Source organism: Pagrus pagrus, assembly GCF_965226575.1.
Source record: "Pagrus pagrus genome assembly, chromosome: 7".
NCBI lineage: Eukaryota > Metazoa > Chordata > Actinopteri > Spariformes > Sparidae > Pagrus > Pagrus pagrus.
Window position 1 is genome coordinate 979,489 of NC_140191.1, and position 222,881 is coordinate 1,202,369.

At 43.1% G+C, this 222,881-nt stretch overlaps 8 protein-coding genes and 1 long non-coding RNA gene across 24 annotated transcripts; 4 read left to right on the forward strand and 5 right to left on the reverse strand.

The window, feature by feature from the left end:
- Positions 1-265: 265 nt before the first annotated feature.
- LOC311260239 (uncharacterized protein) lies at positions 266-3,964 on the reverse strand. Of its 2 annotated transcripts, none has more exons than XM_084357836.1 (2): positions 3,412-3,964; positions 266-3,288 (listed from the first exon to the last, which is right to left on the reverse strand). In XM_084357836.1, the coding sequence occupies exons 1-2, from the start codon at positions 3,778-3,780 to the stop codon at positions 271-273; spliced, it is 3,387 nt and encodes a 1,128-aa protein (XP_084213962.1). In that variant the 5' UTR covers positions 3,781-3,964; the 3' UTR covers positions 266-270. The 2 variants fall into 2 exon arrangements, with proteins under 2 accessions (XP_084213962.1, XP_084213961.1); XM_084357835.1 differs by having other exon boundaries at positions 266-1,908; positions 2,032-3,964.
- A 3,040-nt stretch (positions 3,965-7,004) lies between these two features.
- LOC311260061 (gamma-aminobutyric acid type B receptor subunit 2-like) lies at positions 7,005-19,494 on the reverse strand. The gene is made up of 15 exons (XM_084357574.1): positions 18,974-19,494; positions 17,020-17,157; positions 16,771-16,941; positions 16,559-16,660; positions 16,128-16,193; positions 14,649-14,837; positions 14,199-14,441; positions 13,501-13,756; positions 13,245-13,395; positions 11,876-12,008; positions 11,492-11,590; positions 11,289-11,402; positions 10,553-10,690; positions 9,981-10,247; positions 7,005-7,259 (listed from the first exon to the last, which is right to left on the reverse strand). The coding sequence occupies exons 1-15, from the start codon at positions 19,220-19,222 to the stop codon at positions 7,038-7,040; spliced, it is 2,538 nt and encodes an 845-aa protein (XP_084213700.1). The 5' UTR covers positions 19,223-19,494; the 3' UTR covers positions 7,005-7,037.
- A 111-nt stretch (positions 19,495-19,605) lies between these two features.
- On the forward strand, positions 19,606-24,931 carry LOC311260248. Its single transcript, XR_014622978.1, has 2 exons — positions 19,606-20,098; positions 24,491-24,931. It is a non-coding gene; the product is annotated as an uncharacterized lncRNA (long non-coding RNA).
- rpp25l (ribonuclease P/MRP 25 subunit-like) lies at positions 20,270-22,623 on the reverse strand. Of its 3 annotated transcripts, none has more exons than XM_084357846.1 (2): positions 22,370-22,623; positions 20,270-21,234 (listed from the first exon to the last, which is right to left on the reverse strand). In XM_084357846.1, the coding sequence occupies exon 2, from the start codon at positions 21,232-21,234 to the stop codon at positions 20,557-20,559; it is 678 nt and encodes a 225-aa protein (XP_084213972.1). In that variant the 5' UTR covers positions 22,370-22,623; the 3' UTR covers positions 20,270-20,556. The 3 variants fall into 3 exon arrangements, with proteins under 3 accessions (XP_084213972.1, XP_084213971.1, XP_084213973.1); XM_084357845.1 differs by having other exon boundaries at positions 22,397-22,622; XM_084357847.1 differs by lacking the exon at positions 22,370-22,623 and adding an exon at positions 21,503-22,346.
- Positions 24,850-28,784, reverse strand: LOC311260244 (methyltransferase-like protein 27). Of its 2 annotated transcripts, none has more exons than XM_084357848.1 (3): positions 28,539-28,784; positions 25,604-25,696; positions 24,850-25,130 (listed from the first exon to the last, which is right to left on the reverse strand). In XM_084357848.1, the coding sequence occupies exons 1-3, from the start codon at positions 28,672-28,674 to the stop codon at positions 24,880-24,882; spliced, it is 480 nt and encodes a 159-aa protein (XP_084213974.1). In that variant the 5' UTR covers positions 28,675-28,784; the 3' UTR covers positions 24,850-24,879. The 2 variants fall into 2 exon arrangements, with proteins under 2 accessions (XP_084213974.1, XP_084213975.1); XM_084357849.1 differs by lacking the exon at positions 28,539-28,784 and adding an exon at positions 25,787-26,038.
- Positions 28,785-41,707: 12,923 nt separating this feature from the next.
- Positions 41,708-80,083, forward strand: LOC311260237 (collagen alpha-6(VI) chain-like). 2 transcript variants are annotated; one of them, XM_084357832.1, is made up of 39 exons: positions 41,708-41,742; positions 44,499-44,603; positions 46,042-46,629; positions 47,850-48,407; positions 49,270-49,884; positions 50,600-51,163; positions 51,404-51,955; positions 52,205-52,780; positions 54,097-54,651; positions 54,740-55,092; positions 55,637-55,715; positions 56,312-56,457; positions 56,933-57,025; positions 57,379-57,432; positions 58,694-58,765; positions 60,162-60,188; positions 60,341-60,385; positions 61,048-61,101; positions 61,414-61,476; positions 62,359-62,424; positions 63,513-63,566; positions 64,949-64,984; positions 65,096-65,158; positions 67,799-67,861; positions 67,997-68,059; positions 68,894-68,956; positions 69,052-69,102; positions 69,923-69,958; positions 70,079-70,141; positions 70,232-70,294; positions 71,010-71,042; positions 71,127-71,163; positions 71,795-71,806; positions 72,111-72,604; positions 74,126-74,216; positions 74,838-75,491; positions 76,204-76,285; positions 77,123-77,259; positions 79,260-80,083. In XM_084357832.1, exons 2-39 carry the CDS (start codon positions 44,528-44,530, stop codon positions 79,472-79,474), a joined length of 7,446 nt encoding a protein of 2,481 aa, XP_084213958.1. In that variant the 5' UTR covers positions 41,708-41,742; positions 44,499-44,527; the 3' UTR covers positions 79,475-80,083. The 2 variants fall into 2 exon arrangements, with proteins under 2 accessions (XP_084213958.1, XP_084213959.1); XM_084357833.1 differs by lacking the exon at positions 41,708-41,742 and adding an exon at positions 44,369-44,395.
- Positions 80,084-82,372: 2,289 nt separating this feature from the next.
- LOC311260236 (collagen alpha-6(VI) chain-like) lies at positions 82,373-154,628 on the forward strand. 9 transcript variants are annotated; one of them, XM_084357825.1, is made up of 47 exons: positions 82,373-82,462; positions 82,604-82,679; positions 84,350-84,559; positions 88,218-88,335; positions 91,551-91,684; positions 99,697-99,742; positions 114,507-114,604; positions 116,304-116,912; positions 118,501-119,088; positions 121,974-122,543; positions 123,707-124,327; positions 124,473-125,024; positions 126,361-126,918; positions 128,150-128,728; positions 129,904-130,485; positions 130,576-130,928; positions 131,120-131,198; positions 131,386-131,531; positions 132,698-132,790; positions 134,201-134,254; positions 134,396-134,467; positions 134,584-134,610; positions 134,788-134,832; positions 136,023-136,076; positions 136,688-136,750; positions 137,327-137,392; positions 137,716-137,769; positions 138,055-138,090; positions 138,196-138,258; positions 138,405-138,467; positions 141,623-141,685; positions 142,272-142,334; positions 142,434-142,484; positions 142,615-142,650; positions 143,321-143,383; positions 143,471-143,533; positions 143,865-143,900; positions 143,988-144,024; positions 144,119-144,130; positions 145,755-146,248; positions 148,259-148,346; positions 149,390-150,043; positions 150,273-150,363; positions 150,919-151,085; positions 151,971-152,141; positions 152,480-152,524; positions 153,020-154,628. In XM_084357825.1, the coding sequence occupies exons 7-47, from the start codon at positions 114,529-114,531 to the stop codon at positions 153,193-153,195; spliced, it is 8,313 nt and encodes a 2,770-aa protein (XP_084213951.1). In that variant the 5' UTR covers positions 82,373-82,462; positions 82,604-82,679; positions 84,350-84,559; positions 88,218-88,335; positions 91,551-91,684; positions 99,697-99,742; positions 114,507-114,528; the 3' UTR covers positions 153,196-154,628. The 9 variants fall into 9 exon arrangements, with proteins under 9 accessions (XP_084213951.1, XP_084213949.1, XP_084213955.1 ...); XM_084357823.1 differs by lacking the exon at positions 88,218-88,335; XM_084357824.1 differs by lacking the exon at positions 88,218-88,335 and having other exon boundaries at positions 82,413-82,498.
- Positions 154,629-154,792: 164 nt separating this feature from the next.
- On the reverse strand, positions 154,793-176,532 carry pik3r4 (phosphoinositide-3-kinase, regulatory subunit 4). Its single transcript, XM_084357834.1, has 21 exons — positions 176,157-176,532; positions 174,041-174,778; positions 173,678-173,811; positions 173,238-173,448; positions 172,757-173,152; positions 172,418-172,549; positions 172,114-172,335; positions 171,780-171,953; positions 171,409-171,554; positions 171,118-171,321; positions 166,688-166,889; positions 163,210-163,301; positions 161,164-161,386; positions 160,662-160,827; positions 160,003-160,167; positions 159,712-159,923; positions 158,532-158,663; positions 158,245-158,345; positions 157,892-157,980; positions 156,702-156,822; positions 154,793-156,485 (listed from the first exon to the last, which is right to left on the reverse strand). Exons 2-21 carry the CDS (start codon positions 174,756-174,758, stop codon positions 156,315-156,317), a joined length of 4,011 nt encoding a protein of 1,336 aa, XP_084213960.1. The 5' UTR covers positions 174,759-174,778; positions 176,157-176,532; the 3' UTR covers positions 154,793-156,314.
- Positions 176,533-178,709: 2,177 nt separating this feature from the next.
- On the forward strand, positions 178,710-220,797 carry atp2c1 (ATPase secretory pathway Ca2+ transporting 1). 3 transcript variants are annotated; one of them, XM_084357839.1, is made up of 27 exons: positions 178,710-178,811; positions 193,484-193,588; positions 194,517-194,633; positions 200,358-200,447; positions 200,902-200,937; positions 201,139-201,200; positions 202,869-202,977; positions 203,524-203,679; positions 204,100-204,168; positions 204,478-204,553; positions 204,653-204,719; positions 205,732-205,856; positions 206,440-206,537; positions 208,372-208,467; positions 208,737-208,826; positions 211,306-211,410; positions 213,159-213,315; positions 213,422-213,592; positions 214,178-214,275; positions 214,862-214,912; positions 215,230-215,396; positions 215,476-215,544; positions 215,638-215,754; positions 216,200-216,347; positions 216,517-216,612; positions 216,763-216,904; positions 217,828-220,797. In XM_084357839.1, exons 1-27 carry the CDS (start codon positions 178,788-178,790, stop codon positions 217,947-217,949), a joined length of 2,763 nt encoding a protein of 920 aa, XP_084213965.1. In that variant the 5' UTR covers positions 178,710-178,787; the 3' UTR covers positions 217,950-220,797. The 3 variants fall into 3 exon arrangements, with proteins under 3 accessions (XP_084213965.1, XP_084213966.1, XP_084213964.1); XM_084357840.1 differs by lacking the exon at positions 178,710-178,811 and adding an exon at positions 183,500-183,651; XM_084357838.1 differs by lacking the exon at positions 178,710-178,811 and adding an exon at positions 184,780-184,916.
- The last annotated feature ends 2,084 nt before the right edge of the window (positions 220,798-222,881 follow it).

Below are 222,881 nucleotides of genomic sequence, written 5' to 3' on the forward strand. Positions count from 1 at the left end.
CTCCATTTTGTCATCTTGAAGAAACAGAACTTGTTTGTTCTGGCTGGAGGGCTGATCCTGAACCTGGTCCTCAACCTCATCTGAAAACTCCTGAACCTTGTCTGTAAACTCCTGAACCTCCTCTTTGATGTCGTCCTCTAGAGCTTCCTGAAGACCAGAAGATTCCTCTGATCTGACCGTTAGTGCCTTGATTGGGGCACACTGAGCCTCGTCAAGCGCTGCTGTTTCTTTGAGCTGACTAGAGGACGCTGGCAGATCAATTTGGAGCTTCTAAATCACCTTCTTGTGCTCTCCAAGTTCAGCTGTCATTTCACTGATTGGGACTTTCAGCTTTGTGTTTGTCTGCTGGAGCTCGCTCTGTGACTCCTTCAGATCGGCCACTTGTGTGGTCATTAACTCCATTTCAACATAAAGACTGTTGTTCTCAGCCTGCTCCTTCTCAATGGCCTCCTCAAGTCTGCTGTGAGCTTCTGCATCATCCTGAAGCAGGTTTTGATGGATCTGACTCTTGTTTAGGGCGGCCTCGAGTTCATCTCGCAGCCGATTGTTCTCAGAGGCCAGGTGTTGGTTTTCCTGAGTCTCAATCTGAAGCTCGTCTTCAAATTCTTCTGGATACTCAGACTGCAGGAACTCTAAGTTGTCCTCCACAGCTTCGTCCATCAATTTCTCATTCACTTCTTCTAAAGGCTCATGAGCTTCCTCGCTGACGTCCTCCTCCATCTCCTCCTCTATCTCCTCCTCTATCTCCTCCTCCATCTCCTCCTCTATCTCTTTCTCAATCTCCTCCTCAGTCTCCTCTTGAGAAGAAATGTTCTCAGAGAGATGACTCTTTGGGGTCCACGGAGAGTCCAGGGGAGGCAGGGAGAAAAGTCCTCCTAATCTGTGTTCCTCCATTTTGTCATCTTGAAGAAACAGAACTTGTTTGTTCTGACTGGAGGGCTGATCCTGAACCTGGTCCTCAACCTCATCTGTAAACTCCTGAACTTCCTCTTTGATGTCGTCCTCTAGAGCTTCCTGAAGACCAGAAGATTCCTCTGATCTGACCGTTAGTGCCTTGATTGGGGCACACTGAGCCTCGTCAAGCGCTGCTGCTTCTTCGAGCTGACAAGAGGACGTTGCTAGATCATTCTGGAGCTTCTCAATCACCTTCTTGTGCTCTCCAAGGTCAGCTGTCATTTCACTGATTGGGACTTTCAGCTTTGTGTTTGTCTGCTGGAGCTCGCTCTGTGACTCCTTCAGATCGGCCACTTGTGTGGTCATTAACTCCATTTCAACATAAAGACTGTTGTTCTCAGCCTGCTCCTTCTCAATGGCCTCCTCAAGTCTGCTGTGAGCTTCTGCATCATCCTGAAGCAGGTTTTGATGGATCTGACTCTTGTTTAGGGCGGCCTCGAGTTCATCTCGCAGCCGATTGTTCTCAGAGGCCAAGTGTTGGTTTTCCTGAGTCTCAATCTGAAGCTCGTCTTCAAAGTCTTCTGGATACTCAGACTGCAGGAACTCTAAGATGTCCTCCACAGCTTCGTCCATCAATTTCTCATTCACTTCTTCTAAAGGCTCATAAGCTTCCTCGCTGTTGTCCTCCTCCATCTCCTCCTCTATCTCCTCCTCAATCTCCTCCTCAGCCTCCTCTTGAGAAGAAATGTTCTCAGAGAGATGACTCTTTGGGGTCCACGGAGAGTCCAGGGGAGGCAGGGAGAAAAGCCCTCCTAATCTGTGTTTCTCCATTTTGTCATCTTGAAGAAGCAGAACTTGTTTGTTCTGACTGGAGGGCTGATCCTGAACCTGGTCCTCAACCTCATCTGTATACTCCTGAACCTCGTCTGTAAACTCCTGAACCTCCTCTTTGATGTTGTCCTCTAGAGCTTCCTGAAGACCAGAAGATTCCTCTGATGTCTCAGATATGTCGCTCTGTGAAACACAAAAATCATCATTTTCACAACCCTTTAACCCAGATGTATCAGCTGCAACATCTGGATCTCTTACAGTTTTGATGTGTGTGTAAAACATGAGTGTCACAAATTTCTGTCTTACCTCATCAAAGGGAGTGAAGCAGTAGTCTTCTCTGCTGGAGACAGAGGGCTGATCCTGAACATCGTCCAGAAGCTCGTCTTCAACTTCTTCTGAATGCTCACAAGCTTCCTGGCTGATGTCCTCCTCTATCTCCTCCTCTATCTCCTCTTCAAGCTCCTCTTCAAGCTCCTCCTCAGTCTCCTCCACAATGGGCGACAGGGAGAAAAATCGTTGTGATCTGCGTTTCATTTTCCGATCTCGAAGAAATGAAGTGTCTTTGTTCTGACTAGAGGACTGATCCTGAACCTCCTTTCTGATATTGTTCTCTAGAGCTTCCTGAAGACCAGAAGATTCCTCTGATCTGACCGTTAGTGCCTTGATTGGGGCACACTGAGCCTCGTCAAGCGCTGCTGTTTCTTCGAGCTGACTAGAGGACGCTGCCAGATCATTCTGGAGCTTCTCAATCACCTTCTTGTGCTCTCCAAGGTCAGCTGTCATTTCACTGATTGTGACTTTCAGCTTTGTGTTTGTCTGCTGGAGCTCGCTCTGTGACTCCTTCAGATCGGCCACTTGTGTGTTCATTAACTCCATTTCAACATAAAGACTGTTGTTCTCAGCCTGCTCCTTCTCAATGGCCTCCTCAAGTCTGCTGTGAGCTTCTACATGGTCCTGAAGCTGGTTTTGATGGAGCTGACACTTGTTTAGGGCGGCCTTGAGTTCATCTTGCAGCCGATTGTTCTCAGAGGCCAGGTGTTGGTTTTCCTGAGTCAGAAGGTCCATTTCTTCTGTTTCCTTCTGCTGCTGGCAGACAGCAGCTCTGTAGTCCATCTGGAGTTCACAGTTTTTCACTCTCTCTTCTTTGAGGTCCTCCTGCAGTGAGGAAACAACGTTGTCCTTCGCCTCAATTTTGCTTCGGACATCTTCAATGATGGACAACATGAGTTTGCTTTTCCGCCGACTTTCCTCCTGCTGCTCATGGATGAGTTCCTTCAGTGACTTGATTGAGGCACAATCAGCTTCGTCACGCTCTGCTGTGTCTTTGTGCTGACTAGAAGATGCCTCCAGATCCTCTCCCTTCTGCACTGAAGCTTCTTCCTGTTGAGCTTTGGTTCTTTCTTCCATCTCCAAGGTCTCTTCAACAGCAGAGGGCTGATCCTGAACCTCGTCCATGAGCTCTTCTTCAACCTCGTCTGTAAACTCCCAAACCTCCTCTCTGATGTCGTCCTCTAGAGCTTCCTGAAGACTAGAAGATTCCTCTGATGTCTCAGATATGTCGCTCTGTGAAACACAAAAATCATCATTTTCACAACCCTTTAACCCAGATATATCAGCTGCAACATCTGGATCTCTTACAGTTTTGATGTGTGTGTAAAACATGAGTGTCACTAATTTCTGTCTTACCTCATCAAAGGGAGTGTAGCAGTAGTCTTCTCTGCTGGAGACAGTGGGCTGATCCTGAACATCGTCCAGAAGCTCGTCTTCAACTTCTTCTGAAGGCTCAGACGGCAGGAACTCTAAGTTGTCCTCTGGATTTGCCTCCATTAATTTCTTCACTTCTCCTGAAAGCTCACAAACTTCCTCTCTGATGTACTTCAGCATCTCTCTTGTCGTTTCCTCCACAATGGGCGACAGGGAGAAAAATCGCTGTGATCTGTGTTTCTCCATTTTATGATCTTGGAAAAATGAAATTTCTCCTTTCTGGCCCTTCGGGGTCCACAGAGAGTCCAGGGGAGGCAGGGAGAAAAGTCCTCCTGATCTGGGTCTGTTCATTTTTCCTTCTCTTTCCTCCCTTTTCTTAAAGAAAAGACAGAATCTTCCTGTCCTTCTGGTTTTTATGTAGCTGGGATCAAACCTGGCTTTGGCTTTTCCTTGACTAGATGTACGAAGTGTAACACCTCAACTGATGTGATGTGTTTCTCACCAGTAGTAAGCAGCAGAGTGAGAGTGATCGCAGTGATAAGATATCTTTAAAGCAGTGTTCACATTCTGGAATCCAAATCAAAGCACCAGTTCATGATTCAAACAATTACATTCTGTCCTCTCCCATTAGTTTACAGCCATGCTCATAGTGTTGGTGTCATTCATCCAGTCACATATAAAGTCCAAACCACCTGCAGATCAAATGAGATGTGTGACAAAGTGAGTTTAAGTCCTCTGAGGCTTCCCCACAGTGCAGCTCCTGCGTGGAGGCCAATGCTTTAAATATGAAACAGTAAAAGTTGATTAATAGACGTTACAAATGAATAAGTCAACGCATCTGTGTACAGTGTTAATCACTGCCAGTGTTATTGTCAGTCAGCAGCACCTGTAGACCGTCAGTAGGTGTCAGTGTTGCTACACGAGTGAATCTAAATGGAGCGTCACAGGGAAATCTCGCGAGAGCACGTCACATAACGAGAGTCTGTATACAAGATGGAGGCAGACGACGCTGCGTAGTTGTGAATCTAAAGTGATGTTTCTGTGTGTCAGGTAAGCCGGTGGTGTTAAAATGTACCCTGGAGCTAGATAATGTCCACACATGGATCTATAATATAACCTAATAATACATCCATGTGTCCACACTGTACTTCTGTAGCTGTGTGCAGTTTAGGTTAGCATGTTAGCGGCTAACGCGGTAATATGAGCGCGGGGCGGCAGCCATGACAATGATCCCTGTGTGATGCAGCCCGCTGATATTTATATTACGTATATAGGCTACATATTATATATTTACATTTTATATGATTGTTAAGTAAGAAGCATGACGTTTTAAATGTTATTCACGTGTAAATGGAAGATAGGCTACATGTTAACCATAGAAGAGTCTGAGAAAAGGGAGAATTTGACATTTGTGTTCAAGATGGAGTTGGACGACGCTGTGTAGTGAATCTATTGTAGCTAAGTGTTATTTAGTGTCTGATATTAAATGTACTCGAGTATAAAAAGTGTGTATGCACTGTGTACTACGGGTCGACTGATTACCAGATAAAAACGTGATTCTGAAAATCAGTCGACCCGTAGTTTACAGCATAAAGTAACTTCAGTGAACTTGGTTTTAAGTTGGATATTCGACAGCCACTCACACATTTCAAGTGCACCCGTATTGCAGACTTTACAGTAAACACACGGAGAAGACGGCTACAGCGTGTACCGACTTCCTGTTTTCAAAATAAAAATGTGGGATATTTAAAACAGAGATACTGTGTTTAAAGCTATTGAGCTAAAATGCTAATATTTACATATAGCCTAAAAATTAATAAAAATTATGAACAGATGGAAAAACAAGAGGCGTATCTCATGCAGCCAGTGTAGTTACATGATCCCACACTGATTTTGAGTCAATTGATCACATGACCTGGAAGCTATTGAGCTAAAATGCTAATATTTAGGCTACATAGGCTATAAAAATTAATAAAAAAATATTTAGAGATGTAAAATGTAAAAACAAGAGGTGTATCTCATGCAGCCAGTGTAGTTACATGATCCCAACATGATTTTGAGTCGATTGATCACATGACCTGGAAGCTATTGAGCTAAAATGCTAATATTTGCATATAAAAATTAATAAAAAATATTTAGAGATGTAAAATGTAAATACAAGAGGTGTATCTCATGCAGCCAGTGCAGTTACATGATCCCAACATGATTTTGAGTCGATTGATCACATGACCTGGGAGCTATTGAGCTAAAATGCTAATATTTACACATAAAAATTAATAAAAAATATCTAGAGATGTAAAATGTAAAAACAAGAGGTGTATCTCATGCAGCCAGTGTAGTTACATGATCCCACACTGATTTTGAGTCAATTGATCACATGACCTGGAAGCTATTGAGCTAAAATGCTAATATTTACACATAAAAATTAATAAAAAATATCTAGAGATGTAAAATGTTAAAACAAGAGGTGTATCTCATGCAGCCAGTGTAGTTACATGATCCCATACATATATACAAAAAAACACCTCTTGTTTTCAAATTTTACATCTGTTCATAAATTTTATTAATTTTTAGGCTATATGTAAATATCAGCATTTTAGCTCAACAGATTCTCAATAGCTTTAAACACAGTAGCTGTGTTGAGTGAACAAGCGATGTACACTACATTGTGCTCCCGTATCCCACAATGCAATGCTGTCATGGTTTGTCAGAGGAGAAGAAGAACACAACTTTTTTTCGTAAGAAAGTAGCCGATAGCTTACGAGCTAAATAGCTACTGACCACTAACGTTAATTCGCACGCGGTATGTTACAGCTTGTGCACAACCCCGAGCATTTACAGCTCATGACGAGGACACAAAACAGGAGCTGACAAAACCAAACTCAACACCAGTGATATTTCAACAGTTTATTGACCAAGAAACACAACCGCCATGAAGAATCACATCTTTATACCGTCAGTTTTGTTTACCTGTGTAGTGTCCGAATTCTCGATGTAGGGTACACATCGTGTACATGATGTAGTGCACTATATCATATACAGGATGTAGGGGATAGGGAGTGAGTGAATGAGTGGATGATTTCAAACACAGCTAGTATCTCTGCCTTAAATATCCCACATTTTTATTTTGAAATCAGGAAGTCGGTACACGCTGTAGCCGTCTTCTCCGTGTGTTTACTGTAAAGTCTGCAATACGGGTGCACTTGAAATGTGTGAGTGGCTTGCGAATGTCTGTCGAATGTCCCACTTAAAACTAACTTCACTGAAGTCATAAACTTTAAGTATATTTAGTATTAAATACTCAATAACACTCTTTATTTAAAGAGGATTTTTCTAATCCTAAAAATTCCCACAGACTCGGCAGCTTCTCGTAACACATCACTCAAAATAATCCAACAGTTTTATCATAGAAAACATTTTAATCGCAAAACATGAACTGTAACATCTGTATTCTTTATATTTTAATTTTTCTTACAAAGTCATCAGATAATCTGATTCAAATCAGCATTTCAACGTGTTTCTGTTGTGTGTGTGTTTTTATATCCAATAATAAATATAAAGTCCTCCGGTTCAGTGCAGGTGAAGGTCCCAGCAGCTGTCTGATTGGTTCAGCAGTAACGTGGCCCCGGCTGCATGGCATCAGGCGTACAGGAAGGTGTCGTGGAGGTCGTCAGCAGGTCGTGGTGAACGAAGGCTTCCCGGCTGCCGAACAGACTGGAGCTGCTGGCGCTGACACCTCCGACGGCGGGCAGGTAGGAGTGATGGAGGATGGGCAGCTGCATGGACAGACGGCGCCACACGCTGAGAGAGACGACAGGAAGGAGATGAAGCTACAGAAACTACAAGCACAGTGAGCATCGTGTCTGCTTCAACTGCTGCCAGAGTTACTTTATTACTGTAAATACACTAATAATCCAAGTTAATATCAGATAAAGTTTAAGTGTCTCCAGTAAAAATACTCTTCCATCCAAACTTCAAACTCTTCAGTTAATGATTTATCTAAATTCTTAATAATCTGACCATCAGACTCTGAATGAACAATCGCCGTCTCTCTGAATTAGCCTTCGTCTTTCCTTTAAATGATTTATTTCAGCATAATTTGTTTTTATCGTCTTTATCTGACACTGGCAGTCATGAAAAAACAGGAATGAAGGGCACTGACAAATGTCTCAACTAGTCCATTGTTAGATTGATTTACATAAGAGCCAAGTTTCCATTTGAATTTGGAGCAAATTTCATCAAAATTTTCCGAAAATCATGAAAAGAAAATGCAACTAAAATGCAAATGCGACTAAAGGCAACAGCTGTAATTAAACTGAAACATCTAAATGTTTCTTTGACACGTCACCAAACTGTCTGTATCAAAGTTAGGAATCCCTTTTTTAAGATCTTTTAACACTTCTTTGAAGGTGCGGTATTTAAGAATTGGCCACCTGTCGAATTCATACTCACAACACAGGGGGCAGTATATCACCATCGCTAACTGCTGCTAACTGTCGCTGCCATTAGCTTGTTGGCTCAGTTAGCCATTCATCACAGGGAGCTCGGAGCACCAGGGGAGTGTTGGTGTTTCAGTGCAGGCACATTAGCTTTGCTTTGCTAACTGGTTAGCAGTTAGCAAAGTGCAAAATGCTAACTTCAGTGAATATCCCCACAACACAGTACACAGACATCATCACTTCAAAACAGTTATTTCTTCAGCCTGTTGATTTTTTTAATACATTTTTTAAATGTTTTCCTTTAACAAAGATGTCGTGTGTAACTGTAATTACTGACTTTTACCTTTTGGCTGAACTGTTTCTTTAAGCTTCAGTCTAGTTTCATATTACTGTCTCTCGTAGAGCTACCTGAGGCCGCGGCAATAGAAACACAGAAACAAAGGATGGTTCCTGTGTTGTGAATGTTTCTCTCCAGTTTGGGTGTTTGGACTCACTGGTCAGGAGAGTTGATGCCATCTGGACTTGTAGGTTTCCTCTCAGGACACACCTGAGCTACATGAGTCGATGTCACACATCTGACGTCACCTGCCAGAGAACAGATACAGTCGTCAGAGGGAAATGTTGATTCTGACTGAAGAGTTGGTTAGTTAATGATGTGCAAGTATCTCCTGAGCTGTTAACAACTGTTGAGTCAGGACGTCGTCTCATTTAGTAGATTTTTGCTAGCAGTTTCCCCCTGCATCCACTCTCCGTGCTAAGCTAGGCTAAACTCCTCTTTATGCTTGTTTGTTGTTCTTGTGTTTTGAGAGATGAGATCCGGTCTTTGAGGTGTTTTTGATAAAAAGAGAACGACGTTAGTTCACTCTTTGGTTTCAGTGTCTCTGTTTGACTTCATGCGTTTGTTACCGTCGTGTTTCTCTCTCTTCAGTTCAGGAGCAGCTGACTCAGATGTTTCAGAGAGCTGCGTGGTGATGGTTTCTATTTCCACATCGAGCTGCAGAGACGATAACACACAGCGCCGCGGTGTTAATTCATTTTACATCACACCAGCCTCGTCTTCATTAACGTTTCTGTGTCCTCACCTGTGCAGTTTGACTCTTCAGCTCCTGGTTCAACAGGCTCAGCTGCTCCTCATCTTCATCATCTTCATCTTCATCCCCCTCTTCAGCTTCACTCTGCAGCTCGCTGTTGTCCAGCCGCAGAAACTGCAAAGAAATAAAAAAATCCTCTGAGAGTCCCTGTTTAGACCCAGTTTCACAGGTGTGAACGCCCCCAAGGCGCATCGAGGACACATGTGAGATCCGATCACTCAGATCACATTCACCTGACCACCTGCTCAAGTGACCTCTGTGACGAAGAAGAAACAGAAAGAGGAGACAGACCATATCACCAGACTCCCTTAACAAATGTGGTGATTTTAAGAGTTGTCGAGTTAAAACAAACTTTGTAACGTAGTGAAACTCTGTCTCTGACAGACTCTGAATCATTGTCTCCTCCTTGTAAATTCAGCATTAAATGAAAACAGTCAGTTGTGTGTTTCCTTGTAAAAAGTGTCAGTTTGTGGCAGCATGGCTGTACCAGCCTGTCTGCTTCCGTGTCTAAAGTGCTAAAGTCTTACCTGCCAACATTTAGCAGCTGTTTGAACACACTGTTTACACTGATTTCACCATTTACACTCAATTTATGAAAGAAGAAACATGTTATTGATCTAAACATGTCACATTTTACAAACACACTAACCAGTAACCAGTATAGGCGACTTCTTTGTCCCCAGACTCCCTTAACAAATGTGTCAGTTTAGTGAGTTGTTGAGTTGGAGACACTTTATAAACTGTGTGAAACTCTGTCTCTGACTGATTCTGACTGATTTGTTCCTTCTTGTAAATTCAGCAAATGTTCTGCATGAACTTCTTTCTGTCTTTGAGTAGAAACATGGAGTCTGTTTGTCTCAGTGATGGACGGCTTTATTTCATATAGAGCAGGAAGTGACATCAGATCAGGACACATGTTAATGTCAGCTGAAGGACTGAGAGCTGAACTCTGTGATCAGATCGCTCAGGACGGATGTTAAAGGTGTGATCAGGACCTGAGGGGATCGACCTAACAGTCTGCTGTCTGAGTCTGGACACTGACCTTTGGTCCAAACATTGAGCTCAGGATGAACATGTTACAGCAGAGGATGAGGACGCTGGTCAGACAGAACTGAACAGGAGGATTGTGGGTCGTCAGCAGTGATCCCGACACTCCTGACACGCTGAACACCATCACAGCAAACACACTGAGCGTGAGGCGTTCGCTGCTGACGTGATCCGCCTGCACAGCCCTGATGCTCCAGGCCAGGAAACATCCCAGACCCTGAAGGAAACACAGCATTTTATTTTAATGCAAACTCACGAGGTGCAGCTCTACATCTCATTTCTGATTATGTCAATATTTGAACAATATTAGTTCATTTTTAAACACAAATGGACATAAACAGATTATTGACAGAACTCTTTAATGAGCTATTGAGCAGGACATTTTACAGCGTTAACTAAAGTCACTGCTGAGAGAAAAGACAAGCGCGATGTTTCCTCACTGATGCTAAAGATCCAAGAATGAAAACATTTCAATTTTCTGTTGTGAAATTAAAATTGAGTCCTGAATTCTTGACGACTTTGAGAACAACTGGCCGTGTAACTTTAGATGAGATGTGGTGTCGTGTCAGTCCTGACCATGAGAGGTCCTTTGTATCCGCAGACAGCCGTGAGCCACAGCTCCATGTTGACGCTGCTGCAGTGTTCAGAGTACGGACGCACGACGGCGTCCTGAGCAGCGTCGCTCTGAAACAAACGACAGGAAACACAGGTCACCTGAGAGACGAACAGGTTCAATAAACACATCAGAGCCTTCGCTTCCTGTGGTGCGTGTTTCCATTCTCTAACTGAATACTTCTACTCCACAAATGAAGTACTTTTTACTACTCAAGGTCTTAATCTTACTGTATAAAATACATGTGCAGAACTTGCCTGAGAAAAATCATGTTTTTAAGTTTTTCAGTATCACAGTAATCCAGTGAGAGTTGTCTGTACATCCGCAGGTTCACTGCTAACAGGAAGTGCAAACAGCTAATTCTGCAAAGTTTTAATGAAGTTTTGGATAATGACTGAACTTCAATTTGTGGGAGAACTGTTCCTTTAACAAAGCCTACAAAGCTTGTCTGTGTGTTTCTGGGAGCACTTTGTCAGCACCTTTGTACAATGATTATACTCGTTTTAATGTACTTTCTTCAGGTTGTCGTCTGAACTTGATTTGCTGTGATGTCTTGTCTTGAAGTTTGCTTAATCTCTTGTCTGCAGAACAAATTCACCCTTTACCATAAACTCTTCTTCATCTGCCTTTTTGTTTTTTTAACCTCCAACCTCATCCTGTTGTCGTTACCTCTGCGTAATGCTGCTGCACCACCCATCTGAGAGGGTCCAGGATTTGCCAGGTGGTTAAAACAAACACGTCGAGCAGGAACATCCAGAGCACCACACAGCCTGCTCGCTGCTGCTGCTGAAGTCAGAAACATTTTACTGTTAGAGGATTGATTTTAAAAACATGTAGAAGTCAGATGAAGGCTGTGCTGGTTGTGATTTAACCTTCTGTCCGATGCAGCACAGTGAATAAACCCTCCATGTTTTGGTGAAGAGCGCAGCGAAGCCGACCGTGTGTCCCACAGAGAGAGTCCACAGTCGAACCTGTCGGACAAACGGTTTCCTTCAGACTGAGGCCGCGTCTGTGTTCAACTAACAGCTCCTTAAAGTCACCATGTGCACAATTCTTCTGATTACAGCATCTTTGAATTATTTTTTTGAATTGTTCGTAGAAAATTTAGTCAATCCTGATGAATACGAAGGACAGAAATGTTTAATTTGACTTTGATCGATAAATATGTATATTTACACGTTTGTGCACTTTCATGTAGCTGGATATGAATAAACTGTACAACATGATTTATGTGTCCTGCTGCCGCCAGAACTCACAGAGCAGAGCAGCTGAAGTGTCCCGTTGGACAGCGAGGCTCCGTCCAAACCGGAGATCAGGACCGAGGAGGAGGACAGCAGGATGCCCAACAGCAGCAGCTCGTCCTGGGATCCACTGCGTGATCGCAGCAGCCTGCAGGCGCAAACAGAAGAACCAGAACCAGAAATCGGGTTTAGTGGCAGGAAGGTTGACACACACAGGGAGTTTGCTTTGGTGTTTTGGTGCATGACAGTCACAATAAACATAGTGAGAGAAAAGAAAGAGGAAAAAGTACTGCAGAAGTCCAGAATCATAAATATAAAATAGAAATGTACAGTGAGAAAAAATATATGTAAGTGGAAGACGAGCTGCAACTTCCAGGGTGAGTGCCAAAACCTGCAGTTCCTCTAACGGCCACTTGAGGCTCCAAAAGTGAGTCAATCCCCAGAAGAGTTCATGTTAAAATCACGTTTACAGCCCGAAACAAAAACTTGTGTTCTCTGTAGCTAACAAATACGATAACTCGCTCGTTTAAATTATATCAAGACTTAAAGATACATCATTAAAGGAACAGTTCGCCCAAAGTCTCAGCCATCATCTCCTCCTGATGATATAAAGTCAGGCTCAGCCATCATCTCCTCCTGATGATATAAAGTCAGGCTCAGCCATCGTCTCCTCCTGATGATATAAAGTCAGGTGAAGTCTCGTAGTCCACAGAACATTTCTGGAGCTTCACAGTAAAAACAGAGTTGCAGCGTTCTGCTGAACACCTGAAGCAGCTGGAGATGATTTAAAACGGAAAAAGCAGCCAAAAAATAAATTAAAAATTCCCATTAAAACTTTGCCGAATTAACTGTTAGCACTTCCTGTTTGCAGTGAACCTGTGGATGTACAGACAACCATCACTGGATTACTTTGATACTGAAGAAAACTTGAAATGTGATTTTTCTCAGGCAGGTTCTGCACATGTGAGGAGCATCTTTGAGGATTTCTAAGCAGATTTATGGAGTCATTTTCTCCATTGCAGCATTCTGCTAAACAACTGAAGTAGCTGGAGACTTGATTTAAAATGGAAAAACAACCAAAAAAACATCAGATGTCTCCATACAGCTCGTCTGCTGTAATCACAGTCTGCAGGAGAGAAGAGATCACAACCTGATCTGAGGAGATGATGTTTACACCCTGGGTCAAGCTCGAGCACCCAGTTCAGATGTGGTGCACGCTGATGCTTTTAGCTCAGCAGCTACAGTGAAGAGTTCCTCTTAAAAAACTGTGTAAATAACATCCATGTTTTATACAGTCTGTGGTGAAATACAGTGTTTAAAATGTGTCATAGGACGAGATTCTGTTTCAGCGTCTGACACCGAGGTGGATCTCTGGAGGTTGTACCGGTGTTTACGGTTGATGAAGGTGAAGAAGAGGACGGTCAGAGTGATGATGATGGTCACAGCTGCAGCTGAGGAGACGATGACGTACAGGAGGAAGCTGACATGCTGCCGCTGTGGAACCACCAGAGTCTGGTCTCTGGCTGGTCCTGGACCTGTAGGACCAAATACACGCTTTATCACGAGTGATCAATGACTGATCAGTAATCAATGTTCCTTAAGTGATAGTAATTAAAAATAAGGTGAGTTTAGTGTCTCACCTTTAAACTTCAGCTGCTGGTTCATCAGTCTGAGCTGCTGTGTGGAAGTACTGAACTCTCCGACCAACACACCGGTGCTGCCTGACACACACACACACACACACACACACACACACACACACACAGTACACATGCTGATTGATAACAACATGTGAATGTGAACACACACACACAGCATCATGTGACTTAAAGCACCTTGAAACTGGATCAGCTCGATCGACGTCATCCTCTCCCCGTTACGAAACAACACTGGACCCTGAAACAACACAAACATTTAAAACACAACGCACAAATCACACAGATGTGTGTCTCTTGTGTGTTAAAGGAGTGTTTCAGGTGTGTGTTTCAGGTGTGTTACAGGTGTGTTACAGATGTGTTTCAGGTGTGTTACAGATGTGTTTCAGGTGTGTTACAGGTGTGTTACAGATGTGTTTCAGGTGTGTTACAGGTGTGTTACAGATGTGTTTCAGGTGTGTTACAGGTGTGTTTCAGGTGTGTTACAGATGTGTTTCAGGTGTGTTACAGGCGTGTTACAGGTGAGTTTCAGATGTGTTTCATGTGTGTTAAGGGCTGTTACAGATGTGTGTTTCAGGTGTGTTACAGGTGTGTTACAGGTGTGTTTCAGGTGTGTTACAGGTGTGTTACAGGTGTGTTTCAGGCGTGTTTCAGGTGTGTTACAGGTGTGTTCATGTGCTCACTGTGAGTCCTTCAAACTGCGTCTGCTTCACGGCCTCCAGCAGCATCTTGTAAACTTCCTCCTCGCTGACGGTCACGTTTCTCTGGACGCTGTACTTCTCTCTGTGCTTCACAGCCTCCATCACCTGACTCAGAGCTTTGGCGGCGACCCAGACAGCGTCATAGGCGAAGGCGTGGAGGGCGTTGACCTTTGACCCCTCCTGGAACCGCTGTCTGAGGTAGGAGTCCTGGTAGTCCTGAGGGGTCTGCAGAAAACTGAGGTGAAGTCACTTTGTCGACATAAAGAACCTGACACAGGAAACACCACTGAAGGACTATTGAGTGGCAGCTCTCAGCCACATCCCACTGTCCTCATCAGGGGATTGGGTTTGTGCCACATTAGTCTTATAGTCTATATTATAATGTAGCAAGAGGAGACTTGTGTCAGTGAGAAGGTGTTAGTGGTTTCTGACCCGTCCAGAGACGCCGGCTGTGTTGTTGGTGCTGAGCTGTCTCATCTGCAGCCTGATGGATCCGTCTGCAGCCGTCAGCAGACTGTTGGCCGTGCAGCCAGAAACCTGCCACCCCAGCCTCCATCCAGCTGTTCCTCCATCAGCAATGATCCACTGGTACCGAGCTCCAAACAGGTTCAGTCTGTAGGCCTGAGGGTCACAGAGACTCAGTGTGGCTGCTCACTGGTACTGTTACTGTTTGAAATGAATCCTCTCTTAACAAAAAAATGAATGTCCCTTTTAACATCCTGAAATTAATCTTTGAGTATCATGATACGTCCTAATATCAGAAAGTTGTATTATCATATTTATCTTTTCCACCCTGACCGGCTGCTGTTGGAAATCAGCTGATCGTGTCTCTTTTTTTAACATGTTTTGTGTTGCAGCCATCTGATCATCAACAGAAACACATCGAGCATCGGTCAGACTTCAGTTTTATTTCTAGTTGTGGTTCGACTGTTTTTTAAAAACACTGGATATGTCTACGTTTGGCGGAAATCAAATCACATCAACATTTTTTGGTGACATCCCGCTCTTGTTTCTACTGAAACTTATTGTAAGATATGTAGGTATAATTTCTGTTGATTACATGATAACATGTTTGTCTATGTATTGTTGTATTTGTTGCCTTAATCCTTAAAAATACTTTTAAACGTTGCCGTCTGAGCCATCTTTGGTTGTGCACTTCATTTTTCTATGAGTTATTTTGTTGAGGAAAAAGGGACTGCACAGTTTGAATCCACCCACTGAGCAAAAACACATCTAAAAGACGTCTATAACGACACTAAAAAGATTTCCACTGTAGAGCCAGGATGAATGTTTTTAAACGTCTTTTCAATGTTACAGGGTTCAAAATGAAAGTTTGCAGTTTTACAGTGTAATTCTAGAAATCTGTTCAACTTCAGTCACAGACGTCTAAATAACTTTTTTGGTTCAAAATTAAAGTTTTTGTGACGTCCAAATTTTACTTCATGCAGCAAAAGTTCAAATTCATTCAATTCATTCATTCACATGTCTTGTGGATATGTTTTTGCTCAGTAGGTCCAGTTCACAGTCGGGTTTATTTGACTTTGCAGGAGCAAAACTGGGCCGCTAAACAAGAAATAACGATCTGATATTTATCGTGATAATTATCGATATCAACTGGTGTGAACATTTTAATCAGAATATTTTTGGCTTCACCGCTCAGCCCCCTGGACTGGACCAGACCAGATCAGCGGTCATCCTGAGTCCTGTGTTCACTATATTTTTAACAATCCAACAACAAACTGGAAAACTATTTCTTTTCGGAGCTGCTGTTGACATAAAGCTGGATGAAAACATAGAATAGAAGTGTATGTTGTGTCATTAAGATTTCCCTTCCTGACATCTCAGAGGCCCAAAGCAGAGAAAACAGACCTCAGGGGTGTCCACAAACCTTTGGCCAGATAGTGTACTTACACAGCAGAAAACCTGAGAGGTGGACTCCTCGTCGAACTGTCCGATGATGATCCGAACATCATTTTCCTGCAAAACACAGAATCACACAGTTATTTGATGATACTCGTGGATTTATCTTCACTCCTGTTCATCAGCCGGACTGCAGCAGTGATCCGGAGGTGACCTCAGTGTCGGGTGGTTCTGTTCTGTGATGTTGACTGCTGACTGGAGCTGGAGGGGAAATGGACTTTACTTCATGAACGTAACGTTACAGAGAGGAGACAGAGAACCAGAACCAGAACCAGAACCAGAGTCTCTGCTGAGTGCTGACTTCACTCAGAGGCTGACCTGACTGAGAGTCTCTCCTCACGTTATGTTTGGTCTCGTTCTCAGACTTCCTTCCCCTCTCTCTGACTCTCTCCTGAAACTTCATATTATATCTTTAAATGTACCTTGAGCTTCCTCAGGCTGCTGCAGACGTCTTCAGAGAGACTCTCTGTGGAAACGAGCTGAACGTCGGCCTTCAGCAGCTGTCGGATCAGATCCTTCTTCATCTGCACCGACACAGAAAATCACATAAAGAAAATGGGAAGCAGTTGTGGAGCTAAAATACAGAGAAGAGGTCATTAAAACGCAGCGTTGAGCTTGATGGAGGCGTCATCACCTCTGAGAGTCTGGGTCCTTCCTGTGTGACGAGGCCGACTCGGCTCCACCTGTGGCGCTGCAGCAGCTTCACCGTGGCCTGGTTCAGTGCTCGGTCTGACGGCACCGTGCTGAACAGGTTCCCGTACCACTTCCTGTTGAACAGACTGGGGGATGAGGCCGCAAAAGAGACCTGGGGACAGCAGAGGACATGAGTTACCTGTCACCATACCTGACACAGCACTAAGTCTGAAGGGGACCAGACGTGTACCTGCACCAGGTTGAGAGCCGGCAGAGAGCGCGCGATGAGCGCCGTCACAGATGGACACACCCCTCCGAACACCAGCAGGTACTTCGGCCCCGCCCACATGGCGTCAAACAGAGCTTTGAGTGATGCAGCAGGATCGCACTGTGAAACACGACATGCTGACGTCAGTGTGATGAGGAGGATCTCATCTTCACCACCTGTGACCCTTTAAATCTAACAGTGTTGACTCATGACGCCTCCTGACTGATCGCAAACATCTACCGCTGGTGACCAGTTCAACCAAAGAGTGATTTTATTTTATCTTTGGACGCCAGAAGAGGTAAAAATATCAAATCATTCATGTTTTATGTTACAGAAACATTATTTTCCTGGTCACTTTAAACAGTTCATCAAAAAATGTAATTCCAGTCATCTCCTCCCTCCATGCTGATGGAAAGTCAGGTGATGTTTGGTAGTCCTCAAAACATTTCTGGAGCTACAACGTAAATAAATAATTTTTAAAAAACAACCACAAACAAATGTAATAAATGAAAAGTCTCTGTACAGCACCGCTGCTGTGGTCAAAGTCTCCAGAAGTCACAAACTGATCTGAGAAGACGTCCAAAGAAAAGACTGTTTGGATTTCAGTCCACAGCTTCTTCAGTTACCTTAAAATTATTAATTATCTGATCATGAAAAATATTTTCTAAAGCCAAATGAACAAACTTCGTGTGTGTGTTAATGGTCGGTCGAGGAGAATTATTTCATCATTAGACCGCTGAACCCATGTTTCTGATCGACTTAAGAGCCGAGTTTACATCTGAATTCACTTTAAATTTCCAGGAAACCATGAAAAGAAAATACAACTAAAGTCTTCAGAAACACAACAATTAAACAAAAATGTGTAAATGTTTGCAAACTGTCTGTAGTGAGTTTACAGAATGACTGAAACGCAAACTGAATGTATTTAACTCTTAACAGTCACGTTTTCATCCACATGTAGCGCCTGAAAGTCTGCGAAATAAATCATGACTGCGTTTCCATCCACACATTCAGTGTTCGCTAACAGCAAAGAAATCCCAACTGAGTAGAAAAGATGTTTTTTACAGACTGGTCGAGCTCGTGCACGCTAACACTGTTAGCTTAGCAGCTACAGTGAAGACTTCATCTTAATAAATGATGTAAATATCATCTCCTCAGGTCAGGTTGTGATCTCTGTGATCACAGCAGACGAGCTGCATGGAGACATCTGATGTTTAATCATCTCCAGCTGCTTCAGCTGTTCAGCAGAACGCTGCAACTCTGTTTTACTGTGAAGCTCCAGAAATGTTCTGTGGACTACGAGACTTCACCTGACTTTATATCATCAGGAGGAGACGATGACTGAGCCTGACTTTATATCATCAGGAGGAGACGATGACTGAGCCTGACTTTATATCATCAGGAGGAGATGATGGCTGAGCCTGACTTTATATCATCAGGAGGAGATGATGGCTGAGCCTGACTTTACATCATCAGGAGGAGACAATGACTGAGCCTGACTTTATATCATCAGGAGGAGACGATGACTGAGCCTGACTTTATATCATCAGGAGGAGATGATGACTGAGCCTGACTTTATATCATCAGGAGGAGACGATGACTGAGCCTGACTTTATATCATCAGGAGGAGACGATGACTGAGCCTGACTTTATATCATCAGGAGACGATGACTGAGCCTGACTTTATATCATCAGGAGGAGATGATGACTGAGCCTGACTTTATATCATCAGGAGGAGACGATGACTGAGCCTGACTTTATATCATCAGGAGACGATGACTGAGCCTGACTTTATATCATCAGGAGGAGACGACGGCTGAGTTTTACTTTCTGGGTGAACTGCTCCTTTAAATAGACTGTGTCACATCACAGACCTCAGCAGACATTGTTTAACGATCTACTCTAACCCGGCTCTGTTCAGAAGTCTGACACCAACCTGTGAGTCCAGCAGCTGGAGCTGGAGCTCATAGTTTCCCAGTGGTGGTGGTTGTCTCTGCAGGTCCTGCAGAGCCAGTCTGACAGCGGGGGCCAGGGCGGCGGTCAGGTTCCCCCTCCCTGACCCAGAGCTGACGGGCATCATCCACAGCACAGGCAGAGGGTGGCGGACCTGAGCCGGGACCGGCCCGACCACCATCCAGCAGAGAAGCAGCAGCCTGAACGCCTCCACTCGTCCACGACGCTCCATTCTCTGCACAGACTTTTCCTCTCTGATCCTCCTGCAGGGAAAACTCTAATCCTCCGAGAGCCCGAGGAGGTCGACTGAGGAGATAAAAGGATCAGCATGGACACAAGATGTCACCAGGATCCTCAGCAGATGGTTCCTGCACTCTGAACACACAGAGGACGGCTTTCACCACAACACTGCCTCTTTACTTTAAAGGAGACGACAACTTCAAACCATCTGCATGTTTAACTCACTTTAAACTCTGACTGTCATCTCCACCAGTTTTACTCTTTAAAGGAGCAGTTCGTAGTCTATAGAGAGATCTTCACTGACTGAATAAACAAACTGACTCTAAAGGACAACACAATTTATGCTGTTTTACTTTGTTTATATGAGGCGGACCCTGCCACCTCCCTAGCTTCTAGCTAGTAAATATTAACATTCTGACTTTTACACAGTGCTCCTTTAAACCACTGGCATCTTGACCTCACTGTGTCTTTAAGGGTAACTGCCTCCAGTGATGTCACTCAGTGGCTGAGTTGCATTGTGGGTAACGTAGGCAGCAAGTTTTGAAAAGCTGGTCTCATTGAACTGCTGTAACACCGTTGGACTCGTGGACAGTTTAAAAACAAATGAATCAGATATTGCCTTTTTTATTCCACATTCTTTACAAAACCTGCTGCCTACATTACCCACAATGCAACTCAGCTTACATGAGTACAACTAGAGCACAAGAGCAAATTCACATCTTCTCTTTACACCGAGTTCAACTTCATGAACGAATGCATATTTTGCTCCAGCAGGTGTTGAACATTCACCTCACTTCACTCGTGTGTCTTGAAACCAGAACCTGAGGGAAAGTCCAACGGTGTCCACTGTCCACTGGGTCCATAAAAGGTCTGTTCATTTCTGATAAACATGACATTTCTCTTTTGTTTTCTCTTCCCTGCTGTCACTCACTGTCAGGACGGACAGACCTGCTGCTAGTTTGGCTGAAAACACGAAATATGATGTCGGCCATCTTGCCTCATTTTCCATTTTGTTTGTAAAGACAGAACGTGGACAGAATTTCACTCTGAAACCAATAAAATCTCTTTAATTAACTTTCTTTGACTCAGTTAGAAAACACATTTTCAGAACTCAGGTTTGAGTTTAAACTGTAGATCCACAGAAAACAGATCAGGACTCAAAATAAAACACCTAAAAAACACGAGGAACACAAGGAAAGAAAGAGCTGTTGATGAAAAAATACATTAAATTAAAGAGCTGAACAATGGTTGCAGTCCTTTCAGTGTCCAGAGTGTCTTCTTCACAGCGTTTTAGTCTTTATGTCTGTTCAGTTTGTAAAAGTTGAATCAGCTCTGTCCTTTAGCTGCCTCTCTGGACCGTCCAGCCTGGCGGCCGGGTCCCCTCCCTCTGCCGCCGCCGCCGCCGCCGCCTCCTCCTCCTTTCTTCCTCTTGTGTCCTGGTCTCTGTCCGGTGAAGCCTCCTCCCTCCTCCCTGTTGGCAGACTGAGCCCACAGGGTGTCATAGCGGCCCGGTGCCTGGTATCCAGGCTGGCTGCAGTCCAGTGGTTCCTGTGAGAGGAGGATCCAGATGGCGGGCACGTTCCTGTTGACCGTCAGGCTGTCGAGGCCGGCGGCGGGCTCCAGCGGCTCCCACACCTCCACCACAGTGCTGTACAGCAGCCTGGTGAGCTGGTGGAGACTCTTCAGGCGCCGCTTGACGATCTCAGCGCAGGTGATGGCTTTAGACACGCCCTTACCGGTCGCCGTGAAGACGATGTGTTTGCAGAGCGGCCGGCCCCGAGCTTCCTGTTGTTCCTCCACAGCCACGCCCCCTTCCTCAGACAGAGGTCGCCCCTCATCGTCAGCTGCTCGGGGTTTGGCCTCCATGCGGCTCAGAGCGTAACGCAGCAGGTTGCGGATCTTGCTGCCATCTTTGACGCGGACCTCTGGCGTGTCAGGCGGGAGGCCGGAGAACGGACAGACGGACGGCTGCTCCTCCGTCCGAGCTTTGCTGTAGTTCTCCATCTGTAGACGGACGGACAGAACAGACGGGCACAAAATCAATAAGATCTCTGATATCAAAATCACAATATGACAGATGAACAATATAGACTGTCTGATCACTTTGAACTGGTTTGATGGATTGATTGATTGATTGATGTCTATCAGGGACACTGCTGGTTTGAGTTCATTCTTCAGTAGATGAAGATAATAGTCAGACAGCTGCACGTTGCAGCAAACTAAGTTCTTTCAATTAATTTAAAAAAGCAGATTATTAATGTACAACAGTAACCTGCGTCTTTCTGCCACACGGTGGCGCCAGATCTCTCACTTCTTCCAAACAGCAGACTCCTGCAGACTCCTGACAGCGGAGTCCACGTGCACGAGTTCTGATATCAATCAGGACAACAGGAACTTTTCATGTGATCATCAGCGTGGCCTCACTGGCAGATATCTGCAGTAACGTTATGGACGCTGTGCAACCATTTAGGTAAAGACCTCTACAGAGAGCAGCACAGTCCAACAAAGATTACAAAGCTGCAGACACTTTTCCTTTGAGTATCGGGAAGTAGTCTTTTGCTAGTTTCTCACAGACAATTCGGGGTATAAATAATTAAATTCAGCGGTGAAGTGAGAGTTACATTAGTGTAAAGATGGTCATGGTGACACGTTAAGAGAAGACTGCGGTTAGTCAGCAAGAAGGTAAACTGTACAATTAAATCAAAACCACCAGTGCTTGGTGTATTGGATATATGCCGAATTAAAGAGGACATTACGATGATTTATCAACTAGTTCCGTCTTGTTCTGTCATGAATGCAGCGTCACCGGTGACGAAGAAAACGTTAAATCTACAGTGTTTCTAACGGGGAACCGCGCTATAACTTTCCTGGATGTTCCCGGCGTCCTAAAGGCTCGACAAGCGTTAAACGGATAAAACCAGGTGGAAGTGAACTTTCACTCTGAAACGATCCAACCGAGACTCATTTCAGCTTCACGTATTTCAGCTAATGTTTGATAAACTGACAGAAAACTAAACCGAAAGGGTGTGTTAGCAAGCGGGGCTAAGCTACATGCTAACAGCCTTAGTTTACATTCACGGAAATGTGCCGAATGCAAAAACACAAGAGATCCAGATTCTGTGTTATAATGTCAACTCACATGTGAATTATAGGTTTAAAATCTCACCAGACGGGGTTTTTATTGGCTACTGAACTCTCCACATGTTTACTTCAGCTGCGACGCTTTACGCTGCCGCACGTCGATCCACACTGTCGCAAACTGTCGGCTTTCGCGGAATCACAGCAAAATGGAGGCGTTGAGCAGAAGAACCATGGATGATGTATTATTACTGGATACCGGACCGGAAAATGGCGGTCGTTGATTTCAACCATGGATCTATACATCCATGATTTCAACGGAGTCGCTCGTCTGGCGCATACAAGAACGAGAAGAACACCCAGTTTTGGCAATCCATGTATGACTGGTTAAAAAGTAAAACAGATAACATCACACCCTTTAATAAGGATCAAGTGTTGGTATACAATGAAAATGTCCCCCCAAAAATGTCTGATCTAATCAATATAATTATAGTTTTAGGCAAATATCACATACACACTTGTAAGTGGAAAGGTAGATCACCCTCATTGATGTAGTACTGAGAGTACTGTGAAGCCTTGGGTCTGCTGGCAGATGAATATGAAGGGATTTGTGGGCTGAGGCTGCCGTGCGGTGCAGAGTGTCGGGCGCAGAAGAGTCTCAATTAGAGAGGATGCCTTGATGTGTGATCTTGCATTCATTTATTTATTTATTTATTTTTCCTTGTTTTAATCTTATTATTATTTTTGACAAGCCTTGTAGATTTTATTTATGTAATAGACGATAAATGCAATTTATGTTCCCTTTGAGAGAATTTGTAAGTATTTTTGAGAAGTTAAATAAAGTTCATGGAGAAAAAAAAAGAAGAACGAGAAGAACAGCACAGCGCGCACTCTTCTTCTTCTACTCGTCACTGTAACTACGTTCAGGACCGCAGCGCCACCTATCGACGTGAATGATCGTAAACGTGCAAACAAGACTACATAAGAGTTTTACAGGTTTATTCAGAATCAGAATTCCTTTATTTGTTCCGCAAATGAAAGAAAGAAATAGAAATGACTCGTATATACATAATATTTACAATATGAACACTGTAATAATATTTACAATATGAACAGTGTGATTATAAACAGTGTGGTATTTTTATTTACAAATAATAATAACATTGGGTATTTAAAGATTGTCCAGTTAGTGCATTCCACCTGAATTCTACTTTCTGACTCATTAATTATCGTTTTAAAGGTTTATTTCACCCAAATACTACTTTGCCTTGCAGTTCACCTTGGTTGCAATGATGTGCAATTTGTATAAATAGCAGAATTAGCTAAAAAATCATGTACAGTTGATACCTCGATGTAAAAGGTGCCCTGAGAGACAGAGACTTCTGTTATGATCTGGTGTGATATAAATAATATTGACTTGACTAAATTTCAAACAGATGTTTTAAAGGTTAGAAAAAGTGAAGATAGAAAGAGAAACAGCGATGAGACATCAGACTTGTTTATAACATCAATCAAATCAAACTTTATTCACTTTCAGGACTCAAACTTATTTGTTATTCGTCTCACTCCCATTATCTCCAAACGTCCCACAACCGTGGTCCTGAAACTACAGCTAAACCCCACTCGTGTTTACAGCAGTGGAGCTAGCATTAGGTTTGTCCTGAGGGTGGCGCTAGAGGAAATAAAATAAAATCTCCATGACAACCATTTACCGATCAAGAAATCTATCATGTTATCTATCTAAGATAACACTGATGGACAACAGGACGGACTAGTGTCACAAACAAAAGGAAATGTTGTTCTTCAGCAGTCACACAGGACCAACTGCAGCTTATTGAGTCCATCAGTTCAATTGTCTGAGGGACAGAAAATGTTTGTGTGAGCTGTGTGAGTCCGTTCACTACGAATCATTGACTATTTCTTTAACTTGCGAGATTTAAAAGGTGAATAATCTTCACTCCTGTTGATCAGCCTGACTGCAGCAGTGATGCGGAGGTGACCTCCATTGTCGGGTGTTTCTGTTCTGTCATGTTGACTGCTGACTGGAGCTGGAGGGGAAATGGACTTTACTCCATGAACGTAATGTTACAGAGAGGAACCAGAACCAGAACCACTCAGAGCTTCACCTCAACTCTTTAATGTGTTAAAGTTTTCTTCTCGTTATGTTTGGTCTCGTTCTCAGACTTCCTCTCTGACTCTCCTGAAGTTACAGCGACAGACGACCAGATGAAACTCAGCGTCACCTCGAGGACACTGGAGGATTTCTCTGCTTGATCTTTGTTGGAAACATTTGTGATGATGCGAGAACACAACTCAACGACATGTGGAACAAAGGTCGAGTCATTTTTGACATTTAAAGAAATCATTCTTACAGAATATATCTTTAAGGTTAACAACAACAACAACAATGGAAAAGGATGCTAATATATTTGACATTTATTGAGAAATGTTTATTCCTGACACGTTGGACTGTGATACAGTATGTATGAATCATATTTGTTGTAACTGAATATTTTGAATTGATTTTACTTTCTGTTGAGCGTCGCCATCTCTTCTGTGCTGTATGATTAATCATTGATTTAAATCGATGGATTTCTTGTACAGGAAAACATTCCCACTAAGGTATCGCTCCTCCTGCTCGTCCTTCCTGTCTGCCTCGGTGGTCAGATATGGGTTTTCCATGTATCTGTCCGTCGGTTTGTTTCCCACCAGGCTCCACAGTCCCTCGTCCTCCATCAGCTGCAGCTCTCTGTCCAGATCCTTCTTGTATCTTTCTTGTACTGCTCCTGGGTGTGGACCTTTTGCTATACAGATGAAACCTCCTGCGACGACACAAAACATTCAGCTGTACTACGAAGAAACACAAAGCAACAAAAAATGCAAAGAGAACAAAATTACAGAGACACAAAGTGATACACAAAATGACACGTAAAGCAACTACAACAAGACATAAAACAAATACAGGAGACACAAAAATTAGACACAAAACAACCATAGAGATATACAACAACTACAAGATACAAAATGAGATGTAAATAAACCACAAAGAACTACAAAACAAACACAAAGAGACACAAGACTAATACAAAGAGAAACAAAGCAACCAAAAAGAGACACAAAACAACCATAGAGATACAAAACAATGACAAAGAGAAAAAAGACAACTACAGAGACACAAAAACTACAAAGAGACACACAACAACAATAGAGAGACAGACAGTCAGAGTGACAGTACCGGCTGAATGTGAAGACACTAAGCTGTGCAGACTCTTGCTAACAGGTGGTAGCTGGTTACCTGGCTTGGTGGCGTGGCAGAGCTCCCTGACAACGCTGACGGGTGCAAAACCGGCATTCAGAACACCGACGAGGATCACCACATCAAACATACCTGAAACCATCAACAGAAGAGGAAGAAGAACCAGGTTCATTTTCCAGAAGTCTTCCTGTTTCATATTTTACTGTTTCAAACCGGGCTCACCCTGTGGGTTCACCATCTGCAGGGACAGGCACCGGGCTCGTGTGCAGTGTACAGCGGGCTGTTGTTGCACTGTGCTAGTCATGGATTGAGCATAAGATGATTCATAAGAGTACTACACCACCTTTGGCCAAAGGTCAATAATGGACTTTGTCGTATCATCAGATCTGCGGCTGTATGTCCTGGACACTCAGGTGAAGAGAGGAGCAGAGCTGTCAGCTGATCACCAGCTGGAGCTGAGTTGGATCAGATGGACACACCTGGTAAACCCAAACAAGCAGGGGCGGGCTGGGGCTGAAATTCAGCCCGGGAGCTTGGTTTGGAGAGGCCTTTTATCCGATCGCATGACGGACGCAAGTGGAACCGTAATTTTAACACAAATACTTTATTTGCCGTATAAAAACAATCTAATGATATTAAACACAACACACACAGATTAGTCAGTCAGTAGAGTGTATTGAAGTACATATGCTCACACATACTATGCATACTCATACCACACACTGTGTGTGTGTGTGTGTGTGTGTGTGTGTGTGTGTGTGTGTGTGTGTTTATTGATAAGTGTAAAAGAGCTGTATGATTTAAAGGTTGCATGTGGTGGAGGATGAAGGTGACTGGACCATAACATTCCTAATAATAAGCCCATCCACTGACATAACTGCAGGAGTGGATGGGCTTATTGTTTCTGTGTGTCTGGAGTTGGAACGTCAACATATGACATCTTAATATAATATAATTCTATGCAAAGACCTATTGCCAACCCAGTCCTGCACACTGCACCTGTACCTGGCACTGGTTCCTGCTCCACTTTCCTCCTCCTTGTTCTCCTCCTCCTCCTGTCCCTCCTCGTCTGTCTCTTCCTCCTCCTCCTCCTGTCCCTCCTCATCTGTCTCTTCCTCCTCCTCCTCCTGTCCCTCCTCGTCTGTCTCTTCCTCCTCCTCCTCCTGTCCCTCCTCGTCTGTCTCTTCCTCCTCCTCCTCCTGTCCCTCCTCGTCTGTCTCTTCCTCCTCCTTCTCCTGTCCCTCCTCATCTGTCTCTTCCTCCTCCTCCTCCTGTCCCTCCTCGTCTGTCTCTTCCTCCTCCTCCTCCTTGTTCTCCTCCTCCTCCTGTCCCTCCTCGTCTGTCTCTTCCTCCTCCTCCTCCTGTCCCTCCTCGTCTGTCTCTTCCTCCTCCTCCTCCTTGTTCTCCTCCTCCTCCTGTCCCTCCTCGTCTGTCTCTTCCTCCTCCTCCTCCTGTCCCTCCTCATCTGTCTCTTCCTCCTCCTCCTCCTGTCCCTCCTCGTCTGTCTCTTCCTCCTCCTCCTCCTGTCCCTCCTCGTCTGTCTCTTCCTCCTCCTCCTCCTCCTTGTTCTCCTCCTCCTCCTGTCCCTCCTCATCTGTCTCTTCCTCCTCCTCACTCCTATGACTGGCAGTATCCTGTCCCTCTGCATCAACTCCAAGACTATCACTGGCCTTGTCAGCTCATAATAACAATAACAGTAACAATGATGAACTTTATAGCACTTTTGCAAAGAATTCAGAGTTGGAACACAAATACAATATAAAAATCAACATAAGAAAAGCGCCACACACTCACAGTAAATGAATTACTCACTTTAATGTATTTTTAAAACTCTCAATGGGCCTGAAAATTACAACCCCACCCGACCCAGCCCGGCATACCGGCATTAATTGTCTGGCCGAAGCTGCCGGTCCGTGTCGTCGCTGGCCCGGCTGACACGAGCCGCGCTGACCTTCGCCCCTCCACCAGGAAAAGCATCCTGTATTAACCTTTTTTTCTTGTTTGCCCTTAATTTCTCTGCTCCACCATCTCTTTCTCCGGCTTCTTTCTTTTTAGCATGTTTGCTAATTTGAATTTATCCCGCTCCTCTCTCTTATTTTTCAACAGGAAGATACCGGTTTAATGACTGACTGAGCCAATCACATTTCAATAGAGACAAGGATCAGCTCAAGTTGGGAGGGGGCGCTCGTATCCCCCCTTAATATGCAAAATATTAGATTGACCCAGTCTGATATCCAGTCACCTGCGGCCGTTTTCTGGGGTAAACAAACGTTCCGACCTCCGGCCGGTTCGGCCTGGAACAGACCGGTGTCGTTTGGGAATACTCCCAAACCTCCCTATGGCCAGCCCGCCCCTGCAAACAAGTAATGAGGGTGAACTGGGACGGGCTGAGTCCATCATGTCTCCAACTCCCTAACACACCTGTGCTCCTTTCTGTAAGGCTAAGTTTTGTCATGCTCCAGCCAGCACCTGCACCAGTTACCCACCAGCCTGCTAACCCCAAACCAGAGACAGGTCCTGGGCTGGTTAGTCTCCAGCCTGGTACACCTCCCAGGAGTCTCCTCTCGGCCATCATCCCACTAGCTCCTGGGTCGGCCGAAACCTTGTCTAGAGCATCATCCTGGGTTGGCCAATGATCCTCCTGCTTCTGAGCTAGCCGACATCTCATCTGTTTCTGGGTTGGTCAATGCTACTCTTGACCCTGAGCCTCTTCCTGGGTCGGCCGACACCCCTCCAAGTCCTGGGTAGGCGATGCCCCCTCTGCTGACCTACAGTCAGAGCTCCAGCTGCCCTGCTTATCCCCTGCCTCATGGCCCAGGCCTGCTCCTCATTCTGAGCCTCTTTGCATTCATTTTAGTTATTTATTGAATAAAACCCTCATCTTTAATGATCAGCTGGGAGGGAATCAGTGTGTTTGCATGTGTGTGTGTGTGTGTGTGTGTGTGTGTGTGTGTGTGTGTGTGTGTGTGTGTACCAGTCTCTGCAGGCAGCCGTTGTGTTCCCAGTAAGGCCAGTCTGAGGTCCTGGTAGAGGCCGGTCTTAACAGCTTGGTCCAGCATGCCTTGACTGCCGTCCACTCCCACAAAGTGCCTGAAGCCCAGTTCAAACATCTGAACACCAGAGGGAGACAAACAGCACCAACAGTGAGTCTGAACCTGTAGAGAGCAGCCCAGGTGACGGCACAGGGATCAGGGAGCAGCTGGAGGGTGTGGCTGGATCAGTTCATCCATGTACACAGGTACTTTTGTTTTAAAATGAAAACGGTCTTCAGCCAGACAAAGGTTTTGGCACCTTGTCAGCGTTGATCTCTGTCCATACTAACACACCTGAAAACACACATCACATGACCACTCACGTACACTGGGCATGTACATACTGCACTGCATGCAAATCTCATAATTAACCGGTTGTTCATGATTTTTCTGAGTCACATTGAAAAGTAAGGCAAGGCAAGTTCATTTGCATTGCACAATTCAGACACAAGGCAGCTCAAAGTGCTTTACAGGGCCATACAAATGACATTAAAAGAAATTAAAAATTGCATTTAAAAGACATTAAAGCAAGTTAAGAAATAGGAAAGTAGGCTAATATAGAATAGGTTTAAAAGAGACAAGAATAAGAATAAAAGTCACAGTGCAGTTCAAAGCCTTAAAATTGCTTCAGTGAAAAGCAGAAAGGTCTTCAGTCTTGATTTAAAAGAGGTGAGAGCTGGAGCAGACCTGCAGTTTTCTGGGAGTTTGTTCCATAATAACTGAACGCTGCTTCTCCATGTTTAGTTTTGACTCTAGGGACTGAAAGCGGACCTGAACCTGACCACCTCAGAGGTCTGGATGGATCAGAAACCATTCAGTGCTTTATAAACCAACAGCAGGATTTTGCCATCTATTCTTTGACTGACAGGAAGCCAGTGTAAAGATCTGAGAACTGGAGTGATGTGATCTACTTTTTTGGTTCTTGTTCCGACTCGAGCAGCAGCGTTCTGGATCAGCTGCAGCTGTCTGATGGACTTTTTAGAGAGTCCTGTAAAGACACCGTTACAGTAGTCGAGTCTGCTGAAGATAAATGCATGGACAAGTTTTTCCAAATCCTGCCGAGACATAAGTCCTTTTATCCTGGATTTATTTTAAGATGATAGTAGGCCGACTTTGTAATTGACTTAATGTGGCTGCTGAAGTTCAGGTCTGAGTCCATGATCACACTGAGGTTTCTGGCTCGGTTTGTAGATTTCAACATTACAGATCGAAGCTGAGCAGAGACTGTGAGTCGTTCTTCCTTGGCTCCTAAACAGTTATTTCAGTCACTTTTTTGTGTTTCATTTCAAAGGAATTGACAAATGTTTGAAATAAAATAATTGCATTTACTTTTCACATGTCGCATAAAGTCTTTATGTTTTTTAATTTGGAGTGAATCATGAAGGTTTGATACATGTGTGACTGCGTTAAACTTTCCAAATAATATTATTAAATGGTTCATTTTGCCCAAGTAATGCTTGTTCAGCACTGGATTGCATTCCTGAAGACGTACCTAAGGAAAACTTTTAGTGAATGCAGACGCGTTATATCTCAAAACTGAGCCGAACATGAAAACATGCTGTCACGCCTGCAGTGTCTGCTCTGAAATGGACTTTTGTTTCTCACCAGTTTAGCGACCAGTCCAGTGCCACAGCCGACGTCCAGAACCTGAACCTCCTCACGCCTCCCGCAGAAGTTGGCGTTCAGGAAATCTACAGCCAGATGTGCTGGTCTGTAGTTTATCAACATCATATCCTGTTAATGGTACATGTGTTAGTTCTCATCAACCAGTGACCGATGACACACACAACACTGTGACTCAGAGCAGCAACAGTTAAAGCCGATCAGCTGAAGATAAATGTGAAACTTCTGTGATGACTGACGAACTGTTCCTGATCATCAGAACACAAACGTTTCCACAGACGTGGAGGACGATGAGTTTCTGTCACGGACCTGTTCGTACGTCTGAGCCCAGCGGTCGTAGAACTTTGTGGTCTCCTTGGAGTCGACGTAGTCACAGGACTGAATGGACCTCTTTATATCGTCCACAGTTCTGCTGCAGTCGGCCATGATGACGAGACGACTTCAAACCTGCTGCAGGGAAGAAAGACAGATGCTGATCTTCTTCACTGTACCAACATGTGAATCCTGACTGTCAATCATCGTGTCATCATCGTGTGACAAGTCTAAATATTCTGAACCTGCATCTGAAGATCAGATCTGAGTTTCTCAGTCAAGTGAATCTCTTTGGGTTTTTGGACAAAACAACACTGGTAAAGACGTCTCCATGGACAAAAGACATTTGAACTCATCAAAGCAAATGTCGACACATGAATACATTACAGCCTGACTGTGATGAAAGTATGAAAGCAGTTTGAACTCACCTGTGTGGATGTTTCAGGCAGAGAAGCAGATGTGAGTGTGGGAGCAGTGGTGACAGAGGCAGCTTCTTCAGAGCTCATGAGGTGCTCAGACAGGTGAAGTCAGGGAAGACCTGTTTGTCCCGCCCAGTCTGAAGTCAATCACAACCCAACAGACACACACGGAAGCTGCACAAACTGCACCCGCGATCCACTGCCGGCATCAGATCTCAGTCTGATACTGACTTTTGTTTTTTAAGTTACTTTTGTGAATTATGATTCAACTTCAAACACCTGGAGTCTCATCAGGTTCTGATCCGGGACGTTTACAGACGGGAGGAGAGCTCAGAGATTACGATTTGAACTTGTGGACTAAAAAAGTGGATTCATCTTCACTCCTGCTGATCAACTTGACTTGTGTCTCTGTGGTTGTTTCATGTCTCTGTGTGGTTGTTTCGTGTCTTTGTGATGTATTGTGTCCAGAGGAGGATTAAGGTAGTCATGGGCCCCTAGGCTATTTTTAATGTCCCCCCCCCCCCATTATGCATCATGCTCTCCCAGAAAAGATGTAATTTTGCACCATGTGTAACAGTGCAGGAGAATATTTGGCAAACATGATCCACCCACACTCCAGTTAGCACACATTTATTGTAACAGCCTTCATCGTAACAAAAATACAACAGAAAGGCAAGCGTTACAAGCTTTCAGCTTTCAGACAACGTCTGCTGCAACAGCACAGACTGCCCTGTTCTATAGCAAAGGCACAAATCAAACAGTGGGGCTGAGAAACAAATTCAACAGAAGCATTACCACAGCAGCAGAGAACCTGCAGGTGTGTGTGTGTCTGTGTGTGTCTCTCACAGATCTGAAACAATAACAATCACAATAAGCATCTTATCCCAGTGGATGTGCCCGTGTCTCACCCTCCTCACTAGCTTGAGAAGATGATGAGCCACGCAGGTCGCGGTCAACGTCCTCCACCTCCGCATCTCCTTGACCCCGACAACCAGCAGCCTTAAAATATCCTGTTAATTTAGGAATCTTCGCTAATAGTTCTCTGTCCCTTTTTTTTTTCTCCCGCACTTTTCGCTTCTGTGCCCCGCTGGGTTTTATGTCAGACATTTTGCCACTGCAAAATTTTGGTTGACAGGTAACGGCGGGTGATGTGATCTCTGCTGAGTGCTTAGGGTTGTTCGCTAACCTTATCTTACAGCTAATGTACAGTAATCTGGCTGTTTGGGACAAATAAACACAAATGATCCTGCCATCAAACACTTCTCTGACTGTGAACACACCGTTAAACCTCCACTGCTGATTCAAATCTCTCTCTGTGACTCAGTCGAGCCGTGTTAAAGTTTTCTTCACGTTATGTTTGGTCTCGTTCTCAGACTTCCTCTCTCTCTGACTCTCCTGAAGTTACAGCGACAGACGACCAGATGAAACTCAGCGTCACCTCGAGGACACTGGAGGATTTCTCTGCTTGATCTTTGTTGGAAACATTTGTGATGATGTGAGAACACAACTCAACGACATGTGGAACAAAGGTCGAGTCAATCTTAGACAATTTTAATGCAGAATTGTCACAGATTAAATCTTTGAGGTGAATTAATGACTTTTCATTCAGCCTGAATTCAAAACACCAGCTGTCATGTGAACGCTGTGAGGAGAGTAACTAAACCCAGACGCTGTGTTTCACCCAGTCACATGGTTATTTGTGGCCTGAGAGTTTCCATCTCTGCTGACTGTGTTCCAGAACATGTTTTGTAACTGGGCCCACAACCGACTCTGTTCTCACTTATTATATTCATTTATAATTCTCAGGAACTTTATCACAGTGTTGCTGTTGGACAGCAGCAGGATGTGTGTTCACACAGAGCAGAGACTTTGATTCATTAATTCATGTGCAATTAAAAATGAATGCAGGCATTAATTAATTTATAAAATGCGACAGAGGGATTTTTGTGTTTATTTACCTTTATATTCCCATATTAATATATTATAGCCTATATTTATATGCTGTCCAATTTTTTCCATTTTTTGTATATTGATTTCCTCGTATGTTTCCTCCACTTTTATGTCCTCAAACTGATTTATTCCTATATTTTCTTTTTACAAATCTTTATATGTTTCGGCTCCATTATGCAAAATAAAAGGGACCATCATTCAAAGTGTGTCAGGGAGTGCAGAGATTGACTTTACCTGTCTTGCTCACACAAAATAATACATAAATGAATATCTAGCCAAAAACATTAATAAATGCATAAAAAGACTGAAAATGAATGAATGAATGAGAGAAAGTAAATAAATGAGGGACTCAATGCAAAGGAAGTCCTGATCGGTCGTGGGTCACACATTTTATTTTCTGTTTTCCTGCGATGACGAGTTACATTTTATTCGTTTCCTTGAGATCATGATTTATTTGTGTCGTTATCACAAGATAACAAATGTTTTTTTCCAAAGATAACAAGATCATTTTCTCATATCTGAAGAAAACGAGTGTTGTAATCCAGAGATGACAAGATAAATGAATCTGTTACCTCTTATGGCCCGATCCTCAGACCAGCAGCTCCGTGTCAGCTGCATATTTGGCATCTTGACAAGTGAAGCAACTGATTTCAGTGGAGAATTCAGGAGAAAGTCATTTTAAAAAACTGTGAGATGTGCAGGACCAAATTTCAAGTCATGGCTACAAGCAGGAATAGAAACGGTGTGTGATCTCTTTGATAATGGGAAGTTCTGAGTCCTCAGGAGCTCAGTACAACATCCCTACCAGGGATTTCTACAAATACTTACAAGTCAGGCATTAAGTGCACAAGAGGGTGAACACTCGACGTCTCAGATGACTCCCACTTACGGAAGAATTGTTTGCTGGATCGTCGAAAATTTGAACATTGAAATTTTACAGTGAGTTACAAAAACTGAACTTGGACAGATTGGCATCGCTGAAAACATCTTGGTGTAACATGGGAAGAAATTCTGAATATATCTACAGTAAGTATACAGCGGGAGCCTCTCCAACCTGTCCCACATGTAGAATTAGTACTGGAACCAGACTGCACTGTCTCTGGGGCTGTGGTGAAATGTACAGCTATAGGGCAGCAACTGCTCCCCGATCCACTTGTGGGCCTACTGGGGAGTCTACCAGACTCCCTGAGGATGCACAAAGACAGAGTCCAGTCTCTCCTGATAGTGGTCAAACTGTGTAACTACATGGTCACATGGTGCTCTTTTCCCCATCAGCTCACATTGTGAAAGAAGCATCTGTAAAATGGTGGATACATTTTTTTGAGCGTCACAACCCGCGAGACATCACTGTCAGAATTTGAGCCATTCAGTCCGATAACATTTGGAAAGTCCAGAAGAGCTGCACGATTACGTTATTTTATCTCTATTCAAGTTAGCTGGGTTAAACAGGCCGGCTCGGATGATGGAAGTCTCAAGTGCGCACACTCTGTGGGTCGCACAATACGGAAGATTATAGTCGGGAAGACGAACTTTTTGGCTTCATGACGCCGCTGAGCAGCTTTTATGGGAATGAACGGGGTGTCCAAGTGTAATGTAGCATCATTGGTCCAAAGCTCCTCACTAGCATGGTAAACAGCAAAACTCCCCCAGTTCCCTGAACTCCTGGTTTAGACTGCTAGCTGCATGGCTAATTGAGCAAACTAGCTAATGGCAGCTACAGTCAGCAGCAGTTAGCAGTTACTCCAGCAATATGCTTCCCCCGATTTGTTTTACATTTCTACATAATGCACCTTTAAAGAAAAGTGACCAAGATATTAGCGAAACATTTTAAAGATGCCCTCTGGTGGACAAATCATGTAATGAGACACTGTTTCATGAGAGATGAGAGGTTGATATCTGCTGATGTATTGATCGGGCTTCAGACCGGACATTAATGATCATCTTGTTGCTGCTGACTTTAATGTCACAGTCAGAGCGATGCTGCCTCCCGTCTTGTTTTAATCCTTCGTGCTGACATCAGTGTGAAATCAGTAAACTTTGCTGTGAAAGTCTAAATATGAGATTGAACATCATCAATGATTTAACTGGACAGATCTCCTGCCGCAGAGAGACTCGTGGATTTCTTCTTCAGACTTCTTTTCCCTCGTGATCTGAATGAATCGTTGCCTCTACGATGACATTAAATAGAAACTAGTCTTAAAATTAGAGCTTGTTTCAACATTGGCTCTCACTCATCCATCTGCTCTGCTGGCTCAGCACTTGGTCCAACTTGGCCGTAGAGTCATGTTTTCTTAATGATGTAAGATTAGAGTCTCAGCTCCTCCTGAAATTCACTGGAAAACTGGACCACATGGTTCTTCAGTTAGTCTCAGACTCCCAGGTCCATCCAGATTTATACTCTGTCCTGTCAGCTTGTTGGTGAATGCACGATGCACGAGAGAGACGATAATTTCAAATGAAGCAGAACCTGATTAAGAGTCTACGTCCAGGCTAACAGCTCGGTGAGGATCTTCTCAGACTGTGTCTTTGAGCTAAATGCTAACTACAGTTAGCTACAGACACACATCATCCACTGGGCACGAGTGAGATGTGTTGCTATGGATACGTGCACTTCAAACAGAGATTGAACAAAAAAAAATTATGTTCACCAGAGAAACTGTTTAAAATAATTCTGTTCAACTGTAAATAAATCAGTTGGCTTTGTCCATTTTCACATCTTTTGTTTGAAAGACTGAAACAGATGCTTCTTCTCTCTGCTCTGCACTAACTGTGTGTGTGTGTGTGTGTGTGTGTGTGTGTGTGTGTGTGTGTGTTGGCAGGAGGGCTTCTTGTTGGAAGACATATCGCGTACAAATGACATGTTGTGGAGGATTTCTGGAGAAAAGTTAGTTAGTTGTGTGTCTGGCAGCAGCAAACGGAGCGAAGCTGCAGGTTCTGCAGAAATTCTGAAGAAAAGTTGTTAAAGCTCTGGCTGCCTGTCAGGAGCGGGTCGCCCAGATGAACAGAGACAAGTCAAACACTGAACGTAGGATCATAAAAGAGAGACTTTGGATTTAAACTGAATCATTTGAAACCTTTTTCTTTTAAAACAACGTCAGTCTTATTTTCATGGTTCTGATCATTATTTTAATTATTTATGATTCTGTGCATGTGTCGTTTCATATCAGCTCGTCCGGGCCCTCCCAGGTCATGCTGTGGATTCCTGTTAAATTCCTGTTAAAACTTCTGTTGAATTTATTGGACTGTGAAATCCTGCAGATGTTTTCCAAATACTTTCTTACTTTTGAGCTAAAGTTCATCCAGTGAGTGATTCAGCCTCACAGAGACGCTGAGGATCATTTACAACACGTGTTCATTTAAGCAGTCGTTGCAGAACCTTTGAGGTCATAAATTAATATCAATAAATCATTAAATTCATGTTCAAACATTGGTTGTCACTGCATTGAACCAAATGTTGATTCTGTGTAGTTTTAATGTAACTTTTACAAATATTTTAGTTGTATATTTTCCCAAAAATGATTATTTTAATTTCCTTGAAACGTTTTCATTTGATTTGAAAGTGCTCATATTAATTGCAGTTGTATTAAAAAGTGTTTTTCTATTTCTCCTTCTTCATTTCATAATTTTTTTTAAAAAAACACCTAATTTGTCATCTGTTAAACATTTATGTTACATTTTAGGTATTTTACCTGTGATTTTACTTGTGTTTTGTTCCACATGTTTCATCAGTAATAGTCTTGGGCTGCTTTTATGTTATTCTATTCTATTCTAAGAGATACTGGGCTGGGATTGAGTACAGCTTCCTTTGTTGCTGAGGTCCAACATCTGGAGTTGAGTTCTCATGAAAGAAACAGATCAACCAAAACAATGAAATACTCCCATGCTGATGAACATTTCTGGAGCTTCACAGTAAAACAGAGTTGCAGCATTCTGCTAAACAACTGAAGCAGCTGGAGATGATTTAAAACAGAAAAACAATCGTTTTAAATCATCTCCAGCTGCTTCAGGTGTTCAGCTGAACGCTGCAACTCTGTTTTACTGTGAAGCTCCAGAAATGTTCTGTGGACTACGAGACTTCACCTGAGTTTATATCATCAGGAGGAGACGATGGCTGAGCCTGACTTTATATCATCAGGAGGTGACGATGACTGAGCCTGACTTTATATCATCAGGAGGAGATGATGACTGAGCCTGACTTTATATCAGGAGGAGATGATGACTGAGCCTGACTTTATATCAGGAGGAGACGATGACTGAGCCTGACTTTACATCATCAGGAGGAGACGATGACTGAGCCTGACTTTATATCATCAGGAGGAGGTGATGACTGAGCCTGACTTTATATCATCAGGAGGAGATGATGACTGAGCCTGACTTTATATCAACAGGAGGAGATGATGACTGAGCCTGACTTTATATCATCAGGAGGAGGTGATGACTGAGCCTGACTTTATATCATCAGGAGGAGATGATGACTGAGCCTGACTTTACATCATCAGGAGGAGACGATGACTGAGCCTGACTTTATATCATCAGGAGGAGATGATGACTGAGCCTGACTTTATATCATCAGGAGGAGATGATGGCTGAGCCTGACTTTATATCATCAGGAGGAGATGATGACTGAGCCTGACTTTATATCATCAGGAGGAGACGATGGCTGAGCCTGACTTTATATCACCAGGAGGAGATGATGACTGAGCCTGACTTTTTGAGTGAACTGTTCCTTTAATATTGTCTGACTTCCTCTGTGTGGCTCATTGGTATATAAGTCTTTAAAAACTCCTCACAAACATATAGTTTAATCTTTAAAACAGTTGAGTAATTTCCTCCAACAGCTGCTCGCTGCAGTTAGCATCTCTCTGGTTCCTCTGTGATTATTGAACTGGATTCTGGATTATTACAGAAAATAATCTGAAGGTTCTGATCCGTCCAGGTTCTGTTCAGCAGATAATCTCCACAGATGAACTCCACTCTGTGATGTTTGAAGGTAAATTAAATGTGTAGCAGTAAAAAGCTAATGCTAGGCTACAAACAGACGACATCACGGTCACATGACTCAAACGTCTCCACCACTGAGCGTCTTACTGCACAATTACTATCCAGGTTTCTATAAACTGATCAATGCACAAGTTGCAAAGTCAGAGTGAGAACAGTGTGTAACTAAAGTGGGCCTGTAAAGACGGACTAGTGAGGAGACGAGTCTCCGTGTTCGCTGTGAGGACGTTTAACCCTCCCGCTGTCTCTGTGGGTCAGTCTGACCCCGCCCTGTGCTCATGCGCAGGATGGAGGGGGATGTCCCGCCCCTTTCCTTTCCTCTCCTCCCTCCTCTCTCCACACACACGCGCCCTCTGGTCGACGCTTCAGGTCCATCAGGAGTTTGACACAGTTTACCGACAGCAAGCATCACATTAATGAAAAATAAAACTAAAGAGCACCTTCTTTTTGAATAGAATGAAGGGGTTTTGGACCCTTCAGAAATATTTTGATCCAGTTAAAGTTGATAATATCGTGGACGTTTTTTGTGATTGCTGAGGCCTGTAATGTCTGTAAAATTGCGATGGGAGTTGTGATGCTTTTAGGTGATTTTTGCAATGAAGTTGTGGGAAGTGAAAATTAAAAACATTTTTTTTGTATAGCTTTTATTAGGAGATAGTTCAGGTCTTTTGATACAGGGTAGTATGAGGTACTTAGCCCTGCAGTAGATGATGGTCAGCCACCTAAAATAAGTCTTGCTGCTGGTACCGAGCTGACCATCATCTACTGCAGGAAATACACTTACTGGGGATAAGTACCTTGTACTGTGCAACCCCACATCAACAGACCTGAACTATCCCTCGCTCCGGTGAGAGTAATGGCAAATAAACGAGTTTCAGCAGTTCTCTTGTGTTTTGTAGTAGCAAAGCGTTTGTCAAGCGACGACTTTCTCTTGTTTTACATCACGACGGTGCAAAACAGATTACCTCCGCTTTCATGCAGAACATCAGGGACTTGCTCGGTCTTCAGCGGTGAGTTTTGTAGGTAAATGTGAGATTTTTGCCGAGCACGTCTGCATCTTCAAAATCTGAAAACAAGGACGAGAGTCACACCATCACAAAATCCTGGAGGGACTGTAGAAATGTTTAGATCTCCCTCTACATCAGAGGCATCGATGTGATCTCCTTTCTCACCTCATGTGACTTATTTTTCTGAATAAAGTTAAGAAGAAGCTTTTCATAACAGCCGGTCTCATGTTTGCTGACATCAGTGGAGGAAAAGACAATAATGGCTCCTGATTGGCCGGCTGCCTGCAGTCAGTGTGCAGCTGCAAACATGTGGACTGTTGTGTGAAATGACCACAGCTGCCTCTGTTATTGTATCTACTGGATTCATTCTGCTCACACAACTGTTACAATCACTGCAAACAACCTGAAACAGGAGTGGAACGAGTCCCACAACACACTGCCCTCCTTAACCCTCCATACATTTTTGGATCATCCTGTTTGTATTAATGCATACTGCATACATTTTGGTGAAGATGTTTGTTATTTTTATTCTTCTTTTAAATTTCAACCTCAGCTCATATTAATACTGACACTAATACTGATTTTTTTTTTCTCACCCCTGGCGCTAATACTCTTCTGTGATATTACAGACATACAGCTAAATCTGTTGTACATATTATGAACCATTAAAACCAATTAAACTATTATGTCATCCCACTGTCATTACAGCATGCATCCAATGTTATCAGGCTTTTATTCTATATATTTTTATATATATATTTTATATCTATATATTCTAATTATGTTTCTAAATAGGGTGATTAACCTGTATCTTAGCCCACAGGCCAAACACACATTATTTCCCTCGTGTCCTGTGGGGGACGTGCCTCATAAGGAAACTTAACCCTCACGCAACTGATAAAAGACCAATTTCATTTTAAATCAACAGTGTCATCACATAAACAAAAGGTATTTAAAGGATATTTAAATGGATATTTGGTCCTTATCATCAGGACTGATGTCAGCTGAGAAATGTCACCCACTGAAAGTTGAAAATAAAATAAATATTTTGTATTTTTATGACAGTTTTTTGACATGGGACATTTTTTTTTTAAACTAAATCAGGTCTGAGTAATTTCTGTCAGTTGCACAAGGGTTAATTTAACCAGCATCACGTGTTGTACCATGGACACATAAACTGAGTCTGAGAAGAAGAACGACGTCATCAGTGGGAGAGTCCAGGAAGTCCGCCGGACTTTTAAGCTAATTTAAGTTGTTAAATCTTTGTTTTTATGGAAAGAAGATCATCAGACAGGTACAGAACATCACACACAAGCTCAGATAATAAATACACAGCACAAAGACAAAGACCACTTTAAAGAAATCAGAATTGCAACAACAGAAAATGTCAAATTTTAACATTTTTCTGGCGAAACCTGAATAAATAGCTAACAAACTGAAGCTCATACACATTCCCTGAACGAAGATAATGAAAATAAGAGGAAGTTAGGAACCAGTGGATGAAACTACCTGATCGTTTATAAAGTATTTACAGTGGCAACAGAATTGATGCAATATTAATAATCTAATGATTAATGATGCAATAAGATATCAGTCACAGGACCAGTGTCTACAGAGTGAGTTTGACCTTTTCGCTGATATTCCTGTACTTGTACTTCAGTAGGATTTTGAATGCAGGACTTTAACATTGTTGTTTTGCTACTTTGACTTGAGTAAAAGATGTTAGTACCTGGTATGTGTGAGGGAGTTCCTGCCTGGCACGACCCTCCTGACACTCACCAGAGTTTCATTTTTAGGTTTGTCAATCGTTTTGTTTACTGGTCAAATACTGGTTTCTAACGGTTTCTTTCTAATAAACCTTTCATTGGGTTGGTCACTCAGTTCATTCTCTCGTGCTTTGTTCCCAACCCGCCTATGTGAAATATGTTGTATTGATAAGGAGTTACCACAAACTAAGACTGTTTAGTTGTGCTGTCTTACAATCAGCATATAGTAAATGTAAGTGAAAGTGTGTCGCTGGTGTGACCAGTAAGAACTTAAAGTGGTGACGAGTTCTTAAAATGTATGGAAAGGGTCTTAAATAAGGTCTTAAAAGGTTTTAATGTAACTTCAGGATCCCTTCACATACCCTGGAACAAATAAAATGTGTGTCTCTTACAATTTCAGAGCCATTATTGTGACACTACTGCAGTTTGTGCTGTGGATCAATCAGCTATCACACATTTTGATGTGTGCAGAATGTTTGAGGTAGATTTGTCTTTTTTAAAACAGCGTTTACAAAATGAAAGGTTTTGTCTCTGCGTCCCGTTACGCCTGTTTGGAGTTCAGGAGTCTCACAGCCTGAGGACTGACGCTGCTGTAGTCTGGTGGTGTGACAGCAGCGTGAACAGACTGTGGCTGGGTGTCTTTCAGTATCCTCTTAGCTCTGTGCAGACATCTCACTTCACTGATGACACTGCTGCTGAGTGATTGACTGGTGTGCCATGGGCTGTAGAGAGATATATCTCTTCACACAATAAGTCAGGAAAGTTAAAAATGTCATTAAACCACAACTTCCTGCTGTAACTGCAGAGCCAGTGAGCTCTCAGCCCATTCTCACCAAACTCTCTCTGCTGTAAACACAGAAAAAAAAACAGTCAAGGATTTAAGTTGTCCATTTGTCTTTCTTCAGAATGTGGTGGGAGGTGGAGGAGGAGACCTGGACCCTACCCTTCATCCTCCTCTTCTTCCTCCTCCTCTTCCTCTTCATCCTCCTCCAGAAGCTAACCTGCAGCTCCCTATATCACTCTGGGACTCCTGTGTCTGGCTGCAGAGGGAGCAGATGCAGCAGCAGATCTGTAAGTGACTTTTAATGACTCTTTCTTTGTCAACAAAAATGTGGATTTTGCCCGTCTGCAAAATTAAAATGGTGTAATTTGATTTAGGGACCTGCAGAACAGATGTACTGATAAAACAACTCTTTCAGCTGTCATTAATGGAGGGAAGAATCATTTGGGGATTTTGAGTAGTTTTTTAATTATGTCTTCAAGCGATGAGCTTTGAGCTGAGAGCTGCAGACAGAGTGTGGACAGACTGACTCACATGTTGTGTGTTGGGATTTGTTTACAGTCAGAGAAATGTAGAAAAACAGCAGACTGATCCTTTAAGTGGGTAAAGTAACTCCTGACTGTGGTGGGAGCAGCATGCTGAAAGTGATTCAGATCTGCTGAGACACGTTTGTTACTCACTGATGTTAATGAAGAAAGTTTAGCTTTAATTGTGTCAAATCTGACCCGAACAACCGGACATGAAGGTGTTAAAACCTGTTAATACAAACACTGAACAATGTGCACAAAATGTCTCTTGTCCTCGCAAATAATCGTTTCCTGTGTGTCAGATTTTTATCACACCTTTATTCTTTTGCACTATTTGTGCTTAATAGTTTCGTCTTTAATCAGCTTAATGAAATTATACTTTTTACAAAAGCAGGGGTCATTGAACGCCAACTCACCCAGAAATCAGAACTTTTCCCAGTTCATGTCAGAGATTTAAGGATATCATGTACAGACTTATATTAAACCCACGGGACCTTGTAAAATCTTACAGCTGTACGCTAAATACTTTTTTAGCTCTGAATTTTTAGAGTTTGTGCCTCAGAGCTAAAGTTCATCATGTTCGTGTTTCTCTGGATGTTTAATCGAACGTCTCTGAAACCCTGAGGATCATTAACAACATGTATTAATTTAAATAGTTATCAAATTAATAACAATAAATATTTTTTATTTTCAAACATTAATATCTTTTATATATGTATATATATAGATATATACATTAATATCATTAATTCACTTTGTTGAGCCAAATGTTGATTCTGTTGAACTTCAGAGCTTAAAAAACACACTGACTGACTGACTGACTGATTGATTGACTGACTGACTGACTGACTGACTGACTGATTGACTGACTGATTGACTGACTGATTGACTGACTGACTGATGGAGACTGAAGATTTTCACAAAAGGGATTATTTTTATTTCCTGCTTAAGTTGTATTATTACTCTTTCAAGGTCCACTTTGTAAGAAAGTTGATTTTTAAGTCTCATTCCAAACTCATCAAGTACTCGATGTTTTGTGCGGCCGACCCGTCCTACAATCCCAAAACCAGTTGCGAATGAGACAATGAGACCCAAAACCAACTTTTCTTACAAACTGGACGTTTAATACATAAAACAACAACACATTTTTCATACTTTTGGCTGTAATGTCACATTCAGTGGTGTCTTTTATTTCTGTGATACCTATTGAGCTTGTTTTTCTTTGTGTTTTTTTCTAATGGTTTGCTTTGTTGCAGACTAGATCGACCAAATAACTTGTAGATGTGACAGAAGTACATTAATACTACACAGAATCAACATTTGGTTAAACACAGTGAAAACTAGTGGAGACATTAATGTTGTAATGATTTATTGTCATTAATCTGACGACTGTAAAGATTCTGCTACAACTATTTAAATGAACACATGTTGTTAATGATCCTCAGGGTCTCTGTGATGTTCAGGACAAATTTCAACCCAATCCAGTGAAAAATCTGACGTTAAAATAAACATACAGAGAAACATTAACACGATGAACATGTTGATGAAGGTTCATGGTAATTCTGAGTGCTGTATCTTAGTCAACTGGACCTGTTTCAGTGTGTTGAAGACGTTTCTCCTCTCATCCAAGAGGCTTCTTCACTTCTAACTAACTGGAGGAGCTGCAGGCTTTTAAACTATGTGTGGGAGTGTCCTCACAGAGTGTGGGAGTGTCCTTACAGAGTCGTTAAGGACACGTGTGGGTCGTCGACTTAACCGGCCTTCATGTGTGTTGCTAAGGTTAGGTGAGCCCAGGTGTGAATGGTTGTTAACTAGCATGATGAAGTTTAGCTCAAAGGTGACCCCTAGGGGAGCTGTAGGATATTGCTCCTGTATATTTTATTAGAAGTTGGGGTGACTGAGGGAAGCACGGCGGCACAGTGGTTAGCGCTGTTGCCCCACAGCCAGGCCGGGCAGGGGCTTTCTGTGTGGAGTCTCTCTGGGTTCTCCAGCTTCCTCCCACAACCCAAAGACATGCAAACGTTACGTTAATCAGTTAATCTGTAGGTGTGATTGTGAGCGTGATTGTTTGTGCCTATATGTCGGCCCTGTGATGAACTGGCGACTTATCCAGGTTGTACCCCGCCGTTGCTCCATGTCAGCTGGGATCGGCTCCAGCCCCAGTGACTAAGTGGTTTCAGATAATGGATGGTGTGAGACTGGAGCCAGACTGTTGGTATCTGTATCTGGTTCCCATCCAACATTTCACCGAACAGAGAGTGGAGTGCTCCAGTTATTATTTTTTTATAATCGTGTACAGTGTTTGCTGCTGACAGGACATGCAGTTGGATGTAAAGCTGTTTCCATAGCAACACAAAACCTGTAAAGCTGTGTAGAGAGAGCAGAAATGATGACGGACGAGCCTCTGTTGCATCGCGTCTGTAACTCAGTGCAGTCTCTTGTTCAGCAGTTTGTGAAGCCCAACTAATATTTTAGTTTATGTAGACAGAAAGTAACTCCTGTTGTGTCTTGTTTTGTAGGAAGAGAGAAACTTAGCAGCCGTCCCAGGATGAAGGGGAGAGTGAGTCTTCTTTTCAGCCTCATCGTAGTGGCGTGTTCCTCTGGCGTCGCTGCTCAGGGAGCAGGTGAGTGTTAAACAGAGCGTGTGCAGTTGTGTGTTTGACGTACAGTATATGTTCGGTATTCATGTGGTTTAATTCATAAAGATCCCTGGAACCACAAAGAACATTGATGGGATCCATTTTAAAGAAAAATGGTGAATGAAATTGTTTTTATCCTCTCAACTCAATAATTTAAACATAGCACAAAAAGTAAGGAAAATTGTGTTTGGTAGATTATTTCTTTGTTGTAACGATGCAATAAATCTTATACTGTTGGAAAGCCCGTTTATTTCTCTTTTAAATGGTGCCACATTTGTAACAAACATGCGTGTGTGGGACGAGCAGCAGAGCTGAGTATGTGGGTTGTGCCCATGAAAAGAGCAGCATTTTCTGCTATTGACTCTTGTTTAGCGGATTGGATGATTGAAGTCTGAAGAAACAAGACATATTGGCAATTTAACAATGTATTAATTTAACAAACCTCAGAGCCTCAGTAGCGGTGGAAGAACCATACACAGCCACAACAGCCTGGCACCTCCTCCTCATGCTGCTCACACACTGCTGTGGGATGGCATCCCATTCTTCAACCAGCATTTGTCGCAAGTCAGCCAACGTGGTTGTGTTGGTCACTCTGGCACGAACAGCAAGCTGATCCCACAAGTGTTGAATGGGGTCGAGGTCACGACTGCTGGCGGCCGTTCCATCCTCTCCACTCCCAACTTCTGGAAGTAGTCTCTGAGAAACCAGCTCTGTGTGTGAGCAGGCTGGTGACCAGCATGAGGAGGAGGAGCCAGGCTGTTGTGGCTGTGTGTGGTTCTTCCACCGCTACTGAGGCTCCTGGTTGTTACAAATGTGGCACCTTTTAAAAGGGAAATAAACAGGCTTTCCAACAGTAGAAGAGTTATTGCCATGCAGCATCGTTACAACAAAGAAATAATCTACCAAACACAAATGTCCTTACTTTTTGTGCTATGTTTTTTATAGAAGCTTTAAAAACAAACAGAATCAAGTTCAAACAAGAAGGCAACATGCAAAAAGTGCCCATATAAAAATAAAATGAGGAATATAAAGAATAAAAACAGGATGATAAGACGAACACATCACATGAGAGAAAATAGATGGAAAGATTAAGATTAGTGAAAATAACTAGAACTTGTGGTTGTGACTGTTGGAAAGCTGACGCTGAGTTGCACTGCTGGTTTCAGAAATCAGAATAATTTCATGTTTGAATGTTGCAGAAAATGTTGACGCTAAACTGAACTGCTGGCTTTAATTTATGTTATGTTATGTTAGTAAAACCTTCGTCCATTGTGTTTATCACAACACTTCAAATTGGAACTATGGCAGTCGGTTCAATAATGTTTCATTAGTCATCAAAAGTTGTGACATTGTGACGAGTAACGTTATTCTGAGTCTTTCTGTGAGTACCTACCCTCTGCTGACCTCATCTCTCCCTGTCCAGTGTGTGAAAATGCCACCGTGGCCGACATCGTCTTCCTTGTTGATGGCTCCTCCAGCATCGGCCATTCTAACTTTCAAGAGGTCCGGAATTTTCTCAGCAGAATCATCGAGGCCCTCGACATCGGCGCCAACAGAGTTCGGATCGGCTTGGCTCAGTACAGCGATACGCCTCACCAGGAGTTCCTGCTGAAGGATCACACGAACGAGAGTTCCCTTCTGACCGCAGTGAAAGAAGTTCCCTACCGAATGGGGAGCACAGCTACGGGCAAGGCCATGGACTTCCTCCTGAGGCGGTACTTCACCGAAGAGGCGGGGAGCAGAGTCAGCAAGCGTGTGCCTCAGATCGCCGTGGTCATCACAGATGGAGAATCTGACGATGATGTTAAGGAACCCGCGCTGCGCTTGAGGAAACACGGAGTCATAGTGTTTGGCATCGGGGTGGGACGAGCCAAAATGGAGGAGCTCCAGTCCATCGCCAACCAGCCGTCAGACCACTTCCTAACCACCATTGAAAGCTACCAGTCTCTGCAGAAGCTGACAGACAGTCTGCTGAAAACTGTGTGCACCTCCGTGGTGGACCAGGGGCATGGTAAGGCACAGGATTGGATGAAACATGAGACAGTTGCTTATTTCCTAATTTGCAATAAAATATAACCATCCAAGATAAACAACTAGCCCAAAGCCTGTCTTTTGAAATACACAAAATCCAAGAGCACCTGTGGCTGCGAAGATAATTCTAGGTTTCTTTGCTTCTTCACCGGACCTGTTCATCCCACACTGGTTCTCAATCTCACGGTCTACTTTACAATTTGTTTACAACCGCAGATCTGTATTCAAAAAGGTCAACTGATGGCGGACATGTCTTGGAAAGGTTTATGCCTCTTTTGTCAAATATAAGACTAGTGTATATTTAGAAGGTGATGAAGAAGGTGTCAAGTTCCTACAAAGTCTTGTTCAAACACGTCCAAAGGCAAAAGTGTTCCTGTGTTCCTCCACATGTCCCACTCAAATGCAGAATGAAACTCCTGCCGTCATAGAGAGCTGAGCTGGACATAATGGTGCACACCTTCTGAAGGTATTCATGGTGGGGGTCGACTGATGTGACGTCTTTTCAGGGCTGATACCGATTATTAGAAATCAAGGAGACTAAAAGTAGATGGAGGTATTTGAGATATTTGAGTTAATTTGCAGTAAAAATGAAAATCTCACATTCAGTGATGGAATAAACCAAAGTACAATTTACTCAAGTACTGTTCTGAAGTACAATGTGGAGGTACTTTCCTTTTTTTGCTACTTTTTACTTCCTCTCCACTACATTTTATTTGATAAACGTAGTTACTAGCTAATTTGTAGATTCAGATTATTCATGGTTTATAGGCTATTGATTGTGGCGTGTTACCAGTCAGATAGTATTGTCGGTGGGACACTGTGTGAGAGGAAGCTGCATCAGAGTGGAAGTAGCACATTTTTAAACTAGTTTATTTTACCATTAATCTGACAGAAAAATCACAGATACAGATAATCGGATAAATGCTGGACATTGGCCCTATAATCAGTCCACCTCATGATGTTGCTCCAGCTTGTGCATGAAAACTGTTGCAGGTCAAAACTGAAATCAAACATTTTCTTAGACGTCCTTCAAGCTAAAAGGTCAGTTAAACTTGGCTCTTTGGATCTTCTCATCAATGATGAAATAACCAAGACTGTGAGGGCTGGCTGGCTGATTTTGAGCACACCTTCAGCCTGACAATCAGACTAGTCTGTTTGGTTATAAAATGTAATATGTATTTTGTCTTTGTCTTCTTTCAGCTCTGGTGGAGAAGTTTACGGACATTTTCTTCCTGGTGGACAGCGGCATGGCTCAAGGACCCTTCTCTGTGTTTCGGGCTGATCTTATCAAATTAATCACCCAACTCTCCGTTGGATCGTCCACCAACCGTGTCGGTTTGGCCCAGTACGGTCAAGATACCAGAGTTGATTTCTCTCTCAATACTCATCAAACTAAACAGGAGACGTTGGGTGCTGTCAGGCGTTTCCGCCTGCGCCCACAGACCAACAGACCACGTAACCTGGGCGCTGCTCTAGACTTCGCCAGGACTAACTTTTTCACCAGTCAGGGGGGCGGCCGTGCAAGCCAAGGCTTTCATCAGTTGCTGGTCGTTGTGAGTGGAAAAGACTCAGACGATAGTGTGAACCAGCCGGCTCGTTTGATCAGATCAGAGGGGATATATGTAGCTGCGATGAGTGCAGGCGCATCGATGGTTGAAATGGACTTACTTGCCAGTCCTAGGCTCGCATTTGATTCTGCAGGAGTACTTCTTTTAAAAGATTTCATCCTGGCTGAGAAAGTGGAGACCGCTACTGAAGGTGAGATCATCAAGTGTCAGTTTGTTGTAATTAAAGTCAAACCTCATGTAGTTTTGTGTTAAAGCGCTCAGTGAACTACATCGTCTCATCAACACACGTCACCAACACCAACAAAAGCTCATAAAAATGATGAAAATCACAATAAATCGGCTCATATTGACAACTGCAGTTCTGGTTCTGGTTCAGTTCTGTGAGCTGCTGATATACAGGAGCAGCTCTACAATGTTTCGGTTAGGAGACGATGTCACTAACGACGCTGTCGGCTGCGACGTCACTAACGACGCTGTCGGCTGTGACGTCTTTATAATGACGTATTTTCACAGAGTGATGACAAACAGACAAACATCATATATGTGATTCATGACACAATAAGATTCATGAGGGAAACCGGAAGGGGCGGGGCTTCAGCTCTCTATCCTCACTCATCATGAAAAATCTGACCAACTCAACCAATGAAGGCAACCAATCAGAGGCAGAGGAGGGCGGGACATAGCTAGAAAAGCAGTGGGGTCCATAAATACACCTGCTTTACAGACAGTGAGGAACAAATAAGAATGGCATTCTCATTTAAATACGTTCTGACTCACCCTCCATATTGAGCGCTGTCGAAACAAGTGTTTGATGTAAAATACAATAAAGTATAAAGACTCTAAGAAATCAGTACATTTCAAGGAATTTAAGCCGCCTTTGCAGCTGCAAATCAGACACTCGAAACCAAAAGGTGTGCTGGTGTGTTAGCATGAAAGAGAACACAAAGCAGAATTTTAGAGAACTAGTTAGTGTTCCTGTAATATATTTCATGTTCAAAAATATTTGATTAAGTAGCAATGACTTAAGCTAACTAATTATACTTCATTCACAGATTGCAAAGGAGCCAACAGGGCCGACATTGTGTTCATCGTTGACGAGTCGGGCAGCATTGGATCACCCAACTTCCAGCTGGTGCGCGCTTTCCTTCACTCGATTGTGAGCGGCCTGCATGTCGGTCTGCACGATGTCCGAATAGGCATCGTTGTGTACCACGACAGACCCTCAGCACAGATCTACCTCAACACGTTCAATAACAAGGCAGATATCCTGCAGTTCATCAACATCCTGCCGTACCATGGAGGTGGTACAAAGACTGGAGCTGCTCTAGACTTCACCCTGGGGCAAGTCTTTATTAAGGAGAAGGGCCGCAGGCAGGATGTCCAGCAGGTGGCAGTGGTGATCACCGATGGTCAGTCCCAGGATGATGTGAGCATAGCAGCAGCTAATCTCCGTAGGGCCGGTGTCACCATGTACGCTGTAGGAGTCGAAGGTGCCAACAAGACACAACTGTTGCAGATGGCGTCTGACCCCCCCCATACGCATGTTTTCGATGTGGACAGTTTCACCAAGCTGAAAGGCCTGCAGCAGAGTCTGCAGAAAACCCTGTGCACGAACATCAAACGTGAACAGATCACAGACAAGACAACCAAAAAAGACGTCAAAGAAGGTTCGGATCAGTGTTTTTTGATTGACAACTTCTGTGAACATAGGAAGTCAAAGGTTAAAGGTGCAATACGTAAGAATATTAGCTCAAAACATTCAGAAATTAACCAAAATTATCAGCAGAATGTGGAATGTGATTTTTGACATTACTTCAATGTTAAAATGTCTATGTGAAGTTAGCATGCTAACTTAAAACCTCTTTCTCCCAGTGGTCCACAGCTCCTGTGCTAGTGGTGTAAACAGCAACTCTGCCCAGGTAGCTGCACTGCTAACTGAGCTACTAAGCTAACCATAGCTACAGTCATAGAACAGAAAACAGTTATTGGCAGTCAGCAGGTAGCCTGCTCTGGTGATATATTTGTTGGCAGAAAGAGTTCATCAAGTGGCAAATTCCTATATATTGCACCTTTAAATAATTTGTATTTAATTAGTAACACACAAATTAAATTGTAAAGAGTAAAGAGATGAGGATGCGATGTGTGAAAACAACTAAACCAACCTGAACTGACACATTTCTGTTCCCAGACTGCACATTGAAAGCCAAAAAAAAGTTACAGTTGGTCATAAACAACCAGCCCGTTCCCCCAAACCACGTGTTCGTTCGAGCGATGGGATGTAAAATTGTACTTGTTGCCTCTTGAGTAGCTGTTAATTTTTGACTTTTCCCTTTCTTTGATATGTGAAAACAACTAACTGCCGTTGTTATTTTTCTTCTCCAGCGTGTGTACAGAAGGATGAAGCTGACATCTACTTCCTGTTGGACAGCTCAGAAAGCATCCAGGGAGAAGACTTCGATGACATGAAGAAGTTCATCATCCAGTTCTTTTATAAATTCCATATTGGGCCACAACATGTCCGCTTGGGGCTTGTGAAATTTGCTTCTCAGGCAGATTTGGAATTTGACCTGACAACATACTCGGACGCCAATAAACTGGAGAAAGCCGTGCGACGTATTATACCAAAAGCAGGTGTGACCGAGACAGGAGATGCACTAAAGTTCATGGAACCCCACTTTATAAGAGCAATGGAAACTCGTCCCGGAGTCCCAAAGTACCTGATTGTCCTCACTGATGGGAAGTCCACCAGACCCAGCGAGGTCCCACCTCATGCAGCACGCCTGAGGGAGCTGGGTGTCAAAGTCTTTGCCGTTGGGGTGAGAGATGCAAATCAGGCCGAGCTGGAAGTCATTGCCGGCGACCGCACGAGGACTTTCTATGTTTATCATTATGATGCCCTGAAGACCATCAGTGATCGCCTGTTGACAGCAGTGTGTACTCCAGCTGGTAAGGAAAATCTGACATATGGAGAGAAGAAGCTAAACCACATTTGTTCCAGAAGTAAAAAGTAAAAAGTAAAAAAAAAAGAAAAATCTCCTTTGAAATTTTGCTGCAAAATACAAACAATGCAGCCATGAAATATAAACATAGTCTACCGTATGTTTGTGAAACCAATATTGCATGCAAACAGGGAAAGGGGGAGCCTTTTAACAACCCTGATAACGTTCCTATGTTCTGTGTCCACAGTTTGTAAGGGCATACAGAGCGACGTATTCTTCTTAGCTGACAGCTCTGGGAGCATCCTTCCACAAGACTTCCAGAAAATGAAAGACTTCATGAAAACTGTCATCGGCTCCATGATCGAGCAGAATGAGATGCACTTTGGTGTAATGCAGTTTAGCACTGACCTAAAACTTGAGTTCCAACTGGACCGCTACAACAGCAAAAATGACATGTTGAGAGCCATTGACGACATGAGGCAGGTTGGTGGAGGAACGCTCACGGGTGCAGCCATCACAGAGGTGTCGCAGTATTTTGATTCTTACAGAGGAGGGCGTGCTGGTGTGGAGAAGAGGCTGATAGTGATAACAGACGGTGAAGCCCAAGACGAGGTCAGACACCCTGCTGAGGTTCTCAGGGGTAAAGGTGTGATGGTCTACGCCATTGGAGTAGAGAATGCCAACACCACCCAGCTGCTGGAGATCTGCGGTTCATCAGAAAATGTCTTTAACCAGAGAAACTTTGATGAACTGACCGACTTGCAAAGCAAGGTGATCTTAAAGCTCTGCGATCCGAGAGGTAGGAACAGTACCAGACTCTTTTTGCTAACCTGGGCTAACTATATCTTAGACGTGTCTCTGTGCTGGACATACAGAGGTTAAGACTTAAAGTCTTGAAGTCTCATCTTGTCCTCTTACTTTTGATTTGACAGCAATCACGTGTCTCCTAAAATATTAATGATTTTTAAATTACTGATTTGTCATTAGAAGACGATAAGAACTAATCTTCACTTTCCGAGCTAACTCTTTGTCTTTTTTCTTCAACCAGATTGTAAGAAGACACAACAAGCTGACATTATTTTCCTGGTGGACAGCTCTGTAAGCATAAATCCAACACAGTTCGAAAGTATGCGGGAGTTTATGGGGTCAGTAGTGGACCTAACTGCAGTTGGCAGTCGCCTGACTCGCTTTGGGCTCATTCGCTACGCTGATGAAGCCCAATCTATTTTTGCTTTAAGAGACTATGGATCCAAACAAGAGGTTCGTAAAGCAATATCAGAACTGGTTAAAGCGGGGAGGAACACCTATACAGGCGCTGCCTTGGCATACTCATTAGAGTACTTTAATGCTGAACATGGCGGCCGGAAAGCCCTCGAAGTGCCTCAGATTCTCATGGTGATCACAGACGGGGCGGCCACCGACCCTGGCAGACTGAAGCGGTCATCTGATGCTCTGCGAAACAGCGGGGTCACTGTCATCAGTATCGGAGTTGCAGGAGCCAACAGAGCCGAGCTGGAAATTATGTCTGGTGACGCATCAAAATACTTTTTTGTGGACAGTTTTGATGGCCTGAAAACTCTGCTCAAGGGTATTACTGATGTCCTCTGCGAGTCTACCAAGAAAGGTAAGAGTGTGAGTGACACTCACAGTACTATCAAACAAAGCTTTTCCTGTGAAGTGTTGTCTGAAGTGAACAACCTTATATTTGATGAAACTTCATGTAAACGTGAAAAGGTAAAAAGTCAAAACCGTAAGTATGTTCACGTATCTCAGCCGCAGATCCGTGCAAAACCATTAATCCAGGTAGTCCGTAGACGTGAAGGGGATAAATGAAATGACAATGAGAACTGAGTGTTGTCAGTTCAATGAAATTCATGTTTCTTTCTGAGGATAGTGAATTATTAAACAGTCATTTTTGGATCGGAACACAAAATGAAAGGAACTTTTTGTATGATGGTACTTCAGTCAATCAATCCATCAAACAAACTTTATTTATATAGCACCTTTCAAAAAATCTAATCTAACTGACAAAAACAAAATGGCATATTAAGAAAACAAAAAGGGGTTCACAGACGAATGAACACCGATTGCAAGAAAACAAATAATAAAAGAAAAATAATAAAATATAAATAACAATAACGATAAAATCAAATATTGCACTTTAACGGTGAAAAAAATGTTAATACAACCGAAAATAATATAATAATAATATCAAGAACAGTCAAATGTTAATACAAATCTACATGAAATATAATTAGATAAGAATAAGTTATGATAAAAAAAATAAAGTACGTATAAAAATTTAAACCACACAATTATAAGACACTACATAAAAGCCAGACTGAATAGATGGTTTTTAGTTTATGTTTTGAAGTATCAATATTACTGTACTTCTGTTTTTTCCTGGTTGAGCTGTATAAAGTTCTGTGGCATCCAGGCCTTAATATCTGAAATACAGGTAAAAAGTGATTCAATCGGCCGGGTGTCATCAGGAGACATGGCCACATAGAGCTGAGTGTCATCGGCATAGCAGTGGAAAGAGAGGTGCCTCCTGACGACACTGCACAAACACACACCATGTGAATGTCTGCTGAAGTAGTATTTACAGTTGTCCACTCAATACATTCAATAGTTCAGAAAAAACACATTTTTTTTACAAAAATTACCTGCAGACCGTCGTGGTCACGATGCTCTGGAGAGACAGTTTAGGGCACGAAAGCAACGTGCAGGTCAGAAAATGGCTGATGGTGTCCTGGACCAGTCGAATCACTAGAGCAGCAAAAATGAGAACATCCTTCACCGCCAGTTAACAATTAGGTTTACTGGAGCACGTGACCAGGCTGCAGATGTATCAACCCTGAACAGTACAGTGATAATTTCACAACACACTTGTTCATTAGTAAAGTTGACAAATGCCTTTCTCTTGTTTTGCTTTGGCAGTTTGCAGGAATGATCTGGTACTTCTACTCGATCAGTCTCAAAGCATCAATGAGGGAAATTACGCGCTGATGAAAAACTTCTCTGCAGATGTCCTGAACAGCTTTAAAGTCAATGCTGAGTTTGTGCATGTTGGAGCTGCACAATTCAGTGATTCTCTAAAGCCTGAGTTTTACCTCAACAAGTACTCCAGGAAGCAAGAGATCATCAGACACCTCCTCACAATGAAGAAGAAAGGTGGATTCACCTACATTGGAAGGGCCTTGAAAGCCATTAAGGAGTTCTTCACACCAGAACACGGCAGCCGTGTTGAAATGACCAAGAATCTGCTGATGATCACAGACGGTGAGTCTCAGGATGACGTGGAGGAGAAGGCTGACCGCCTCCGGGAACTAGGGATTAATGTGTTTGCAGTCGGTGTTGGAGACGTCCACGACCTGGAACTCTTGCAGATCACTGGCACCCCAGAGAGGGTCTACAAGGTGTTAAACTATGAGGCCTTGCCATTCATCAAGAAGGACTTAATAAACAAAATGTGCCAAACGGAACCGGTCTCAGGTGAGTTGAAGAGTCTCCCCTTCTTTCCCAACATATTCCTCTGTGTCTGTGACTGCCAAAGGTAAAGACTTATCTCCCTTTGCTACAGAATGCACCATTGATATCGCCGTGGGATTTGATATTTCTCAAAGAACCGGAGCCCTCGGTGAGAGGCTGGTCAGCGGCCACCTTTTGCTCAAGGCCTTCCTGCCATCCATCGTTTCTGCCTTTTCCCAAATAGAAGGCCTGTGCTGCACCTCGGGACCCATCAAGACCCAAATCGCCTTCCGATTGGTCAGTCGTGATGGAGGTCTCCTGTACGACACAAACTTCGAAGGCTACAGCGAGGATGTCGTCAAGAAAGTCATGAACCTACCGCTGACCGAATCGACCTACTTCAACACCGACCTGTTGAGCTCCTTCATGGAGAAGTTCAGGGCCAGGTCCCAAACTAAAACGAAGGTGAGAGCGACACAGATTTTAACCCTGCAAGATCACTAGTTGGTGCTTCCACGTGCTTTAGCCACACTTTACATTCAGTATATACCTGTGCAGTCGTATCTGTTTTAATGTGAGACTAAACACCATAGACTTACGCCAGGTTCAGACAGGACGCCATGCGCCGCAATTATCTGCGAAGCGCCAAATACAAACTTTTCTCCATCAGTGAATAAACCAGCTGTTCTCAGAGGAAAATAAGGTCCCAGAACATTGTTTGAAGCCAGAGAGGTGGCAGGGTCCACCACATATAAACAAAGTAAACAGTACAAACTGTGTTGTCCTTTAAGGTCAGTTTGATTATTCAGTTTATTCAGTCATAAAAACAAAGAGAGTTTGATTATTTAGTTTGTTTAGAAATAAATAAATCAGCCAATGAGGATCTTTCTCTGCTCATTAACATTTCTTCAACAAAACTAATCAGTGTATGATAATGTAGTTAGTTTAACTAGATTGTGTACATAGTTCAGTAAGAGTGTTAAGAAATATCTTGTTCCTCTTCTGTCAGGTGCTGCTGATCTTCTCAGACGGACTTGATGAAGAGGTGATGAAGCTGAAGACTGAAGCAGTTCTTCTGAAACAGTCTGGTAAAAACTGGGAACTCGCCCCAAAACTTATTTTCTCTGCTCAGATTGTTTCATGGTCTTCAATCTTCTACTGTTAAGATCAGCAAACGCAGGAAAAGCAGCATCTTAATTGATTCAGCTGAATTTTGATATTATTGATTGATCTGTTGATACGTTTTTCAGTTAATCAGTTAATCAATTAATCGTAAACTTGAACAAAGTCAGAAAATAAAGAAAAATGGGGGCCTTTGTACAGCATGCGAGTTCTTTTCTTGGATTTGTTTCCCTTTTCTTTAGAAAAATGCTCCTTCATTCACACTTCACTCAGACTGAGTCACAGTCACCAGAACAGTGTTGGTTTGTCTCCACAGTCACCTGTGGTTCAGTCCAAATAAATCCTCAGTTTCACAGAGTAACATGTGGAAATATTCAGACTTTACACGCTGATGATGTCCACATATTCCAGTTATCATTATAAATTGTTATTATAAGTCCATTCCTTTAGTTTCTTTATGTAAAATCTGTGGAGAGAGGAGTCACTAACTATAGCACCATGTTGAACACATGAAGTCGTCTCAGACAGAAAACCTACACTGTGTTTTGTTAATCGTCTGCAGGGGTCAGCGCTCTGCTGACTGTCGCTCTGGAGAGAGCGCGTGATGCTTCCCAGCTGAGGGAGGTGGAGTTCGGCCGAGGCTTCGGCTACCACACTCCGCTCAGCATCGACATGCAGAGCGTTCGCAGCGCCATCTACAATCAGATTGTAAGTGTTTCATGGTACTTCTGCTAAGCACAGGTGAAACAGCCTGAAGGCCTCAATCAGCTTCACCAAGCTAGCTTGTATGAAAACAGCCAACACTTCCAGACAGTCTCCCCTTGAGACGCTTGGGTTCAACACCATTTCTAATTTTTCACCCCTCAGAGGGGTGGTGGTGGAAATCTCCCCCTTTGAAATTGGACAACACTTCAAAACCCTCATATGTCATCAGTTGTCGCCAGCAGCATTAATGTAAACAGACACAACCGAATATTTCCAATATGGCGTCTTCAGCTGTGGTGATTTCTCTTGTGTTACTGTGGCAGTCAGGACGCCCTACCCGAAGGCGTGTACGTACAAAATGGGTCAAAAATGGTCTCTCAACCCCGAAGCTGTCGGAGTGACCTGTTGTCTGTTACTCTTTGTTTTTTGAAATCAGGACATTCTCATTGTTTTCTGTTTATTGTTTTCTCCTCTGCAGAACATGGTGTCAGACAGGGTGTGCTGTGACGTCTGGTGCAAATGTGTGGGACCCGAAGGCAGTCCTGGCGATCGGGGCGACCCGGGGTCAAAGGTGACTGGAAATACACACCTTGATACATGAACGTTTGGGAAAACTTGACAAAATTAATAAGAAGGCTGGTCTGAGACACATATTTCAAGAGCATGTACTTCACTTTAAGTCCATTTTCCATTCATTACATGTTTAACCTCATGTCTGCATTTTTTTCACTGTTCTCTTCCGGGGGATAACAATGTGTTCAGATTGTGATAGTACAGGAGGTCAACAGTATTATCCTCAAGGACACTGTTCACATGCAGTTCCAGACGGTAGAAGGACATGAAATTAGCTGATTTAATTCATTTGTCACTTTTGTGAGTTTCTGTTAATGCTTCTGCCGCTTATCTTGTGTGTTTTATAAATAGGGTGATCCTGGAAAGAACGGTCTGCCGGGTTACCCGGGAGAGGAGGGAGCCTCTGTAAGTGCTTCTTCCACACGGTGTTTAAAGTCGCCCTGCAGTCCAAACTGTGTTTCTCTTCTTGTTCCTCCAGTTGAATGTTCAGCTCCACTGTGTAGAATGATGTCTGTGCACAGTTCGTTTCTAGAAAGGCTGTTTTCACGTTCGCTGCTCAAAGTGTGAATTTTTCTCAGAGCAGATTTTAAGAGGCGGATCCTACGAGCATGATTTGTGACATCACAAATAGTTCGAAGGCCAATAGAAAGCCGATTCACCCCCTGTCTCTTGGACCAACGTGGGACTATATTATGGACAAAAAATGTCTGGTCGTGACGGCGAGAGGCAAATAATGTTCTGATCTCGTTTGAATCGTGTCATGAATCACACACGTTCGTTTGATGTTTGTCAATTTAAAAAAACAGATAATTTAAGATGACGGCCATGTTTGTGTCAGCAAGACATGTTATGCGAGACGATGTGGTTCACTGAGCGCTTTAACACAAAACTACATGGTATTTTACTGCGTAAGCTACGTTCTTCACTTGCCAAATGATCTTTGACAAACACGTTGTGTGTGATTCATGTCACGATTCGTCCCTCCTCATTGGACGGCTGCACAAATGTTTTTAAAACAAGGTCCCAAGGGGCGCACTGGAGGGGGAGGGACTTCACCTCTCCATCGTGGTCCAATATTCAGCAAACAGAAGTGTGATGAGGAAACCCGAAGCCTCCAGTACACGGACACTGAGAATGGACTTTGCAGTGAAGTAGGAGACATCTGGTGTTCAGCAGTTAAACTTGTGAAAATGAAAATATTTTTATGTTAATTTATTCTGGAGTATTTAACGAGGGAGAAGGAGTGGGTGCCATTTTAATGTGGTAATAACACTTTCTGCAAAAACCACGTCAGACACACAGAGTGGTTTTGTATGCATTAATGATCTTTAATCATTTATACCAGCTTTGGTGAAGATGTGATGAAACTAGGAGGAGGGTGCAGCCAGATACACGCCAACATTACATTACAAATCTGACAGATCAATGGGACCACATTTGCAGAACTGTGCTGTACCTCAGTGCGAGTCTAGTTGTCATAATGTTTTGGTTTTTGATGGTCATGGATGTCTTCTTGTCTGCTGCTGAAGTCTGTCCTGTAACACACTGGAGATGACACATGTATATTTGAGCTTCACAGTATGAGTGAGTGTTATCGGGATCTGTTGATACCTTCTGGACTCCGGTGTTGGCTGCTGTGTCACTGCTCTCTGTTTGGCTGTTGCAGGGTGAGCGAGGACCTCCTGGACCGAAGGGCCCTCCGGGCACCAAGGGCTGTCCTGGGATCAGAGGACAGAAGGTAGAGTACAGAAAACAGTCCAGACTCTGAGGAAATTGTCAAAATTGCAACTTTAATCTTATAACTTCTGACACAGAAGTCACTGGATATAAAACTCACCACAGCAGTGTTGGTTTGTCTCCACAGTCGGCTCCGGTTTGGTCCAAATAAATCCTCAGTTCACAGAGTAACATGGGACAATCTTCCGGCTCTATGTGCCGTTATCACGTGTAGCTCCACGGCTAACTGAGCTAACTTGCTTACAGCAGTTAGTTGCTGCAGCAAAGATCGTATAGAGTAACAGTTATAGAGGTGTCTGTCTATTTCTGTCGCATTACACCTTTAAAAATCAGATGTAGCAAGCTGAGAAGATTAGGAAACTCATGGTTTCATTTTCTCCACTGAATATTTGTTCACAGGCCACAGTTTTTTTTATTGTTTTTTAACAGAAACAAGAGTTTTTACCAGCATATCAATAACACACAGACAGGAAAAAAGTAAAAATAAAACAATAATAATACAAATGAATTCATAAATAAAACAAAATAGTGCCGACCATCTGCACTGATTCTTTCATGAGGGAGGACCCTGGATATCTCCCAGTACCACAGTGTGGCAGTAGGTGGCTTATCCTTGATCCAGTTCATCAAAATACATTTTCTGGCCAATAATAGTAATTTGTCACATAGTTCGAACTGTAAATGCGTTTGAGGGAAGGCCAAGAAGGAAACGGCCTGAGTCTCTCTTAACCCTGAACCCAAAGATGCCAGTTCTTGAGAAATTGTGCCCAAAAAACTGTTAATGAGTTTACATTGGCAGAAGTAATGATGGTAGGTTCAAATCTCTCTTTGACACTTATTACACAGAAGGGACGCCTCCCGCTCCATCTTATTTAGTATGTGAGGAGTTTAGTAGACGCTGTAGTGTTTTATACTGTGTCTCTCTCAGTCTATTACATGTTAAGGTGGACCGAAACACTTTAATGGCTTCCTGCAAATCACCCTCAATATACTCGGTGTCAAGGTCTCTCTCCCAGTTCCTGAGAGAGTATAGCAGTGCGTAAAAGATGGAAATAAAATGGGTGAAACCTTTTCGGTCAATAAGGAACCTCTCTTGTACGTGACACATAAAAGTGTTCTGTAGGGAAACTGAGTTGTGACTGCAGCTGTTGGAAAGTCATTAGTGCACTATCATGGTGTAAGTCTCCAATCACACGTGCCACGAGTCAAACGTATTGGGAAGGAGACCTGGGGGAAAATCAGGCCACTATTTTTAGCTTTTCATCTGTATCACACAAAAATATTTGACATTTAAGTTGGTCCCGTGAGATCAGGCTGAATAGCGATTATAATAATGGCACGTGGTCAGTTGCCTGTCAGATGTTGTTGTGTGTAAATCCTGTTGTTTGTGTCCGCAGGGCTTAAGAGGAAACTCAGGCAACGCGGTGAGTTCAGCAGGACGTCTGGAATGTAAAGACAAAATCAATTAAGCAAAGCAGTAATGTGAAGTGCAGCGCTGACTGAAGGATGTTCAGTTTGGAGTCTGTCTGACAGAATAACTGTAGATGTGACAGTCGTTTCTCTTCCGATGCTGCAGGGCGAGAAGGGAGCAGACGGAGTGGATGGAGTCCATGGAGAGGAGGTATGAATGTCAACATTATAACATCTCATCAGCAGCTTTACTTTAAAGTAAGCAAATAGATAAACGACTCACGTAATATTCTGATTTTCAAGCTTTTGAATTAGTTTTGAAGTATTTTATCGTCTTGGATCCTGATCCAGCCCCCTTGTTAGCTCAGAACAGTACGCCTCATGCAGACTCGACTTGTTCAAATCTGATTTTGTTCTTCAGCGGCAGTTACGAGTCGTCTCGTTGCACAATTTTCTCATTGGTAGGCCTCAAAATTAAAATCTCCAGTAGTCCAGATGTCATGGACACGTCATGAACGTCCACTTTTGAGGAGTTACAATGTGTTTTTCTTAATGAACTTGGAGTTTGAATATGATAAGGAAATAAACAAAAATGAAAATGAATAACTAAAATAACTTGAGATAAGGTTAGTTTATATTCTGTGTATATCATCATTATCATGGCTAGGAGAATATTCTCAACCTGTCTGGTTCAGATAGCGAGCTAATTACCGTTAGCTCCACGAGTTGGTTGACAGCTCGGTCTCTGACCTGGTGGAAGTCAGACGACGTGAAAAAAACAACATGGAGTTAAACTAACCGTACTCCTGTAGTTGGTGATGAGCAGAGAGGGTTTTCAGTGCTGAACTGTGTCTCTGGTGTTTGTGTTTGCAGGGACTGAAGGGAAAAGATGGAGACAAAGGAGATAAAGGATACTCAGGAGATCCGGTAAAAAACTAAAAGCCAGCAGATTTATTTTCTTCTGTATTTTTTTGTTTTCATTTTGTGTTTAGTTTGTGCAACAATTCTGAATTTCAGTTCAGCTTCGTGAAGTTTGATCATTAAACTGAATGTGTTTGTACTGACGTTACTTAAAGTACATTTAATTATTTATATGAATAATGTTTGTTTTTGTTCCATATTGTAATAAGAAAGTGTCCTTGTATCCATCCACATCGATCAGCTCATCACAGTGGAGCTCTGAGGCGTTGACCTCTGACCTCTGGCTGGTTGACTGACCGGTTGAACTGTCGTCCTCAGGGTATCCCAGGCATCAGAGGAGAGAAGGGGCTGAAAGGATACCCAGGAGTGAGAGGAGATCGGGTGAGTCCAACAGGACTACATTTATACTACACAGAGCTACATTAACACTACACAGAGCTACATTAATACTACACAGAGCTACAGTAATACTACACAGAGCTACATTAACACTACACAGAGCTACATTAACACTACACAGAGCTACAGTAATACTACACAGAGCTACAGTAACACTACACAGAGCTACATTAATACTACACAGAGCTACATTAATACTACACAGAGCTACAGTAACACTACACAGAGCTACATTAATACTACACAGAACTACAGTAACACTACACAGAGCTACATTAACACTACACAGAGCTACATTAACACTACACAGAGCTACAGTAATACTACACAGAGCTACATTAATACTACACAGAACTACATTAATACTACACAGAGCTACATTAACACTACACAGAGCTACATTAATACTACACAGAACTACAGTAACACTACACAGAGCTACATTAACACTACACAGAGCTACATTAACACTACACAGAGCTACAGTAATACTACACAGAGCTACATTAATACTACACAGAACTACATTAACACTACACAGAGCTACATTAACACTACACAGAGCTACAGTAATACTACACAGAGCTACATTAATACTACACAGAACTACATTAATACTACACAGAGCTACATTAATACTACACAGAGCTACATTAACACTACACAGAGCTACATTAATACTACACAGAGCTACAGTAATACTACACAGAGCTACATTAATAATTGATATCTCCAATCAACGAGCCCTTAAACTGAGAGGAAAGTCCTTCAGATCCTTCTGTAACTTCTTGAGGAAAGTAGCCAACAGACAAACAAACACGAACTGAAACACACCCTGTAAGAGTCTTTGTGTTTTGCCCACAGGGTCAACCAGGTGTTGATAACAAAATCCGAGGAGGTAAAGGAGACCCTGGGAACCCAGGTCCTCCGGTAAGAAACATGCTGCATGTGCATTAAGATTGATGCTATAAAGTCAACTACATCCAATCAGAGACGGGCTCCGAGGTCACCTGAGGAGCATTTAGAGCCTACTACTGCACAATGATGAGCACAGTAATGATGAGTGGTGCAATGTAACTCAGTACATTCATTCAAGTACTGTACAGAAGTTTAAAATCAAGGTACTTCCATTTTATGCTACTTTATACTTGTACTCCACTAAATCTCAGAGGGAAACCTTGTACTTTTTTTACTCCACTACATTTGTCTGACAGCTTTAGTTACTAGTTACTTTTCAGTGTCCAGTGGGAGCCCTGTATCTCCAGAAGCTTCAGATCAACACTGTAACGTAAGCGTGCGGGGCCCCCCGCGACTATCCTAGGTCAGGCTATATGAACGCCATAACCTTATATTATTCTGATTATGAAAGAAAAACTCAGCATAACTAGCTTCACACCCGCCCCACGCCTCGCGGGGCCTGCGGGGGTAAACTTTACGGCCCAGCTTCAGATGCTGAATGTTTGTGATAAACTGAAGCATGTTGAGAAAATTCTCCTCCTTCAAAAACCCTCTGGGACGAGCTGACAGATACGTGGTCCTCACAACATGATGATCTTTGATGATCCTGTGTCTCCTCCATCAGCAGCTTCCTGTCGTTTGCAGCGGAGCGTTTCCACAGTTATTCCAGTGACCGCGGAGAACAATGACTCAAACGGTTGTGGTTGCACTTCCTTTGTGCTGTACTCTTTTATTTTTAATGTTTCCTTCTCAGGCTGAATATCACAGTGACAGTGAGGTTTGAAGTGAACCAGTCTATATGTGGATGGTGTCACTTCTCTACATCATCACACGGTGACATCAGGGTTTACTGCAGAGTGAGAAGTGAAAGCAGAGCAGTTGTCTGTTGTCAGTTTAAGTATTTAAGGATCTGAACCGCTGATAATCCTGTTTCTGCCTTGAGACACGTTGAAGTCTTTGTTTGAAGGAGTTATGGTTAAGGTCAGGGTTAATACATTTAACAAAGTTTTTAACTTGTCCTGAACTATATTTTGTTAAAGTAAATGTGTTTAAATCCACAGGGTGAACCCGGCCCAGACGGTCGGCCAGGTGGGAAAGGAGTCGATGGATTCCCGGTGAGATTTCAGACAGTTTATACTGGTATATGTCTGTACACATCCACTGTTGGTTACATGAAGGCTCTGAATACTTCCACCACTGACTGTGATGATTTCAAGGCTTCTGCTGTGAAGCAGCTGCAGGAAAACATTTAAAGGAGACTAAACATGTATTTGAATATTTGAGTTATAGATTTAAGTGATTATGATGAAAATTTGACTGTTAGACTTCTTTTGCAGTCTGTGATCAGTCATCCCAAACAGTCAGTAAACTGACTGCACAGAGTTATACTGACGAGCCAAGTGCTGAAAGACCTGTTAAAGGAACAGTTCACCCTTTTTAAAGCTAAAATCTTCTCTGTAGCTGCTAAGAGATGATGGCTGAGCCTGACTTTATATCATCAGGAGGAGACGATGACTGAGCCTGACTTTATATCATCAGGAGGAGAAGATGACTGAGCCTGACTTTATATCATCAGGAGGAGACGATGACTGAGCCTGACTTTGTATCATCAGGAGGAGATGATGACTGAGCCTGACTTTGTATCATCAGGAGGAGACGATGGCTGAGCCTGACTTTATATCATCAGGAGGAGACGATGACTGAGCCTGACTTTGTATCATCAGGAGGAGACGATGACTGAGCCTGACTTTATATCATCAGGAGGAGACGATGACTGAGCCTGACTTTATATCATCAGGAGGAGACGATGGCTGAGCCTGACTTTATATCATCAGGAGGAGACGATGGCTGAGCCTGACTTTGTATCATCAGGAAGAGACGATGGCTGAGCCTGACTTTATATCATCAGGAAGAGACGATGACTGAGCCTGACTTTGTATCATCAGGAGGAGACGATGACTGAGCCTGACTTTATATCATCAGGAGGAGACGATGACTGAGCCTGACTTTATATCATCAGGAGGAGACGATGACTGAGCCTGACTTTATATCATCAGGAGGAGACGATGGCTGAGCCTGACTTTATATCATCAGGAGGAGACGATGACTGAGCCTGACTTTATATCATCAGGAGGAGACGATGGCTGAGCCTGACTTTATATCATCAGGAGGAGACGATGACTGAGCCTGACTTTATATCATCAGGAGGAGACGATGGCTGAGCCTGACTTTATATCATCAGGAGGAGACGATGACTGAGCCTGACTTTATATCATCAGGAGGAGACGATGGCTGAGTTTTACTTTTTGGGCGAACTGTTCCTTTAATAATTATCAGAATGATGGTTGCAGGCTGTTGTCACAGTCGGCTGATACTTCGTGCCACGTGTTCACATCAGAAAGTTTTCCTGCACTGGTCCGTGTGCAGATCAACAAGCATCTTGTTAATTTTGTCATTGTGAATATAAAAATCTGTTATTCTTAAATCCTGTTGTCAGGGTCCAGATGGAAGAAGAGGCATCCCTGGAGAGAAGGTAGGAGACAAACTCAAACTGTCGGCAAAAGTTTATATATCGATTACACACTGCAATACTCTGTGCGTGTGTGTGTGTGTGTGTGTGTGTGTGTGTGTGTGTGTGTTGTAGGGTGCACCTGGAGCAGCAGGAGCTCGAGGACTTGCCGGCATCCCGGGTGCTTCAGGTCCACAGGTGAGTGATCAGACAACATGAAGCTGGACCTCTGACCCCAACATGTCACGAGTTTTGTCTTCACAGCCCGGGCCTTGTGTTGGAGAGGATAATACAGCAACAATATTTAGATGTTTTTGATGCTCAGTTTACTCAAAAAAGTGTCACAGAACAATGAACGAGGGAATTTAAGAAAACGCAACAAATACACAAAAGTGTGCTTCACATCCAGGAACAGAAACAAACACAGAGCCGCTGCAAGTGTTTCAGCAAAATAACAACACAGTTACAGAGAAGAGCAAAGCATGCTGGTAACTAGGCTGAATCTATAGAGGATCAAACCAATAACCAGTATATCAATCTGATTGATCAGAATAAAATAAACATTGACTGACACATTTTTTAATATCACTGACTTTTTTTTGACGTGTTCGTCCTCCAGGACGTCAGATTGGTGAGGACATTCTGCTTGTTCTGTCTATTGGCATTTATTTCCTCCAGCGGCAGTGTTTCGGGCTTTCTCAGCCACCATAGTGAAGTCAGCATCACTCTGGTTCCTCTGTGGGATTATTTCATTGTATTCTGTGTGTCAAACACAAGGTTCTGATCCGTCCAGGTTCTGATCAGCAGATAATCTCCACAGATGAACTCCACTCTGTGATGTTTGAAGGTAAATTAAATGTGTAGCAGTAAAAAGCTAATGCTAGGCTACAAACAGACGACATCACGGTCACATGACTCAAACGTCTCCACCACTGAGCGTCTCACTGCACAATTACTGTCCAGGTTTCTATAAACTGATCAATGTACAAGTTGTGAAGTCAGAGTGAGAACAGTGTGTAACTAAAGTGGGCCTGTGAAGACGGACTAGTGAGGAGACGAGTCTCCGTGTTCGCTGTGAGGACGTTTAATGTCCCCGACGACCTCTGTAGTCTCATTCAGACACTTGTTAGCAACCGCTAACTGTTTTTAACACATGAAGAGCTTCATAATTAAACTGTGGACATTAATGATGAGTTTATGTTGGAGAACAGAATAACTATGTTCAGCCTGTGGTGACCTCACAGCTGATTACACTCATTTAACTGGAAACACACTCAACACTCTCAGACTTTGAGACGAGGGGACAGGAAGTGCTAACATGCTAACATGCTAACTGATCTCTGGGCTTTAGGACCACAGACTACACCTCTGTATTGGGCTGAATAGGTGAACGGACAGTGGCTGTAGTGGCTGCTGTTGTTCAGTGTCCTGCAGTCTTCAGGTCAGATCCAGGGGGACGGTGTGTAGAGCCAACACAAACGGTGTCGGTGTCCAAATAGACTCTGCTGTGTTTTGGTTCAGCGAGGACGCGGTTCAACTACCAGAGGCTCATTTACTGCAGCTGCCTTCAGTCCTTCTGTCAAACAAACAGACGTTTCTTACAAACACATTTACACAACAAAGACAAAATGAATGGGGGTTTATGTGGACAGATGTGGAGTCGGTCAGAGTGCTTCAGATGTGGCGTTCAGGAAGGAGGATTTGCAGGTTTGGCTGGTGGACAGACTTCCAGAGAAATTCAGTGGAGCTGTTGAGGGAAAGTGAAGCCATGTGTCTCTGTGGGGATCCGCAACAAAGAGAGAAAGGAAAACTTTTTACAGTGTCGCTGATGAAGATGAACGACTAGCTCTGTTTCATACTGTGAAAGCCTTCCTGCACAGAAAATAGTCACCAGCTGTCACCCTTATTTGCAGCGTAAGTTAGCTGCCTCCTGCTCTCTTGGCACATCCAGGCTGCCGTACTTTCTTGTCAGGAAGAGAACTGATAACTGACCTGCAGCATGTATATGCAGGTTTACAGTAACCAGGCGGCTACAGTGCACGTAAACATGTCCTCCAGTCAGCTGTGAACCCTGGAGCGTCCCGGGAAGAGCATGAACCCATGCTGACTGATAGCAAGACGAGACATCAGGACGGATCAGAGTTGACTCAGAAAGCACCTTTAAAAATCAAGGTAGTTCAAAGAGTTTCACATAAGAGATAGAAAAGGCATTAAAGGAGCAGTCTGTAGTTTTGTTGAAGAAATGTTAATGAGACGAGAAAGATCTTCACTGACTGAACAAACCAATTAAACAAACTGACCTTAAAGGACGACACAGTTTTACTTTGTTTATATGTGGCGGACCCTGCCACCTCTCTAGCTTCAAACAGTGTTCTGGGACCTTACTTTCCTCTGAGAACAGCTGGTTTGTTCACTGATGGAAAAAATACATATTTCTCAGTTTGTATTATTGCCTCATTAATATTGTAAATATTAAAATTCTGTTTGAATTTCCACTCCAGAACTACACGGTGCCCCTTTAACACAGGATTTAAAAGAGCAAAACAAAATAGAAGATGAGATCAAATAGATTCAGATAAAACAGGAGAATTTAAAGGACAGTGCGAGAAGTCACAGATCGAATTGAGTCCAACGACAAAATAACAAGACTGCCGAACAGAAAATGTAAAAACACAAAAAGTCAATGTGAGTAATTACAAGTAAAAGCAATAAAAGAGACAATGCAGACAGGTTGAGAAGGAGGCGTGACAGAGTTACCTGTGGGGGGTGAAGCTGTCAGGTAATGAAGTTAAGTGTGTGAGGAGCACAGTCCTGATCCAGTCCATGTTGTCTCTGCAGGGACGCAGAGGGGAAAAAGGTGATCCTGGACTGCAGGGAATAAACGGCTTCCCTGGACCTCAGGTCAGTACACCACCTCGACACCCTCAGGCTTCATTTGTCCGACTCGTCCTTCATTTGTCCGACTCGTCCTGCTGAAGCCTCGCTGAGTTGGAAGTGTCGGCTCCTCCTGCTCTGACTCTGTTGGTTTCCCTGCAGGGTAACCCAGGAAAAGAGGGAGATCCAGGACAACCTGGACGTCGTGGCCCTAATGGACAGAAGGTGTGTGGCATCATTTCCTGTGTCTCATCTGTGATTTAATGACTTCTGGCTATGATCGCTCCTCCACAGTCAGCCGGGGCGATCATCAAGCAACGCTGAGGTCGTCTCAGGCAAATATTGTTGTTTTTACTTCACAACATTAAAAATTAATTATTTTATATATAGAAAAAACTCAGATAATCAGAAAAATCAGAGTCAGATCTGATAACTGGCTGACGATGGGTCAACTCAAAGTGTACAAACGGACATAACTTTAGTTACTAGTTACTTTTCTGACTACATGCTGCATCAGAGCCAAAACATTTTTAAATACGTTGATTTCATATTCAGTCAGATAACAGTGATTTATTTTTACTTGTACTTCTGATACTTAACTATATTTGATACCAGATACTTTAAGACTTTTACTCGAGTACTATTCATATGGGTGACTTTACTTTACCTTTTCTTACCAAACTCAGACTTTAACACCACTTATGTACTTTTAACTGAGTATGCCTGTTGGATACGTCTTACAACATTGAATGTAACTAAGTACATTTACTTAAATACAATTTTGAGGTACTGACTTGACTATTTCCATTTTCTGTTACTCTATGCTTCCACTCCACTACATCTCAGTGATGATATGTAACAGAGTACATCTACTCAAGTACTGTAAGGCACTGATGTAATTGCACTAATGCAATGTGTTTTTAAAAAATACTCGACAGGGTTTGGTGTGAGGGCAGTCAGGCGGGTGTGGTTCTGTGTTTTGGTCTCATGCTTTCAGTTTGTCTGCAGCTGTGAGTTCAGTAGAGAGAAGGTTTAAAGTGTTTGTTGTTGTTTTTGAAGGGCCAACCAGGAGAACCGGGTGTTCCAGGTGGTCCAGGCTCACAAGGATCCAGAGGAACGCCAGTAAGGAGCCGATCATCACTTATACTGTACGATGTAAACTGTATTTTTATAATCCCATCAGAGATTCACTACGTCTGTCCGTGCTCGATTTTCAGGGTCAAGATGGGAAAGACGGTTATGGACCTAAGGGAACCAAAGGTGCCAAGGTAGAGCTGAACTGCATGACCTGAAATACAAAAAAAAAAGGACATTTTTAACTGAATTTGCAGAGAGTGATCGACATGAAGCATGACTGAATGTTTCCATCCACTCTTGTTGTGTGAGTTGATTGGTTGATGTAGATAACCAGCAGGTGGAGCTAACTATCCAGTCCAACCCCTGCAGAGCAAGAGGACACAAGAGATGAGTCATTAAAGAGCACTTCTGTTAGTTTCACGTATCAACGTGAGGAAGATTACAGTCTGACATGTTTGAGTCACGTGTCTCAGGGACAAAATCATTCATCACATTTTGCTTTTTGTCTGCATTTTTGTGTTCAGTGCAACTTTTTCACCTGTCATTTTAGATACAAATTGAAATTGTGCATAAAAAATTATATTGGAAAACGTTTTTCATCCACAAAGCAGTCCTGCTGGAGGTCACACTCATGCACGACTGAAACTGGGGAGTCATATCGGTAGAGTAAAAAGTATGATGCATGAGTCACGCAAGACTGTGCTACATTTAGATAACCTGACACAGGAAAATCTGCAACGTGAAGGCTGATATCTGGAGGAGATGGTGCAAAAATGACAAAAATCCTGTTGAGAGCGAACATGAGTAAAGCTGCTGGTCCTGGTAACATCCCTGCTCATGTACTAAAAACCTCTAGCTGATAGAAAAAAGACTTCCTCTCAAACCCATCACAGAGACTTCACTAAAACCTTACTGACACAAACTGTTCTTTTGTTTGGTGATCTCAAAATGAAAAGCAACAAGTTTAAGCAAGTTTAAGTCAGATTTTTACCTCTCACCTGTTCTTTACAGGGAGATCCTGGTTTTCCTGGTTACCCTGGTCCGAAGGTGAGTCCATCCATTTTCTAAGAACTGAAGTCTACATGATTTCCCGCCCTCTCGTGTTGGTTAGCAGGCTGTTCAGGGATGAGCGACAACTTTCTGTTTTTGCGTGTTTTTTGTGTTCAGGGTCCTGATGGTGGAAATGGAACCAAAGGACATCCAGGAGGCAAAGGGAGCAAAGGTCAAGAGGTGAGACACAGCATACCTGTGTGTCCACACTCGTCATTGATTGTGTTTTTACTTCATCAGTGATTTTTATTTCTTGTCCTGTCAACCCAGGGGAGACCAGGCAGAGACGGAGGAGACGGCGATCCTGGAGTTGATGGAGGTGGAGGACACCCGGTGGGTCTGTAGTGAGAGTCAGTAATGACTTGTTAGCTATATGATCGTCAGAAGGTGCATGAAGCCGCTCCAGTGTGTCATTTCATACATCGTGCCAGTGTTGCAGAACCAGAAGAGGCTTGGCCGGTACACAGCATAACGTTGAGATCTGTGATTTCTTTTTTAAATCACCTGTAAATCTAAAAACATCTCAACGAACAGTTTATCATACGGATGCTGTTAGTGTTGTGATTGAGATCCTGACCCACCCCACATCGTGGAAAGAGACGTTTTTTGCTCTAAATGCCATCACATAGCCACCATCGGGAAACAGAGCTGGATGCTGTTTTCTGGGAGGAAGTTCACTGACCGTCGCAGTGACTTTTCCAAATGAAATCTGGTGATTTTATTTTCTTTATAAGTCCCCAGAGACAGTAACTACAACAACACAATCATTGCCAGTAAACTGTGTGAAGAGTCGGGTCGACAGACGGGGTGACAGCAACATTTCCAGGCATAAATTCTGCATCTTTATCCTCATTTGAGTCGTCAGTCTGCTGCTGTAGCTTCATCTGTCCACACGTGAACAGTTACTGATGGTTCGACCCTCTTGATCAGCGAGGAGTAAGTAGGCAGAAGAAGCAGGGAGATATTTCTTCCCCTGGTGGAGGTCTAGACATGCTGGTGCAATTAAGGTAGAAGGTTTTCTAATATCCCTGCTTTCACTTCTCCCCAGGGTCCCAGAGGTCCTCCTGGAGAAGGCACCTCAGTAAGTCCACCTTTTAAACTCACCTGCCAACATTAAGAGATTAATGAAATATACTTACGAATGATATACTTTCTTTCGTCACAGCCTTGCACTCTGATCACCATAATCAAAGACAACTGCAGTAAGTGTTGAATATGTTTGTGAACAAATTCATTTGTTGCATTAAATGTGTCTGTGACTCTCAGCTCAGCTCAGGAGACCTTTTATTTTTAAGACACGTTGGTAGATCTTGCTTCCTGTTAGTATAGGGAAAGAATAGACTTTTAAATCACCTTCAGACACGTCAAAGTGAAAACAAAGGTGTTAAAGTTCATGTAGGATAATTGTGCTAAGATAATTTGAGATAATAAAAAAAGGGTCCAGGTTGTCCGCTCCAGTTTACAATCAATGGCAAGACGAGCATCCTGAACTCCACTCGAAGAGACGTCAGCAGAGTGAACAGCAGACTGCCACAAACTGAGGATGTACAGTATTGTCGTCTGTTGTCGAGGGATTTAATCATGTGCAAGAGACATTTTATTATAATTTACAGCCTTGATTAAATCCAGGAAACACATATTTCTAAGTAGTCTGAGAGCCGTCCAATGGGAATAATCTCCAGAGCGTCTGGTGAAGGACCAGGCTTTACGTCTTTCTGTTAATAAGTCAGATAATTCATGTGTAAACTATTATATCTGTTTTTTACTCTTTAAAGGGTGCATGCTTGTTGTCTTGATGAAATAATCATTCAATTATTTTTCTCTTCCATGCAGCGTGTTGCATAGGTATGTACATCTTCATTTTGTCAGCCAGAGTCATTTGGTACGTACAAAACAAAACTGCAGATTCACTCTTGAGATGCTGGAGGTCAGATCACAAAGCAAATAGTAACACTGTTAACCTTCTTTCATGCTTGTATGAAGAAAAATGTCCAAAACACACATTTAGTTTTTATGAGGCTACATTTGCATATTTAAACATAAAATAACAGAAAACTTGTAATATGAAAAGTAATTGCCTTAATGAAAGTAATCAAATGTTTCATGGTGATTACTTTATCATCCACTTTTCAAACATGAACTCCTCCAGGTCGATCCCAGTGCCCGGCCACCCCCCTGGAGCTGGTGTTCGCCCTGGACATGTCCGACGATGTGACCCCGGCAATCTTCGAGAGGCAGCGCAATGCCCTCCTCTTCCTGCTGGAGGACCTCGCCATCGCTGAGTCCAACTGTCCGACGGCCGCTCGCGTCGCTGTGGTGGGATACAACTCCTCCACCCAGTACCTGATTCGCTTCAAGGTCTGGCGCCAGAAGAGACTGTTCATCGAAGCTGTGAAGAACATCACCCTGGAGAAAGCGAACAACCGACGCCAGCTGGGGGCCGCCATGCTCTTTGTGGGTCGCAACGTCTTCAAGCACATTCGTGCAGGACTTACAATGAGGAAAGTGGCCGTCTTTTTCACCAATGGGCCCACGGAGGACAGTGCGAATGTGGTTGCCGCCCTGATGGAGTACCGGGCCCTGAACATCGTCCCAGCAATCATCTCCATGCGCAACGCTCCAGCTTTTCAAAGAGCAGTCGAGGTGGGTTTGTTTCATCGAAGTTCAGAACGGGACTCATTTCTGTTCACTCAGGTCAGGTCAAGGTCAGGTCAGGTGTTGGTCCGGAGCCAGTGCCTACTCTGGAACACTTTACTGGTCTAGAACAAAGAACCACGTACATCAGGGACTGGGGCGGCGTTACTGTGACCAAGGACGTACTAAAACTATGACCGCCTTTTTTAAAAACCAGAGCTAGTGTAGCAAACTGGCTCCTAAAAGGTTCACAGGTTGCACCAACTCCAAACCAGTACTTGATTTGGTTTGATCGACAAGGGGAGTCAGTGGCCTCAGGGTAATGGCATCCAAGCTAGACGTTGTCTCTTCAGTTCCTAAGTTGTTGGCCCAGAGCGATCGATCACTTCGAACTGACCTCTGATGATGGATGTGGAAACTGAGAACTCGGTGAGGAGGCGGCAGCACCTCCTGAAACGAGGCTGTTACATTGGCCCAATTTACAAGAAGTCCCAAATAATGAAGAATTAATTATTATGACAAAATTGAGTGATTTCATACGTGAGTCTGGGGACTTTCTCTCCCTCTTCAGCTCCTTGCTGTTTTTTTGTCGTCTGCTGTCGTGCAAAACGTTCTCTCATTGGTGTAAATGATTATTAATAACGATAAGATGCATGTTACCCTGACCATTCAAATTAACGCTGAAAACATGAACGTCGCGCACCATTTTCTGTGACACCATTATACTGACTGACACCTCAGCTGGCCCTGTGTACACCACCTGGGATTATCATGTTGAAAACGGGACAATATTCAGTCTGAGCATATTTCCGCCGTCTTTTCAACCGGCTGAAATGTGGTTACAACATCAACGTGTCACAAAACCCGACTCTTTTTGGTGCGTGACTCATTCACACTGGAGTCAGGAAAACGTGTCGGACGTCAATATGGTCTAAAGGTGCTGACACACCGAGCCGACAGTCGTGCGATGTGTGCAGGACACTACAGCCCTGGCTTCTTCGTGTTCACACTTGAAGGGCTCTGTGGTCCTGCTCAGTGCTGAAGAGCACAGTGTTGCCAGTCTCAGTGAGCGAAGGCAAAAAAACCTCTGACATGCAGGATTTTCTTTGGGATGTTGTGATGCGTGCCAGATGCAGCGCTGTTTGTCTTCCACTACGACAGAACACAGAAACAAGACGAGATGTTATCGTGCTCGAGGCTTATTTTCACTGGGCCGATGTCGTGTAGTCTGGTCCTGCTAAGTGTCTCGCTTCAGGTTTGGTATTCACTGTGTGGCAGGAGAACACATATCATTTCTCTCCTTTCTGCCTCCAGCTCTCTTTGCACTCAGTCTCCCTCTTTAGCTTTGATAACATTTACTCATCTCAGTTAGATTGTTACCTTCAGCGTGTACAAGAAATAATGCAAACCTGGTGACGAATTAGCTCCCAGTTTTATTTTTCTAAAATCTAAAACCGACCACTGAAGAAATGTGTTTTTGGCAAGAAGAAGTTGAGCATTAAGATAATTAAAGCTGATGATTCATCTCAGGTGGACGACACTGGACACTCCATCTTCACAGTGCTGGGGAGGAACATGGCTGCTGACCTGAGGAGGGTCAAGAACTGTGCCATCTGCTACGGTGAGTTCGATTTACATTTGAGATCAGTAATACTCTTCATTTTAGAGTTATTGGCCTTCGCGGGATGTGTTAACAAATTGATTAAAGAGATGAAATTGAAAAGACGGCTGAGCTCATGTCGGACGTTTTTTATCCACGATCTCTGTCTGAGTTATCTCAGCCTGTTTACTGAGTGAACAGAGGCTTCCCTCACGTTTCATGACTCGGAGGGCGTGTTGTTTATGAATCAGGAGTCATGACCAAGACCACACTGTATCAAGACCGAGACTTTAAGGTGTTGAGACCAAGTCAAGACCAGTTTATTGTGCACGCATCAGGTTTTCTGTGTGATGCGTACTTAAAAAAAAAAAAAGATGATATGAATATGATGATATCCCTGCAGTCGTGTTCTTGGCTGGTCTTGAACTAAAATCCAGAGTCCTCTTTGTCTGAGATCCAGACGGGGCAGAGACCTTCATAAAGTGAGCGATCTGAAGTACGACACCACTTTTTACTTATAGCACGTGCTTTAAACTGGTCTGTAAGGAAGACAAGGCAATGCTAAGTACTGTTGAAATATTAAATTAAAGACAGACTGCAGCCACAGTCGGCGTCTCGATGGTTACTCTGTTGTTTCTTCAGACCCCTGTAGGCCTTTAGAGGAGTGCGCCTCCATCCAGGAGGTCCCGCGGCCTCAGGAGGTGGACATGGACCTGGTCTTGGTGGTGGACAGCTCCAGGGAGGTGCAGGCTGATGAGTATGCTGGCGTCCAGCAGCTGTTGGGCTCTGTGGTGGAACAGCTGGCTGTGAGCTCGCAGCCCCGCAGGGCCGGGAGCCAGGCCCGAGTGGCTGTAGTCCAGCAGAGCGGCACCCAGGTCACCAAGTCGGAGTTTGGCCTGCAGGCCTACCAGGACCACGACCTGATGAGGACCCACCTGATCCAGACCATGAGGCAGCAGGGCGGCTCCTCGGCGCTGGGACACACGCTGGAGTTCACCCTGAAGGAGGTGCTGCTGAAGGCCAGCCAGCCCCGGAGGAGGAGGGCGATAATGGCGGTGGTGGGCACCCCGACGGCTTACGAGGACCGAGCCCGGCTGCACTACTTCTCCCAGAAGGCCAAGTGTGAGGGGGTGGCGATGTTTGTGGTGACGGTCGGCCAGCGCTTCAACCGGACGCAGGTGGAGGAGCTGGCCAGTCTGCCTGTCGAGCAGCACCTGATCCACGTCAACAGACTGAAGGCCGACGAGCAGGGCTACGCCCAGCGCTTCTTCAGAGTCTTCCTCTCCGCCCTCAACAGTAAGAACCGGACTCAGGATTGAATTAGAGTAAAAGTTTGATTGTTTTCAGCTCCAGATGTGATGCTGTTCAGATTCAAGGGCGACTTTAAAGTCTCCATGAATCAGACAGCAGAGTGTTATTTGTGTCACATATTTACGTGGATATTCATTTGTGTTAACAGCATTAGCACTGGATCTGAGTTGCGCCCCCGACATGCAGCTACATGTCAAAGTGTTCTGACTCTGTCTGATTGTGAGCTCCCAGTGAACACGGCCGATCAAGTGATCAGAGGATGGATACCAGTGTAAAGACTGGGAACACAGTGCCAAGGTGGTTTTCTCGGCAGGTTTGGCCTCTGACAAAGGGGGCCTAACGTCAGTCAGCTAATAGGACCGCTAGCATTAGCTGGATGACTAAATGAGCAAGTGGTGACTGACTAACAGCAGCTAAACTCTGTAAACCACCTTGGCACTGGATTCCCCAACGTCAAGCTGGCCGCAGTTGGTCTCTGAGTTCAGTCGCGACACCGGCCGTGTTGACTTGGAGTAAGTAAGTAGTAAGTAACATTTGGACAGTAAAGCCATCTGTTCATCAGGAAACTGTAAATGTGTTGTTTAACAGCTGCACAGTACGACCGTGGATGTGATGCAGAAAAGGCATTTTTTACACTTTTCTTTTAATCGTTTCTAATCAATAACAAACATGAATGTGTCTGTCCTGTTTGTTTCAGAGGGAACAAACACGTATCCGCCCCCTTCAATAAAAGAGACCTGCAACCAGCTGCCGGACCTGATAGACGAAACTTTGAACGGGTAACTCACTTTCTGAAGATTTACACATGACCCTCGGCAGCTGCCTACTTATTAATGATGATTCATTTTGAGTTGTGTTAGTGTCATCTGAAGTCCAGTCGTCCCTTTTAGCTCATTTTTGGTGTTCACCATCGACTGTAAAAACAGACCGTGACGTCACGTGACGGTTTCTGAAGAGCCAGAGTGAAGCTCAAAGTCGGACCAGTTGTCGACATATTGGCACTTCCTGACTCTGCTGCCCCTCCCCTCCCGTCCGTTAGTCCAGTAAACCGCACAGAAAGACAAAATATGTGTCTGATGTTTGTATTGAAAATCCTCTAAGAGGCACCAACAGCACAAACACGACTGAGGTGAAGATCAGTGACTGAGGTGACACAGGTGAAGCCGAGCAGACGGCCCACAGCTGATATCATTTAAACCAGTGACTTATATAAAAGTTGTCACGAGCGGGGAAATGAGCTAAAGAGGCTGTAAACTTGTTTATGTCTGCTGTCTTGGTACTTCTGCGTTGGCTTCAGGAGGCCTCTTGGTCTCCACCTACTCCTGAGGGAAATATCTGTGTCTTTAGCTGCTGAATCCTCCACTGTGTTCAGCAACGAGCCAGCGCTGAGACTGAACCTGACAGGAAATGTGCTGCAAAACAAAACGAGGAGCTAAAAAAGGCTTGAAAGCTCCGTGGAGCTGCGAGCAAAGTCCTTTCATTCATAAACGTTTTATCCAATGAAAATATAGATGAGTGCTGCTTTAAGAAGATGTGTGTTGTTGACTTTTACATATTATTTGATTCAATATTTAATATAGAAATGTCAACGTGAGTTTTGGCTGCTGTGTGTCCAGTCAGGGGTCGGCTGAGATGGAGGACGAGTTCTTCGCAGACGAAGTGCCCGACGTGACTCAGACGGGACGGAGGGACGTGACGAAAACACGGACCAGAGGAACCGACCAGAGCTCACTGTCAGGAGCTACAGTCAATGGTAGCACACACACACACACACACACACACACACACACACACACACACACACACACACACACACACACACACATACACACACACACACACACACACACAAACTAATTTACAGCGCCAAACTTATTAAAGGAGCAGTCTGTAGTTTTGTTGAAGAAAGGTTAATGAGCAGAGAAAGATCCTCATTGGCTGATTTTAAACAAACTAAATAAACAAACTCTCTTTGTCTTCATGACTGAATAAACTGAATAAACAAACTGACCTTAAAGGACAACACACTTTATACTGTTTCACTTTGTGTATATGTGGCGGACCCTGCCACCTTTCTTAGCTTCAAACAGTGTTCTGGGACCTTATTTTCCTCGGAGAACAGCTTGTTTATTCACTGATGAAACACTGAAACAGTTTGTATTATTACCTCATTAATATTGTAAATATTAAATTCTGAGTTAGAATTTCTTCTTTAAAACTACAGAATGCTCCTTTAAACCTCAAACCGACAGTGACGTAACACTAGCGAGCATCGTGTCTGTATCACAGCCTGATTATCTTCTTCCGATCAACGAGCCTCACTGTCACCATGAACACACACACTAGAGCTGCAATCCACGATGCAACCTACAATTATTTCCATATTCGATTAATCTCGATTATTTTCGTCGTTTGGTCTGTAAAACCTCAGAAAAGGGTGAGAAATGTTGATGAGCCCCAGATGACGTCCTCAGATGTCTCATTTTGTCCACAACCAAATATATTCAGTTCACTGTCACAGCGGAGGAAAGAAAGCAGAAAGTATTCACAGTGAAAGGAGACCTCTTCTGCTGTTCGTTGTTTTCTTTCTTCTCTTCAGTTCTTTTGGGTTCTGTAAAAGAAAGTTTCTTGAATCTTGAAGTTTAAAAGCCCAAAGTTGATGCGACCGGGAGCTCCTCTCTCCCACAAAACTCTGCGCCTCAAACACCTCATCAGTAGTCTCGCCTTTAATTCTGTGACTTTGTGACATCACACTGTCACCAGGTCACACATTTGCATGATTTATTCTGAGCGCCTCATTTGGCTCATAAGCATCTGTATTGTTGGACCACAGCTTTTCAACATTTGTGAGAGTGAAACTACAGGATATGTTTCAGAAGACGAGGGTCGCTACAGAGCTCAGAGCTAAACACGTCTTCATCCGCTCCATCAGAGGACGTCAGGACTCAGTGGATTAGTCCTCATGACGACTGGAAAACTGTTGACTAGTGTGTGTTTAACTGCTGCACTGCTACGGTAGCTAACTTCAGCAGCTGAGGATTTTACTGCAGACTGTGTTATCATCGAGGGCCAGTTACTGTACGAGCTGAAGATAGATCGATACCGACTCTCTCTGATCCGACTTCAGACTCGGAAGCTGTGAGTTTTGTCATGTTTTATGTTATTTTACTGCTAAAGTTGTAGTTCTGGGCTTCTGGTGCGGGGGGGCCTTAAAGAGACAGGAGCGTCTCAGACAGAGGGTGAACACAGGGCAGCAGCACTGGACAGTCCGAGAAAACTGGTGTGTCTTTTTAGTATTAAGGCATGTAAACCTGTTATAGCCTGTAGAAACCTGTGGAAAATAAAATTACCAACCCGAAAATATGTTTCCTTTAAAAAACTGTAATCAGAGAATTTTGAGGACTTTTTTAAGAACCACTTAATCAGATTAATCAGCTCTCAAAATAGTAGGAATTGACTTTAATAGTCAGCAACTAATTGATTAATAATTGCAATGTTGTGTATATTTCATATTTCTGCAGCAGATTGTTTCATTAAAAGGGCACCAAAGTCAGAAATGTTCCGATCCTGGAGATTCAGTTTTCCAGGAAACACTGAATCAGACTGTGTGTTGACTGTGGTGGATTAATGGATCTGCCTCGTCAAATGAATGAGACATTAGATGAAGTCACGTATGAGCATGTTGGCTTCACACCAAAGAGACGAGTGACGTGCTCAGTGTAACACGTGACTCTCTCTCCTGTCTTCTTCCAGCCACCTGTCTCCTCAGCCAGGACGCCGGCAGCTGCACGGACTACACAGAGATGTGGTCCTTTGACAACAATGGAGGGAGATGCACTCGCTTCTGGTACGGCGGCTGCGGCGGCAACGAAAACCGCTTTAAGACGCGGCTGGACTGTGAGAATACCTGTCTGACAAAGGCTCAGAGGGGAGGACTAGCTGTCATGGGACGTGAGCGGATTGAATGAAGAAAACTGCCGCTTTGGTCTGAAAGTGAAGCAGGAAATATCAGCGCAAACATTCATCTCCAAAGACCAAAAACACGCTGACCTCACAGAGACGTGAAGAGAAGAGAAGCTTCCACTCAGTGCAGATGAAAACACATCCGGGTCAGTTTCAACTGATCCAGAACTCGGCAGCTGATGGTTAACATGTTCTTGACGAGTCGATTTAAGTGTTTTTTCCTTGAACGTGAATGTTTTGTTTCTGAGCTTTATTTTAATGAATTAATTGGAGATTGGTTGATTTTTTTTTGCACTCACAAACTTTCTGCTGGACGTTGATTTGACCTTTAACTGAATCACAACACGGACTCTGAGGTCCTTCAGGATATTTTTGTTTTTGACGAGATGAGGTGCTATTTTTCCTTCCATTCTTTAGAGAAGCTCGACGAATACTTTCATTTCAATTTGGTACCATTTCTTTAGCGTCTATCATTTTGTCTCTGCACTACTTTGTGATTAAAAGTTATATTTCACCTAACAACTAAACTCAAGTCTTGTCCATCAGTATCAAAACAGCACGACCTCTTCAATATGTTTCCAGGAAGCTTCCAACTGATTTAACTTCTGCTCATCGTGACATTTTAATTTCCAGCTAGTAAGTCCTGTTAAAACACAACAATGCACAATAGAGTTAAATGTATGTGGGACCAAAGTGATCAGCAGCTGGCAGCAGTAGTTTCTTTTTCAGCCACAAGATGCTGCCAGGTCATCATCTTCAGATCTGAGGGCAGCCAGCTGTAACATCTGTCTGTGTGCACCGCTGGGACAGATGTTACAACAATATAATAATAATGCACTTAAGTACAATTTTGAGGAACTCAACCCAACCCTTTAACCCAAGTTAAAAGTTACTGTGCAGATTTCACATACAATACATATGATTCATCTATAGAGTAACCTGTGATGCATTAAATGTATTATTAGTAACCTACTCAACATTTAATGTAGAAAAAAGCACTTCAGCCAGCTGTGATGTTCAAATGCTGTTCATGTGTCAGTGCATCAGTAATAATATTCAAATGATAAAAAGTACTTTTACTCAGTGTTGTAACTGAAGGTCATACTTGAGTAAAAGTAAAGATAGTGTTACAATATTTCTTTGATAAGAGTACTTGAGTATCACAAGTAAAAGAAAAAGAAACATATTTACATGTAGTATGTAAATACTTCCAACTACGAGCCGACTGATTACAAATCTGATATTCAGAATTTTTCTGATGATAGAAAAAGTGTTTTTTAATCTGATTACCAGTAAAATTGATGTAAAAATGTGCCACTTTGGCTCTGATGCAGCATTTAATAGGCAAAGTAACTAGTGACTAAAGTTAAAAGTACAATACTTGCCTTCAAAATGTAGTGGAGTAGAAGCAACAGGAAATGGAAATCCTTAAGTATAGCACAATTACCTCAAAATTGTACTCGAGTAAATCCACTTAGTTACATTCCATCACTACTTTTACTTTTGACACTTTCAAGTACATTTTGCAGATTATACTTTTGTTCTTATACTTAAGTACATTTTAAACTTTTTGTATTACTTTTGACCACAGAAGTGTAACTGCTCATTTGACTTAAGTAAAAGGTAACTCAACCACCGGCTCTGTGCAAATGGAGAGCTGAGTTTGAGGGATTGTTCTGTCCTGGGTTTGTTCATCAGCGGTTCCTCAGGACGTTACAGCGACTCTGATAAAACACTTTGTTACCAAACATGGAGAGGAACAATAAATGCTGCGCTGCCACATCAGCTCAACTTTAAAGATCTCTGCAGACAATAATAGCACCAAATCACACTCACTTTAAACTGTAGATCTACATTAAAACTGTTTATTGAATGTGTTTTTAAAGTTTTTAAAAAAAAATAATCCACCCACATTTAAGTTTTATGTCTAGCCTCATATTTCTCTCTGGTGCCTTTCAGAGTAACTAAAGTCAAACTTTAAGAACTGATGGAACAAACTGCATGTTTTACTCAATGACTGCAGACTTACTGAAATACTACTAATGAATGAAAACCATGTAAAGAGATGCTGTGCTGTGTAGACAACATTAAAACTTGTGTTTTTTCAATGAAGATTGGCGCAGTGAGTGTGTGCTACAGGTCAGGAACCAAACTGGTATTATTTAGCTAGTTAAATTAGCTAGTGGGGCTAACGTATGCAACAGGCTAACGGACTGTGTCTTTATGTTTTAATGTGTTGAATACTGAATCACTCATTCTCTGGCTCTGATCACCTGCTAAGACACCAGGTGGTCAGCTCCGTAGCTAGAAAGCTAACCGCTAACAAACTGTAAAGTGTGCACGTGGGTAAACCAATCAGAGGCAGAGTAGCGCAAAGGCAACGAGTACTAGCCAATCAGCGGCAGAGTGGGGCGGGCCTTAGCGAGAATATTCGCGCTGGCGGTAGTTATGGTGCGTTCCAATGATGGACGCGAAGTCGGAATTTCCGAGCTTGTATTCCCGAGAAACACGGACGCTCAGTACAAACGGGGTTTTGATTGGCAGGTCCGCGGACTTCACAAGCAGATACAGCGGCTAATTTAATAGTTGAGGGGACTTAATAAAAAGACAGGAGTCGGCTCCTAACGCACACTTTTAATAACTTCTATTGAGGGCAAACCATCTGAATGGAAGTGAAAATAACAACTACAAAGTTGTGTTTACTGCACGTTTTACAAAGCAAACACTATGTGAAATAAAAGTGATGAAGAGGTTTAAAGTAATTGTTCAATGTGTGCTGTGATGTCACGTGTTTTTGTGTCGGTGAACGAGGATCTTGTCCGAGCTTTCGGCTTGGATGACCGTTCCAGGGCAGTTTTTTGTCCGAGTGCAATGGAACGCACCGTGAGTTACGGTGGCCTGACAAGCCAGCTCGGCGTTTTACCGGCCGGCGCGGGGCGAGCGGGACCCGCTGCGGAGGTGAAGGGTTCACCTGTACAGGTGCAATGTGTCAGGTGGGTACTTTAAGGCCAACAGAAGTAAAGAAATAAGTAAATGTTTCAGTATTTGCTCATCAGAAGTTAAATAACAGCAGTGTTTGGAGGACTTTGGCGCTAAAACACGAACCCAAAATGTCATTTTTTTCAACATGGTAGGCCTTTCATCCCAGTGGAAACTGCTCGGAGGGCGCATGCGCCAATCAACTTCTTCAGGCTGGGAGTCCTCTCAAAGGTAAAGTGCTGATACAACTCTGTTGTTAGTGTTTTACACTAATGATCAAAAAACATGTTTATGAATGTGTGTGACTCACTAATGTTGTGTTTCGTTGTGTTACAGCTGTTTGTTTTGTATTTCAGGATGTTTTTCAATTTAAAAGATCTTTTCCAGGTCAAGATAGTCGCAGTTTGTCATAATTAAAGTAAAACCTCATGCAGTTTTGTGTTAAAGCGCTCAGTGAGCTAACACACATCACCAACACCAACCAACATGGCCGCCAACACGGCCACCAACATGGCCGCCAACATGGCTGCCAACACGGCCACCAACATGGCCGCCAACATGGCTGCCAACACGGCCACCAACATGGCCACCAACATGGCCGCCAACACGACACAAACCGTTCACAGTTGGTGACAGAGATATATATCAACTAGACCAGATGCAAAGATGGCTCCCATTCAAACCAAGGACGAGTTACATCTGGACACAGTTGGATGTGGAGCTCCATTTATTCCTATGAAAGCTGCTCAGTGGTGCAAGAAGCCAAAATGGCCAAAAATACCCGGATCTTCTGTGTTGTGGGGCCCACAGTGTTCATGAGAGCCTTCTGCCGACCGAGCTGGATAACTTCCTGTTTAGTGCCCAGCTAACTTGAATGGGGATAAAATAATTTAATTGTGCGCCTCTTTTAGACTTTACACATTTTATTGAACCCAATGGCTGAAATTATGACAGTCGAGCGACTCATGGGGGGTTGTTAGCGAATGGGAAACTTATTTTTTGACCACTGTGAAAACTGCCCTTTAACCTTCCCGCTCGTCCCAGGGGCCTGACCATAGACATATATACATGTATATACACCGATCAGGCATAACATTATGACCACCTGCCTAATACTGTGAAGGTTCCCCTTGTGCAGCCAAAACAGCTATGACCTGTCAAGACATGGAGTTCAAACCTCTGAGGGTGACCTGTGGTGTCTGGCACCAGGGCGTCTACAGTGGATCCTCTGGGGTCCTGTATGTTGGGGGGTCGGGCCTCCATGGATCAGACCTGCTCCAGCACGTCTTACAGATGCTAATCAGATGGGGATCTGGGGAATTTGGAGGTCCGGTCAACACCTCGGTCCCTTTATTGTGTTCCTTGAGCTGTTCCTGAGCAGTGTTTGCGGTGTGTCAGGGCACGTTGTCCTGCTGGGGGGCCACTGCCATCAGGTAGTGTTGTTGTGATGAGGGGGTGTACTTGGTCCACAACAGTGTTTGGATCGGTGGTGCGTGTCAATTGGCATTTACATGAATGGCAGCACCCAAGGTTTCCCAGCAGAACATCGCATTGTGATGAGATGATCAATGTTATTCACGTCACCTGTCAGTGGTTGTAATGTTGTGGCTGATCGGTGTGTGTCTATGGGCCTGACTGCAGGTTCATTTTTTGCTGCAATACCGTGAGCGGCCACCAGGCCAGATAGGAAAGCCAGGCTGATGGGCGCCCTCTGGGGCCTGGTTGGTGACCCTTCAACGAGACAATGACACTAACGAGACTGTTGCCTGTGTAGTCTTTATGATTCCGTATTTTCACAGTCTGATATTTAATTAGTTTTACGACAAACAAATACAACATATGTGTGACTTATGACACAATTTCAAACCCAATCAATAAATTATTTGTTTCTCTTCATTCAGTACCAGACAAAGTTTTTCCAAAATAAGGTCCCATGGGGGAAACTGGAAAGGGCGTGACTTCGGCTCTCTATGAGGAAAAGCCTACCGGGTGCTGAAGCATGCTACAGGACCTGCAGTACCGACTGTGACCACCAGTCTAAGACCACCTGCAGACCTGAGGACCCCAGCTCCGTGGACCAATGGGGAGGCCACAGGGTTCCCTGGAGGGAGGTACGTCAATTTTTTCGACATTGTTTTTTCCTAGAGTGACTCAGAAGGACTGCTGACGGACAGTTATGTTTCATAGACGGCACTGACCGAGCTCCTCTCTGCTCCTCTGAGTGCAGCTGATGGTGCCAACAAGGCCCAAGAGCTGGCAGGAAAAGGACATTTTTGTCATACCATGTGGATGTAAGTGTTTAAAGAGAAACACTGCACTGATAATAACTGTAGCTTCAGCCAACAATAAAAAACTTAGCCATGGTGATTCAGGGGAAATGTTACTGAAGGCAGTAAAATAAAACGTCTTCAGGTCTGGGCTGCACGATGCCATCCGAGATACAGAACAGCAGTCAGTCTATCCAGAATGGCAGGATTCATATCCAAGTGTTGGTTATGGTCCGCCACCCTCACACTACACAGCAACAGTCTTTATTTGCTGTGACCACAGACGGTGCTGGCAGACGGACAGAAAGCATCAAGAACACACAGGAGAAAAACTAAACAGCTGCAGACTGAACTGAGACTGATGAGACTTGATCCTGTTGGACAGTTTGGATTTGTTCTAACAGCGACATCAGGCTCGGGTTGAATGTTTTGGTTCGTTAAACTTTATGATCAATATGACAGATCATGTTATGGCTCCACGTGGTGTGGACATCAGTCTGTTGCTTCAGTGCACGTCTGGGAGGTGATTCAGCTTTTTATCTTTGTGCATTTTGGATCAGTGGCTCGTTTGTTCATTGGTCCTCCGCTGATAAACCTCATTAGATGAGATTCACATGATGATGTAGTGGTTAGCACAGTGCTTATAAAAGTGGTTGCCCCCATAGGAAGAAGGTTGTGGGTTCGATTCCAGGTCTGTGGAGTTTGCATGTTCTCTCTGTGTCTGTGTGAAAATCTATCTGACGTCACTCAGACGAGGTGATGTCTTAAAGTTTTCTTCATGCTATGTTTAGTCTCGTTCTCCGACTTCCTGCCTCACCCTCTGACTCTCTACAGGGAACCTTAAAAAGAAGGAAAGGTCATGACTTCACTGCATCTCGCCTTGTCGCCAGACTGTGGTGACAGCTGTGTTGACGTCTGTGGTAGATGATGGAGAAACACAATAAAACCAACATATCTACGTCGTCTGACTTCTGATGAAGAAACGCCTCCAGAAAATGAAAGAAGACGCTTCATAGAGCAGCAACACGACGTTCATCCCTCGATTTCCTCTGGGAAAGGCTCCTGCTTGCAGTGTAATTGACGTCTCATCAGAGCTATTTGGTTTAACCTGTCCCATTTGGTCACGATATAATCCATCAATCAATCAATCAATCAATCTTTAATTAAATAGCACCTTAAAGCAAATCACAATGTAATCCAAAGTGCTTTACAAGTGATGGCAGACTGAATAGATGGATTTTAGTTTATGTTAAAAAGTGTTAATATTATCAGTCGTTCCAACGATATTTTCATTCGGACCAAAGGATCAGTAGTTGACCTGCTCTCTGAAGCTCTTTCATTGTCTGGAGGCGTTTCTTCATCAGAAGTCAGATGACGTAGATATGTTGGGTTTTATTGTTTCTCCATCATCTACCATAGACTTCAACACAGCTGTCACCACAGTCTGGCGACAAGGCGCGATGCAGTGAAGTCATGACCTTTCCTTCTTTTCAAGGTTCCTCGACTCTCTCCTGGAAGTTACAGCGACAGGCGACCACATGAAACGCACGTTACCTTTAAGGAAACTTGTTGATTTCTCTGGTTTAAACGCAGTCAACTCATCAACAAATGGAGATCTAGTTGTTTTCAGACTTTTTCAATGCTGCTCAGAGATGACCGCTGCTGTAGTCTTGGAGTACAGACAGACTGTACAGACTCTGATAAGAAGCAGCAGTTATGCCGGCAGCTGGATGATCCTCTCCTGACTCAGTCGCGTATCAAACCTCTGAGTGTTTCCTGCTGTATATACACACAGCTGAGAGCTTCGCCTGGTCCACCTCCATGACTGAGGAGGACTCAGAGCTGCTGTGGGCCTGCAGGGTGCTCAGGGAGAGCTGGCACACATTAAAGTGTCCCACAATAACACTTTTACAGTATCTGAACATGTGGAAATGATTGTGTTTGTTTTTCAGCCAGATACTGAAAAATGAGACAATTATGTTTTACTGTACACATGTAGTCGTTTAAGCGTAGTCAAAGCATCATATTCACATGACGTCATACTGTAAGCTTATTGGCTCTGACATATTTCATAACCAGATCACCTGGCGGTCTAAGCTGTCGACCCTTCGTGGTGTTTAATCTCAGGCGTGAAGTTTGGTTTTATGAGAAAATCTCAGGAGACTTTGAAGAGCTATAAAATATCCTCCCAGCTGTTAATGAACAAAGTGTGCAGCTTTAAAAAGCACACAGGGAGTGACAATGAATAATAATAATATTCCACTTCATTACGTTAACCTCAGCTGTTATTTTCAGAGTAATATATGGGTTTACACGGTGGCCACTTAACCACAGGCATGAGGAGAAGCAGAGTTAAAATCAGTGTATCAGCGTATTAGTTTGTGTTGTTTCACTAATGAGAGTTAATATAACACAGAGCACCAAACTTCACTTCGCAGCCAGTTCACTACTGAGTCTAACAAGTCAACAACATGAACTCACTGAATGTGAAGAAAGAAATATTTTGACACCTAAACAGAAAAATCCAACCGTCCACCGTCTGAACTCAAGTTTGTCTCTGTGACTGAACTCAGACGAGCTTCATCACCTCATTCACAGAGTAACGTGGAAATATTCTGTCTCTCTCTCTCTGTCCTCTCCTGTCCTCACCTGCCGTGTCTTCTCGTCCTCGTCCTCAGAGTCATAGTCCTGGTCAGAGCTGCTGTAAATCACCTCTGTACTGTGTCCTCTGTCTTCACACTGACCTCCGTCTCTCTCAGAGTTCAGTCCACATGAGTTCACTGGGAGGCCGGTTGCCTGCAGTGACTCCCCCATCACCCAGGTGGACTCCAGTCAGCTTTATGGCCACTTAGCTCCATGGCTAACTGAGCTACTTGCTAACAGCAGCTAGTTGCTAGAGCCAAAGATAGCTACAGCAAAGAGTAGTGAGCAGCAGTTAGCGGTTTGCTGCTCCCTGTAGTTTTGGAGCGACCTTTGAACTCTGTCAGTTTCTTACAAATGACACGTTAAAGAACAGTGCGTAGTTAAAACTGTTTGTTCAGCCTCATCATCAGATCAAATTGTCTTTTTGTTTGACTAAATTATTAAGTCAGATAGTTGTTGAGAAATATGAACAGAATCCTCCATCTCAATTTCATATTATATTGTGATATTAATGCATTTTGTGATATTTTAATATTTCTGGAAAATCAATTGGAAAACCTGTAAAAGGATCCACAAACCAGACAAGAATGTCTCTTACTGGCTCATCCAGCGTTTAGATACCACACAAATCAAAGTATTTAATAACACTGAAGGAAAATGTCACTACTGCTGTAAATGAATCTCACAGCTTTGAGATATAACGAGGTCAGAGACAGAATTAAAGGTTAATTATGAACCAACATTTGCAGTGTTTTTATTTGCCTTTAACTGCTCTGGGTGACCTCAAAGAAGAAAGATGTCATCCTAGTAAAAACTTCTTCTGGTCATTTTCTTTTTAATTGTTTCTGCCCCTCCTCAGAGTGATCCGGTCTTTCATTTGCAAACCAAAAACATGCAGCACAGAGTAGAGCCAGTGGAAACCTTTGGATATCAGGATGTCTTGGACAGTCGACAGTTGGCTGTTGTTGGTCCCTTCGGTGAGTCCAGGATGATTCAGGATGATTCAGGATGACTGGATTCTCTGTAACAGCCTCACAGTGAGTTACATGGAAGACTGTAACAGAAGCTCTGCAGAGCTTGCTGGTGTCATAGATAGACGGTGGAGGAGTTTGTGATGACGTCATTAAACGCATCGCGACACCTGGAAGGAGAATTGTCTTCAGTAATATTACCACTGAGAGAAACTGAAGACAGACGTCATTTCCAACACTTTTGGACGTCCGCCGTTGTTCGCACCTCTTCATTGTGTCCTGAGGACACTGTCCCACGTTTGTTTCGTTGGGGAAAACGTGCACAAATAGGATGAAATTAACAAGAGTAAAAACTGAGGGCTCCATTCGTATTTATATACTTATATACTAGTCTTTAGTGTGAACAAACTACTAAACGCTCTTTAAAGATTTTTTTGTGCTCTAGATGTTAATAAATTGTCTCCTCAGATGAATCCAACATGCACACAAACAAGAAATCCATGAATATCTGTTTTGGGGGAATAATCACTCGTGAGTAATGCAAATAAACACAGATGGTCCTGTGATCAAATGTGTGCAGGTTAACTGGAAATTTGCTTCACTGGGGTGAACATAACTCATAGCATGATATAACTTATACTCTTAATGTATTTATTATATGATATTTCAAAAGGTCCATAATGTTCAAAAACGTTTTGTCTGGATTTTTTGCCACTAGAGGTCTCAAAGCAAAGAAAAGACACAGGTAGTGTGGGATGATGGGAGTCGCGTCTTCACTGTTAAACAACCACAACTGCTGATGGAAATCTTATCGACGTGACTCAGACAGAAATGTTCAAAGTTTTCTTCTCGTGATGTTTGGTCTTGTTCTCAGACTTCCTCTCTCTCTGACTCTCTCCTGAAGTTACAGCGACAGACGACCAGATGAAACTCACCGTCACCTCGAGGAAAAACCTTCTCTGGATTGAATTTTGATGGAAATATTTGGGATAATGTAAAAAAAACAACACACACAACAACACATGTTCACATATTTTGTTCTGACTCTTCCTCAGAGTTTTGTCAGCGCTCCCTCCCTCTGTCCTCAGTCGCCACACCAAATACTTCTCCTCCAAAGAATCTCCAGAAATCAACCGCAGTGTCGATTGTTGTTGGCCAGAGTAAATGTATTCCCTCTGTCCGTCTCTCTCTCTCACACGCACACACACACACACACACACACACACACACACAGTTTCCAGCTCAAACATCTGCTTTATAGTATACTTAATCACTACAATAGATGTTGGCGGTGTACACTTGAGCAAACCACAGAAGCAAAATTAAATTTCTTCATATTAAATTTTCAGTTAAATGTTGTGACAAAGCTCAGCTCATGTTCTGGTTAGGTTTAGGAAAACATCTTGTTCTGGCTCAAAGTACCTGACTGGAAAATGTCCCAACGTCTTGTTAAAAATATCGAGTGGTTTGAAACACAGTCTAGAACGCAAACATCGGCTGTAACTCCACCACCGTCCCTCCAACTCCTGATATGAACGTCTACAGTATATTAAAAATATATATAATAAATGTCAACAAGCAGTGTGAAAATCCAGACTTCTCAAGAAGTAGTAGACTCTCGAACAGCCCCCTAACATCAGAAAAAGAAAAACTGTTTTACTGTGAAGCTCCAGAAATGTTTTGTGGACTAAGAGACTTCACCTGACTTTATATCAACAGGAGGAGATGATGACTGGATTTTACTTTTTGGCTGAAATGTTCCTTTAAAGGTGCACCTGACAGGATGCTTTAAACCAGAGAGGACAGAGAAACATTACTCTTTAGCCTTGTTTGAAGTTGCTCTTTAATGTATTTACAGCAATGAACAATTAATGAAACCAAAAACTGCTCAGGTGACGACAGTAAACTGTTATTGTGCTGAATGAATTTATGGAGATCCAGCAGGCTGCACGGAGCTGAGTGGGAGTTCTGAGAGTTTGTGTGGACCTGGACAGTGTTACAGTCTGAGCTGTTATCTGCAGCAGGAACCTTGTCTGCAGCCTCAGAGACAAAACCAGGTCTGATATGACAAGACCAGTTTCCTGTGTGGGGTCCCAAGGAAAAGGCAGGGCTCCAGTAAAGGACTTGGTCTGAGGCTACCTGAGGGGTTTTCCATAGGAAATGCACAATCAGCTGATAAAATGAGATGTACTGATAAAAGCTAAATGCAACCAGAAAACCAGAACCGTCTCTGAGATACTCAGATAATCGAGGCATCCGAGGCTCTTCAGCAGCAGCGTGGCTCTTTGGTCGGTCTCAAATGTCAGACTTTGTTGGTCCACCATTTTGATTTAGACTGAAATATGTCAACAACAATGTGATGAATTGTGATACAAGTGGTTCAGACATTCATGTTCCCCTCAGGATGAGCTGTAAAAGCGCCATCATCAGGTCAATTTCTTAATGTGTCCAATAACTGCAGAGCTAATGACATTCACATCAGCTAATGTTAACATGCTAACAGGCTAATCTAAGATTGTGAACTTGATAAATTGTATACTCTCTAAACATTAGCATATTAGCATTTTTAGCATGCTGATATTAGCATTCAGCACACATCACTGCGCTCCCTAAGGGCAGGGTTATATAAGAAAAGAAGTGGTTCAGACCAGAGCTGCAACGATTAATCGATTACTCAATTAGCTGATTGAAGGAAAATTAGTTGCCAACTATTCTGAAAAATTATTAATCTTTTCAGCCATTTTTCAGGCAAAAATGTGAAACATTTGGTGGGTACAGCTTCTTCTGGCCACCTTTCATAGCGAGCAGAGTTACATTTGAAGTGTGAAGGATGTTTGTTGGTCGTTAGTTTGTGTGTTGGTTGGTTGGTTGGTTGGTTGGTTATCCGGTTGGTTGGTTGGTTGCTTAGCTTGTTGGTTATTTGGTTAAACTTTGTGAAGGATGTCAGTCAGTTAAGTGAACTTGGCATCCTACCATTTTGCATCTCACCTATTATGTTTGCTTCTGGCTCGTTGAGACCATCAAGGTTCAGTTCCGGCCCTGTAAAGGGAAAATGTTTGGGCCCCCCTGGGATGAAGCTCTGGTTCTGCTGAAAGACTGAAATAACCTCTCAAACATGAGATTTCTTTATGAAGTCATTCATGAAATCATTTGCCGTCACTGAGCTGCAGTTCTGTGGTACTGGCGCACATGATGAGACTTTATTTCCTCCACCTCTGCAGCTCGGTGTGCAGACCAGGGGGAGGAGTGGACGACTGGGGGGTGTTTCCTGCAGAAACAAGCCTGCACCTCCCTACATGGCCGGAGGACTCGTGAGTTGAACGTGCAGAAGGCGCGGACGCAGAGCAGCAGATCTGTAAGTGACTCTTTACTCTTGTGCATGAATGGAAAACCAACTGCAGTGCAGCTTTATAACAGTTTGTTGTAAGTATCAGAGAGTGAAATGCATGAAGACTGTGCAGCTTTGTGTTTGTTACCTGACTCACCTTCAGATCTGCAGTTTGTTTTAAAGGCTGAAATACATCTAAGTGGTTTCAATTGAAAGCTGCAGGGGGGATGGGCTTTGTTTAAAATACCTTTATCACCTTTAAATTCACCTTAAAATAAACTGAGGTTCTTTATTAGTTCAGTCTGCCGTTACTAACGCAAGAAAATATTAAATTTAGGATCAAATTCATTCAAAGTCACTTCTAAATGCACATTTCAGCCTTTCCCTCCGTTATAATCAATTTCTTAAGGTTGAAAAACGAGTGAAAGTTAATGTCGTCATGCATGTATTATTTAAATTTGTCCAGGCTGTTGGTGCGGCTTTAATGATAATGTTGTCACTTGTCATATTTCAAACATATTCATGCACATTTTTAGATCTTATGATATGTTTTGCTTGTGAACTCTTGTGACAGACTCTGCGTGACAGAAGCCAACAGATTAAAAGTAGTTGAGTGAAAGTTTGAAATATGAACGGAAATCCTCAGCAAAGTACTCAAATCTGTAATTAAGTACAGTTAATTGTTTTTTTTTTAATAAAATATATTTTTTGGATTTAAAAGAAGTGTAAATCTATGATTTTATTAACTTTTATGAACTTTTTCACATCCTGGTGATGTTTAACTATAAAAGGTCACTGACACTCTCTTTGGCTGTTTTACTTTGAATGAGCATCACTGAGACTTAACTGTGTCAGTGATGCTGTTGAGTTATTTAACGGCTCTCCTTTCAGTTTTTATCCGTCATCATTATGAAAGTCTGTGAAATGGTTTCTGTTACTGTACTGGAGCTTTAGGACTTGACCTGCTGTCTTTAAATGAGTAAAACTCTTGGCCAGAAAGTGCTCAGGAACCATCTGAGTCACACTGATGTTACTGGAGCTAAAGGATCATTCTGCTCTTTTTCCAGAAGCCATTTCCATGTACGCCTGCAGCAATTGATTATTTTTAGTATCGGTTAATCAAAGGTTAATTGTTTCATACAGAAAATGTCAGTGAATAATGACCCTCACGACTTCCCCGAACTCAAGGTGAAATTTTTAATGTTTAGTTTTGTTCAACCAAAAGTTCCAAAAACTCAAATATATTCAGTTTACTGTCACAAATAAACTAGCAAAAGCAGGAAATCATCTCATTTGAGAAGCAGGACGCAGCACATTTTTGTCATTTTTGCTTAAAAAATTAACTCAATGATGAATTGATAATTAAAACAACCGCAGATTGATTTTGTTCATCATCTGAGATTCTGTCCTTTTTTCCAGATGATACCATGGTAGTGTTTTAGTTGTTTTTGAGTATATTTTTCCTTTGCTCTTTACTTTACTTGCTCCTTTAAACAGGAAACGGCAACATGTTTGATGTCCCTCGCCCTTTTGATTTGCAAATTCTCCGTTTTAAATCTGTCCCCTCTGTCACAGTAGGAGTCTTTTGCATCAGGCTTCAGTACACAACCGTGAATGTGAAACACATGCAGACTCATCACGCATGTCAGACTCTTTTGAACAGTGCTGCTCTGAGCTGTGGCTCCTCTTCACTTGTTTTACCTTAAAGCAGCTCCAGTTTTGTGTTGCATGATTAATGCTGCTGAGAAATATTTCCAGGAGTAAAGTCAGAGCCGAACTGTATGGAAGTTCATCCATGTCAAAATGTTTCGCAAAACAATTTCAAGCTGTAATCTGAAGGTTCATGTTTGAGAGCTCGCAGGGACGATTCACAAGTTTACACCTGTAATGATTAAATAGATACATCACCTTCATCGCACCTTTAAGTTCTGCTGGTCATTTTAATTTTGTGAAAACTCCCCGTTGTTTTGACGACTTTAGAAAGAAGAAGCGTCAGAAAGAGATTCATTTTCCATCGAGTTTTCCCTCGTCTGAAAAAATCAGATGTTTCTGACAGAATCTAGTGAAATGTAAGAGGTTTTAAAACGCACATGCATCGCCTGCACAACATGATGTTCTCACATGCAAAATGTCCGAAAAGTACATTGTGCTTGTTTATGAATTTATTACGTGTAATCAGAGTTAACATTAACTTTTTTTTTTTTTTGATGGTCAATTTGATCGTTCACTACAGAATTGTGGCCATTTATAAAAATGTATATTTTACCTGTCTGAAAATGCACTCGTGCCTTCAGGTGAATTTTCAGCTTTGAAATTGTCTGAAAAAGTGTGAAAGAATCACTTTTCTCTTGTGTGTGAGGTTGTGATCCTCCTGAATTATGTTCGACAGTTTCTTCTCTTTTCTACATTTAAGTTTCTGGCTGTTGATTATTTAACAAAATACGATTTATCATTTAATTTTTTTAGTCTATGAAATGCAAAAAAAAAAAATGTTCATCACAGTTTCCAAAGTGACGTGCATCTACTGGTCCAAAACTCAAAGACGCTTCATTTACCGTCAGAAAAAAAGCAGCAAATCCTCAAATTTAAGAAGCTGGGACCAGAAAATGTTTGACATTTGTGTTTGAAACGATTCTTTGATTGTCAAAATAGGTGTGATAAATTTTCATTTTAGGTCTTATTGAAACCTGTTATCAAAAAGCAGCTTGAAATCTGGAAACCATGCATGAAATCTGTTGCAGATTCAAAATGTTGCTCCATATTTTGTCATGAATGAACTTCCATACTTGAGGCGCTCTGTTCAGTGTAACTGAAAGATCTACTCCAGCCTTCAGGGACTCCAGAGACTGAATTCACTGTACACCCCCACACCTCCACCCCCAAACCACCCCTCCATGTGCAGCTCATCTGTTTCTTATTCAACTTTTTCAAACACTGTCTGTGCTTCTCAGAAGTGAATTCATTTGAATTAGTATTTCACCAGAATGAATGACTGAGCATCAGTGCTGCCTTCCAGGGAGGTCCAGGTTTATACAGTAAAAGAACAATTCAAACAGTAATGAGTTCAAGTGAACATTAAGTTGATGAGTTCAGTTTTAACTCTAAAAATGGGTTGAGATCATTTGTCAGTTTGTTATAATCTTATGTTTTCTTGTGCAGCGTTCCTCTTTTTATTACCTCCACCAAGAAGATTATGATTTTACCTGTGGCTGCTGGTTGGTTGGTTGGTTGGTTGGATTGAAGGTTGGATTGTTGGTTGGTTGGTTGGTTGGTTGGATTGTTGGTTGGTTGGTTGGTTGGTTGGATTGTTGGTTGGTTGGTTTGTTGGATTGTTTTTTGGTTGGATTGTTGGTTGGTTGGTTGGATTGATGGTTGGATTGTTGGTTGGATTGTTGGTTGGTTGGTTGGATGGATTGTTGGATGGTTGGTTGGTTGGTTGGATTGTTGGATGGTTGGTTGGTTGGTTGGTTGGTTGGATTGAAGTTGGATTTTTGGTTGGTTGGTTGGATTGTTGGTTGGTTGGTTGGTTGGTTGGTTGGTTTGTTGGATTGTTTTTTGGTTGGATTGTTGATTGGTTGGTTGGTTGGATTGATGGTTGGATTTTTGGTTGGTTGGTTGGATTGTTGGTTGGTTGGTTGGTTGGATTGTTGGATGGTTGGTTGGTTGGTTTGGATTGTTGGTTGGTTGGTTGGATTGTTGGTTGGTTGGTTGGTTTGTCAGCAGAATTACACAAAAACTACTAAACAGCAATCCACAGAACCTGGATGGAGGATGAGTCTTGGTGCAGAGTAGACCCCATTAACTTTCAGTGCAGTGATCCAGATAAAGAAATGGATCCAGCAATGTTTCCTTACTGTCGTTAACGTTGTGAGAGAGGGCGTTTTTCAACATTTTGGTTTATTCGGCAGGGAATAATCCATGGATCTGGGGTATTAAGGTGGCTGGTGTCTATGAGTGAGTACAAAAGGGGAGTGTGGGGCCTTGGTGGAGGTATGCACTCTACTGAGTGTCATTCTTGTTTTACTGTTTAATTGCTGCAAAGATCTCACAGCCTCTGATAATAACTGGTGAGTCAACATTATACTCAGTACTATTCTATTGTTTCTGTCATCGTGACTATAATATTCCTGTGACGTTGATCACAGTTTCATCACACAGGTTATTAAAGCGTCTGTGGATCATAACAGTGAGTCTGCAGCGGTGTGGTGTTTGTTTCTCTGTACGTTGAGTCTTTGAGTTTTTGTTCATTGAAGAATGCTGTTATGATGTATTGTTTTCTTCATCTGCACAACATCTGATGTCTGTAAAGAAAACTGCCAGAGCTCATTCAGCCTGTCACTGATACCTCTCTATCTCTACATCTGATCACTAGCTATTGTGTTAAAGGAGCAGTTCCCCTCAAAATAAAAATGTAGTCATTATCTCCTAACCCCCAATTTGAAAAGATGTTATTAACACCCTCGATGTGCCGTCGACGTTAAACTTAGCAGCTGCAGTGAAGATTTAACAAAAGCTTAAACAAAAATCTATATTGATGAGGTTAAACATTAAATATATGGTCTTTGTACAATAATAATGTTATATGAATGTATTCTTTATCAGTTTAATTTATATTATTATTTCTACATGTAGAAACACATCACAATCTGGCTTTTATCTTTACCTTCAGCTGTCGGCTCACAAAGATCAGCTCAGGTCAGAGGTCAACAGATGTGAACGTTCAGCTCCAGGCAGTGCATACCAAACATACATCAGCACAACGTATACACAATAAAGAGGGAGAAGCACAAAAGCTCTTTATCTCTGATAATGTGAACACGTCTTAACTGACTCGGTTATTTCACGGCTTAAATCCCTCTTCATCAGATGTTTACATTATGATTCTCCTCTGTGTGTGTGTGTGTGTGTGTGTGTGAGAGAGAGTCAGACGACAGAGAGAGAGTGTAAAGCCTTTTTTGGTCAGAGTTTATGTTTCTAAATGTACAATCATTAGCGAGGAGAGTCTGTGGAGGCCGGAGCCAATCAGAGGATCAGATTAGGATCAGGACTGTTTCAGGATGTAGGTCACTCCCTCAGATACGTCTACACACTGTGGAGACTGTGTGTTGTCGTGTACTTCTTCACAACCTGCAGAGAAGGAACCCGTCACTGGTTTCTAAGTGTTGTATCAGATTTCAGGATCTTTGCGTCTCTTCAGATGTTCTTGATGTGACGTCACAGACATCAGTAAGGATGACCTATAACCCGAGTCCTGGAACAAGAAAGTGAACAAACGTTGCGTGTAAGATTCCTCAATGGTTGAAGAGCGCTCTGAGCTCCTGTTGGTCACCAAACACAAAGTGGACTCTGACAAGTCTGTAGAGAGAAGACAGAAAAGTTCTGACCTGCTCGTCTTTCTGTCAGGATGTCCTGAGGCGTCCAGATGAGATGTGATTCGCCTCACAGGACAAATCCATCCATTGTTGCACCTGGTGGCCATTTTAGTTCCCAACACCATCCTGTCTGTCTGCAGGACAGGTTTCTTTTCATTCATCTCCAACTGACAAGTAGACAAAGCAAAAGTTAGCAAATTAATAGTTTAAGATGAAATAAAATACATTTCAGGACAACAAACGAAAGCAAATAGTTGATTACAGATAATGAAGATTTGTATCTGACTTAATGTAAAGCCACAGTGAACAGTCATGTCTTCATCCCTGGTTTCAATGAGCTGACAGTCGTAGCAGACCTCAGGTGTTCAGGAAGCTTGTTACACAGCTGGAGAGCATAGACACTAAATGCTGCTTTAGCTTCTATTCTAAAGTTTTTTTTATGCAGGGCTTCATTTATCGTGTCTTTATCTTCGCCTTCTTCTTCGTCATCTTCTTCTTCGTCGTCTTCTTCTTCTTCTTCTACTTCTTCTTTTTCTTCTTCGGCTTCTTCTTTGTTGTCTTCTACTGGTTTTGTTGTTTAATGGCAGTTTAATGGCACGCTCCTTCGATGTATGTGACCATCAATCAGACGAGAGAGCAGCTGAGCAGGTGTGATGGTGGGACTGTAAACTGAACAAACCAAATGTTGAGTCTGTTAAGAGTACGAATGTAAACAGGGGACCACACACACACACACGCACGCACCCACACACACACACACACACACACACACACACACACACAGATGCTGGTCGGGGTCTCATCTGGCTGATAACTGATGTATTATTTCCTGTTTATCTGGTCTCTGGGTGGAACGTAGTCTCAGATCAGGAAGTCACTTTGGTTCTGTATACACATCTCAAACTGATGAAGAGTAAAAAAACGCCAGAAAACACAGAAACTGCCTTTAGAGTCGACAAAATATTCTGTTTAATTGTCGTATTGATCGTCAGTAATAGAAGAATCAGGAAAACAGATATTAGTGTGTATACTAACACAAACACAAGAGGTATTAGTGGTGATAGCTGTAGTATCAGAAGTAGGAACAGTAATTGTCTTAATGAATGAAAGCTATACTTTAGTAGCTGTAGTAGAAGCAGCATTAGTCAAGTATTAGACGTTTAAGTAATAATGTTTGTACTGTAGCAGCAGCTGAAGTAGAGGTAAGAGTATTAGCTGTAACAGCAGCTGCAGTAATAGTACTTGCAATAGTATCAGTTATAGTAGTGGTTTTTGTAGTAGTAGTAGTAGTAGTAGTAGTAGATGTCATGTAGTGGTTAGGGGTTAGGGTAAATAGCAGTATTAATAGAAGTAACAGTAGTAGCAGTACCATGGTGACAGTACTCGTGATAACATTTGTAGTAGCAGAACTGGCTGAAGCAGCAATGGTAGTAATATTTCTACTAGTTGTAACAGCAGAAGTTGTAGTACTGATGCAGTAGTAGTAGTTACAGTAGTAGTAAAAGCAGTACTGTTGGTAGTTGTAGAAGCAACAGTGGATGTAGCATTAATAGCAAATTAGAGTCGTTTATAAGGATTAGTAGCTGTTAGAGTAGAAGCACTGGTCAGCAGAGGTACAACACCAGGGTCACAAAACCAAACAGTTTAGTCTTTTATGTTACAGAACAGAAAAAAGAAACAGAATCTATTTTCGACAAAGGAGTGATGAGTTCAGGAGTCTCACACTCTGAGGAGTGAAGCTGCTCTGTAGTCTGAGGAGTGAAGCTGCTCTGTAGCCTGAGGAGCGAAGCTGCTCTGTAGTCTGAGGAGAAGCTGCTCTGTAGCCTGAGGAGCGAAGCTGCTCTGTAGTCTGAGGATTGAAGCTGCTCTGTAGTCTGAGGAGCGAAGCTGCTCTGTAGTCTGAGGAGAAGCTGCTCTGTAGTCTGAGGAGAAGCTGCTCTGTAGTCTGAGGAGCGAAGCTGCTCTGTAGTCTGAGGAGAAGCTGCTCTGTAGCCTGAGGAGAAGCTGCTCTGTAGCCTGAGGAGCGAAGCTGCTCTGTAGTCTGAGGAGAAGCTGCTCTGTAGTCTGAGGATTGAAGCTGCTCCGTAGTCTGAGGAGCGAAGCTGCTCTGTAGTCTGAGGTACGGCAGCAGATACTTCTGCACCTGTTGTCGGATGGCAGCAGGTTAACAGACTGTGGCTGGGTGGGTGTTGTCTTTTAGTATCTTTGGGCTCTGTGCAGACATCTCGCTTCAAAGATCTCACTGATGCTCTGTAGATGGTAGCAGTGATGTTCTGGTGGTTTGAATCACCTGCTGTAGAGCCGTCCTGCCCTGGGCCGTGATGAACCATGGCAGCTTGTGATGTTTCCAGTCAGGTTGCTTTGTGTTGCTCCTCTGTGAAAGCTGACCAGAATCTTTCCCCAGAATTTAGCCTTGTTCTCTGTGCACAACTCTGCATGATTGTTGATCTCCTCCTGGTATGAACTCTCATCGTTAGTTGTAAAAGTAGAAGTATGGTTTAGGAAGTGATGGTAGTATCAGTTACAGGAGGAGTAAAAGCAGCACAGTAGTTATGTTAATAGCTCAGACGCAGCAGGATTAATATTTACAGTGCTGGTACAGTAGTGTTAGTGTGAGTGTGTTGAGCTCTCTGTGCTTCATGGCGTCGTTCTTCTTCTCTCCTCCAGGATCTTCAGACTGTTGGGGAGTCTTGCTGAAGTGAATCTGTGCCAGGTATCACATTATCGCCTCCGTCCATCACTAACACTCTGACACTCACAGCTGTGGGACACTCATCCACCGCTGAGGCCTGAACCCAGTGACAGATGTTTGGTTTCTCTCTCCAACTCCGGGGCTCAGTGCAGTTATTGCTTGGCAAATTCATCACCACAACAGGCTTTCGCTGTATAACAAAACATGCATCTGACACTTGAAATCAGCCATAAAACCTCCTGTGTTTGATGAAAGTGTCACTTCAGGCACTTGGATATTACTTTTCTTGTTCTCCTGTGCTTTAATCTGTCCTGGGAGGATCTAACCTCCTCGTGTTATGGCCTCTGTGATGAGTTTTGTGGTTTTTTAACGCTTACAGTGGAATCCAATTTGTAACTGAAGCTGATGTTGGTGGTCTCTCAACACAACGCAAAGCTTTAGTCAGAGGTTTTTCATGGAAAGTGTGTGGATTTGTGGTTCAGCAGAGAGCTGTTTGGTTCGAGCCGCGGCCATAATTACAAAATTAGCTCTGACTTTCTCCAGGATGTTTCTGCTTTCTTGATCTGTTGAGGAAATCCTTGATGAGGAATTTCCTGCAGATACAATCTGACTTAAGAGTCTCAATTATTTTAAAGAAGTATCCCCCCCCCCTCATTGTTTTAAAACGGAAAAACAACCAAAAAAAACATCAAATGTCTCCACACAGCTCGCCCACACGAACCTTCTCTACCCCATCAGAAGTGGGTGCACGAGCTCGACCCGCACGTAAAGGGTGTAAAAAACGTCTTTTCAAATCAGTTTGGGATCTGGGATCAGCTATTTCTCATCACTCTATTGTAGGGAAAAGTTTCTACATTTATCCTAAATTTTCCTCTTTCGTGTTCGCTCGGCAGCGCTCCTGTTCTTCATTTTCTTCAGACTTGACCCAGAAATCACCGAACAGAAAAAAAAAGCTGCAGATCAACAACATACAGTCAGAATGGCACCAAATCAAATGAATGGGACAAAAAAAACAATCTTTTGCACGTCAAGGACCACATTCCTGTTTTTATTATCAGGTTCACAGTGTTCAAACTGACTGAATCCAGACTAAACAAATCAAACGGCGCTTGAGGTTGATTCTGACAGAATTTCACATTATCATCATCATGAGGAGGGATCAGAACATAACTGGTTCTTTGACCCACTTCATAGACATACTGTAGGGTCACATGAGACCGTGAGCAGGACAAAACAGTTCAGGCCTACAGCACAACTTCTCTTTTGCATTATGCAGTTTCCACCACTGGGAGCAAATGAAGTATTTCTGATTCTGATTAAGGCCTGAAGTGGTGAAAATTGCAGAGGGGGGGGGGGGTTTCCACAAAAAGGAGAACTTTGGAAAAATAAACATCATTTTGTGCAATGGAAAGACTTTTTTGTCCTCTAATCAACTTGTTGACCCTGCAGTTGTCTAGAGAGGCCACAGAGGATCAAATCTGAATATTAATCAGTGTTCAGAGTGTGTAATCATTTAATCAGACTGTGTGTTGATTTTTTTTTTTAAATAAATGCAACCAGTGAAAAAGCAGACGGAGGTACTTCATGATGTCTTCTACAAAAGTGGCCTGAGCTGATTAAAACCCAGAAATCCAAAAAGTTTCCTGCAATTAGAATAAATGTTTTTCGCAAGGCGTAGTTTCAGTTGATAATCTATAGTTTTATCACCTTGCAGCAGGTTTCAGTTTAATTTAGGGCTGCATGTCAGTTATTTTATTGTTCACAATTAACCTTAAAATGAATCTCCAACAGTCCAAAACTGAAAGTCATTCAGCTCACTGTGAGGTGTGAATCTGCACCGCCTTCATGATTTGATCCGATTACCATTCACCTGCCAACCATTCTTGATGTGTGTCATCCTCAGCCAGAACTCTTTTTATTTAGAAAGTCCTTTAAAATCAGACGGTCGACAATATAAAACCAATACCAGTATCTGTGTGACCACCTCAGTACTTCACACACAAAAACAAAACTTCTGTATGCCGTCCATCACACGTGTTTTAATCTACAAACATGTTGTTGTCAGCAGCTGTAAGACAGCACAGTCATGACTCAGCTGCACACGTCTCTCGATGGTAAAGTTGACTGTGTTCCCTCCATTCATACCTGATTTCTTGGGCTTGCTGTAATTTTATGCCTGCAAACGTTCACTTCAGGTAAAAACAGCTAACGTGGCACCTCAAACTTATTGTATTCTTAAAGTGTTTAATTTGCTTTATAGGCTGATTTTACACACATTGATGTCTTGTCCAGTTTGTGCTTTACAGCAGGTTCATAAAATCCGAAAATGTCTGCTTTTAAAAGTCTGGGTGCTTTATTTCTTTTTCCCTCCACCACACCGCCCAATTAAAGTCATCTTGGCCTAATGTCCACCCACAGTTCAATGCAAGGGAGCAGCGCTGCAACGTGACTTTACAACATTATTGAACAGCCAAGACCAGAAAATCAACAATCGCTTAGGCTGCAAACTCCTGATCATGTTCTGTCTCTGCATCGATGCAGAATCTTCCACGTCGGCACCACGATGCATCTTTGAATCCAGACATTTCAACACCTCTAATAGGAAACAGAAAGCAGCAAATAAGACACTGACTCCTCCAACGCATTTTGGATCAGGTCTTTGAAAGATGCATCTGCATTTAATGCATTGAACCACTGAGACCTGAAGTGAGAGTCCTCAGACGTGTGACGTCCTGTAATTAAAACACTTAGTGTGTGTGTGGAGAATGAGCGTTAAACAGTGCGGATGTGTTTTTCTTGTAGGTGCTAACATTGTGCTGCTCTCTGAACTTGAATCATCTTGACACTGGAAACAAAATGAAACAGACTCTCAGTGTGATGGGAGTCTGGATCGAGCAGCGACACTTTTCTAAACAGACTCAGATATGTTGACACCCTGCTGGTGTTTCTGCCACTCCTCTCTGCTCTTACTGTATCCAGAGGGTTTGTCCACCTTCAGCCTGCGCTGCATTAACAGCAGACCATTAAATATTTCACTAGTTGTCTGTGGAGACGAACATTATTTTACTGAAACCCCGGAGGTGCTCGCTGCTAACTCTGAGAAACCACAAGTATTCTCAATCAGCGGAGCTCCGGTTTCTTCGTCTGCACGGCTGAGTGAGCAGATAATGTTGCAGAGAGAACAAGCTAACGAGAGGTCGAACAGTCCACTGCTTCATTTCATTTATTGAATCTGTTTAGAGGAGAGACTGTCAGGGGTTTGAGGAGATAATTGTTATTCTGTGTAGTTTCTAGTCTTTTTAAAAACCGTCCCTGTTTCTTTTCACTCCATAAATATTCCTTCTCTGTTTTAAAACTGCTCAAGCGCAGTAAAGTTGAATTAATGTGGTTAGCCTCAGCATTTTAACAGGACAGAGCTGCCAGACACTTGAACTGGATGGAGGTTAGATCTCTGATGGTTTTCATGTGCGCTGGCAGCCATGTTGGCAGTCCTGTGTGAACAGTTTTGAATTCGTGTCTCTGAACTAATCACCTCTCAGCCTCACTGTAATGACCACTTGTCCATCTGGATGTCAACGTGTCGGCTAACTAATGCGTCAGCTCAGCTAACCTTCACCATCTGGCTGTGAGCACACACGATCAGCACACCAGCTCATGATCAAGTGGAATAATCAGTGTATTTTCTAACTGATTTAAAGGATTAGATTCCTTCAGTGACTCTAACTCTCCCCTTGATTCCCGTCTGTTACCTGGCATGTGCAACAGTAACCCGAAGTATGTGTCGATATCAGTCGACTGATATTTACAAGGCCGATGCTGATTAGTAGAAATCAAGGAGACGGAAGAATGATATTCATTTGCAAATTTATAAAAAAGTTATTTAAGTACAGTTTAGTATGATATGAAGTGCTGCTCTGTCTCTTCATACTTCCTCTCCACTACATGTATTTTACAAAGTAACTAGTTACTTTGCAGATTCAGATTATTTAAGTGTTTATAGATTAACTGTGACGTGTTACCAATCAGATCGTGTCGTTGGCGGGACGTTGTGTGAGAGGATGTTGCATCAGAGCCACAGTTTTTTAATTTTTTTATTAGTTTATTTTATCGGCAATCTGACAGAAAAGTCATCGATAGCGATCATCGTCCACCTCAGGAATAAGTTGCTTTCAGAGTCGACCTGTGTGGGCTGAGATTCTAACACCAGCACACAGACGGAGCAGACACATCATCCACAACGTCACGTATGTAATTTAAACAATAGCAATGGGCCCAGCTAAGCAACAAACAGCTACACATATGAGTATCATACCTTGGTAGTAGTTATACATCTACACACTGAGAAGCGCCTGCGGCTCCGGCGCTGCGTCTGATGCAGAAACATTTAGTTTTTTAGTCGTGGCTGTTTTCTATCAGCGCTGCTCCAAACATGGACTCTATATGTAAAAATAACAAGTTCCTCTGTTTAGATTAACCCGAGCACAAACATCTGCCTTTCAAACAGTGCAATCACCAACTGTAAATCACAGGGGAGGGAAGAATATCCACAGCGCTGGTGTTTTGTAATGTAAGGCACCGGGGGCCTCATCCGGGGGCCCCGGGGGAGCCTGGGTGTCCTTGGTGTTTGACGTTGCAGCATACAGCTGAGATTTATGGACCTTCAAAAGCTGCAGAACCAACACATGTTAGTGTTTTCAGCTGAGTGCAGACTTACATCAGACTGATTATCAGTTATTCACAGTTTCTGCACTCTGACCGACCTCCATGCTGCTGCTGTCAGATCAGTGAACCTTCACCTTGTCATTCATGTTAGGCTGCGACATACTGAAGAATAAGAAGAGACCACAACTCCGCTGGAGAAACTTCTGGCTGCACCTTTCCTGATTCTGGGATCGGGGGGAAGAACGCTGTGGCTGGTCGTATGTCTGTAGACCAATAACAGTTAGCTTAGGCGGTGCTCCATCCAGGATACAGTGATCGTACCCCTGCTAGGATAGTGTCGGGGTGAACTTGGTAGAGGTTCGATTGTAAGATGCATTGCGATGCAAACATGGAAGATTCTGCATCGCTACAGAGACGGAGCAGAATAGAGAGTCTGCAGCTTGTGTTGATTGTTGATTGTCCAGCCTCAGCTGGCGGCTGAATCGTAATCGAATCGTGAGACCAGTGAAGATTCACACCTCTAGAACTTGGTAGGCGAGCTGTGGCAAAGAAAAGGTACCAGCTGCCATCTTGTTTACATTCGTGCCGTACCTGGCTCGAGTCAGAGTTACTTGCCAGTTTCAGTGTGTAAGCTGCCGGCTCGGAGATCGATGTTGTCGTTTCACGTAGCGATGGGGAGCTTGAGAACAGTCCGCGCAGTGTGACCCGTGTGGGCTGACGACGGTGTTTCAGTTGATCCCAAAGGTGGAGGGTGGGATTGAGATCAGGACTCTGTGCAGCTCAGTCAAAGTATTCTACAGCAAACTGTGAAAAAGAAATCATAGATCGAGCTGGCTTTGTGTGCACGGGCACTGTCCTGTTGAGACAGGAAGGAGACGAACGTGAACGGTCGACACAAACTTATTGCGAATCCCCAATAGTTAAATACGTGTCTGTGGTCCCTCTGATGGGCTAGTGTTTGTCACTGGGTTAGGTTTAGAAAGGGTTCGGGAGTCGGAGCCAATCAGAGACAGACTAGGAATACGGGTAAAATAAATTATGCAGGGAATCAGAACAATGACACCACATCAGACGACGTTTTCACTGGAACTGAGAGGTCCAAACCAGGAAAACCGTTTGATCAGCATGTGGCTAACACTCCTGGAATATGTTGGTGTGAAACAGCTGAAGAGTTCAGCTCTTCAGATGAGGGATCAAGTGAAAAAAACGTTATTGATCGATTCAGAATCAACTTTAATCACAATTTGTCTGAAGTCATGAGAGGAGCAACATGTTGAGGGAAGTCTCCAAACATTCAGCCTCTTCAGACACATGAATACAATCAGAGGTGCTCAGATGTGCGAGCGTGAAGTCGAAACACACGACTGTTCAAACATGTGCTCACAAGATGTGAATCTAACAATGGAGGTCGCAGGAATCTGGGCCTCGTCCAGGGTCGGGCCTAATTGTGGAGCCGGGGCAGATCTGCCTTCTTGGTGGGTCCTTGAACAGATTACAGTGCCGACAGCTGATGAGAGCAGCTGTGAGCTCCGATTGTTATTGGCTCTTTTATAGGTTTTTTTTGTGTGTGAAATTTTGAACGGCATGATTGTTGTGGTCTTTTGGGGACCTCGCTCAGAGCTCGTAGTAAAGCGTATCATTCCAGCTGTGAAGGTAATCCTGAAGCAGCAGTCTGAAACTTTGAGCTCCTCCGCTGCTCCTCCTCTGGCCTGATCACAGTCTTTATTGCTTACAGCTTTTGGAAGATTGATGCTATAAAACATATTTGGATGTGGGTGGTGGGCGGGTAGAGTATTTTGAAACCATAAAAATTGGAGGACCTGATTTTAATTTTGTATCTTAGTCACATTCAACAGTCAACAAAACTTTGCAATAAATTTTAGTGTATTTTTCATGATTGTTGATTATTTATATTTTTCTTCTAGCAGACGTGTGCAGACGTCTCTTTCTCTGATTCCCAGCCTTCATGGCTCCTGATCTCTGTATCTGTTTGTGATTCCTTGTCATGCATATGTCCGCCGGCTACGACCAGTTTAATCAAGAACTGTTCTCTTTGTTTCTTCGTCTCGTTTGAAGAATGTCATGAGAAAAATGCAAAGTAGAGTAGAGGAAGGAAAAACAAAAACACAAATATGTTGGATATTATTATAAATGCTAAATGGCTAATACAGTCACCAGAATAAATGTTAGCTAAGTACATTTCATCATAATCACAGATAAAATGAAAACTGGACGTTTCTTTATATACTTTTGTTTAGGTTGAATTTTCTGTTCCGCTCTTGTCACGACGCTGTTCTGATGCTCTGGTTAGGTTTAAAATAGTCAATAAGTGTTTCAGTGGCGATGGTCTGACGTCCCGTGAAAAACTGCTGGTTTTGGTCGCCACAAAAATGGTTGGTTGCCCTCAGTTTACCTTAAAATGATCAGTGGTGTGACTCTGCGGTCGGACGTCTGGCAACCTTGTTATTCTTGGAATGAAGATTTGGACCGAGTAAAGTTTTTCTCCCATCTGAATCTAGTTTTTCAATCTTCACTGAATCCATTTGTTTTCAGCTTTCAACACTTGGATAAAGTCCAAAATGACTAAAGCCCAAAGACTGAACGGAGCCCTGTAGTTTTTGTTGGAGCAGTAAACAAAGCTTTGGGTGGCAGCATCAGTAATAAATGATCTTACAGTCAGTGTGTAGTCAGGACCTGGACGATCCTCCTACACTTCCTGGCTGGTTCTGTAGTTTCTGAAACTGAGGAGGAAAATGCACTTAAGAACAGTTAAGTCACGACCCTGACAAACATGTTGAATGAAGCCCCACAAATATGTAACGTCCTGTTTATGAGAGGGTAAAAACTTCACCTGCTGACCCGTTTAAAAGATCAAACAGACCCACTGACGCTCAGCTGGTTCGACAGACGAACAACACTGAGGATGAAGGAAGACAGAAGAGAAAGAACAAGAAGGTGAATCTGGTCTGGGCAGCAACAAGATGATGATGATGATGATGATGATAATTTGGTAAAGTTCGACATCTGGGAAACACTGTGTGACTGTATGAGCCCCGAGCATCGATGTTATAAACAGTCCACCTCTCCTCGTCCAGCTGTCGTCCTGCTCTCTGTCGGCTCAGAACACGGTCCGATCCGAGACGTTGTGGTGGAGACGGGTCTCTGTGGGCACAACAGTCTCTGATAACACGTTGTTTTTCAGCCAGAGTCCCATTTCCCTTTTCCTGTGACCAGACATTAGCTGGGAGCAGCTTTAAACCGAGCTGGATTAGCCTGGTTCTTATTCTGACTCTCTTCCTCCCTGGGGCGGTCCGAACGGTCAGGTTGGCTGGTTGAGAGTCCGCTGCTCTCAATCCAAAACAGCTGCTTCCTTCTGCAGTGAAGATGACAGATGATAGTGACGTGTTCAGCAGAGCCCAAAATATGATGGTCAAAACAACCAAAAATGCGTTGCCATAGCAATTATCGAAGGGAAAACTGATTTTGTTAATCTCTGAATTCAGAGATCTGTCAGAACCAGGAGACGGGTTATCAAATGAATATGGACAGTTTACACTCTGTTGGAGAGACGTGTCCTAGTTTAGCTTCCAGCTCCTCATTCAAACTATTTACCAAACAAATAATTACTGCAGACACACAGAGAACTACTCTGACCTCACAGATCAACTCTCCTCTCAGAACAAGTTCTGACCCGAGGGATCCATCATGGTAGAAAAGCTGCTGAACAAAGTGAAACATTCCTTTCGAAGGTGTTGGTGGTGGACGGCCAGGACAATCGACTGCCTGTTAACAAGCTCTTATTTTCCCTCTTCAGCAAGTTTTACTGAAGAAAACATGAACAACACATCAGATGAATCTCAACAGAACAGTGGAGAGAAATTAGAGACTTGGTACAGGAACTTTCACCCAGAGGCGGCGCCGTGCGACCTACGTTACAGTGTTGTGATCCGGATGGGCGTCCTCGGCGGCTCACACTGGATCGAAAGTGCAGTGATTCATGTTTCATGAGTTGGACTTTTTGTCGTGGGTCACCTGACTTCTGAAGGAAAACTTCTCCCTGAGCATCCTAAAGATCCGTCATGTCCGTGTCCTTGTGCATAGGTTTGAAAACAAATATACATATTTTAGGAAAACAAAGGCTGAGACGGTCACAGAGCTTTCTGAAGTGTGTCTTCCTACATCCTTCAGAATGTCTCCCATCCGGGTTAATTACCACGTTTTTCGGGAGTTCGCTCACCAGCTGCAACAGCTCGTCAATGACTGCATGAAGTCAATGAGCTTCTGATTGCAGCTGGTCTGCATGAAGGAGAGTTTATCTCTTTGTGATCGCTGCATCAGTCAATTCATCACATGTAAGAATGTGAGGCAGTAATGCCAGAGGCTGGAGTGTGAAGAATGTGGACAAACAGAGCTCTGCCCATCTTCACATCTGTGCACAGCTGCCCTGAAATCAGACTGTCAGGATTAGAAAAGTCACGATTATGATTCTGAACAGAAAATCAAGCGAACGAGCTTCAGCTTCATCAAAATCAGACGCAGTGTCACAAATCTGACAGTGTTTCTTACTCCACCTGCCTACATGAGCATCTAAAGAACAAAACACTTCAAAGACAACACGGCTAGCTTAGTGTTAGCCTGCTGCTAGCTCAGTGTTAGCATGCAGCTAGCTCAGTGTTAGCCTGCAGCATCACTTCCAGACTCTTCTCCTGTGTGATGAAGAAGATCAGCTGACTGGTACCAAACTCTGACAGTGTCGGACATGTTGGTTTGTTTTCTTTTTCAGAGATCCTTTATTGATTTGTTTGTGAAGAGGGTTCACCCTGGACAGATTTGAGGAACTGAACTTTGTAACAAACTGAATTTCTATCTTTGATGGTTAATGTTGAATCACTGAAGGCCTCAGTTTTTTGTTGAACTCTGTAATCTTTATTTTTGGTGAGTATGTTTTGAACTTCCACCAGGACCAGTGCGTTACGGCCGCGATATGGTTGATGATCTATTTTTGACGGGTAGATTGCGTCAGGACATAAAACCAATGCTCTGTTGATCTTTACTGATCCAGATCTGATAGTCCAACAACACCTGAACCGTCAGTGCAGGAAAATCAAGTTAAAATCGAATCGTAGATTTATGAAATCATGACACCCGTCGTCAGGATGGTCACTTTCATAAAGTTATCATCATTAGGTGATGCAGACCTCCAGAGAACAGCTCCGTCCTGCAAGCCTGACTTCAGTTTGGACCGACGCTCTAAACAAAGAGGCCCCTCGTCGTTTCACATCTAACACTTCATATACGGCTGAACCGGACGGAGCCGCTCAAACTCTGACCAAATAAATACATTTGTGGGGAAGTGCGGAGGTCCATGTAAATAGATCTGGACGAGTGAACGATGCAGCGACCCTCCTCTCAATCAGCCCGTCACCGGAGCGCTCGGCTCTGATTACCTTCACATGCTTCACATTAAAGTGAAGCCCATTTCCCCCGCTCGCTGGGCCTCAGCCATTTGGCAGGTGATTAAACACAGGCCTGAAACATGTTTGTGGGGGCGGGGTGGACGTGCACACACTTTCATACATATACACACAGTGACACAGCTTTAAGGCCTCGTGCACACACACACACACACACACACACACACACACAAACACAGTGCTGGTTATTGTCACTTTTACTGAGCTGCTTTCACACTCGGAGGCCTGAAGGGGAGACGGAGGTTTCATTTTTCAAGAAATCCCCTCAAACAGAATCTCATGCACCTTAAAAAAGAATTACAGCTTTGAATTCGTCAGTAGTTCGTACAAAACCAGCAGAGACGTGCTGGAAGCTTAAAACTGGAAACATCTGCTTCCAAATCTGTTATATTTCCATTCAGCCTGGCTGGAGGACGGCAGTTCAACAGAGTCATGGTACATTAAGAGAAATACTGAACATCAGCTTCAGTGAAGTGCAGAGAGGAGAAGGAGTGGGAGAGTGTCAGGAATGAAGAAGGAGAAAACAAACACTGAAGCATGGAGATGTAGAGTTTGTTCCAGCATGAACAGTTCACCCAGTGGAAAGAGTTTACAGTGAAACTTAAGAATAATTTTCTGGATTTTGATTTACAGCATATGAATTTACAAACTGAATACATCAGAGATCACAGCACATGATGAATATAGATATCTGTCGACAGCACAGTGGAGGCCGACAGTCCACTCCGGCCAGCGTTACTTCTACGTTTTCTTCTCGGGTCTGGTTAATAGTCGGACGTAATACACTGATTCTGATTCACCTCATTGTCATATAGAAACTCAGAAACTGACCCAAAAATTACAACATGACAAACCAATACTGGCCTTTAGGTTCTGTGAAGCATTAAGACACTGAAATGACCCGCGAGTGGAGCAGAAACGCAGCAGCCTCTGTCTCTTCAGCCCGTTCTGCTCTCCACCTTTGAAAAGCCCCGCTGATGTTGACGCGGGTCGACGGCCTCGCCCTCAGAGTCACACAGCTCCTCCTCCCACCGTCTTATACGTGAGAACCAGTAGTGGACCATAAGAGGATATATATCGATTTGACCAAAAGTGTATTGGATTAGCATTAATGACTATACCTTTAACAAAAATATGTACCAGAGGCAGATATTTCACAGTTTAATGATAAACCTTATTGTCTAAAATGATATCAGTGAACTGAAACAGGAAACTTCCTTTGAAATTTGCTAATTATAAATCACTGATACGTCGTCATCAGATTTATGTCTCTAAGTGTTGGTATCTGCCTCATAAATCATTTTTCTCTGGACCCTCTAAATGACGTTAGTCTGCTGGTGAGCGTGCAACATCTGTGTCCCTGTGTCTAGTTGAAGGCAGATGTTTTTCTCACAAACCAATATATTAAATGGTAATTTGTCTTTGAATGTAATTCCCCGGCTCTTCTTCATCCCTCTGTGATTATCTGAGTCCAGGAAGGGAGTGAGCGAGCGACAGGTGGTAACAAGCAGCGTGGAGCTCGTGCGTCCGAACATCAGAGAGACGACACGGCGAGCAGCAGCATCAGTGAACTCGCATGATGTTTAAAATACTTTGTCGTTCTTTCGACCTGTGATGTGGTCAGACTGTCTGCTGCCACGGATGGCAGGAAATGGCACTATTAGGCGGTAAGCAGAGCCAGCTGGTGTGGATGGGATGGCTTCGGTTCCTCTGGCTGTTGTTTGGCTGAAATAGTTTGAATTGATTTGGTTCCTGGAGCGGTCGGGTTCCCTGGAACTGCAGATGAAGCCAGGAAGGGACGAGAGGGAACGTTAGCACATTGAATGAGTTATGAGGTTTGGCACAGTGGTGGCGTCAGATGCAGAAAGGATTTGTTTCCAATCAGTCGTCTCTGAACAGACCAGTGCAGGATACATGGCTGAGTGTGAGGAGTCTGCGGGAGGATCTCCCCTTTTATATCTGCAAATCTCCCTTTATTAGTTTGTTTTACATACACGAGAATGAAGCAGATAAACAGGAAGTGGCAGCTGCACTGCTGCGTGAAAACACTATGAAGTGACGGGGAAGAAAACATCTTTTTCTCTTTGAAAAATTTAAAGTCAGCACATTTCTTTTGACGGATTCTCATTTTATTTGAATGTTTCTGTGGTGAATCAGGACTCCAGACTGACTTTATCACCAAATAAAACATTTTGATTTATTTTTGAACACATTAAGTACAACATTTTTTCTTTTTTCTTTATTAGAGATGCTAAATTTCAGGGACAAATGAAAATAGCTGCAAGCGCAGTCGCACCCTGGAGCTGGATTAATGTGTGAGCTGTGTTTGAGTCTTCATTCAAACCTTTATTTAAAGGAGCAGTCTGTAGTTTTGTTGAAGAAATGTTAATAAGCAGAGAAAGAGCCTCATTGGCTGATTTTTTTTTTCTGACTAAACAAACTAAATAAACAAACTCTTTTTGTTTTCATGACTGAAAAAACAAACTGGCCTTAAAGGAGAACACACTTTATACTGTTGTACTGTGTTTATATGTGGCGGACCCTGCCACCTCTCTAGCTTCCAACAGTGTTCTGGGACCTTATTTTCCTCTGAGAACAGCTGGTTTATTCACTGATGGAGAAAAATTGTGTCATTACTTCATTAATATTGTGAATATTAAAATTCTGAGATACATAATGCTCCTTTAAAGGTAGAATCAGTAGGATTTGTCCCAGCTGTTCCTAAACGCACCACAAAGATAGTTAATTGTTTGAAGTCTCATTTTGGGTTGGTAAAGCAATACCTACAAATCTACTTGAATACAGTAAGTATTGTACTTAGTTACAGTACTTCCCACCTCTGTGTTTGAGACGTAGTAGTATTTGTATCACGTGTTTTCACAGCCCGTCAACCCTGATGTTTAATATCTCCTCTGTGTTCTGACTGACCTCCTCCATACCTCCCAAATTGTTGTAATAGAATAACAAGTTTTTATTTTCCTGTCAATGACACACACACACACACACACACACACACACACACACACACAGACCAAACATGAGGTGACTCCCTCTCTGTGCTGTAATGCAGACTGGGTTGGCAGCCTCGCACCGTTCACATGATGATTTATTCAGTTCAGTCCCTCTGCTGCAGTTATGGTCTCCTGTCGCTGTGAGGAAATAAACTCATGGCAGCGTCACAATAATTACACTGGCATTACAGAGGAAGCACACGTTACACAATCCTCATTCATCACATGTGACACAGCTGCCAGATCGTGACTGTCAGCTTTGGAAATCATTGGGCGGGTCCGATTTTTGTCAGAGTAAGTTTATTTACATCCATGTCACCTTGAGACCATCCCTTCAGTTTAACAATTTATCAATTCAAAGTTTGGTTTTCATAATGCGTGATCGATTTTAAGAGGTTTGTACCAGGGGTCAGCGGCTTTTTCAGGGCCGATACGATTATAAGAACTCAAGGAGACTGAAAACTGATAGTTGGAACCGATATTCATTCACAGTAAAAGTCAAAAACCTTAACGTCAGCTGTACTCGATCTCTGGTTGTTCTAAATTAAATTAAATAAAGTACAATTTATTCAAGTAGAAAGAAGGAAGCACTTTACTGCTACATTTAGATGATAAATTGTTTCTAGTTACTTTACAGATTCAGATAATTCAGAGTTTGAAGGCTATAAATTGTGACGTGTTACCAATCGGATAGTGTTGTGTGGGAGGACGCTGCATCATAAACCAAAACAAAGTAGAACATTTTTAAATGAGTTTATTTTAAACTACAATCTGATAATCTGAAAAATGCTGAATATTGGCCCCGATAATCGACCAGGCTGATAATCGATATATCCCTGATGTTGTTCCCCTTTAAAAACTCTTAATATATTATGTTCCATTCGAGTATTGATCAATAGAGGATGAGTTCTGACCTTCATGGAGGAAATTGGATCAGGAGATCTGTAATGTTTCTGCAAATGTTTTTTTACCCACTAAAGTCGTCTTAGATGCACAAAGCCTATTAAAAAATACAAAAATACAAACAAAGTGATAAACATTGTGTTATGCATTCATTTGCAGCTGGAAATATTTTTAAATTATTTGTCTAAAAGTTTTGATTGATGTGTAAATTAAGGGGAAACACGTGTCCCTTTAGATCTACTATAATTTATGATCCATGAAATGAAGATGCTATGAGGGGTCAGGACTCCTGAAGGATTACTGTCATAGTCTCCGATGAAGAGTCGATGCTGTTGTTGTCGAGGTTTTTTCTAAAAGATTAAAAAACGTGTGAATTGAGCAGAACTTTCCACTTTAATGGAGTATTTTCTAGACTGAGGTGTTACAGTAACTCCTCTCCCCCCACATGCTGCGGTGTATCTCCATTAGCCAGACATGCTAATGTTAAGCTAATGCTTTGGTGAACACATGAAAGTTTTTGCTAAATTCCTCTAATACAGTCACATTCCCCAAAACGTCAGAGCGGTTTTTGGTTGTTTTTATTCTTGGGAAGAACCAAACGTGTTGAAGTCCAAAGCTGCAGAGTCGCGGCGGCCGTCCTGTTGTTCTGTCTGTAATGTGTGCAGAGACTGTTGGGGTGCCGTCCTGATGGGAAACAGATTTAACTTATGGCCGTTCTTCGTCTTTGTGTTGTAGGAAACCCGAGAGCCATTCCAGCATGGAGGGGAGGCGGGGTCTTCTCCTCAGCCTCATCATGGCAGCCTGTTTCTATGGCAACGCCGCTCAGAAGACAGGTGGGTATGATTACACCGACCATGACTTAACTTCCTGCATACCAGCACATAAAGGATCACAGCAAACGTGCCTCCACTTCAACATTACATCAACTCTAACATCTGCAAAACCAATTTATACAATCTGTGCATGTATAGATACACACACACACACAGTGTACATGCCAACACACACACACACACACACACACACACACACACACACGACACAGAGCAGATGTGTTTTGCAGTATTGTTCATTATAAACACATAAAGAGCGCTGTTACTAACCCTGCACACGGATGTGTTTGCTGCTGAGCATGTGGATCATTAGTTCACAACAGCACAGAATCACAGGCTACACTGCTTTGATCACCAGAAAACATCTGATCTGTATTTTCCAACCCTACTGCCAGACTGAACGCTGATGTTGATGATGATTCTGCAAAAAATTCTGGATTATGTCCAACATGTTTTTAAAAGTATCTACGTGAAGGCTCAGGAGAGGAGGAGATTGTGAAACGGTGACGGATCGAAGGGGAGACGCTGCAGGTGGAAACGAAGCTCAGTGACATTTTATGTTTAAAGGTGTAATATGTAAGAATTGGACACCTGTTGAATTCATACTCCAAACAATTAGAGGGCTGCATATCACCAGAGTAACCGCTAGCTGCTGCTAACTGTAGCTGCTCTTAGCTGTTAGCTCAGTTAACCACGCAGCTAGCAGTTGTGTTAGCTGTCTCTGCCCGGACAGGGGAGCTCACAGCATCAGGCTGGAGAGTTGTTTGTTTTTCACCTCTTGAGGTACAAACTGGCTACATGCTAGCTCATTACCATGTTAACTTTAAAGAATAGCTCTTCAACACGATACAAAGACATCAGAAGTGTTATTTCTTTATCTTCTGTTGATCATATTGCACCTTTAAATATATTAATGATACATTTAAATTTGCTGTCTTTAAAACATTTCCAGGACACAAATCTAAGCATTGGATAAAGTCAAGTTCAAAGTTCTTGTTTCATGTTATTGACATATTAGTTTTCTAGGAAGCAGACATGTTGTGGAAGCAAAATCATTGTTTTCACCAGAAATTGGTTTTCACCTGAAGTGTCTCCCCCAGCGAATAAATTATGTTTAAGATTAGTCAAAAGAAACAAACGCTTGGTTCAGGAAATTAATTGAAGGTCTGTCATGGGATGGAAAATCTCTTCTCTTGCATGAAAGCACAACATTTTCACTGGAGACCCTGAATCTTGAAAATATATTCCATAAAAGTAGGAGCTCAGATCTGAATCTGTTAAAAGCACATGAATATAAAGGTTTGGATCTGGTAGTGAACTGATGTTGAACACTTCTGTAGATCAGCACTTTGTCCATCTTCTGTTTGCACCATTGATTCTGTCTGAGGGAAATGATCAGCAGCTGTAAGCCACAAAGCTTTGTTTCATTTTCCTCACGTTTGCATCCACCTGAAGGTAAGTGCTGTCAGAGCGCTTCTGTCCAGAAACTGTCCACAACCTGGCAACAAGCTGCTCTTTTTATTTTCTTCTGGCTTGCACCCAACACAAGCTACTCACAACTTCCTTCTGTAAATCATCACGCTGCCACTTTCCACCTCTTGCTGGCTCGCTCTCTGAGAACCGAGAACTGCTCGAGTAGTAAGAGCTTTCCTCGCAGCACCCTGTGACCTCCCCATGACTTCACAACCTTCCTCCTCAGTCTGCACTCAAGAGGCCGTCGCAGACATCGTCTTCTTGGTCGACGGGTCGTGGAGCATCGGCAACGAGAACTTCGAGCAGATCCGTCGGTTTCTGTACACGCTGGTCAACAGCTTCGACGTCGGGCCCGATCATGTCCGCATCGGGCTGGTCCAGTACAGCACCACTCCACGCACCGAGTTCCTGCTCAGCACTCATCAGAACAAGAAGGACATCCTCCAGTACATCAACAGATTGCCTTACATGGGGGGCGGCACCCACACGGGCCAAGGCTTGGACTTCATGCTGAACGAGCACTTTGTGGAGAAGGCGGGAAGCCGGGCTCGCCAGAATGTGCCGCAGATCGCTGTGGTGATCACCGATGGAAAATCTCAAGACAACGTGGAGTCCCACGCCCAGGATCTGAAGAGGAAGGGAATTGTTCTGTATGCAATCGGTATCAAAGATGCAGATGAAGCGGAGCTGAAAGTGATTGCGAATGCACCGCACACTCAGCACGTCTACAGTGTGTCTAACTTCGCAGCGCTGCAGGGAATTTCTCAGAGCATCGTCCAGACGCTTTGCACAACTGTAGAGGAAGTCAAACGGCAACTCCTGCAGTTGTCTCAAGGTAATGTGGGTCATACCACCACACAGTCAGTGGTGATTTAGTGATCTGACTTCAGTATTACTTATATTCAAGTAATGATAGAGCCAGTTTTTTTGTTTTCCAGAAATTTAAATATCCATCAGATTCACCCTGATGTTGTCTGACTGTCCGAAAAATCTCTTTCTTTACCCATTTTGAGAATTTAGAAATGGTGCACAAAATAAATGTACGACACAATCTGACCTCTGTTTAAATCATATCAAATAAAGCGTGCCCAATTTCAGCGTATTGCAACTCAAATTTCCCTTTTCCTGAACACTTTATGGATATGTTGTCTTTGTTGGCTTCGGAGTTCCCATGAAACAGCTAGTGGAGAGCTCTTTCCTTCAGCGTAGTTACGTGTTTCCTGTAAAAATGGGCAGCTGTGGAGGGACTTGTTGCAGATATTGATTGGCATTTACAGAAACCAATATTGTTGAATGTGCCTTAGACTCACAGGAAATACACTTGGTGGTTTACTTGCCAGGTTTGGCTCCTGGCAGCCTGAGGATGAATCACGAATTAAGTGGTGTAGGATGACTTATTATGTTCAGGCCACCTGAAAGTCAGCATCGCCCTGGTTCCCTCCACTAAGAGCCTATGGGATTATTGAATTGGGTTCTGGAATATCGTTGAGTCTCCGTGTTCGCTGTGAGGACGTTTAATGTCCCCGACAACCTCTGTAGTCTCATTTAGACACTTGTTAGCAACCGCTAACTGTTCTTAACACACGGAGCAGCTTTATAATTAAACCGTGGGACATTTAATGATGGAGTTTATATTGGAGAACAAAACATGTAAATATGTTCAGCCTGTGGTGACCACACACCTTATTACACTCATTTAACTGAAAACACATTCAACACACTCAGACTTTGAGACGAGGGAACAGGAAGTGCTAACATGCTAACATGCTAACTGATGGGGTTTAAAACTGCAGATTACGCCACTCTATAGGGACACTTATATTAATTGAGTCAAAAAATTGAGCCAATAATATGAAACCAAATTATTTTCACTGACAAACAAGTCAAGGGTAACATAGGCTAACAAGTGCAGCATCTACACACTTGGATACAGTAGGTGGCAGTATTCCCAATCAATACAATCTGAACTCAAGTTCTGTATTTTTCAGTGAAGAACAACTTGTAAAGCTCCAATTTGTCAGTGCACTGTTACTTCAGCTCATTCAGCGCTTTCAGTCTAACTGTCTCAAGTCCTGTTATTTTGTCCACCATGTGCATACAAGCCCACATGCACCTGGTACAAACTGATCCAGTTCCACACATTCACACTAAAGGTGACCATTTAAACCACAGTCCTCTGTTGGCCGCAGCTCTGCAGACGCTGGTAGGTTCCCGTTGACTTTACCATTACTGCGACTCTGATGCTCAAAGGTGTTTTGAAAAGTTTCATTTCACTCCTGTTATTGTTCTTTGGGTCATACTTATGTTCTAAATACTATGTTTTTTTTAGCCTGTATTTGTTGTCTCCATTAAAAGTTGTCTTTATTTATTAGGTTCCTCAGCTTGTTGCTCCACACACTCACTTTTGTCTTCCTCCTGTCCAGAATGTGCCAAAGCCACGGTGGCTGACATCGTCTTCCTGGTCGACGGCTCCTCCAGCATCGGCATCAGTAACTTTCAGTCGGCCCGGGACTTTCTCAAAAGCGCCGTCACAGGCCTCGACATCGGCCCCGACAAAGTTCGGATCGGCTTGGCTCAGTACAGCGATGAACCTCACCAGGAGTTCCTGCTGAAGGATCACATGGACAAGAATTCCCTGCTGACTGCGTTGGATGAATTTCCCTACCGAGCAGGGAACACAGCTACGGGCAAGGCCATGGACTTCCTTGTGAAGCGGTACTTCACCGAAGAGGCGGGTAGCCGAGCCAAGGAGCGTGTGCCTCAGATCGCCGTCGTCATCACAGATGGAGACTCTGGTGATGATGTTGTAGCACCTGCCAAGGACCTGAGGAAACACGGAGTCATAGTGTTTGGCATCGGGGTAGGACAAGCCAACCTGACAGAGCTCAAGGCCATCGCCAACCCGCCTTCAGAGCGCTTCCTCTTAACCATCGATAGCTACCAGGCTCTGCAGAGGCTGACGGAGGGTCTGCTGCAAACTGTGTGCATCTCTGTGGAGGATCAGAGGCAAGGTGAGGCAAAGGACTTCAGGACACATCCATATACAGTGATTTATCTTTTCATTGAATATAAGAATCAGAGGAAAGAAATGTACTAAAAACTAACCCAAAGATCACCTGAACTCCAGCTGAAAGTCTTGACTTACTTGCTGTTGTGCTCCAGTTCAACGACCTCTCAGGGTGTTGTCACTGCACTATAACACGTGTGATCACAGGTTTAACAGACGCACTGCATCAGTATTGATTCTGTGTCGCCAGAGCAGCAAAACACTTTGTACCAGAAGATTGAGATGAGCGAGTACTATCTGTATCTGACCAACCAACTAACTGATCTGTATCTGTATCCGTATGTGCCATGGACGGGACTTTAAACTCACTGGAGGTTTTGGATTGAAGACAGAAATTGATATGTTTTGATCAGAAGTTGCTGTATTTATTATTTATTTCAGAACCTCAGAATTGAGCTTCAGATCGATGTTGTTGATCACAAAAGTAAGGACCCGGTCACACAGAGACCCGCCGCTGCAGGCGCGGCCACTTAAAATACACCTCAGAAAGCTTGTAAGCAAGTTATTTGATGAGGTGGGAATGAGAGTGGGCTGACGGAGGATACTACAGGTAAAAGGGCCTGATGTAGCTTTAACATACGGACATGGAGGACTTACTTTCTAAGAAAAACGCTAGCTCATGAGTTTGTCAATATTATAACTGTGGATATCGCTCAAGCCTACAAGATGATTCCACCTGTTCAGCTGTTGGTACTTGTGTGCTAAATGACAAAAAAAATCAGGAAATCTGTAAAAACTGGAACCAAAGAGCTTCAGTTACTCTTTAAAGTACTCCAGAAATGTAGAAGAGGCTGAGAAACGGCGAGCCACAGAAAACATGCTGTTTTTACAGGCTCAGTTCTCCACATGGCTGACTATCAGCAATTGTTGAGTATTTTAAAAAAATGTTCCTGTTCCTTCATCATCATATCTTAAGCTGTGTGGCATCTCAAATGCTTTGAGCCTGCAGACACAACACAGGGAGTCTCTGCTCTGATTAATGCAACACGCCCTGGCTCCAGTGATGTTTGAGGTCAGCCAGCAGCGATGAAGTGTCGGCCAAAGCATGCAACATTAAGAGCAAGAAGTTGTTGTGAAACGGGATAAACGGGGTGAACTGAACTCGCTGTCGTGACAGTTCAGCGTGGGAACTTTAGTTTTCCACAGAAATGCTTAATTTGCCAGGCTGAGATCTCTCTGCAGCCTCCTTTGAACTGTCGACGTTAAAAAAGTTCAGTCGTCGACTTTAAAAAAGTTCAATCGTAGGCCTCCTCATAAGGATTGGTCTGGATTACTGTTTGCTTTTGGCATGACACTCATTCATTTTTTATTATTTGTGTCATCGAGTCTTTTGCTGTCCAAAAAAACAGTTGGTTAATTGGACATTTACCAGCCTTTGCAGCCTGAAAGAAAACAAAATATATTTGATTTTATTATACTGATAACTGCAGAAGTCCACTCCTGCAAAGACAGAAAAGCATGTGAGAGCTAGAGGTTGTAAATCAAAAATAACAGGTGTAACAGACGCACTGCACCAGTATTGACTCTCACCAGAGCTGCAAAACACAAACAGATTGAGATGAGCCAGTACACCACTATCTGTATCTGACCAACCAACTAGATTATCTGCATCCATATGTGAAAAAACAGAAGTGGGTGGTGCTTAAACTCACTGGAAATGTATGATTTAAGCCAGAAATTGATCTGATCGGCAGTTGCTGTATTTATTATTTATGACAGAACAGCCTCAGAACTGAGCTTCAAGAAGAGTTTGAAAATGTGATGACAGTTGTCAGGACATAAAGCCAATGATCTGTTGATCTTTACCAATCCAGATGTGACAGTCCATAAATGGCAGAGCGGTCAGTGCTGAAAAAAAAAAGAAGCTTAAATTGAAAATTTAAACAAATATGAGATTTGGAGAATCATGACTATTATTTAGTAAAAAAAATAATAAACTTAAACTCATAAAAATTCTCTATAACTGAGACAGATCTTAAATTAAAGACGACCAATGATGGAGCCTTTAGGAACTCCAGATGTCATGTTTTTCTGCATGGATGCATAGTGGTGACAAAATGGCTCCTGTCCTGGAGATGAGACTTGGACCATGTTAGGACTGTGTCTGAGACTCAACCCAGTTGTCTAGTATGTTTTAGTCACATTTATAATAGCTATACCGTAGTTGTCGCATTTGATTCTAAATCTAAAATCTATTGAACTGAGCTTTCAGTTTCGATCATTGAAATCAAAAACAGGATCAGCAAGTTTCGCAATATTTTTGTCCTTTTTCAACCCGTAACTAAAAAAAACCCTTCAAGGACAACACAGTTAGCTTAGTGTGAGCCTGCGGCTATCTAAGCGTTAGCCTGCAGCTAGCTTAGCGTTAGCCTGCAGCATTACTTCCAGACTCTTATCTGGTGTGATGAAAACGATCAGCTGACTGGTACCAGAGGAAACTCTGACAGCGTCGGACTTGTTGGTTTGTTGTCTTTTTCAGAGATCCCTTTATTGATTTGTTTGTGAAGAGGGTTCACTCTGGACAGATTAGGGAAACTGAACTTTGTAACTAACTGAATTTCTCTCTTATTGTTGAATCACTGAAGGCTGCTGTTTGTTGTCAAGTTGAGCTGTTGTTGTAAAATAATAATAATTATCTTTTTAAAGAAGAGAGATTGAAAATGTAAAGGACAGTTTTCAGGTCACCTATGATCTGTTAATCTTTACTAATCCAGATGTGACAGTCTAACAATGTCAAGCTTTATCATTTCTGATAGCTTTTTTGTTTTGAAGTGGTTCAACCATCACAGCAGCTTTTTTCACTGTTCTTTTTGGTTTGTTTTCTTTCAGCCTTGGAAGAGAAGTTTGCAGACATTGTCTTCCTGGTGGACAGTGGTGTGAGTACACAAGAGTTCCTGCAGATCAGGACCCTCCTCACCCGACTTGTCAATCAAATGAAGTTTGGAGCGTCTGCCTACCGTCTGGGTTTGGCCCAGTATGGTCGAGATGTCAAAGCAGAATTTTTCCTTAAAACACACCAAACCAGAGAGGACTACGGGAGAGCCATCAAGTCCTTTCGCCAGCGCAGACTGCAACCCAACGAGGCTCGTAACCTGGGCAGCGCACTGGAGTATGTCTATGCTAACTTTTTCACCAGTGAGGCAGGAAGCCGGGCAGACCAAGGCTACCAACAGCATCTGGTTGTTGTGTCTGGGAAAGATTCAGATGATCTCGTGTATAGGGCGTCACGTCTCATCAAATCATCAGGAATAAATGTGGTGGCGATGAGTGCTGGTGCTTCAGTGCATGAATTGCGTATCATAGCTAATCCACTGTACATATTCACAAATATCATCACCACTGTTCCCACACTGAAGGCTATTTTCGAAGCAGAGGAAGTTGAGACGACTCTTACTGGAGGTAAGACTTTTAAAAAAAAAATCTTATTGGTATTTATCACTTGAGTGTGTCTTAAAAATGTATTCAGTAACTGTTTATTCACAGTCACCTCTCTAAAGTTTACTGTTGAGTAAAGTCTCAGATGTTGATATATGTGAGCTGCTTCTTACCGACAGATGAGTAAAGCACTTTGAATGTCGTGTTGTAGCTCGATCATCTTCCATGGACGCTTCGTAAGTGAACACAGGCGCCGGAGCGGACGAGACAACAAGACTTTCTGTCTCTCCACTTTCAGGTGTTAGGCGATAACGTCTAATCTTGTGCTGTCTAACATGCATTTAGTTACACTGGCTGAGCTTGCCTTTAAAGAGAGGATTTCAGTATTTTTAAACCCGGGTCTATACTTACCAGAAGTTCTGGAATCGGTCTAGTAGATCACCTCAGCTGGCTGCAATGTAATTCTTTGGGGCAACCGTCAAAGTAACGTCCACTGAAAGTTTTGTTCTACGAGTCATTATTACAGAAACAATTCCTACAGAGCGAGAACTTTTTGTTAAATAATTACATGCTTTATATAACAAAAACGCGTCTCATTGAAGGAGACATCATGGGTGAGGTGAGCAGTTACAGTTGTTGCCTCAGTTTGTCAAAATCAGTTTAATATTCAAACTTCCGAAATAAGTTCTTGCTGGCAGTTCCTTTACATAAACTCCAAACTCCTCTCTTTAACTGTGACTCATGTTTCCACCGTCGTCATCCTGCAACAACGCACCTCCCGTGAGATTACAGACAAGACCTCGCCTCGAACCAGACTCGTGTTTCTGGTGTGCGGCATCTTCCGACATTCTTCATGGCAGAGTTGTTCGCGTTGAGCTGAATTAATTTACAATAGCCCCCTGAGTCATCCAACTGGCTTCATTCAAATGACTGAGGGGGCTGTGTTTGTGTAAGTTACAAATATGAGGGATGATGGTTGAGTTCATGGCCGAAGTCAACTTTGGACTAGACCTAGAATTTATCAATCATCCCTCGTACACTCATCTGTCGGCAAGAAATTGTTTGCAAAGCAGTTTTACAGATTGTATGAAGAAAGGGGTATTCCTCATCTCAGTCTGTCCGTTAACTTGAAATTTATCTGAATAGTTAAGTAGCTCACATGACTTTATGATAATACTCTTTCACAGACTGCAAAGCAGCCAACGTGGCCGACATTGTGTTCATCGTTGACGAGTCAGGAAGCATTGGAACATCCAATTTCCAGATGGTGCGCACTTTCCTGCGCTCGATTGTGAACGGCCTAGAGGTCAGTCGGGCCAAAGTCCGAGTGGGCATCGTGATGTACAACGATGGGCCCTCAGCCCAGGTCTACCTCGACAGCTTCAACGACAAGAGTGAATTGCTGAATTTCATCAAAATCCTGCCTTATCGTGGAGGTGGTACGAACACTGGAGCTGCCCTTAACTATGCCAGGGAGAGTGTTTTCATCAAGGCAAGAGGAAGCAGGAAAGAGCAGGGTGTCCAGCAGGTGGCGGTGGTGATCACAGATGGTGAATCCCAGGATGATGTGAGCACAGCAGCAGCTGATCTCCGTCGGGTTGGTGTCATCGTTTACGCTGTAGGAGTCAAAGACGCCAACAAGGAGCAGCTCAAACAGATGGCGTCCTATCCCACCAATAAGCACATGTTTGATGTGGACAACTTTGAAAGGCTGAAAGGGTTGGAGCTGAGCCTGCAGAAGAGTCTGTGCCAAAACATCATTCGACAGGCGATCTCAGTCAGTACAAGAAGATCTGGCATCAAAGAAGGTCTGGTCTAGTTTTATTTATATAATTTGCTTTGTTTGCCTGAATATCAACCTTATGAATATACGTTTTAAATCAAAGTTTAAAGAGTAGAACAATGAATTAATGTAGGGGAGAAAACAAGACAATTTTGCTTTTCCTTTTCCAGGCTGCGTCCAAACAGAGGAAGCAGACATCTTCTTCCTGGTTGATCACTCAGGAAGCATCTACCCCGCCGACTTCCAGGACATGAAGAAGTTCATCATTGAGTTTATAGATACCTTCCATATTAGTCCACAGCATGTCCGCATCGGGGTTGTAAAATACGCAGATCAACCACAATTAGAATTTAATCTGGCACAATATTCAGATTCCAAGTCACTGGAGAAAGCCATAGATGATATAAAACAAATAGGAGGAGGGACGGAGACAGGAAAGGCGCTGGAATACATGGGTCCGCTCTATGACAGAACTCCTGATCACAATGTCCCAGAGTACCTGGTGGTCATCACTGATGGGAAGTCCTCTGACCAGGTCAAGGTTCCTGCAGAAAAACTGAGGGCACGAGGAATCATTGTCTATGCCATCGGGGTGAAGAGTGCAGATCGAGAAGAACTGGAAGAGATTTCCGGCGACCCCAAGAGGACTTTCTTAGTCAATAATTTTGACGCTCTGAGGCCCATCAAGGATGACATCATCACAGACATCTGTTCTCAAGATGGTAAGGAAAACAAAATGCACATCTCTTATATCCTGTATGTGACAGTGAAGGGCAACACACACCAGCAACACAGCGGATAGTCGACAGGTGAATGTGAGAGAGTTGGGGAACGACCTGCAACAAAGTCTAGTCAGTTTTATCTAAATAGAGCAGAAACACATCAAAAGTTTCCCTTTTCAATTAGAGCAGGTTGAGACTCTTAAATTCAAGGAGACCCAACGAAGCACTGTGATCTGGGGACGTTCATGGTTCGTTTGTGGTTCATGGTCCATGTCTTAAAGCCTGGACAGAGTTGGAGACAGAGCCCCGTTGATTCCAATGAAAGCTGCTCAGTGGCATTTTGAAGCCAAAAAAGCTCGACTTCCCCGGGTATGAAAATATTTGGATCTTCCATGTTGTGCCGCCCACAAAGCGTCCGCACGAGAGACTCCCGCTGACCGAGCCAGCAAACTTGAACATAGGCAAAATAATTTAATTGTGCGGCTATGCTAGACTTTCAAAAATTTTATTGGACGAATGGATCAAATTCTGACAGCCAGACGAGTCATTTCGTCGGGTTGTGTCGCTCAAAATAAGTTATCCTCCATTTTACACACAATGTAAGCTTATGGGAGAAAGTCTTTTTGGGCCCCAGTGTGTCACTCATGCCTTACATACTGTCCTATTTCCTCTTATAAGCCGAGCTTGGAGCATCACGTGTGACTCCCAGATTCCACGATAGTAATTCGTCATTACTCCTTTTTAGAACCAGTTGAAGATTTTTAAACTTTGAGCAAAAAATGAAGTTATTTGTCAGAAAGATATTGGCGAACTGTGTAGCTTAACTGTGTAGGCCCCCCCCCCCCATTGTTTTGTATGTTAGGGCCCAGACAAACCAAACCACATCAAAGAACTAGGAGCAGCGTAGGTTGACTGTGTCTTGGCCATTAGCTGCACTTGAACACACCACAAAGACTACAGTCGACGGGCAACTAGCTCGTATCCTCTGTGCCTGCGTAAGAGGAAATAACTCTCCATACCACCAGGTGGCAGTAGTCTATAATTGTTATGAACCTAGCCCACAGGTGACGATCAGCCTGGTGTGTCAGACCTCACAGACCTCACAGCTTCCATACATCAGCTATCTGCATTAAGTGTGTGTTACATCAATTAATAATGATTTGTTCAATGCGAGTCTCCATATTGTCGTCGGGGTGTGTTGCCCTTTACTTACAGCTGAAGGGATTTTGTTGTTATGGATACATTTTGTTTTGAAAATGGCAAGAAAAGAGCGACAAGGTAAGAAAGCAGGAAAAACAGGAACCACACTGACATGTTTGTGTTGTTGTGTCCACAGTTTGCAAAGACATACCAGGCGACCTCCTCTTCTTAGTTGACAGCTCTGGGAGTATCTTCCCCGAAGACTACAAGAAGATGAAGGACTTCATTAAATCTGTGATCAGCAGGTCCATGATCGCGCAGGACGATGTGCACGTTGGTGTCATGCAGTTCGCCGACAGGCGGCAAATCCAGTTTGCGTTAAACCGCTACTACAGCAAAGATGAAATGTCCAGAGCCATCGATGACATGACACAGTTTGGTGGAGGCACACTGACGGGCGCAGCCATCACAGAGGTGTCGCGGTATTTTGATGCAGGCGAAGGAGGACGTCCTGGCATGAGGCAGAGGCTGGTTGTGATAACAGACGGTGAAGCCCAAGACGAGGTCAAGGGTCCTGCTGCAGCTCTCAGGGCAAAGGGAGTGGTGGTCTACGCTATCGGAGTGATGGAGGCCAACACCACCCAGCTGCTGGAGATCAGCGGCTCACCAGAACGGATGTATAATGAGAGGAACTTTGATGCTCTGAAGGATTTGGAGAGTCATGTGGCCATGGAGCTCTGTGACCCAGAGAGAGGTAAGTGCAGAATGGACCTATCAGAAAGTAGAATGGCACTCAGTAGAGCGCATACCTCCGGCAAGGCCCAACAGTCCCCTTTAATCCAATCAAGCCTTATCCTGTATCAAATTATGGAGCATTTGGACCAAACGTAGTCGAGTTACTCATGCATCGAGATTACAGCAGTAGCCCTGATCGATCCGAACTCCACTCAGGAAACAAACATTTTAACAGTCGCTTGCTTGTCGTCTGGCCAACAGACCTGGTGAAGCATGAGTTCAGGCTTTCTACAAGGCGTGTTTCTGATCCATTTATTGCGTCTCATAGGCTTAAGAACCATTCCCCCAGAAATGAACAATGTTGAAAAAATTTCAGTGTGATGAAATTCCTGGATCCGTCCCTGAGTCTGGATCCATGCCAAAAGTTAGACCTAAGGGGTCTACTCTTGGCCGTGTCATGGCCTCGACCCAAGTTTGGTGGAAAACCGTTCTGTAGTTTTTGTGAAATACTGCCGACAAACTAACCAACCAACCACCAACCAACCACCAACCAGCAAAAGGACAAAGAATAACTGTAATTCAGTTTTCCTTTCATTTTTCTTGAACTCTGACTCTCATTTAGCTGCAAAAAAAATAAAAACGTCTTTTTCAGTATAGATATTTGTTATTTTACGAATCAAAAAAAACACAAGAATTGCATTGGAAAAATAAATAATTGTTGCTAATATTTGCGACACCAATAATATCGCTGGATAATATCATTCAACAAGAACTCAATTTATAGAAACAGAATCTCAAAACATAAAGTCAAAATGTGTAACATGCTGCATTTAAATGTCTAAAAAAAGATTAGATCTTTGCTATATATTTGTAGTTATACATTTGTAAGTTGTGTACATACATACGTTTTTGTTCAAACCAGAGAAATCCTCCACTGTCGACAGACGATGAAGACAACAACTCCCATGATCCCACGCTACTTATGTCTTTTATGTTTGTAACGTCTTTACTCTCGACAAAACCCAGCTGGTTCTTGGATGGATCGGTTAGTAGTGGTTTGACTGACAATATTAACATAATATAATACAGCTTTGAAGTTTTTGGAAGGTCAGTTTTGTAGCAAACAAACACGATAAATGTTGAGGTGCTCTCTTTCGTTAGTGATTCATTATAATGTCATTGTTTCTTGAACTTTCCTGCCACTCTTCCCTCTGACCCCTTTTCTTCCCTGTCTTTTTATTTCCAACCAGACTGTAAGAAGACAGAAAAAGCTGACTTCATCTTCCTGGTCGACGGCTCCACAAGTATCACGCTGGAAAAGTTCAGAAGCATGCAGAAGTTTATGAAGTCAGTGGTGAACGAAACCACAGTCGGCAAGGAACTGACCCGCTTTGGGGTCATCCTCTACTCCACCAACCCCCAATCTATTTTTACTCTGAAACAGTATGACTCCAAACGAGAAGTTCTCAAAGCGATAGACGCACTGAAGTCGCCGTTCGGAGACACCTACACTGGCAGGGCTCTGGCCTACGCTTTAGACTTCTTTAATCAGGATAATGGAGGTCGGGCGGCTCTCAAGGTGCCACAGGTTCTCATGGTGATCACAGATGGTGACGCAACCGACCGCAACAGTCTGGTCGCTCCATCTTTGGCACTGCGGGACAAGGGGATCAACGTCTTCAGTATTGGAGTCGAAGGAGCCAACAAGACGCAGCTGGAGATCATGGCTGGTGGCGACAAATCCAAAGTTTTCTATGTGGACAATTTTGAGGCCCTGGAGAATCTGTACAAGGATATATCTCATGTCCTCTGCAATTCCACCAAGCCAGGTAAGAGGCTCCATCTTTATGGATGATATGTAACAATTTATAGCATCTTAAATCTAACTTACTTCTCCTGGATTCAGGTTTTGTTCGATGATTTAGAGAGTCGGTTTACCCAAGCCAGAAAAAAATTTAGTAATTTGAACCTGAGGGTATGTTGCCATGTAGATATTTCTACTAATAGAAGTGAACTTGTATATAACCTTTATTTAACTAGGAATTCACATTGAGATTAACATCTATTTTAAAAGTGAGACTTAGCAAAGACAGGACATGAAAAGACAACAACATCAAATCAAATCAAATCATGATAGCAGCAGTGAGTATAAAATTACTTTTCATTATACATCATTCGTGGTGCTCAAAGAATTAGAAAAATTAAAAAATGGAAACAGCAACAGCAGCGTGTCTTTCCAGCCTTTCTTTCTTGTCACACGAGACGAGGGCTGCCCAAAACTTAACTTAATGGTGTACTGATCAAATCCCAAATTTGCTTAATTGATACTGATTTGCTTTGATATTATCCTATTGAAAAATTTCACATAATTTGATACCAAATTTCAATACCTGAAGAGTTAATTTCATCCGTGTTAGAGAGCCAGTAAGTACCAAAGTCAGCGCAGAGCCTGCTGAGGGTTGGGATGTTTTCTTCTGACAGCAAAAGTTTGAGATAACTGAATATTTGGAGCAGTAAAACGATTGGAGGATTAACCTCTGACATTACATGAAACATTCACGTGCTACAGTTTCTTCAGCAAGGGATAGAAATGTTGCACCAGTTAGAAAGACTTAATTTAGTTAAGTAATTTGATTTAATTATTTAGAATGATTTAGGATGTGTTCTGGGTCGTTAGTGTTAGTGTTGTTAGTGATCTCAGGGGGGATGGAGGGGGGTGGCAGGTTAACGAGGGCGATGACATCCCTCCCCGTCCCTCAAATCTCCTGCTGACAAGACTGATGTACCTGTGACGAGCATGAGGTGTCATCGCCGCAGGACATCCGTTTGGAATGGGAGTGTATTATTTACTGAAGCGATACTTTCAGATGGTGATCCTGTGGCGTTATCAATCATGTTCTGGAGAAGCCTCCACCCACAGAAAACTAGAGGGTTGAAAACTGCCACTAATTTGATGGCACATGTTTATTATTAATGTGGATACTTTTCCTTTTAACTTCTGCAGTTTGTGAAAAACAGCAGGCTGACCTGGTCTTCCTCATCGATCAGTCCACTAGCATCGCCCGGGAGGACTACGCCACCATGAAGAATTTTACAACCAACCTAATAAAAAGCTTCGAAGTCAGCAAAGATTTAGTGCGCGTCGGAGTCGCCCAGTTCAGCACCACGTTTCAGAACGAGTTTCACCTCAACAAGTTCTACACAGAGCAAGACATCAGCAAGTACATCATGGGTATGCAGCAGCTCGGTGGAGACACCTACATCGGATTGGCCCTGAAGCACATCAAGGATTATTTTGAGGCGTCGCAGGGCGGCCGCAGATCGGAAGGGATCTCCCAGAATCTGGTGCTGATCACAGACGGCGAGTCGCACGATGAAGTAGAGGAAGCGGGGGACAGTCTCAGGAATCTGGGGATTGAGGTGTTTGCCATCGGCATCGGAGACGTCCACGATCTCCAGCTCTTGCAGATCACTGGCACCCCGGAGAGGCTGTTTAATGTGCAGAACTTTGACAGCTTGGGAAAGATCAAGCAGAAGGTGGTTGATACAATTTGCAAATCCAAACCAGATATAGGGACTCAGGAAGGTGAGTGACTCTCTGTTGTATCCCCTCTCTTCCCCAGTATTCCTCTGTGTCCTGTACTTCCAGCATAAAGAATGATTCCCTTTGCTACAGGCTGCAGCATCGATGTCGCCATTGGATTCGATATAACTCATAGATCTGGTGTTTCTGGTGAGACTCTGGTCAGCGGCCACAACAAGCTCCGGACTTTACTGCCAGAGATCGTCCATTATGTTTCCTCCAAACCGGGCCTGTGCTGCGTCGCCCCCTCGCTCATCAGTACCAGCATCGGCTTCCGAGTGGTGAGTCGGGATGGACGTTCCCTGTACGACACAAGCTTCGAGGGCTACAGCGACGAAGTGGTGAGGAAAGTCACCACTTTGAATTTGCCACAGCCCACTTACTTCAACACCGCCCTGCTGAAATCCTTCGGGGAGAAGTTGAAGGCGTCCGGAGCCGGTGTCAAGGTGAGTCTGAGACGCAGCACACTGACACAAAAACAAACCTTTTCTACAGTTGAAGACACTTTGTGGTACTGTTCTCCATCAGCATGGAGGGAGGAGATGATGACTGGATTTTCATCTGTGAGTGAACTTATCGTTTGAGATGTTTAACAGTAAAAGCAGCAGGAGTTAATGTGACCGACCTCGTCCACCAGGTGCTGGTGATCTTCTCAGACGGACTCGATGAAGACGTGATGACACTGGAGCAAGAATCCGAGCTGCTGCGACAGTCTGGTAAGACCTGAGAGAGGTAGAGGAAATCGGACCTCAGTTTGTAAATTTGTGGTTTTAAATGCACGATTATATTTAAATGATCAGGTAGACGATGTGAATCCAACATGTCAGTGTTGGGGTGCAGTGTGGTGGCAGTCAATGCAGCCGTTTGTAGAGAAATGTCTTCTTTTGTGTGTTTTCTCTGCAGGTGTCAGCGCTCTGCTGACTGTGGCTCTGGAGGGAGTGCGTGACCCGGCCCAGCTGCAGATGGTGGAGTTTGGACGAGGTTTCGGTTACAAGCTTCCTCTCAGCATCGGCATGCCGAGTGTTGGCAGCACCATCCTCAAACAAATTGTAAGTCAGTCATGTCACTAAACACAGAAAGAAAACTGGAAAACGCTTCATCGCTCAACAGAAGTCTGTCGGTTGTTGAGTGATAAACTTCCTCTTTACATTTAAATTAAATTCAGCTTTAATTTTTCTGGTGTCACCGAACTCAAACTTTCCTTCCAACAAAGATGAGTTATGTTTTCTTTATTTTTGTTTCATATTTAATGGCGCTAGGCTAGCAGGTTCCCCCTGCTTCCAGTCTTTGTGCTAAGCTAAGCTAAACACATCCTCAACTCGTCTCTGCAGTGGACGGAGATGAAACAGAGACCGATCTTCTCGTATGACTCTTAACAAGACTGACAATAAACCTGTTTGTGTGTAAGAACAGGTCTGTTACTTTCCCTTGAAATAGAAAATATTTTTGCAGTTTTTTTCTGATTTATCACTTTATTGTCAGTTTAGCAAAATTAAGAATAAAGTGATTTAGAGACACATTTCTCAGTGTGATGAGAATTTCCGAAGCTCATCTGTTCAGACATGTTTTCCTGTCCTGGCGTGTCCGTTTGCAGGAATGGAAACCAGAAAAAGAAAAAGCCTCGGGGTGCTGGTTGAAGGAAATATGTAAATTACTCACCATGTTAAGGAATAGCCATTAGCAAAGAAAAACCAAGAATCCTGTAAACATTAGTGGGTTTAGTGGAATGCTGGTTCAGCCTTTGATAACAGATCTGTCCCTGGAGGAGAGTGTGACTTTTCTTTTAACTGCTTACGTCAAAGAAAAAAAATTTGCTTTTATGTTTAAACTCAACTTGTTACTGGAAAAACAATCTGTTTTTTTATTTTAATGATCAGGATTTTATTGAAAGTTTGACGAGTGTCACTTAATGAGAGACCCATCAGACGGTACATACAGAAACAAAAGAAACACACACACACACACACACACACACACACACACACTGGCTTTAGTGTCTCAGCAGTATTTTATTAGACCTTCATTGAAGTGAAAGTCAAACATCAACCCAGCATGAAACAAACCTACAGGAGACTCCAGAGGTAAATGTGTATCTGATCAGTTTAAGTCAGCAGAAATCTTTTCACTGTAAAATGTTTCTTCAGGCTGAAAACTGTTTTTATAAATAAAGTTAATCAAAGTTAAATTCTTGTTGTTGCCGTTGTTTTCTCTGCAGGACGCCGTGTCGGACAGGGAGTGCTGTAACGTCATGTGCAAATGTTCGGGGCATGAAGGCGTCCGTGGCTCTCGGGGCCCCCCGGGGTCAAAGGTGACTGGAACACACACCTTTAACTTTAAACACGATGAATGTTGTGGAAAACGAGCGAGCAGACGCAGGCGGGTCATCGAGGCAGCGGCAGGCCTGCTTCCACACGTCACACTTCAGGTCCTGTTTTGTACACAGTCCTCGGTCAATGTGAAGTGCATACTGATACAGAGGAGAACAGGAAACACCTCGTTTTCTCAAGGCTGACGGGAACGAGTCCTCACTCAGCCGAGGAGCGAGTACTCTGCTATTTACTTCTGCAAAAGTATCAGTACAACAATGAAAAAATACTTCATTATCAGTAAACATCCTGCATTTAAAACTCTGCTTAAAGAGAAACATGTAGTTACTGCAAGTGTCAACGGTAAAAGTCAGCTTCATGTAGTAAAAGTACTACAGTACTGTCAGCTTCATGTAGTAAAAGTACTGCAGTACTGTCAGCTTCAAGTAGTAAAAGTACTACAGTACAGTCAGCTTCATGTAGTAAAAGTACTGTAGTACTGTCAGCCTCATGTAGTAAAAGTACTACAGTACAGTCAGCTTCATGTAGTAAAAGTACTGCAGTACAGTCAGCCTCATGTAGTAAAAGTACTGCAGTACTGTCAGCTTCATGTAGTAAAAGTACTGCAGTACAGTCAGCTTCATGTAGTAAAAGTACTGCAGTACTGTCAGCCTCATGTAGTAAAAGTACTACAGTACAGTCAGCTTCATGTAGTAAAAGTACTGCAGTACAGTCAGCTTCATGTAGTAAAAGTACTACAGTACAGTCAGCTTCATGTAGTAAAAGTACTGTAGTACTGTCAGCCTCATGTAGTAAAAGTACTGCAGTACAGTCAGCTTCATGTAGTAAAAGTACTGCAGTACAGTCAGCTTCATGTAGTAAAAGTACTGCAGTACAGTCAGCTTCATGTAGTAAAAGTACTACAGTACAGTCAGCCTCATGTAGTAAAAGTACTACAGTACAGTCAGCTTCATGTAGTAAAAGTACTGCAGTACAGTCAGCTTCATGTAGTAAAAGTACTACAGTACAGTCAGCTTCATGTAGTAAAAGTACTGTAGTACTGTCAGCCTCATGTAGTAAAAGTACTACAGTACAGTCAGCTTCATGTAGTAAAAGTACTGCAGTACAGTCAGCTTCATGTAGTAAAAGTAGTAAAAGTACTACAGTACAGTCAGCTTCATGTAGTATATTTAAATATAACAGAAGTTCATTTATTCTCAGGAGTTGTTTGCAGTATAAAACAGTTGTTTGCAGTATAAAACTCAGGATTTTTGTTTGTTGCCAAACGTTATAATTTTTTGACCTTGTTAATATTTCAGTATATTAATCAATATTTAATCTCTGTGTGTGTGTGTGTGTGTGTGTGTGTGTGTGTGTGTGTGTGTGTGTGTGTGTGTGTGTGTTATAAACAGGGTGGGTCTGGACAGAAGGGTTACCCAGGATTCCCCGGGGAGGAGGGCGTCGCTGTAAGTGCCTCTTCATCCACTTGAACTTCTTCTCCTGGTTCATCTTGAAGCGTGAAGCGTCTGGTAGCTTGTTTCACAGTAGCGTCCCGTCACTGGACTCCTCTGCTCTCCGTCACGCCTCGCTGTGTTTGTGTGTTGCAGGGGGATCGGGGGTATCCTGGACCCAGTGGACCTCAGGGTTTACAGGGTTGCTCTGGGCTCAGAGGACCGAAGGTAAAGCTCTCCTGATCACTGCTTATTCTACCAGTGCTGAGTAATTTTGATGGAAGCAGCTGTGATTCACCAGATGTTGATGATGTGCGTCTGACTGCTGCTGTTTGTGTCCGCAGGGCTACCGAGGCCTCCGGGGAAACAGGGTGAGTGACTCTGACCTGCTGGAATGTAATAAAGGCAATTTAGGCGAGGAGGTCATGTGACCAGCTGAATGTACTGAGGGATGTTTGGACAAACCTTCGAGCGGAGATGGAGTCGAATGACCCCGAGAAGAAGAGACCTGCTTCTCTGTAACACTCGGTTCTCTTTCAACGTTGCAGGGCGAAGACGGAGAAGACGGGCTGGACGGAGTTAACGGAGAACAGGTACGAACTTCAGCGGCTGTTGTCTCTCCTGTGTTGTGTGATGAACGAGGCACAAACGTCACTTTTTGGCTTCGACCGGTCGTTTCTTCTGTTGAGAACAGATTGATATCAGGTCTCTCACAGCTGACTTTAGTTACACAGACTGAAACTGTCGGTGAGCAAGTTACAGCACAGAGGTTTCAACATGTCAATAAACGACTCTGACGCAAACCTCATCATCAGAAAAGTGTTTTATATTGAATTCAGAAATAACACCAACAAAACAAACTGATTAAAGTTTCTAAGCAGAGCTTTTTACAAAACAAAATGGCTGCTGCTCACACAACGTTAGCATACTGTGTCAGGATGTGGGCACTACAACTACCTGGTTAAGGAAGCTCATGTTCTGGCTGTAAACACCTGGTTCTGTCACCACTAACAGAGCCTGAAAATGTCCCAACGTCTCGTTACAAATGTCCACTGGTTTCATGCTAACAAGTTCTGAAACGGCGTCTCTAACAGTCGTCTCTGGTTTGGCGGCCGTCTCGTCCTCAAACACAAGTTTCTGATCCGTCCAGGTTCTGTTCATCAGATAATCTCCACAGATGAACTCCACTCTCTGATGTTTGAAGCGTAAATTAAATGTGTAGCAGTAAAAAGCTTCATAATTAAACTGTGGACATTTAATGATGAGTTTATGTTGGAGAACAGAATAAATATGTTCAGCCTGTGGTGACCTCACAGCTGATTACACTCATTTAACTGGAAACACATTCAACACACTCAGACTTTGAGACGAGGGGACAGGAAGTGCTAACATGCTAACATGCTGTCTGACTTCTGGGTTTTAGGACTACAGATTACACCTCTTTATGGGAACTGTAGTTCTAAATCTAAGAGCATGATTTTATATAACTATGACGTCACATTGAGATTAAAGAAGACGAGGTCAGAATCGCAGCGTCGAGGACAAAACAATCACATCACATCACATTTTTTGTTATTGAGACGATAATTCAACACGTCCATGTTTTAGATTTGTTATAAAGTCACAGCAGACGATCAGATGATGCTGCTTGTTGAAGCTGAGACAGTAAATCTGTTTGTCTGTTCTCATCATGCAGGAAATGAGCAGGCGTGTTCATGAAAACAGCTGATGGGAGGGTTTTCGGGCTCTGTGTGATGAAGCTGTTTGTGGTTTTGTTTTTCAGGGACTGACGGGACAAGATGGAGGTCGAGGAGAGAGAGGACACGCAGGAAACCCAGTAAAACAAAAACTCTTGTCTTTTCTCACAGTGTGACCGTCCTGTCTGTCTTTGTCTTCATCACATCTGTTCACTCTCGTCAGCATCACGGCCAGTCGTCTCATTAAAACATCAAATCAGCAGAAAAAGATTTTTTATTAATTATATTTAATTTAATGACTAAATTAGAGACTTTGTAGTTTGACTATGGTAATTAATATTAATTATTGTTGTTTATTTTTTTTAATGGATCTTCAGACTACACCATCAAAGGTCATTTCAATTAACTCTGATGAAGATTTATGAATCATTTACTAATTATATTTTGTGTTGTTATTAGTAGTGCTGCCTTCTATAAATACTTAATAATCACATTTTATTAATTTACATTCACTTATTGATACGTATCTTATTCATGATGCCGGTATATTTATATCTCGTCGACCGTTCACACTTTCCGCTGTTATTTTTGTAATTATTTGTCAGGAGTTTATTTTATTTAGTGTTTTTAAGTGTCGCTGCAGTTTAGTGTAATTTAACCGTCACGACCATCAGATGATGACAGTGAAGCCCGGAGGCGTTGACCTCTGACCTCCGGCTGGTTGACTGACAGGTTGAACTTTCGTCCTCAGGGTATCCCGGGTATCAGAGGGGAGGCGGGGCTTAAAGGACAGCGAGGACTGAGAGGAGATCCGGTGAGTGCCAACGTATTTTCTCTCTCTCTCCCTCCCTCTCTCTGGATTGGTGGATTATAAATCTAAATCACAAATGTTTGTAAAATAATCACACAGATGTTCTGTCAATGACCTGTTTTCCATTTTATGTCTTACAAAAGACCGAAGTCAGAACAAACTGGTAACTGAATGGTGTAAAAGATTTAATGCTGCGCTACAGTACGAAACTACAGTTTCAGTCAAAACATTTTATGACGCTGAACTTTTAAAAAACTGTTTTTTAGGTTTGCTCTACTTGAGAGGAAAGTGATGTGAAAATTGCAGTAACTAAATAATCCAACCATAAATGCAGTAAATGTAGCTGCTGCAGTTACTGCGTCTGTGACGACTCTGTGAAGACTAGATTATGTCGCCTCTGCAGTCTCGGCGTCGCAGAAGGTCGTTAGTAAATGGTTAAATATGAGCTCTGTGTTGTCAGAAAGCGATACAGCCAAACACAGCTGTTCAACATCTGGATGCTCCACTTAAGAAAAGTAAACAGTGTGCAGAGTTTATCCTTCAGGACTGACGGAGTGTCTTTTGTGTTTGGACTGACAGGGTGAACCAGGCGCTGATAACACCGCCCCAGGAGCCAAAGGAGACCCCGGGAACCCAGGTTTACCGGTAAGAGACACCACACACTGGACTTGGGTTGAGCTGAAGAGCAACTGAAGGTTAAATCAGGTAATCAGGTAAAAGTCCTGATATTGTCAGGTGAAGTTGGATCATTGGAGTTGATGTTGGAGTTTGTCGGCGTTGGAGACATTTGACTCAGTTTACTTTAGGATCGGATCAGAAACACCGGTGCTGATGTGTTTGGTTACAAACGTTTTTACACAATTTGCTTTTTCTTTAGAATTTCAGTCCGAATGTAGAACGAGTCCTAAATCTTATTTTGTCACAGTTATGAATCACTTTGCTGAGATGTGATGTGTTTAAATCCACAGGGTGCACCTGGACCTGACGGGCAACCCGGTGAGAGCGGGATTGAAGGAAACCCGGTGAGATTTTGTATCTTTTCTCATCTGTATGCAGCGATGACGCCTCTGTACCACACGTCACATCATCCATCACTTCAGTGTCACTGTACAACCCTGACGCTGTCAATCCTTTTCCACCTGTGATCGATGGATAACAGCACAAAGATGCTTGATGCTGAAACTGATAATAATTATAATGTGTGAATATTTTCTTCCTCTGTGTTCGACGGCTGCAACGCTGTGACAGCAGCGAACACATGAATCATTAAACGTCTCTAAGTGTTTGTTTGCGTTCCTGCTGTTCAGGGTCCAGATGGAAGAAGAGGACCGCTCGGTGAGAAGGTAGGAGAGGAGCTCAGAGCCCGTTAGTCCTGGTTTATTACACCAGTCAACACTAAGACACCCTGTTTAAACTGTGTGTGTGTGTGTGTGTGTGTGTTCGTGCAGGGTGCATCTGGAGAGCCAGGAGCTCCAGGACTCACAGGCAGCTCAGGTGCTTCAGGTCCACAGGTGAGAGATCAGCAGGACATTCTGTAGAATCGTCACCACAGATGCATGAGGACCGTTTAGAGACCAGATGAAAGATGGATCCGTCCAGTCCAAAGTTCTGTCCCCATACTGGACTCATTGTATTTGAATCCATGTTGTCCCTACAGGGTCCCAGAGGGATCAGAGGTCAACCGGGACCAAGAGGAATCCCTGGACTTCCTGGACCTCAGGTCAGTACATTTATAATACAGTGCTGTCTGATATATGTTGTTAATGTGTGTGTAGAGAGACACTGACAACAACAAGACCAGTATTATCAAATCTTTCCTTTTCTTTTCTTTTCTTTTCTTTTCAAGAGTCAATAAAAACAGGAACATGAACTTGTTACACAAGAGGCGACACGATTCAGAGGATTATAAGTAGATAAAATCCTCAGCTGGATGAAAGAAAACAGATTTCACAGGTTTGTTAATGCAAAACAATTTGTTTTAGTTTCCTGAGAGTAGCAGAAATTAGGAGGTAGTGTTCTGTTAATTAAATCAAGCAAACAAGCCGAACAGCTGAAGTGTTGAATTTGTTGACAGACAAAGTGAACAATTCAACATTCGTGTACAATATGAAGAATTAATATTTACTCGGCTTTTGAATGAAATTCTTTTAAGGAAATGGAAATAAAAAAAAGTTTTAACCGCCTCAGAAGTTTGTCCATGTTCCCCTTTAATTCAAACCAAATGACAAAGTTCGGTGAAGGAGATTCTCCATAATTATCATTTTTCTACAGAATGAATAAAGCATTTTTTTGTTAAACCCAGTATGTCCACATAGTCCTGAAGTTTTACTGACATTTCCTGTTTGTGCAGCTTCATTTACAACATGCAGTATTAAATATTTACACGGACAGAACTGAATTATATCTCAGACATGAAAATGTACAGACGTCGAGCCCTTCATCTGAATCTCTAGTAAATATTGATGCGTAGTTCTGGTGTCTGGGCTCCTGAGAACCAGCAGGACGTCTCCTCTCTTCTCATCTCATCGGACATGTTATCTTGTTGGATGCTATTTGGCCAAAAGTATGCGGACAGCGCTCCTGTAGATCCCTGCAGACTGCTTCTTAAATCTGATGGGAAGTGTGAAACCGAAGCTGTTTCTTCTCTTCTGTCTCTCATGAGGCTCTCAGTGGTCTAAATGTTCTACAACAACAGTCTGTACTTAACAAGCGTGTTCTTCATTGGGGTTGTCGTATTTGACACTTTAATCACTGCGAGTCAGAAATCCTGACGACTCTGATAGATGATGTCACCGCTGCTGCTGTCTGCTGACGCCTGGGACTCATCTGGTCTCTGGTTCCAGTTAGGAGGCAAGAAGTCGGCCATGTTCCTTCTTTAAACAATCTGATCAGTGGAACAAAGATAAATCATTTCTGTTCGATTGTTATTGAGAATATTTGTAGTATTGTGTCTTTATGGATCTGACCCGCCTCACATTATCTGTATGTATGAGCCTGCATGACGAACGTCAAACTGATCAGGAACGATATTTATTGCTGCCTCAGTATGAAGGTGTTGCACTGAGCACACAGCGTCCTGGTGATTCATCCTGGTGTTGAACTCTGTAGTGTCCAAATGACTTTAAATCAGAGGACGTGAGCGGAGAGGAGCGCTGAGAATCCGTTCATGTTGTTTTCACCCTTATTTTAACTTGAAATCCTGAACTCGACCGCACATCGAGGGTTAAACATCATCTCCTCAGATCAGGTTGTGATCTCTGTGATCACAGTGACTTTATATCATCAGGAGGAGACGATGGCTGAGCCTGACTTTATATCATCAGGAGGAGACGATGACTGAGCCTGACTTTATATCATCAGGAGGAGATGATGACTGAGCCTGACTTTATATCATCAGGAGGAGACGATGGCTGAGCCTGACTTTATATCATCAGGAGGAGACGATGACTGAGCCTGACTTTATATCATCAGGAGGAGATGATGACTGAGCCTGACTTTATATCATCAGGAGGAGACGATGACTGAGCCTGACTTTATATCATCAGGAGGAGATGATGGCTGAGCCTGACTTTATATCATCAGGAGGAGATGATGACTGAGCCTGACTTTATATCATCAGGAGGAGATGATGACTGAGCCTGACTTTATATCATCAGGAGGAGATGATGACTGGATTTGACTTTTTGGGTGAACTGCTCCTTTAAAATCTAAAGGCTTTCTGTTGTCGGGTGCTGAGTTCATGTTATCAGCTCTGTGGTTGTTGAGAAATTTCTGCTTTGAAGTGACGAACTGAACAAACATCTTTAAGCTCTTAAAGTGAAGAAATGCTTCATTGGCGGTAAATGAACAGTACCAGTAATCGGACGGGTCCAGAGCTCAGCTGGGGACGAAACAACGTATATTTCCACATTTAGTTTTGTGCTCGCAGGCAACTTTTTGTTTCTTTCTTTAAAATGACTTCTGCTTGTTGTTTCAGTTGTGTTTATGTTTCAAAAAGCTGAACAAACTTCATATTTCTTCGGTTGTGATCTCATGTTGGATCAGTGCTGCTGTTCTGCTCTGTTCTGGTCCACTGATGATTGCAGTGAGGCGGTTTCTAACTCTGCAGTTTTATTTGTGAGAACACGCTGAGATTAAATCAGTTTGTGATGAGTCCCGTTTGTTCAGAGAGCTTCCAGAGCGGCTCGGTTACAAGTTCAAACATCTGTTTTACAGCCTTCCATCAGAGAATAATTAACTCTAGATGAAGATTAATGAGCTCGTTAGATATATTTCATCCACCACAGTTAATATTTAGTCACCTTTACAGATTTTTCTTTCTCAAAGCTTCATTGGAGGAGCAGTGATTTTATATTGGCTCCTCGTAAACATCCAGAGAGCAGCTGCTCCTGTCGGATGTTTTTAGTGATATTTGCCTCCAATAAATGTCAAGTTTATAGATCAACACAGAGTTCAGATTTATCACACAGCTGATTTAAAGCTCCCGGCTGCTGTGTCAGTTTCCTTCAGACGTGAAACGAACCAAGACAGCCACGAGGAGGACGGACGCACCGAAACTGATCCAGAGTCTGAACTGAAGAACTGAAAACTGAACCGTCTGAAGTAGCTCAGTCGTTCATTACATCATCTGGAAATCCTGTTTAACATAAACTGGAAGCATTTTATGGTTTTAATGTTTTTACTTATTTTATTTGTTTTTATGTTTCATAACTTTATTTCTTTTTAACACAAATAAACACAAACATGAAACTGAAAATGGCTCCGACAGTCGGTGTCCATTTTCAAACCATTTTATTTAGGTGATGCATTCAAGGTCACCCGTGCGTTAGAGAACAGTCATCTCTTCCTGCTCTGACTCTGTTGGTGTTCCTGCAGGGTGGACCGGGACCAGCCGGAAACCCGGGAGTAGCCGGACGCCGCGGAGCGAACGGACAGAAGGTGTGTGACATCATTTCATCTCATCGCCTCCTCTGTGGTCCAGCGAACACGTCACCTTTACAGCAGTAGACACGATCTGCTCAGGTTCACAGGAAGTTGTTATTCAGATCAAAGACTCCAGCTGTTATTTGAGATGTTGCATATGAATGATATTATCAAGTATAACGAAGTACAAACAAAGTTATAATGTGTAGCTTTACAGTGATTAAGTCGATTTATTGATTAGTGGATCATCAGAAAATGAATCTGCAACTTTTTAAATCGAATTGTTTTTGTAATTCTGTTCCCACTGTGTGTGTGTGAGGACTTTCTTTATCTGCTTTACATCTTTCAAACTGAGTATGTTTGTGTTTTGAACCGTTGGTCGGACAGAACGAGACATTTGGAGACGTCACCTCCGACTCTGATGGACTACCATGTGCATTATTTGGCAATTTCTGACATTTTATTGAAAAAAATGAAATTTAAACATCATTTATTCAGTGATGATCATTATTGTATTTTTTGATTTTTGGTAAATTGCAGTCTGTCGGGAGTCAAATGTTCTGTATGACGGTGAAATAAAAACAAACTGTTGTTGTTGAAGGGCCAACCAGGAGATCCAGGTGATAAAGGTGTTCTAGGATCACTGGGACCCAGAGGAATGCCGGTAAGGAGCTGAAATAAGCTTTGTGTTATTACCTTTTAATATGAAATTAGGTATCTTATGTATTTCTGGGTGTGTGTGTGTGTGTGTGCTGCGTTTCAGGGTCAGGATGGCCGAGACGGTTACGGACCTGCAGGAACTAACGGTGCCAAGGTAGAGGAGACGTCAAACAAACTGACAAACTGATCATCTGATCCTTAACTCTCAGACTGTCCCACGTTACTGAACACAGTTCATGTTTATATGATTAGAAACATGAATTCTCATCTTCCTCTTGTTACAGGGAGATCCTGGTTTCCCTGGTTACCCCGGTCTACTGGTGAGTACACATTAAACATCGTCAGGGGCCCCATTAGTCTGGACCGTGACCCAGTTTGAGACTCCAAATTTACAAGAATTGTGTGCTGAATCACAGCTCATCGTGTTTTACAAACTGTTAGATGTGAACATTCACTGATGAGCGAAGAAATCTAAAATACGACACTTTTTAAAGGACTTTTGGATCCAGACTCCATTCAAAGCTGTCTCTGTATAGATGCCTGTGCCCGATCAGCCCATGTACAGTACAGTACAGTTTGAATCTCTCATCAGAATAATTTCGATCAGGTTAAAGAAATATCATCTCTGTGACCGCAGCTCGTGATTCACGTCTTCACAGACTCTTGTTTGAGGTCGAGGAGCTGCATCGTGTGTGAACAGTACGAGGAATTATCACTGACATACTGAATTTATGTTGTGTATGCTGGCGTTGGTCCAAATGGTTCTGGAGCCCCTGAGACCAGCGACTGTACTAAACAACATATTTTTATTAATTCTTTCAATGATTCATGAGTCGGGGGAAACACTGAGGGATAAAGTGACTGTTTGTCGTCAGGATAAATGTGTTTGGATATTCAAACAGAATCTGAGACTAAATATGAGAAACAGGAAGCAGCAGGCTGAAGTCCAAACACTTGTGAGTTGAGTGTGTGTGTGTTTGTTGTGTTCAGGGTGAGGACGGCCTGAAGGGAACCAAAGGACATCCAGGACCTAAAGGGAACCGAGGTCGAGCTGTGAGTGTTCACAAAACTCTGGTTTCAGTTTTTCTCTCAGAGTTTTTGCTCCATCGCTGACTTTTGTTTCTGATCTGAATCATTCAGGGAAGCTCGGGCAGGCCCGGAGAATCAGGCGTGGGTGGAGATCCAGGATATCCAGGACACAATGTGAGTGTTATCATCATCATCATCATCGTCATCATCATCATCATCATCCTTAAAAAGCCAGTGACTCCTGACCACACTGACTCTACGTACCATCCTTAACTGTGACAGTCCACTGCACTTTCATTGTGAAGTTCAGGAGAAGTCTGAAGTTCTGAAGGAAGTCTGAGAACGAGACGAAACATAACGTGAAGAAACGTTAAAACGTCACCTCGTCTGAGTCACAGAGAGATTTTCATCAGCAGTGGTGGTTGTTAAATGGCGCCTCCTCTGGAGGATGTTTGGGCTGAAAACAGCGAAAGGGTTAATAATGTTCTTCTTCTTCTCCTCTCAGGGTCCCAGAGGTCCTCCTGGAGTCAAAAGCATGACTGTAAGTCCACCTTAAAATTCACTTATACAATTATACAATATGAAACCTTTTTCTGTGTTTAAATATAATTTGTTCTGTTTTTTGTAGGAGTGTCAGCTGATCACCTACGTCAGGGACAACTGTGGTAAGTGTCAGAAACGTCTCAGGCTTCTCACTGACTTTATTCACGTATCCGTAACTGCAGTTCACCTCTAATGATCTGCTCTTTCCTCCACCAGCTTGTTCCATCGGTACGTATCTCCATGTTAATGATGTCATCAGTACGGTGAGTACAGTACTGAACCTGCTGCAGAGTGACATCATCGCCGAGCACAAGCTTCATTTCAACCTCTTCAGGTTGTTTGGCATCATCGCTTGTTGATGCTGGACGAAGGTCAACGGTTACACAATGTTCTCCCACAGTTTATATGTTTTTATACAAGTGACATGGCTCAATGAAGTGTCTGTCTGTGTCTCTGTCTGTGTCTCTGTCTGTCTGTCTGTGTCTCTGTCTGTGTGTCTGTCTGTGTCTCTGTCTGTGTCTCTGTCTGTGTGTCTGTCTGTCTGTCTGTCTGTGTCTCTGTCTGTGTGTCTGTCTGTGTACTGATAATCAACTGATGTTAGCATGCTAAAGTGCTGAGCCTCGGGCTGAGAAAGCGTTCACACTGGCACATTGCATAGTGGACTGACCCGACTTCAGCCGTGGGCTCGTTGGCTTCTTTCTGGTTATCTCCAGAAAATCAGCTGAGCTCGGGGCTGAGAGTGTGACATGGTTAAAGAGTGACATGGTTAAAGAGTGTGACATGGTTAAAGAGTGTGACATGGTTAAAGAGTGTGACATGGGGTTAAAGATAAAAAGGAGTCGGGGCTCGTGTCCACACAGCATTTTTTTTCCTGAGCACAAGTGGAGTGAGTGTCTGCGAGCGCTCCACCTTTGGTATTGCCACATGGACGTTTCGGGCAAGACGCCTTTCTTCAGCATGTGTTCGGGGAAATTCACAATCAATCTACAACCCAGCAGATTGTAGATAGATTGTGAATTTGCAAAGATGTTGTAATACCGCCGCGGGACGGCACAACACAGCTGACAGGAGCGCTTCCTCACTTTGGACTCTACAGTCATCGCTGTGAAGAAAGTTTGGACTCGACAGCTTGAACTAACATGTCAGCTAACATGACCCTGACTGAAGCCACTCAACGCTCGTCCATCAGCGTGGGTCTTTTAAAGAAACACAAACAAGCCTGAGTGTTTTTTCCTCGACCAGAATAATAAACTGGTGTAGCCGGACGTTTCTCCAGCGCTGTGCAGACAGATAGGTCTGAGTATGTTGGACTGACGGAGGTGCTGATCATGGCAGTATTGAAGATACGTCTGCAAACACTAAGCTCAGTGATTTTAAAGACCGATGTGTCTGACCCTCGTTAATAAATCAGTTTTCTTCTCTTTGTTGAATGGTGTGACCCGGCTCTCTGATGACGCTCAGACAGCCGTCTCAAATCCATTTTTTGACGTATCCAGATTTAATGAAGTCTGGACTGCAAGAAAAAAACAAAAAACACAGGGAATACGAGTTTTGTAAATTGGATCCAAACCACATTTGGAGGTGGGTTTTACAGCTAATCTCCATCCAGATGTTCTGGCAGCTCATCCTGGTGTTGGAAAACCCGTCACCAGAGAACGGAGTTACTGACGCCTACGTTGTTGCCATAGCAACCCTTGCAGATCGGTCGGTTGATGTCTGGATGCAAAAATCTGATCTGATCACTTGTTCCTAACAGTGTGGACGGTCTGTGTGAGAGATCTGATTTATCTGCAGTCTGAACAAGTTTAGTTCTACTTTCTACTCACATGAACTCTTCTTCGTTGGTTTCCAGGTCACTCAGAGTGCCCGGCCTTCCCCACCGAGCTGGTGTTCGGTCTGGACATGTCCGAGGACGTGACTCCGGCAGCCTTCGAGAGGCAGCGCTCCGCCCTCCTCTCCCTGCTGGAGGACCTCGCCATCACTGAGAGCAACTGTCCGACGGGCGCTCGCGTCGCTGTGGTGGGATACAGCAGCTACACCAAGTATCTGATCCGCTTCCAGGACTACCGCCGCAAGAATCAGCTGATCGACCTTGTGAAGAACATCGCCCTGGAGAGGACGGCCAACCGACGCCAGCTCGGGGCCGCCATGCGCTTCGTGGGTCAGAACGTCTTCAAGCGTGTCCGAGCAGGGGTGATGATGAGGAAGGTGGCCGTCTTCCTGTCCAACGGGCCTTCACAGGATGTTAATGACATTGTCACCGCCATGATGGAGTACCGAGGCCTCAACATCGTCCCAGCAGTCATCGCTCTGAAGAACGCTCCCGCTCTTAGTCGAGCGATGGAGGTAAGTCTGATCCGTCAGCTCATCAACTGGAAGCCTTTTTAGTTATTTAGGAGAATCTAAAGCAGACACGTCGCTTCAGTTCTTCACAGAGTCGAGTCACAGCGATCGATCACTTCAAACTAAGAGGTTAACAGTCAGTCAGTAGATCAGGTGTCAGTTACCTGCAGGTTGCAACAGGTTGGGACGTTCCTTTGGAGGACGTGAGACCCAGAACTCACTGCAGAGATTATCTCACCTGCCTTGGGACCTCCTTGGAAATGGAAAGATGGATGGAGCTTCGAAGCCTAAATGATACAACCTTCTCAACCGTATGAGCGTAGTTTCTGTCAAACCATCCGTCCTCAGTGATCTGATCTCATGTGGACCGCTCTAAGTACAGGTGTGAATGAGACACGATGAGGACACATTTCAGTTCTGATCACCCAGTAAACATATAAATGACATGTTGTGCTCTGTTAACCTGTCAATGTGAGCAGCAGATGTTTGTGAACACACTGTCTGTTTCAACTGATCCAACCGCTGAACCAGTAACCACATCACCAGACTCCCTTAACAAATGTTCTGATTTTAAGAGTTGTTTCATGAGGAGAAACTTAACAAACGTAGTGAAACTCTGTCTCTGACAGACTCTGAATCATTGTCTCCTTCTTGTAACTTCAGCATTAAATGAAAACAGTCAGTTGTGTGTTTCCTTGTACAAAGTGTCAGTTTGTGGCAGCATGGCTGTACCAGCCTGTCTGCTTCTGTGTCTAAAGTGCTAAAGTCTTACCTGCCAACATTTAGCAGCTGTTTGAACACACTGTTTACACTGATTTCACCATTTACACTCAATTTATGAAAGAAGAAACATGTTATTGATCTAAACATGTCACATTTTACAAACACACTAAACAGTAACCAGTATAGGCTACTTCTTTGTCCCCAGACTCCCTTAACAAATGTGTCAGTTTAGTGAGTTGTTGAGTTGGAGACACTTTATAAACTGTGTGAAACTCTGTCTCTGACTGATTCTGACTGATTTGTTCCTTCTTGTAAATTCAGCAAATGTTCTACATGAACTTCTTTCTGTCTTTGAGCAGAAACATGGAGTCTGTTTGTCTCAGTGATGGACGGGTTTGTCTCATACAGAGCAGGAAGTGACGTCAGATCAGGACACATGTTAATGTCAGCTGACGGACTGAGAGCTGGACTCTGTGATCAGATCACTCAGGATGGATGTTGGATCCTCACCTCACGCAGCTGGAGCTCTGTTTGCCTCTGACAGTCTGAAGAGTGAGAACATGTTGTGTCATTATACCACAAACGTCGTGTTTCAGCGTCTGATAAACGTTCAGACTCAAATATCTGCTGCTCAAAGTTTACGACAATATTTAATCTTTCCACCTGAACTTGAACCAGCCTACCTCAGATACCTCAGCCAGCAGCTGAGTGAAGGGAGGAGGACGATCGTACCTCACAGCTTCATCTCCGTTTGATTCAATGAGTTCAAAGTAATAAACTCACTGCATGCTTGAACTCTCTGACACCAAAGGTCAATCTGCTGCTGCTGCGATCAGCATTTATTTCGAGTGAGACTCTTCAGGCCTCCTCACTGACTGACAAACAGACGAGGAGCAGATTATCATTAAAGCTTCAACGCTGCAAACAATCCCAGCATTTGTTCATCCAGCGCGCGGGACACAATGAACATCTGAGCTGCTCGTGTTGCTGCCAACGAGGAGGTTTTCTTGTTTGGCTCTGAAACACATGACTTCATTCCAGCTCCCTTTGCACATCGTCTCCCTTTTGGTGAAGATAACATTCACTCCTGCTGCCAGAGATTTGTCTACAGTGTTTAGAAACTGCAGCTGTGCCTTAAGAGTGATACCGAAGCTCTCAGACACGTCCCCGTAGTTTCATTAGAAGATAGGAGATTACAAATAGATTAATGAGATCTATTTGTAGTTTTCTTTAATCTTGTGGCTCACTCACAGTTCTCAGATCTGTGATTAACGACATGTTTCTTCTCAGGCCGACGACTCAGGAAAATCCATCTTCACAGTGCTGAGCAGAGACATGGCTGAGCTGAGGAAGGTGAAGAACTGTGCCGTCTGTTACGGTAAGATGTGAGGATTGTTCCTGTCAGCCCGCAATACTTCTGCTCATTTTAGCATGTGTGATTGTTTTCTAACTTGTGCTGACAAAGTTTAAAATCAGGGATTTAATAAAAATCACAATTTAAATGTAATTATATCATCTTTCAAAATATTCTGATGAGTTAGGTGTTTGTTGGTTCGACGTGACGGCGTGCTGACCGTCCAGCTGAAGAAGGAAAGAAAGGATGACACCTTCAGTCCGTTTATTCACTGTAACTGAACCACATTAGCTTCAAACTCAGAGCGACTCGGAGAGTTTCATCCTAACGAGGAGGCGGGGTTTACCTTGTTGCTCGGTGTGACACATTCTTTAAAAAGCTGTGATTGGTTGGTTTAAAAAAAAGGAAATAAAAATGCACTTTTGATAATAACGGACAGGACATGGATGCTGAAACTGACCGGCTTCATTGTAACATTTTACTCTGTATGAAGACATGATGTAATAATCAGAGACATCAAAAGTCACGTGTGGACGTCTTTTTTACGAAAACACAGCACGAGGGAAGATGTCTGATCACAGCAGGAATATCAAATAAAACATCTTTGCTCGCTACATCGTAGCTTTTCTTACACTCACTAATTATTGGTTATCGTATCGGCTGAAAAATCCATTTTGTGCATCGATAGTTTACAGCGTTCGTACACGATTAAATATTCAGACACTGAAAAGCTTGAACCACAAACCAGCTCACGTTTCATGCACAACTCTTCTGGCATCGCTGCGTGACATGAGCACTCTCTCTTCCTCTTTTTAAAATCAGATTTAAAATGCAAACAGTGTGAAATGAAAGAAGGACAAGACAGATAACATTCAATATTATACAACATTTATTTGATAGTGAAGAAGGTGCAGGATCCTGTCAGATCGGTGCCGGTGAGGTAATGATGAATATGATGAAACCGTCTCACAGGAGCTCAGCAGGGAGGAGTGTTGTATAAGACGAGGATACACTCGGATCAGACTGATGACAGGGTTCAGCATGACAACTGTTTCTTGTTTCTTCAGACCCCTGTAGGCCTTTAGAGGAGTGCGCCTCCATCCAGGAGGTCCCGCGGCCTCAGGAGGTGGACATGGACCTGGTCTTGGTGGTGGACAGCTCCAGGGAGGTGCAGGCTGATGAGTATGCTGGCGTCCAGCAGCTGTTGGGCTCTGTGGTGGAACAGCTGGCTGTGAGCTCGCAGCCCCGCAGGGCCGGGAGCCAGGCCCGAGTGGCTGTAGTCCAGCAGAGCGGCACCCAGGTCACCAAGCCGGAGTTTGGCCTGCAGGCCTACCAGGACCACGACCTGATGAGGACCCACCTGATCCAGACCATGAGGCAGCAGGGCGGCTCCTCGGCGCTGGGACACACGCTGGAGTTCACCCTGAAGGAGGTGCTGCTGAAGGCCAGCCAGCCCCGGAGGAGGAGGGCGATGCTAACGGTGGTGGGCACCCCGACGGCTTACGAGGACCGAGCCCGGCTGCACTACTTCTCCCAGAAGGCCAAGTGTGAGGGGGTGGCGATGTTTGTGGTGACGGTCGGCCAGCGCTTCAACCGGACGCAGGTGGAGGAGCTGGCCAGTCTGCCTGTCGAGCAGCACCTGATCCACATCAACAGACTGAAGGCTGACGAGCAGGGCTACGCCCAGCGCTTCTTCAGAGTCTTCCTCTCCGCCCTCAACAGTAAGAACCGGACTGAGACACACGGCAGAGACTGTAGATCAGATCAGACTTCAGCTTCACTTTTATCCAGAAGGAATGATTGAACTTTAAACATTTGATAGGTCCAGTTACAACTGTTAAAGCTGTAGTCAGCCTGAACACCAGGATCGCTTCACTAGTAATGAAGTATTTTTACTCTGCAGCTTTACTGAGTTCAGTCTCTGATGTTTCTGTGCTGTTTTCATTTCAGAGGGAATGAACTCGTATCCTCCTCCTTCTTTGAAACAGACGTGTGACCAGCTGAAGGAGGCTGGAGGACAAGGACCAATTATTTTTAACGGGTAACTCACACTGCCTGCAGAAGTAAATACTGCCATGACTATAGGGACCGATGAGTTAATTCATCGCTCAGGGGCCACGTAGTGTTGTTTTCTGAGCACCATGTCTTTTTTCATTTTTATCCAATGAGGCGCCTACAGAACAACAGACAGCCACAGAGGGCCGGTGTCGATCGTAGCACTCCTGACGCTGTGTGGACACCGGCGACCGACAAAAACATTATTGGCAGCGTTCTTTAAGCTTCCATGTGAATATTTGCTGTTTTCTCTGAGAGCACATTTTAAATCTGTGGGTCTGAGGCTGTTGACGTCACTGTCAGCTCTGGGAAACTGGCAGGAATATTACTGTGTTTTCCAACATTGTTATGAGCAGAGAGATGATTATGGATTTATTATGAGTTGCAGCCCTGGACTCAGTTTTAGCAGAGGGACGCCTCAGACACTGCTGGCTGCTCTGAGGACAGAACAGCTGAGCGGAAATACTCAGACAGGACTGTGACTAATCTGATATAATATAAGTGATGGTGAATCTGTGGACTTTGGCTGCTGTGTGTCCAGTCAGGGGCCGGTGGTGCTGGTGGAGGAGGAGTACGGGGAGGAGGAGGAGGTGGAGGAGGTTTTTGATGAGCTGACGGGTGGACAGACTCAGACCGGCCAGCTGGACATCATCGAGACTCTGATCAGAGGAGACGGCCAGAAATTTGTCTCGGGAACAAAATTGAACGGTAGACCACACACACAGACAGACACACACACACACACACACACACACACACTTGTACTTCTATACTTATGAGTACCTCATTGGCGTAATGCTTTTGCAGACCCGAACCCTGAACATTTTATACTGACCTCAACATTAACAGCCAAAAGGTCCGCACTTTGAAAAATGGTCCTCAGTCTGTGGGTTGAAACTCACAGTCCTCACTATGTAGAAACACTAGGATTCACAGGCACACATACACATCTGTACTTGCATAGTTATGAGGACACAGGATGACATAATGTGCTCCCCAAACTGAACCTGATTCGAGTCTTAATCTTTAAACAGCCTGTTGAAAGTTGTGAGAACCAGCAAAAATGTCCTCACTTTGAAAAAAGGTCCCCACTCTGTGGTTCAAACTCACGGTCCTCACTATTTTACACACACACACACACACACACACACACCGTTGTATTTCTGTAGACCATATTCACACGGCGGCCATCGTCCTCTGACGTGGAGCTCAGGGTGGGGAGTCCTGATGCTGTTACCTGCAGCTCGTCTCACTGAGCGTCAGCTGAACGCATGCTGCTTATTTCTGTCTGTTTTCTGTTGTTTGTCACCTTTTTATTTTATTAACACTTTTCGGGACACACACACTCTGATGACCTGGATCTGTTTGTCTGGAATGATTCATACGTCTTCATTTAGCTCCAGTTGTTTCTCATCAGACTGCATGTTGTCCTCCAGGAGCGGCGGCTCTCAGCTCTCAAATTAATACGAAACATTTGTAAAGATGTTGATCGACGTCACGAGCAGACGATGCGCTGTGAGCTGGAGCTGAAGAGCCGCTGCCCTGCAGGACGGTTGTCGGTGTTTGTAGTAAATGTGTGTGTTCTGCTTTCAGCCCAGTGTCAGCTCAGGGCTGATGCTGGTATCCAGTGTGCCGACTATGTCCAAGCGTGGTTCTTTGACACAGACATCGGTGCATGCTCTCCCTTCTGGTACGGTGGTTGTGCCGGTAACGCCAACCGCTTTAACACAGAGAATGAATGTTTCCGGACATGTGGCAGCCACAGTAAGTCCTGACTGTACATCAGACCACAAACCAGCTGAGTCTCTGTCCACTAACACCAGAGTTCATCTCTTTTAACTGAGTCGTGTCTCTTATTAACGTCTCGTCTTCTCTATGTTGTCTTCTAACTTTTTATGTTCGTCTCTCTCTCTGTCTGTCTTCAACATATCATCAGTGACGATGGAAACAAAAACAACGCTGGACGTTAGAAAGTCGATTCTTTAACCTCAGAATTTTAACTTTTTTAAAAACTGTGTTTTTAAAGCACAAACAGCAGCTCAGCATGAACACAGTCAGTCTGTAGTGATGCTGCTTCAGTCTGACTCTGTCGTCTCTCACAGATCCCAACATCCTGCCGAGGCCGGAGCTCGCCAGCTTCTCCAGAGGTGAAAACCACAACAACCTGATCACGTCTCACTCTGCTGTTTCTACCTGTTTATCACACACAGTATTTGTGACAGTCCTGCTGAGTTCATTATGATTCATGAACTGGGCGATATGTACAAACTGTTTTGATGAATACACTCAAAAAGGATCTGAAATGATCAACACAACAGTTTTGATGTAATGAGGTGTATGTGTTGTGTTGCAGGGTAGCTACTGATGTTAGCATGCTGACCAGCTAGCCAAGAACCACTAGATGCACAAGTAACTAGCTAACAGCAGCTACAGTTAGCGGTTGTGATACGCTGTTTGTTTTGAGTATGAGTTCAACAGATTTTTACATATTGCACCTTTACAGACGTGTTGAAGTGACGCAGCTGGTTGAAAATGTTCAAACTTTCCTTTAATCAGCTGGAAATCATCAGTAACTGAGTGTCTTTCAGGTCTGAGTGATATTTACTATAAAACTGTCGTCTCTCTGTCCCGTCTCCTTCCAGACGCCTGCTTCCTCAGCCAGGACCAGGGCGGCTGCCAGAACTACACCATGGTGTGGTTCTACGACACCAAACAGAACGAATGTTCTCGCTTCTGGTACGGCGGCTGCGGCGGCAACGAAAACCGCTTCACAACGCAGGAAGAGTGTGAGCACCTGTGTGTGACGAAGAGCCGATGAGGAGGAGGAGGAGGAGAGAAATCACCGCTGTACACCGAACACGTATCAGCAGAACCTTCAAAAACACGCATCTTCAAGGAAAAATACAAGATTTCTGTGTGATTTAAATCCTTTATCGACAGCTGCGTCTGTTCTGGGACGGTTCAACTGTTCACGAGTTTTTACTAAAATGCCTTCAGGGAAACTGAAACTGTCCCAGAACTCAGCAGCTGCTGGTTGAAAACATTTTGTCTGTTTCTTTCTTGAACATGCGTGTTTAGTTTCCTCACAGCGCCTTCGTTCTGCGAGTCCCTTTTTAAACAAACCTTCAACATTTCACAATAAAAACTCTGAACTGCTGGACGTGGATCAAACTCCACAACAGAGAAGCTGTTCAACACCTTCAGGTTCATATCAGGTGCGACTCTGAAGCCGGTGGGAGCTGAATGTATGAATGAATGAATGACTGTTTGAAGGATTCACATCAGAACAAAAAGTGTGTTTATGTAGACGACCTCTTTTTTTTTATGACTCACATTCAGCAAACAGTGACAGCCTGAAGGTTTCAGGTAGAGATCGTTCCAAAGATAGTGATATAATTATAAAGTTCTCTGATCATCTGCTCCAGCATTCACCGATAACTTGTTTGTCCCTCAGACGCTCTTTAGACGACACAGCTTCAGGACATCCCAACACACACAGGTCAAAATATCTGAGTCTTACTTTCAGCGCTTTGGTCCTAAATCTGTCGTGAGGATGTTTCAGTGTATGTTTCACAAAAGGTTTCGTTCTTCTCCACGGGAACCGGATGTTACGACGCAGTCACATTTTATCTGCAACTGAACCGGATTGTTCAGGTGACACGAAGGGAAAGAAAACTTCTGTCGAGTGAAGATTAGTGTCCGACAGTTTTAACAGTCATGGTTCTTCTGTCTCTTTGGTCAAATAAAGACAAAAGTAATCAAAAATATTTTCATAAAAAGTTTTTGCAAGTTTTTTTTTATATTGTTGGATATAAACTGTAAAACTTCCTGAATTCCTCGAACACTGAAGATCTGAACTCAGAGTCTCTTGTTTATCTGCAGAAGAAGAAAATCAATAAAATGTATTTTTTTATTTCACCTGACGGACCAAACTTTGAAAATAAGACTCGGAAGCTTTTTTTTAATACTCGTGTTAAAGGATCAAACTGAAGCGGAGCTGCTGCCGTCACACGGAGGCTCCTGACGCCGGCTCCTGTTGGACTCGGTCCACAGATGTAAACACATTCCTGACGTGTTGAGCTGCAGCTCCAGACTCACTTTGAGCCTTAAAAGGTCTGAAACGTGTCTCTCTGCACTGAGCGACCAGGTTTCAGCCTGTCACCGTCCGTCCGTCTGTCTGGACGTGGAAATCTGTGGTTCGTCAAACCGACCAATGGTGCTTCATGTAAAAATAAAACAATAAAGAATTAAAGAAAACTTTGGAGTTCTTCAGTTTGTTGATTTGAAGGAGACGAACAGTTTGTGTGTCTGTGTGATCGTTAAGAGACGAAACCTGCTGGAAACTTCAACACATCAACTTATGTCTCACTGTTCATCATCTGACTGAATCAGATCAATAACACGAACACGAGGAGTCGAGTTCTGATCAAACAACAGATTTTATTAACACTGAAAGTTCACATCATCTGCAGATCGTTACATTTGATATTTTGTACAAGTTTCAAATCAAACTTTATATTACTCAGATTTAAAATAACGTATGTACAAAGAAAGAAAAACAGTATTTCTGTGTTCATGTGTTCAAACATTCAGGACGATGAAAACGTGACAATTAAAAAAATCTGAATCAGGTCCTCGTTCGCTTATCGTCTACAGAATGACGTGATGACCTCATCAGGACACCAGGGGACTCAGTGTAAACACACGATGACACTGAATTAAGTTTTAACATGGTGCTTTTTTAATTTCAGGTTTTTGGTCTCTGACAAACCAAAAAAAGGAAAACGTGTTTCTGCTGAGATGAGTCAATGTGTCTGAGCTGCAGTTTGTGAAGCTGCTGCTGTGATAATGAAAATATAGACTGTGTGCAAATCACGTTCTGAAGTGAAAAGTCCAATAAAGAACCGGTTTCTCGTCACAATAAGGACATTAAAGGAAAAGTTCACCCAAAAAATGTAAATGCAGTCATCAACTGAAGCAGCTGGAGGCATCAGAGCTCCGAACAGCTCGTCGGCTGCAGACGGCCGTCAACACAGAACGATATAAACAACTATAAATAGATTAATTAATTAATAAACTCCAGCATGACAGTGATCAGCTTCAGAGTGATCTAATGAACTATAGAAACACCGACAGCCAATCAGAACACAGCTGAAATCACAGGATAATATATAATGAAGATAATGTTGGTTTGTAACTGCAGCCGACCGCTTTATGTGAACTAACTGATCAGTGACATATTTATACTATGAGGCTGAAAATTACACAGAAGAAAACTCTTGTGCACGTTTGACCCGAGACTCTGATCGGGTCTGAGGTTTGTTCTGACGTCCTTCATCGATGGGCAGGATAAATGATGTCGACTCCAACTCTCCTGACGGAGAGCTGGATGCTCTGAGCTCTTCATCTGTGGAGGATCTTTCTGGCTGATTAACAGTTCATTAAAACATATTTTGCTGAGCTGCCGACCCGGCTGGAGCGAGCAGTACGTGCTCAGCGCTGCTGTTTACAGAACGCTGGCGTTCATCAGTGTGGATCTGCCTCGTTATCATTATAGTGATCGTTCTTGGTGTGGACGGCTCTTAATCAAAGTCTCTGGACGCTCCAAGAGAAATTATTGATTTGAAAAAATTGTTATTTCTTCCGACAGCGAGGCTGAAGGGTGATCAGGACTTAATTTACATTTTTGGATGAACTGTTCCTTTAAGGATCTGCTCTGATGACACCTGTGGGACTGCTGGGTAACAGGAAGTCATGTGACTGTAACAAGTATGTGGAGGAGGCTGCTCACTTCCTGTGTCAAACCATCGGGACATGAACGTGTGTGTGAGAAACAAAAAGGAGCTCCATGAACACATCGTGTGTGTGTGTGTGTGTGTGTGTGTGTGTGTGTGTGTGTGTGTGTGTGTGTGTCCTCTCTGTCGTCGCCGCTCGTCCTCACTTCCAGACTTTGACGATGCCGTCCCTGGACGAGGTGACGATGAAGCCCTGTGTGGTCTGAAAGGTGGCGATGTCAGTGATGATGTCATGGTGTCCCACAGGGAGGGATTCTGGGCCGCGGCGAGGAGAGTCCTCCACCACGCCGCTCTTCTGTTTACTGTGGATCTCCTGCAGAGACACCAGACCGCTTTGACCTCACTGACACTGACAGAGAGGCATGATGGGAAATAACACGCTGACCGAAGCATCAACACGGCTTCACTGTGACAAATTCATATTTAATAATGTAAACTGATGATCACATCTGGAGCTCCAGTGTGAAAACCAGGTGTGTGTGTGTGTGCGTGTGCGTGTGCGTGTGCGTGTGTGTGTGTGTGTTCCCACCTGTACGACTTCCGTCCCCTCGATGATCTTCCTGCTGTACAGAACAGACGGGCAGTGCAGCGAGTCGTTGGCTCCTCCCGCCACGATGTACGACCTCTCAGGATACGCCAAGTCCCAGAACCTGAACGCAACAACCAATCATCAGTCGGCCTGAGAGGGACGACACTGGTGGCCAAACTGTGCAACTACATCGTCACGTGACGCACTGCGGCCCAAAAAGACTTTTTCTGACACTTTGTGAACGAAGCGTCTGTAAAACTGTGGAACATTTATTTTTGCTTCAAAACCAGAAAGTCGTCCGTCAGAATTTGAGCCATTTGGTCCGATAACATTTGCAAAGTCCGGAAGAACCGCACGATTGAATTATTTATTTCTATTCAAGTTAGTCGAGTCGGGGTGGCGTTTTCACAACATGACACTCTGGAACCGGTTTGTAAAGTTTGTTTTCAGGCGCCAGTTCACTGTTTTCTGTTGACAATGTTTCAGTGTGAACAGCCTCTGAGTTCTTAATCTGAACAGTAACACACTCCGATTAAATGAACAATATCCGGCTGTACTTCCTTTAAATACACAACTAACCAGGACAATATCCTGTTTTTACAAACATCTGTACACATGTGGACTCTCGTGTTCTTATTTCTCCTGAATGTCTCTGAGCAGCAGATGTCCTCAGACATCTTCTCTGGTCCGTCACCTACCGTCTCAGACTTCAGGCTGCTGTTTTCACTCAAAGCAGCCGTGATGTTTGTTCATCGTCCGTTTGTCTGACGATGCAGAACACAGACGCTGCTGGTTTGGTTCTAACAGAACCTCAAAGACTCTGTTCACATTAACCCACTAATGAAGCGTCTGTTTACTGGTGAGTATCATGAACCACACAGGTTTGGATATAACACTAAAGATCTGACACTGAAACGTTCAGCAGCTTCATCAGCGCCTGCTGCCCACAAACAGGAAGTCCGTCAGTCTCCAGCCAGACCCAGTTCAGATTTAACATATTTCCAGAGAAGACAACGGGAGATGTTTCCATGACTGTTTTTCATTCATGTTCTCTGTGTGTGTGTGTGTGTGTGTGTGTGTGTGTGTGTGTGTGTGTGAAAGCATGTGAACACAGTGAGTAACACACTGATGGTTGTGTGTTGCTGTGAGGTTTGTGTGCAGGTTGTGTGTCGTGTTTGTGTGTTTCAGACCTGATCCTCATGTCAGAACCGGCCGTCAGCAGCAGAGGGTTCCCGTCAGCAGGACTGCAGTAGATCCCGTGAACACTGTGAGGAGACGGCTGCACACACACACACACTTAGAAACACTGATGGAATGTAACTAAGTACATTTACTCAAGTACAGTTCTTAAAGTACAATTTTGAGCCACTTGTATTTGCTTCAGTTTGCAGGTTTCATGCTGCATCAGAGCGACAGTGAAGATGTTTAAATTCATCAACACAACAACTCTCATCAGTGAAAATGATTTGTAGGTGAGGGAGGAGACGATGACTGGATTTACAGTTCTGGGTGAACTGTTCCTTTAAATGTGCAGGACTCCTACCTGCATCTCAGAGAGTGGAGGTGCAGAGCTCGCCCACAGGGTGAACTTACGATCTCCGGTCTCCATGTCCCACATAGACACTTCATTATTGCCCTGGACAGCTGCGCACACGCACACGTGCACGCACACACGCACACGCACACGCACACACACACACACACACACACACACACACACACACACACACACACAGATGATCAGTTTGATCTGTCCAGCTGTCTCATCCTGATTGGTCGGTTCTTCTGAACATATTAAACATGCAGATGATTCAGCTCTCGTCCTCTCACCTGCGATCACAGACGATTGGTAGAGCGGATGCATCAGCAGCCGTCTGATTCGTGCTCGGGCAGGGTGGGAGTGGTTTGAGATGGGGAGCTGGAACCGCATATCCCAGCATGCCATGGTGCCGCTGCTCGTACCTGTGGAGAAAACACAAAGACAGGACGTGAACTACAGATATCGTGTTAAAATATTACTTTGGTAAAAGCGAGAGTATCCGTCAGAAATGTATAAAAGTACTTCTCCAGTACGTTTTATATGAGACAGAAAGATGATGATGGTGAAACAATGTAAAGTTTGTGTTAGTGTCGAACCATCAGACTACAGAGCAGCTCCTGTCCTCAAGTCTGATCCGACCCGGATAATTCAGAATCTGACCCGGTGACAGGCCCTCAGAACACATAGAAGAACTATTTAAAAAGCCAACTTCTCTCCAACTCTCGTTTGAGTCTGTTGGTCGTTTAGAGACATCACCAGCTAAAAACTTAGCAAATTATACAAATATTTACATGTGTGAATGTTTATATTTTTTTTTATTATCAAAATCACAGTTTTTTATCTGATTGATGATAAAATAATTTAAAAAATAAATACTGTGGCTCTGAAGCAGCATGTAATCTGTAATCTGTAAAGTAACTACTAACTAAAGTTATCAAATAAATGTAATGGAGCACAAAGTACAATACTCAAGTAAAGTACAGTAATAATAATGTAATACGTCTCATCACCTCTAAACTGGAATAAAGTCAAATCTAATAAGTCATGTGACGTAATAAATCATATGAACATCAATAAACAGTCAGATGTTTAAACTTCTCAGCTCTGAAACTTTGGGATTTTTCAGGTCTTCAACCAAATCTTTGTCTCAGTTTAACTAAAAGTGACATCATTTTTATAAATACGAGTAGTTTTGTTAATGTTACCGGCAGATTTTGGATCTTTTCCATCTAATTTTTAAATATTTGTATGTTTTCAGAATAAATACAATAATAAACACGATCATGTCTCCTCGTTCATTTTGAACTTCACTGTGTTGTTTCTGCTGATACAACATAAAGATTTTTATAAACTGAACGGTTATAAACACATTTTCTCTTCTCGTGATGATCCACAAAACATTCTGTAACCCTGAACACACACACACACACACACACACACACACACACACACACACACACACACACACACCGAGGCAGAGCCAGCACTGGTGCATGTCGACAGTGAAGGAGGTGATGAGTCCGAGGCGGAGGTCGTGGCGGAGCGTCCAGGCGTTGGAGTTGGAGCGAAGGTCCCAGCCGACCAGCGAGCCGTTGACGGTGGCGTACGCCAACACCGACTGGGCTCCCGAGTTAAAATGGTGGATGTCGACCGCACAGCCGTCTTCCTGCAGGTCCAGACACCTGAGAGGACGGACACATAGGATGGATGAGACACGTCCTCCATCAGGACAGAGTTTACCTGTGGGTGTGTCCCTGGTACCTCGTCTGGAACGGCTGAACTTTGGGGGATTTTGGTGGTTTGTTCGCTTCGACCGCCAGCAGCTGGATGGATCCGTTATCTGAGGCCACCGCCAAGTAATGTGAGCCCTGACAGAAGGTCAACGTCTTCACATGGCCGCCGATACGAGAATACGTCAGCACCGACCTGCGGGGACACAGTGCAGACACATCAGTGTTAATGTAGAGTCGCTGCTGAGATGTTTCCACAGATCTCAGCCTGGAGCAGCGAGGTGAGACGTTAAACCACCAGAGGTCAGCAAAGACAAGATCTACAGGAAGACTTCAGTTGCTGGAGCGTTAGCGTTCACAGACTCAGCACAAACCTCTGAACTCAAACACGTGACAAAATGTTGACCGGACATACGGCCCTGCTCAGACCTGGTATCAACATCGGTCCTGAGGGACTGGATTACAGGTGGACAGCCTGAAGTACAGGTGTGAATGAGACACACTGAGATCCGATCACTCAGAACACATTCAGAGAAGGAGGAGAACACACACTGTCTGTTTCAACTGATCCAACCACTAGTAACCACACTATCACCAGACTCCCTTAACAAATGTAGTGATTTTAAGAGTTGTTGAGTCGTTCCAGGTCTCCAGAGCTCTCCGGTCTCGTTGGTGGTTTTAAAGACTCACCTGGTGGTCGTGGTCTTTCCCTCCATCTTCTGACTGTCCCAGACTTTAACGGTGCCGTCATTGGACGCCGTAGCAAAGATGGAGTGTTCGTCTGAGACTCGGATGCGGTTCACAGCAGCTTTGTGTTCGTGGAGGTGGGCGACCAGCAGCCCTTTAGGGTGCCACCCTGAAAACACATCAACAGCCTGGATGAGACAAAACTGATGTATTGAACAGTTTCTGGGGGAAACTTCTGCTGCTTCAGTCGCTGTGGAGTAAAACTGAAACATCTTTCAATCTGGGAAAAACTGCTTAACTTTTAATTTGAACTGAGAGGAAAAAGTTTCTTCAGTTTCAGTTACAGAACAGATTCAGACAAAGGGACGAGGCCAGGAAAGTTTTGAGAGACGGGAAGTTTTGTTTCCTGCTGCGGCGATCACAGACATGAAGACGTTATAACTCAGATTAAAGAGACTGTGTGTGTGTGTGTGTGTGTGTGTGTGTGTGTGTGTGTGTGTGTTACCAGGTGGAGGAGGTCGACTCTCCCACTCGGCGCTCTCCATCATCTGCTTGGCCATGCGCTCGGCGCTGCACTGCTCCCTCTTCTGCTGCACCAGCTGCTGTAGCTCCGCCTTGCAGGTGTTGATGCGGCGCTGGTAGGCGGGGCCGCTCGCCACCGACTGCAGCACGGGCAACGCCGGCGTCACGGTGCTCTTCCTGATCTGAGTCGTCGGCCCGTCTGCAGCCTGTAAACACATCGCGTCCTTATTGTACTGACAGGTCATGTCATTAAAGGGTAACTTCACCAATTTACACATTGAAGTGTTTACAGGTGTTTAAAGCCTTTCATGGCTCCAGAGGAAGCTGCATGTAATCTGATAAACTGCCTCCTGTGATGTCACTCTGTGGCTGAGTTGCATTGTGGGTAATGAGACTTTATTCTCTAAGACCTCTAAACACATTTTAATGTATAAAATTAGTGGAGTTACCCTTTAACATCATTTCCTCAGAGTGAAGTGATGCTTTGATGGATGAAAGTCAGACGGAGTTCATCAGCAGCTCGTTTATCAGACGTGATTCAGTTTGAAACATCTAAAATCCAATTCAGAGCTCTGGTTCTTTAAAAGTTTCCTGTTTATTAATATTTATATTATTCTTACCACTGGCCGACCCGTTTCAATCTGTTTAATCTAAATCGTCTCTAAACAGACGTTCACACTGAAAGATCGATCTACACGTTCAGCTTAGAAACATGAAGCCTAAATTATATTTGTTTTAAAATGTGACAGCGATACTGTGAATGATACTTCAGATCAGATGTTATAAGTGCAAAAACTCTCGAAATGAAGCCAATAAATATGAAACAGATCATGTTTAAACTTTCAAATCTGACTGTAAGCCAAACTGAACAATGATATAATAAAACTGAACCCATAATGAGGCTCGAGTCCATATAAAAGCAGATCTTGGCGCACTCAGAGCCACAGTGTGGAAACCTGCCAGGATTCAGAGTACAGTTCGGTCTTTGACGCGTCGGATGGCGAGAAAAAGCCGTTGAGTGTGGCAGGAAATAACATCCACATGTTTCTGAGCTCTCGGCCAAAGAGATAAAACCCTGAGTCAAACATTCACTAACAGCTTGTTTAATAATGAGGGTCGCAAACAAGAGCCGAACTCACACTGCTGCCCAAAAACAGATCCCAGTAATGATAAAGGACATACACAGCGGTGCGATGTTACTGAGTGCATGTCATCAGAGACGTTCTGTGCTGAAAGGTCCAGTGTGAAGGATTTAGTGACATCTAGTGGTGATGTTTCAGACTGAACGCCCTCGTCTCATCCTCCCCTACAGTGACAACAAGACAAATGTCCCCTTCTAGAGTGAGTGTTTGGTTTGTCCCTTCTGGGCTACTGTAGAAAAATGGCTGACTCTGTGGAAGAGGAGCAAAACTTTCCCTCCTCTCCACGTCTGTAACTTTCACACGGACGGCGAGGCGGAGTATCGGCGCCTGATCCCGCATTGAAAGGGCCGAACCAGAGCTGACTGTGGAGATGAACCGACACTGTTCTGGTGACTGTGGGTCAGTTTGTGTCCAGTCTGAATGAAGTGTGTTTGACGATGAGGTAACGAGGCGATGAAGCTCGTCTGAGTTCAGTCACAGAGACAAACTTGAGTTCAGACGGTGGACGGTTGGATTTTTCTGTTAATCGTTGGAATCAGTTTCAAGCAAATCTGCCAAAAATCTCTCGTTTCTGCTTCTGCCATGCGAGGACTTTATTAGTTTTATATAATTGTAGCGTTCTGGACTGTTGGATAAAGTTCAAAGACATCACCTGGTACTTTATAGAAGAAAATCTAAAATGATTTATGGTTTAACAGTTTATTATATCACCTGGATAACCAGGATTTGTCTTTGTGCCTTAAAAACACCCATCAACACGTTCAGAGTAATACACTGTGTTGTTGGTGTGAATGAGCCTCTGGCTGTACAGCACCAGACCCAGACACACCTGCATACAGTGAACATGAATAAAGCCCAACAGGAAGCAGAGTGGGTGCTGGTGTTACCGTGGTGGTCTGGGCGGAGGGCGGCTCCTGAGATCCAAACATGCTCTTCCACTCCTCGTTCATCGTCGAGTCCTGCTTCGTGTGCTTCCTGGCTGCAGGAGAAAAAACACAACAGTCACACAAACAGGAAGTCAGACATTTCTCAGGCCACAATTAACTAACGAGTCTATAAATGTTTAGCTGAATGTCTTTGCGGACTCCACCACGTGCTCCACAGATGTTGTCACTTCCACGACTGGTTATATGTATACACTGCAAAATATGTTTATCTGGAATGAATCAAGGAGAAAATAATCTTGTTTCCAATTAAAAAACTCTGAGAGTCATGATGTCTTTATTTAGAGGAAGAGAGAAATAATAAAGAGCACCAACATCTGTTCAACATGTTAAAACCAAAGGATTTCACCTTAAAATCGCTTCATTCTAACATTTGAACAAAAGTACAGTTTCAGGAGCGACAGCCTCCGTCAGATGAACATGTTTTGCAGTGAAGAGACTCTGAGGACTGTCTTGTATTTGGAGAACACAGCGAGAAAGTGATTAATGTGAGCGATTAGCGAGGGGAGTTTCCTCGAGACTCTTTCTCTTTCAAATGTTTGGCTGCAGACGGCAGTCATTAACTGAGAGAAAAACATCTGGAGCGCGGAGCTGATCTGATGGTGGAGGCTCTGCTGCAGCCTGCAGGTTCGTGTCTTGGCTGTTGTCTTCATACAGTCTGTTCAGTGCGTCGCTTCAGGTCCCGGTGGACGTGTTTGTTTCGTGCACCTGGCCCGTCCTCTCCCTGCTCTCTCTCACTCTGACGTTGAACCACATGATTTCTGTAGTTACTTACTTCTTTTATTTTACACCATACGACACTAAAATTGAATTCATCCACTCACCGAGGGCCCTGACACACCAAAATGTGGCCGGCCAAGTTTGGGCCGACAGTGAACATCTGTGCTTCTAGTTTTTGGCACCAGTCGGCTCTCGTCAGCAGAGGAGCCAACAGTCCACATATTGTTTCCTCCAGGAGAAGTTCAGAAACTTGTGTACACACAGACTCTGATAAAAGTAGAAGTACTGATTCAGCTTCTTTACTCCAGTAAAAGTAATCGAGTACAGGCTCTGACATGTACTCAGAGTATCAGAGTAAAAAGTCTCCCTCTGAAGGACATCTGTGGTCAAAGCTGACTGAAGCTCACGTCATATTAATATAATTCAAAGACTATTAAAGTTAAAGGTAGAGTCAGTAGGATTTGTCCCAGCTGTTCCTGAACGCACCACAAAGATAGTTGACTGTTGAGTCTCATTCCCAGGACGTCAAATAGCCACATGTTGGGTTGGTAAAGCGTCCCGAGCAGCAACAAAGAGAGAAAATAAGAAACTCTCTGCAGACACGAGACACTAACACGCCTTTTCTCCCCATCAGCCTCCCTCTCTGTCTATTCACGTCTTTTACGTCTTTGTTTCGTCTCGCTGCGTCTGCCGTGCCTGATGTGCTCTGATAGGTCGACATCAGTCTGGTGATGTTGGGAAGGCGGCGTGCGATGACGCCAAATAACAATAATCCATAATTCACCTCAGATGCATCAAACTAAAGTAACGAGGCTGTTTGAAGCTGTGAGGAGGAGAAAGTTCAGATGTTTGTGTTCAGATGTAGAGAGGGAAAGTCTCAGAGATACTCAGGTACAGTACAGATACCTGAGACATGTACTGAAGGACAGTAATGAAGTATTTGTACTTTGATACTTCTCACCTCTGCTTGTCTGCAGCTTTTCTGCCAACTGAGCACATCAACTGATCGGCTGTTGAGCTCAGTGATTCAGTGTTTGAGAGGAGAAGCAGAAAAAGAAGGAAAAGCCTCTTGAAGCGATCGTATCCATGATTTTAACATCCAAGACACAAACTGACAGTTGACTGACGACAGCAGGGACGTTTACAGACATGTTGTCTATTAGAAGTGACTGCATATCAGTGAGAGTGGTGTCTAAAATCTCCTCTTTATCGTATTTAATTGTATTTATATCTGCAGTCTTCAGGTTTCCCTTTTTGAATGTCAAATTCAGACCACTGCCACCTGCTGGTCAGGAGAGTTATGTCCTCTCTCGCTGCAGTCTCTCGTGTTTGCGATGTGTTCAAGTGCAGCTTTTTGTCAACGTGAGGCGACGCAGGTGAAACAGTAAGATGAAGTTAGAGGTTCAGAAAGTAGCTCACACCATCAGGATGCAGCTGTTAGCACTTTGATTAAGTTGACGCTGATATTTGTAGTTTGTTAGACTTTAAAAGGTCCCATGAAACAAGTCTGAGGTCACAACTTTCTCTTTAGTTTGAAGCTCGATGAATATAAAACTCACTGGATGAGACTTTTTTTTAATGAACTCAAGATAATAATATAATAATAATCAAAGAAGAACAGATTTGATTAGAAAAAGATTAGATTTGTAATTTGCTGACAGGATTTGGGCACACGATGAGTCAGCAGATCAGGAGACAGGAACATGAGGTTACAACGTGGAAGACGTATTTTTAATTTCGTGGGACCTTCAACAGTTTGTTATTTGAACAGCACGCATGCGTATCACTTCACACTGAAGCACATGAAACAAAAGTACCAGATGTTGCCGCGATGGACTCTGAAATGAATAAAAACAACATTTAACATGAAACAGAGATGAAGCCGGTCGACGAGACGAACGCAGCAGATTCTGCTTCAACTCAACGTTTAAATGTTTTAATTCATTATATACATGAAGGTTAATCTACAAAATACCTTTAAATAACTTATTTAATCAAATCGTTTTCCCTGAGCAATAAAATAACAATAAGGTTAAAAGGGATTTTTGTTATTTTATTGATTATTTTGGCCTCATTCTTATTTTCTGCTTTAAGATTTCTTCACTGAGTTTGTTGTGGAGATCAATGAGAAAAAAACTCAAGAAGCACAAATGTGTTTTTAATTTAATCTGTTTAACTGGGAAGTTTCTTTAAATCCCGTCTGATGGTTCGTCTGTTCAGACATGATTCAATCAATGAATCTCAGAGCTCAGCCAGGAGCTGAAGACGATCATTAAAAATAAATCAAGGGTGCAATTAACTTTAATTTTTCTTCTCTGCTCTTTCGTCAAATCGCAGAAAACGCTTGTTCTCAGATTCCTTCAGTGCTGTTTGTCCAGGCAGATAGTTTTGGTTTCATTTGTCCAGGTTTTCAGACAAAGGAGAGACGACTTTAGTTTGTCTTTTTCTGTCCTGGTTATTCTTGATCATCCACAAACACTGTAAAGAGCTTTTATTACTTTCTACTGAAGAAAAAGCCCATAAAACGCTTTTAAGAGAAAACACTCGATGTGAAGTGAGAAGATGTATTTTGGTGAAGTTAAAAGAACCTTTAAAAAACCCTCTGATCGCCTCAGAAGTCATGACAACACGTCACTGTGAAGACACAAAGGTGTCATTGCTCTAACAGTTTGTGTAAATGCTGCGTCGGAGCGTCGGTTACCTCTCTTGTCCTCTGCCTCAGCTTTGGGTTTCACCAGGTCCACCTGACGGCCGGTGATGCCGAGCGTGGCCAGGTCGATGACGCCGGTCTGGACCGCCTCTCCCAGGTGACTCTGCTCGCCCATGTTGGCTTTGGCCTTGTTGGATTTCAGCATGAAGTCTTTGAGCGCCAGCAGCTTGTCCTCCTCCGCCTCGGTCATCCCCTGAGAGGACAGCAAACAGGACAGAGTGGACACAGAGGCCGGAGACAACACGTTTTCACACACACATGACAGCTGAGTCCGTCAACGCTGTGACCAACACGGTTTATATTGTCAAAGTTAAAAGTTGTGACAATATGAGCTGAACATTTCTTCTTGTCAGCGTTAAACAAACCCCATGTGAGACAGTGAACGTGTCTCCCAACAAGTATTGTATCATAATTACAAGAAGGAGCAGATAATGAAGAATCAGTCAGAGACAGAGTTTATAAAGTGTCTCCAACTCCACAACTCACTAAACGGAGACATCTGTTAAGGGAGTCTGGTGATGTTGTGGTTACTGGTTCAATGGTTGGATCAGTAAAACAGACAGTGTGGCTCATGTTTGGCTCGAGACTGAGAATGAGGTGATCGGTGTCGAGGCAAAGTTCTGAAAAGGTCGTAATATTTATGCTTTTAACCTCCAGTCCTGATCAGAGGAGAAGATCTAGTGTCTGGATGTTGTAACAACTATGAAGAGCGAACCTTCACTGCCGGCCTCTTTCTCATTTCCTGCGTCTGCTTCCTGTTCTCCATCAGTGGAAGAGCTTTTCTTTGATGCCGTTAACAAATATCGACGTCAAAGTTTGAATACAGGATTGTATGTTGGAGCCAAGAAGTCAGAGCCAGAGTTTAAAGCTGTTTCTCTCAGACAAAGTGTGCTTTGTTTTGTGTGTTGGCCTGATGACAGGTGGTGACTGAAGAAGAAGACCGGACAGATCCAGGACGAAGTTCAGAGACACTGACCTTCTTCCACTGTGTGTCACGATTAAAGTGTTTAAATCAACATCTATAAATGAACACGATGTGAGCTTCATGTGAGTAACGCTGTTTCTTCACAGAGGAGGTCTGTGAAAGCAGTTTGTGTGAAATGTGGGATTTCCTCAGAACATTAAGAAAAAAACCACTGAATGTGTGTGTGTGTGTGTGTGTGTGTGTGTGTGTGTGTGTGTGTGTGTGTGTGTGCGCGCGCGCTCTGGTTGCCAGATGGAGCGTTATAAACTGCTGACCTCGCTCTCGCAGCTCTGCCCCAGTGTGACCGACTCTGTTTTATCTGGACTCAGTGTGTGTTCAGAGTTCATCATCCTTCAGAACGTCCCGCAGGACTCAGAAGTTTTGTGGAAGTTTCTTCAGAGCCTCTGAATGTTTTTGCAGAAGTTCTACAGAAACGTTCTGCCCCTCGCTGATCCAGTTCTGAAGAAGCCTCTGGAAACATGAAATATAAGTGATGCTGTGGAAACGTGTGGGAGTCTGAGCCGGTGTGTGTGTTTTTAACACAGAGTTTAACGTTGTGGTCTGAAGATGGGGATCTTCTGCTCTCCCTTCTCCTTCTCTTCTCTTTGTTGGGAAACATCTGACAGCAGGATTCAGATTAACTGACCCTCAGAGGTGCTAACGGTCGACACCATATAACCACATTAACAAATCCTGAGGCCTGATGCATAAAACATGGGGATTAAAGTCCAACGCCTGACTTGAATGAAACTAACAAATCAGTCGGAGCTGAAGTGTTTCCACAATCAGACTAATCCAACACAGGTTCAACTGTGTGAGCACGACGTTCAGCCGAGCACAGATCAGACTGATCCAACAGGGCAAAAAGCATCATTAAAGAGCGAGCAGCAACTACTTCAGAGAAATAGGAAGGATTTAAACATCTTATCACAACAAAGGAAACACAGCCACGTGAATACAATCAGAGAGAAAGTCGATGAAATCTGTCAGCAGCAGCTCCGGTCTGAGAATCTGAGCTCGACCTGCAGCTCATGACTTTTCTGGACTGAAACATTTTCTGTCACATCCATTAAAAAACTGGTCAAATGAGCGATTTTAAAATGTTCTATTCATACAAACCCAAATTAATTCAGTCAAATATATTAAAATCAACATCTAATTCCAGTTTTGCACGTTAGACTACAGACGCTTAATAATACTCTGCATCAAACACAGTAACTGTAAACCTGACTCATGTTTCTTTATCACAAATTTCCATCATTCATCTCGTACCAGAAACCACCAGCAGGACAGAAACATGAATAAATAACAGATAACGTTCTTCCTGTCAGACTCCCACTCCTCACATTCCTGCCCTCATGTTTTCTCTAGCTGCAGTTTTTGATCGACAAACTTCTGTAACTAAATGTTTCTTGAAAGAGCTCTCACGTCTGTTTCTGATCTGATTTACTGTGTGTGTTTGTTTTGCTAGAAGTAACGATAATTCCTCAGATTTCCTCAGAACTTGAGTTTTAAACTTCAAACAGAATCTGGGAATAATCTGAGGATCACAGAGAATTTTCCTCAATTACATACAGAGCAAATAAAACGAACGAGACGTTTCAGAGCGCATGCTTTCTGAGGTTTGTTCTTACAGCGCTGCTGCCTGATGACAAACAGATGAACCAAAACAACATGGAGACACACACACACACACACACACACACACACACACACACACACACACACACACCAAGACAGACACCCCCCACCGACAGACAGGCTTTCATCAGGCGAAGTGGAGTCATCTCAGGTGACTCAAGACAAGTTCAAAGCAGAATGTGGGAGATCTGTGGCCGGATTCACTGGAAGTGTGTGAGAGTGAATGTGTTCATGTCTGTTTTAACTTTGAGCTACAGGCTAACACAGTGTTTCACTGCCCCCTCTGGTCGAACACCCCGAGTACACCCTCAGGACACTCAGGACACTCAGGAGACACTTTGGAGACACTCTGGAGACACTCTGGAGACACTCAGGTCACTCAGGAGACACTCAGGAGACACTCAGGAGACACTCAGGAGACTCAGGAGACTCTCAGGAGACTCTCAGGAGACACTCTAGAGACACTCTAGAGACACTCAGGAGACTCTCAGGACACTCAGGAGACTCTCAGGAGACACTCTGGAGACACTCTGGAGACACTCTGGAGACACTCAGGAGACACTCTAGAGACACTCTAGAGACACTCAGGTCACTCAGGAGACACTCTAGAGACACTCAGGAGACTCTCAGGAAACACTCAGGAGACTCAGGAGACACTCAGGAGACTCAGGAGACACTCTGGAGACACTCAGGTCACTCAGGAGACTCTCAGGAGACTCTCTAGGGACACTCTGGAGACACTCTAGAGACACTCAGGAGACTCAGGAGACACTCAGGAGACTCAGGAGACACCCTGGAGACTCAGGAGACACCCTGGAGACTCAGGAGACACAGGAGACACCCAGGAGACTCAGGAGACACCCTGGAGACTCAGGAGACACTCAGGAGACACTCTAAACTGTGCTGTAGAGCCTGAGTTTGAACTGGTTGTTTTATTTTGAAAATTAACTGGCTGAACTCTGCTGCTCTGACTTCCTGTCTGGCTCGTCCTGCTCTGCTCAGACTGGCGTGGTCTGCTGAGGATCAGACAAAGAGCTGCAGCACACGGTGATGTGAGGCCTCCACGCTGGCTGCAGTCCAACTGAAACTTAATTTGAGAGTCGGATCAGGAAAGAGATCTGTCATCGGTTGAGCTCAGACGTTTACACTTCAGAACAAGGTTTTTGGATTTAGTTTCTGAACCCTGCCACATTTTTCTGTTTATGTTCTCTGACAGACTCGTTTCATATTCTCATTCTTCTCTTTGCTGCTGATTAACATCAATGAAACCTGATTAAATTAATATAATTACTGTTTGTGCTGATCTGTGTCTGTCAGCAGATTTCCTGTGATGTTGGAACAATAACTGTGTTGTTATGACCTGAACAGCGTCTGTCACTTGACTGACTACAGGATGACAACATTCAAACAATCGACTTCAGTGAGATCAAAATAACCAACACCGGGGAAACACTCTTTTCCCTTGACTTAAACATCCATAAGGAGCCGCGTCCACATGACTCTACTGTCGGGCAGAACAGCGCTGGCTCTTGAGTGCTGCGCTGTGGATGTTTGTTTTCTATTTTTATTCTTATCACGAGCTTGCTCTCATACTTTGAGCTCAGTAATGCTGATGTCCCTGCTGTCACGGCTCCAGCTATCAGCTACAGAGAGAGGACGTGGGTTCATGACGCGATCCGACAAAAATACATAAAATATGAATGCCTGGTTCGGGAGATGCAAGAGAAAAAAGACGCTGGTGCTCAGAACACAAACTCTACATGGACACGAGCCCCGACATGTCATAAATAACCTGAGTGAGCGATGTTGTTCTGACCTGTGACAGCAGCTTCTTGAGGAGCTGTGCGATGGCCGGGTCTTCGGGAGTGGGGCATTCTGGGATAGATCCTGCGCGCTTCTTCTGTCGAAGCAGCAGGTGGCGGAAGAGGCTGGCGATGTCTTTGGAGCGCAGGGCGTAGTCGAAGATGGAGCGACTGACCGGCTCCTTCAGCACGCTGAGCAGCACCAGCTCCTTATCGATCTGAGGACGGGACATAGAGGGATGAAGAGGCGTGCAGTGATAGTGATGATGATGATGATAACGATGATGAGGAGGAGGAGTACTCACCTGGATGATGGGCTGGGTGATGAAGGGGTTGAGGTGAGGCATCAGTTTGCAGTAGACGTCGGCCACGTTCAGGTGCTGTGCGATGACGGTGATGAAGCCCACCGCCCCGTAACGGATCCACAGGTTGGGGTGACACAAGAACGGAGCTACAGCGAGCCAGAGAGGACAAAATATACAGGCCAGTTTACTGAAGGAACACACTAAGATAATTGACACGGGTGTCACAATATCAGTTTTTACTGGTGCTCTGAACTCTGAAATCTAGGATATGAGGATATCAGCGCCGACAGGGACGTCACGGCGGTGCAGAGCTGCATTATGAGGCTGATTCAGTAGATGCAATAAGATCCAGTGTTTCACTCTGAGCTCACCGATGTCACTGACGAACTCGTAGATATGAGGTTTCTGCAGCAGACCCAGCTGACACATACAGGTGAGAGCGTTGAGAGCTTTATAGATGACGAACTCCTCGGTGTCGCTCAGACCCTGCTGGAGGAGAGGCTTCAGGATGGAGGAGCTCTGCCAGCCGACGTACGCCGCCACGCCTTCGATACGACAGGAGAGGGAGGGAAACACACAAACTGTTGTTTACCAGTGAATTTATTTTATTATCTGCAGTGAAATAAAATCATTCTGTTATTTTTCTTCCACAGAACACCTCAGAGAAACTTCCACCTGAAATTTCCTCATTTTGTAGTTTCATACCGACGATGCTGTCGAAGAAGGCTCCTCGCAGGTGCCAGTCGTTCTTGTCGTTGAGGAAGGTGATCATGTGGGACAGCAGCACGTCGTTGGCTTTCTGCCGGCCGAAGAAGACGCAGAGGCGCGTGATGCCGTTCTCCATCAGCGACTGCTTGACGATGTTCTCAGAGTCGCTGAGCAGCGTCACCACCTTCTGCTGCACCATCTCGTGCAGCGCCTGCAGCTCTGAACGTCAAACATGCGGCACATTTGTCAGACACATCAACTCCTCTGACGGCGTGTCCGCTCTGTGTTTGTGTTTCTGTACCTGAGTCGTAGTTCTCGTTGGGGTGGAGAGTTTCCTCCGTGTCCTCACCGCTCAGGTCCTCTGTGTTCACGTTGTTTTCCTGAACCAGCTCCAGGAAACGCAGCGCGCTCTCTGCCAGGTGAGCTATGTTCTCTGAACATCAGCAGAGAGGAATAAAGACAAGGAACTAAATGTGTTACAGTCCGACTGATGCTGAATTTTAAAGGCAGATAAAAACGTTTTAATCTGATAACGACAGTGATAACCCATAATAACAGGATCTGTTTGATGTATTGAAATCTTCACCAGAACCTGAACATTTATTCAGTGTGAGCAGTTCAAACCCTCAAAGCCTCTGACCTGCGTACGCCAGCCTGACGATGGTGGCGTCGTCCTGGGCGAGGTGTGCGATGCCCGGCAGGATGTACTCCGGGTAGATGTTGACGTCGTTCCTCGGCACCTCCTTCACCAGAGCCAGCACTTTGGCCAGAGTGCGCACGGCCTGAGCGCGCACTCGAGGCACGGGGTCGTTGCAGAAGTGCAGCAGGTACGGCGTGATGCGGTCGAGCAGGATGTCGACGCCGAGCCGCGGGGCCAGGTGCAGGATGAGCTCCAGCGCTGCCAGCTTGGAGTCGCAGGAGTGCAGCGTCTGCAGGCAGGAGGTGATGACGGACACCAGCACGATGAGGCCCTGCTCCTCCCTGGAGCTCAGCACGACATCGCTGCCGTCCTGAGACGAAGACGAGGAAGAGGAGCCTGGAGAGGAAACAGATTGCAAACAGTGAGGAGCAGTTTTCAGCGTGTAACCATCAGAACGTCTGACAGCTCAGATCCCTCTCACCTCCTCGCAGGTTGTGCAGGATGTTGTCGAGGTCTTTGCGGATAACGAGGACTCGCTCGTCTGCGGACTGGAAGGTCTCTTTGGCAAACTGAGCCATGTACGGCTGCAGGAAGGTGTAGAAGATGTCGGGGAAGGCTTTCCCTCTCTGCTGCTTCAGATACTCTTCAGCTGTCAGACGCTTCTCCGGCTCCCTCTGCACCATCTGAGCCACCTGACGGAGAAAATCACCACAGAACGAGTTAAATAAAGTCAACAGCTCGTCATACAAACATACATTCTTGGTTTATTAGTAGACCTTTTTAACTGCAGACGTTTCAAATAGCCACTCTTATAAATCTATCTGGACATGAAAGGGGAACCTCCGCAGTATAAAGCAGTGAAGCCCTTTTCCACAAACTGATTTGACTTCTAAGAACCAATCGGGCGACAGCGATCATTACCAGCTCCCGGATGCTCCGGTCCTCGATCTTCAGGAGGACCTGCTCGGTCTGGAAGTGTCCTTTGCGATACGCCAGCAGCTGGGACAGATCGAAGAGAGGGACGCCCTCCGTGAAGAGCTCGGCTATCACACAGCCTGAAGACACAACGACAAGGATAAACTGAATGTCTTCAGGTTGTGGACAAAACAAGACGATTCACGACTTTCTGACATTTTATGAATCAAACAACTAATCGATTAATCAAGAAAATAATCAACAGTGTTAATAATCGTTAGTTGCAGCCCAGATCATCTATTTGCATCATCTGAAATCTGATACTTTGGAAAACATTGAATTATTTGTGCTGTGCTTTCAGTTTTCTACCTGCAGAGAAGATGTCCATGGCCTGTTTGAGCTCCCCTCGGCTCCTCTGGTTGTTATTGGTCAGGTCCACCAGCGGCGTGTTCTGGTCGCTCTCTGTGGTGAACATGCTGCCGTCCACGAACCTCTCTGGAGCGATGTAGCACGTCCTCCGCCTGGACGTGTCAAAGAAGTAGTTGAAGTCGGCGGGGTTGTCCTCTGGCAGGTACGTGGGCTTGAAGCTGGCGAAGTCGGTGAGCAGCACCCAGTTCCAGCTGGTCACCATCACGTTCTCCGTCTTGATGTCGCCGTGGCGGACGCCGGCTTTGTGCGCCTGATCCACGGCGTTGAGGATCTGGAAAGCCAACCAGCGCTTCTCCACGTTGTTGAGGAAGGGCCGGGTGCTGATGCGGTCGTACAGGTTGTCCCGGACGTACTGACGGAACAAGATGGCGGCTTTCTCCGTCAGGGACGTTTTCTGGAAGGGCAGGCAGTTCTGGCAGGAGTGCAGTCGGATCTTCAGCTCCTCCAGCTCCTGTTTGTAGCTGGTCAGAGGCAGCGATGGGTCCTGGATGGCGAAGACTTTGACCACCACCAGGCCTTCCCGGTGTTTAGCCCGGGCCACCTTGAAGAAGCGGGTGCTGCCCAGACTCTTATCATACTCATGGTCATGGATGTCTGAGAAGTAGCTGTCCACAGACAGGATCTGTGAGGGGGCGATCCCCGCCAGCTGGTTCCCCATCACGCCTCAGAACACCCCGCCTGTGGGAACGTTACAGGACAAATCAGTTTAAGTTTCAAACGAACATATAGATGATTATTTAACTTTTTCACTACAGGAACTCAACAACATGTGGCCCATAGTCTCTGGTTCTGGTCTGTTCTCCACCTGGGTTCTGCTCAGGAGATGAAACTTAATGTTTCAGGTACTTTACGGATCACCAGCAGCGTTCAGCAAACACAAAACAGTCGCCATGATTTTACCACCACATCCGTCACATCTAGAACCAAACAATAACAGAAGAACCACACGGAGCGCTCGTTCAAACCAACATGTCCAGGACAGTCGGTGAGTCGGCCATACCAAGATCCACTACTTCACTCACCAAACAAACAAACTATAAAAACCACAGCTGCAGTTCGATGACAAAGAACAGCTGGTCTTCTTCTTCTGTATCCTTTTTAATGAACCATATTTCAAAAGTCTTGGTTTGTAAAATACACTGAAAACAAGAAGAAAAACCTTCAACCAAAGTCTCAAATACTTAAAAACAAAGGAACCAGGTTTCAGGTCGGATCAGTTACTTTGTGTAATCTATTACCTTGAGCTGGAGGAACTTCTGGTAAGTGTCCGTTTATCCTGTTTTTACACAGATGGAAGACGAACGCTGTCTGAAACAAAAGTACTAATATTCCTTCTTCAAAAACAGACACACACCAAAAGTACACACCTGTATGTTCCCAGGTCTGTCCGCTTACTTTTGACCATGTAGTTTAAAGGAGCAGTCTGTAGTTTTGTTGAAGAAATGTTAATGAGCAGAGAAAGATCCTCATTGGCTGATTTTTTTCTGCCTAAATAAACTAAATGAACAAACTCTTTGTTTTCATGACTGAATAAACAAACTGACCTTAAAGGACAACACACTTTATACTGTTTCACTTTGTTTATATGTGGCGGACCCTGCCACCTTTCTACCTTCAAACAGTGTTCTGTAAAACTACAGAGTGTTCCTTTAAAACATGTTCCTACACGATGCAACAGAAGCTAAACTCTGTAAACACTGAGCAGGTTTAGCTCCTCCGGTTTTCTGCTTCACAGCAACGAGTTAACTTTAATTTATCTGCAATGTCCTTTAATGCAGCCAAACATCTGGACTTCACAGCTGGACATCCTTCATTACACTAAAACAAATAAAGCAGCTGTGAGCAAACATGGACGAAGTACAGCCTCAACCTCAGCTCGGTTGAAGCCGCTGCAGGAGTCACATGATCCGGCGACACACAGCACTTTGACAGCGCTAATTTAGCATGCTAGCTAACCGTTATTAGCTTCCTTAAGTAAAACCATTCGCATTAGCATCACCCGAAACATGAATGTCCGTGTTAAGACACATAAACGAAGCTGTGTGTTTCTGGTTACCGGAGGTTAGTGTGGTCTCTGCTGCTGCTGACAGGACCGCTGCTGCTGCTGCTGTTGTTGCTGTTGTTGCTGCTGTTGTTGTTGTTGTTTATGTGTGTGTGCTTTAGCAGGCTAGCAGAAACCGACGTCCCTCCGCTTCCAGTGATGCTGCAGGCGGGACAATCTTCAGCCTGAACGCAGAGTAACCGTCTTCATGTCGTCTGTCGGTGGGTTAGCTACGATAGCAGCCGTGAAACGTCCCGCGGCGGCAAACGGACCGAAACCGTAAATAATAAACAAAAGTAGCCGCCTGAGTCACTTAGCTAGCTAACTAGCTGATTAGCCGTTTCAAGCTGTTGTTGTGGATCCGGGTCGGAACGGAAACGGGAAACTCACGAGCGCCCCTATTGGTCAGATTCAGTTAATGCAAAGATGGTATATGAAAATGAGGAACCACTACCACACACAAAAAGTGTGACATTTCTGTTCAGAATTTACCTGTAGAGTGAGCTTCACTCCACTCACAGGTGTGCTGATACTGGAGCGTATGTTTCACCAAACTGGAATTGTATATTAAATCTTTTTAGAAATGAATATGAATATTTGACCAGTAGCTACTGATATCTTTCTCCAGACCACGGTGGTGCTCAGACAGACAGACAGACAGACAGATCAATGTTGACATGTTGCATGTAGAAAGACATTAAAGGATAATTTCCACGTATTTTTACAAGGATTTTGCTGAAAGACACTGAAGAAAGAATCTTATTCCTGCCTGCCTGAGGAGCTGCAGAGCGTCTGATCTACTGTACCTGAGGAGCTGCAGAGCGTCTGATCTACTGTACCTGAGGAGCTGCAGAGCATCTGATCTGCTGTACCTGAGGAGCTGCAGAGCATCTGATCTGCTGTACCTGAGGAGCTGCAGCAGTATGCAACACTGTGGCACCAAAGAGAATCATCTTATTTTTCAAGAGAGACGTATTTGATTTTAGGTGAGAATGAAATGAAAACCAGATCAGAATTCTTTCCTCAAAAATCCATTAAAAAATGTATTTATCTTACATTTAGAAATTCAATACATAAAATAATCAAATATGATGATAATGTTCCATTAAAAGCGTAATTGATTTTTTTTAAAAAAAGTTTAAATGAATACATTTGTTAATTAAGAGACTGAAAAATCAGTATTAGTCTGGCTGACTGGACGTGGTCACTTCTTCCTTATCGAGTGAGTCATCTTGTGTTGTGACACGATCTTTGCTTGGAGAAAAGGAAGTTTCTGGCATCGAGCCGCTATCCGTCTGTCAAGTTGTCCGGAAGATAACAGGAAGCTGAAAGGTTTGGGTTTCAAATTAAAAGCGTAGACTTAGTGATTTAAAACGTGATGGTTTTCGTCACCGGCCGAGAAAATCGTCGTTTATAAACAATCCCGACTCAAAGTCCACTTATTATCCACTTGATCAGAGATTTCCGTCATCAAGCTGTTAAATTACCCTTTTAGTTGGGATTGTTATCTATGTCATTGAAAAATGTGTCGGCTGGATGTGATGTGATGTTGGTTGTTAGATTACAATTTCTAAATTGACTTATTTATTCCAAATGTTTCACAAGTCACGATTTATTGATTTTACACTTGAACCTAAGATTTTACATTTATGATTTAAATTTTTTTGTATAAATGATTTTGACCAACAAAAAAAGCAGATAAATAAAGTCTCTACCAGTTTTATTTACCTTGGGCTCAGGGATCACATTAGATTTCTGTTGAAATTAAAACAGTTGTTGATTTCAACAGTAACAGAAGCTGCAGTTTGACTGATTGAAATGTTTATTTTGAATGGAGAGTTCAAAAAACAAATACTAAAAGAAGACAATTTAAAGCGGACAGACAGAAAACATATTTACTAATGATGAAAAACTTGAAGCAAAAGAAATGATCAAACACTGGATGACTTTGTTTATATATTGAAAAGGAGCGAGCAGATTTATAAACTTATTTAATCTCCTCTTCTCCATAAATCACTGAATGATAATTAACCAGCTTCCTTATTGGTCGAAACCTTTACTCTGAATCATTTTCCTGAACTTGTCTAAATATAATAATGATCACTTTTTGTCTTTGTCCAAGATATACATTCATTATTTTCATATTTATCTCAATCATATTGCCCAGTTATGAGTATATACATTATATATAATATACAGTATATATGTAATATAACGTACAATATCTGATTATGCGAATATAATACAATTAATACTATACATTATGATGTTTTCATCTTATTTTTATACACATAGAATAGAATAAATATAAGAAGAAAAAAAATAAGAATAAACATGAAGGAACCAAATAAATCAATAAACAGTCACAGTTGAAGAGATCACTCAATGAAATCCAACCAAACAAATCCAACTAAGCTACTTCTTCTACAAGTACTAGTTATTAGTATCACTATAAAATATGTACAACTATAAAAGAAAAACAATAAAAAGATGTTAAAGAGCGGATTGTTTCCGGCACACCCCGGTTTACGCTGCCTTTATTTTGAAAGCGTACCCGGAAGCGCTGTGCGGGCTGGCGTCAGCGCGTTGACATGGTGGACTGTGTTCTGGCAGAGAAAATCGCTCCGCGGTGGGATTTCACGGAAGATGCTGAAGAAACGGGAGCTGCTGGTAAGTTTAACATTTACTCACTCCTCCTGGAGAATTACGAGTCATTCTCAGACAGAAACCGCCTCACTGCCCATGAAACAAACACATTTTAAACAGCTAAACCTCCGGAGCGAGGCAGCCCGCCGCGATGTGAGGCAGGCGGCAGGTTTGTGTGGTTAGTTTGCGTCCCGGAGTGGAGCTCTGTGAGCCGCCGTTAGCCTGCTGCTGTCACCGGGGGACGCTAACGTTAGCTCGTTGGTGACATTGCTGTGTGTTGACACGGTGCTGGACGGGTGGTGGGCAGCGGGCTCCGTTGTTGTTGGCCGAGTTCAGATGTTCGCTGTCGGTCACTTCGCTGCCCGTCCTTGTTGTGTCGTATCGAACCTGATAGCAGCTAGCCGCCGGCGCTGCTAGCTAGCTGGCTAACCGAGGCTAACGTGAACATAAGCGTCCCCTGAGTGTGTGTGTGTGTGTGTGTGTGTGTGTGTGTGTGTGTGTGTGTGTGTGATGCTGCAGGTGGAGGTGGTGCACCTGGTGTGTGACACTGAAGGTTATTATCAGTTCAAATCACTTCACTGAATGCAGGTGAATTTAAAGAGCTTATAGTCACAAATATCGCGATATTTTTGGTCCATATCACGATATACGATATATATCTCACTCATTTTAAATCCCCTCTTGTAAAGTTCTTCGTAAATGTTCGGACCGAGTTCACAAAATGAAAACATCACTATGTTTTCGAGCAAATACGTCAATGTAGATGTTTTGAGAACATTATGGGAAAGTTTATTGATAAATAATCAAAGTTATTTGGATGTAATGAGTAAGTATGAGGAAAAATTAAATAGTTTGATTGGTTCAGAAAATTACACTTTACTGTAATGAAGCATTGAAAGCAAAATATATATAACTTATGTCGTGATAATAATATAAAATATTCCCCGGCCCTAATCAGCGATAATAATTCTTTACAATGCTCTCAAAAGGTTTACGATACAATTTTGATACAGTGTGTTTAAAATGAAACAATATCTGTTGTGCTGAAGGTGTTTAAAAGACACAGATTTACAACCTTCTAACTATTCACATTATTCTGAATGTGTTTGTGTTCGCTGACTTTTACTGTACGAGCGACGTTCTGTCATTAAACATCACAGACGTCTGTGGAGGTTTAACGTTTAACACAGGATGCAGCAAAATATTAGACTTCGATCAGTCGGTTCTGTGCAGAACCGATTTGTGTCCGACTTGAGCCCAACTTGCGCTGACGTCATGAACACGTGGGCTACTGTAATCTGACGGGATCGAGGCGCTGCAGTCGTTCTCCACTGACCTGATCTGACAGCTGATTGGTTTAGATGTTGACTCAACTTTCTGATGTTTTGTAGAAACTTTTTATTTTTGGTGAAATGGAGATTTTGATCTTATTCGTCTGATTCTGAAGGTTCGGGCTCTTCTGCTGTGTGGAGACTAAAGATTTCACATTCATATTGTGAGGATGTGAGGATTCAGATGTGAAGCCCAGACAGCATGAATATCTGACACATCAATAATGAAAACTATTGTGTTGTATTTCTTTCCTTTGTGTTTGACTTTTAATGTATTTAATGTATGAATGTAGCCTGAGAGGGGCAGACCTGCTCAGATGATTTATAAACATTTATGTGAAATGGAGGCTGATCCATGAACAGAAATCACAGATGTGTGTAGAGTTTTAATAAACTGTGGTGTCTTAATTAATAACAACTGAAGACTGTACAGACTGATCAATGAGTCTGATCACATTTAAATCAATCAGAATCAGCTCTAACAGGATGTGCGTGTTGCTGTGACTTCCTGTACAGGCTGAAGGCTGCTGCTGAACCCTGGCTATAAAATCTCTGCTAAAAGTAACGTCAGCAGCAGCCAGCTGGTGTGAGTGACTTCCAGTTTCAGTGTGTAGGCTGCCAGCTTGTAGGTTGTTGTTGTTTCATGTAGTGAAGCGATGGAGGTTTTGAAATCAGTACAGAAGGTGACAGAAGACAGGTGAACAGTCTTCATCCTGTCAGTCAGACAGGTGAACAGTCTTCATCCCGTCAGTCAGACAGGTGAACAGTCTTCATCCTGTCAGTCAGACAGGTGAACAGTCTTCATCCCGTCAGTCAGACAGGTGAACAGTCTTCATCCTGTCAGTCAGACAGGTGAACAGTCTTCATCCTGTCAGTCAGACAGGTGAACAGTCTTCATCCTGTCAGTCAGACAGGTGAACAGTCTTCATCCCGTCAGTCAGATAATGAATCGATTAAAATGTGTTCTAAATAAATAACAGTTATAATTGTTAAATGTGTTTGTTTATCAGGTAATAATTGAAAAAGTATTTCAGCTGCTCTGATGTGAACGTTTCACTTCTGTGTGTTTGATTTGACTGTTAAACTTTCACACATCACTTTGATTTGATGGCTTCCGATGAGCGTTTGTTATTATTCTGACATATTAAATACTAAATAATGCACGACTTCATCGAGCAGCAGATAAAAGCAGCACTCAGCGTCACCGTGGAGGTCAGAGCCGTTAGCAGAAGTCTGACAGTGGAGAGTAATAAGCAGCGTGTTGACTAATGATAGTGAGAACACTGCAGCTGAAGATGATTATTGTTTTATAACTGAGCTGTATGCTGGAAAACACTGTAAAAGTCCAGTATGCAGCAGATAATTATAGGTTTTATTGTGTGTGTGTGTTTGTGTGTGTGTACTGGCTCTGTCGCCATGCTAACATGTTGTGTATTCCTGATGCGTGGGACACAAAGACACCTATAAGCAGCTTATCCTGAATAATAAGACCATAACCAGGATGTGAGGCGGCGTTCAGGATATGAATCACATAAAAAAAATGGTGTCATTTAATCCTGAGACGGAGCGCCGGGCGCAGCGTGGTGTGTTTGCTCTTGTTGTGTACCTGCCAAAGAGAGGAAGAGGAGGGGGAGGACAGATGTGTGTGGAGGTGCTGGAGTTAAACACACTCCTCATGATAACCTATTTGTGGGAGCAGCATCCTCTCAGCTTCTCGTTCACACTCTGCTGCTTCCCTCTGCTGAAGTGTGGTCGGGTCACGGCGATGAACGGCCTCCACAGCAGCCTGTCGGTCTGTTGGCAGCGGCTGACGTCTGCTAACATCGTCTCACTGCTTCCCTGCAATCCTGCCGGACCTTCCTCTGAACCGTTCACTGTAAACAAGACCGACGGGTCGCAGCCCAGCAGGGCTGTGGACGGATTACTCGTCAACAAGTTTGAGCATTAGCTCATCTTTTGACTCATTAATAAAGCAAAAAGACCAAACATGCTCTGTTTTCTACCAGGGGTGCCGCTAATGATTATTTTCATTGTTAAATCTATTAAATTGTAGAAAAGAGCCCAAAGTGACGTCTTCAAACTGCTTCCAAAACCCAAAGACTTCATTCACTGCCTTAAATGACAAATACCACTTTTACAAACACCATTAGTGTGACTGTGACTGTATACGCAGGTTTTTTTAACAAGTAATAAAACTCCTTCACGTCTCCAGTGGACGAGTTTGCCAACTCTCCCAAAACCCAGAACTTTCCCAGTTCATGTCACAGATTTTCTCCAAAACCAAATTGATGTTGATCGCGCGTTTCTTGACCGACTTTGCCTCAGTCTGGTTTTTCACCGTAGCCTTCGTTAAATCAGAGGAGTGAGTTAGAGATCACCGACCTCATGAACGTTTGGACCGGAGCTCAGCTGACATTCACGTCGTAGCTGCTAATAAACGAGGCATTCATGACCTTCCTGCTGGTCGCTTTGGAGCAGAAATGGACACCAGCAGAGAGCCGAGCGTGTCTTTAACAGCCGTTGTGGCAGGAGGCCAGCCATTATCTTGAGTTTAACTTAATTCTTTAGATCTCGTTGGCTCTGAAAGGTTGAAACTGGATCTGTACCGCTCTGATGACCCACGGTACAGTACAGTACAGTACAGTACAGTACAGTCACTGCTGCGTGATGTGCATCAAGGCTGCGCTTCACTTGAACTACTTTGTTAGAATAAGATGTGAGCTTCCCATAAACAAATACATAAAAACTAGTATATGACCTGCTTACAAGAGCCCGAAAAATATATCAGTTTGTTCGTATTATTGTCTGATATTGGCCCGTCACAGATATATTGGTGTCAGCGTATATGTTGTCCAACATGCACCATAGAAAACACTTTTTTTTAAAATAATATAATGCAGAAAAAGATGATTTAAGTAATATCTGATAATTAAATTCCCAGAGAAGTTTACTGTTTCAATGCATTAATGTCACTTTAAACAATAAACAACATTTATTGTTAAACTGTAAAATATTATACACACACACATGTATACATAATATCCTGCCTCTGTTACATATCTTTGTCACAAGTGTTTGATAAACTCTTGAATAAATTCACATTATGAAGCTCGAATTAGAGAATTTTTTTACTGTTTTTCTTAAGAAATGACTCAAACTGATTTCTGATCAGAGAAGTTGGCGGTGAATGTAATAGTTGACAACTAATTGATTAATCGATTATTTTTTCCATCTCTACTTTGAAAGTCAACTTTAAAGTAGGTATTCATAGAAAAATGATGAGATACTGCTAGAATATCAGAACAGCACTCGGTAGAGCCACTTCAACAGGCCTGATTCTTGTCATCAGGATGTGGAATAATACTCTGGATCCTCACCTGTTCTGGATCCTCACCTGTTCTGGATCCTCACCTGTTCTGGGCGGAGACACATCAACTGTCCAGTTGTTGTGGAAATGTGTTGAGGAGTTTTTGTGTAATCGTGCTGATGAACAACCAGCCGACACGGGTGGAAACATAACCTCCCTGGCAGAGGTGATAATCATGACCTCAAACTGTATTGATTCCTCATTTATTCAACAGCTGCTGTATAAACTCTTTCAGGCGTTGACAGCTCTGTGCTGTAGCTAACGTCAGCTTCACCTGCCGGCAGCGTCAGTCGGTGAACTCAGCTCTGTTTGAACATGATAAGATACATGAAGCTTACAGCGCTGTGGTTTGAGAAGCTGGATTCAAATCTCAGCTTTGATTAGACGACGTTTTAAAGCTCGTTTCTGTGTATGAACGTGTTTATTTACTGTGTGTGTGTGTGTGTGTGTGTGTGTGTGTGGGCGGCAGGAAGTTGGCATGCAGTCCAGCAGGTCAGGAGCTGAAGGTGTGGTGAAGCCTCCGGCTCACTGTTTATGTTCACCTGGTTCGTCCAGTCAGCTGACAGTCTCACAAACTGACTGCTGAGTCAGCTTTTAGTTTGGGTGCCATGATGTATGAAGGATGTGTTTCTGTCTGTAGCTTGCAAAAGACAAAAAAAGCCGCCTGCACTGTAGACTTTTATCAGACAGTGTTAAAATGAAGTAGTTGAAGTAGTGTGGTGCTGCAGAGATGCTCTGACCTACAAATCCTGTTCACACCTGCCAACATCCGGCTGTGAGAAAGGGCCGAGTCCACACGTTGAGGGTGTTTCTTCAAACAAAGCTTATTCTGTGCATTTTGGCGCATTGAGGAGATCTGTGTTTTCAGGTGTGTGGACGCTGATTATTTCTGAAACGGTGCTGAAACGTTCGTGTGGACGGAGAGACTTCTTTTCTAAAACCCTGTTTCCAAAAACACCCACAGCTGATGATTAAGAGAACAAATATATGTGCATGACAGTAAAATGACTTCTTGTTAGTCTTAAGTCCATAGCTTCCAGTAAAAAAAAACAAAAAACAAAGTGAACAAAACAAACAATATCTTGTGCAAATATTGAAAGAGAGGGTGTGTTGAGGAGCCATCATTGCCGGGAGGAAGGACATAGTGATCGAGGGCTGCAGACTGCAGAGAGAGGACAAGAGGACGGTTCACAGAAAATCTTTTGACTGAAAACTGGACGTGTATTTCTTCCTTTTTGGAGCCATTTCATCCATTTTCAGCTGCAAACTGAGCGGAGCGAGCGCAGTAAAGAGACGCACATCAAGCCGGGTTGTTTGGTCCCGCTCGCCGCTGCCTCTGGGTCGGGTTGCCAGCAGGGCTACACAATATATCGTTTCAGTGTCAACAGCACAATGTGCACAATAGTCGCATCGCAGGATGAGCAGCGTGAGGTAGGACAAATAACTCCGCTCTGTCACATTTTATGTGTTTGTTCGTGGGAAGCTGAACATTAACGTTGCAGCACCACGTTCAGTACGAAGCAATGTTGTCGTGTAACCATGGTGGCATCATGTACACAGGCTCTATGGAGTTATTCATGTTATCTGGTGAAAATAATAAGTTTTCGATATTTTTTTAAATGTTTATCGCAGAAAACCAAATATCAAAATAATATATTTTTTTCCAGCGTCATGCAGCTTTTGGTTGAAATATCATGACACGTGTCCCACAAGAAACTGAGACACTCCTGAGAAACTGCCAATCAGGAGAAAGTGTTAAAAATAGGGAGACTCTCATGAAAGTGGGAAGTGTTGGCAGGTTTGATCGTCTTCTCCAGATGTTTGTTTGATTCAGACCCCAACAAATTTTCACGTTATCAGGATTTTAATAGTTTGTTCACTAAAAATTAAATCATTCTAACTAATCATAGAATATATATAAAAAACAATCACAATATGATCATTTTACCACATCCTGCAGCCCGATTAGCATCTCAAAATGAAACTTAATGCAAAAGCTTCACACATATTGGCTCCAGCTGTCGAAGTATTGATACTTTGCTGTTTTTTCAACACTGAGTGTTGAGCCCTAAAAAGGATTTACAGTCAGATTTCAGTCAATTTATTGCTTAAGTCATTTTTCAATCCATGATGCCAAACAATCTGTTTCCAGCTTCTACGATGTGAGAGATTTGGTGCCTTTCTCTGTTTTCCACCACAGTAAACTGAATATCTGAAGGTTTCAGACAAACAGCACATTTAAAGACGACACTTTGGGCTCTGGTAAATTGCGTTGGACTGTTTTATAATATTAAATAGACCAAACAGAATTAATGATTAATTACACTGAACCACAAATTGTCTCTTTGAATATGATTTAGTAAAAAAATGTAAGTTGTTTTAGTCTAAAAACTGTCACAGTAATGTAACGTTATTTACTTCAGAGTGAGCTCACGGATCGCAGTGTGCACGCTGGAGTGCCTGAAGCTAACATTAGCATGTCAAAGTCTACGCGTCTCTTGCACAAACACTTCACCTCTGCGGAGTCGACGGAGCTGTAAGGTCACGGTCGCCGCTCGTTGTCTGGATCCTGGAGATAAAGCCGTTACTCTGTGTCCATGTTTAAAGTTCACGTCCTGTCTGCTGCTGCTCACCTCTCACTCTCATGCTTTATAGCACTGATGTGTTTGAGTGCAGCACTCGAGGACAAACGAGCGTCTCTGCAGGGATCTGGCACTCGGCCCACACTGACTCTCGGCCCGTTAATAGAGTTTGACCTGGATCTAATTGGAACTGCTGGGAAATGATGATAAAGGCTGCAGATTGTAATGAGGACAGGTTGAAGAGACCTGTCCAAGGACTCCATTTGTTTTTTCCATCTGTTTGTTTCTCTCTGTTTTGCATGGCGTCAGCAGTCAAATGAGGCTGGAGTGTGTCTGGACCATCAGCCAGTCACCTGTAAACACCTGCTCAGTTCTACTGGAGTAATTCTCGTCTCTCAGCACAAGTCGGCAGTGGAGCGTGAACGATACTCGATTTTTGGTGTCGGGACCAAAACCGATATGAGGGAGTAAAAAAACCCGGCTGATAAATACACATTTTTGCCATGAACACTTGTAACAGAGATATTTAACAGAGGCAGCATGTTTTACAGGTGAACAATAAACTTTATCATCTAGAATGACCTGAGTGCACTGAAGCAGTCAACTTCACTGGGAATTTAATAATTATGAATCGCTCAGCTCTTTATTCAGCTAACAGTCTGACGGTGAACTGTGCAGAGGCAGACAGCGATGGACAGCTGGTTCAATGAAAACAAAACAACGACTTCCACGTCATCGCTGTCCTCTCTGCCATCTCGCTACATTGAATTAATCACTACGCGTGCGCACTGACACAACTGTAGGTTTACCTTCAGCAGCCACCTGCTTAGCAGCAGGATGCAAAGACACACCGAGCTAATTTTATTTTATTTTTGTGGCGACAAAAGGAAACACAGCAATTCTTTCCACTAATGGATTATTTTACGAAAAACTAACTGTCTGTCTGTCAGTCTGTCAGTCGGTCACTCCATTTTGATCCAGACTGAAATATCTCGACATGTACTGGATGCATCAGCCATCATCAGGTCAACATTTTAATGTGTCCAATACTTTAATTTAAGACCAAATACCTGCAGAACCGATGACCTTCACATCAACACCAGCATGTGACAGACTTTGTTAGATTAGGACCCGTCGAAGGGTCGATACATAAATCTGTTAAATGATTAACAGAAAAGACAAAACAATCATTTACGATCTACATTTGACTTTTGTATTCAACAGGACAATAAGTATGTTCTGCTCTTGAGGAGAATCAATAATCAGTGTGGTGTGTATTTGTTTGGTGGATGATGCTGTCGGCTCATGAAGGAACATTTGCTAATTATCAAGAAAACACTTCGTACTAACTGCTGTAAAAACAAGTCACACAGGGACTCTTCCAGGAAGTGATCAGCTGTGTGATCAGCTGTTCATGTTTACTTCACCTTTTACAACCTACAAACGACGCGATGCTCTAATTAAAAACCACAAAGGAAACGTACGATGTCACCAATCAGTCTCTGTCATTTCCTGAACTGACTGACACGTCAGATCACACGATCAGTTTAATTACTATATGACTGTCATATAGTGTATATCTGACATAAACAATCACAGTGTAGATTAATTTGTTAATTATTAATCAACTAATAAATGCAGCATTCATCTAAACCTTTGCCTCATTTGTTAAAAACAGGTTCTTTACTTCTGCTTTATTCTTCATGAAGGTTGATTTAGTTAATAAAAGTGTTGTAGTTCTTCTGTTTGCAGACGACGGCCTCGTGTGTTGATGTGAAGGGAAGCTCGTAGAAACTGGATCTGATTCGTGTCAAGTTCTGTGAGATTACAGTAAAGATTACTAATAATGATTATCAGTATCAACCCTGAAAATACACAAAACAAATAGTCACTTAACAGCAGGAACTGAGGGATGTTTAATACAAGAACAATGAGCAAAACAATATTCAGTTACCTTTTAATTTACTAATAATTTCATCTTAAACACAGTTTGGCTACATGAAGGATTTAAAATCTATAAATTGATGATTTTTGTCTCAAGTCATTCTCAGTCCACAAAGATTGTTTTTATGATCTGGAGACTTGAAACATCAGATTTGTATTTTTGTCAGTCTGTTGGAGTTTGTTGTAACTGATGTCATCAGTTGTGTTTGCTGGTTAAACTTCCATCCAGTGTTGAACTGTTTGACTGCAGCCGCCCTCCCGTCCTGCAGGGGGCGCAGCAGGTGTCAGTCGATCCTCCTTTAAGCTCCAGTCAATCCCAATCAGAAACAATCCTCTCAGCCTCTCATCTCACCTCACCAGGCTGTATCACTCCTCACTGTTCTCCAGGAAGCTTTATAAATCTGAGGACGGACGTTTGCTCAAAGGCACCGAGGCAGCAGCGGACATAGATGCTGCTTTTGTTTTTATGTGGTTAACGAAAGTTTGTCCGATGTGCATAGATGGGAGTGGTTCCTGGATTCTACCAGTGTTTCAGCTAATGCTAACTGAGTCTGGCTAATGCTCGGCTGGATTATTGTCTTGTAGTGGAGGTGAAGAGAGCTGAGAGAAGTGAGGAAGACGCCACATGACACGTCGACCCGACCACAGGTGACCCACATAATAATATACATAGCAGAGCAAAGTTTGGGTCAAACAGATTTTTGTTTGATCCAGCACCAGCATGATGTTTTTGGATGTTATTCCAGGTTTTGGTCATGATGAGATTTTAGTTGTCAGTTAGATTTTTGCCATCTGGAGACAACAACCACACAACAGTCAGACTGAAACCATATTTTCTTCAGTCCGCTTCTTACTGAGCGATGTGGTCCTGAGTGAACTCGTGGGTCTGAGGAGGGCGGGGTCCAGGTGGAAAACGGTGATGTCACGTTCTTCATTAATTAATTTAGCAATATTTGAACCACAATGTGGAGACAGTCGTGGGGTTTGGTCCTGTTACCAGGTCTTTTTCAGGTTGTTGCCTATTTAGTCACAAATATTTCATATTATGAGACGTTTTAAAAAAATGGTTCTATTTTTAACAGTTTGTTAATCAGTCATAAATTGCCCATAATAAATTTAATCTTAATATAATCTGTAATTTCATGTTGGGTCGTTATTATTATCATATCTGTGTACAAAACATTTGACAGCTCGAGCTCATGATAACTAAACAACAACCAAAAAGCTCAGAGACAACAACTGTCTAAAGGAGCCATTGATTTACATTGATTTTACCTTCACTCAGCTGAGGTGCAGCTCCGGTGCTGTACCTAAGGCTTATAATGGAAGAGAAAACTGAGATTAATTACTTTAAGAAGCGTTTTCAGCCGTCTGAACCTCTTTGATCAGTTCTCGGCTCGTCTTCAGAGATGAGACGACGTTTGTTCTCCCACTGAACTCGTTTTCTACACACTAATGTTTGTTTTCTCTGCTGCAGTTTGCAGTTTTATTTTTAAGGGGAAATCCGTCTTGATAGTTGACAGTTTAAGCTGTGAAAACAGTTTTAGGTTTGCACCTGCAGTCAGGTTGTGTCTGTTCAGGTGTTGTGTGGCAGCAGCATGAACCTGCAGGCCGGAGCAGCTCAGGTGATCATATTAACGACATGACATCCGTCATTACCGTCACTGCTGACCTCTTTCCTTTGCTGCTGATTCACTCCGTTTGTTTATCACATTTAGCTGCTGCGTGTCTCCTAAAATCCACCAGGTGAAAACTCGTCAGTTTCGGTTGCAGCAGGTTCGACTGTCCAGTAAACCGCCAAGCGTTTGCTCACAGTTTCTCCTCTTCAGACCCGGACTGTAAAAACATTGAAAGTAGATGAGAAATACCTGAAATTCACTCACCTCTGTAGCTACAGGACAGAGATACAGGTTCGTTCTCACACTGCTCACAAGGAGATTTATTCGCTGAGTCCAGGGATCAAAACATGTGATGATCTGAAGCCCACCCTCAGACATCCTGCTGCTCGATAAAAGATTCAGTCTTTGTGTCTCAAAGAGAAATACTTGTTGAGCTGCAGAGGAAGGAGAAACATCCTGGCAGGTAGATTTTTATCATCGTCACCCAACACTGAGGACTGAACAGTCACAATATTTTAAAATGTACAAAAGAGTCATTTGAGTTTAGCGCAGAGCTGTTTACACTGAGTAACAGTTCAGTTTGGAGAGCGTTAGGCCGGCACGATATGAGGAAAATGTGATGTGCGATAACACTGATCGATGTTGAGACGAAGATGTGACCTGTGACGAGTCAACACGTACTGAAGTGTGCGTATCAGCTGAACAGTTCATGTGGTTCTGCCTCGGGTACGCTGCTGACGCAGAGCCTGAACACTGTTGAATCACCGCTGCAGTGACTCTGTGGACCTCCTGCTGAAGACCTCAACCAGACACTTTCACATGAGAGCAGGTTGAGTTTAGGTAGAGAGTTTGTTTGCTGTTGGTGTTTTAGAGTCAACTTTTCCTGAGACGCTTGAGAAAACAAAGCTTAAAACACACGTTTCCAAATTTGTAAAGAATTTGATTTGTTGAAGTCGCGGTTTGATTTTATTTGACGTGAGGTCCCAACAAGCTGTCGCAGCTGCTCAGTGGTTTGTTTTCTGTGGGAAAAGGACAGTGATGGTTGAACTGTGCAAACTTTCTTTTCAGACAAAATTAGGCAAACTTTAAAAGATGTTTGGATCTGTCGAATTTGCCAAATTCCTGAAATTGTGAGACGATGCAGACTCACAGCAGTTGGGAGTGAAATCTCAGTTTTGTAAGATGGAGGAAGAGGGAGCTGTGATAAGAGTGATGAAGTAATCTCACTGTAATGTTTTTAAATAACTCTTCATAGTGACATGAAACATGAGCTGACAAAGTAGTGAAAGTTTTTTCCTCTTCATCACGAGGAAAAGTGAAAAGCGTCTTTGTTCTGTTTCTAAACCCTGAGGGGTTTTTGACGGCGCTGCGGTCCCTTTGTTTCCTGCTGTCTTTAAACGCTGCCAGGATGCCGTCAGCTTCCTCTGCCTCCTCTTCCTCTGGACCTAAAGTCTTTGGTCTTCTCCTTCTTCTGCCCGCTGGAAGGAAATAATCATCTTCATGTATGACAATAAGCATCTCAAATCTGCCAGTGTACCAGAGTTCAGTTCAGGTTGTTTGAAGATGTTTGACGGATCCGAGGACCATCAATGAAAACGCTCACAGCATCTTCAGCTCAGAGCTGTGACTGAATAGTAGTGTTCTCACTTTACAATAATACAATCGAGTAGATATTCACATGGGGAGAAATTGACAATAAGGGCAAGAAAATTTTAGATTTTTTATTAGAAGATAAATATAACAAGACTGTAACAGCAACGAGAAACATCTTCTGCTCTTGGCAAGTAGCAGAGAAACAGCAGCAGTAGTAGTAATTATTCAATTTCACACTTTTTAAGAAATATTCAATTTATTCTCTTTTGATTGGGCTTTTAAAAATAATGTGTGTCGGTCAGAAAGAAGAGAGGCGAGAACGTCCAGCCAGTATTAGTGTATTGATGCGATAGAAAGTTAGGATTTAAATGGTTTCATATTCGAAACTGATTAGATTAGATCGATTTGTTTCGTGGATATGTTGTCCAGTACACTCAAATACTTTATTTTAGATGATAATGCAGAAAAAGATGCTTCGGATAATTTAGACTTATTAAACTCCCAGTAAGTTGACTGTTTCAGTGCACTGATGTCATTTTGGAAATTAAGTTTATTGTTAAACTGTAAAATATCCAGCGTCTGTTATTTATCTTTCCACGTTTGAGGAGTAATTGCAATAAAAATTTCTTTTGGCGGATATCGATATCCCAAATCTTACTTTCTAATAAAATCAAGTATCAGACTCTAGACTCGATCAAGAAATCAATATTTTTGACATCACTGGAAGAATGCAACTCTTGAAATCGACATGATGCGATCAGCTAGACAAAAGATGTCTCACTCTGTTGGAGATGTTGGGACCAGAAAAACACTCGGGTGCTTCTTTTACTCATAAACAATCTTTGGCAGATTCCAGATGCCGGCCGTCAGAGAGCCGAGCGCTCGAAGCCGACAACAGCCAAGTCTTATTTTGGCCTCCCATCAGTTTACTCACTTACTGCTGCCACCGTTTGTCTTGTCGATCTGTGAAAGTGACGAGCAGCGCCGGTTAAACATGAGAAGCTTCTTCCTGAATGTTGTCTTTACTGAGAGAGAGAGAGAGAGAGAGAATAACCAGACGAGAGTCCAATCAATAATTTCTCACATTAACACACTCTCCCTCTCACAGTGAGTGAGATGTTTCTGCAGTAGATTTATTTTCGCTGATACGATCCATTAAATCCTGTCCAGATCAGCTCTGATACGGAGCCTTGGGTTCGGCTCGGGACGTCTCCACCGTAAACTCCCTGCTCTCCCTGCTCAAGATGTGGATTCTTTGAATATTTATCAGTTTATCAGCGTCACTTAACGCAGCTGAACTTCAGCTGCATGGATGAATCGATTACCTGTCAGCTTAAATTAATTGCCAACCATTTTGATAATCGATAATCACTTTGAGTCGATTTTATATGAAAGAAAAAGTCTGAATTTTCTGATTGCAGCTTCTTAAATGTGAATAATTTCTGGCTTCACACTTAAGAAGCTGCAATCAGAGAATTTTGACTTTAAAACCGATTCGTTGATTATCAAGTAGTTGACAACTTATTGATAAACTGTTGCTCTCCAGCTGTAGAACAGAAACACAGGCAGGTCCACAGCAGAACTCTTGTACTGAACCAACACGTGAAATACCTGAAATATTTTCTGTTCTTTCCCAGCAGCGATCAGTCTGAAGTAATTAGACTCTTTTAATCTGAAGGTGGGCTTAGTGACTGCTGTTGTAAAGCCCTGTTCGTGGGGATTGCTGTGTTGTTTTACTGTGATAATTCTGCAGGCAGAGGTGGATTATGTTGTTTAGTTTTGACTTGTGTTATTAACGGCGTTCAGTCGCAGAAGTCGGTATAAATTTCACTTGGTGCTGAATCAGTCGAGGCTGCAGGCCGGCAGCCGTGAGCTGTAAACCAGGAGTGACCGATGAGAAGCGATCACACCCTGAGAGAACCAATTTTTTGCATTTAATTTTTCTCAACCTCTTTGAGGCGTAAAGTCGTCAGTTTGAACCCTTGGACTTTTAATAAAAACAAGTTGTTGTTGTTGTTGTGCTGCTGAGCTCCAGGCTGCTGTCTCCAGTATCAGACTGTGCTTGGCTCATCTCGACTGTAAATGTGTGGAAGTGAACGCAGGTCAGCTGAAAGAGTTCAGCTAATGTTCCCTGAATGTCGAGACTGACTCGTCCAGTTCCTCCAACCTCCCCCACAGATAAATGTCCTGGAGCTCAGTGAAGAAGAATCTCTTCCTTCTTGTGTGAAGTTAAGTTTTTCTCTCTGTCTTTGTGTTGCAGCTTTCCGAGAGACAACCCTCCAGTGAAGATGAGACCATGGTCCCGGTACTAACCTCCAGAAAAGCCAGCGAACTCCCCGTCAACGAAGTAGTGTGTGTCCTGCAGGTACGGTGTCGTCAGACCAGGATACACAGCTGTATCTTAACTGTTCTTCAGTCTGGAGCATTTTTACAGCATAATGCCTCATTGTACATATGCTTCATTATTGTTTAGTAACTTTAAAGCTGCAACATGTAAGAGCTGGCCACCTGTCCAATTCATACTCTAAACAGAGAGGTGGAGCATATCTCCAGAGTAACTGCAAATTGCTGCTTAACTGTAGCCGCTGTTGGTTAGTTAGCTCAGTTAGCCTTGCAAGGACTGGGGGGGTGTTGGCACTCAAACTGCTAGCATAGTTGTTTGGACCGGGATGGGGCAGAGCTAGCTGGCTAACTAATACACAGCCATCATAATGACTGTTACTGTTATTTCTTCACATCCTGTGGATAATTTTTGTCATTTTTTTATGTTTTCAACAAAAAATCTTACATATTGCACATTTTAAGTTATGTTGCATTGAGACAACAATTATGGTTCTGTTCATAACACTTTGTAATCAATTCACATCGTCCTTTTGTCCAAATTATAATCAAAAATAGTCTTGAAAGTAAAGAACCATCACTGTTTTGTTTAAACGCTCTGAGCGATGAAATGCAAAGCAGCTTTTTTGGTTGTTCGTGTTGCAACATTACACACATGAACACACCGAAGTTGGTACATCGACTTCCCAACTCGGGAAGTGAGACAATCTAAGAAGCACGTGAACTCACTGTTGGGTGACACACACACGCACACACACAGCTGTGTGGAAATGAGGTGTTATATTTGGTATCAGGGAAAAAAATCAATATCCTCATTCGTCATTGATCCCTACATTGGCATTGAACTGCCTCCTGTTTATTCAGTAAAGGGTGCTCTACAGTAAATCTGTGGCAGGGCCAGTTAACACCTGCAAGGAGACTTGGCAGTGAAGTGGTTGTGTTGCTGCCGACAGGCCGACCTGCAGTTGGGTCTGACCCAGGAGGAGGTGAGCAGGAGGCGAGCCTACCACGGCTGGAACGAGTTCGACATCAATGAAGAGGAGCCGCTATGGAAGAAATACATCTCTCAGGTAACAGATCACATTTATAAGATCCTTCTAATGTGTGCAGACAAAATAAAACAAGGCTGGAATTGATCACAAGGAGGAACTGTGAAAAAAGTCATCTAAAGCCTTGTGACGCTCTGTCTCCAGTGATGTCACTCAGTGACTCAGTTGCATGGTGGGTAATGTAGGCTCCAGGTTTTGAAAAAGAAAGAGATGTGTAGAGTAAATAAGACGATATCTCTGGCTCTTCTAAATCGATTTTGATCATTCGTTTATCACAGTGTTAAAGGAGTGAGATGCTTTCCAGAACTTGGTGCCTACATTACCCACAATGCACCTTCACCAGATCACTGGAAGCACTTTATCGATTGAGTTACCCTTCAAATGTGACCGGTGGCCCAAAAGATTTCACAGTTATCGATTATTTGTTTTTCACACCACATGAAGCCGACGGTCTGACAGTGAGCTGTGTGGTCTCACTGCTGTTGGGACTGGAAACCAGTACTGGTTTACAAAGTGTCCAGTCCATCACAGTCGTTGCCTTCAGGCTTATCAATTCCTTTAATCGAGGTATGTTTTTCTGACAGTGATGCAATGATGTCAAACTCATGTCTCTAAACTTGCAAACAGAAGGAGTCATGGCTTTGTTTGAGGAAAAACCATTTAATGTCCTTAAATGATAATTACAAGTCGGAGTGGAAGCAGCAGCAAAATGCTAAAACGTCTCTTTTTTCAACAAGGAGGAGTCATGAGAGAGGAGACGAAGCAAAGCTCCAAAACATGACTTCACTTCTAAAAAGATGACAACAGAACTAGTTTTAACGTCTGTAAAGCCGACAGCAGCAATATGCTGAAACACCTTTCTACACATCACGGCCTTAACTATCAGGAATATTTGACTTTCTACGCACCAGTGCTGCTGTTTCCAGCCGGTCAGCACGACCGTTACTGAGCGTGAATATCCTGTTTTATTAGAGCGTCAGAGCCCTGCAGGCTGAGCCGGTTTCTGCTTTGACTAAGAAAACCTAAACTCAATTTGTGCAAATATTCTCTCATTTCAACCATTTTAGATAATAACACATCGAGAACCGGTTTAACAGTTTGCACACCTGAGTCACAGACATGTCTTTTTCTTTTTTTTTATCTGTTTCTTCAGAAATAGGTGTCATTAACACTGGGGACGCTGAGGACATGTCCCCAACACTTTTTGAAATGGCTGATTTTGTCCCCATCACTTTTAAAGGCATAATTTTAAAAAAAATATCCAGGAAAAAAGCATCTCTTGCACCAAGAAATCTTAACTAACACATAAGAATACATGAATTTTCAATGTGTCATTATGTTCATGTTGAAGACTGTTTGTTTTTTTTACATCTAATCTTATGAACCCCCAAAAACACAAAGTGACACCCTTGGACTCAAACATGGCAATGATACTAAAAACCTGTATAGGCCTAAATTTTATTTCCCCACAAAAACCCAATTATAAATCAGTAAGCGAATCAAAACTATAAATCAGATTCAATAACATATCGACTCCAGTTTGTCCTCACACTCTAATCTGACAGTTTTCACGTTGCTGCTGATTAAACACACGAGTCTCAGGAAGCTCTCGACACATCCAGCAGCAGCTCCAGGACGAAGCTAACATACTATTTTTATCTTGAGCCTGATAACTTGTCTGCAGGCTCGTCATGCTCCACAGTGTCATTGTTTGCTCGTGGAAACACAATGTCATCTCACTCAGTGTTCAGAGGAAACTGTAAGTGTAATTACCAGAACGGTTCTGTCTGTTTTATATAGTACATCACGTTCATATCTCATACATTTTTATATTTGATATGAATAAGTGAGTGATACATTTTGTGTGTGTCAGCTCAAACGTATGTAGACTACACAATAACAACATGAAGCTGCCAGTGCTCCGTGTGTTTTATTGAAAAGTGGGTGAATTGAGGGAGATATACACGACAGTTACAGAAGATTAAACACATTTTTAACCCACTCACACTGATTTTTGCAGAGTGCCTCAACTTTTACCTCTTCGTGTGTGATTACCTTGAAATAAAATATGAATCACCTCCTAAATTTGAAGGTTAGAATATGAAAGTACTAAACGGTATCAGGCTCCTCAAGGGCCCTTTAAAGTCGAGCTCAATGAAAAATGCCTTTAACCATCTAAGATCTCATCCACCGTCGTGTTGTGCACCTATTTAACATAACTGCCTGAAAATCTACCAAAAAATCAATCCATTTGTACTTTTCATTTTCATTTAGTCGTCCTTTTATCTGCCATCAGAAATGTGGAAGTAAATCACACTCTTTGTTTTCGTAGTCCACAAAACATTTCTGGAGCTTCTCAGTAAAACAGTTGCAGCATTCTGTTGAACAACTGAAGCAGCTGGAGATGATTTAAAACGGAGAAACAACCAGAAATAACCGATCACGGTGTGAAAGACATATATGTTGCAAAACTTATTTTGGTTGCTGTCTCTTTTGGCTCCCTAAACTTCAACATTGTATTTCCTGTGTAATAACTAAACACGTAGACACATTCGATCAGATTTAATAAGTATGTAACAGTGCAGACGAGAGGGAGATGTGGCCGATGTTTTCTCTCACGTCTTCACGTTTGTATTACACCTCTGTAATGATAGTCGTAGTAGTTGTCATCATCATAACAATAATAATAATGGTAATAGTAGTCAGAGATTTTACGTTAAATCGTCTCTTAAAACCAGAATAACAAGGTGCTGTACAAAGCAAACATGGACAGAAAAACTGAGTGAAAGCGCGCAGATGGTTTTATTCATTGGGAACAATGACCGATGGAAACGTTGTACCAGGAGAGGTGAACGTTATACCAGGAGAGATGAACATTATACCAGGAGAGATGAGCATTATACCAGGAGAGATGAACGTTATACCAGGAGAGATGAACGTTATACCAGGAGAGATGAACGTCATACCAGGAGAGATGACCGTTATACCAGGAGAGATGACCGTTATACCAGGAGAGATGAACATTATACCAGGAGAGATGAACGTTATACCAGGAGAGATGAACATTATACCAGGAGAGATGAACGTTATACCAGGAGAGATGAACGTTATACCAGGAGAGATGAACGTTATACCAGGAGAGATGAACAATATACCAGGAGAGATGAACGTTATACCAGGAGAGATGAACGTTATACCAGGAGAGATGAACGTTATACCAGGAGAGATGAACAATATACCAGGAGAGACGAACATGGACTCAGTCAGACTGGAGCAGTGAAATAAAAAAGCAGCCGGAGGGAAGTTTTTTGTTGCTGGTCTGTTTTGTCCACATGAACTCTGACAAGGACAGAAACTGCTGCTGTTGAGCCGAGCAGCCGGAGGAGAGGAGGAGGGAGGATAGGAGAGGAGAGAGGTAGGAGAGGGGAGGAGGAGGGAGGGAGGAGAGAGGGGAGGGGGGAGGGGAGGAGGAGGAGAGGAGAGGAGGAGGAGAGGGAGGGAGGAGAGAGGAGAGGAGAGGAGGAGGAGAGGGAGGGAGGAGAGAGGAGAGGGGAGGGAGGAGGAGGAGAGGGAGGAGGTAGGAGAGGCGAGGCCGCTGTGAGCAGCAACAACACAGAGGTTAAATATAGAAAGGCAGGAGAGGAGGAGGGAAAGGAAGAATACGGAGGACACAAGGAAAGGAAGCGAGGATGAGACTGAAGGTTTTTAAGCTCCTCCACTCGTGATCTCTCGTCACCATCAGCTACAATCTGTCAGGTTTCCATGTAGAAGCCGTTCACACTTGACCTGACGGGCCTGACAGCGACATGTTTCACTCGTGTCTGTCTGTTTGTTTGTTTGTTTGTCAGCAGGATTAAACAAAAACTGCAGAACCGATTTCCAGGAAACGAGGATGAATCTCAGGCCAGAATAAACACCATTAACTCTGGTGCTGGTCCTGATAAAGGGACAGTCCACACATATGTTTTCACTTTCTTTAACATTGCGGGAGAGCGTCTTTTTTTCACATTTTGGTTCATGTCTCAGTGAGTAACACGTGGAACATAATGAAAAACATCAGACATATTAAGATGGCTGCTATCTATGAGTTTGATGCAGATCCTGCATCTGGTCCGGTAGTGTTGTGGACGGGACATTGAGCCGGACCACAGAGTGGTGTCGGCAGACAGAAAGAATATACATCAGAGCTGAAGAATCACATTTTTAAATTCATTTATTTTATCAGCGATTGGACTCAAAAAACACTGATGCAGATAATTGGTGCACTGTACATCATTAATCTACTCACTAAGACTGTTTTTATTGACTAACCAACATTTACAAAAGGAGACACCTTTTTAATATTTTGAGGTTTTCGAGTATTTATGCACAAATTACAAAAGGCTCAGAAAGTGGATTGACTCTGGCAGCTGTGAAGGAGGCAGTGATGAGCTTGAGCTCTGGCTCAGAGGAGTCTGTTTGATTCGTAGAGCTGCTTCTTTATTAAACATTAAACAGACCAGATTAGAGGAATTTCTTGTCACGTGTCATAAAATCTTGTTGCGTGTCTCCACTTCTGTAAAACATCTTTGTAGCTGCACGGACCTGCGGCCCTGTAACTTGTTTTAGAGTTGGTCCGGGTCACATCACGTCGAGATGGATGAATCCTGCTCTCTGTGGATTAAACGGTGAAGAGTTAAACTTTTTTGCTGCTGTTGTGTTCAGTCGTGTCGTTGACGTGGAAACCGGGTCATTTGGATGCTGGAGCTGAAAATAGAGCTGGGCCTGTTGGCCCGCTTCACTCAACGATCTCCGCCTTTCTGCTACGGATGACTGACACTTGTTTCAGCCGGTCCATACATCACAGCAAACACACACGCATGTATATCTGTCTTTGCGAGGACATAACTCGTACTCGAGACCCCTGATAGAAATATGATGCTGAAACTAAACATCCCAGTAAGTTTCAAAATGTCCTCACAGTGAAAGTGTTCCCACTTTCTAAACCTGTCCTCCCTTCATGCCCTCATCTCCCAAAAGAATTACAGAATTTCCCAAACTGTCCTCTCTTTCCTCAAATCCCAGAATGAGCTCAGTGTCGAGCAGTAAAACTCAAATCAGTCCTCGCAGGCCGCCCAAAGTAAGGTTCAGCTTGGATCATTTTTAATGTCATTTTAATTATGAATGTTTTTGAGCACGACGGGCGAGTGACACTGGAGGTCAGACTCTTCATCTTCAAATGCTCACAACTACAAAATACACTGTCCTCAAAACTACTATTTCTCTCCATGTTGTTGTTTTTCTGCTCCCCTCCCCCCAGCGAGTCTTATCCTGCTGCTCTTACTCTAATAGTTTTAGTTTAGATTGATTTAAACAGGATCATGTGAACAACAATCTCACAAGGCCGCCTGCAGGAGGTCTGTTTTCAAAGGGTTAGGGGAACTTTGGATCCAAGAACCTTTTTGCACCTTAACAACACAATGTCCATTTGGTTTAAGTTTTTGCCCTACAAGGGAAAAAGTCACCTGATTCTAACCTAACCCTCAAAACTAAGTCTTCACTGTCAAACAGCCCTATGAAGACGTGAGGACACGTACAGGATGTCCTCACTATGTAGTAAATACGAGTACACACACACACACACACACACACACACACACACACACGCACACAGTTGTCAGAATATAGGCCATTCATTGACAGTCGTTGTAGTTTAGTTGCCTCTAACCCAGTTCACTGATGTCTCGCCTCTCTCTCTCTCTGCAGTTCAAAGATCCTCTCATCCTGCTGCTGCTGGCGTCGGCCGTCATCAGCATTCTCATGCACCAGTTCGATGACGCCATTAGCATCACTGTGGTACGTTACACCTCACACTGCAGCCGCACACTCCAGTCGTTCATCTCGTCTGTTTTCTTCCCCCGAGAAAAACAAAAATCATATTATTTTGATGAAAGAGATTTAGGAAAAAGTATTTATATTAAGTTCGGGCGGAAAGTTGTATTTTTGGAGAAAAAGGTACAAAAAGAAAGTCAAAGTATTTTCAGATACACTTTTAACATTTCATTAATAAAATGAAAATATGAGAAAAGTCACAACTTTATGTAAATAAAGTCAAAATATTACAAGAACAATGTTGAGGATTAACAGAATATGAAGCAGCAGGTGAATCTGTCAGCTCTCAGATTTCAAACCAGATGTTACTCAGCATCAGTCCAGCAGCAGAAGGTCCAGTTGCTTCAGGTGTTCTGCTGGTGTCGATGGTGATGTTGAAGGTTAACCAGCTGCTTCTGTCTCTTTGTTCTGTTCTCAGGCCATTATTATAGTCGTGACAGTTGCTTTTGTGCAGGTGAGTCCATGATGATGAATGTGAAAGACTTCATGAGACGACAAACAGTGAACAGATGCTTGCTGTGTGTGTGTGTCTGTGTGTGTGTGTGTGTGTGTGTGGGTTGGATATCTTTCTATGTGTACATTCATGAATTTTGCACGGCTCCAGCTGTTTGTTTGTCGGTCTAACGCTGCGTTGTTGCCGGTCGTCTGTGTGTAGGAGTACCGCTCAGAGAAGTCCTTAGAAGAACTGGGGAAGCTGGTGCCTCCAGAATGTCACTGGTGAGAGCTGAATCCATCCTCCTCCTCTTCTTCTGTGGTTACAGCACGTTAATCTGGTTGAGCTTCAGCTCCTAAAAGAAATATAATACATGCTTAAGAAGAAAAAGAAAAAAGCAGCAGATCTTTGGAAAATGTTCTTTTTGTTTCACAGATGAAATAAACCTAAGAATTACCAGATTCATTTACGTTGCTCTACATACAAACATACAAATATACAAACATACAAACAGGCTGCAACCATTTCTGAAGACAGAACTGTTCAGGAGCTCCTGCTCCAGTAATTCCCCCTGTAATTTAGTTTTTTAACCCTGTGAGCTCTGAATACAAATGGTCCACCAGTGCCGACATCCATATCTTTGCTTCTTGTGATGTTATTTCTTGGAATATCTTAAAATGCTTCACATCCCTGAAATCTGTACAACCTGAGCTTAAAGGTCACGTAAGTCAATAAATAATAATTAATGATAAAAGTATTGAAATTATGTCATAAATTAAAAAAAGGTATAAAACTCTGTCTTTTTTCAGGATTCTACCAAATAAAACACAAAACATACTGATCCAAAATATTTCTTAATGTAGAAACATGAACAAAATGTTTCTTAACACTCTTCAACTTATTTGAACTATATAATCATTTTAGTTTTTGAGATATGTTCAGTTTTATGAGCAGAGTACGAAGACGTTTTGATAGTTTCGTCTACAACAGAAAAATAGTTCTTACATGTGTATTATTATTATTGTGATGTTATTTCTGGGAGAATCTTCAAATGCTCACAACTACAAAATACACTTTAATCTGAAATACCAAATATGATTAATCAAAACTACAGTTTCTGTCAATCTCTCTCTGACAGTTATCAGCCTGCTTCTCTGAGTGTCTTCTTACATTTTCAACATGTGGACTGATACCAGAATTAATGCTGAGACGGGGAAAACGGCATCAAGAAGATTAAACATCGGGCCACGAAATAATAAGCTTATTTTCCGAAACATATCTCCTTCTTCATCATAATAAGACTTTAATAAGACTCATCGTCTGTGTCCATAAAATACAACAAAATGAAATGACACTTGAGGCTGCGGTGTGTTGTGACATCCGCCTGAACGTTGATGTTCGTCTTCAAACTAACTCCTCGATTTACACTTCAAATAACAGCTGACAGAAGGAACAGCTGCCCCTTCACCTGGCAGAGCACACACACACACACACACACACACACACACACACACACACAGATCAAACTGAGCTGAACCTGTAACAGCAGGCCTGTAAGCTGAGAAGATCTCGTGGTTTAACAATCAGCAGCAGATCAGCCTTGTTTGTTTTTCTTCACATCCTCCCTCCATCTCTCCCTCTCTCCCTCTCTCTCTCTCTCTCTCTCTCTCTCTCTCTCTCTCTCTATGTAGCTTTAAAGGTATTTTATGACCTTCCTCTCATCAATAATATCAATATATCAATAAATTTAGAGCTCAGTTAAAACAAACAAACCTTTTATCGTCTCCTGTTGTTCTTTGTTGGTCGTGTGTTTGGAAACTTTCTCTCCTGTTTCTTGGGTTTTGTTTTACTTTGAATTGTTGTGAAATGTGAGTTCATTTTGTTTTTCTGCTGGATGCTGGTTTGATAAAAGAAAAATAACATCGTTTGAAAATGAAATGTGTGTCTCTCAGTGTCAGGGAGGGGAACCTGGAGCACCTGCTGGCCAGAGAGCTGGTTCCTGGAGACACCGTCTGTCTGTCGGTGGGAGAGAGAGTCCCGGCAGACCTCCGCCTCTTCGAGGTACACCGTAACACACACACACACACACACACACACACACACACACACACACACACACACACACACACATGTAAGGCACACCAGTGTTTAAACATCAGCCCTCTGGCGGTTGTTGTGATGGTTTTTCCACTGGGTTTCTTTTATTCATCAAGTCCAGATTTATTGAGCTTGAATATACATTTTTCCAGGAACTCACTTGTTTACACACGTCCTGTCACCTGAAGGCTGCTCAGTACAACCACGGCTTTAATTCACAGCTTCCACTTCCTATAACTGTCCAGAAAGGAACTGATCTGAGAGCGGAAATACTAAAGCAAAAAAATCTGCCCATAATAGATAATGAGTTGATACAGTTTAGTCCTGTTCAGCTGATGAACTTCTAGTTAATTAAGTACACAGCACACAGCTCAATGTGCAGAACTGTTGAACAATGAACTCAACAATAACGACCAGCCTGAAGCAGAAGGACATATCTGAATATAAAGACTCAGTGAAGTCCTTCTTTCTGTGTTTATTGACCTGAGTGTCTCTCCTCCACCCTCTCAGTCCACCGACTTGTCTGTGGATGAGTCCAGTCTGACGGGGGAGACCACCCCCTGCTCCAAGTACACCTACCACCAGCTGCCCTCCACCAACGGAGACATCGCCTCCCGCAGCAACATCGCCTTCATGGGGACGCTGGTGCGCTGCGGCAAAGCCAAGGTACCAGCTGGATTATTATTAAATATCCTTTCTTTAAAATATATTTCTAGTTTATATTTGGTTCCTTGTTTAATATTTCCAGTTTGTGGGAAATCCAGGTTTTAATCATCTTCTATCAGACTCTGTCTCTATCAATCTATCTCTGAAAGATACAAATCAAAAGTCAGAAGGAAACAGAAGTTAATGTTAAGAGTTTTTGAGAACTTAACTTAAACCGCAAGTTACACAAGTGTCCTGTTTACTTGTTCTTGGTTTGGTTTTATTCTTTTATAAATGCACACAAATATTCACAAATATTCCCCAAACAAAAAAAAAAAGACACAGATTCAATCCAACATTGGTCCTGGAGATGCAGAATAAACAATATAAAAAAAGATTAATATCACGTGACACAAACATGGTGCTGTGCTTGTTCCTCAGGGCATCGTCATCGGAACCGGAGAGAACTCAGAGTTCGGGGAGGTCTTCAAGATGATGCAGGCAGAAGAGGTACGTTCTCCTGCAGGTTATCTGAATGTACATTTACCTTTGGCTCCATAATCTACAGTTGCTCAGACCAAAATGTTTAAACCAGTGAATGAATATGATGAAAAGAGGTAAAGAAAGTTCCAAGCACCGCAGTTAAAAACAGACAGAAAACAACATTTCCAATTATATATTTCAAGCAGATGTGTTTCAGGCTGTGTTGTTTCTCTGGCTCCTGGCTCAGACCACAGTCAGTCAGTGATCGATGTAATTGTCACATCCACTCGTGAAAACGTTTGATTCAACAATCCGTCTCCTGTTCGTGTCGTTCAGGCTCCTAAAACACCGCTACAGAAGAGCATGGACCTGCTGGGGAAGCAGCTCTCGCTCTACTCCTTCGGCATCATAGGTTTGTTGCTTTGATTTCACTCATCCGTCGTCTATCAGCCTTCATCCTCATCGTCTCCACATCATGTGTTCACTCTGTGTTTCCTGTGCTGTGTCTCAGGAGTCATCATGCTGGTGGGCTGGCTGCAGGGGAAGAGGATCCTGGACATGTTCACCATCGGTGTCAGGTAGCCCGAAATCCACTCCACTGATGTTTTCTCATGTGTGTTTGGTAAATGATTAAACTCAGGTCGCCTCTGTTATCAGATTATAACTGACTGACCTTTGTCATGGCGGACATGTTGACCCTTCACATGTAGGTGTTTTTTTTAAAGGCTGCATTTCCTTCAGGTGTCGCAGACGTAGGGACCTGGTTTTATTTTTTCAGGAAGCTGCACTGACTGTCGTTTCCTCTGAAACACAAACATGTTTTTGCATTTCTGTATGGATGAAAACACTTTGGACAGGGCGAGGTGTCAAAAGTTTTTTCGAACGCGGTTTCCCTCTGCTTCTAGTCTTGATGATAAGTTAAGCTGAGTTAATCACGTCCTGATTCCAGCTATTATTTACCACCCACATGAGAATAAAATCCATCTGAACATCTCACTCTCAAAAGACTCAAAAAACTTCACCTGGTTTTCCATCAGCATGAGGGCGGAGATGATGACTAGATTTTACTTTCTGGGTGAATTGTTGCTTTAATACTGTCTCTGTGTGACTCATTGATTCCTACTGAAGATATAAACCTTTAAAAGCTCCTCACAAACATAGAGTTTAATCTGTAAAAAGGTTCAGTATCATCAAAAGGTTCAGAAATATAAAAACACAGTTTGTGGTTTCAGAGGAAACAACAGTCAGTGCAGCTTCCTGAAGTCTGTCGTCAGGTTTGGCACCATCGTGCCAGTAAATACAGCTTCTTTAAAGGGCTTGAGATGTAAAATATATAAATGCATATCGCAGTTGGAATGAACAAACAACACTGACAACTTCAATTAGTCCTACGTGTCATTATTTACTTTTGATGTGGACCCAGTTGTGACGGATCTCAACCGGCCTGTTAGCTGCTGAAACCAGACCAGTACATTTGTCAACCAGCGATTATATTGATCCAATAAAACAATATGATGTATTGTGTACCTGCAGTGATGTGTGAACAGTTGTATTGATAACTGATCACCGATCACCTCTCCTGTCCTTCAGCCTGGCAGTAGCTGCCATCCCAGAGGGTTTACCCATCGTGGTGACGGTGACGCTGGCGCTCGGCGTGATGCGCATGGTGCAGAAACGAGCCATCGTCAAGAAGCTTCCCATCGTAGAAACTCTGGGTGGGTTCATCACAAATACAACACAGCAGATTCAATTTAATGTGTGACTGATGGACATGATCACAACTGGCTGTTACTGCCACCACGAGAGCAGGTTTCTGACTCATGAGGAGCATTTAAAGATTGAGTTTTTAACAGAAATGAAGTGAGAGACTCACTCAAGAACCTGAAACTTCAAATGTATTTCAACACTGGAGGAGAAAAATGTTGGAATAAATAAACAGAAACTCAACTAAGAGATTATAATAATGCCTGTGATAAAACTACAGTTTATTTAGCTCCTCAGTCAGTAAATATTCCTGAAACAACACAACAGATGACAGTCAGCAGATTATACAAGCAGATCTGCTTCAGTCAGTTTCATCAGATGTTTCTTTTCTTCTAGTTGTTGATGTTTAGTCCAAGCTGTGTGTGTGTGTGTGTGTGTGTGTGTGTGTGTGTGTCCGTGTGTGTGTGTGTGTCCGTGTGTGTGTGTGTGTGTGTGTGTTCGTGTGTGTGTGTGTGTGTGTGTGTGTGTGTGTGTGTGTGTGTGTGTGTGTGTGAGACTTCATGTTAACATTCCTGCTGTGCTTTGCTTCGTCAGGCTGCTGTAACGTGATCTGTTCAGACAAGACGGGAACTCTGACCAAGAATGAGATGACCGTCACTCAGCTGTTCACGTCAGACGGACTCCACGCTGAGGTCTGAACCCCCCTTCATCATCACTCATCATCATCATCATCACTCATCATCACTCATCATCATCATCATCATTTGATCAGCACTGGAGTTTAGATTTGAACCAGTTCCCTTTGATTCAGTCAAGAATAATCCAACATCGAATGAAACATTGAAATCCACTAGACCCGGGTTTACGATCCATACTCACTGACAGATACCAGCCACATCAATACACCTGATTTTTTTTCATCAAGATCCGTGAATTATTGTCAAAAAACGTCCTATATCACAATGTTTAAGAAAGCGGGAAAACCTTCCTGGATCCACACCAAAAGTTAATGTGGTCTGTTCTGGGAAATCCCTCCAGTAGTTGTGGTGTGATCCTGCTGACAAACAAACAAACAAACAAACAAACAAACAAACAAACAAACAAACACAACCTCCTGGACGGAAGTAAAACTGAGACAGTTAATATGATACACGCAGAGGTTACATGTGTGTTTCTTGATCATTTTAATCACCTGTAACTGCAAATCTTTCCCATTTCAATTTCCATATGTTTAACAATCGCAGTTCAAGTGAGGCAAGTTTATTTATGTTGTCTCATTCAGACAGAAGTTCAAAGTATTAAGGAGCCTGGAAACAGATGAAAATAAGACATTAAGAAAATCTTTTTAAAAAAAAATGTAAAGGCTGTTTAAAACAAAGAAAACACTAGCAAAGAAACTTTGTTTTCAGATTTTTCATAGACTAAACAGGCAAACAACCAGCCGTCTGTATGCAGAGGGACGCATCAGAGCTGATAACTGTTTGTGGTGTTAAAGTCAGTTTGACGTTGGCGCTGTGGGAGAAAAAGTTAGTTCTGGATCAGAGATGTAACGATCCTGGTTTCAGGATTATAATGCACTAATTTATGTTGTTATGTTTTGTTGCATTTTGTCCACACAACATTTCTGTGTTGGTTTTTGCTTCAAACTGTTTAAATGATACAAAACAAAATCATAAATAAAAATAAACAAGACGTCAAGTTAAAGTTTAGTTTTTAGAAAAAAGTAAAGAAATAAATTCAGAGCATCTCTTGAGGGGATTTTATGCCGTAATTTATAAATGGTGTAATGTTTCCTTTCCTGTTTTGTTTCCGCTGGTTGACTTTGTACTGAGAGCCTCTTAACTTGCCACCACCATGTTTTGAGAGTGGGAACAGAAACGCTCGGTGTTGATGAGGCTTTATCTGTTAATCACTGAACCTCTGAAGTGTTTCTGTCTCTTAGATTCCTCATCTTTCTCACACATGCTCAGATTAACAGAAAGTTCTCTGCAGACCAAATGTTTAAAAAGTTCAGGATTATATTTGATCCTTTTTTGCTAGTTGTGACTAATTACTAACATTAATAGCTGTGGCTCGTTATGGAGACACTCTGAGAAATGAGATTGCTGCTGTACTGTGGTGTCTGTACCTTCAGAGACCGGACCGACCCACTTCCTTCATCCCAGAATCCCAGCTGCCATACTGGAAAACTGGGTCAGGTGACTGAGGACCAGGAGACATGCCTGGTTTTAATTTGAAGGCTCCTTAATGACACGATAATGTGACCTGTTATATCAGTCAGTGTTTCATGACCGTCGTGGTGCTGCACAAAGGCTGTATGATAAATTAAACACTAATGTGCATCAAAGTAGAAGAAGATGGCGATTAACACACCTGTCACCTGGTTCTGTCTTTATATGAAGATGAACATAAACCAGCTTTTAAAATCTGCAGTGGTTCAGACGATTTTGTTATTAGCAGACGGATTCATTAGAAGATACGTTTAACCGACTTGCTCGCACGTTTACCTGTGATGTCGTGTTACAGGTGACGGGTGTCGGCTACAACGGAGCGGGAGAGGTTTTACTGGACGGAGAGATCGTCCACGGCTTCTCCTGCCCTTCAGTCAGTAAGATCGTGGAGGTGAGTGAACAAACACCTGAAATCATTGATGTTTAAAAAAAATCCACCACATGAAAGTATTGTATGTTCCATCACACTGAACAGGTGATTAACAACACAAAATAAAAGAGGAGATATGTTGATTAAGTGTGTGTGTGTGTGTGTGTGTGTGTGTGTGTGTGTGTGTGTGTGTGTGTGTGTGTGTGTGTGTGTGTGTGTGTGTGTGTGTGTGTGTGTGTGTGTGTGTGTGTGTGTGTGTGTGTGTGTGTGTGTGTGTGTGTGTGTGTTAGGTTGGCTGTGTGTGCAACGACTCAGTCATCAGGAATCACGCTCTGCTGGGACGACCGACGGAGGGAGCGCTCATCGCGCTCGCCATGAAGGTAAAGACTTTAACTCTGATCCTCTGAGCTCTGAGTTGTTTTTGCCTATTTTGTGTTCCGCTGGTCTTTTTGTGTAACACTGCTCGTACAACATCAACCATGTAATGCACAATCAGGGTATATACATAATAATAAACATAATAATTAAATGACCATATGAAATCTGTTCAAATCGCCCAGAGCACTATAATTGTCATTTCTTTGTTTATGGTTGGATAGAGAATTTATTAACCTGAATAAAAACATAACAAAATATGTATTAATTTTAATAAAGTAACAAAAATAGTTGAGTAAGACGACATCACAGGTTTGTAATGCTGTTATAAACAATACTAAGAAACTCAGAGGGCCTTTATTTACTTTTTTTTAAGCCGTCTGCTGTAAACAAGTTTCCTGTACGTGCTTCTACAAGTTTGAAGGCGTTGCTGAAAACTTGTGTGTGGACTCTCTCCAGCCAGCTGGCACCTTGTTCAGGTTTTGGTAGTAAAAGGAGGCAGTCATGAAGAGATAACTTCTGTCCAAACTTCCTGAATCAACCGTTCCTAGAAACAGGCCGTCAGACACGCTGGCTGCACAGCACTGCCTCAGAAACACAGTCGACGCAAATATGCAAGTGTAAATGACGACACCTGGCCCAGCTGACACAAACACCTGTCCCCAGAATGCACTTAATGCGCACTCTAACACACAGAATAAGAAATGGACGAGGAGAGAAGAGACGAGCAGAGCGCCCGCAGGCTGCAGCGCTCAGACGGCAGCTCACACTTGTGTCGCTGTACTATTTCCAGGTGACACAGTCCAGAACAGAACAATGCGTGAAATGGATCTTGTGTAGCTCGAAGCGTCTACATCACAATCGGGTTTGCGTGCTTGCATGTACCACATTTCTGCCCAGAGGTTTTTCCAATGAAACTCACTGCAATCGAGCTGATTTTGTTACTGACGGTTGCGATCAATGCGCTCAGTTCAGACACGGTGCAGCATTTCCTGCAGCAGGTGTGAGAGTGCAGCTCTTTGATGTCTTCTCTCATTATGTTGTGGTCAGATTGGATGTTCAACAGGAAGGAAAGAGACTCATTCAACTCAGAGCTGGAAATATTCTGATTTGTCTTTACCTGTATATTCATGTAGTCAAGAAAAAAAACTTGATCATTATGATGAACGACTGCTGTGTTTTGTTTTTTAATCAATATCCACTCGCTTGTTGCAGAGCACTTAACTAGTTTGGTTTGTTTTCCTCGTTAAATTCAGTCGTGTGACAGAAGTGTTTAAGTATTGTTGCCTTTAGTAAACAGGAACTAGTCAAGTCCTCGTTAAACAAAGATCCCTCAGTGGATTCATCCGAACAGAAACAGTCTGGAGTCAAGAAAGAAAGTAGTTTAGCTACAGAAAGAAAAGTTTTATATCTACTTTTTAAAACTTCACATCAGGAGGGTGACTGCGGTCTCACACACACACACACACACACACACACACACACACACACACACACACACACACACACTTCCTTCCATGTGAAAATCTTGTTAGCGGGTCAAAGAGAACAGTGTCCACCATGTTGCATCATCTCATTCTGAAGATTAATCTGAGTCTGAAGGATGAAGAAGACTCGAACAGACATCATCTTCATCCTCTTCTTCTTCTTCTCGTTTCTTAGCGCCCGAGGCAGAGCGCCCGTCCTCCGCCTGCCCTTTACTGGTGTAACTGGGGAGATGAGTCAGACAGCTTTATGTATGACCATGAATAAATGAGCTCAGCGCACATTAAAGCACGCTGAGCTTTAATTTTTAATTTAATATTTTAAGTTTTGATTGCTGCGGATGGATCAGCGCGCTCAGGGGACGAACAATCTCTTCTGTGCATCACATTTTCATATTTTAACGTCTCAAACTGGTTTTACTTTAATGTGAAGTGATTGTCAGGAGCTCAGTGAGTCGTCCACAGAGGACCAGGCGGCACTGAGTCACTGAGAAACTACACAGAACAGAAGAAAGTACTGTTTGTTCCTCATCAGTGTTTGGCTTCAAGCTGCAGTTATTTACTGGAGGTGCACCGATCGATCAGGCCATGACCGGTGATCAGTCAGTGTCAGATTACTGAAAGAAAGACAGAAAATATTTCATGTTGTTAAGCTGCGTAATGTCACATCTGTGTTAACCTTCTTTGATTGACAGGATCATTAATGCACATGTGCAGAACGGATCGGGTACTGACGAGCCTGTTAGCATGCTGATGTTAGCATTTAGCTGAAAGCACAGTTGCGTCTGATCCGGCTGTGCTTCTGATCCAGCTGTGCTTCTGATCCAGCTGTGTGTCTGATCCAGCTGTGTGTCTGATCCAGCTGTGTGTCTGATCCAGCTGTGCTTCTGATCCAGCTGTGCGTCTGATCCAGCTGTGCTTCTGATCCAGCTGTGCGTCTGATCCAGCTGTGCTTCTGATCCAGCTGTGCGTCTGATCCAGCTGTGCTTGTGTCTTCCAGATGGGGCTGGAGAGCCTCCAGCAGGAGTACGTCCGCCTGGAGGAGCATCCGTTCACCTCGGAGCAGAAGTGGATGGCTGTTCGATGTGTTCACCGAACGCTGCAGGTCAGCATGTTCTCCACCTGTGATCACTAACGCAGAGAGAGACTAATGTTTTAGATAAACACCAAACTCAGACGGACAGTGAACACTGATATTTAAATCCTCTGAAACGTTCGTTCTCTCGGTCAGCTTCGATCTGATTCAACGCTGTTTTGAAGAGTCATTTCTCTCTTTGGAGGAAAATAGCGGGCGACTTCAGGATCAGAAGTGTTGCAACAACTTTATGACTTGATTCAACTGAAAAAACATTTGTTTAATGGGTCCAGTAGTTTTATTCCTTCACTGATGAATCAATCAAGACGTTATAAAACCACAGAATATTTTTACAGTAGTGATGAGAAGTCAGAGATGTTTCCAGTAATGACTAATTACTAATAGCTCCGATAATGACCATGAAAAATAAAACTTAAAACCAATTAGTTGACTAATGGACTGAGAGGAAGCGGCTCCACCAGGGATCACAGCTGATAAATAAATGATCTGCAAGTGAAATTGTTTTGTTTTCAGTTTGTACGCTCGTCCCGTTCTTATCAACGTGATTTCTCAAGAACGATTTGAGAGAATTTCTTAAAATTTGGAACAAACATCCACGAGGACTCGAGGATCAGCTGCTAGATGTGATAATTAAGACGACATTTCACACAGATGTCAAGGATACATAAAACATAATGACATGACGACAAGGTCAACTTTACTGTGACATTATAAAGTTCCACAAAAAACACTTTTGTCGCCATAATTCAGGAACAGAACGACAGATCGTGACCAGATATTGAATCTGTGTTCACCTTCAAACTGTGCTGATTGTGGAGTTTTACAATTTGTAGCTTTTTGTTACTTTCTATTAATTATTCTATTAATTAAACTTAAAGATGGAGAGCGTCATATGACACTTGGGAACATCAGTGAAATACATAAAGAAGTTAAGGAACATTTATTTTTTGTTATTTTGAATTTTTTTGGATTCTTTAACATGTTTGCAACTGAATGAAGCTAAATTGCTGAAAGCATTTTAATTGATTTTATATGTTTTACCCATGAGCCCTCTCCCTGTCTGGATTTAAATAGTTTAATTCTGTCTTTTTTTCCACAGCGATCCTCTGAAAATGATAAGAGAGAGACAGTAAATCAGTTAAATTCTTGTTTTGGTTGTTTTTATTGAGAAGATTTTTGTTTTAGCGTCAGCTCGGAGGGTCTCACGAAGTCAGATCGATTGAAACAAGCGTTTTAATTTTTGACAATCAAATTCAAATGTAGTATCGACGATTAAAAGGTCAGCTGTCAGGTGAGTCTAATAATAGTTTAGCTGTCGGTGCTGAAACTCTTTCAATCAAATCAAATCGAGACATTAAAACTGAAAATCAAATCGTGGATTTGGAGAATCGTGACCTGGTTAGAAAAGAAGAGACATAACAGACAAACAAACAGCAGCAGTGCCGCTCGCACAGCGTTGTAAACAACTTGTTTAAGGGAGAGTGGCAGCGATGCGTGAGAATAAGAGGCTGACATGCTCAGGAAACATGGAAATAACAGTTCACCTGATAGAAGGAATGAATCAATCTAAATGAAAATCAAGCTGAGAGACAATTTTTTGAACAATACTTAATTATTTCCTTCTTGTTTCTGAAAATGTCCCTTTGTTTCCCTCATTTCACTGCCAGCTGATGTAATAATGCGCTTCAAGATAAGATTTGTATCGTCTCATTATGTCCTCTGCTCTGTTCTTCGTGTCTCTGTCGTCTCTTCATCAGGACAAACCTGGAGTTTACTTCATGAAGGGAGCGTACGAGCAGGTGATCCGACTCTGCAGCTCCTACAACAGCAGAGGAAGCACACTGTCACTCAACCACCAGCAGAGGGAGCTCTACCAGCAGCAGATCAGCTACATGGGCAGTGCTGGTCTCAGAGGTAAAACTGTCTGAACACAGGAGAGAAGCTAATGTGCTTCTTTCAGCTCATGAACACACTGAACACACTGAAACACACTGAAACACACGTCCGTCTCTCTCTCTAGTTCTGGCGTTTGCGTCCGGTGCTGAGATGGGGAACCTGACCTTCCTGGGTCTGGTGGGCATCATCGACCCGCCCAGGTCAGGGGTCAAAGAAGCCGTGGGGACGCTCATCAGCTCCGGGGTCGCCATCAAGATGATCACTGGAGACTCGCAGGAGACCGCCGTGTCTATAGGTTAACACTGACACACAGACACACACAGACAACACACAGATAACACACAGACACACACAGACACACACAGACACACAGACACACACAGACACACACAGACATCACACAGATAACACACAGACACACACACAGACACACAGACACACACAGACATCACACAGACACACACAGACATCACACAGACACACACAGACACACACAGACATCACACAGACACACACAGACATCACACAGACACACACAGACATCACACAGACAACACACAGACAACACACAGACACACACAGACATCACACAGACACACACAGACACACACAGACATCACACAGACACACACAGACACACACAGACATTGATACGTCTTTAATTTTAACCATTCGGCTGAATTGTGTCTGAAACTGGAGTCCAGGAAGCAGAAAGTCCACATTCACGTCTGGATGGTGGAAGGAGAAACTTGTCTCCTCAAAACTCTCGACTCTTTTGATCATTTGTTTCCAGAAGGAGACAGAAATGTTGCAGCTTGATTTGTCTTCATTAAAATGAATCTCAGTATTTTAATGATATGAAATGTTTCTCTGTCCGCAGCCAGTCGTCTGGGTCTGTACTCTAAAGGCTGTCAGTGTTTGTCCGGAGACGAGGTGGATCGTCTCGACCTGCAGCAGCTTTCAAACATCGTCTCCAGGGTGAGACACGCACACGCACGCACGCACGCACACGCACACAGTAACGCAAACTCATGAAATATTCTTCTGATCAGATTAAAACTTTCTCAGATGAGACGCTCGGTGTGAGCAGAGAAATGTGAAGACAGATTCAGTTTTTCTTCCGGCTCAGAAATCGTCCCGTGTTTAAAAATGGCAGAAAATGAACAGAGTTTGGTGCCAAAAATAAACTGCAGGTGAGATTCAGAACGGCCGGCTCTGCACAGAATTACTGGTCCATCTTGCTGTCAGTCAACACGTGACCTCATGAAGTCAGACTGGGTGGTGACATGTTTGCTGTTTAACTTTAGTAATGCTCTCCGGTTGTGTTTCTGTTCTGTCATCAGAAATCACATCTGACACCTGCACAATTCGAGTTCAATGCATTTTAATCCTACGTGTTTATATAATCCATCCATCTTGAATTCAGCTTTTGTCTGCGTGTCTGTTTTTTGAAGCTTGTCAGAACCTTTGAGATGACTGGAAGTAGTAAAGTAACAGAAGTTACATTCTCAGCTCTTTATAGTTTTAGTCTTTGTCGTGATCGTTGCTTCTTCTGTCTCCACAGATAGCCGTGTTTTATCGAGCCAGTCCCAGAAACAAGCTGAAGATCGTCAAGGTGAGCAGGAGGAACACAACTGACTGTAGAGCAGTTAATTGAATATAATATCACTTTATTTATCACAGCAGGTCTTATGAAGTCTGGTGACCTCACACAGTGAAACCTCCTCAGGTTGTTGCAGCTTCGTCGTTTCAGGAAACTCACTTAGTTTTTTCTCATCATTTGTTGAAATGTTTCAGTTTACAGGTCAGAGAGGAAAATGTTTCCCTTCATTTTGTCTTATTTTTATTTTTGCCCTGTGTTGTTACTGTTGGTGCCACTGTCCCAAAGACAGCGTGAGCAACACGGCTACCACTAAATACTTCTCTCTGCAGTCCCTCCAGAACATCGGCGCCGTCGTCGCCATGACGGGCGACGGGGTGAACGACGCCGTGGCTCTGAAGGCCGCAGACATCGGCGTGGCGATGGGCCAGACGGGCACCGACGTCTGCAAGGAGGCGGCCGACATGATCCTGGTGGACGACGACTTCCAGACCATCATGTGAGTGGACGACCAGGAAACATTCGACCTGCGGGAAACGTTTGAAACTGCAGAACTGAACTTTGTTCTCTGCTTCCAGGTCGGCCATCGAGGAAGGAAAAGGAATTTACAACAACATTAAAAACTTTGTCCGCTTCCAGCTGAGCACGTGAGTGAAACCTGCTCGTGTCCTTCTGACGTTGTTCTTGTCATGTAAGACGTTACTAACAGTGTCGGCGTGTCCGTCACTGCTGCTCTGCAGGAGCATCGCGGCGCTGACGCTCATCTCCCTGGCAACGCTCATGAACTTCCCCAACCCGCTGAACGCCATGCAGATCCTGTGGATCAACATCATCATGGACGGACCTCCTGCTCAGAGGTACAGGGGCAGTGTGGTGTTGTTGTGTGTCAGCAGCGTGTTGTTGTTGTGTGTCAGCAGCGTGTTGTTGTTGTTGTGTGTCAGCAGCGTGTTGTTGTTGTGTGTCAGCAGCGTGTTGTTGTGTGTCAGCAGCGTGTTGTTGTTATGTATCAGGAGTGTGTTGTTGTTGTTGTTGTTATGTATCAGGAGTGTGTTGTTGTTGTTGTTGTTGTTGTTATGTATCAGGAGTGTGTTGTTGTTGTTGTTGTTGTTGTTGTTGTTATGTATCAGGAGTGTGTTGTTGTTGTGTATCAGGAGTGTGTTGTTGTTGTTGTGTATCAGGAGTGTGTTGTTGTTGTGTATCAGGAGTGTGTTGTTGTTGTTGTTGTTGTTGTTATGTATCAGGAGTGTGTTGTTGTTGTTGTTGTTGTGTATCAGGAGTGTGTTGTTGTTGTGTTGTTGTCAGTTTGGGGGTGGAGCCTGTGGACCGTGACGTGATCAGGCAGCCTCCTCGTAACGTCAGAGACAGCATCATCACTCGCAGTCTGCTCATCAAAGTTCTGGTGTCGGCGCTCATCATCGTCTGCGGGACGCTGTTCGTCTTCTGGAGAGAGGTGAGCAGAGTCTGAACTTCTGTCTCCTCTGGTGATAAATGATGAAATAAACCATCCGTCACGTCAGGTCAACACAAAAATACAAAAACAATCCAAACGACTGTGTTTACAGTCGGCTGACGTTGGGATCATCCAGCAGATTATTCACCGTTTGTCTTTTTGTTTTCAGTTGCAGGACAACGTGATCACTCCTCGAGACACCACCATGACCTTCACCTGCTTCGTCTTCTTCGACATGTTCAACGCTCTGAGCTCTCGCTCACAGGTAACCGTCAGAAACACCTGAGAGAGAGACTGATGTATATTTGACTGCTGTTTGATCTTCTGACATGAACGACTTTAACTCTCAGTGAAAAGCAGCGAGATGAAAATAATAATAATAACGTGAACGCTCTGATGTGTGCCTGCTCCTCAGACCCGTATGGTCCACGAGATGGGTCTGTGCAGCAACAGGACGTTCTGTTACGCCGTCCTGGCCTCCATCATGGGTCAGCTCCTCGTCATCTACTTCCCTCCTCTGCAGAACGTCTTCCAGACGGAGAGCCTCAGCATCTTCGGTAGGATTCACGTCAGATATCTGATGAAGCGTGAAACCAGAAGCTCTCAGACTTATTAATCAAAAATCCGCATCCGATTAGAAGTCCAGTTCAGGAGTCTGGACGGATTGTGACAACAAAACAACATTGAATCAGTTAAATAACATCTGCAGTATTTAATTATTAAAAAAAGCTTCAGTACAACAACTTGAACAGTCAGAGATCAGCTGTTTATCAGAGAAGAACAAGAAAGTGATGACAGCTTTCATGTTTTAACAACTTTTGTGGCCATTCAAGTAAAGATTTACGAGTTTACGAGGTGAACTTGAATGCAACATGACGTCCAAAATACCATCACGATGTTTGGTACTGTCAATATCGCAATTTATTTAGATTTGTATGAGACTAGACAAAGGGAAAAGTTTAAATCAGGCTTTTTTGGTTATCACATTTTTTACAATAATTTTGTCAAACGAGTGTAAAATGTGATTTGTCGTCAGTTTTTATTTTTAATAATATGTTTTTATTTGATTTTAATGTTGGCGGTCACACTCTGCTCACACGTTACAGGACGGATACTTTGTGAAACTCGAGCGTCGACACCAAAACTTTTTTTTTATTATTATTTATTCCTTATTGTGAGAAGAGTCAAATCTTACTGGCAGGTTTGTTAATCAAAAAGGCCAAAAAGTAAAATATTCATATTGTGAATTTCATTTTTTAATTTAAATTTTGTCAGACGTTTGTTTTCAGTTTGTTAAATCTTGTTTCATTTCAGTGATTTGATTTGAATGTTGGCCGTCTCAGGCTTCCGTACTCGGTGACTGGTCACTGGTCACGTGTTGCTCAGAGAGTCAGAAACAGCAGCAGCTGTTGACGGACTGAGGTCCGGACTTTGAGGTTCTGTTCAGTGAGTTAACTTTGTGTCTCTGATCCTCCTGCAGACCTGCTGTTCCTGGTGACGCTCACCTCCTCGGTGTGTGTGGTGTCTGAAGCCATCAAGATGATGGAGAGGTGGAGGGGCGTGGAGAAGAGCCCGCCCGCCGACTGCTTCCACGAGGTATGACCTCCCCCGACCGACCGCAGACTCTGAGGTTTCGAGGAAGACGAGGAGGACGAGTGTGATGGGTTTATTATCTCACAACCGATGGCACTGACTAATTAAGACTGCAAGGACTTGTGGGATTTTCCTGTGAGCTCCTCAGGAGGGAGGAGAAACTCTGGTCTGCGACTGGAGGAAGCTCCCGGTCTCGGGGGGGACGGAGGGAGACGACTGGACTCTGATTATACTGGGAGGACAAGATGGCTGCTGGGAGATCTGACCGTGTCCAGGGGCCGAACCGCAGCAGCAGAAGCTTCGGTGAAACCGGCTCCAGTCTGCTCCTCGTTGTTTAGGACGTCCTCTAAGATTACCCTCTGAAGAGTAGAGACGTGTAGAGTCTTTTTAATCTGTCGTGTAGAAGGTGTTGACCACTGCTCAGCTTGCTTTTCATGGTTGGATGCAGTAACTTGTTTTGATTCCTTATCGATGGTGGAGGTGTAACGGTACAAAAGCGTTGGTTTGTTATAAACACGAGTTTAAAGCACAGCAGGGAAACGAAATGTTTGATTTCTTCAATTAAAGTAAACAGTTAACGAGGCTCACGGGTCCTAACGTCCGCTGCAGACATGAAGAACTGAAACGTTTACATGAAGTCGGTCATTTAAAGAAACTGAGGCGATACGTGTCGGCGTGGCTTCATACCTTTACACTTTACTGAAGCATTTAGAGAATATAAAGCTTTAATCTTTTCTACTGCGGGAGTCTGTGGCTGCCAATATTACAGTCAAATCATTTAATCAAATAAAAAATGTCCATTTGTGAATGTTAAAGTTTTTTTTCATGCTCAGTTTCATCAAAGTGGACGGATGTCACAAAGAGTCGGTCCTGTTATCACCAGTCTTCTGACGGCGCTTTAATCAAAAACACCGTTAAAACATTTCATCTGAAGGTTTGAGGACTGAAATATAAACCAGGGTGTAACTCATATTAAAGGTGCACATGTAAGAACTAACAGGGGGGCCGCATATCGCCAGAGTGACCGCTAACTGCTGCAAACTGTAGCTGTGTTAGCTAGCTAGCTCAGTTAGCCGTGCAGCTAGCAGACTGGACTGAGAGTTTGGAGAAGCATCTTTGACATGACATGAAAATTGTTGTTTCTTTATAATCTGTTGAACATTTGAGTTAATTGTTAATTGATTCTTACATAAAGTAGCTTTAAAGTTTGATTTCAAAGTTCAGTTTGCATTTTAACTTTTTTAGTTCAGTTAAACTGAAGTGAAAACGTTCTTGTTCTCAGTTTTGGGTCGAAGGAAAGTCTCGTGTTTGGTTTCAGTGTCGGCAGCAACAGACTTCAGCACTCGACGCCTGCGACCGACCGGATCTCGTGTTAAACTTTTTCCACACGAGTTTCGAAACCAAAACACTTTGTCTGATTCTTAACTTCGAGAAAAATAACATGTTTACTTTTTACCTTTTAATTACATCAGGAACCATCTTGTCAGAGATCATTAATCTGACAGCCGGCTCTTCCTGCTCTGCCTTTAGCTGTGCTACCCTGACTAGCATGATTTAACTCACACAGTGAAACTGGCAGTTTTTTGCTTTCAGTTATTTTCTCCTCTGAAATCATTTGTAACATTATAATTATTATTATTTGAAAACTTTATTGATTTCCAGACGCTCAGTTTGAGCACAAAACGGACCTAAAAGGAAACGATGGATGTTTTTCTTTATTCTGGACCAACTGGACCAAACCACCAAACCACAGGTGTGAAAGTTACTGAAACATTTGATCCGAATTGAAACGAGTCCCGTTTTGATTTGAGCAGTTCCGGAGGAATAAATGTACCGTTGCACCTCCACTGTCCGGCGTGCTCCTGTGCTCCATGTGTTAGTTTCATGCTTCTTCCTACAAACACTGGTTTATTTAAATTAAAAGGAACTTTTGATTTGTACAGCTGATGACATCATATGTAAGCTCCTTCACATTCGCCACCTTGTACAGAAAAACACGTCTTTGGTGGCGAGTGAGAAATAAACCCCGCCCACCACCGAGTCGCACATCCTGATGCTAAACGTGGAATTAGGCCTCAGAAACCACCGACGTTAACACAACAGTGCCGACGGACGCGGTCGCTTCAGGGTAACGACGCAGAGACTTTAGTGACGACGCTTTTCATCCTGTGCCTTAGAGAAGTCATGGATATTTAGATTTTCTCCCCCTCAGTGGACAGAAGCCCTTTACTGACGGACGGCTCTTCTGTTGAGCAGCTTCAGCACTTAAACCATTTGAATATTAACGTCATTGTTTCTGTCGATTTTCTCGCCCTCATTTAATCATTGAACAGACGTCATGGTGCTTTCTGGGAAACGTAGTTGATTTGGTGATCTCGTTGAAAGTTTTATTTGTAGTTGTTGTTTTTCTTCCTTCCCAGAAGGATCCGCCTCACAGGAAGAGGAAAGAGGCTGTTCTCTCTGCTCTCGTGTTTCCTCAAAGTAAATCATTGTTTTACTTCATATTGTGACTGAAAACATTACGTTTGATCTCAATATGAAATAAAAGATGATTGATCTCGTGGAAAAACAGCAGCGAGTTCAGGTCTTTGATTTGTCAGCGGCAGTCTGTGCTGATGTCAGTAAAAAGCTTTAACGGTCAAACAGTCGGATTTTATTTCTGAATGAGCGAAACGACAAAAGTTATTAAAGGAGATTTTCTGTTTGTACAACCTGAGTCTTATTTCTGTAGATTTTCCATCATTTCCTGTTGGTTCTGATTCTGACATCTGGGGTCACTTCACCTCAGACTCACACACAGTCGTGTCTCACTGAATGTGTCCAAACTCAGCAAATAAAGACAAATATTTAACACTAACACTTTCAAATGAGATGAGATTCATTAAAAACTAGAAGTGTGAGGAAGCAGCCTGAGCAGTCGGTCACAGCTGATCGAGCTGATCGAGCTGATCGATTCATCAGGTAACAAAACTCCTACAGGATTTTTAGAAATCAGATATTTCTCTAAAGCCTGAAAGGAAAACGGACTGAGAGCTGTTCTCTCGTTGTCCTCACCTTGTTTACAGGTGAAGAGCATTCTGGGATCTTATTGGTCAACGTCACTTTGACTTCCTGTTGAGACTCGCGGCTGTTAACGATCAGTGTGAACAGACTAAAATCATTGATCTGACGTAGAGACGACGACGAGTGTGAGGATGAGTTGAAATCAGCTGCTGCTGGTTGTGTTGATTTAACTTCTTGATTTATTTACAGATTAAAACTACAAACTTCATCAAGACTTTATTTTTGTTCTTCAGGAGTAAAAAATAACATCACAATATTTTTCAGTCTGGACTCGAGAGATTCACCGGGTCAGAATAAAAACGGCAGACGAGAAACAAATCAAACTGAAACTACAGTTTAAAAACTGAAGCAGACTTCATGACGTCATGATGAGGACTGAAACTGCCAAAATCAAAAACAAATAAAATAAATAAATGTCTCCGTAAAGAAGTAAATATGCAGCAGTTCTGGTTAATGCAGCAGTTAAAGTAATAATACCAAAAATAAATGTATATTAATTTAAATATTAATTTATAGAATGTGACTCAAACTGATTTATGTTTTAATTTGCTTCTTTATTTATTTATCTTTGTTTTAATCCGCCTGTTTTTCGTGTCCTGCTGTTTTAAATTTCTCATCTTTATTGTTTAATCATAAATATTATAATCATCTGTTTTTATGTGAAGCACTTTGTGAATGAATTGTGCGATATAAATAAAGTTTGTTATTATTATTATTATTATGTAGTTTCTTTTCCCATTTGTTTTATTTATTCATTTTTAAGGTTTTTTTGTCTATTAATTTATTATCTTGCTAAATGTGGAAAATGAAAACAGATACATTTAATAATAAATACAAACATAAATCCTAAATATGAAATCAATAAATTAATATATAGAATGGAAAATGAACTGGGAAAGTAAAAAATAAGGGAACTTATTCAAAGATAAATAAATATGGAAGTGATTTATGACCATTTTAGAAATTAATTAATGCCTCCATTTATTTTTAATATCATTTTTTTACCATTTAGTTCTCCATTTCATTTTCACTTATTTATTACATGTATTTATTTTGTATTTATTTCTGTATTCTTTCCCTTTGCATTTAGCAAGATAATACATAAATAAATATTAATTAAATACATTTTAAAAAATGAATACATTTTTCAATTAAAGGATTAAACAAATGGGAAAGTTAAATTAGTGAAATTAAAGATGTATTTAAGGGGAAATTAATACTGAAGCAATTTAAAACAGAAATGTTTAAATTATATTTGTTCAGTTTATTTAATTAATCATATTTTTGGTGCATTAAATGATATTTACTGATTTATTGAGACGTTTATTTAATTATTTATTTGGTTTTGTTTTTGTCAGTTTCAGTCCTCCGTAGTTTTGCAGTCGATTAGATGATGAGAACAAAATCTTTTAGTTTAACTTCAATAAAAAAGTTTTAAATATGATAACTGAACACATTGTTTCTGTCCGGCTGCTCCTGTTTTTATTTCTTTGACTCCAGATCAGAGTTTAGTTTCAGAAGTTGTTAAACTCAGGTTGTAGAAAACAGCTGATGTTTGATCTGGATCACATGACCTCCATGTTGTCCTGCGTCCCCCGTCTCTCCCACCGCCTGCAGCCAGATGTGCTTCACACTGAGCTGCCGTCCTGTCGTCATCCTTCACCCTGCTGTCTGTCTGTCCATCTGTCTGTCTGTCTGTCTGTCTGTCTGTCTGTCCATCTGTCTGTCTGTCTGTCCATCTGTCCGTCTGTCTGTCCATCTGTCTGTCCATCTGTCTGTCTGTCTCTCTGTCTGTCTGTCCATCTGTCTGTCCATCTGTCTGTCTGTCTCTCTGTCTGTCTGTCCATCTGTCTGTCTGTCTGTCCGTCTGTCCGTCTG

Coding starts and splice junctions, on each gene's coding strand:
- rpp25l (XM_084357846.1), bottom strand. CDS start 21,234: ATGGAGAACTACAGCAAAGCTCGGACGGAGGAGCAGCCGTCCGTCTGT.
- atp2c1 (XM_084357838.1), top strand. CDS start 184,878: ATGTGCACAATAGTCGCATCGCAGGATGAGCAGCGTGAG. Junction 200,938..201,138: donor TGACAGTTGCTTTTGTGCAG/GTGAGTCCATGA, acceptor GTCTGTGTGTAG/GAGTACCGCTCAGAGAAGTC. Junction 202,978..203,523: donor CAGACCTCCGCCTCTTCGAG/GTACACCGTAAC, acceptor CCACCCTCTCAG/TCCACCGACTTGTCTGTGGA.
- LOC311260237 (XM_084357832.1), top strand. CDS start 44,528: ATGAAGGGGAGAGTGAGTCTTCTTTTCAGCCTCATCGTAGTGGCGTGT. Junction 67,862..67,996: donor ACGGCTTCCCTGGACCTCAG/GTCAGTACACCA, acceptor GTTTCCCTGCAG/GGTAACCCAGGAAAAGAGGG. Junction 70,295..71,009: donor ATGGAGGTGGAGGACACCCG/GTGGGTCTGTAG, acceptor ACTTCTCCCCAG/GGTCCCAGAGGTCCTCCTGG.
- LOC311260061 (XM_084357574.1), bottom strand. CDS start 19,222: ATGGAGCGTCGTGGACGAGTGGAGGCGTTCAGGCTGCTGCTTCTCTGC. Junction 14,838..16,127: donor CCTCTCAGGTTTTCTGCTGT/GTAAGTACACTA, acceptor TGTGACCCTCAG/GCCTACAGACTGAACCTGTT. Junction 11,591..11,875: donor CACTTCAGCTGCTCTGCTCT/GTGAGTTCTGGC, acceptor TTTGTCCGACAG/GTTCGACTGTGGACTCTCTC.
- LOC311260239 (XM_084357836.1), bottom strand. CDS start 3,780: ATGAACAGACCCAGATCAGGAGGACTTTTCTCCCTGCCTCCCCTGGAC. Junction 3,289..3,411: donor GCTACACTCCCTTTGATGAG/GTAAGACAGAAA, acceptor TGTGTTTCACAG/AGCGACATATCTGAGACATC.
- pik3r4 (XM_084357834.1), bottom strand. CDS start 174,758: ATGGGGAACCAGCTGGCGGGGATCGCCCCCTCACAGATCCTGTCTGTG. Junction 166,890..171,117: donor TCAAGAAGCTGCTGTCACAG/GTCAGAACAACA, acceptor CTGTCCTCTCAG/GGGATGACCGAGGCGGAGGA. Junction 158,664..159,711: donor CCAGTGCTGGCTCTGCCTCG/GTGTGTGTGTGT, acceptor TTTTCTCCACAG/GTACGAGCAGCGGCACCATG.
- LOC311260244 (XM_084357848.1), bottom strand. CDS start 28,674: ATGTTTGAACTGGGCTTCAGGCACTTTGTGGGAGTGGACGGCAGTCAA. Junction 25,697..28,538: donor ACGGCTGCCTGCAGAGACTG/GTACACACACAC, acceptor TGATGGTTTCAG/GTATGTTTGATGTGGTGATC. Junction 25,131..25,603: donor CTGCCACGCCACCAAGCCAG/GTAACCAGCTAC, acceptor GTGTCGTCGCAG/GAGGTTTCATCTGTATAGCA.
- LOC311260236 (XM_084357825.1), top strand. CDS start 114,529: ATGGAGGGGAGGCGGGGTCTTCTCCTCAGCCTCATCATGGCAGCCTGT. Junction 137,393..137,715: donor CCGGGAACCCAGGTTTACCG/GTAAGAGACACC, acceptor TTAAATCCACAG/GGTGCACCTGGACCTGACGG. Junction 146,249..148,258: donor CTCTTAGTCGAGCGATGGAG/GTAAGTCTGATC, acceptor GTTTCTTCTCAG/GCCGACGACTCAGGAAAATC.